The sequence below is a fragment of the Eucalyptus grandis genome, chromosome 8 (genome assembly GCF_016545825.1).
Source record: "Eucalyptus grandis isolate ANBG69807.140 chromosome 8, ASM1654582v1, whole genome shotgun sequence".
NCBI lineage: Eukaryota > Viridiplantae > Streptophyta > Magnoliopsida > Myrtales > Myrtaceae > Eucalyptus > Eucalyptus grandis.
Window position 1 is genome coordinate 54,954,301 of NC_052619.1, and position 263,141 is coordinate 55,217,441.

Here is a 263,141-nt window from a genome sequence, read left to right on the forward strand (position 1 = left end):
TATATATATTTTTAAAATGATATTGCTAAAATAGTTTTATACAACACAAATTTAATGGATAATTTTTATAATTTTTAAAATAATTATTTTTAAAAATCGAATTTTAATTATTTTTTATTTTTTAAAAATTAATTAATTTTTTAATTAATTTTATTTTTATTTTTAAGAATATAATATTTATTTTTCTTTTTCTTTTCTTTTTCTTTTTCTTCTTCTTCTTCTTCTTCGGTCAGCCGCCGGCCACGACGACGGCCGGCGGCCGGCCACAGGCGCGCCTCGAGCTCGCCCGGCTCGCCGACGCCGGCGAGCTCGAGGCTCGCCAGATCCGGCGAGCTCGAGCTCGCCCGACGCCGGCGAGCTCGAGTCTCGCCAGATCCGGCGAGCTCGAGCTCGCCCGACGCCGGCGAGCTCGAGTCTCGCCAGATCCGGCGAGCTCGAGCTCGCCCGACGCCGGCGAGCTCGAATCTCGCCAGATCGGCGAGGCTCCAGATCCGGCGAGCTCGAGGCTCGCCAGCATCGGGCGAGCTCGAGCTCGCCCTCGCCGGATCTGGCGAGGCTCGAGCCTCGCCGGACGTCGGCGAGGCCTCCGCCTCGCCAGATCTGGCGAGCTCGAGGCTCGCCGGCGTCGGGCGAGCTCGAGCTCGCCCTCGCCGGATCTGGCGAGGCTCGAGCCTCGCCCGACGCCGGCGAGTTGAGTCTCGCCAGATCGGCGAGGCTCGAGCCTCGCCGGGCGTCGGCGAGGCCTCCGCCTCGCCAGATCCGGCGAGGAGCGAGCTCGAGCTCGCCCGACGCCGCTCGCCGCCGGCGAGCTCGGGGCTCGCCTGGCCGGTCGCCGGCCATCGCCGTGCCGGCGGCCGGAGGAAGAAGAAAGAAAAAATAAGAAGAAAGAGAAAAAAAGGAAAGAAAAAAAGAAAAAGAAAAGAAAATAATTATAATTATAATTATAATTTCGATTTTTATAAAAAAAATTATAAAGTTAAAGAGATGAGAGAGATGGTGGGGTTTTGAGTTAAAATAAATAGGTTCATTTTTAATGGGTTAATAAATGGGTCAACTCTTTAACCCATTTAAAACCCATATATCTTAGTTTTGATCCATTAAAACCCATTATAGGTGCTTTATGAAAGAAAGCTTGGCCATTAATGACCCATTTAACCATAAATGGGTCTATAAATGGGTTATGCAACCCATTTAACACCTCTATGTAAGTGTTATAAAGACTTCCTCATTTACCTAGAGCCTGTTGTTCTTATTACCCTTCAGGTTTCACCATTTCAATACAATAACATTGTAACTAGATGCAAAGCTTTTTATTTTGTAGGTCTACATGTCAGATTTGACAGAACTTTTTAGTTGGACATGTCCTAGTTGATATGGAAAGACGAAGGTAATTTGACTGCATTTTAATATGACATTGTTGCTAAGGTTGCGTAAACTTAAAGAATAGGACCCCAATACTGTCCTAAATGGCCAATTCTTGTGATGAGATTTTGTGGGCATATGCTGCCTTGTTTTTTTAGCTTCTAAGTGGTTATTAATGCCTTTTTTATTTGAAAGCAGGGGTTTGAAGTCATGTTGATGTCCAACTTGCTTATAGGTATATAATTCGTGTTGTAGTGGCCTACCAATTGGCAACGCTTCTGATGCCTCTGATGACTTGATCTTGTGGTAAGACAATTAAAAAATTGTTATGGTTCGGATATTGGTTCTTCTCTATTGTGTTCTTCCATTTATTCAGTTTTGATCTGTTAAGAGTTACCTGGCAATTGCTGCCAGCTCTGCCTTGAAGAGTCTAGACTCTGGATATCTTGAACTTTCTATGGCTTAATATTTATACTTACAATTGCTCAGCATCTCTTTTTCTTTTTCTTTTTTTCTCTTTTTCTTCTTTTTTGGCAAATCAACCAATAGAAAAACACAATCAGAATGGGTTGCAAATAACCCTTTACCTGAACCACCTATGGTTGATATATTTAGTTGTGTGAATTGAGTTTTACATGGTAAGGCATGGGGCTTCAAGTTAGTGGAATACCTAAATATAGTGGATAAAGACTTCCAACTAATCATTACAAAGTTTTCTTGCTAGAAGCTTAATGGGATTATTGATATGTTCGACATATAAATTTTGCAAGCACTTGAAGCTCAAATTCTATGTCATGTAATCTGGAAATGCTAATGCATTTTAAACTAGAATATGTTGATCCTAAATCTGTGTTTTGCGCAATGTTTTTGTCTGTCTGTCTCTAACCAAAAGAAGTAGCTCCTTTTCAGTGGGACTACGGGGCCAAATATGTTATAGGACAGAGTAGTCCTGAGTTTTCTAGGCATCCATTGTGGAACTGGTACGGGAACTGGTACCAGAAATGGTTTATAACCCCAAAGTCATGTCCCATTAATTCTCTTCTCCATGGCAAGTTGTGATTTTGGAGGGTCAAACTTTGTCTTCAGATTATACAGACATTCACGTGGCTTACGATAGGATCATAGGTTGCATGAACTTTAGACTAAACCTTTTCTTGAAGTATTAGTAGCAATTGTAACATGTTGTTCAAACACTTGGATGATTTAAAATGTCATTTTTGTTTGCCAATATCTGGCGGAAAATTGTTCTGAGCCATCATGCCCATGCGTCGTGGCCCTTTTTAAGATTCAGTTTCTCCTTTGCTATTAATCACTATAAGTTTTGGGGTTCAAGAGGCAATTTCACTGTGAACCTAGAATGTTTTGTTTACGCCGTGGCTCTTTCCATGCATTGTGGCCCTCTTTACAATTTAGTTCTCCTTCGCTATTAATGACCGTAAGTTTTGGGGTTCGAGGGGCAATTTCACTATGAACCTGGAATGTTTTGTTTATGTCATTAGCAGGATATGATTGACCCCACCAGCATCCAAATGCTTCTTGTAGGAGCATTTAAATGCGCCTTGGCTGTAAATTAATCCCCAATCCCACTATTCCAAATTACGAACACCTTTTCTTGGGGGGTGAGGGTGGGGTTGGTTTTGTTGTGGCCGTGGGGTTTGGTTTTGGGAAAATTATGGATGGGGTCTAGACAGAGTAACGCTAGACTCCCAACCCTCATGGAGATAAGGGTTGTTCTATCGTTCACCTCCGTATGTGAAATGCAATATATGGTTATTGATGCACTGTAGTTTTTCCCCTCGCGAAAGTATTAACATTCAAGTTATTTGGCTGTCTAATTTTGCGTGCTGAAGCTGTTTTTTCCAGACCAGCACTCACTTGATTTACTTGACATTTGGATGATCTCGTATTGGCAATGCAATGTTTGTTTATTACTGCAGCATGCCAAATACAATAACATATAAATAATGGACCGGATATTGTGCCTCATTTGCCTCTGTACTATTCTCGGTTCCCACTGAATATCAGATTAATTTTGGGGAATTGTCGCCAACTGCATTTGATGTTTGCTTTGCATTTATTTCAACCTATCTAACTAGAGAAGTCTTATTTTTTCCAACAATGTTTGAACTCACTTTATTCAGCATATAAATTTTAATAGTTTTGTCTGTTTTATCTTCTTAACAAAGGAGGGCAGTTCGTAATATTCATGACCTTTTTGACAATGTATAAGAACCCTTCTCATTCCTGTAAAGCTATCATGAGTTTCCCATATCAATTCCAAAATTTAAGATGCGTGATAATATGTATTACTCTCTCTCTCTCTGTATCTCTCTATGGCTGATGACCTAGCCTTATCCTCTGTGCAATTATAAGGTATTACTCATTTAAATTATGTATGTCTACTAATGCCTATATTATTGGCAACTAGCTCAATGACAGCCACAAATAAACATATTGATGTGAGATAATCTTGCTCTTTTCTATGTCAGTGTTCACATGTAATTGGAATCCTTCTGTTTTTTGTAGGTATGGCTGTCTGATATTGGATTTGGTAGTCTGGTTTATCAGGTCGAGAAAGTTTGTGATGGCTCTAGAGAAGATCCATTGTGCAGCAGGTAAGGAGGTGGTCTCAGTCGTAGCTACCTGTTACAAGCAATTATTTTGTGGACTTATCATGCTAGGTGCAATAAGTCATGTGACAGACCAGCTTGTTCCAGAGAATGCCAATCCTTTATTACCGGAAATATTTACAGACAACTTATCAAAGTGTGTTTCTACATATTCTACTATGGTGTGGAATTAATGGCGGAGACATGGGGATTGTGCAAAATCGTCATGGACCCACGATTGAAGGAATATGGAAGCGAAGACAAAGGAAACCTTATGCTTTCCAGGATTGCTTCTGCTTCTGCATTGGGGCTGCGTTAAGACTCCGATGCCAAGAGTCAATTAAAGTAAATTGCTCCTAAGTCAGCACCTAATTTCTTGAAGATCACTAGGTAGCTCTAGATGAAGTTTGTACATGTAATGCATTCCATCAATCTGTTTTCATATCCATCACAAGATGCACAGATCTCTACTGAAATTCACTCGGAATGTAAATAGCATATAGCTGAATGTATCATCCTCGTAAATACAACTCCGTGAAACCTATTAAATGAATGCGCTCGCAAGTTTACCTGTTAATTTAATTTGCCATACTCGATAAAACCTAATGAGGATGTGTGGATGCTGAGCTGAGCAATCCATACCTGAATCACCCTGCTTTTTCCATCTTTTTTTTTTAATTTTCTTTTTTAGGGGTTGAACTCGTGTTGAACTTCGCAAAATAGTCGGATGTTTGACTTTTGGAACTGTAAGACTTGCACGGTTTGGCGATCAACCAGGTTGTGAAACAAAGATTTTTAGGGAGAGCACTTTTCAATCAGTGACCTTACCTTCTACTACTGGCTCATCGGCACATAAAAGATTTCTTGGCGTAACCAAGTACTTCAACTGTTTCCTGGCAAGAAATTATGCAGATTAACAGTCAAACCAAGCCATCTTGGAAACAAATGATGCTCTCTTCTGAAGTTTGCGTCATTTTAATTGGCAACCTCTACTGAATTTCAACTTTTAGGAGGTAAACAATTTATATCATCTTGGCTTAGCCATGTAAGAATGATCTGATCAGCCTTTGGAATGCAAACCATAGGCTCTTAGCTTTTGTTTTTGATATGCCGCAATTAACGTTAGCCGAAACTGGCAAAATGAAAATTTTTCATCATTTCAAGGCATAAATTGCATAAATTGCCAATTGTGCCCATTCAAAGCACATTGTGCAAGAGACCAGCGAAGTCCTTGACACCCTGATAAGTTGGAGTTTGTACATTGCAATAGAAGCCGAAGTTTAACACCAAAATATTAGGAAAGATATATGTTCATCAAATCTACTTGTTACAGTGATAGGGGTAGCTTTCCTTTACAGAAAGACCCCATTAAGTTTTTCTTATGTATTACCAAGAGGGAAGAGCTCAGGCCGTATAGCACTCTCTTGTCGTTTACTCCATTCCTAGGTAACCAAAAAGTGAATGGAGGAGCTTTTGTCACGGATTAAAACCTACACGTTTGACTAGATCCTTCGTTGTTTAACGAATAACAAAGTTTTACAAAGCAGGGTTATGAGGTTCAAATTTAAAGTACAACCCAGCAAGCTCCAAGTATCTCACATAAAAGACTGAAGTGTAAATTGACAAAAGTAAAGCACTTGAATGTAGTAACACTACAATGCACCCGAATGGAGTAACACTAGCATCAATTTGACTTGTCTTTTACTGGTAACTCAATTAGCCAACCAAAACCGTCACAAAGTAATATATTTAAACCAAATCAAACTCATGAAATTGATCAAAAGAAACCATGGTCCCTTTTCATGAGCAGCTTACAGCAATCCATCTTAAAGATAGGAAACAGTTGCAAAAACAACTAGTGATAACTATATGTACAATCACAATAGCTTTCAAGTCAACTTGCCAAAGTGTGATTGTAATTTATGTATAACAGATAACGATCCCAAGAAAGACAACAATCAATATCTGGTGAGATGACATAGGTCAACAAGAAATTTGTTTAACTTTCAAATCTTCCTTGACAATAGACTTGGTTGTGGATGCAGGACCTTTCAAGTACAACATGCACTTCTTATTGGAAAATGAACTCCTCTCCTGAGCATGGCTTCTAAATTTTTCAAGAAATGGTTGTATCTTCTAAGCGATGCCAGACATTGCATCATTTGGACCAGATAAGAGGGATCGCACATGTCCCTTTCTGCAAAGTATTTCAACCCGATCAACTCACATTAAGGATGGCAGTGCCTTCGATCAACAAAAAGCACTAATATTCAATGACAAACAAAAAGTACAGAGAATTTCAAGATCCGTTTGTGCTTGATATTCAGCATTGAAGAATCAGTAATGCTCGAATATCACTGATGTCCCATGAGTGCATTCAATTAATTCTTCTGGTCAACATCATCAAAAAGGATGAGAACTCCTTTACTAAAAAGCCTATCTTTAATTGTCTTGATCCCTTCATCAACATTACTTATTTCTGTCAATTTCCTGTTGAGGATATTGGAGATGAGTTATTCTGCAAGAATTGAATACCCTTTAGCTCTGGGGTTTCACGGATGTTGGAAAAAAAGCAAGAGTGCTCAAAAGTCAAAACCATGTGAAAGCTGATTGTGGATAAGTTCGGTGAGAGTCATCTCTCCAACACAGCTCATTCCATGAATACCAGCAATTCATGTTTTTTAAGTTGTGAGTGCCTATATACTCATGACTAAGACTACATTGAACACCATTTTCAAATTGAGAGGTCCATAAACTGGTTTTGGTAGGAGCAACTAAGACTACCTCAAGCACCACACTAAGCACACACAATGTTTTCTCCAGGTCCAGACAAGCCCTTCCAATGTTTCCTTGTAAAAGAAGATTTGGTACTGATAAACAAGTTCTATTGCATAACAATCAAGAGAACACGCATTCAGATGAAATATAAGAAGCATTTTTGTAGGCACATAATAAAGGGGAAAAAACAAACACAATCAGGTTTGCCTAAATAGCCCTTACCCCCCCCAAAAAAAAAAAATGAATACAAGGCTTACCACCCCGAGATTGTGAGAGGGAACACGGTCAACATCAAATTTCATCCATCATCTGCCTTTCTTTGGTCTCCATCTATACAGCCGCCCAATTAGCCACAACTCCCTGCACAGAAAGATTTTTGTAAGTTTCTTAAACTTTTAAGTCCCTCAGCAACCTTAGAAACCAGCAAAAAGCTGGTTGTTTGAGATGTCTCCCTTAGCACTTTTGTCAATCTTAATCCCAAAAGAGTCGTCTAGTATAACTTGAGGTGAATGGAAGGGCTTCTCTTACAGATAACCAACTAGGCATAACCATTTTAAGAAAATGGAGGCAATTATGAAGACACAATGGTTGATTCACATGATTTTAGAACCCTGAGACTTTATCACATGTCCTATGCATCAATAGTACTGAAATTTAGCCTCAACCATAAGATGATTTATAATACTTTGGAGAAGCTAGATAGTTCTCCTCTCCTGTCACAGATGGAAGCTTTGTTGCCCAAGTGCAAAATCCTCTTTCTTCATTTTACAACTTCTCCATAACATTTGGAAATCCCACTAAGAACCTCACCCTTTCCTGGAAAATAAACTGAACATAAGCAAATCAATACAGAGTTCGTCATCTTCATAATGGCAACAATGAGTTGTTTATGCTGTAAAATTCCAGGATGAGAACCATAATGCTGCAACATTCCAACACACATTCCATCTTATTGTTTGCAATATAGCAAAGTTATCTCCAATGCAAAGCAGAGGGTATCAACTTCAAAATATGTGAAGCAGCAAATCGACGAGGATCTCTAATGAATTGTCGTAAATGAAATAATAAGATGCAATCAACATGCATACCTCCAACTGGGAAACATAAAAGCAAGGAGAAACCATCCAAAGTGAATTTAGCTAAAAAAGCTAAACCAAACTAGGAAAAGAAAACATACATTTGTACAAAATTAAGAACCCTCTGGTTGTATGGAGGTACCATAATTTTGATACCTTCTTCAGATTTCTAGGCTCAACTCACAAAAAAGTGAACAAAAACTTCACTTTGAATGTCATCTTCATTTTCCTTTATTTGGTCTTCATTCGTACAACTACCTTATTAGCCACAGCTCCCTGCACAAAAAGATTTCTGTAAGTTTTTCTAACTTTAATTCCTCACAGCAATATTAGAAACCAACAAAAAGGCAGTCATTTGAGATGTCTCCCTGATCACTTCTTGTCAATCTTAAAACCTAAAACAATCCTTTGGTATAACTTGAGTTGAATGCAAGGGATTCTATTACAGATAATCACATAAGTATAACCATTTCTAGAATATATAGGGAATGATGGAGATCACACAAAAGTCCATTTACATGATTTCTGACCCCAGGGATACTTATCATTTGTCCTAGGCAGTAGGCATTGATATTACTGAAATTTAGCCTTAACTACAGGATGATCTATGATACCTTGGAGAAGCTAAATAGTTCTCCCCTGTCACAGATGGAAATTATGCTGCACCAACTATTGACGCCGCTACCCAAGTGAAATTCATCTTTCTTCATTTTATAACTTCTCCCTAGCATTTGCAAATCCCAGTAAGAAGAAGCACACCTTTCCAGGAAAATATCTGAACATAAGCATATTAGCAAAGAGGGTCTGTCTACTTCATAGTTGCAACAATGAGTTGGTTATACTGTAAATTGACAAGATGAGAATCATACTTATATGACCTTCCAGCACACATTCCATCTAATTGTTTGCAGCATAACAAAGTCATCTCAAATGCGAAGCGAGGTTATCGACTTCAATATATGGGAAACAGCAAATCGACAAAGATCTCTAATAATTCGTTATGTATCAAATAAAAACGATGCAATCGAGATGCATAACTCCAGCTAGGAAACATAAAACCAAGGAGAAACCAAACCCAAATGGAGGTACCATAATTTCAATGCCTTCATCAGATTTACAGATGTCAGCTCGCGAAAAGGTCATTAAAAAGTGCATGTGAGGCTTCCCAGTTAATATCCGTGAAAGAGATCGATTGCAAAAAAAGGAAAATATTGGTTGCCAGAAGAAAGGACTTACCTCAATTCGTTTGAAGTTCGCGCACAAGAGAACGATTTGTGGTAAGGGATCAAGAGGATTTCAAGAGCGACGTGCACTTATCTGTCGGTCTTCTCTCTCAGATCCATATCCGAATTCGCATCCAGATGCGCCGTCTTCTCCCTCTGATTCGTCTTGTCTCCCTTAAATTTGACCCCCTTCTCCGAGCAAAACGAAGAAATTGCCTCCACATTTAATTTGCAGCAACCCCTTATGTAAACTTCTCGCAGTTCCTTCAAGCTTGACAGATCAGGCAAATTCTGTAAAGATCCACATTCCTGAATCTCAATTATATAAAGATGGTGGGAGTCCGCCTTGAATCTCAACCAGATTACCACAATCAAATATTATAAGGTGCAATTGTTCTAGGTTCTCCAAACGATCAAGGCCTCGAATCTCTGAGAATGCACAGCCATAGATGTCAAGAGATCTTAGTGTCTTCAAATTTGATAGATCCTCACCCTCCATGGAACCACCCGACTTGTACTCGCGCAAAGCTAAGAAACGTAGACTGGAGGGAAGGCTCGAGAGGCAACGCAGATTAGGGCACCAGAGCGAAAGAAAATCGAGTCGAGGAAGGACATTACTCATATCCGTGGGTAAGGCGGCCACACATTTAGAACCCAATATCAAACATGATAAACTGGAGGGGAGGCTTGAGAGGCAACGCAAATTAGGGCAATCGAGTACAAGTGACTTGAGTTGGGGAAGGAGACTTATATCTGTTGGTAAGGCAGTCACGTATGGAGACTCCAGGATTAGAGACTCTAGTTTGCTTAAATTCCCAATCCACCGTGGCAGATCTTTTTCCACAGCCCATCAAATTCTCCATCCGATTCTCCATGCAAACTCCCAATCCGCAGTGGCATCGGATCTTCCTCCACAGGCCCTTCAGATTCTCCATCAGAATCACATTGCACAAACGTTAGTTTTAAATTTTTTAAATTAGTTAGGTTTGAGAGATCTGGAAACGTATCCATGTACAAGTCAAACAACCTTAGTTCGATAAGACTTCCAGGAAGCCTCGGTACTGCGTATATTTTACCATGCTCCAAAATCAAGATCTTGAGGGACCGATTTCTATAGATGCAATTGCCAATTTCCCCATTGAAACGACACAGAGACATGGCTCTAAATACTTCGAGCGTCTCGATTGTCCAGAGGGCATCGGGTATTTTGCTTATGTCACTCTCGCCCATCTCCACTTCTTTCAATTTTTTCAACTGTCCAATGGAATCGGGTAGTTCTTTTATGTCACTTTCAGATAAATACAACCAAATTAGCGATTCTAAATTTCCAATGGAATCAGGGAGTTCTTTGATCTCCGTTCTAGATATATCCAACATATTTAGCGATTTCAAATTTCCGATGGAATCAGGTAGTTCTTTGATTATCGATTTCAATTTTCCAATGGAATAAGGTAGTTCTTCAATCTTAGATATATCCAACTTAATGAGTGATTCCAAACTTCCAATGGAATCAGGGAGTTCTTTGATCTCACTTTCAGATATATCCAACTCAATTAGCAATTCTAAATTTCCAATGAAATCGGTAGTTCTTTGATCCCTTTTTTAGGTATATTCAACTTATTTAGCTTTTTCAAATTTCCAATGGAATCGGGTAGTTCTTTGATCTCCTTTTAGATATATCAAAATATATCCAATTCTAGTTCTTTGATCCTTTTTTGATTCCAAATTTAGCTTTTTCAAATTTCCGATTGCATTTGGAAGCCTCTCCAATGAATTGCAACCAATCATATATAGGTATTTGAGACTTTCAAGATCTCTACACATCTCGTCTGGCAACCTCCGAAGATTCCCACAATGGCTTACATCTAAGAAAACCAAGCTTTTCAATTGACAAATTGACTTGTCAATTTCAACTAATTGTAACAGCCCTGTAGGATCAAACGTTCTAATTTGGAATGTGCAAGAAAGTTGGGGGTTCTATCCAAGAAAATGCAATTGGTCAATTTCATAACCTTCAAATTGTTCATCACCTGTGAAAAGAAAAATCATGCAAAGATTACTTTTGAATATGATAAGACGGAATAATGAGTGTTTTCTACCATAAAATATACCTTCATGTGGCTCCACCCCTTCCAATCATGTGTAATTTTACTCCCAGACAGATCAAGAATAACCACATCCTCCATAGAGAAATTTGTAATCTTAAATGTTGGAGGAATATCATGCCAAGCAAGCCATCTTAATTGTTGAAGGAGATCTGAATCCTCCTTGACAACATTAATTGGAAGAACACTGGATGGCGATTCGTGCCAAAAAAGCCTCTCTTCTGCACGAAATGTTTCCTTTGAACTGCAAACTTCAAGGAACCTTAGATTTGGTAGTCTTTTAAAGTCTTCATAGGTAAAACGGTGCTGATGGTCCAAGTCGAGACGAAGAGCTTCAAGTTTTTTCTTTTTCTGCCCAAAGGAAAAATTTTAAAAAACAAAAGAGTTAAAGGGAAAAACTTTTATCCAAATTCACTATTTCAAGGGATTGAGTTGAGCACCAATGTTCCTTTAATCTTAAAAGAGCAAAAATATCGGTTAAGTAGGTCACAATAGAAAACACAAAAAGTAACTATCTTTTTTTTTCAAAAGAAAATGTCCATAAGTAACTTGGAGATCTATTGTAAAAGGAATTTTACCTCTTGTCTCTTGAGCAATTCCAATGCTTCCTCAGCATTCCACACCCTAGTTTTCTCCTTTATATTTATTTGTTGAACTATATGTCTTCCGAGGTCTCTGAGTTGGTCATGCATCCAAACTTTATTATCCTCTTTAATCTTTATCAAAGACATGCTCTCCAAAACATCCAAGGCATTTTCCGAATGGAATTTAGATTTCCAGAAATGAACAATAATGTCTTTATCATATCCAATCAAAAGACAAGCTATATCGAGGAATATATGCTTTTCCTCATCTTCTAATACATCGTAACTTATTTTCAACTTACTCCGAACATCCGCATGAGGAACACTTTCCAACTTGGCCAATTTGGAATTCCACTTTTCCCTTTCAATGCAAGATAAAAATGAACCCATGACCTCGAGAGCCAACGGAAGACCTCCAGCAATTTTTATTGCCCTCATGGATTGGTTAATATCCTTATCCAAAGGATAATCTCTTCTGAAGGCATGTTTGCTAAAAAGTTGAAGAGATTTTTCAGAATCCATGATGTCAACTTCATAAAGGTCATCCACTTCGGGAACCTTGAGAACCTCTTTCTTTCTAGTAGTAATAATAAGTTTGCTTCCTTTACCAAACCAATTATGGTTTCCTACAAGTGCATCCATATGTTTCTTGTGATCCACATCATCGAGAACAACCAAGACTTTTTCATTAGACAACTCTTTTCTAATTTTCTGAATCCCTTCATCTACATCTCTTATGTTGGTCAATTTCTTTTTGAGGACCTCAAGGATGAGCTTCTTCTGCAAGGATATAATGCCGTTGTTGGTTTCTGCTTGTTCACAGATGTTAACAAGAAAGCAACAATTGTTGAATTTTTTTGAAAGCTGATTGTAGATGATTTTGGCAAGAGTCGTCTTTCCAATGCCACCCATCCCATGGATTCCTATAATCCGTGTTTCACTTGTTTGAGCACCTATCTTTTCCATGATTTCTTCCACATGGTGGTCGACACTGACCAAGTTGTCTGATACTGCCAGAGAAGCCTTTTTCAACTCATTGAAAATCTTCTGCGTGAATTCTTTCACGAACTTGCTTTCTCGCCTACTGTTTCTCAGAGGTCAAAAGGTGATGAGTTAGAAAGCTGAGTTGAACCAAACTATGTTCCAAAAGACCAAATTGAAAACTACAAACCTATTCTAAATGTGTTCTTCAACGATATATATTCCATTCATATGAATTAACGGTGGAACTTAGGTTTAATGAATGACTTAAACTGACAAAAAAAATGTTGCTAGGAATGAAATGGGACAAAAATGGTATTGTGCCATTATTTAGCGTGATTTTGCGGCATAACTTCAATTGCATCGGGTTTAATGATACAAGGCACATGAGATAGAATGTTAAAAGCGATTACCTGGTAGGATCCCTTGGCAGTTCCCATCCGTTTATTTCCCCAACTTGACAAAGAGCTTTTTTCCACTCTCCGATAGTCTTTTGGTCACACCTCCCCTTGCTTTCATGTAAAAGAAAGGAATTTTTATAATTCCCAGTTTGGTATCGAACCTCTGAAGGCGCCACGTCATAAAAAATGGGCATGATCATTTTCCCCCCATTTTTCTTGCACTTGACCATCTGAACTACCTCCTTGAGACACCAAACACTAGAGGCATAATCTTTCGAAAAGATAGGTATTAAGATCTTTGACTGCTCAATTGCTTGGAGAAGTTTTGGGGCAAATTCTACACCATCGCGAAGATCTTCATCATCCTTAAATGTGTGGATACTTGCATCTTTAAGACTAGTGTAAAGGAAGTCGGTAAAACCTGCTCGAGTATCTGGTCCTCTGAAGCTCAAGAATACTTCATAGTCATATCCCGATGAATTATCCACTTCTTGACCTTCTGTTGACGTGTGAGTAGAAGAAGCGCCTCCTGCTGTTCCATCATTTCCACCCGTGCGCCGTCTCTTTGCACCCCACTCCATTGATCTCGCTTGCTCTCCTTGCCGTCTCTTTGCACTCCTCTCCAACGATCTCGCTTGATCTCCTCTTCGACGAAAAAAGTCGAAATAGGACAGCAGCAAAAGCAGTGGCTGCCAGAGATTGGAAAAACTCGGAAGCCCAAAAACTAGCAAAATGGAGAGATCTCTGTGCTAAGAATGATTCATCGCAGCCTGTCAAAGTTGCCAAAATGCCAGGGGTTCTTTCTAAACACCAAAAAGTGGGGCCCTTGGAGACTCACCTCAGATCTGGCTCCGATTGCGGCGAGGAGCTCTCGAGGTGAAATATCGACGGGTCCTTCGCCAGGGGCTCGACGGAGGAACGATTCGCCGCGCGTGCCGAGACTGCGGTGGTGTTTCGGCGGACGGGTTTGCGATGTCCACGCGCGCAACTTCAGCAGCAGCTCCGGCGGAAGCCAAGGCTCTAGTAGAAAACCTTGGATTTTCTAAAGAGATGGGGAAGCGATTGAGTTGCGTCCAGTGACTAAACGAAATATTAAAAGAAACTCTTTCTCTCTCGTTCTTTTTGTATTATTGAATTTTAACTCAGTCCTGCCTCTGCGGGTTACTTCACATATTATATAGCGCTCTCTCTCTCTCTCTCTCTCTCTCCCTCTCTGTTCATCGAGCAGGTATTGTCTGTGCACCGACACATGTAAGCCCAACTCGTGCACCGATAGAGCAGGTGAAGATTCCATAGCGCCCGCGTTATCCATCGGTATACATGAGTTCCGATTTTTTATTTTTCAGAAAAAAATACCAAAAACTCCAAACTTTGTCCAAAGTAATAAATTTACTTCAAACTTTTTTTTGTAACATGAAAAACTCTGAAATTTGCTAACCGTAACACATTTATCCCAAACTATTATTTATGACACAAAAAACTCCAAACTTTCATTGTATGACACATTTACCCCGAATAATAGGGATATTTTGATCATTTTACTTTTAAAAACTTTTTTTTTTCTCTTTTCCCTTGGCTGGAGCCGGCGAAGGGAAGCCGGTGTCCGGCGAGAGCAGCCCTCACCGGTGTCGGCCCAGGCAAGGGCGACCCTTGCCTGACGCCAACGATGGCTACCCTCGTCGGCGTTGGGGGAGGGCCTCCTCGCCAAATCTAGCGAGGGAGGCCCTCGCCCGACATCGACGAGGGCCTCCCTTGCCTGCATCTGGTGAGGGCGGCCTTAGCCGGCGTTGGGCGAGGATCGCCCTCGCCTAGGCTAACGCCAACAAGGGTTGCCCTCGCTAGATGCCAACTTTCTTCCGCCGGCTCCAGCAGAGGGAAGAGAGATGGAAGAAAAAAACAGAAAGAATAAAACAAAAATGCCCTTAATTGGGTAAATGTCCGATTCTAAAATTTGGGGTTTTCGTATCACAAAAAAAAAGTTTTGAATAAATTTGTCGCTTTTAGGCAAAGTTTAGGATTTTTGTGACATTTTCCTTCTTTTTTGGTAGAAATTTTTTTTTTTTTTACTTGTCGTAATCAAATATGGGAAGAAGATAGAAAACTTCCAAGCAAACAAATCCCAAAACAACTGCAAAACAAGACAAACCTATAAATTAAAAATATTACAATTTGTAATTGTAAGTATATTCTTATATCAAAAGACTAGATCTATCACTGCTTTACTCACACCTGTCCAAAACAGTAAAAACCTCCTCAAAGTTCCTCGCAATTGCATGAGTGATCTATATGCACTAGCACTGACAAGACTTTTGGATTTCAATCGGTACAAATGTTGATTGATTTGAGGCTATTGATACTTGATAAGGACAAATGATGTAGAGCCACGGAGGAAAAATATAAAATCTCACTAGATTTGGTGGTGTAAAATTATTCTGTTCCGAACCTAACAAAAACAAATTTCAAGATTGAAGTTATTAATCAAGACAAGTTAAAAAAAAAGACTCAAAAGGTATCAAATTCCTCAAATGAGACTAATGAAAGATCAAATTTTTTCTCCAATAGTTTTAGCTTTGATTATATCCTCTAAAAGTTTGTTTTAGTTAAACAAAAGTCCAAATATCTCATTGCACGTTTTTTAAATCAGACTCATTCCGTTTGAATCGAAATTGTGCTTCCTCCATCACCTGAAAGCTCAGGGAAGAAGAGAGAATGGGTGGGATCCATTGCCTAACTTATACTTTTTTTTTTCTTCTCATATTAGATGCGGGCCTTAACTATTAAAGGCATTTGTTCCTTCACCACATAAATATTAAGGAACTAAAAAGGAAAGATATTTTTGAATGACTTTTGGGTGGGTCATTGAACTTAGAAGCCACGAGATTGGATGAATATGTAAAGAGAGTCATGGCCCAATTCTGTTGCAAAATTTGGTCAATAAGGTTGATTCCTTGAAGCGTCGCTCAACCTTCCAAAGTCGACAATTATTCACGTTTCTTAATGCGGAAAATCATTGGACTATGTGATGCAGAAATTTTGGGATTACAATCTATTTTGCCCCTCGAATAAATGGCAAATCCATTCAAAGTAAAAGTGAACAAAAGTAGACATCAAATTTTGGCAATTGATGGGTGTGTTAGTTTAGGGTTTTACCTTCTATTTATCACATGTGTATTAATTTTTGTTTTTTCATAGTATCAATCTAATTTAACAAAAATGAATGGAAATTAAATTTGTGACAAACATGCCGTTTAGGTTTTTGTGGTCAAAAATTAATTTAGAATAAATTTAGCATGAGTGTATCAATTTGAAATTTTTGCGATATTAACTCTAAAACCAATAAGCTTAGACAAAAACAACTTGGCCGAAAGAATTGGTACACTTATTTTCTCACTACCCTTCAAAGTTAATATACTTTATTAATGCTCAATTTTTCTACATTCCCAAAAGCACAATCATATCTATAATTTACAAATATGGTTTCATAATTTCTATCTTAATTTCTTTGTAATTTTTGTTATTTTGATGGATTATAGAACAAACGAAGACAATATCAATTCAAGTTTATTCGTCATTCCATGTCACTTTTAACGATACAAGCCGTATTTAGTGGATGTGCTTATTACCAATTACGATAAAATCATTTTTTTTTTTTTTTTAACTTGCTTTAATTGTAATTAAATTCTTCCAATTCTCTTTATCTGAAATTGAATTTCCTAAATTTTCCCTTGACAGAAAAATTCCTTTTGATAAAAGTGAGATAAAGACACCCTAAAAGAATTTTTTTTTTTTTTTTTCCAATTTTGTTGTGACGGTATATGACCAGAGGAAATGGTGTGATGAATAGGTTTTTGAGAATTCGAGATCGATTTGTTATCATGTAAATTTTGTGGGTGCATGGGAGAACGATGAGTCGTTGTTGGATTCTACAGAATATCCTTCTTTTTAATAAAATCCATGCGTTTTTTGAAGTATGACTGTGAGGGACAAAGTTACCAAATGAATGAATCATTGGTGTGATTCATTCTTAGAGCAAAGCTAGTTCGTCATGGATTGTTGGTAGTCCAAGTCTTAGTAGACTTTTGACTTTGCCCCTCTAATTTCGTGATGTTTCAGTCTTCTTGCACCAACCGTACATTGTTCTTTCTTCTTCTTTTTTCTCTTTTTTTTTTCTGAGAAAGGTAGCTAATGTTAATGCTACATTAAAACGAGGCACAAAGCTTAGGTTTTACATTTCTGTGTTAAGATCATATTGATCAATCTCATGCAATTCATAATCTAATAATCATATTCCGATGCAACGCAAAAACCACATGTATGTAGCACTTTCATACTTTTCATTTAATTAAATTAGACGGTATCAACTTTTATATTGATTGATGATACGGTTGGTTAGACTATTTAAAGATGAAAGTATTTTTGAACAAATGGTGTTTGTTTGCAAGTATTTTTTTTTTTTAATTTTCTAAATCAATTTTGTGGTAATTAAACATTTCATATTTCACAATAGAAAATTAAATCTTGCTAGATCCTGAGGTGTAAAGATGTTCCTTTCCGAAATTCGTAAATTCTTAAGTTTTTTCAAGCATAAATCCGAGTGTGACCAAAAACAACATTTAAAATTGAAGTTGTTAATCACGATAACTCGATGAGTCAAAAAACACTCTTAAGAAGATCGAATTCCAAATTGAGTAGTATCTATTTTTTTCTTTTTGGTAAAGAGTAGTATCTTTTTCCACAAATCTCTTTATTCACTTAATGTATCGACTTTAGTTTATTTATTTAAATTACTTGTAAATAACCTAGATTTATTGGTTAAACTTCAAATGATGAAGAGCTTGTGCTTATTGAGTAAAAGTGCACATATTTTTGACCAAAAAAAAAAAAATACACATATTGCTACCAGTGTAGTTAAAATGCCATCTATTATGTGAAACGTTGAATAAAATTCTCATAGTAAAAGGGATGTCAATAATCATTTACAGCGAAACTACCTCGAAGAATCCGAGGGAAATTCTTGTTAGAAAGCAAAGTGAATAATGAATAGAAATAAAGCAATACAATAAAGATAAAAAGAAGATGGGGTCATCCTAACGTGGAAAAGGAGTCCCGCCCCAATGCTTTGGCATGTGCTATGGTAGTCCAAGTCTTCGTAGACTTGGGTCAATCATTGGTGTGATTCCTTCTTGAGCAAGCTAGTCCATCATGGACTGTTGGTAGTCCAAGTCTTTGTAGACTTTGACTTGGGTCAATCATTGATGCTGGTCTTCTTGCACCGCCCCGCACGCTAAGCTGTTATATCTTATTCTTTTCTCTCTTTCCGAAAGTGGTAGCGAATGTTAATACCCCATTAAGATGAGGCACAAGGAGCTTAGGCTTTAGGTTGTTGGCCTCCCCATCAAAATCATATCAACCGGTCTAATGCAATTCTTAATTTAGTGATTGTATTTTGATGCAACGCAAAACTAAATGTATGGGGCATATTCCATTTTCATTTCCATTTAGTTAAATTAGACGGTTCTAACTTTTTATCAATTGATTTTCATGACATGATTGGCTGGTGCTTATTTGCAAATATTTTTCTATTGTCTAAATCGATTTTGTGGTGCTAAACATTCCATGTTTCACGATGAAAACAAAATTTCACTAGATTTAGAGGTGTAAAATTATTCCATTCCAAAGTTCATAAGTTCTTAAGTCTTTTCAAGCATAAATCCTAACGTCACAAAAAAAAATAAAGATTAAAGTCATTTATAACAATGACTCAATGAGTTAAAAAAGACTCTTGGAAGTATCAAGTTAGTTTTCAATAACTTTAGCTTTGATTATACTCCACTAAACTTTTTGTTTTAGCAAAAACAAAATTCCAAAATTCAGACTCTTTTCATTTAAATTAAAATTGAGTTTCCTCGCCGGCTCAAAAGCTCAGGGAAGAAGAGAACATAGGTGAGATCTATTCCCTAAACTCCTCTCCTTTTGAAAGAAAAAGAAAGATTTTTCGTAAAGAGATGGGTCTTAATTATCAAGACCTTTGTTCCTTTGCTATAGAAATATTAAAAGGCTAGATTTTTTGAATGAATTTCGGGAGGTCGCTGAACTCGGAAGCCAAAAGTTTGGATGAATATGCATCTGTAAAATTGGTCAGTAAAGGTACTTCCTTGAAGCACTGTTGCAGCTGGCTAAAGTAAATTATTTACATTTTTTTTTAACGTGGAAAATCACTGAATCATATGGTATAGAAATTTCGGATAGAGAATCGATTTTTGCCCCCTAATAATTCACTCAAAGTCAACTCAACAAAAGCTGAAAGCACCCCATGTGACCACCGACAACTGACAGCACTTGCTCCATCCATCCATAATCACAACCCTCTTTTTCCACTGTTTCACTGCACACACACACACACGATATCAGGTGCATTTGTCTTTTTGTGTGCTGCCAAAATACCCAAATGCCCCCTCATAATGAAGAATTTATTTATCTTTTCTTTATGGGTATTGATTTTAATGACAATGAGGCTGAGGGCTGAGGGCTCTCTTCATTGCTTAGAAAATCGAGTAAACTCACTAAGTAGAGCCCCAACACTCGCGGCCATGTAGCCCCAAATCCGTGGCCGTGCGAGACTAGCGAACTTTGTCAGTTGCGAATTCTATGGATATAGGTTATGAGCTCTGCATGGAAAGAAAAAGAGAGATGAAGACATAGAAGATAGACTTGAGCGAGCGACATGTTAGCTCGCCAACAGATTGAACCATGAAGTTGAGGGCTTATGATGCCAAAGTGGGGCGGCAACTTCGATGGTAGCAAGCAGTGAATGATGGCGAGCGGTGATTCCCTAAAAATTCATAACATTTATATTCATTGCAATGCCAATTATCCAAACCGTTTCTCATATCATGAAAATCCGAAACTTCTATGGTAACCAAAAAAATACGTTCCATCAAAGTTTGCTCAAAGATGGATGTTGAAAATCCGACATGACGGTTTGCTTGATCGATAATGAGCTTAAAACTGCAAATTTCTTCCTCATCTCCAAATCCCTTACCTTCAAAAACCTTAACCCAACTCCATGCCCTCAAAATTGATGAGCTACCCTCCTCAAAGTTGCAGGCCAATGCATGAGCAATGTGAATGCGCCAACACTAGCAAGACCTTCGGATCTCGATAGGATACAAATGTTGACTAAACGAACTAATTGAAATGTATAATATCATAAGCTTTTCATGGTCTTGATAATGATCAATCCAATGGTGAATAAATCAAGCATTGTCTCATCTCCATTGATCTTTCTCGATTGAACTGTATAACAGCAAAATTAGTACAACGCATTGCGAAATTTAAATCACTGGGAGATATCTGTGGGTCATTTATATTTTAATTATATTGTCTTCGTAGAGTTTACTTTCACCCTAAAATGGACCGCTCGGTGTCAAATGCATCTTTCTTCTTCAATTGAATTCTCTAACAACAACACTATGTGGTGATAAATGCCCTTGCCCGCAAATTTACAGGAATGACAGGGCACAGGACGCACTCGTGGCTTTGTTCGTACATAGTTGTAGCGTCACTTCCGGGACAGGGGGTGTCCCACTCGGGGGAAAAAGTTTAGTGTGGCTGCCAACACTTTGACAAAAAAAAAGCCTGGAAAACACAGTAGAATTTTGGGAAAGATATGATAAATTTCAATCGGGACGCGTGGGCTGAAAAACCATTCTTTGGGGTTACTGCATTTACAGCTCTCTTCACTTCCGAGAAAATATCCTTCGAGCAGGTCTTTGTCGCCCGTACACCGGCACATGTGAACCCAATTGATGCAGGGATGAATCATTTATCGGTACGCGTGACCCACACTGATTTAGCATCTTTTTCTTTATTAATTGGCTCCTGCTTCACTGCACACGATATCATCACTCCCCCCCCCCCCCATGTGACCACCGACAGCTGACAGCACGCGCATCTTGATCACGACCCTGTCCTTTTCCTCTGCTCTCTCTCTCCCCTATCAATTGCTTTCTGCCTTTTTGCTGCTGCCAAAATATGCAAATTTCTTTATCTTTTTTTCTTTTTTGGTGTTGATTTTAATGATAAACAGGGCTGAAGACCTGTCTCCGTTCCTTAAAAAATCGAGCGAATTAACTAAGCCAAGCCCCGACGCCGCGGCCATACAATCGCTTAGTCGTGGCCGTGCGAGGCTAGCGAACTCTGTCGGTCGCGAATTCCACGGACATAGGTTCTGAGCTTTGTGTGGAAATAGAAGACAAGACAAACTCACCGACAGATTGATGCACGAAATTTAGGGCTCATGATGGCATTGGGTGGGCGGCAAATTCGATGACAGCCAATGGGCGGTTCCATCTTGCATAAAAAAAAAATGGGCGGTTCCATAAAAAATTCTAACCTTTATATTTACCGTAATATCAATTCTCTAAACTATTTTTACATCATCGCATCCAAAACTTCTACTATAGTAAAAAAAAAAAATTTGTTTCACCAAAGTTTAGTCCATAACAGATATTGAAAATCCGACATGGTGTCTTTCTTGGACAGTAGCAAACTTAAAAATCTGAATTTTACTTTCTTAAGGTGTTTTTCTTTTGCATCGACACCCCTCCTCTCATCCTGACTTGTCGTTTCTTTGAGTGGTTGTTTGGCGCCAATTTTTTTGTACATCTGGATTAAGCTTTTCTTGTTATACTTACCTTTACCAAAAAAAAATCTGAATTTTACAATTTCTAGAGTCACAATTTAAAAGAAATTTAGCAATTTGAAGGTCCAAGAGGTGAGATAATTCACTTCGCTGTCTTTCTTGCAAAACAATCGAGCTTTTATCCTGTTCCGCTTCGCACTTGAGATTTTCGCATTCGTCCACCTTGATTTTAGCATTTCACTTTTGTTTTCACTCCTTCTCGGGAGAGCTGAGCATGTGATGGATTTCTCTTTATTTGGATGAAGCGACCAAAATATTCAACATGCCCAGATTTAGAATTTTTTTTCTTTTCCTTTTATTTAGTTTATCTTCTAGGTAAACTTCGTTTAAACTCCACGACAACTCCTTCCGTATCCTTCCTTGACCTTTGCACGTTTCTTCCTTTGCTCCAAATCCTTAATCTTCCCTCGTTGTCATTGCTCTCTACCCGCACGCCTCCAAAACCCTAACCCCATGCCCATGGCCATGGTCATTCTCAGTGATTGACGAGCTGACCCCCTCAAAGTTGGCAAGGAGTGCATGATTGATGTGAATGCTACAACACCAACAGGACCTTCAGATTTCGATGGGTACTGATGTGGTTTAAACGATTGGTATTTGATAAGGACGACATGGAGGAAGCACATGGTGGGGCAGCCAAGGAGGAAAAATGAAATCCCGCAAGATGTGAAACTGTCCCATTCCGGAATTGATAAGCTCTAAAGTCTTTTCAGATGTACATCCAAATCTGACAAAATAAAAATTATGATTGAAGTTATTAATCATTTTATGAATCAAAAAATACTCTTGAGCAATATCAAATTCATTGATTTGAAACTAACAAAAGATCAAATATGTTCTCCGATAACTTTAGCTTTGACTATTACTCTACTGAACTTTTGTTTTAGTCCGAAAGTTTCTTCAAAGAGTTTTTTAAAATCACACTCCTTTCATTCGAATTGAAATTGAGCATTCTCCAATATAAAGCTTAAGGACGACAAGAAAGCAGGTGGGATCCCATTGCCTAACTCCTACTCTTTTTAAAGGAAAAAGAGATTTTTCACCTTAGATGTGGGCCTTAACTATCGGAGACCTTTATTCTTTCACCGTAGAAACATCAAAGAAATAAAAAAGGAAAGATCCTTTTGAATGATTTTTGGATAGGTCATTGAACTTAGAAGCCACAGGATTGGGTTAAATATGTAGAGAGAGTCACGGGCTAATTTTGCTGTGAAATTTGGTCAATAAGGATGATTCCTTGAAGCATCACTCTAGCTTGCTGAAGTTGACAATTGCTTACGTTTCTTAACACGGAAAATCATTGTATTCTGTGGTGCAGGAATTTTGGGATTAGAATCAACTTTTGCCTCCCAAATAAATGGCAAATTCATTCAAAGTCAAGTCAACAAAAGCATACATCAAATTTTGGCAATTGATGGATGTATGAATTTGAGGTTTTACTCTCTATTTGTTATATGTGCATTAGTTTGTGCTTTTTCATAGTATTAATCCAATTTAATGAAAATTAACATAAACTAAATTTATTACAAATATGTTAGTTTGAGATTCTTTGTGTTACTGCGTATACTAATTTGAGATTTTTCGTGATATTGACTCTAAAAACAATAAGTTAGAGAAAAACGACTTGGCAAGAAGGAATCATTAAACTTATTTTCTTGCTACCTTTTGAAGTGAGATGAACATACTTTATTAATTCTCAAATTTTTTGCATTCCCTTAACTTCTTTCTAATCATTGTTATTTTGAAGGATTATAGAATAAACGAAGACGATATCAATTCCAGTTTATTAGGGTGCATTTTAGTAACGTTTCTTTTTTTTGTTAGGGGAATAGAAAAAAAAAAAGTGTTCGTTCAGGGGAATAATTTTGAATAAAAGAACGCGTTTGATAACGTTGTTTAAATAAAAAATGAATAGAAACACGTTTGGTAAATTTTATTCTTTTTTATTTCTTTTAATTTTTAAATATTTTTATTTTATTTTTCATTTTTTCCTTTATTTTTTATTTTTTATTTTTTACGGCCACGGCCTCCGTGACGGCCGACGGGCCGGCAGCCTCGCCAGATCCGGCGATGCTCGCTCGCCCGCGCGGCGACGCTCGGCCTCACCGGGGCCGACGAGGTCGCCGACCCTCGGGGCGCCGCCCTCGACGGCGATCGACGCCGCCATGGCCGAGGCCGGCGATCATGGCGGCGACCGGCGACCGGCGAAAAAAAAAAGAAGAAAAAAGAAGAAAAAAAGAAGAAGAAAAGAAGAAGAGAAGAAGAAGAGAGAGAAGAGAAAAAGGTTTCTTCATTTTTTGTTTTCTAAGTTAAAACAACAATTGTTGTTCTTTTTTTTTTGTTCTTATTTTGCTCTTAAACAAAACAAAAAAAAAGAATAGAAACACAACCAAACGCGTTGCATTCTTTTTTTTTTCTCTAACAAAAAAAATGAAAATCTGTTTATAAACACATTTCAGAAGTTAAAACATGCAGGCCCTTAGTCATTCCATGTTACTTTTAACGATACAAGCCGCATTTAGTGGATCACTTATTACCAATTATGATAAAATTCGTTTTTTTAAACTTATTTTCACCGTAATCAAATTCTTCTAATTCTCTTTATCTAAAATTGAATTTCCGAAAAGCATTTTCCCGAAACAAAAAAATTCTCCATGAGATAAAGACACCCTAAGAGTTTTTTTTTTTTTTCTATTTTCATATGACAATATATGATCAAAGGAAATGGTGCAATGAAATTATCGATGAATATGAGAATTGAAGATTGATTTGTTGCGGGCCAGTGCATGAGCAATGTGAATGTACCAGCACCAACAAGGCCTTTACATCTCGATCGGGTACTACTGTTGATTAAACGAACCTGATTGATATTTTGATAAGGACAACATGGAGGAAGCACGTGGTGGTGGAGCCAGGGAGGAAAAATAAAATCTCACCAAATTTAGAGGTGTAAAATGGTTCCCATTTTGAAATCCATAAGTTCTCAAATATTTTAAGACATAAAAAAAAATAATTAAGATTGAAGTTATTAATCATATCAAATCGATGAGTTAAAAAAGATTAATGGAAGTATCAAATCCTTTGAATTAAGATCAACAAAAGATCAAATTTATTTTCCGATAGCTTTAGCTTTGATTACCCTCCACTAAACTCTTGTTTTAGTAAAACGAAAGTCCAAAATTTTTGTCGCAAATTTTTTAAAATCATGCTCCTTTCATTTTAATTGAAATTGAGCTTCCTCCATTATAGCTCAAAAGCTCTAGGAAGAAGAGGAAATAGGTGGGATCTCACTGCCTAAACACCTACTCTTTTTAAAAGGAAAAGAAAGACTATTCGTAAATGGGCGGATCCATTTAAAGTCAGAGTAAATGAAAATCCACATCTGTTACATGCAACGGTGAGTGCATGTTATTTTACAAATTCTCATTTTAAATTCCCAGAAAATATTGAATGTGTTATGGAATCAGTTACCAAATGCAGCTGACAAAAAAATCATTGATCAAATGGTGGCCGCCAATCAATCAACTGTCGAAGTAATTAACCCACGGGGACCTCAATCGTCGTTCACGACGAAACTGGCCCCCGAGAATCCAAGGAAAATCTCGTCAAAAAAGCAAAGTGATGATGATAAGAAATAAAGCACCAAAGCAAGGGAAAAAGAAAGATGTGGGCCGCGCTAACGTGGAAAAGAAAACCTGCAAACGCTTTAGCTTATCTTTGTGTAGTCGGCAAGATTTTAGGCAAAAGAAGCCCGCGAGAAAAAAAGAAAAAGAAAAAAGAGGAGGATGCATTTCCGTGGTAAGAAATTATCAATTATTGCTCCTTCCTGTTTTGCCCTCTTCTTTTCCCGGGCCGTGAGGAATTTCTTTTCATAGTTATGTTCATAAAAAATCGTCATTGAGATCTTGTTTTTCCATCTTCCCTTTTGTTCTGACTGCAGTCACTGGTCTTGGATATAAGGATGAAAGCAACAATTTCCACAATCGTGTGAAAGCTGATTATGCATGATTTTGGCAATAGTCATCTTTTCGATGCTAGCCAACTCATAAATTCCAATAATCTGTGTATCACTTGTTTGAGCACTTATCATGTTCATGATTTTATCTACTTGGTGATCGATACTGACCAAGCAGTTCTATACTTCTAGATAAGTGTTTTCCAACTCATTTTTAAGTAAAGTGGAATGGATTGGATTATAATCTTGCTTTGCTTTTGTCCTTTTCGCTACGTGCTTGTGGCCTTACACCTATCCACCTTCTTTCTAGCATTTCACTTTGGTTCTTCTCCTTTTGGGATAAGAAAGAATATGAAGGGAAATGATTGTTCACCTTGGATCTCTTTATTTGCATCAATTATATGGTCTACCATCATACAAATATGACATATATCAACGACGTTAGCTTGCAAACACTTGTACAATTTTGTTCCGAAGGGTAATACTTTCCAAAGAACCAAAAAAGAAGAAGAAGATGGAATTGTCCCTCACGTTCTTCCTTTTTTAGTTAACTTAAAGGTTAGTTTGTTTGATAAAAAATCATTTTTTGAGAAAAAAATTTCCGTACTTTCCAATATTTGACTAAATTAAAACTATTCGATTGATGGAAAACATCTACCATGAGCTAAAAATAATAAGCTTAGAGAAAATGACTTGACAAGAATGAATCGTTTTTTCTTATTTCTATCCTAATTTCTTTGCATTTGTTGTTATTTTGACGGAGTACAGAATAAACGAAGACGATATCAATTCCAGTTTATTGGTCATTACACGTTACTTTTAATGATACAAGCTGCATTTAGTGGATTCACTTATTACCAATCATGATAAAATCAATTTTTTCAACTTGTCTTTACCTTTCGACCAAAAAAAAAAAAACTTGTCTTTACCTTAATCAAAATTTTCTGATTTACTTTCTTTGAAATTGAAATTCCTAAAAACATTTTCTTGCGAAAAAGAAATTCTTAGCAAGATAATCACCAAAAATTCTTAGTGAGATAATCACACCTTAAGAGTTTGGTTTTTACATGATTTTTAATCTTTATCTGATGATATTTGATTGGAGGAAATCATAAGATGAAATTATTGATGAATGTGACAATTTGAGATCGGTTTGTTGTAATGTGAATTTTGGGGGTAAATGAGACAAAGATGAGTCAATGTTTGTTTTTATGGAGTGATCTAGCGACAATTTTTTTTTTCTCTTTTCGATAAAAGGTGATGAGCCACAAAGTACAAATAAATGAATCATTGGTGTGATTCCTTCTCGAGCAAGCTGGATCATCAATGGACCTTGACTTGGCCCTTCCATTCCCGTGACATTTCATTCTTCTTGCACCACCTCGTACGCTGTTCTTTGATTTAATGTTCTTTCTTTGGAGAGCGGTAGCTAATGTTAATACCACGTTGAATTGAGGCATAATTCACTTGGGTTTAGACTGTCCGCGGCTGTATTGAGATCATATCAACCAATCTCATGCAAATATTGTATTTTGAAGTAAGGCCAAAAGAAAGCAAAGTGAAGTAGCACTCTCGAAATGTAGAGTCCTCTCTCTCTCGACATGCAGAGTTTTTGTTATGTACTTTTTCTGGGTTTCTCCGCATTGATCGACTTTCATCTCGGTTAAACCCTTCTTCACTCTTCTTCGTTTCTCTGTCCCGTGTTCTTCCTTTTTCACTCAGAATTCCCATCCTTTCTCAGTAGATGATGTTTCTCAACGTCGCGTTTCTCCTAGCAGTCCAGTTACTGGGTTTTGCTTTTGTTGGTCTTATCGGAGCTTGCATGTCGACTTGCCGCCATTACTAGACAGTTTCCAGTTATGAATACATCCCAATCTCCGGAAGATGTTCGCCTTGCTGCCTTATGCCATCGACTTGGCCGACTCGGTCCGGCGATGTGGACGTCCTGGGGATGATGAAATATCTTCGGAAAAGATGCAAGCATGCAAGGCAACATTAGTGGGTAAAACTGTCTCGATTCATCAAGTAAATTTTCAAGCTTTACGAATACGTTAAAACGTGTTTGGCGTAATGAACATGTGCAAATTTCCCAACCCGAAGAAGGTATGTATGTTTTTACTTTCAATTCTGAAAATGAACGGCAAAGGATCTTACATAGTGGCCATTGGCTGTTTGGGCACAACCTTTTGATACTAAAACCGTGGTTGCCGAATACGCCTCTTCATTGCTATGATTTCACCACATGTGAATTCTCGGGTGCAAATCTTTGGACTCCCTCGAAAGATGTACCGAGAGAATGTTCGCCAAGGCGGCTCGACATGTTGGTCGAGTTCGTGAAGTGCACCTAGCAAATAAAGAGAATTCATTTGTTAAACAGTATGGTACGAGTGAAGATTAACCTTCACGAACCGTTGAAATCTGGTAAGCTACTCAAAGTGGAGGGACAGAATATATGGATTGATTACAAATATGAGCGATTATCTGACTATTGTTACTCTTGTGGTATCTTGGGCCATTTTGCAACTCAATGTCCAAATATTCCCTTTGATGAGGCCAAGATGGAAGGGAAAGATCAGCTGTCCTATGGTCCCTGGTTAAGGGCTAAGGTAAGAGTTCACAGTCCATTCTGGATAGCCTTTTATGAGAAATTACCGGACCAAAATGAAGTTGAAGAAGTTATTCCAGAAACTCCACCGCCATTACCTTTATTACTTCTTGCAGCACCTTCATACACCAAGGAGCAACCCCCATATGTGGAGATTACTACCACACAGAACCTTCAGAGTAATCCATTGCCTACCCTGCATATTCCCTCTATGGCCGAACCTCTTCCAAAAGCACCTGTGTTGAATAGCAAGAAGCTAAAAACTCCTTCAATGGCGGTAAAGGCTAGTCCTACTAAAAAAACAAAGCGTTACAATCCTTATGGGTCTACTTCTTTCGTTCCTACACTTTTTGATGATTCTCTCCTTATGGATGCCCCTATATTTGCAGCTGAAGGGGCAGACACAAGGGCTGTGGTGGCTTGCCCTAAACAGCCACCGCCAGCACAATGAAAATTATAAGTTGGAATTGTCGGGCTGGGCAACCCTCGACAATTCAAGCGTTAAAGGACCTAGTGGTCCATGATCGGCCTGATATTATCTTTTTGATGGAAACAAAAACCAGAACCGCTTATCAAGAGATTACAAAGAAGACTTCAATATCATAATAGTTTTGTGATTAATCCCCAAGGTCCTGGCTGGTGGCTTGGTTCTTTTTTGGAATGACCAGTTAATATTACTATCCACTCTCATGATCCTCATTATATTGATACTATCCGCTCGATGTGTTGAAAAGGACAACTATGGGTATTACCTTTCTACATGCTCCCAGTTTTTAATCGGCGTCAACTTCTTTGGACAACTTTGCGTCATCTTAGTCATCTACATACCCTACCTTGGGTGTGTATCTGGGATTTTAATGAAATTTTGAATCATCTGGGAGAAGGTGGGAAAACGCTACCTCAAGAACATCGTTTACAATCCTTTAGAGATTTATTAAATGATCGCGCTCCGATGGATCTTGACACCAAGGGCTGTGCCTACACTTGGGTGAACAATAGAAATGGTGAGGAAGTCGGGTTATGAAATAATAGACAGAGCCGTATGCACAATGGGATGGCGATTAACCTATCCTAAGCAGAAGTTTACGCTTTACCGCTATAGGATCTCGATCATTGTCCCCTATTTTTAACGACCGGAAGTTAAACAAACACAGGAAAAGCGGTTCACCTTTGAATCCTTTTGGCTTCAAGATGATGAATGCCACCGGGTGGTCTCGAAGCATGGTCATCAACCTCATGTCACCCTTTCAAAGCATCTCCAAAATTGCAGCCGACAACCACAGCTTTATCTCGTGGAGTCGAAGGAAGTTTACGGCGGGTCATCAACGAGATAGATCTTTTAAAGCAGCATCTTCGCACATATCAATCAACCCGCGTGCAATTATAATACCAATAAGTTAAATGTCAAGGATCGATTCAGAAAATATGGATACAAGAAGATCACTACTGGGCAATGCGATCTCGTATCAACTGGTTGAGGGGGGGGGGGATCGCAATACGAAATTTTTTCATGCTACAACAATTCAACGAAGGAAGCGAAACAGACAAAGCATGCTCAAAGATGTAAACGAGGACCGGATTCGGACCCAGTCGTGCGGCGCATGACTAATTGTTATTTTCTAGTAACCTCTATTCTACTACTGGTCATCGAGACTATGGCCCTACTTTAATGAAATGTCCAAAGATAGTGACAGAGGTAATGAACGATCATTTAATCGCTGATGTAACAAGAGAGGAAGTCCAGCTAGCTACATTCCAATTGGGATCAACAAAAGCTCCAGACTCGACGGTTTTCATGGCCTCTTTTATCATAGTCATTGGGATATACTTCAGATGATGTTTTTACCACAAAGGCAAAAATTTTCATTTTGGTGTGTTGCCTCGCGAAATTAAAGTAACTTCTATTTGTCTCGATTCCTAAAGTACCGAATCCGAGAGGCTAGATCAATTTCGCCCCATCGTTTATGTAATTTTCTATACAAGATTATTTCCAAAGTCCTAGCAAATCGATTAAAGTGCTGTCTCCCGCATTTGATTGCCACGTAACGTAGTGCTTTTGTGTCGTGGAGACAAATACAGACAACATTATGATAGTTCAAGAGGTCTTACATCAATTTGAATTCATCGAGAAAGAAGCAATTTCAAAGCGATCCTAAACCGGACATGCGTAAAGCCTATGATAGGATTGAGTGGGACTTCTTAGAAGACTATTTGCGATTGGTTTTCATGATCGATGGGTGTTATGGTTGATGCAATGTGTTAAAACTACTCTCTTAGTGTCAAACTTAACGGCGAAGATCTACCTTACTTCAAACCAACCGGGGAATTAGGCAGGAGATCCTCTTTCACCTTACTTATTTATACTGTGGCTAACATGCTGTCCAATCTTATCCAAAGCAAGCTATTACTATGGGTCATCTCCGCGGATCGAAACTTAAGGTGCTGGGTCCTGTTTTATCCCATCTGTTCTTTGCCGATAATGCGATCTTTTTCTAGATGGTAAAATTCAGGAGTGTCACAACTTGGCTAGCATTTTAAATGAGTACCGTAGTGCAACAGACAGCAGATAAATCGAAACAAATCAGTCGTTTGGTAGCAAAAATTGTCCTATGTCTCTCAAGTTAAATATGGCTGGAGAATTAAGAGTTCCAATTCTTGATAAAACCGGAAAATATCTAGGCCTCCCTCGACTCTGGGATCCTCAAAGAGAGAGATGTTTGCTTGGATTCATACACGAGTGAATACTAAATTGGCAGGTGGTGGAAAGAACAATTGATTTCCAAAGGAGGGAAGGAGGTTCTATTGAAATCTCGTGATTCAAGCTATACCTCGTATGCGATGTCCATTTTTAAGATTCCTACCTCGATATGTAAGTCTGTTGAACAGAAAATAGCCAAATTTTGGTGGCAACATACAAGTCATAAAGCTGGCATTCACTGGAAGTCCTGGGATATCCTAAAAGAGAAGAAAAGTACAAGGGGGTTTGGTTTTCGGGACTTATTATCTTTTAATAAAGCTCTTCTGGGGAAGGCAGCCCGGAGAATGTTTCAACATCCTTTCTCTTTGTGGTGCAAATTTTCAAAGCTTTATACTTTCCTTCTACAGATTTTTGGCATGCCGCACAGGATCCCGACCATCTTGGGCCGGCGAAGTCTTCTAATGGGCCGTGATTCAATTATTCCTAAGTTGTGTTGGTTAGTCGGCAATGGACAGAACATTAATGTTAGACAAGACAAATGGCTACCTATGGGAATCCTATGTGGACCATCTAACAGAGAGGAACCGAAAACAGTTGCAGGTTTTATCAACACAGAACAAAATGCATGGCACAACCAGCTTCTCAACCGTACATTCGATGAGCCTATTGTTAAAGCAATTATGGATATTAAATTATGGCCAGCATCTACCGAAGACATTTAATTGTATGGACAGCAACCGTTGATGGACAATATACAAGAAAGAGTGCTTATCAAGTCATACACAAATCGAGGCTACACAGTAGATTCTCGCCCGTCCTCATCTTATATTACACCCCGTCATCTTTGGAAGCAAACTGGAAAACTAAGACAGATCCTAAAATCCGTATCTTCCTCTCGGTCTATTAGTCAAAATGCGATTCCTACCAAGTCTAATCTGTTCCGCCGCCGAATCATCAATGATCCTTGCTGTATTCTCTCGTTCTACCCGCTCCCGAAACAAGTCGAACATTTATTTTTACATTGCCCTTGGACACAACAGACTGGGAGCCATCCTATTGTGCAAGTTAATGTAACAGAATATGCAACACATCGTATTGATGCTTGGCTTGCTGTGATATATCACAACACTAGGTAACATACGATTTTGAGACCATCGCAGCTCTTTTGTGGCGTATCCGGGAAGGCCAAAATCATTTTATCTTTCGCTAGCAATTGACGAAGCGGACCGACTCGTTGATTCCGCTTTGCTCTCGCTCACCTGCATATTATAGTTCAAAGATCCGAATCTGCCGCAGCAAAGAACTGAAAAGGGGCATTAAATCGCCGAACCCTAATCATACCCGGATCCCACCGATGCGTGGCACGATCAAAGTGAATATCGATGGTGCTTTTCCTATTGCAGAAAATTGGGGCGCAATCTCCGGCGTCATACGGGATCATCGTGGCACTCGCTCGGCGGCTTCACCAACAGCGCCCAAAGACATTCCGCATTTGAAACAGAGACTCGAGCTTTTTTTATATACGCTAAAAGATCTTTCGCAACTCTGACATCATCACTCGACTCGCTTCTTGAAACCGATCGCCTCACTGGGGTTGAAGCAATCACGCACGAGCACCTCCTCCGTGGGAATGTCGTGCCCTTCTTCCGAGTGCGAAGCGATTTTGCCCTCTTTTTCGATCTGAAAGTGCAAGACTGCAGACGATCGGCAAATGCCCTAGCTGACTGGGCTGCGAAAGCCCACGGTCGAGGTTCACTCTCTGCGAATTGGGCCTCTGCTCCTCCTCCCTTGTTGTTAGATCTAATATGTAATGAAGCCCTGTTAGCGGGTTGTACTCTTTTCCCTACTTAATGAGGAATATCGTATATCTTTCGACCAAAAAAAAAAAAAAGTAAGGCCAAAGCTATGTTCGTACGGCACTTTTGTACTTTTCTTTTAGTTCAATTAGATGGTATCAATTTTTCTATTGATTGATGACATGATTAGCTAGACTATCTAAAGATCAAAGTTTTTTGAATAGATGGTGTTTGTTTGCAAGTATTTCTAAGTTTCTAAATCAATATTTTGATAACTAATTCCATGTGGCCACTTTGTAATTAAAGTTTCACGATATTAACTTGACGGCAACCAACATAAGCTGCAGCTACCCAAATCAGTTTCTATCAATTGTTCTTTAGCCAACTGAAGTCATATATGAAGCGTTAGCACGTAGGACATCATAAGGTTTTCATGATATGGATTATGATCAATCTAATGATGAATAAACCAAGCATTGCCATCCCTCCATTGATCTCACTTGATCTTTCCTTCGAGAAACGATTCAGACATGAAAAGAGTTGAAAAGCCCTACTTATCAAATGCTGCTGGCCAAGGAAAAAAAAATCATTTATCAGATGGTGGCCGCCAATCAGTCATCTATCAAACAATTAACCCAATGGGGACCTCAGTCGCTATTCACGGCGAAAATGGCCTGCAAGGATCCAAGGAAAATCTTGTCAAAAAAGCAAATTGATAATGAAAAGAAATAAAGCAATAAAGCAAAGAAAGAGAAGTCGTGTCGATCCTGATGTGGAAAAGAAGACCCGCCAATGCTTTAGCATGCCTTTGTGCCGTCGGTAAGATTTTAGTCAAAAGTAGCCAGTGAGGAAAGTGAAAAGAAACATAAGGAGGAAGCATTTCGGTGGCAAGAAATTATTCACCATTTCCCTTCCTGTTTTGCCCTCTTCTTTTCCCGTGCCACGAGGAATTTCCTTTCCTAGTTATATTCATGAAAATCACTATTAAGATCTTGTTTTACCATCTTCACTTTTATTGCTAACAGCCTGGCCTTGCACGACCCCTTATTGCGAGGGGCCGTGCTGGGGTTGGGCCCAAGAGGGGGTGAGTCCGTGCAGTGTCGGGGTGGGGCAGCATGGCCCAATTACCAATCTTAGGATAGGGGTTGTTTTAATGCACATTTTAGGAAAAGTAAATTACAGAAGTTCAAAGTCTTTAGCAAACTTTGTTAGAAAGCCAAAGACTTTATGAGTATGATGAGCCAAATTCAGATTTTAAGGGAGAAAGAAAATTATAATGTGCAATTGCTGGAGCAGTATAAACATCGAAAAGTTATGGTCTTGGTAATGAGCAGAGAATATACAATGTGAAGTATTATAGTAAAAAAATAAAAGAAGAAAAGAAAAAGATATCCTAAAAGTTAGAGTAGAATTGAGAATGCCATTCCTCTTCTTCTTCTTTTTGTGGAGAAAAAAAGGGTTGTGATTCTTAAAAAATATAGATAATTACTTTTAGTGAGTTGAAGAGTTTCAAATATTACTATTTTGCTTCAGTATGAAGGTGCTGGGCCTACTCATCAATTTGTCGAAAATATGAATTCGAAAATGAATATTACTATGTTCATCAAATTAGTCTATAAAAAAGGTGGTGCTATTTTTACACCTTTTCGATTGAAAACACCCTTAATACACCTCCTTTCATCAGCACTTGCATATATCTTCTTCCCAGTTCGTCTAATGAATCAAGGACAATACCGTAGCTTCACAATGTTGACGTTCCACTCCGAGCATTACGGCTCACAAATACCCTCGCTTGCGAACTTCCTCGATGCTAGATCCCTCTGGAGTCACAAATACCCTCGCTTGCGCACTTCCTCGATGCTAGATCCCTCTGCCAAATCTAAGCATGCAGACCACATGACCCGATTCAACGGTAGCTCAGGTTTAGTAGAGTCATCTCTATTTTTGAGATGCTTCGTAACAATTGAAGGAAAAAGAAAAAAAAAGAAAAGAGAAAAAAAAAAAGAGGGCTTGGTAAGCATTCCTCTCGCTTGCGAAGGTTCTCTTGAATCGTTAAGGAGTGCATTTTGATCTTGGAGTCAACTTGCCGGTGGAAAATCAGCAACATCTTATAATCGTGACCAGCAAGCATGGCGACCTCCATTTTGAGTAGTTTTCCTTTTCTTTTTTCTTTTCTTTTTCCCTTCTTCAAATTTTTTTTAGGTTCTCTTAGTTTGATCATCAAAGAGAACGACACAATTTTGGACATTGGTAATCAGACACAAGGTACCTCCGATGCCCAACATTTCTGAAGACTAGGAAATGTCGATGTTCACAAAATGGAGTCAAATAAAATCCATTCTTGAAATCTTTGCCAGATATGTGAACCAAGAGGAATTCTTAAAAATGGAATGAAAAGAGCGAAAAATTCACCTTAGTTGGTCTTTATCCAAGACAGCCGAAAAGCTCTAACTGTTTAAGTGCTGCTTTTAATATACTCCTACACTTCTATTCAATTGAAACCAATGATTTGGGTCATTTTTTCTTATTTTGCTAGACATTAGCTGACGTCTGAATAAGCACATCGGGTAACTAGGCAGGTAGAAGGGGTTTCTCTTTTCCAAGTTTTTTGTTTTTTGGTCGTCTTCTCCATGTACTTTAGTGACATGGTTTTGGACTATATCTAAGAATTTGTCTTTAGTGTGTGACCGATTAATACGTAGTGAGGAGTGGACTAAAATGCAAGATAAATTCAAGCAGATATTTTAAACATGAGATTGTTTACATGTAAGAGTGCGAGAAAGTAGAATATGTTGTGGGACTAACCTGCACTCACATTTCTATCAATTGATAGACTAGTCTAACCTAGTCCAATCCATGGGTTGCTTAGAACCTCATTTAACTCTTGTGTATACACAAGTTTTTGCTCATTTGGTCATTGAATGAGAACACACATTTTACTAGACTCTTTGTTATGATTCAATCACATCGTAGAGATGACTGAATTCATTTCATGGTAACCAAATAGTGAAAATTGGAGCTTTATTTCTAGATCGGAATTTTCTGTACGATTCGATTCCCATAAGCTACAACTCAGTCACAATATCAAATACATAATTCCACTCAGCAAGTTAGGCACAAAAAACAGAACTAGAATCCTTATGACTATGGAAGAAAAGATCTAATTTGTCCTGATTCTTCAATCTAATCGCTCTTCTAATTACTTCAGCTGCAAAGTGAGCCACAGTCTCCCGCACATAGATATGTTAGATTGAAGATAAACAAACTTGGAGATCCTGATTTACTCATCACAGGTAAATTCATATAAAATTCGGGATCGAATAGCGGAAACATAAATACCAACATACCTCTAGCCATTGATGAAATCTTAGAAGTGGGAAACCTCAAAATCTTTGATGGATCCACACAACACGAGCGATCTGCAAAATTGAAAACAAAGCGCACGTCCTGTTCTACTGCTCAATCCCCTTCCAAAACTCGATGGTGTGTGTTTTTCTGTATCGTTAGGGTTTGAAACAGACGACCTGACGATTTTATTCCGTTGGTTACGTTACCGGTATCTCCCATCAAGACCATTATGGTAATGTAATAACGGACAAATATCACTTAATACACGTGGGTAATAAATTGGGCAATAATTGGAATTAATATAGGGAATTTATTGAGAATTTATTGGGAATATAATATTGGAATCATATTTAGAATAATAAAATATATTAAATATTTTAACATTCTCCCACTTGATCCCAATATTCCTTCAAATGAATTATTAACCCAAACCCACAAAACTTCATACTGAAATAAAACACATGAATCACGGCGATGAGTCCTCTTAGAGCGAGTATTGTCTTCCGTGTATCACAATGTATTTCATCAGCCCATATGTGATCAAATAACTTAATGAATAAACCCTATGTTTAATCCAGGTCAAACGTAATTATTTTTCTCATAATAACTGAATGTATACAACTGTATTGAGAAAAACATTATAAATGAATAAAAGTCTCATAAATTCTTCCATATAAAGAAAAATTTACATAATTGGACCAATACCCATTCTAGAAACATGATCCTTATAACTCATTGGCGGCATGCCTTTAGTTAAAGAATAAGCTATCATCAATCCAGTGCTTATGTGTTCTATGACCACTTTCTTCTTTTTAACACGTTCTCTGATGGCTAAATACTTGATGTCGATGTGCTTGCTTCGACTACCACTTTTGTGGTTCTTAGCCATAAAAACTGCAGCTGAATTGTCGCAAAATATTCTTAATGGCCTAGCAATGGAATCCATAACTCTAAGCCCTGATATGAAACCTTTCAACCACACACCATGTGAGGTGACCTCAAAACAGGAAACAAACTCTGCCTCCATAGTGGAAGTGGCAACCAAGGTTTGTTTTGCACTCCTCCGGGATACAGCTCCGCCAGCGAACATAAAAATATATCCCGATGTTGATTTACGGGAATCAATGCAGCCAGCAAAGTCTGAGTCCGAGTAAGCAACTACCTCCAAGTTGTTCGTCCATCTGTACATAAGCATGTGTCCCTTTGTTCCTTGAAGATACCTCATCACCTTCTTTGCAGCTCTCCAGTGGTCCATACCGGGATTACTTTGGTATCTTCCCAACATTCCCACAGCAAAGGCTATGTCAGGTCGAGTGCAAACCTGAGCATACATCAAGCTTCCAACAGCAGAAGCATATGGGATGTTCTTCATTTGTTCCCTTTCAAAATCATTCTTCGGGCATTGGTTTAAATTAAACCTATGACCCTTCACTATGGGTGCTATACTTGGTGAACAATCTTTCATTCGAAACCTCTCTAAGACCTTATTGATATAGGTTTCTTGAGATAGTCCTAATATACCTCGAGGTCTATCTCTATGGATCTTAATGCCAATGACATAAGATGCTTCACCCATATCTTTTATATCAAAACTCTTAGAGAGAAATTGTTTCACTTCATATAACAACCTCTTGTCATTGGTTGCAAGTAAAATATCATCTACATATAGCACAAGGAAACAAATTTTGCTCCCACTAACCTTCTGGTATATACATTGATCCATGATATTCTCTTTAAAACCGAATGAAGAGATGACCTCATGGAATCTTAAGTACCATTGGCGGGATGCTTGTTTCAAGCCATATAGAGACCTTTTAAGCTTGCATACCAAATGCTCACCAGCATTAAAGAAGAATCCTTTTGGTTGTTTCATGTAAACCACTTCTTCTAATTTTCCATTGAGGAACGCCGTTTTCACATCCATTTGATGTAACTCCATATCAAAATGAGCAACCAATGCCAAAATAGTACGAAGAGAATCTTTCTTAGATACAGGACAAAACGTCTCCGTGTAATCGATTTCCTCTTTTTGAGTAAATCCCTTGGCAACGAGTCTAACTTTATATCTCTCTATATTGCCTAATGAATCATTCTTAGTTTTGAAGACCCATTTACAACCAATGGCCTTTGCACCATCAGGCAACTCAACTAAATCCCAGACTTCGTTTGATGCCATAGAATTCATCTCTTCCTTCATGGCATTGTACCATAAATTAGATTTATCACAACTCATGGCTTGTAAAACGACTCAGATCACTTTCAGCTCCAACATTATAGTCGATTCTTGTAGATACACAATGTAGTCATTAGGAATCGTTGATTTCTTCATTCTAGTAGACCTTCTTAATGTCGCATCAACATTCTCATGATGAGTATGCTGTTCTACTAAAAGTTCAACAGTATCTGGTAATTGCTGAACAGTTTGGTCTACCGGATCAATTTCAGCTAGTTGTGGATCTTCAATGATTGGTTGCTCAGTGACCGGTTGAACTGAAGGGGCGCTGTAAATAACAACCAATCTAGTATCTGAGGTGGAATGTTGAGTATCTGAATGATCTTCTTCGAGGACAAAGTCTTTGAATTGATCGCTTCTACTAATTAGATCATTTTCAAGAAATTTAGCATTTATTGATTCCACAAACCTAGTGATGTGAGATGGACAATAAAATCTGTATCCTTTGGACTTTTCGGCATATCCAACGAAATACCCACTTATAGTCCTTGGATCTAACTTCTTTTCCTGTAGATTGTAGACTCTTACCTCAGATGGGCATCCCCAAACACGTAATGTCGCAAACTCGGTTTCCAACCCTTGAATAATTTAAAAGGCGTCCTTGGAACAACCTTGGTTGGAACTCGGTTTAATATGTACACAGCCGTTTTAAGAGCCTCAGTCCACAAAAACTTAGGAAGTTTAGAGTTGCTAAGCATACTCTGCACCATGTCCAATAATGTTCGGTTTCTTCTTTCTGCAACACCATTTTGGTCCGTGAAACCAGGCATAATGTATTGGGCAATAATCCCATGCTCTTCAAGAAACTTCGCAAATGGACCAGGTGCTTGTCCATCTTCAGTGTATCTACCATAGTATTCTCCACCTTTATCTGATCTCACGATTTTAATTTGCTTGTCGCATTGATTCTCTACTTCAGTTTTAAATACCTTAAAGGCATCCAGTGCTTCGTGCTTATTACGAAGCAAGTAGAGATACATGAATCATGAATAATCGTCTATGAAAGAAATGAAGTATCTCTGACTATTTGAGTCTATATCTAGACTACAAATATCTGTATGTATGATTTCTAATATTTTGTACTCCTCTTAGCACCTTTCTTTGACTTGTTGGTATGTTTTCCCTTTATACAGTCCACACAAGTGTCATAATCAGTAAAATTTAGAGTATTAAGTACTCCATCATTTACTAATCTCTTAATTCTATCCATGAAGATATGTCCCAACCTCCGGTGCCACAACATAGAGGAATTCTCATTCACAACACATCGTTTTATCCCAGCATTATCATGAACGTGCATCGCATTATTAACGGCATTGTCTTGTAAATTAATTCGAAAGAGACCGTAAGATAAAATACCACTCCCAACAATTTCAGATTTATACGATAAATTGAATGTTAAATCTGAAAATTCAAAGGAGTATCCCAAAGGTACAAGTTTTGAAACTGAAATTAAATTACTAGAAAAACTAGGAATATAAAAGGTCTTTTCCAAAATTAAAACAAAACCACTACGAGAACTAATCTGCATGTCCCAATAGCTTCCACACGTGAGCGCATCTTGTTTCCTGAATAGATGCCTTGTTCACTTCTCACTGGTTTCCGCTGGTTCTGAAAACCCTGCAAGGAATTAGAAATGTGGATTGTAGAACCAGAATCAATCTACCAAGTGTTGTGACTCACATCAACCATATTAGTTTCATAACATACACATGTGAGTTGGTTACCTTTCTTTGAGCCACGCCTTAAATTTGGCGCAATCCTTCTTCATGTGCCCCTTCTTTTTACAGAAGAAGCACTTGGATTCCTTCTTAATGCCAGCTTGGGGAGGTAAAGGCATCGTACCCTTTCCCTTTTGCTTGCCTTGCCCTTTATACTTATCATGTGTTGCCATATGAGCACTTTCTCCTTTCTCCATTAGTAGCCTCTCTTCCTCTTGAACACACATGGTCATGAGTTCATTAATTGACCATCTAGTGTTATGTGTGTTGTAAGAGATCTTAAATGGGGCATACTCTTGTGGGAGAGTATTTAGGATATAGTATACAAGAAATGATTCTGATATCCCAACCTCAAGATTCTTCACCGAGCCGCAATGTCCTCATCTTCATGATGTGCTCACGCACACCTCTTACACTGGTAAGCTTCAATGATGAGAACTTCATAATTAGGGTCATGGCATGCGCCTTCTCTGAAGACTCAAATTGAGCATCAATAGCCTTCAGCAATTTGTTGGCATTATTATGCTGAATGACTGAACCACGAATGCTAGCAGAGAGTTTTGTCTTTATGTACATCACACTGAGACGGTTGGACCGCTCCCATTGAGCATAATGAGTATGCTCAGCGTGAGTACTATTCTCAGTAGGTTCAGGTGGTTCGTCTGACCTAAGAGCATAATCAAGATCCATGCACCCCAATTGAAGAAGAACTAATTCTCTCCATTCTTTAAAGTTATTTCCATTTAGCTCGGGAACAATGATACCAGAACTAATCGTAGGTGGTAAAACTGCATTATAATCAAAGGAAACTTATGTATCAATATATTTGAGGCAATAAACTTAAATCATATTTTACCAATGTAAAACATGTTTTAAAATATGAATCATATAACATCAAAAACTACCTGTGGGTTAAGTTTCTAATTTAAATTGATTCATAATTACTTCATGATGAAACTATCAAATTATATTCCCTTAATCCCTGTGGGTAAATTAAGAAAGATAAAATAATATTTCATCCTAATTAATCACATTAATATATTGAAAATTCCTGTGGGATAAAATTCATAATATCAATGTGAATAATTACAATTATTGTCTTTAACTATATGTGATCCAAAGGTTCTTAATGTATATAATTTAATATAATCAAAGATGCTGTGGCTAATCCTTAATTAATTAAATATATACGGATCACTAGACATTTATTTTATTCATAGAATTGCACCTTAGGGTAGAACAGTAAAATCACGTGCAAAAGGAGTAAAACTGGAATTTTGCACGCAATGCCAGAATTGGAATTTTACTTTTAAGGGGTAAAACAGGAATTTCACGCCAAAAGGGCAAAATCGTAAGTTTACACACCCCAGTGGGGCAAAATCGGAATTTTGCGCGGGCAAGGGCAAAATCGCAATTTTTATAAAGCGGAGGGGCAAATTTGAGAAACCACAGGCACGGGTGCTTTTCCCATTGCACGCGCCCGCTTCAGCCTCTCTGGCGCGTGCGTTACACGCGCCCGCTGCAGCCCTTCGGGCGCGTGCGTTGCACGCGCTCGCCTTTCTCGAGCGCGTGCGTCGCACGCGCCCGAGGTCTTCTTTGGGCTCTCTTCCGCCGCTTCTTCCGCCGCGACCGCCTCTGTTCCGCCGTCTGAGTCTCCTCCCACAGCCCATGTCCGACCAAATTGATCGATGGGTTTCGAAGAGAACGTCGGGACAAACGAATAGATTCGAGATCCGGCAAAAACGACCATGTATGGACTAGAATTAAGCCAAAAAAAAAAAAACAATTTGCCCTATCAAACCCTAACCACCAAAATTCACTGCTCGATTAACCTTCGACGATCAGTAATATGTCGGAAAAAATTTATGGGTTTCTCTTCCTAATGGCGGTGTGATCATTCAGATCCATTGTCTCATGGTGGGTAGCCCGAATTTGGTCGGAATTCTCAATTCCGATCCAAGCCATATACAAATCTGAAATTTATCCACATATAATTCAATAAAATAAATTCCAAAAGGTTTCACCAAGGCAGAGATTGCAAATAAGGGCTCTGATACCAACTGTTAGGTTGAAGATAAACAAACTTGGAGATCCCGATTTACTCATCACGGTGTAAATTCATATAAAATTCGGGATCGAATAGCGGAAACATAAATACCAACATACCTCCAGCCATTGATGAAATCTTAGAAGTGGGAAACCTCAAAATCTTTGATGGATCCACACAACACGAGCGATCCGCAAAATTGAAAACAAAAACGCACGTCTTGTTCTACTGCTCAATCCCCTTCCAAAACTTGATGGTGTGTTTTTCTCGTATCGTTAGGGTTTCAAATGACGACTGACGATTTATTCCGTTGGTTACGTTACCGGTATCTCCCATCAAGCACCATTATGGTAATGTAATAACGGACAAATATCACTTAATACACGTGGGTAATAAATTGGGCAATAATTGGAATTAATATAAGGAATTTATTGAGAATTTATTGGGAATATGATATTGGAATCATATTTAGAATAATAAAATATATTAAATATTTTAACAAGATATTGTTCTACAACTTGTCTACTTCACCATAAAATCACCAAGGAACCGCCTCCAGTAATTTGTTACTGCCCCTCCCAACCCAATTCTTCTCTTTTCTCTACACCGTCATTACGAATTTAGTAAAAAGAAGTACAAAATTGGCGGGGCAAATGATTTAGTGCTTCTCATTCTGAGAAAATATTCAGTGGTTCGTGAGCTCCACGTCATCTGCTGACGTGGCGCGCGCGTACCACCCAGATATCGACACGCGTCCTGTGAGGGACCCGCCGGAAAATGGAGAGGCTGGTTCTCTCGGCTGGCTTGGCTCGGCTCGCTGACAGAAGAAAGGACAGACAGCTCAGTGGGTCAATAAATGCGTAACACTCCCGCTCAAATAATCTCTCTCCTCACTTGAATTTGCTGGGTTTTTTCTCGCTCTCTCTCCTCTCTCCTCACAAACAGATAACAATCGAGACCTCCTCTGTTTCTTCTCCGCGCATCCCACCCCTTCCACTTCCGCCTCCGTCTCCGGCTCCGTTTCCGGCTCCGCCTCCGCCTCCCCAAAAGCCTCGCCGCCATCTGCCTCTGGCACGTCGCCTCGTCCAAGAGCGCCGCCAGTCGCAGCTGGTCCCAACCCCTTCCACCTCCGATCGTTTCCAACGCGGAGATCGAGCACAAGTTTTGTGCTCCCGTTGGTCTCTCGGCAACTTCTGGACCTCCGTCCGATTGCGTCCCTCTGACGAACTCGTCATCAGCTTCGACTCCGTGCATTGCGTTTGTCAAGCCGCCGTTCCCTGCCGTCACCCGACGCTCGCTCGCTCGCTGGTCCTGTCGCTTCCTCCGTCTCTGCTTCGGCGCTCGCTCTTTGCTCCGTTGCTCACTCCATCTCTGCTCCGGTGCCGCTTTCCTTCACACATTAATCTGCTTGGGAAGCCGAGATTTGGGGATCCCATTTCTGCAACCACCTGCAGAGCAGTGTTGACGCCTTCCAGACTCTAGGATCTTCAAGATGATATGCTCGTTCCAATTATCTCAGACTCTAAGATCTTCATGCTAAAACAGTTAGATGAATATACGCCATGATCAACATGAGAACGCAAAAGTAATGGATGATGGGAATGCTTCTGTGCACTGAAGGAGCCTTCTTGCCTTGATCAATCGCAAGATGTTCTGCTTGTTTTGTGGTCCTGTTTGAATATTGCATACTCAGGAGCTCCAATTGCATGTCCCCATCCTCTGTTGCAAACATGGCCGATGGATTGCAGCATCCGTCGGTGATTCAGAAAATTCACGGGTAGTTTCACTTTATATCTCTTCTTTCGTGTGCCATCTGCGCGAGAAATTACGGACCGCACGATTTCGCGAGCATTGTAGGCTTGTAGCCATGGAGCGTGTGGTCTGGCTCTTCTGTCCTCTCTCCCATTTGGGTTCAAGCTCCGGCTTCCTTATGGAAGCGGTTTCTGCAGCTGTTTCCAAGTCGAGGAAGCATGTGGACTTGGCGGAGAGAGTAATTCTGCAACATGAGCTCAGGAGGCTTAGGAAAATTGCTCTCAGGATGGTGGAGGATATGGAAGTTGGGGATGCAGGGATTACCCAGGCTTTGGTGGATTCTATACATGAGAAGTGGAGAGAGGATGAAGTGGTGAAGTTGAAATTTGAAGGTCCCCAGTCACTTAACATGAAAAGAACCCATGAAACTTTGGAGGTTAGTGCTGGTCTCTTCTTTGCTTATGGATAAGTAAGTAAATGAAGGTTGAATCTTGATGAGCCTGGAACTTTCATGAGTTTGCTGATTGCTTGCGTGCATTTAAGTGCCGTATTTGACATCTGGAATGGATATAAAATCATGACTTCAAAAGATGTAATCACTTGAATAAATCTCCGTTGGCATTGGAGACTTGAGAGTCTTTATTTTAATCATGAATCATTGATGCACTGAGATAATGAGCCTCTAATACACTTGCCTTGTCAGAGTAGGACTGGAGGCTTTGTTATATGGAGATCTGGAAGTTCAGTGGTGTTGTACCGAGGGATGGCGTATACGCTTTCTTGTGTCCAATCATACAACGAAAAAATACAGACCAGTGTGAATTCTCTGAAAAATGAGGACACAGCCAGTAATGTTTTTCATAGCAAAGGAGGCCGGATTTTATGTGGTTCTGCAGAATATATGAAGGATCTGTCTAAGGAAAACGCATGGATATGAATGATCCTAACAGTTTATTAGATGAGTTGGGTCCACGGTTCAAGGATTGGTCAGGCTGTGAGCCAGTTCCAGTTGATGCTGACTTGCTCCCTTCAGAGGTTCCTGGATATAAACCTCCAGTTAGGCTTCTTCCTTATGGGGTTAGACATTGTCTGAGAAACAAAGAGATGACCAGGTTTCGTAGACTTGCAAGAACGATGCCTTCACATTTTGCCCTGGGTATGTGTGCATCAATGGCAATAAAGTTTGTGCTTTTCTGCCATTGCTGGTTAATGGCTTACAAACTGGTTTGATTATACTATGTCTCAAAATTGTTCTAAACTAATCCTACTTTTTTGTAGGAAGAAACAGAAAGCTGCAAGGTCTTGCTGAGGCCATGGTAAAGTTGTGGGAGAGCAGTGCTATTGCAAAAATAGCAATTAAACGCGGCGTGCTAAATACTTGCAATGATAGAATGGCTGAGGAACTGAAGGTTGGACAATCTACATATGTTGACTTTTTAGCATATATGTATGAGCTAATTATTGTTGAAAATGGGTGTTCTGTTGCTTTCATCGAGCACAGAACCTTTCAGAGTCTGTACTTTATTTGATTTGCCTGACAGAAAGAATTACCTACTATTTGCCATAGAGTGGTAGTTTGACTAAATCATTATCCTTCAAGCCCACAGTACAATGCTGAATTTTCTATTTCATCTCTGACCATGGAATTTATAATTGTTATCATAATGGTAAAACTCAGCCAAGGTTAGTGTGTCACCATTCTGGGACATACTTGTGTAGTGTTGTGAAGGATTGGTTATGCAAGTTCTTATCTCTCCGAGCATTTTGTTCCAATCTTAATGTTCTGGCATTATGATAATATCAACTTCTGTTTAGTGTTGCATATTCCGTCCTTTTTCTTTAGGTAAGGAAAATTTGGTGCTCTTGTTATTGATTTGTGTCATTTTGAATGCAGAATTTAACTGGGGGAACACTACTTTCTAGGAACAAAGATTATATTGTGTTTTACAGGGGCAATGACTTCTTGCCTCCTGTGGTGGTAGAAGCATTGAAAGAGAGAGAAAAACTAACAGATGTGCAGGCAAATGAGGAAGACCAAGCACGTCAGAGGGCCTCAGCTGCAATTGAATCAAAATTAAAAGCTTCTAAAAGCCCACTTGTTGCTGGCACTCTTACTGAAACTCTGGCTGCCACCTCTCAGTGGGGGAATGAAATAAGTAGCAAAGATGTTGAGCAAATGCGTAGAGATGAATCACTCAATAAGCACGCTGCACTCTTGAAATATCTTGAGAAGAAACTTGCTCTTGTAAGTTACGAGATTGAACAAACTTATGCTATAAAATTCTGCTCCATTTCCTTAATTATTTATCACATTTTTCATTTATTTTTTCCTCTTCTTTCCAGGCTAAAGGAAAGGTCAAAAGGGCTGAGAAAGCTCTAGCAAAAGTGCAGGAGAATCTTAGACCAGCAGACCTTCCAATTGATCTGGAAACCATAAGTGATGAGGAGAGATCTTTACTACGTAAGATTGGTCTGAGTATGAAGCCCTTCCTGCTTATCGGTAAGAATAGCTGGTTTGCCTCTTGATTGAACAATGTAAAAAGTCAGCTTTCATGACTAGCTTTTCATCTTCTGTTTGGTTTAATCCAGGAAGGCGTGGCATTTTTTATGGTACCGTAGAGAACATGCACTTGCATTGGAAGTATCGCGAGTTGGTGAAACTAATAGTGAGGGGAAAAAGTTTTGCACAAGTGAAGCATCTTGTAGTTTCTTTAGAGGCTGAAAGTGGTGGAGTGCTGGTATCCTTAGATAAGACTATGAAAAGCTATGCTATCATCGTTTATCGTGGGAAGAATTATCAAAGGCCTCATGCAGTGAGACCCAGAAATTTGCTGACTAGAAGGCAGGCATTGGCTCGCTCTATTGAACTTCAGAGACGTGAGGTGAAACTGATTGAAAAACTATTCTTAATCCCTTATCCTTGAGCTTGTCACGATGCTTATCCTATTCTATGTTATTAAATTTTCTTTTACTGCAGGCACTTAAGCATCATATTTCAGACTTGCAGGAGCGGATTGAGCTACTAAATTACGAACTTGTACGAGCTCTTGCCTTTTAGAAATTTGATGAGACAAAAAACTAGCATTTATTTCAGTAATGCATTCTCTTCCTCCTTCACAGGAAGATATGAGAGTAAACAACCAAATTGATGAAGAAAAAACTTTCTAGATCATTTAATGCCGGAGCGACAATAGATGACACATCTGAGGTATCTGTCTCTCATCCTTTGGAGTACATTTGCTCCTCTACGTGTAGAATCAGCATGTATCTCGAGGCAATTAACCTTAAAAGGCTTACTTTTGTATTAACTTGTAGAATGTTGCTATCTGAACTTAGATTCAATTTTCTTTTCTTTGGTAGCAATACTCTCTAAAGGTGATGTCCTAATGCATGGTTCAGTTGTTTGGCTTTACTTCTATCTGGATGACATTTGGTGGAAGTTTGCAAGATCTTTCTGTCGCAGCAATCCTTAGTAATTTCTAGCATAACCTTCGTATGATTGATACCTTTTCTATAATTCGAAATCAGGATGAAGGAGAGGAGGCATATCTTAAAGTTTATGACAGTGGTGTGGAGGACACTTGAAGGAATTAAGAAGCTTGTTCATGAAAAAAAAATTGGTAATTTTTACTGCTAGTTATACCTTCCCCTCTTTGCAAATTGTCTGAGGAAGACTAGCTCAGAAGAAGTTGAGCATATTATTGAATCAAAAATGTCTCAAACATATTTGGTCACCTTTTTTTTTATCCTTTTGGCTGTAGAATATAGTTGGTCAGTTCATCACTGAGGTTCTGATGGAATGTTCGTCTTGGCACATACATAGCTTCCTTGCTTGATTAGGCAAGCAACATATTATATGCACTCGTCTTCACTTACTTACATAGCTTCCTTGCTTGATTAGGCAAGCAACATATCATATGCACTCATCTTCACTTAGGTTCATTATGCTATGGAACATTAAGTCACTAGTTCCTGCATCATCGATCAAGAGTCAGGCAATATGTTGCTTTCACACGGGTATTTGGTTTAGTCGTGCCTTTGCTACAGTGATCATTGATGTTTGCAAATGAGTTAGCTTCTTTATTTTTCTTCTAATTCCATCATCCTCGCAGATTGTCCAGGCACCCCTGCTTGTGGTCGGAAGCAGATTTCTTGGATGTTGTGAAACATTTTTGACCTGAGAGGAGTCTTTCTAATCACATGTAAGAAGAAAATTGAAATGCAAGGTGGGTGTGTCTTGTAGGGGTGAGACGAGGATTTCCTTGTTGATGGTTAAGATGTGTTGTTCATTGTTCCTCATTTCCAGGACCTAGTCCCATGTGTGTTAATCTCATTTGAAGATGAGCACATACTTATGTGGAGAGGAAGAGAGTGGAAGTCTTCCTTTCCAACTCCTGAAGTTTATTACAAGGATTATCCATCTAGAGTTGATCGTGCATGTGAAGGATCTCCTCTTCCAGTAATCTCAGAACAGGATGAAAAACAGGAAGTTCCTGGCAAAACCAGTCCTCCTTCTGTTCAAGAAAACGAGGTATATGGAGTTACTGATGCAGATTCAATTTTGAGGGAGGTTGATGGAAATAAAATCACTGTAGGCGGCAAAAGCAGTGAAGCAGAAGAATCAGAAGATGCAAAGAGCATCAATGCAGCTGCTGCTATGCCCGATGTTGTTGCGGAAGAATCCGAGACCATGGTGGAAACAGAGAAACTGCACGATGTTAAGGCAGGCTGTCGAGAACGGCAGTGCACTTATCTTGATTAGTAATTCATTGGATGTTGACATTGCTTACCAAAGGGCGGTTGCTTTTGCAAAGACTGCTCCACCTGGCCCCATTTTCAGGCACTGACCTAGGAGAGCTGTGTCCAAGAAGATTGTGAAGGAAGAAGATGGAAATGTAGATGCCGAAGGCGAACCTTCTTCTACACTTATGGAGAGAGGAAACAAGTAGAGAGATACGAAAATTCAAAGGAAAAAAGAGTTGGATGAACACCACTTGTATGTATCACCACTAGGAAGCTTGAGGGTTGATGAACTCGCCAAGTTGTTGGCATGAGTTTTAATGCTTGTTGACATTTCATGGGGATGCATGTATCAGCTTCTCCACAAAATTTTGTCAATGCGATTGATGTTAATCTGTTGATTCTTGATGCCATGGTCTCTTTTCTCAAAAGCAATTTGTTACTTCGCTCTTTTTCCGTTTACCCTTTCACTAGCGAATTGAAATATAACGCACTTTTCTTTTCAAGTGAACACTTGATCAAATGAGACGTTTAACTTTCCTGCCTAATTAGCTTTACACTCATCATGAGACGTTTAACTTTCCCGCCTCATTAGCTTCACACTCATCATCATCAAGGAGTATGGAGGACAGTGTGGCTTAAGAAGGAGAGATTGCACAATGCTTTGCTAGAGGGGCGACTAATGAGTATCGGTGCCGATCCTGATTCTTAAAATCTCCTCTTTTTCTAGTCAAAAGATTTACGAGGAGAATGTGGATTGAAGCATTCCAGTCTGTACTCAATCTAAATAACAAATTTTCATGACTCCAGTGATCACTTCATGGAACTAAGCATATAAAATTTGCATGCACCAAAAAAAAAATAAATATTTGCATGCACCTAGTTTAAAATAAACTTGCCGTCCAAATCTGATACCTCATTTTTTTTTTCTTGCCCAACAACTATTTTTGAAATAAACTTGATCAACTCTTTTTTTTTTTTCCTTTAAAGCTTTCGAAAATAAATTCGTACTTGCTCCCGTACTCAAAATTAAATGCTAAGGTCCTATAAAAGATTTATATGCTGACATCATCTGACCTCAATAGGTTGACGGAATTACTAGATCATTCTGGTTCTTGTAATACTGATTTTAGCATCCGCTGGACAAAGGTTAACTAGCAGGTGGTCATTCTTTTTCTGCCTCCTTAATGTTTCCTCCTAAAATATGTTCTTTGCCTGCTCCATGATACTCAGACTGCTGTGATGGGAGTGACGAATACGGTGATAAAGTGAAGTGCCTGAATACATGTCGGGTTTGCAGTCACATTAAAGCAATAAAATCAAAAGAGTTGAGAAAAAGTACTTCTGCATCTATATAACCATTAGCCACCTTGCTTTCAGCATCAACAATAGGTTCAGATGATACAATTGACTCTTCCTCATTTGCCGGTGTTAAAAACTCATCTTTCCCTTCCACAGCGTGCTATACAGAACAACAAATGTCCAGATTGTTGGAATCATGTTGACTACAGAGAATCAATTGCGTGTACTGCATGATTAAACTTTTGATGACTTGCCGTAATTCCCTTATCTTGGACTCCAGTTGATAGATGATCATGTTCTGCTGCCAAATCTTCTTCCAAATCCTATCGAAAGTGGACTCATGTAAAGAACTGGGAGGAAGTTTATTGCATAGGAAGTTAACATACTAATATGCATCCAGAACTTTGTAAGCATGGCTTACTATTAGAGAAAAAAAGAAAAAAAGAAAAAGAAAAAGAAAGGCTTGAGCTTCCCTCATCCTCTCTGCAGACAAAGAAGGCGTGTCTGAATTCTTCATCTGCTTCAACTTCAATTCTTCCTGGTATTGCTTCATGCGCTTCTCTTGCTTCATTTTGCCAGGCCCTTTTCCATGAAATTTACAGGAAAGCAATCGGAAAGCTTCCTTTGGGGTTAACTGTTGCAAAACATTCAAAACAAGAAGATTGGCATGAAAACATCAAAGTAATGAATTGGCGTTTCTTTGTCAGACGCAAAAGAAATTATAATGGACAATTTAGTATTACAAGGCTTTATGATTAATATCTTTTTTTCGTTGAAAACTTACTATTTGGCCAAATTCATCTGTCCTTTCAATGCGGATCTCTTTCTATCCATCATCTGCAATGCCTACGAGCTTGCGTTTCTTCTTATCCATGTTTCTATCACCCCACTCAACAGTTTCTTTAAGTGTTCCCCGTTCCTTAAGAGCTGATAGTTTCCATCTTAGACAAGCTTGTTCTAGTAAGATACCTGGCCTCATTGAGTACAGCCAGAACCCGTTTTTGACGAGCAAATACTTCTGCTGCTGCCTTTTTCCCAGCTTCGACACCTAAGAATTTCAGTCGCACATCGGGGCCAAGAAAAAAGACAGCCAGTTGGATGAATTGATTTGATTTCTTGACTCAGAGAGGCCACACATATTCTCAACAACAGCAAGCCCAAAACATATAGCAATCATCTAATTTAAATAAGAATTATAAGGTAAACTATTTACCAGGTTGATGATAGGCATTAATATTAACTAATGAGGCGTATATCTCAACTGCTCGCTCATACAATGCTATAAGAGCCCCCACTGATCTAGGGGTCACTTCTTCAACAGTGACTGTTATAGACTCACGATCATAGGCATATAGAGCATAGCCCGTTCCCTACAGAAGTTCACCATATCTAAAAGGGATCAATTGCAGAAAACAACCGAGTGACTATAAGTAAATCATCCACTGAACTCATGTCTCCTTTCCAAGAGAAGTGTGAGATCTTAAACTTCAGAAACAAGAGACATAAGAACTTCGACTATTGCTAGAATCTTCTTAAAGGTAAATATTAGTAGCTCTTAATGTAAACTAACTTGAAGCATTCCAAACAGATAGTCACCACAGGTAACACTAGGTTCAAGCTCCCAATCATGACCAGGTGGTCTCTCACAAAGCACTTCAATGAAAGTTACGAAGAAGTTGTGCACACCCTCTCTCAGCTGTTGTTTGTAGCTATATGGAAATTAGACAATAACATGCATCAGGAATAATCACGTCACCAGCATGTAAAAGTAATAGTGGCATTACTTTATCAAAAAATAACTTACGCATGCTGATCTGTGCTTCCTTTATTCCCATAAACAGTAAGCCCTTGATTGACCTGTGAAATGAACAATTTGAGATTTAACATTTTGGAAACTAGAGATGGAGACGGAACTCCTTATTTTCACCAAAAAATTAAACACATACCTGATTGCCATCCAAATCAAATTGTTGCAGATACCAACTGAATAACAGAAGGCTGTCTTTGTAAGGAAGAATTACCATGTCCTGACAGCAGCAATTTAAATAGTGAAACAATTGTCAATGACTGCAAACTGAAAGGGAAAAAAACAACAATTCAGAAGACACTCTCATTCAAATATAACACCTTAGATCCTACACCATCAGAAGCCCAATACCAACATAAAGCAAGCAATGCAGCAGGGTTGTTCTTCACCTGGAAAAGAAAAAAGTTATTTCCGCTGACACAGGACTACAAAAGGTAAGAACCATCCTTTGATCAGTGTCAGTAGAGAAGCCACTCAGACAGCTACGGAAAACTACCGATAGTTCTTATGTTGTAACTTCTTCTTTTGTGTGTGTTTTCGTTTTTGGTTTTTGCACTGAGGGGGGGGGATGATAGGGACTGCACATCAGGTATTATGGCTTTTGGTTACTCAAAGTTATTATATGCTTCATTTTAGAAGTAAAATTATCCAAGAATCCAAACATCTATGATTTAAGGTTCAGCGTTCAGTACTATTAAATTCTCAAAATGAGCCAGTCACTTTCAAGTTAGAAGTTATGTCTTCTACCAACTTCATTTCTTTAAACTCAAACCCACAGCTAAAACCAGAAAGGCAAGCTGAAACTCACAGCCACCCCAAACAGGCCTTGACATTTATGTTTTTGATTATTTGACAAAAGTAGTACAGTGATAAGTTACTTGCCAAAGGATTTACAATCTAGGAAGCACATACAGTGTGGACATGCTAAGTCAATCTACAGTCCCTACATCAATGTTTCTGTGGATCTTCTGACACAACAAACAAGTTAGCAATACTGCAAGCAGAGAAAGGAATTACAATCTAGGAATGCAAACAGTGTGGATATGCTATCAGTCCCTAAATGAACGTATCTATGGTTCTTTTTCAGACAACCTACAGTAATGGATATCCTGGACAAGGAAACAGGATCATCTCCCCGACTTGCATTGCGGATTTGCTCTGCATCTTGAACAAGGATTTGAATTGCTGGCAAAATTGATACTACAAGCAGGCAACAAGAGAAGGCACAAATCAAAATGCATGAAACCAAAAGGCTATAATTTGATTCACTGTAGAGTGCATCAGCAACTAGAAATGAATATGCCTTGAAGCAACTAAGCGACAACAATAGCAATTGCCAGTCGTGAGCTTAAATGGATCTAATGGATACTCTGCATTCTATTTTACAGTGAATTATACTGTATGACATCCTCTAGCACATATACTACAAAATCTTCTCAGTGCATAATGACGGGAAACAAGTGACAATTCTCCTGCATATAAGTTCACAAGTTACTCTTGCATACATCACAGTGCATACTATCAAAGACAACCGTTCAACTTGTTAGCTGACATCCTTGAATGCCTGATTAGCTATCTATAATCAAGACTGATATCTCAACCATACTTAGTTCATTCGGGCGACCCAGCTTCTTACATCATAAAAGTGCACATGCAGAATCCTAAGCACTACACACTGAGCAAGATTTTACACCATAAGTTGCCCCACTGGTACTGAAACTAATTCCTTTACTGGACTTGGATAACAACAAAACATCCGAAGAAACACCAAATAACATCAGTCGACAGCAATCTTACCACTTTTGTCCTAGTTGCCCCATCCATGAAGGATGCACCAGCAAGCATTTCTCTGATATTGATCCCCTGAAGTTGGAGTCACTAATGAATATGCTCTTCGAGTCAAATCAGAATATAACCACAATGAGATTAGAAGTTAAGCTTACGAACTTGAAGGGCTGCTGGAAGTAGACCAACTGCAGACATTTCAGATGTTCTGCCACCCACCCAGTCAAACATTCGAAATCTAGCCAATCAACCCTCAATGTGCGCAGTATTGTCCAACAACGAGTTCTCTTATGTTATGGCAACGCCCTACATTCATGATGGGAAAAACAGTGATCAATGCAATATCTGCAAAATTGAAGGTGCCAAAATTTCACTTAAGCAAACAACCGAAAAGATTAATTTTGACATAACTTCATCCAAGTGCACCATCAGAGTGACATATAGATGAAGACATCCAGTTACCCAAGATTTTGTTAAACATCACAAGCAATAACTTTTCCATGCAAGACTAACAAACTGACTAAGCCTCATTAGCAATAATGACTTTAAAAGGCCACTAAACAGGATACTCCTAATTATAAAATACATGCACCAAAATGGAGTTCAACCCGAGACATCTGGAAGCTTGCCCTAAACAAAATGCTCAACCAGAAAAGAAATCAACAAGGTGTTGGATTTATTTATTTATTTATTTTGGATTTAGTTGATGTGCAACAACAATAGAAAGGCCATGGAACCTACTCTGTGAAAACCACATGAGCACATCAACCAAGATCAACTAAATTCTTCGCAGTAAAAAGGTTAGGTCTGACATTCAATAGCTTATAGCCCTTGAGCATCATGAGAAGCTAATAATTAGTTGTCAACATGAGAAGCTAATAATTAGTTGTCAACTCTGCTCTAGTTAGTATCTTTAAAAAGAACATGAAACTCAATGACTTGTCAGTGAAACTTCTATAGGCAGGGGAAAAAAAAAACTGGGACCAAAACCTGCTTTGCAAATTCCAATCCCACTTCACAAAAGGCCTTCTGTACTTCCAATAAGCCATTTCTGGTTTCAGGAGTACCACCACTCTATAGGACGGGAAATAACAATGAATTACTATATATTCTTCCAATATGCATAAAGGAGAGATCACAAAGCAAAATACATGCAGGCACCTTTGATATCACAACCACTAGGGTAGAAGCCAGCTCAGGACCAAGCTGCGCAATTTGATGGTAAATTCCAGCCGGATATGTGTTGTCAATGAATCTAATCTGCCAAAAGTAAAATTGAGATATCATTCGGACTGTCAAAAGTCAAAAAATCGCTGACACAGGGTATTCACCCAATGTGCCGAGACTTATAACTGAACATTCATCCATAGCTTGTAACTTTACTTAAATCTGATGCGCAAAATCTAAAATTTACTAACACTTTTCAAATTCCGAATCAAAAGACGAAGACAAAAGACCATTGCGCATAAGTGAATCAAGCAGCATATACACTTGCTCCAGATAATGGAGGAGAAACGTAAGCAACTATGACAGCAAACCGATTCAAAAAAAAAAAAAAAAAACGCAGGGAACTACAGCCTCTCTTACCACACGGAGAGCAACAACAACCGGAATTCCAGAACTGACCTTACCGCGGGTAGCAAAATTGCAGACGACGTCGAGCGTGCTCTCAATCTGCGCCTTCAGGAACCAAGTCGGCGCGAGCTCCGAATTCCTCAACCAGTAGTGCCCGACCATGCGGCCCTCGTCCAGGTTGGCGATCGCGCCCTTCTCCAGCTCCTCCATCACCTAGAACGCGGCCTGGAACCAGGGCTCCATCTCCTCCACAAACTCGTCCCTGAACCCAATATGGCTCACGTCCAGGAAAAGCCCTAGCTCTCGGTGCTCGTACAGCCAGTCCATGTACCTCCTCCACAGCGAGCGGAAAATCCTTCTCCAGCCTGCGCCTCTCCTTCTTTGCCGCGCCGTCCGCCCTGCCCAGGTCCGCTGAGATCTCCCCCGCGACCGAGCGGGCCAGCGTCAGGGACAGCGCTCGCTGGGGAACGAGACGAGGCTGTCTCCCTTGGGCCGGAGGCCGACGGCTTCGCGGCGGAGGCCGGCGGCGTCTTCGGCCTGAGGGACGGGGAGGACGAGCAGATGCCAGAGACGGAGGACGCCATCGGCGGCGGCGGCACGGAGTCGAAGCTGATGACGAGTTCGTCAGAGGGACGCAATCGGACGGAGGTCCAGAAGTTGCCGAGAGACCAACGGGAGCACAAAACTTGTGCTCGATCTCCGCGTTGGAAACGATCGGAGGTGGAAGGGGTTGGGACCAGCTGCGACTGGCGGCGCTCTTGGACGAGGCGACGTGCCAGAGGCAGATGGCGGCGAGGCTTTTGGGGAGGCGGGAGCCGGAAACGGAGCCGGAGACGGAGGCGGAAGTGGAAGGGGTGGGATGCGCGGAGAAGAAACAGAGGAGGTCTCGATTGTTATCTGTTTGTGAGGAGAGAGGAGAGAGAGCGAGAAAAAACCCAGCAAATTCAAGTGAGGAGAGAGATTATTTGAGCGGGAGTGTTACGCATTTATTGACCCACTGAGCTGTCTGTCCTTTCTTCTGTCAGCGAGCCGAGCCAAGCCAGCCGAGAGAACCAGCCTCTCCATTTTCCGGCGGGTCCCTCACAGGACGCGTGTCGATATCTGGGTGGTACGCGCGCGCCACGTCAGCAGATGACGTGGAGCTCACGAACCACTAGAGGTGTTAAATGGGTTATGCAACCCATTTATAGACCCATTTATGGTTAAATGGGTCATTAATGGGTTGCTTTCTTTCATAAAGCACCTATAATGGGTTTTAATGGATCAAACCAAGATATATGGGTTTTAAATGGGTTAAAGAAAGACCCATTTATTAACCCATTAAAAATGAACCTATTTATTTTAACTCAAAACCCCACCATCTCTCATCTCTTTAACTTTATAATTTTTTTATAAAAATCGAAATTATAATTATAATTATAATTATTTTCTTTTCTTTTTCTTTTTCTTTCCTTTTTTTCTCTTTCTTCTTATTTTTTTCTTTCTTCTTCCTCCGGCCGCCGGCACGGCGATGGCCGGCGACCGGCCAGGCGAGCCCCGAGCTCGCCGGCGGCGAGCGGCGTCGGGCGAGCTGAGCTCGCTCCTCGCCGGATCTGGCGAGGCGGAGGCCTCGCCGACGCCCGGCGAGGCTCGAGCCTCGCCGATCTGGCGAGACTCCAACTCGCCGGCGTCGGGCGAGGCTCGAGCCTCGCCAGATCCGGCGAGGGGCGAGCTCGAGCTCGCCCGACGCCGGCGAGCTCGAGCTCGCCAGATCTGGCGAGGCGGAGGCCTCGCCGACGTCCGGCGAGGCTCGAGCCTCGCCAGATCCGGCGAGGGGGCGAGCTCGAGCTCGCCCGATGCTGGCGAGCCTCGAGCTCGCCGGATCTGGAGCCTCGCCGATCTGGCGAGATTCGAGCTCGCCGGCGTCGGGCGAGCTCGAGCTCGCCGGATCTGGCGAGACTCGAGCTCGCCGGCGTCGGGCGAGCTCGAGCTCGCCGGATCTGGCGAGACTCGAGCTCGCCGGCGTCGGGCGAGCTCGAGCTCGCCGGATCTGGCGAGCCTCGAGCTCGCCGGCGTCGGCGAGCCGGGCGAGCTCGAGGCGCGCCTGTGGCCGGCCGCCGGCCGTCGTCGTGGCCGGCGGCTGACCGAAGAAGAAGAAGAAGAAGAAAAAAGAAAAAAGAAAAAGAAAAAGAAAAATAAATATTATATTCTTAAAAATAAAAATAAAATTAATTAAAAAATTAATTAATTTTTAAAAAATAAAAAATAATTAAAATTCGATTTTTTAAAAATAATTATTTTAAAAATTATAAAAATTATCCATTAAATTTGTGTTGTATAAAACTATTTTAGCAATATCATTTTAAAAATATATATATAAACTTTTTTTAGGTTTCGTTAAATGGGTCGGGTATGTGTCAAGTATAGGTCGGGTCGGGTATGGGTGAAAAATTTTCACTATAATAAATGGGTCATAAACGGGTTAAATGGGTCGATTTGGGTCGGATCATTTATGACCGACCCAAACCCGACCCGACCCACCCGTTTAACGGGTCTACTGACTTACGTAGATGCATACTCCACCACCATCGTTGCAAGAGTGTGATTGTAAACAGCTTTATGAGCCTTGTAGCTCACTCTCAGTGCTGCATTTACCAGCTAAAAAAATTTCAGATTGAAAATGCAGTCATTGGTTCACTCCATTACAAGCAATGAAGCAAATAGCCGACAGTGAATCATCATGAGATACTCAACAAAATTTAATTCCAAAGTAGAAATAGCAAGGTGAAATATTTGTATCGAACAAATATAAGGGAATTCAATCAATCTGACTATATTCCAGTGGTAGCATTGATCCAAACTCGGTAATCTAAGAGCTTAACAAAACTAACCAGAATACAACTCAACACCGTCAGTTGCTTTGAAAACATCCAAATGTACACCTGAGGGATCATTCAGCTATAGTTTGCCCCGTTGAACCAGGCACTATAGTCTACGACTTCCCCCAACCCTAAAATGCCTAATCCGCCAAATTCACCATACAAATCTCACTTCCCCAAGCTCAAAACCGATGTACTCAACACTAGAGCCTGTGTCTATTTGCACCTCATCACGATCAAAGGAATTGAGCCAAAGGATTGCATCAGAAACCGATACACGAACACGAATTGCAATTGACCTCCTGCCCCACTTGCGGCATATAAGCACGTCCGAACCGTCACTCCCAACCACGACCCGTTCCGCTCCATATTCTACAAGAGAAACGGATCGAACCGTGTCATCGATAAAACTACGGTGCGATCACGCAGCGAGACAGAGGGGTCGGTCGGGATCTTTGTCCGCATTGCTCGACTTCCGGTCTCGCTAGTTCGTGGATTTCATGGCAATTGAAAGCTTTGGCGACTTGGGGCAAAGGAGAGAGGGAGATGGAATTTACGAAGTTTCTTGTTTTGCCCTCGGCATCTTCTTCTGTTGGCGGCCACATTCGGTGATTGCATCGTTTGCGTGAGGGCACAGAAGTAAGTTCGGGTAATATTTTAAATTTGGAGTTCTCTTTTCTCTCTCCGAGCTTCCTTCGATGTCTCAACATTAGCACTTTGACTCGAGCTTTTTTTTTGGTGGTCTGTCTATCGAGCTTAGTTCAATTAGTTGAGTTCCAACTAGGATTCTGAAATTCGGGAAAAAAACCAGGATTCTGAGAAATGCACGTACATTAAGGCCAATATCATTTTATCTGTTTAATTTATATTTGTAGTGGGATATTTTAAAAAGTAAAAAGATGTTAATACACCAAAAAAAAAAAAGAAATCCAAGAGAAATTATCCAACCTTTAGATTTGTTCCTTTATAGGCGATATAGATAAATCAATCCCTCATCTGGCTAAAGTCAAATTTTATAAGCACGGAACAAATTTATATACGGTTTAACTTTTCTTACCAAGCTCATATGCCACTCGTCTATTGCCTCATGTAGAAAGATTTTTTAGACTTTTAGCACATCGATGGGGTCACAATAACAAATCCATACACTTAAGATTGAACTGATTAACAATAACTCAAATAGAATATTTTATGATGGACAATCATCCTCTCTTATTCCTTTTATCTATCGAAACAAAATTCATAACCCATCGTGACTCCGGCGGCGAGGCCAAGTCGGATCCACCCCACCTCGAGCTAGGTGTCCATCTCGCCGTGAACCGGGCGGTGGCTTCACTCCCACGGAGGGAAATGAAAATACATTTCCCGCGCACTGCCTGTCAGGAAATTTTGGCACCGCTGGCATAAAACCAAAATCCAATAAAAAGAAAAAGAAATTGAAACCAAAGCAAAATCGAAAATGAAAAGCGAAAAACAATTCGAAACAGAAATACGCAAAATGCGACGTCACTCGCTCGCTCTCTCTAGAACCAGCGCCGACGACCTCGTTCGACCGATCGATCGACCAATCGCCGCCGTAACAGGCTTTCAGGACCGCCGTGGCAAAACCGTCGAAGCAGCAGGCGTCGCCCGACAGCTCAGAGGAGCAGCGGCCGCAGCTCAACGACCCTGGTTGACGAGGAGGAGCTTGAGGCCTGTCAGACTGCTCCGCCTGAAGAGGATGTCGCCGCCTTGGCCGCCGGCGCCGACGAGAATGTAGTGGCCGAGGAGGACGGCGATGAGGTTCGATGTTCGCCCGCGCCGTTCTTGCTGGATTAGTTGAATACTACAGTTGCACTCCATCCTTGACCAGTCTCTTGGAATGCTCTGCGAGGAAACCCCAAATGTCTTCTGGATCATAACAAATGGCTTCAAAATTTTTCCATAGGAAAAGGGATGTCAAGTAGCAAGAGTAAACCGATAAATTGAGAGTAGCAACGCAGACAAAATGATAATAGTAAAGAACAAGTTGATTTCATTCATGTGAAGAGTATTTTTCACATGGTTAACAGTTAAGTGCTTTAAGGGTGTACTACATGACGACAATAACAACCTTTTTAAGGATAAACTGCTTGGAAGCAGGACAATCGGCATGAAAGTGAACCTAAAGACAGTATCAGCCGGCCGGGTTGCAATGGCAAGTTATCCTCATTTAAGAGCTTCATAACATTCTGGATGAGTGTAGCATCTTCGTGCGTTTTAGCATAATGCTTTTCGATACCCCGAGTTAACAAAAGAAATGTGTAAAAAAAAAAAAAAACACGAGACGAAAGAAAATCACTTGATATAAGTACATATCATCATTACAGATATATGGTTTGTGGAGCCAATTGTAAGGTTCTATCCATGGATGTTATGCTTCCGCAAGGCCTTCTTACCTACAATTTTGTCAACCCTTAGTTTCTATCATCAAGGACTAAGGGTCCGTTTGGTTCGGTTTTGGGGAAATGTCATTGGGAGAATACAAATACCTTTGAGCTAAATGAGTTTTCCAAAATGCTAGACTGTTTGGTAAACTATAACTGAAAAGTACTTTAGGGAAATGCAAGACTATTTGGTCATATAATTGTGGTTCTCATCCTAGAAATTTACAGCATAATCAACTCATTGATGCAATTGTGAAGAAGACAGACACTCTGTATCGATATGCTTATGTTCAGTTTATATTCCAAGAAAGGTGTGCTTCTTACTGGGTTTTGCAAATGTTATGGAGAAGCTATAAAATGAAGAAAGACTAATTTCACTTGGATAGCTTCATCAATAGTTGGCGTAGCAAACTTCCATTTGTGACAGGAGGGAGGACCTACTTAGCTTCTCCAATGTTACAATGTATCATAAATCATCCTATAGTCAAAGGCTAATATTTCAGTATTCCTGGTGCGTAGGACATCTGATAAGTCTCACTAGGGTCAAAAATCATGTAAATGGACTCTTGTGTGATCTCCATTATTGCCTACATCTTCTAGAAATGGTTATGCCTCGGTGACTCTGTAATAGAAGCCCTTCCATTCATCTCAAGCTATACTAGAGGACTCTTTTAGGTTTTAAGTTTGACAAGAATTGCTAAGGGAGACATCTCAAATGACTAGCTTTTTGCTTGTTTCTAATGTTGCTGAGAGGTTTCAGAGTTTGAGAAACTTACAGAAATCTTTCTGTGCAGGGAGCTGTGGCTAATTGGGCAGCTATACAGATGAAGACAGAATAAAGGAAATTGAAGATGACATTCAAAGTGCAATTTTACGTCCACTTTATAATTACTTTGGGAGTTGATGCCTGGGAATCTAAAAAGGGTATTGAATTTATGTACCTTCGTACAACCAGAGGGTTCTTAATTATGTGTGAAAATATGCTTTCTTTTCTTAGTTTTGTTTGGCTTTTTTAGCTACATTCTCTTTGGATGGTTTCTCCTTGCTTTCATGTTTCCCAGCTGGAGGTATGCATGTCGATTGTGTCCTTTTTATTTGATTTATGACAATTCATTAGAGATCCCTGGTCGATTTGCTGCTTCACATATTTAGAAGTTGATACCTCACCTTTGCATTGGAGATAACTTTGCTATACTGTGAACAATTTGATGGAATGTGTCTTCAAAGGTCATAGCACTATGGTTCTCATCCTGAATTTTACGACATAATCAACTCATTGTTGCAATTGTGAATAAGCCAAACTCGTGTTGATATGCTTATGTTCAGTTTATTTTTCAAGCAAGGTGTGCTTCTTGGAAGGATTTGCTAATGTTACGGAGAAGTTATAAAATGAAGAAAGAACTTCACTTGGGCAACAGCATCAATGTTAGTGCAGCAAAGGTTCCATCTGTGACAAGAGAACAGACCTATCTAGCTTCTCCAAGGTATAATAAGTCGTCATAATGTTAGGCTAAATTTCGGTATTATCAGTGCATATGATAAGTCTCACTTGGGGTCTGAAATCATGTAAATCGACCCTTGTGTGATCTCCATCACTGCCTCCATTTTCTCGAAATGGTTATGCCTAGGTGGCTATCAATAATGGAAGCCCTTTTATTCACCTCAAGTTATACTAGATGACTCTTTTTGGTTTAAGGATCGACAAGAAGTGCTAAGGGAGACATCTCAAACGACCGGCTTTTTGCTGGTTTCTAATGTTGCTGAGAGATATTGAAGTCTAAGAAACTTACAAAAATTTTCTATGCAGGGAGCTGTGGCGTTTTTGGGCAGTTGTATAGATGGAGACCCAAGCAAAAGGCAGATGATGGATGAAACTTGAAGCTGACCGTATTCCCTCTCATAATCTTGGGGTGGTAAACACTGTATTCGTCTGTTTTGGGGGGTAAAAGGGCCATTTAGGCAAATCTAATTGTGTTTTTTCCTTTATTGTGGGCCCACAAAAATGATTATTACATTTCATCTAATGTGTGTTCTGTTCATTGTTATGTCATAGAACTTGCTTATCAGTACCCAAATGTTCTTCTCTGAGAAAACACTCGAAGGCCATGTCTGGACCGGGAGAAAAGTTGTGTTCTTAGAGTGGTGCTCGAGGTAGTCTTAGTTGCTCCTGCCAAATCCAGTTCATGGACCTCTCGATGTGAAAATGGTGCTCAATGTTGTCTTAGTCATGAGTTGTAGGCACTCACAACACAAGAAACATGGATTGTTGGAAGTCATGGAATGGGCCATGCTGGAGAGACGACTCTTGCCTAGCTCATCTACAATCATCTTGCACATGGTTGTGAGCACTGCTGCATTTTTCTAACATCTGTGAAACTTCAGAGCTCAAGGGCATTCAGTTCTTGCGGAATTACTCATCTCCAATATCCTCAAAAGGAAGTTGACAAAAATAAGTAATGTTCATGAAGAGATCAAGACAATTAAATATAGGCTGTTCAGTAATAGAGTTCTCGTCCTTTTTGATGTTGTTGACCAGAAGAATCAATTGAATGCACTCATGGGTAACATTTGTGATATTCGAGCATTCTGAATTCTTCAATGGGGAATATCAAGCGCTGAAGGATCTTGAAATTCTCAGTGCTTTTTGTTTGTAATATCGGTGCTTTTGTTGATCAAAGCCACTACCATCCTTATAAGATTCAGCCATTTCCTGAAAAATTTAGAAGAAACTTTCAGCAGAGGAGTTCATTTTCCAATAAGAAGGGCACGTGGTACTTGAAGGTCCTGCATCCACAACTAAGTCTGCTGTCAAGGAAGATTTGAAACTTAATTGCTTATTGCCCTATGTCATCTCAACAGAACTTCATTGTTGTCTTTCTTGGGATCGTTATCAGTTATACATAAATTACAACCACACCTTGGCAAGTTGACTTGAAATATATAGCTCTTGTAGGTATAGTTATTCGTGGCTGATTTTGCAACCGTTTCCTGCCTTTAAGATGGATCGTTGTAACCTGCTTATGAAATGGGACAATGATTTCTTTTGATCTATTTCGTGAGTTTGATTTGGTTTAGATATATTACTTTTTGACATTTTAGTTGGCTAATTGAGTTACCAGTAAAAGACGAGTCAAATTGATGCTAGTGTTACTACATTCAAATGCATTATAGTGATTTTTCTTTTGGTCGGCGATTAGAGTGTTACTACATTCAATTGCAGTACTTTCATCAATTTATGCATTGGTCATTTATGCGAGAGCCATGGAGCTCGCTGGTTTGTACTTTAAATTTGAACCTTGTAACCCTGTCTTGTAAAACTCAACTTTGTAATTCCTTAAACCATGAAGAATATAGTCAAATGTGTAGGTTTTAATATGTGACTAAAGCTCTTTCATTCACTTTTGGTTACCTAGGAATGGAACTTTGGGTTTTGGTAAGGAAAATCATTAAACGACAAAAGAGTCCTATACAACGACTTGAGCTCTTCCTCTCGGTAGTAAGTAAGAAAAACTTAAGGGTTCTTTCTGTAAAGGCAAACTTACCCCAGCACAGTTACTAGTATATTCGATGACCATATATCTTTCCTAACGATTTGGTGCAATACTTCGACTTTTATTGTAATGTACAAACTCCAATATATAATGCAATGTCAAGGACTTAACTGATTTCTTGCACAATGTGCTTTGAATGGTCACAATTGGCAATTTATGCTTTAAAATGACGAAGGAATTTTTGTTTTTTTCGATATCCACTAATTTTTCGTCCGGCATATCAGAAATAGAAGGTAAAAGCTTACAGCTCTCTTTCCAAAGGCCAACCAGATCATTCCTACATCTCTAAGCCAAGATGATATAAATTGGTTAACAGTTGCAGTACTTGGTTGCACCGAGAAATCTTTTATGTGCTAATGAGCCAGTAGTAGAAGGTAAGGTCACTGATTAAAAAGTGCTCTCCTTAGACAGTCTTTGTTTCACCTTACAAAACTGGTTAATTGCAAGACCTTGTGAGTCTTACAGTTCCAGAATTCACACACGTCTACCAAATTTGTGAAGTTCAACACAGGTTCAACCCGCAAAAATAGAAAAAATATAAATTAAGGAAAAAGGCAGCATGATTCAGCTCTTCGTAGCTCAGCACAGCATCCACACATCCCTTTAAGGTTTTATCGAGTCTGGTAAGCAAAGCCATAGGCCTAAGATTAAATTGGCAGGTAAACTTGTGAGCGCATTCATTCAATAGGTATCACAGAGTTGTGTTTACGAGGATATACATTCAATTTCATGCTATTAACATTCCAAGTGAATTTCAGTAGAAATCCTATTCATCTTGTGAAAGACATGGATACAGATTGATGGAATGCATTACATGAACAAACTTCATCCAAAGCTGCCTAATGATCCTCAAGAAATTAGGTGCTGACTTAGGAGCATTTTATGTTAAGTTACTCTTGGGATCAGAGTCTTAACGCAGCCTCAATACAGAAGCAGAAGGATTCCTCAAAAGCATAAGGTTTCCTTTGTCTTCACTTCCATACTCCTTCAATCGTGGGTCCATGACGATTTTGCACGATCCCCATGTCTCCGCCATTAATTCCACACCATAGTAGGGTAAATGGTCCAAGATGCTGTTACCAGTTACCAAGATGCAGAAACACACTTTGATTAGTCGTCCGTAGGTGTTTCTGGTAATCAAGGACTGGCATTCTCTTGAACAGGCTGGTCTGTCACATGATGACTTATTGCACCAAGCCATGATAAATCCACAAAATAATTGCTTGTGACAGGTAGCTACGACTGAAACTACCTCCTTACCTGCTGCAGATTGGATCTTCTCCAGAGCCATCACAAACTTTCTCGACCTCATAAACCAGACTACCAAATCCAATATCATACAGCCTTACCTACAAAAAAGAGGATTCCAATTACATGTGAACACCGACATAGAAATTAGTAAGTTATCTCACATCAATATGTTTTTCTGTGGCTGTCATTGAGCTAGTTGCCAATAATATAGGCACTAGTAGACATACATAATTTAAATGAGTAGTACCTTATAATTGCACAGAGCTTAAGACTAGGTCATCAGCCATCATAGAGAGAGAGAGAGAGAGAGGGAGAGAGAGGGAGAGGGGGGGGACAGGGAGGGAGAGGGAGGGAGGGAGAGAGAAAGAGAGAGTAATACATATTATTAAATTTTGAAATTGGTTAGGGAAACTATGACAGCTTTACAGGAATGAGAAGGGTTCCTTACGTATCGTCAAAGAGGTCATGAGTATGAACTGCCCTGCTTTGTAAGAAGATAAAACAAACAAAATTATTAAAATTAATGTGCTGAATAAAGTGAGTGCAAACATTGCTGGAAAAAATAAGACTTCTCCAGTTAAATAGGTTTAAATAAATGCAAAGCAAACATCAAATGCAGTCATCGAAATTTCCTCATAATTTATCTGATATTCCATCAAGATCAAAGTTATACCACCCTAGGGAAGTGATGGTATGTCTACTGTGGGAACCGAGAATAGTACAGAGGCAAATGAGGCACAATATTGTGTACATTAGTTATATGTTATTGTATTTGGCATGCTGTAGTAAGACACAAACATTGCATTGCCAATATGAGGTTGTCCAAATGTCAAGTAAATCAAGCGAGTGCTGGTCTAGAAAAAACAGCTTCAGCACACACTATTAGACAACCAAATTACTTGAACGTTAATACTTTCACGAGGGGAAAACTACTATGCATCAATAACCATAAATTGCATTTCACATACGAAGGTGAATGAATAGAACAGCCCTTATCTCCATGAGGGTTGGAGGTCTAGCATTACTCTGTTTAGATCCCATCCATAATTTTCCCAAAACCAAACCCCACAGCCACAACAAAACCAACCACCCCACCCTCACCCCCAAGTAAATTTACAACCAAGGTGCATTTAAATGCTCCTCCAGGAAGCACTTGGATGCTGGTGGGGTCAGTCACATCCTGCTAATGACATAAACAGAACATTCCAGGTTCATGGTGAAATTGCCCCTTGAACCCCAAAACTTACAGTCATTAATAGCGAAGGAGAAACTAAATCTTAAAAAAGGCCACAAGACATGGGTATGATGGCTCAGAACAATTTTCAGCAAGATATCAGCAAACAAAAATGACATTTTAAATCATCCAAGTGTTCGGACAAGATGCTACAATTGCTACTAATACTTTGCGAAAAGGTTTAGTTTAAAGTTCATGCAATCTATGATCCCATTGTAGACCAAGTGAATGTCTGTATAATCTGAGTCCAAGACAAAGTTTGACCCTCAAAAATCACAACTTGTCATGGAGGAGAGAATTAACGGGACATGACGTAGGGTGGTACCAATTCTGGTCCCAGTTCTGCAACAGGTGCTTGAAAGACTCTGGACCACTCTGTCCGATAAAGCTGAGATAAAGAGCATAATTTAGACATTTTAGAATTGGGTCCAGCCTATAACATATTTGGCCCCGTAGTCCGACTGAAAAGGAGCTGCTTCTTTTGGTTAGCAAGAGATAGACAGAAACAGCGTGCAGAACACAGATTTAGGATCAATATATTCTAGTTTAAAATGCCTTCGCACTTCAAGATTACATGACATAGAATTTGAGCTTCAAGTGCTTGCAAATGTTATATGTCGAACATATCAATAATCCCATTAAGTTTCCAGCAAGTAAACTTTGTAATGATTAGTTGGAAGTCTTTATCCGCTATATTTAGGTATTTGACCAATTTGAAGCTCCATGGCTCAACATGTAAGACTCAATTCAAACAACTAGATACATAGACCATAGGAGACTCAGGTAAAGGGTTGTTTGTAACCCATCCTGCTTGTGTTTTGTCTATAGGTTGATTTGCCAAAAAAGAAAAAAAAAAGAGGGGAAAAAGAAAGAAGAAGATGCTGACCAATTGCAAATATAAATATGAAGCCATAGAAAGTTCAAGACATCAATATATGAAATTGACAGAAATTGCCAGAGAACTATTAACAGACCAAAACTGAATAAATGGAAGGACACAATAGAGAAGAACCAATATCCAAACCATAACAATGTTTTAACTAACTTACCACAAGATCAAGTCCCCAAAAGGATGCAAGAGCCCATCAATAGAATGCCCTGTCACCATGATGTTGATGTCTCCATATAAATCCTTGGCTCTTTTAACAGCATCCATAGTACCAAGTTGCATCGTCGTATTACGATAAGCATAATAAATCCACGATGAACCTAAGCAAAGACAGTAGAAAAAGACTGTAACTCATTCCAAATCAGAAGTATCCACAACTTGCAAGAGGCTTATCATCTCTAGAACTCACCATGGCAACAAAAATGCCAGGGTAGTTTATGTCGAGCTGTTTCCAGTAGAGATCTTCAACCCAATTCTGTATCCTACAGAAATAAATAGAAGTAATCACTAACTGAAAAGCTCAAAAACTTTTTCAAGAACAAAATTAGTGAAGTATGTGATCTCCTCATGACTCCATCTAAAATTACAAGCACATAACTTTCGTGTCTCGGTGGAAATGATTCACTTTTTCCCTTCTTATTGACAGCAGACCCATGTGCTTTGTCTACGTATTCACCATAGGCTAACCTTCTTAGCTTAAATTTTCAGCAAATACTTCGCATGTCAAATGTGAGAGGAAGAATTGCCAAAGTTAACATGCATACCTTGTTCATGAACTTAAAGAATTATATCTTCAATGCAATGTGATGAAAGGGGAATAAGTAAACAACATAAGGCTCCCATTTCCCATAAGCTACTTCTCTGAAACCTACAAGCTACAGTCCATTACTCGACTGGAGAAAATAGTCAAACACTGTGAGATACTCGACAAATTTTATCCCCGAAGTAGAGACGGCGAGGTGAAATTTTCTTTGTCGAACAAATATAAGGAATTTCGATCGATCTGACCCTATTCCAGTGATAGCATCGATCCAAACTCGGTAATCCAAGAGCTTAACAAAACCAACCAAATACAACACAACACTCTCAATCATACGCTTTGAAAACATCCAGATCTACACCAGAGGGATCATTCAGCTATAGTATGCCGACTCAATCAGGCACTACAGCTCCGCAACACGGTCAAATGATTTCCCCCAACCCTGAAATGCCTAATCCGCCAAAATCACTACACAAACCTCACTTCCCCAGGCTCAAAACCGACGTACTCGATACCAGAGCCTGTCTATACGAACCTTATCACGATCCAGACTCCCATCCGAATCAAGTCAGAGGATCACAACTGTAACTGATTTCATGAACGGCGACCTGTTCCGCTCCACATCCTGCAAGAGAAATTCCAATCTCCGCAACCTTTCCATATACGCAAAACGATCGCGCGCGATCAAATGGCGCAATCGCCCGGCGAGATGGAGAGGTCGATCGCGGTCTTCGTCCGTATTGCTCGAATTCAAACCTCGAATCCTGGTCTTCGCAGCGTTCGTGGACTCCGTAGCGATTTTCGCGACGGATGGCCATCGGAAACCTCCGGCAACTTGGGGAGAAAGGAAGGAGGGGGATGATGGATTTACAAATTGTCCTTATTTGCCCTCGGTCGCTTGCTCTGTTGGCGGCCATATTCGGTAAGTTCGGTGATTTTGTCGTTTCCGTGAGGGCAATGAAGGAAGTTTCGCTAAAATGGGACGCGCTCCAGGGCTAATTCCCGTTCCCTCCGTCTCCCCTCTTATGGCGCTTCCTCTGATGTCTTTCAATTGAGCACAGCAAAAGTCACAAAATGTCATTTTAAAGATATCAAAAAGCGTGAATGATTCTTTTGAAATCAAATTTTATAGAAACCAATCTTCAAATCTCTTCCTTATTGGTGATGTAAACACATCAATCCCTCATTCGACTCAAGTCACATTTTACAAGCACAAAGCAAATTCATAGATCACTCATTTTTTTTATCAGGTTGATGCACCACTCACTTTCAAAGGAGAAAAGAATAAAATTGAACATGAAAATTTGCAGTCGCAATCCAAGCACGATGACCCAATGATGGAGGGATCACGCCCTCTTTCACTAATCTACGAGTTCAAATCATGTCGCAAGCGAACATTTCACCAATCAATATTTCAGGCATTCACAATGTTATGTGAAGTTTTTTTCAAGTTTTGCCATATTAGTTACAATGATGGGGTTGCATACTTACAGATAGAACGAATGGTTATGACTCAAACAAGATTTTCTGTAACGGATACAATATTTTTATGTAATGATAAGAATGAATAATTGTATTGAACATCTCCTTCCCGCATTTTTTAAAATTTATCAGAGGAAAAAATCGCAATCCATCATGGCTCGGGCGGGAAGGCTGAGTCGGACCATCCCCAATCCTCGAGCATCTCACCGATTGTTGTTTCCGCTGAGTTGACCACTTGTGCTAGTGCAAAGCGATTGACCACTTGAGGTTGCCCTAAGTGTTGACAGTTGCTATCATTGTTGTTTCTGCTGTTCTTTTCAAAGATTTCTTCCAGACAAGACTAAAGGCCCGTTTGGTTGGGCTTTTGGGGCCATCGTGGGGGAATGCAAATATCTTCGGAAAAGATGCTTTTGAAATGTTAGACCGTTTAGTAAATTTTAGCATTGAAATGCAACTTAGCATAAACACCGTTTGACAAAATTTACATTTGGAATTAGCTTTGGTTATTTTTTATTTTTTAAAATTTGAAATCAAATTCCCGCGGCCGGCCACCGCTGCCAACCGCCTGACACCCAGACTGGGTTGTCGCCCGACCGCGTGATTCGGCCTCAAGACCGCGGATCTGGCCGTTCCGCGCGATCCGCCTCAAGACCGCCTAGATCCGGCCGTTCGACGGCGGCACGGCCTCGCCAGTCGCCTAGCTCGCGTGAGACCGGCGACGCCGGCTGAGGTCCGCGCCAGGCGACGCCGCCTGAGGTCGCCCGACCTCAGGCGAGGCTTCTCGGTGGCCAGATCGCGGCTGAGCGCCGCCTTTGGCAAAGAAGAAGACAAACGGCGAAGAAGAAGGCGAACGGCGGAGGAGACGATGAACAAGAACGATGAACAGTAAATTCGCATATCCGGAATGCCCATGCTCAAAGCTGGTCCCCCAAAGATTCAGCTTTCAGCATTCCAAATGCAAACATTTTGCCAAGTAGCATTTGAAAGCCGAACCAAACACCCTCAAATTTTTCCCAAGGGGCTTTGGGGGTTCAAAGCCCCTTGGGAAAGCTGGAACCAAACACCCCTAAGCATGAGTAAGATCACTGAAAGAGGCCAGTCCAAATAAAGATGCTGCTATAAACCATTGAGTAGCGTGAACGGTGAACTGACTGAATAAAATGATGAAACAAGTATGCCTCGGTTAGTACCTCTCGGAGGACTTTCACATGAACAAAAAAATGTTTGCAAGAGCTACCGGTGTGAACCCCCCACCAATGAGCAAGGGGTGCATGATTTTTGGGGGAAAAAGTCATGCCGACTAACTTGCTAGACATTGACTTCATTCGATTCGTATGCTGGTTTTAGCAGACAAACACCAACACTATATCAAAGGAGAATTCCCAGATGGAAGGGAAAGATTGACATGGACTTCTGCCTTCAAAGGGATTGCCGTAGGACCTCAATTCAGTTCGGTCAGGTGGACCTTTCGATGATGAAATGGTGCTGTTAGATGCTAGATTTCAGGTACACATAAATTTAGAAAGTTGATCTCCACCACCTCCCAAAGGAGCCTGGTAAAATGGAACGTGTGAGAGAACCCTTGATCGATAGGACATCAATAAAGCATATGCTTGAATGTCCAGGATTGAAGAGTGCACAAATTCTCTGTGCTTGCCATCGTTCCTACTGACTACAAAGCCTTCAATCAGTCACCTGACTTCCCCATTGAGCTTTCTCTGCAAGGAGCTGGGATCACGAGAAGCTATCCGGCCCGATTGGATCCCTTGTAAGCCTTAAACACTAGTCTTCCAGAAACTGCAAGTCAATAAAGACACTACTGGACTCAATCTGGAATTTGGAATCACTTGCTGAGTTTGATAAATTGAACATGGACATAGAGAAGCTGCCTGGTTTGGTCGGGAACATGAAGTATTTGAAAGTATTGAAGATGAGGTTCTCTGTCATAAGAACGATAACTAGTGCATTATGGAAGCAGGAAAAGCTAGAAAAAAGTTATGATGAAACAAGTATACCTCGGTTAGTACCTCTCTGAGGACTTCACATGAACAAAAAAAATGTTAGCAAATACATACGTTTATCTAGCCCAGTAGTCTGACTGAAGAGGAGCTGCTTTATTTGATTAGAGAGAGAGAGAGAGAGAAACAGCATACAAAACACAAATTTAGGATCGATATATAACCTATCGTAAAATGCATTAGCACTTTAAGATTATGAGACATAAAATTTGAGCTTCAAGTGCCTAAAAATGATATATGTCCGGACCATAAACATATTAACAATCCCATAAAATTTCCAGCAAGTAAATTTTGTAATGAAAACAGACCAAAAAAGAAAGAAAAAACTTTGTAATGAATGGTTGGATGTCTTTACCCATTACGTTTAAGTATTCAACCAACTCAAAGCTCCAAAGCTTAAAATGTACGACTCAATTCACACAACTAGAGACTTCAATAATTGGTGGTCTGCATAAAGGGCTATTTGCACCCCATTCTGCTTGTGTTTTGTCTATGGGTTGATTTACCCAAAATGTAAGAAAACAAGATGCTATGCATGACGATTGTATAGTTGGCAAAGAATTCCGGATAAGTCCTAACAGTCCAAAACTGAACAGTTGGCAGAACATAATAGAAAAGAAACCAATAAAATTCAGAAGTCCCAGGCATAACAATTTTTCAATTTATCTTACCACAAGATTGAGTCCCCAAAAGGATGCCATAGCCCCTCCAATAGAATGCCCTGTCACCATGATGTTGATGTCTCCATATAAATCCTTGGCTCTCATAATAGCATCCAAAAATCTAGGTTGAATTGTTGTATTGTGATAAGCATGATAAAATCCATGATGAACCTAAGCAAAGATCAATAGAGTAGGACTGTAACTCAATCCGAATCAGAAGTATCCACAGGTGTGAGAGTCTTATCATCACTGGAACACACCATGGCACTAGGCATGCTGGGGTAATATGTCAAGCTGTTTCCAATAGAGATCTTCAACCCAATTTTGTATGCTATAGACATTAGAAGTAATCACTAACTGAAAAGCTCAAATGATAAAGAGACATGACAGAATTTTTCACAGAACAAAATTAGAGAAGTATGTGATCTCCTCATGACTCCATCTAAAATTACAAGGAAGTAACTTCCTTGTCTTGGTGGAAATGATTCACCCCTTTTATGTTCATATGGACAGTAGTCCCATGTGCCTTTTGTATGCATTCAATAAGGCTGCTCTTCTTAGCTTAAATTTTCATCAAATCCTTTGCATGTCAATTGTAAGAGGAGGAATCGCAAAAGGTAACATGCATACCTATGTTCTTGAGAACCTCTGAAAGCAATAACCATAGCATTAAGGTCCTTGGCCACCCCAATATATGCCTATATATTAAATAGTTTAAAAATAGAGACAGATAATAAGATGCAATTCAAACATAGAGGCATCACAAGCATGCAAACTGATAGGCCACTGTAAAACGATTCATATACCTGTAAGCAGTGCTGAAGGTCAACTATCAGTTTAATGACTTCGAACCCCTGCTTTCATATCAAAAAGGCATTAAAAACCAGTTCGGAAGCTCATAAGATGAGGCTGCATATGCCCAAGAAATCTCATCTTAAGAATTGGGTATTTAGTACTAAAGATCCATTCTTCACGCAACCTAAGCAACAATGCTATATTAAAAGGGAGTCAAATTACCTTGGTTTTTCCATAAAATCTAGGCAATGTCCAACTAAAAAGATCTGTCAAATCTGACATGTAAACCTACAATAAAGAGCTTTGCATTAAATTACAATTTTATTGTATTGAAATGGTGAAAACTGATGCGTAACAACAACACGCTCTATGTAAATGTGAATTTTTTTAAAAGAACACTTATGGCTGATGCATACTCCACCAATATTGTGGCAAGAGTGTGATTGTAAACAGCTTTATGAGCCTTGGACCTCACTTTTAATTCTGCATTTACCGGTACATAAAATTTCAGATTAAAATGCAGTCTCAAGCTCATTCAATCACAAGCAATGAATCAAGTTTCTTATGTCTCTAGCAAGCTATAATGACAAATCAAGTGAGGGGAACGCTTTAAGGAAACATCAACTGAAAACAACATTCAATATATTTTTGCATTCCTTTGTGAATTGAAAGAAGTATTTACACAATCCAATGCAATGAAGGAGGAATATCTAAACAACGTAAGGCTCCACTTTCCCACAAAGTTACTCCACTAAAACATACAGGCTACAGCCATAACTCAACTGAACAAAAGCTGAACAGCTGTTATTCAATCACCGTAAGACGCTCAACAATTTTTTTCCCCAAAGTAGAAACAGCAGAGTGTGATCTGTACCAAACAAATATGAGGAAATTCGATCAATCTGACCATATTCCAATTATAGCATTGATCCAAACTCAGTAATCTAAGGGATTAACAGAAGCAACCAAGTACAACTCGACACTCATCAGTCACGTGAATTGAAAGCTGCCAATTGTACACCAGATGGATCACATAGCTATAGTTTGCCCCATTCAATCAGGTACTACAACTCCACAACAGAGTCAACAATTCCCCCCAACCATGAAACACCTAATATGCCAAATTCACAATACAAATCTCAATGTCTAACCTCAAAACCGACGTACTCAACGCTAGAGCCTGTCTATTCGCACCTTATCACTATCAAAACTCCCAATCCAAACTGATTACATAAACGCGAATAGCGATCACCTCTCGCCCCACTTGCAGCAATCAAGCATGTCAAAACCACTGTCGCCCTCAACCGCGACCCGTTCTACTTTATATTCTTTACAATCTTTCCCGATTTGCCCCCGGGATCTTCTTCCGTTGGCGGCCATATTCGGCGTCGCGTTCCGTGATTTCGTCGTTTGCGAGAGGGCACTGAAGGAAGTTCTGCTAAAATCGGGACGTTTGACGAAGACTCACACGGCGACGTCCTCCGTCGGGTTCGATCTTCCCTCCTTTGGAGATTTCCCTCCCTTTGACGTCTCCACATCAGCATTTTGACTGCGCTGGGTTCAATTTAGTTGGTCCACACTAAATTTTAAAGAACATGCTAAATTAAAGTTAATATTATTTATCATTTTATATATAACCATGGAGATACACGAAAATGCAATTGGTCCATTATGGCCACAGGCTTCTCGAGTTAAAGTGTTTTCATATTCATCAACGAATTGATCTAACATGCAACTTGTTCAAATTTTAACAAAATGTAATTGAACTCGAGTGATCAACGAGTTGAGCTTAATTGTGAATTACAGAACCACTTGTCTTGGGTTGAGAGTTCAATAAGGCAACTTGATAATGTGTATTAATTCTCAAATAATATCTCTGAATACTTATGTTGAACTGGATTTTTTTATAGATAAAAATACCCATAGCTTTTTTAAATTGAGTCATTTTGTCTAAAATTTTTTGGACTATTATGATGCGAATGCATTTGGAACGGATCGACGTCCTAAAAATCATGGTATTGTCATCCATAAATGCTTGATTGAATATATGAGTCATACAATTGTCGAGATTGAATACTTTACAAGTCAAAGAACATGAAATAAAAGAAAACGTCCATAAACCTTGGGAACAAAGGTTAATAGGATTTTTTCACCGGCCATGTGAGAAGTAAAAAGAGCATGTAACCTCTGACAATGCAAGTCACAAATGAATGTTTTTAAGAACGCAAATGGTGTCAATAAAATTATTTTTATTTCGCATTTAGCTCACAAGAATAGCACAAAATAAAAATCCCAATGCGTGGTACGGGCCATGTTTGGTGGCTTTGGCGATTTTATAGTTGTAGTGATAAATTAGTTCACGAAATAAAAGTGAACATGTTCATGAGATATTATTGTGAAGAGTAAGATGATCAATTTTATAGAGATCAAACTTCAAATCTTTTCATTCGAGTTAAGTCAAATTTTAGCCGCCCATTTTTTTTATAGGGTCATGCACTACTCATTTTCTTTGAAAAGAAATAAAACCGAGCTTGAAAAATTCTCAACCCACGCCCAAGCGTAGTAAAACAATGGTAAAGAAATCGCGCCATCTTCCAGAGCGTATAGTGTCATGCCCCGATCCTCCGAGTGCGCGAACATCCCACTCTGGTCGATAGAAATGCGACTTCCTAGGACACGTCGCCGACCCATTAAATTTTATTATGCATGCGAAAGCGAAACAAATCCCCTGACAACATCTAACTTGGGATAGAAAAGCAGTCAATCAATCACAACCAAACAAGCTTTATTATAAACACATAGGTTTATATACAACACTGGATTGACTACAAAATAGACCGGCTCAACAAAAAGGGAACTGTCTTATGACCAACTTGTCAGACACGTTCGCCGATTCTTCAGCCTCCACCTTCCGAACTCCAGGACTTCCGGTCCTCCACGACCGTCATTTAGGGACCTGAAATATTATCCCACAACCGGAATGAGACAATGTCTCAACGAGTCCTACCCTCTAAGACTCAATTAGGAAGAGAATACGCCTCAGGGTGCTCTAACCACACAAATAGGATAGAGGACTTACCTCGTCTCAGTCCCTTTCCTGCACGTCAGTACAATTCATATTCAAACAAAGCTCGTACAAGCTGAAACTACCGACACTTACATCGGTCTATCAATTCAATCAATCCAATCATTCGCAATGATTCAATTCCATCATACTATCTATCTTTTCATTTCAATCCGTATTATCTATCAACCATTACTATCTATCATTCAATACCGTCTATCAAACCAGTCGGTAATACGACACATGCTCTCCGAAGCTGTAATATATAGACGGTAGCTTGCTCAAGCTGTATAGATAGATAGTATAATAGCCCGCCAAAGCTGTAGCTGATAGATAATATGATAGCTCGCCAAAGCTGTAGCTGATATAATAGCTCTCAAAAGCTGTAGCTCATATAATAGCTCACTGAAGCTGTAGCATATAGATAGCTCACTGAAGCTGTAGCGTATATATAGCTCACTAAGCTGTAGCATATATGTATATAATATTTGCTCGACCAAGCTGATACATATATAAACAACTGCTCGCCAAAGCTATCAATTCAACAATAACCCAAACCAATCCTCCATCCAATCAATCAATAGATTCAAACTGGTCCTACCAACCAATTATGGTGCTAAAAGCCAACACCGGGTATTTTCAAGTTAAATACCACAACTTAATCAATATCACTCAATCTTTTGGAATAATTAACTATAATCATCAATTACTCAATTTCTCAATTTAAACATACAATTAACACAAACCGACCGCACCGCCGCGATCGCCGCGAAATTCTAACGACCGCCATCCCTAAGCATAATTTTCGAAATTATTAAATAATTAAATTTAATTCCGAAAATTAAATAATTAAATATTATATTATAATAATATAATTTAATAAAATAATATTTATAAATTCGAAATAATTAATTAAATAAACATAATTAATTAGGGCTTAAACAAGATTATACTAATTTAACATATAATTAGCCCTAATTAAACATCTATTAAACTAATCATACAACTAATCTAATTTACGTTAGAATAATCTAATCTAACCATCTAAACCTAATTAAACTAATCTAAACACCCTTAAGCATCATTAACTCACTAAGCAAGAATTAGAGGATAAACTCACCGGTTTTGCGCGCCGGTGAGTTCACGGCACCACGACACCAAGGCGGTCGATAAACCCCAAAGTGGCGACACCAACGGAGGCCGGGAAGGGCTTGAAAACGGGCCACAAAGGGCCTGCATGTTTTCACTTCTCAAAAGTGTTTATGAACAGAAATTTTGTTCTTTTGTTCTGGAACAAAAAAGAACAGAAACACGTTTGTTTGCGTTTCTGTTCTTTTTTTTTTTTTTTTGTTTAACTCAAAAAGAACAGAAAAGAAACAAAAAAAAATTGTTTCTCGTTCCAAAACAATTTTGAAGAAACAATTTTTTGCTTCTTGTTTCTTCTTCTCTCTCTTCTCTTCCCTTCCTCTTTTCTTCTTCTTTCTCTTTGGCCGGTCGCCGGCCTCGGCCTCGGCAATGGCCGGCGACGCCGTCGAGGGTCGGCGACCTCGCCAGAGCGTCGTCGGCCCCGGTGAGGCTTGGCGTCGCCGGCGCGAGCGAGCCCGAGCCTCGCCGGATCCGGGCGAGCCCGAGCTCGCCCGGCCAAGACGAGACTCGGCCTCGCCCGCGCCGGGCGACGCCAAGCCTCGCCTAACGACGGTGAGCCTCGCCGTGGCTAGGCGAGGCCGCCGGCCATCGGCCGGCTCGCCGGAGGCCGACCGGCCAAAAGAAAAAAATGAAAAATGAAAATAAAAATATTAAAAAAATTAAAAGAAACAAAAAAAAGAACAAAAATTTACCAAATGTGTTTCTATTTATTTTTTATTCCTTAACAAATTTACCAAACGCATCTTTTGTTCAAAAGTGTTCCCGAACAGTAAACACTTTTTTTTGTTTTCGTTCCCCGTAACAAAAAAGAATGTAAACGTTACCAAACAGCCCCAAAGTCTCCAAAACCTTGCTGTTTTCTGCTTCTGTTCTGGGCTGAACTGCAGAGAAGAAACCAGCAGCTTCAATGGCGAAAATGGGCCGATCGGAGCTCCGGCAAGCGAGTGGTTGGCAACCGGTGGCTCCCGGGGGTCTTGGGGGTTTTTCTGGAGGTTGGGATGGGCGGAGGAAGGACCGGAATGGGAGAAAAATGGCCGAAAATGCGAAACAGTGCAGGCTGCAGGCGGACCGACGGACCGGCGACCGGTTTGTTCCCGGCGGCTCCCAGGCCGGACGGCGGCTCCGTTCGAGACGAAATTGGGCTCGTTGGAACGGTCTGTCTCTCCCGGTCACGGTGATATGTTACTCGATGGCTGATTCATCCGGGAAGACCACTTTTGACTCGATTCTTCACTGAAGGGTCAGCTGGAGCATAAACTGAAGGAGAGGGAAAACGAGGAGAGAGAGAGCTCCGTTCGAGGGAGGCCGAATGGGGGAGAGAGAGAGTGAAGTGAGGGCTGTCAAGACCCCCATCAATGCTTGCTTCAAGTCCCCATGCCAAGCCATCATCATTTTCTCTCTCTTCTCTAGCCTTTTCTCCCTACAACTAGGGGTATTTTGGTCATTTCACCTTGCACAAATTACACATCTGACCTTGGGCTGAAATTGGTGGATGGACCTAAGAAATGGGCTTGGACATGAATAGGAGTGGGCTTGGAAATTGGTTGAGCTTGATTGGGCTCAAAGTTGGAGCATGGGCTTCAAAAGAGAAATAGTTGGTTTGGCCCAATGGGCTCACTTGCTTGACTTAGGCCCATTTGGTGGCTGTCCAAATTTGGGCCTAGGGCCCACATTGGCTTGGCCCGGCCCACGACCTCACGGGCTTGCTTCCTCGGTCCGAAAATTTCTTTTTCCAATTGCTCGGCTTAACTGGCTCTGTCGACTGTCTGAAGTAGCTTCATCCAAAGTCCATCCCGGACATTCCTGATAATTCGAAGTCTAATAATAAGTTCTCTTACTATGTCAATTTCGCCAAATGCCATTTTGGTTACAACTCAAACTGACGGGTGGCTGTAAGGATTCACGCGTGACCGACTCGTGCCAAACCACGTTCAAGACATCTCGACGCATGGACTGTGACACCCCGAACCCTTCGTAGGTCGTCACCAGCGCCGACGTTACACTTTATTACATTTTTCTATATTGTACTTAAAACAAGCGCCGTTAATCACAGGCACATTTTTTTTTAAACGATCGGTCCCAACGCGACTCATAGCGGAAGCAAATTAAACATCACCATCTATCCCCCTACTAACCATGATACAAATACACACCAGCTAAACATCAGGATTTTATAAACAACTTCGACACTTTGCTTACATATATATAGCAAGATGGGATTCCCTTTGGGTCGGTACAAATAAGGAAAAGCTAGGACTCAGCCACATCCAGCCTAAAACCTCAAAAAGAAACTCTCGACCCTCAACATCATACGAGTACGAACTCCTATCGAAAGTGTCGATTATCTACATCAAAAAGAGATCCAGCTCCTACTCATCGAGCGCAGGTCTCACACCCAACTCGGTGCATTAGGCGGTGGCGGCGGCAACATCCCTCGCATCGCTCCATCCCGACGAACGTGCACAGAAATGAACTCCTGAATGACAGGACCCCCAGCCAGGCCCACGTCATACATCACTAGACAGCGCACTCGGATAAAAGTCAGTCCGGGAACAGAGGGACGGTCTATCTCAACGCACTCGACCTCTACATCGGATGGTATCCCGTAAAATGTACCCCGCGTGACGGCAGGAAGCAGCATGTTGGCTAATCTGAAATGTTATCCCCAAAAGGGGGTGAGTACAACCACTTAGTAGATAGGAAAATCCATAACAACCCAATGCATCATGCATATCATCACACGTTGCAAGCATCACTTACCTTGTAATCATGCGTATCATGCATCATCACATCATATATATCATCATCATCATGGCATATCATATATCATTATCATCATCATGCATTTCATCATGCATATCATACCATGGATGTCACATCACACATCATCATCATGCATCATCATGCATATATTATCATAGGTGATCATCATATCACATCACATGCCATCGTCCTCATGCATCATCATGCATATATTATCATAGGCGATCATCATATCACATCACATGTCATCATCATCATGCATCATCATGCATATATTATCATAGGTGATCATCATATCACATCACTTGTCATCATCATCATGCATCATCATGTCATGAGTTAATTATCATCTTTATCTTTCAATTTTGATCACCACATCACCCATTTCTCAAATCATCAATCTCATCATCAACCCTTCGGGTAGAAACCTCCGACAGGGTTCCCGGCAAACTCAGCCATCCCATGGCCACCGGGCTTCCGGGCCCCCACATTCCGGGCATCTCGCATCTCAACTAGCATCACGAGGCATTCCCTTCGGGCAGAAACCTCCGACAGGGCTTCCGGCCCCCCACATTCCAAGCATCCTGAAACTCCCAGGGAATTCCGGCAATGTAACTCCGTACATTCCGGCCATCATCCTCCACCACAACCACTTCCTCATCCACATTTATCCTTTTATCTCAATTTAACATGGCAATTGGCATGGCATCAAACAAATCACACTTGCATTTCAATTCACATGTCATACACATGCCAAAGCTTTATCACATATGCATTTCAACTTAATACATGTACAAAGACCTCATCACACAAGTGCCACACAATGAAGTTGAATCCATGGCCAAAAAAAAAAAAAATCTATTTTATTTTATTTTATTATTATTTATTATTATTTAATTATTTAATTTAATATCAATAATTTCCAAAATTATCGAAATTCAAGAAATTACTAAATCAACCCATAAGATGATAATCACTTGGAAAATTCATGGCCAAATTGAAATTTTTACTTAATCTCACAATTTCTTCCAAAAACATCCTAAAATTCTCGGATTCAAACCCAATGCACAGTTTCCGAATAAATTCAATTAAAATATCCATTCGGTCTCCAAAAATTACGAAATTTTACAGGATGATAGCCAAGACATTTTCGTACCCTTTTCATGCAGAACTCTAAGCCAAATTATTTTTATATTAATTTCTACAACCCTACGAAGCTTCTGGAACCACGACCGCGTCGTCCAGAACACACATCTCCGAAATTTTTAGATTTCACCCATCTATTCTCTTTATTTTCCTCTGAAATTTGAGTATGTTATGTACCAAGGTGTCCTTTACAAGTTTCATGAAGAGATCTAGGTCAAATAACCAAAGTAGGGTCACCATTTAAGTCCTTGAAGTCTCGGGTGTCTCGGTACACCTCACCAGAATCAATCATCTCCAAGATCTAGCCGATTTACTAGGCTACACTCGTTCATTTCTATTAAAATTTGAGTATGTTGTAGTTTAAGATGTTACCTAAAACTTTAAAGAAGACAACAAAGTGAGATCTCCAACAGAAATCAACATGCAATCAAGAAATCAACAAGAGGTCAGTAAAAATTTCGCAGATCTAAAGTCTCCGTACAATAGAACTTTTGACCCCTCAAATCTCCATCTTTTTCTACGAATTTTTAGTATGTAATAGTACAAGACGTTAGCTTCAACTTTCATGAAGACACCAAATCCAAAATCGGACTCCAAACACACATGCAAACTCGAACAAGCTACTGACTCCAACAAACCGAACAAGAACAGTCACACGGTTTGCAAATAACCAACTCTTACCTCGGTTTTTCGCACAAATCACACCTATAATCGAACATGCAACCACCACAACAAACATGCAAGAGAAGTTACGGACTCCACTTGCCTCTAAGATGAACAAACGACAACGAACGGCGGCGGGACACGGCGATCGGACGGCGAACGAACGGCAGCACCCCTAGGCTCCGCCTCCTTCCCCTCTCAGTTGCTCCCTTTCTCTCGAACTCTCTCTCTCTCTCTCTCTCACCCTCTCTTGGCCGAATGAAGCAAGGAACCGGCCATCTCTCTCCTCATCCCTTTTATACTCCCTTAATCTCATGATTAGCAATCATGAGATTGCCTACAATCCCACCAATGCATGCTCTTGCCATTTGCCACTTGTCATTTTTATTTTTGAATTGGATTTGGGCTTGTTGGGCTTTGGAGTTGGGCCATCCGGCCACTCCTCTTGGGCTGGTCGAATTCCCTCTTGTGGGCTTCCATTTGGCCGGCCATTCGGCCCACTAAGCTTAGGCCAAATGGGTCTAAGGCCCATTCCAAAATTCAACCCCTTTTTCCTTTTTTTTTTTTTGAATTCCTTTCTATAAATATTTCCAAATTCAAATTTTCATCTTGGCCAAAGTCTTGGGACACTTTGTTTATTAAGATTTAAATTTATAAATCTCATGGCCAATTATTAATCTATAAATTTAAATACACAAATCATCAAATTAAAAGACAAATTGGCTAAGGCATAAGCCAAAAGAAATTCTATCACCTAATTAGGAACTTCAACGCACCTTATAGCTTGTCATTAAATTTGGGATGCCACATGGACGTCCTTAACTGCATGAAATTACGGAGGATAGATTCTTATTTCAAAGTACACGATTATTGAGGATCGACATAGGGTCGTTCGTGGATTTGATAACAGTAAACGGAATCACTGTCGTTCCATTATGTTCTGTCCGCGAATCGACTTTTAGTCATCTTTAGAATCGGCCTGCCTATCTACAGGATCATCCTCACGCAAGTCTCACGGTCGAGTCGTTTTCCCAGGTCGAGTCCTTTAGTCATACGAGTTTTGTCCTCATTAGCCTTTCCCCTCAAGGTCAGTATCTCAGGAGTGATCAATTCTGAGTGAGATCAACCAACAATGCATTGACGAAATTCACATCCACTCGTCCTTCAGAGGACTCGGATTTCAGGATGTCACATATAGCCTCTTATCATTTTGTGGATTTGCTACCTCAAGCAGAAAGACTAGATTTTTAGCATATCAATGGGGCTACAATGTCAAAAAAAAAGTAGGGCAAAAAAAGGAAAATTGAAAAATCAAACTAAACTAAACCAAATTTTCTGTTCGAATCATATTTGGTTTAGGTCACAATTCATTTCGGCCCGGATTCCCTGAAAATCTGAACTGAACCAAACCGTCGACATCCCGAGTTACAGTGACAGACTCATACACCTAGTGTTGGATTGAGTTGATATGCTCAAACGGAACCTTCCGTAACTAGTGCACTCCCTTGGTGGCGACACCAAGAATGAGTAATTGTACTTCCTAACTTTTCTATTTGATTAAAAATAAAATCGCAAAAATCGTGACCGGTGCAGCGAGGCCAGGTCGGACCAATCCTCGAGCCGTGGGACCATCTAATACGCAAGTCAATCCTGGCTTGAATTCCCGCGGGGGGAAGCGAGAGTACTTCTCCCCTACTCTTTTTTTTTGGTCTAACATAAAATTTCGTTCACTCAGAAGAGCAAGGAACACATGATTCAAGGTATAACACATGGCGACCCGATCGGTGGATACTTTTGTGCTAATATAACCTCACAGAACATATATCTATACGTATATACTTTTGTCTTATCAGACTTCATGCTGTGCAATGCACTAGTAGAGCGGAGGATCGATACAGCAAGCGCTAATCTGCAGAACCGAATGAAGACTGGGGATTCCCCCCTTTTTTGGACATTTCCTTGTGATTAAAAGCTTCATCGATCACCTCACACCATATACAAAGTGGGAAACGATGGCGAACAGAGCCAGAGCCTATCTATCTTGCTCCGTTTCTGTCTTTACATACATTGACTTTAAGTTCGCAAGGGCTTCCATTCGTTTGGAATGTTGTGGTTAAGATACTTATGGCTAAAAAAAAGGTAGGCTTTTGCTTTTGGTTTTTGTTTTTTGAAATTAGTGTTTTACCCAAAACTGTAATTTATAAGGAAAGGTTCTTGTTAATGAATGTCTTGGGGCATTGTTAAGCACGCTTAAGGTGGGAATTTTTTATTTCCAGAGTATTGATTGCACATAAAATAAGAAAAAACAATGTACGAGAAAATTGTAGTATCTTTATTATTGAGTTACTTAATAATTGTCCTAGGAGCACTGGCCAACAAAATCCCTGAGAAAAAAGATTCCACAATGCCTCACATGCAAGCCGATCTTCACATATGAAGCACATAATCTATGCGTGAACTGGATGCGGGAATAAAAGCATTTAAATAGAGGTAGCAAGATAGAAGAGAATGAGGGAGCGCCAGGATTTAAAATCGTAACATGCGTTATGATACCAATTTTTATAACCCATTTTTGTCCAAAAGCTTGCATTGGAAACAAGCAAGTTCATAATGTGTGTATTGCATATTGATCTTTAAAGACGCTCTGTTTAATACCGAAAAAATATACTTCCGAGATATGTCTGTCTTAAAGATCTTAAGTTGCTCATCTCTTATGTATATGAAATCCAAATGCCTGATTGTTTTTTGTGATTGAATTTGCAGGCTGCCCAGGCAATCTGCAAGCTTGGTGAAGTATTGGGTAAATCACTGTCTCCCAGTCATCATTGCGCATATCACTTATGGAAGAACTTTCAGGTCAATTATGGGAGGTAGGAAATGTCTTGGACTTTTTTACAGGAGAGGCGATGTGCGGTTTGTCTTCTAAAGTACTAACGCAATGGCATGAAACTAGAATAGCAGGAACAAAGGCTGAATTATATCACATACCATACCAGTTAAACTTTATAATAATAATAATAATAATAATAATAATAATAATAAAACAAATTCCTTGCCTTCTTAGATGTTAATCTGTCAATTTCTTCTTACAATATTGTAGGGGAAGGAGGCTCTTTGTTTGCCTTGGGTTCTCTTTCAAGGTCTTGCCATCAAGCGATCTCCAAGGACGATCCCAACGCTGCTGGTGCTACTCTGGATTTGCTATCCTCTGCATGCACAAAAACGGACAAGAAATACCGGGAAGCGGTACTTTTAAGCCTTGATCAGGTAATTCCAGATTATTGTGTGTTCGCAAATGCAATTGTCTTCGATTAGAAAATGTAGGGCTTTTACAAGCTCTCACGTCAAGAAACTTTCCAGCCGTACATTGTTCGGAAAGTGCTGTTTCAGGTCGATTTCATCTTTTTAATTCCCAACTAAAGTCTGCCCCCAATCATCCCCCTTCCTCTCTAATGAAGATCTTGAATTTTTCATGGTTTTTCAGATTATAAAAGCATTTGGCAATCATGAGTTCTTCAACATGGTTTTTCCAAAATTGTTTGACATGTGCAGTTTAGGCACTTCTGACAAATCTGGACAAGCACATTCAGCAAATGATTCTGCTTAATCAGGTTCATCCATATTTCGGGCTTGTAACTGTCCAGCTTTCAGGATTTTGAGTCATCCTGCATTGCAACCTTTGAATTCCATATCATAACTTTCTCTCGTTGTTAAACTGTGCATTTTACATGGCATGGTTGATGTGTGCAGACTATGATGGAAAAGAAGATTCTTCTGTTCCACTAGAAAAAGTACTGGACTGTATCCCATCATGTATCCATGTGGCATATATTGATGATATTCTTGAAAAGAAAAATAACTTGGAGCACCTCTGGATTGCCTCTCTCTCACCTGAGTTGTCCTGGACTGGTACCTTCATAACCAAATTTTTCTTAGGTAAATGCAGCATGAAAAGTGTTTCTATTAACCATTTGATCATGCAGTCAAAATATCGGCTTTTCTATCAATTAAGGGACTCTGCTCAAGGATTCTGACATTTTGCTTGATTCTCACAGCAAGCTTCTCAACATGCAAATGCAGCATCTTTGTTTCGTGACATAATTAGTATCAACTTTCTAACAATATTGCTGAGGAACAGGGTAACTAAGGATGATATCTCTAACTTTATTATGACGGACATGTTGCACTTACCGGCTTTAGAATCAGTTGTCATTCTGTTCTCCAAATTCCTTATCTGGATTCCGATCATCTGTTTTTCCTACGCAAGTTAAAGCTGTTTTCTTCGATGTTACCCAAAGTGGCAGACTGCATAGCCACAGTTAAGATAGCACAGGTATGTCTTCACTCTCCCCTTTGTGGTGGAAATCGCCTTTGCCTTCATCTTCGTCAAAACAATCTGATCTTGCGTGGCTTTCACCTAGATGTAGGATTGTAGCATTATCAAGTCCCATGCATATATAGGTGACATTACTCCAGTAAATAAGAGTTTCATTAAGTTATCCATCAAGAGTTCTGGAGTCTAGATAGCATACAGTGCCTTCGCATTGTGAAGAAGCAGAATTTTTCCTTGTCTTCAATTTTTCAAGTTTCAATGGTTCTGATGTGGGCTCTGTAGTAATCAGACTGCTGCGTTCAGCTGATGTTTTTCTTGGATTCAATTCCATTCTGACTCAAGGCACTAGAGGCATTACCTTTTACAGGCTTACATTTTTTATGATGATTCCTTACTAAGTAGATCAGCCAAACCAGAGAGATCAGTTGATAGTATCCCAAGGATATTTATATATTAATCAACATAGCCATTTCTTGTATGTGCGAGCAAGAGTAGATTAATAATTTGCAGGGATTATAGTTGACATGGAAAGTGGACCACTTAAGAGTTCTCGATCGTCTTAGATCATTCTTGCAGATGCATTTTAGATGTTCATCTTGCACTGTGGACCAATAATCTATTTGATACTTTTTCAAATTTAGGTTTATGTCAGTGCTTCAGAGTGCCTTTGGGGATGATCACCCTTTGTAGGGAGCTTCCTTCAACGTTCTGGACAGATGCAGGTTCTAAGGGTTTGCTGGTTCATCTACGTGAGGTGGAAAAAAAATGAACAAGCCAAGTCCTTGCTTAAGAGATGCATCCATTTACTAGAGACTTCTTAGAGGAAAATGTGAAAGCGAGTTGATTTCAAAGAAGGGTGAGTAGAGAGTTGTAGCCACTGCAGGTGAAGTATGATGAATGGGTAAAATCAGTAAAAAGCTGAAGTGAGGAGGTAAGTATAGAATGGGTAATGATCGATCTTGACTGTTTGGTGAATCAAGGTTTACACCGCCTTAGCAACCTTTTGGATAAACTAAAATGTTCAAAAAAAGGAAGAAGCAAGAATTAAGCAAGCAAAAGAAGAGCACACGTTGGCCCTGCATATCTCAAGCGTGGACAGATTTAAATAGATATTGCACAGGCTTGATATCTTTCATTTAATGAGCCGACTTTGTTCTTTTTTACTGTCACTCAGCTCTGTACGTTCATATTAGCGAACACCAAATAATTCTGAACTAACCAATCCGATCGTCAGTGCATAAGATGATCTTTTTTTTCTCCAGTTCGAACATGAGCATACTATTGTTTTTATTTTTTTTTCATTGTTTTTGGTTATTTAGTTAGAATGAATTCGTGGGAGCAGAATCCCGATCCATCTAATGATTGGTGATCCGATGCAGCCTGTCACGCCTCACTAGTAAATTCACCATGCATGGAGGGACATTTCTTTGGTCTCGTCCCTGAAGCCTCGCCATAGACAGAGACGCAGTGCCGACGACATGTTCATGAACAAAGATTTATTGCTGTAGTTGCAAAACACTAACAAAAGCGATCATCCATTTTCCTGCTTTGACAGGAGAATCTGGTGGGGACAGAACTGCTGCTTTCACGTGCAAGTACACAGCCTGAAGGGACTGATGAATTTACATAAATTAACGCTTGTATACCGTGTACTTAGGATAATCTGGGGTTTCTTAATCGGGTCTTTCTTACATTATAAACCTTTAGTTTAGACTGGGAGAAATTTGATGACAAAAAGTAACGCTCTCGGCGTATGATCTTTCACATGGACTGTCTACCATCTTAACTAAGAAATTAATTTCGGTATGATGTCGTGAATGACCCTATATATATTCTGACATCTAAACAAACTATGTCAGGTTCCTTCATTGTAGGGTGATTCTTTCATCTTTCTTTGCTTGAGAAGTCGCTGCTCAAGCACCTATTCTCCAAAACTTGATCATTCGACGTGTTTAGTGTTATTGCATAAAGTAAAATTTGTCAAAAATTTTGAGGAAGTTCGACTCCTAGGTGAACATCTACTGGTAAAATAATCTGAATGTTTGAAAATTGCGAGTGTTCTAAGAAAAAGGATCCAAAAGTCTAATGCTAAGCTTCTTATTCTAATGTATTAGACATTAGCAATTCAAACCCAATCGAGGTGATGACGTGAATAGCAAAGCATTTGTTTCTTTAACGTTATAACTTGTTGGGGCTTCAAAGCTTGCTTGGCTAATTCAAATGCGCTTGGATTTTGGCTTGTTAACTCAGGTTATAGCTCTGACCAAAAAAATAAAATAAAAAACAGATTATAGCAGTAAGAGTGATAAAAGAAGATAAGAAAACGATGGAAAATGAGGAAAAAATAAAGTGCTATTTCTTTCTATGTTTAATTACATTAAATTTGAAGGAAAAAAATTATGTCAAATATCCAAGAATAAAACGTATACTCGTGTGCATGCATGGCCATCTAATCAACGGAAAATATCACTTAACTTATAAATTTGATTAATTGAAAATCATCAAAAAGTAAAAACCCAAGAATATAAACAAAAAGCACCTGGATTATTTCTTAGTTTTGTATGTTGATCTTTATTCATTCTAAAGTCCTTTTTTTTTGCATGTTGGGGAAAAGGACTTTTGTGCAATTATTCAAGGCTAAACAACCATTTGGCCAGATGATTCTTAATTTGTCATGATATCCTACATTGTGTAAAATTTTCAATAGTTAGCAAATTTGACAACAATATCAACTTTTTTTCTGTTTGAATTACTCGTAGTAGATTCAAAGAAGATTTGACATGAAGTTGGACGCCTATAATGTGTGAAACTCATGCTTTCTTTTACTGTGAAAATGCAATTTTACATGACATTGCCTGCAGATTAGAGACTCTGATGTCCCTCTAGCACTGAAAACACAAAGTAAATAGTAGGAGCATGTTCGTCAAACTAGAAAAGTCTTTATTTAGTTGTGTGAATAATATGAAACATAAGAAAAAGTGAAACAAAAAGCAGTTCATTTTCCCATTCGAGAGGAAATTAATATGTTGGTCCAACGGGGAAGCAATTTTCTGATATCTTTTTCTCTCTTCTTTCGTCTCCCTTATTACTACGTCCCAAATAAAGCAAAACGAAGACCCAAATAGAGAGGGGGCTTTTTGCATTTGCGTTTGCATCGGAGACGGGATGGATAAGCTCATTTAATTACAGCTTACATATTTACGTTTCTCTCTTTCTAATCTAGAATTAAGAGAAAGATAAAAATAAACACGGCAATTGAAATAGTTTGATATAATTGTCCCAGTTTATCTAGAATATAGTTAAGTGGAAAAAAAAATACGAATACTCATGGATAAGCGCAAGGTGCATGATTCCCCATATCTATAGACTCTAACCGAGAGAGAGAGATGGATGTTGAGGCTGAATTAAGGGTGGGACAATTGATGAGTCATGGGGATAAGAAAATCTGGCTGGATTTTAAGTATGAACGTTTGCCCTTTTTCTGTTTCTCGTGTGGCAAAATAGGACATTATGCTAACTATTGTCCAGACATACCTTATGAGGAGGAAAAATTCACTACTGAGCTGGGAGGATGTTTTGGAGGCTGGCTGAAAGCAGAAGTGTCTAAGCATAGTCCATTCTGGAAGGTGTTCTACCATGAAGTGTCATATGCAACAAATGTAGAAGAGGTTGTTCCTGAAACTCCTGAACAACAGAGACAAGCAAAAGTAATGGAAATTGGTCAGCCTATTACTCCAATTATACATCAGAATTTGCAGCAGGGAGGATCTCATCATAACATCACAAACGAGGCGACTACGTACACCTCAGGGAAAAGAATACTTCTGCTTACCGGTCCAGAGAATGTACATAACACAGAAAACCAGCCAGTAACAACTACTGACAGCAATAGAAAGAAAAACCTATCCCAACACAAAACCCACTCATTCAAGAAACAAAGAAAAAGTAACTCGCAGATGACAACTACTCTGGTTCAACGAGTGCTGGATGAGACTCAAGTGATGGAAACTCCCATTCAGATGACTGAAGAAGTGGCATCGTGGGCTTTGGTGGCTAGCCCTAATAAGCTACCAAATGAAAAATGACTATATTGAGTTGGAACTATCAAGGGTTGGGCACACCCTTGACAGTTCGAGAATTGAGAGCCATTACGGCTCAATTTAGGCCCTCCATGGTTTTTCTCATGGAAACAAAAAACAAGACTGATGTAGTGCAGAGAGTAAGAAGAAGACTTCAATTTCAGAACTGTGTAATAGTTGATCCAGTGGGTACGGCAGGTGGTTTAGCTCTTATGTGGGATGATAGTCTCATAGTGGAGATCGACTCGATGACGGAAAGTTTTATCAACCTGAAATGTGAAGAGGGGGTCATGGGGAAAAAATGAGAATCACCTTTGTTCACGCACCCTATACATACTCCAAGAGGTTACAACTTTGGGACAGATTGCGATATATAAGCTACACTAACACGCTACCATGGGTGTGCATGGGAGACTTTAATGAAGTTCGCTTTTATTGGGAAAAAGTGGGGAAGAGATTGGCTGAAAATTACAGAATGACTGCGTTTCGGGATTGCTTGGATGCATGCTCTCTAATGGACATTGATTGTAAGGGATGTGCCTTTACTTGGGCTAATAACAGGGAATGGGGAGAATATGTGAAAGAGCGACTTGATCGGGTAGTGAGTACCATTGAATGGAGGCTGATGTACCCGAAGCTGAAGCTTGTGCTCTTCTAGCAGTAGGCTCAGATCATAGCCCTATTATCCTCTCTCTCCAATCACCTCAACCTAGAAGAAACAGAATATTCAGGTTTGAGGCTTTTTGGCTTAATAATGATGAATGCAAGGAAGTGGTGCTAAAGTCATGGGAATGTGCAAATCAGTACCAGACCAAATTAGAAGGTAAACTTCAGGAGGTACAAAAAGCACTAACTAAGTGGAGCAAACAGAAATTCGTGAATGCCAAGAAGAAAATCAATCAATTAAAACAGGAACTAGAAGGCCTAACGAATCATGTTTCTGATGCTTTCAACAAATCACTCTTTAAACAGTTACAGAGTGAAATAGACGAGCTTGGAAGGCAAGAGGAGATGTATTGGGGGTTAAGATCGCGAATTAATTGGCTGCAATGGAGAGACCAAAATACCAAATACTTTCATGCAACAACCATACAAAGAAGACAGAGAAACAGAATTTCTATGTTGCAAACCACAGAAAATACATGGCTAGTTGAGCAAGATTAGTTGAGAGAACATACTGTACAATTCTTCAGGGAGTTATATAAGTCCAACGGACCCCGGAATTTTGCGCCAGTGATCGACCAAATACCTGCAAGAGTAACTGAAGCCATGAACAGAAATTTACTTGCTGCAGTTACTATGGAAGAGGTCACAGAAGCTGCATTTCAGCTGGGAGCCACAAAAGCCCTAGGTCCAGACGGTTTTAATGGTTTGTTTTATCATAATCACTGGGAAGAAATTAAATGGGACATATTCAAGGAGGTGGAGGATTTCTTGGCCAACGCATCTCTATCACCAGCACTAAACAAAACAAATATCTCCCTTATTCCGAAAGTCCCGCACCCGGAGAGATTGGACCAATATCGTCCAATTGGTTTATGCAATTTTGGATATAAAATTATCTCCAAAGTGTTGACGAATCGACTCAAACCCCTTCTAACAGAGATTATAGCACCAGAATAGGGTGCCTTTGTGGGTGGGAGGCAAATTCAAGATAATATCTTCATTGTCCAGGAAGTATTGCATCAAATTAGAATCAGAAACAGAAAGAAGAAGTTTCAAGCAGTCTTGAAATTAGACATGAAGAAGGCATATGATCGTGTGGAGTGGGACTTTTTGGAGGCGTGCCTTCTAAAAATTGGATTTGATGAGAAATGGGTGAAATTGGTGATGCAATGTGTTACTACGGTCACATATAGCATCAAATTTAATGGCGAACCACTACCCTATTTTCAACCTTCAAGAGGACTCAGGCAAGGGGATCCCTTATCTCCGTATCTTTTCATTATTGTAGCAAATGTTTTATCCTCCTTGATGAAGCAAGCTGAAGAGAATGGTACTATTAAAGGAATTAAGCTAAATCAAAATTGTCCTACACTTTCTCATTTAATGTTTGCTGATGATTCCATTTTCTTTCTACATGGTACCATCCTAGAATGTCAGAACCTAGCTATGCTTCTAAATCAGTATTGTCTAGCGGCTAGACAAGAGATTAATTTGAACAAATCGAGTTTCAGCAGGGGCTGTCCTCAATCATTGAAAGATAATATGGCCAGAGAATTGAGGGTTCCTATTATTGATAAAATCGGTAAATATTTGGGAATTCCCTCGGACTGGGGAGAGTCGAAAAAACAGATGTTTGCATGGATCCTTGGGAGAATTAGTAAAAAATTAGAAAGCCGAAAGGAGAAGCTACTATCTAAAGCAAGGAAAGAAGTGTTGTTGAAAACAGTGATCCAAGCACTTCCTCAATATGCTATGTCGGTATTTAAAATCCCGATATCAATTTGTAAAGCCATTGAACAGAAAGTTGCCTCTTTTTGGTGGAAAACTAATGAAAAGAAAGGAGTGCATTGGCTGAGATGGGATATATTGAAAATCAGGAAAGATCGAGGTGGCATGGGCTTTAGAGATCTTCTCTCTTTTAATAGAGCAAAGTTAGGAAAACAGGCATGGCGATTGGCACAACAACCATCTTCTCTTTGGGGCAGACTATCCATATACGGATTTATGGCATGCAGCAATGGGCATTCGACCTTCATGGGGATGGAGAAGCCTGGTCCTAGGGAGGGATTCTATAGCACCCAAAATCATGTGGAAAGTGGGAGATGGAACAAAGATTAAGATCAGGGAGGATAAATGGCTGCATAGAGGTGTCATTGAGGGTCCAGTGCATGTTAATGAACCTTTTCTAGTGTCTGAAATTATAGACAAAGAGCGGGATGAACTAAAAATAGCAGCACATTTTGATGAAAAATTAGCTGAAGAAATTCTGACGATCCCCATCAAGCCACAAACAGAAACAGATCAAATTGTATGGACTGGCACGCAGGCAGGTAAATATACAGTGAAGAGTGCATACAACTACATCAAGGAGGATAACGCACAAGTTCAACAGATTCAGCCAACAACTTCTTTCCAACCTTCCCCCTCACTTTGGAAAGACATATGGAATTTGCACACCCCGCCCAAGATAAAAATATTTATGTGGAATTTATGTAACAATGCTCTCCCAACAAAAGATAATCTGTTTGGAAGGAAAATTTTACCTGACCCCATCTGCCCATTATATAATCTTGAGAGGGAAACGGTTGAACATCTATTTTTGCTGTGTCCATGGACAAAACAGATCTGGCACAAAGAGCTGCACATTAAAATTTCACGTCAGGGGTTGACGAGGATAGAAGAATGGTTTTGTCAACTCAAAAAGAAGACAATGAACCCTCCAAACCTGAATTTGGTGGCTGTAACATTGTGGAATATGTGAAAGGCCAGAAATCAGGCAGTCTTTTGGCGTAGAAACCAGAAGTGTCGGCAATTATTGACTCAACACAAGCGCTCCTCAAAAGTTATCAAAGGTGGAATCAAAGGAAAGGTGGATCCCGAGATAGAGGTGTAACCGAATTCGCACAAGGAGAACCAAGCACATCGACAAAAGAGAATAATGCAGAGCTGAAACAGGGGAAGACTCAAATGCAGGAACAGCGAGTAAAGGCTGGACTGCGAATCAGGGTACTTGAGTTGAGAGATAACATGAGACCAAACTTGGGCGGAGAGATGAGTTCATGTAGGAGAGAGGTGGTGAGTACAGGAGGGGAAGACAGTAGAACACGGGGCAAAGAGAAGCAATCGTGGCCAAGCGCCTCTAATGCACAACTGAGTAGTGCAACCGAGAGTGAAACAGAGCAAGTAAGCACCAGTAGACAGAGTGGCGAGCTGCGAGGAGCTGAAGAGTGTGATCGATTCCTTCCCAAATATGGGACTCAGCGAGCAGCATGTTGGAGAACCCACGAAGAGGGTGGATCTGAAACTCGAGACACTGAACTCTCCCAAATCAACAATGAATTTTGTCGAAAAACCAGTAAAGTAGATAATGAGGTAGATAACGGACTGAACAGTGGGAGAAACAGAGGCCAACAAATCCGAACCAGATCAGCGAACGCCGAGAGGAACAGCAGATCCGGAAGGAACGTATGTGTGAGGGACGGAGAGCGATGTCCTAGGCTAAGAGATGAGCCACAACGCAACCATCAAGCGCCGGGATTGGAGGGATGCGCTGGTGCAGGAGGCAGAGCACACGCAGCTCACCAGACAGCCCTTCAAATTGACAGATCTGCAACTTGCCCAACAAAACCATCTCAGACATGGATTCCACTGCCAGAAGGAGCTTTGAAGATCAACATAGATGGAGCTTTCTTACCTGGTTCGCTGGCAAGTTCTGTTGCCTGCATCTGCCATGATTCGGTGGGGAGGATGGTGGGCGGACAGGCAAAGAAGATCAGAGCATCCTCCCCTTTGATGGCCGAAACCCTAGCACTTTTGGAAGCCCTCACTTTTTTCTATCCTAGTACTCCACTTGAGTCTGACAGCTCACAACTTGTTCAAGCCATGACAAGTTCAGAGGAGTTCGGTTGGGAAGTTCAACCTATTATCAGCAAATGCAAGGAAAAAATGCAGGCCTTTTCACATGTTCAAATAGCCCATTGCTCTAGAGAGGCCAATCTTTGCCGCAGACGGTGAACAAAAGCATAAGAACAACTAATTATTTCGAATTGGGTTTTCACCTCCACAAACTTTATGGGACATTTTGTGTAATGACGCCCTTTAACGGGCGCTTCATCTTATATTACGTAATGGAATGCGTTAAATTCAGACCAAAAAAAAAAAAAAATCGAGAGAGAGAGAGATCTATTACTTCCAAAATTGATTCTCCTTAGAAGTTTGTGAAAATAAAATGGTTTTCACTATATTATATATAACTGATGATAACTCAATTCAAACTGAGAGATAGTAAAATTTATAAATTTCGCTTATTTGATACGACGTTGCTTTTCAAATCACATATTATCCCTAATTCATAATACTATCATTAAGAAGATTTTTGTGTTCCTTGATGACTTCCTTTTTCCTCTTTTCATCTTTCGTTGCGTGGCATGGCGAGGCCACCTTTGAGCGCGGCGGAAGAGAGTGACCACATGAGAAATCGACTGAATAGCAGCACGGTTGTGCCAGAAGGCGGGCCACAGACAGAGGTAATTATGGCTATTTGTCAGTTTTTGGGTTCAATATTTTCTTAATTATCATGGTCTGTATTTTGCTTTTGGTGAAGTTGCTACAAAGCTTTTCATGTTTGCTGGCTGGGATAATGGCATCTAGTAAGCAAGGCCCATTAATGTGAATTTTTGTTGACGCAAAAGGCGGCCCTACTCAGATTTGGGCAAGGCTTTCGTGGCCAGCGAGGACCTCACCCTCATGTGGTGATGGCCCCGCCCAGGGGCCTTCGCGGTTCGTGAGGGACTTGGAATTAAAAAAAAAAAAATGATAAAATGATAAAAAAAAAAAATAATGAAGAAATTCAAAAAAATTAAAAAATTACAAAAATTATCCACATCAGTAATTTTTGGCAAAAATTGGCCAGAAGAACTAAAATGACAAATTGTCAAAAGGTTTAAAATTAAATTGAGCAAGTTAAAAAGTTAAAAACTAAATATCAAAGGTTTCAAACATTTTTCATAATTTTCCCAAAGCTCATAAGACATTTTCTAGAGTTAACGCTTCAACAACTAATACTTACTAAAGAATTCGAGTGACCTTTTCTGGATGCATCTTTTCATGCATTAGAGCCTCTCGGTAAATCCCAATTTGAATGCCTATCTGTGATCCGCAATGTGATTACCCGTTGCAGTGTTCATCCATCAATTATTCGAGAGATGTGCTTCAAAAAAAAAAAAAAAAACTGAGGGCATGTACAATCATCGATGTAATGATTTTGATATTTGAAACGTATCATGACTTTATCTCTATTAGCAGTTTTCATTGTGCCAAGTTTGCACATAACCGCTTAAGCAAAAATCAGAAAATCTCTGGCTTGGAAGAAAGTGAAAGTCCATTCATCTTCCATCCTTTGATATCCCCAAGGCTTCCCACCTTGCTTCAATTATATTAACAATCCTAACTGGAACAACCGATATCACTCCCAAACTATTATTGTCAATGGATTTGCCCGCATTGTCAAGGCATCCTCTGCTGTGCAAACGAAGTGCTTGCTTTGCTGGAAGCCATTTGGAACTATACTCAGATCAATATATCTGATCAGGTGTCTAACTAGAGCGAATTAGCCCTTGGGACTACTCTTTTCAGATTTAAGAGTGGCCCATTGTAACAGAGAAGCAACTAAGATGGCGAACCGGATTACCAAAGTCCATCGGAGAAAAGCCTTCTTTCTAATTGGATTTTATATCCTCTCAAACACTTTGGGCTCTATTATGTTCTGAAGCTGCTCCTATGTATGGTAAACAATTTCTTACTGAATGGATATTATCCTCCTGACCAAAAAAGAAAAAGAAAACAAGGTCCTTTTCTTTTTGCAGGCTCACCATTCCATTCTCTCTCTTTAGTTCCTCTCTTCTATCCATTGTAGAAGCACTGTAACATCGGTCAAAGGCCCGTTTGACTTTAAAAGACTACTCTTTTCGGTTACATATGCCTACTTCTTTTCTCAATTTGGCTTCACAAATGGTGGAAGAGGAGAGCTCCAATTAACCAAAGTTATTGGGCCTTCAGAGTGTAGAACCATTAGTCGCTCCGGAGAAAATAATATGTCTAGTTTGATTGAACATGCGGTCCTTAATCTAAGTTTCTAAATATGCGGGCGTGGACTGTTGCCGTGATGGACAGGACAATTCGCAAGAAAAAGAAAAAGTGACGTCTACAGTGGCAGAAGGAACAAAAGAAAATAGCAATGTTGATCCTGAAGAGGTACTTGATTTGTGAATATGTTTGTGAGGCTGAATAGAAATGGTCGGGGATGCAGAAGGGAATGATAAGATCCAGATTGGGGCGCAGGACCATTGTGATAAGGATTACGTTATGCTAGTCTTCATGAATTCCGGTTTCTCCAAAGAAATGCACCATGCCTAAGTGATTGTCAATCAAAACTCATTTCATAATTCATGTCGGGTCAACACAAAGACTCTGCAGTCAAACATTTGTATTGTAACCGTAAACCAAGGCATTCCTAGATGATTTTCTGGTAAAGTAGAAGTTCCTCCAGTGAATATTAACAGAATCATACCTATGTGCAGGAGGCCGAGGCTCATTCTGCAGCTGTAGTAATTAGAAGAGCGGTTAAATTGAAGAGTCAGGACTGGATTGAATCTTGTCTTCCATGATCATAAGGAGTCTCTTGGGATGCTGTCAATCTAGTGTCTCGTTCTGTTCTCAGCACCTAAATTGTTGAACGGAATGACATGTTGGATGTTTCAATTATGATAGCACATGAAATTCCAGGAATCGAATCTTACAGAAGGCTCCAATCATTCACCCGGTCAGCTTAATAATGAATATGGTCATTTTATGATTTGATTGACTAACAACAATAAATATGGTAAAAAGTGCATTCTTTTCAACGGCCAGATGAGCGAAAAATAGTTTATACACGAGATTTAAACGAAGTTCTAGGCAACCCATGGGTTGGGCAAGTATGTCAATTGAAGTGAAGCCCACAACATGTTTTATTTTCTCACTCTTGTACGTAAACGATCTCAAGTTTGAATATCTACTTGAAATTATCTTGCATTTTAGTCCAGCACCACTACATTCCTAATGCGCCTCACGCTCAAGACAGATTCTCGAATAGAGTCCGGAAGCGTGCTAATTATGCACATGAAAAAAGAGAAACTCCCCTGCACCTGCCCGGTCGCCAAACGCGCTTGTTTTGACATTAGCTAATGTTCAGCTGAATGACCTAAATCATTTAATTTCAGATGAATAGAAATAAAGCAAGTTCTTTTCTTTTTGCCTTCTTTTCCCCATGTTAATTCATATCCAAAAGCATTAACCAATGGAGTCGATAGCCGCGTCTTTGAAAAAAAAATCATCTAAAGGAGAGTCTTTTCATACTTGAGATCCAACATGAATCAAATCTTCTATTAATCAACGTCTATGAGCTTAGACGCTTGTGCTAATGCTTTTCTTTAAGACTTAGACTTTAAGCAATGTGAACAAACGTTGGAAAGAAATGCACAATGATGTTGATCAAGGACCGTCCAAATATTTTGATCGATTACATGGGGGCTCTCAACCACCACGATTAAAATAGCAAAAAAAATCAAGAAAGTATCCGGAAGCTGCAGGTGAATCTTATTTTATGCATTAGGTGTTGAACGACTTGGAAGAATCCATTCATATTATTTCATGATTAGCATTAATTTATCCATTAGGAAACTGCAATGTTGATATTGCAAACTAGTCCAATCCTAGCAAACTAGTCCACAACTTCAACCGATCCTAAATTTCCTTGTATCTTCTTATTTGTATCATATTATTGTTCCCTCGCTATTGTCGCATACATTTAAGTTGTCCACGAGTGGAAGGCTTCTTTGTAATATCCATAATATGGATGCTATCGGACACACGGTTATTACCAAAATCGTGTACAATCAGCTTTCACATGATTCGGCATTGTTACTTTCTTTTCCAATATCCGAGAAAGTTCAAACATCAAGGGCATCGAGCACTTGTAAAATCATTTCATCTCTAACGTCCTTAAAAAGGAAATTGATAGGTATAATGAATATTAATGAAGGGATCAACATTTTAAAAATAGCTTGTCTAATAAAAGAGGTCCCCTACTTCTCGATGATGTGCACGAAAAGAATCATATGGATTCACTTGTGAGGACACATGATTGATTGGGTACAGTAACCAAATGCGCTTGCTCTGGTTAGCTAATGTTGAGCTAAATATCAAAAATGACCCTAATCATTTAGGCTTCATTTATTTCATAGAAAATAACTCCAAAAAAAAAATTGGCTTTTCCAATATTTGTTTTACAGTAAATAAACTTGTCAAGGAAAACATTTTTCGTCAATGAAAAAAAAAAACGCCTCAAAAAGTGGAGAAAACGATTTCTTTTTTTTTGAAAAAATGAAATTATTTTCCCTCATCTTTCTTTCACCCAAATCAAGCACATTCTCCTATGTGCACTTTTTTTTTTTACTTTTTTTTTTTCATTTTTAAAAATTCATTTTTTTTCTTTTTTTCTTTTTCCCTCTTCTTCGGCTGGTCACTGGCCACAACAACAGCCGACACCAAGCCGAGCAAGGAGAATGATTTCCTAGAAAATATTTTTCAAAAATGTCACATTTTCCGTTAAACAAATTGAGCCTTAATTTCAAATGAGCAGAAGTGTACAAGTTCTTTTATTTTTGCCTTGTTTTCTCTTTTATAAGACATAACCGGAAGCATTGACCAATAGAGTTGAGAGCCGCATCTTTTGAAAACGTAATCTGAAAGAGAGAATTTCATGAGATTCGATACAGATCAAGTCTTTTTTTAATCAAAGTATATGGGCTTAGAGCCTTCTGCTAATGCTTTTTAAGACCAAGACTTTGTGCCATGTGAACTAACATTAGAAAATGCCCAAACACTGGTGATCTAGGACTGTCCAAATATATTCACAGATTAAATAGGAAGCATCTTGGAATTGACGATGAAACTTATTGTATGCATTATGTGTCGAAATAATTGGAAGAATCCATCCCTATTGTTGCCACAATGAAACTTAATTTATGTATTAAGGTGTTAAAGAAACTGCATTATCAACTTTGATAGGCTGAAGGGATGTTGCAATGTTGACCAATCCTAGCAAACCTGTCCACGACTCTCTACGGATTTAGCCCATCACAAATTTCCTTGTATCTTCATATTTGTATCCCCTTCTTGTTCCCTCGATACTGTTGCAAAGATATAAGCTGTCCAGGAGGCAAAGGCTTCCTCTTTGCAATATTCATGGAAGGATGGTATCAAACATATGGCTATTTGTCAAAATTATCTACAATCAGCCGTCACACGATTGAACATTTTTACATTCTTTTCCAATTTCGAAGAAAGCTGAAACATCAAGGGTGTCGAGTGCTTGCAAAATCATTTCATCTCTAATATCCTTAAAAAAAGGAAATTGACAGGTATAATGAATATTAATGAAGGGATTAACAATTAAACAAAAATTATCTAATAAAAGAGTTCTCTTTCTTCCTGATGATATGGACAAAAAGGATCAGATGGATGCACTTGTTAGTACACATGATTGGTTGGGTACAGCAACCAAATATGCATGTTTTTACATTAGCTAACATTGAGCTAAATCTGAAAAATGACCCAAATCATTTAATTTTAAATGAGTAGAAGTGTAGAAACTTATTTTCTTTTCACCTTCTTTTTCCCTTTATAATACATGTCTGAAAGCATTAACCAATAGACTTGAGAGTGGAAAAAAGTGCCAAAAAAGTCTTAAACATATTGTATTGGTTCAAATTCAGTCATAAACATTTCAATTAAATCAATTTAATTTTAAACCATTTTGCAATGATACAATTTTTGTCCCGAGCTAGATTAGGTTGGAAATCGTTGGACGTGGACGTTGGTAGTCTTATGTGGCACAACCAATGCTAACGTGAGTATTATTTTAATAATATTCTGAATTTTTTATTTATTTATAATTTTATGATTATTTTTTCCTTTTTAATTTTTTTCCTTGCCCTTTTCTTTTGTCAGTCATAGGCCATGCCCAACGAGGGCGAGCCTAGCTTGGGAGAGGGTTGGCCTCGCTTGGGTGAGGGTGAGTGTCTACGAGGCCGCCCTCGCCAAATACCCAAGCCAAGGCGACCTAGCTGAGCATTGCATGGGTGAGGGTTGGCCTTGCTTGGCCTAGGCAAGGCTAGTTGCGCCTCGCCCTCGCCCAAGTGACACCTAGCGAGGTTGCCCTGGCCTTACACAAGGATCAATGTCGCCAAATTTGGCAAGGGGGGCCTCAACGGCGCTCATCGGCCACGACAATGGCCGACAACAGGCCGAGCAAGGAGAATGACTTCCTAGAAAATATTTTCCAAAAATCTCACATTTTCCGCTGAACAAATTGAGCCTTAATTTCAAATGAGCATAAGTGTACAAGTTCTTTTATTTTTGCCTTGTTTTTCTCTTTATAAGACATAACCGGAAGCATTGACCAATAGAGTTGAGAGCCGCATCTTTTGAAAACTTAATCTGAAAGAGAGAATTTCATGAGATTCGATACAGATCAAGTCTTTTTTTAATCAATCCATATTATTTCACTAAAGACCCTTATTTTATGCATTTGGTGTTAAAACAACTGCATTATCAACTTTGATAGGCTAGAGTGACGTTGCCACGTTCATATTGACCAATTCCCCAACTCTCTGCATATTTAGCCAAACCTGACTTTCCTTGTATCTTCTTATTTGCATCACATTCTTTTTGCCTTGATTATCTACAATATCCTTGGAACGTGTGGCATTGGACGGACTGCTATTGCCGAAATCATCTTTAGCGGCTTTCACATGATTCAATATTGTTGCTTTCTTTTCCAATATTCGAGAAACTTAAAAAATAAAGCCCTTCGAGTGCTTGCAAATTCATTTCATCTCTTATAGTCTTAAAAAGGAAATTGCCAAATATAATGATTATTAATGAAGGGATTAACAATTGAAGACGGGCTGTCTAATAAAAGAGTTCTCGTTTTTCTTAATTTAAAATTTTAGCAAGTGAATATATAGATTTATAAAAATAGATACTATACAAGCGTGAAATGTGAACAGTTCTCGTTTTCTTTTTTCTTTTTCTTTGTATAAGAATCACTTCTAAGTTTTTTGGATCCCATTAGCCTAATATTCTAGAGAACCTTGAACTTTCCACTTGCTATTAAAAATGTCCTGAACATTTAATTTTATCACAAAGAATATAAGCATTCTGTTTAATATTAAGTTGTGATGAAATTTTAATTTTCTTTAAAAATGCCCTAATCTTTTAACTTTATCAAGTTAATTTAGCTATTGAAGGAAGATGTCCATATTGTAGACTCGACAATTAAGTTCAATAGATCAGTTCAAAGTTTCTATCTTGGCCCGCTGTTTGACGTATAATGGCACTCGTCTTTTTCTTCTTCTTTTTTGTTGGTGTTATTCCTTTTCGTTGCTTCTACGAAAACCACAAGCGCGTGGTTACTGTTCTTGGTCAATGAATTACGAATTTATATGTTAGCTTGACAAGTTTGAATTATTGGTGCGATTCAGGTCGCCAACTGCTTCAATTATAGATCAAACCATTAAAGAAAGACTCACTTAGACAATGAGGTCTTCCAAGCAGCACCAGCAATACTTCTGTTTTGTTTGTGGCCCTTAACAAGACCCACTTTACTTGTTATCTGGGGAACCGCTATTTTTGCAACCAAAATAGCTTCGACCACAGCTCTCTTGTGGAAGAGACAAGACTTCCCCTCGTACGAAAATCCTTACCATTGCTACTCGTCCTATAGAATAAAGTAAAATATATAATAAAAATTTTGAACCCAAAATATAAAGATAAACACAATATATTTGAAACAAAAGTAGTTTCAAGAATCATGGCAATCTGAAAGATTAATTGGGCGGTTATCAGTACTATATAGACATGGACGCAGCTTTTGCAAATGTTGTGGAATTAGAGTTCGTAAATTTTCTATGGTCGGAAGAAGCTCTATTGAAGTCCTAAACGTTATTTAGTTATACTTATATAATGCCCAAAACTTGAATGCGGTGTCCTCCCCCTGAAATATTCTTTGAATCCTTGATAAATACTATTCTCTTTAATGAGTAAGATGGGGTAAAACTGTTATCTAATGGGCATAGATGGAAAGCATAGGTTTTTTTTTTTTTTGGCTACTATATGCACCATTGTAATTGGAGATTGACGGAGGAAAAAGAAGAAATTAATGACCACACCTACAAAGAATAAACTAAGATTGACGGAGGTCTGAATTCAAAAATCCCTAACGACACTTTTGGACTTTCGATTACTAAAGCTATCAAACAACAAATTTGATCTTCCGTCGGTCTCAATTCAAGGAATTTGATACTTTTCAAGAGTCTTCTTTTTAACTTATTGAGTCATCATAATTAATAACTTCAATCTTGAAATTTCTTTTTGTCAGGTTCGGATGTACATCTGGAAAGACTTAAGAGCTTATAAATTTTAGAACAGGACCATTTTACGCCTCCGGGTTCAGATGTACATTTGAAAAGACTTAAGAGCTTATAAATTTCGAAATGGAGCAATTTTGCTCCTTCGGATACCATAAGATTTTACTTTTCCTCCTTGGCTCCCCCATGTTGTCCTTATCAAGTGTCAATATGTTCAAACCGATCAACATCTATGCCAATCGAAATCCGAAGGTCTTGCTAGTGTTGGTGCATTCACATCACCCATGCAATTGCCAAGAACTTTGAGGAGGTCTTTTAGAATGACCAGGGCAATGAGGATTTTAGGATTTCGTACAGGTGTGAGTAGAGCAGTAATAGATATAGTCTTACAATTGCAATGTGATCTTTTAATTTCTAGGTTTTGTTTTGTTTTGCAGTTCTTTTGATTTATTTGCTTGGAAGTTTTCTATTTTCTTCCCATATTCGAATATGACAAATAAAAATATTATCTTTCAACCAAAAAAATAAAATACCGATGGATAAGGTGGGCCCTATGGAGAATTCACCGATCTATCGGTGCACAAGTTGGGTTTACATGCATCGGTGCACAGACAATACCCACTCGATGAATAGAGAGGGAGAGGGAGAGAGCGCGCGCGCGCTATAAAATATCTTTCAATATTTTGTTTTAGTCACCGGAAGCAACTCAATCGCTCCCCCATCTCTTTAGAAAATCCAGGGTTTTCTACTAGAGCCTTGGCTTCCGCCGGAGCTGCTGCTGAAGTTGCGCGCGTGGACATCCCAAACCCGTCCACCGAAACACCACCGCAGTCTCGGCACGCGCGGCGAATCGCTCCCTCCCTCGAGCCCCTGACGAAGGACCCGTCGATATTTCACCTCGATAGCTCCTTGCCGCAATCGGAGCCGGATCTGAGGTGAGTCTCCAAGGGCCTCACTTTTTGGTGTTTAGAAAGAACCCCTGGCATTTTGTCAGCTTTGACAGGCTGCAATGAATCATTCTTAGCACGGAGATCTCTCCATTTTGCTAGTTTTTTGGCTGCCGAGTTTTTCCATTCTCTGGCAGCCACTGCTTTTGCTGCTGTCCTGTTTCGACTTTTTTCGTCGAAGAGGAGATCAAGCGAGATCGTTGGAGAGGAGTGCAAAGAGACGGCAAGGAGATCAAGCGAGATCAATGGAGGAAAGTGCAAAGAGACGGCGCACGGGTGGAAATGATGGAACAGCAGGAGGCGCTTCTTCTACTGACGCGTCAACAGAAGGTCAAGAAGCGGCTACTTCATGGAGACATGACTATGAAGTATTCTTGAGCTTCAGAGGGCCAGATACTCGACAAGGTTTTACGGACTTTCTTTACAGGAGTCTTAAACGTGTAGGAATCCGCACATTTAGGGATGACGACGAGCTCCCCATGGGAGGAAAGATTGGCCCAGAACTTTTCGAAGCAATTGAGCAATCGAAGATTTTAATACCTATATTTTCGAAAGGTTATGCCTCTAGTGAATGGTGTCTCAATGAGCTAGTCCGGATGGTCGAGTGCCAAGAAAATGAAAGACAAAAGATCATGCCCATTTTTTATGATGTGGCACCCTCAGAGGTTCGATGCCAAACTGGTAAGTATGAAGAGGTCTTTCGTTCACATGAGGAGCAATATGACAGAGATACTATCTGCAAGTGGAAGGCTGCTCTCAGTGCAGTTGCGGCAAAAAAGGGATGGGACTTGCTCAGCAAGACCACCAGGTGACTTCTCCTAGCATTCCATCTCAAGTGCCTTGTATCATTAAAACTCGATGTATTTCAATTGGTTTCTTTTGTAGATTTCTATTAGTCCTTTTGAAATTGATATTTGTGCCACAGAAATCACGCTAAATAACGGCACAGTCCCAAAATTTTCATTTTTTATTTCACACACCATATTTTTTTTTTCATTTTAGTTCATTCATTAACTCATAGTACCGACTTTAGTTCACGTACAATAAAATAGATCCTTGGAGAACACATGCCGGATAGATCTGTAGTTTTCAATTTGCTCTTTTCATAAGGTAGTAGGGTCTGACACAATTTTCTAACTCATTGCCTTTTGACCTCCAACAAACACTAGGCGAGAAGGTGAGTTTGCAGAAGAAGTCACTGAGCAGGTTTTCAGAGAATTGAAACAGGCTTATTTGGCAGTATCAGATCATTTGGTCAGTGTTGACAATGATGTGGATGCAATCATGGAGGTGATAGGTGCTCCGACAAGTGAAACGCAGATTATAGGAATTCATGGGATGGGTGGCGTCGGAAAGACGACTATTGCCAAAATCATTTACAATAAACTTTCAAGCAATTTCAATAATTGTTGCTTTCTGGCCAACATCCGTGAAACGAGCATTACATGCTTGCAGAAGCAACTCATCTCTGACATCCTCAAAGTGAAACAGATGGATATAAACAACAAAGATGATGGGATTGGGACAATTAAAAAAATGTTGTCTAATGAAAGAGTCCTCCTCCTTCTCGATGATGTGGAACAAGATAATCATATTGATGCACTTGTAGGTAAGCGTGATTGGTTTGGTAGAGGGAGCAAAATTATTATTACTACAAGAAGGAAAGATATTCTTTACTTTCCCAAAGTGGACTGCACTTATGAGGTTAGTGTCATGGATGATGATCGATCTCTTCAACTGTTTAGCAAACATGCCTTCAGAAGAAATTCTCCTTTAGACGAGGATATGGACCGATCCATTAAGGCAATACGCATTGCTCAAGGTCTTCCGCTTGCTCTAGAGGTCATAGGTTCACTTTTATGTCGCACTGAAAAGGAAAAGTGGGATGGCCAATTGAAGGATTGGGAATATTTTCTTCCTAAGGATGTTATGAGTACACTGAAAATAAGTTATAATGCATTATCTCCTCAAGAACAGTGTATATTCCTCGACATAGCTTGTCTTTTCATTGGATATGACAAAGACATTGTGGTTCATTTTTGGGATGCACGTCGAGGTTGTCCAGAAGTAGTCATTGGAGCTCTGCAGAACATGTCTTTGATAAAGATTATAGAGCATAATAAAGTGTGGATGCATGACCTGCTCAGAGACCTCGGAAGAGGAATAGTTCATCAAGATAATATACGGGAGCAAAGTAGGGTGTGGGATCCCAAGGAAGGATTGGATTTGCTACGGAAACATAAGGTAAACCCCCCAAACACCTTTTCTTCCTCAAAAAAGAAAATATATATTCCCAGTATTTATGGACATTTTGTAAGAACAAGCTGTTTACTTTTTGTTTTGTCTAGCGCCATTGCGACTTCCTCAAACTATAATTTTTGCTCTTTTAAGATTATAGGAATGATATACTGAACTCAACCGATTAATGTAGTGGACTTGAATAAAAATGTGTTTCCCTTTAACTTTTTAAAAATTTTCCTCTGGGCAGGGAGAAAAAAGAGTTGAAGCTCTTCGTCTCAAGTTGGACAATCACCAGCAATATCGTTTTTCCTATGAGGGCTTTGAGAACCTATCACATCTAAGGTTCCTTGAAGTGAGTGGTTCGATGACAAATTTTCATGCAGAAGACAAGCTTCTTTGGCATGAATCGCCATCAAATGTTTTTCCAACTAATGAGAATTCAAATCTCCTTCCACAATTAGGATGGCTTTCATGGTGTGATATTCCCCCAACATTTAACATTACAAATTTCTTAATGGAGGATGTGGTTATTCTTAATCTATCTGGAAGTAAAATTACGGATGATTGGAATGGGTGGAGCCACATGAAGGTATATTATATGTTAGACAATATTTATTATTCCGTCTTGTTAGATTCACAAATAATATTTGCATGATTTTTCTTTTATAGGTGATGAAAAACTTGAAAGTTCTAGATATGTCCGATTGCCCCTTGTTGGAGAGGCTTCCGGATTCAATTGGAAATTTGGAATCGCTGATTGAGTTCGATATATCCAACACGTCGATCAAAGAACTACCCAATTCCGTCGAAATTTGAAAAATTGAAAATATTGACTATGTTGAATAGTAAATTAAGAAAAATACCTAATGTCCTTTGGTCGATGGAGAATCTCGAAGACATGGAAGCCTCCACAGATGCATTTGCTACTAACAGCCTTCTCCGTGTGCAAATTGGCAATGGCATCCACCGGAGTCAATTCCTGAGGATCTTGATATTGGACAATGTGGACATACATGCACTACCGACACTTCCTAAAAGTCTTATCAATTTACAAGTGTCTATATTATGGATGGACACATTTCCGGATCTCTCAAACCTCATAAATTTAGAGAAAATGGATCTGAGTTTTGGCCAGCCTCATTCCGACATGATATCTAATGGGCTTGGGGAGCATCCGATGCCAGAGTGGTTTGGGGAGTTAAGCAAACTAAAGTTTTTGGCCCTGCACTCTCATCACGGGACCACCTCACCAACAAACCTTACCCTCCCTCCGCGACTGAAGTCACTTCACCTCAAGTGCCCTAATCTGCGTTGCCTGCCGAGGCTTCCCTTGAGTTTATCCTCCTTGAAGTTGGAAGAGTGCTGGTCTCTTTGCTCGATGGAGGATCTATCGAATTTGAAGGAACTATCATCTCTCCATATTTCGTCCGCCGCGATTGCAGAGATTCAAGGCCTTGGTTGTCTGGAGAACCTACGAGATTTGCATCTTTATTGGCTTGGACAGGTGAAGATACTACCTGATCTAAGCAATTTAAACAAACTAACATCTCTTCTTGTAGGATATTGTGATGAGCTGGTTGAGATTCAAGGCCAACTACCTCGGTTTTTGGATTTCTTTCGTGTTGATGATTGTGGTTCACTACAGAAGTTGCCCGATCTATCAAGCTTGATGGGTAAGCGAGCATTTGTACATTGCAAAAAATTAAATGTGGAGGCTATTATTGATGTTGCCTGGCTGAATCCACGACATTTCAATTTTGCAGACTTTGAACAGCTGCAGATCCTACCTGATCTAAGTAATTCAAACCAACTTAGACGTCTTCTAGTACACCGATGTGATAATCTGGTTGAGATTCAAGGCGAACTTCCACAATCTTTGGAAGTATTGCATATTGAGTCATGTAAATCTTTACAGAAGTTGCCTAATGTGTCAAGCTCAACAAGGCTGCAAGAGGTTTGCATACGTGACTGTAATGATCTGGTTGAGATTCAAGGTAAACTATCACAATCTTTGAAAAAATTGGTGATTTCTTCCTGTGTATCTTTACGGAAGTTGCCTTATCTATCAAGCTTGATAGGATTGCAAGAGGTTTGCATACTAAATTGTGGTAATCTGGTTGAGATTCCAAGTGAACTACCACAATCTTTGGAAAAATTGGAGATTAGTTCATGTAAATATTTACAGAAGCTGCCTAATCTGTCAAGCTCAATGGGGCTGCAAGAGGTTTGCATACGTGACTGTAATGATCTGGTTGAGATTCAAGGTGAACTACCACAATCTTTGAAAAAATTGGTGATTTCTTCCTGTGTATCTTTACGGAAGTTGCCTTATCTATCAAGCTTGATAGGATTGCAAAAAGTTTGCATACTAAATTGTGGTGATCTGGTTGAGATTCCAAGTGAACTACCACATTCTTTGGAAAAATTGGAGATATATTCATGTAAGTCTTTACAGAAGTTGCCTAATCTATCGAGCTCGATGGGGCTGCAAGAGGTTCGCATACGTTTCTGTAATGATCTGGTTGAGATTCCAAGTGAACTACCACAATCTTTGGAAAAATTGGTGATTTCTTCTGTGAATCTTTACAGAAGTTACCTAATCTGTCAAGCTTGATAAGTTTGCGAGAGTTTTCCATATATAAATGTGATAAACTGGTTGAGATTCCAGGCAAACTACCACAATCTTTGGAAGTATTGGATATTTATGAATGTCAATCTTTACAGGAGTTGCCTAATCTGTCAAGCTTGAAGGGACTGCAAAACATCAAAATAATTCGTTGCAGGAAATTAAATGTAAAGGCAATTTCTTCACTTTGCTCAGAGATGTCAGTCAAATCTGTGGAGCTAGACGATGAATATGACTCTGAAGTGGATGTGGAAGTAGACAATGAATATGACTCTGAAGTGGATGTGGAAGTAGACGATGAATATGACTTGAAGAGGACGAATAAGTGCACGTTGCTCTTGAAAGCTTCTTGATCCACGACAACAAATTGTTTCCTTGAGTTCAAACTTTAAACAAATTGAGGTAACTTATTTCATCTGACAACCAATGTCTTACCTTTTCTGCAATCAAATTCTTTCACATATATGAACAGAGAAGTTTCACATGCAACTTTTAATTACCATCTCACGAGTTGATAACTGAAAATCTGATGAAGGTGTTGAAATTATGATACCTCCCTACAACCACAGGGTTCTTAATTATGTACACATATCTGTTTTCTTTTCCTAGTTTGGTTTGGCTTTTTCAGCTATATTTTCTGTGGATGATTTCTCCTTGCTTTTATGTTTCCCAGCTGGAGGTATGCATGTCGATTGCCTCGCTTTTATTTGATATGTAATAAATTCAAGAGATCCTTGTTGATCTGCTGTTTCACATATATCAAAGTTGATAGCCTCGTTTCTCTTTGGAGATAACTTTGTTATTCTGTAAACAATTAGATGGAATGTCAAAGAGAAACTTTGTTCTTCTGTAAACAATTAGATGGAATGTGTGTTGGAAGGTCATAAACTATGGTTCTCATCCTGGAACTTTACAGCATAACCAACTCATTGTTGCAACGGTGAAGAAGATAGACACTCTGTATTGACATGCTTATGTTCAATTTGTTTTCCAGGAAAGGTGTGCTTCTTAGTGGATTTACAAAGGTCATGGAGAAGTTATAAAATGGAGAAAGACGAATTTCACTTGTGCAGTGGCATTAAAAGTTGGTGCAGCAAAATTTTCATCCATTACAGGAGAAGAGAACTACCTAGCTCCTCCAAGGTATCATAAACCATCTTATGGTTAAGGCTAAATTTCATAAGTAGTAGTGCGTAGGGCATATAATTAGTCTCATGTGGGTCAGAAATCATGTAAATGGACTTTTGTGTGATCTTCATATTAGTACCTACATTTTCTAGAAATGGTTATTTCTGGGTGATTATATGTAATAGAAGCCCTTCCATTCACCTCAAGTTATACTAGAGGACTCCTTTAGATTTTAAGATTGGCAAGAAGTGCTAAGGGAGACATCTCATACAACTGGCTTTTTGCCGGTTTCAAATGTTGCCGAGAGGATTTAAAGTTTGAGAAACTTACAGAAATTTTTCTGCAAAAGGAGCTTTGCCTAATTTTTTTTTTTTTTTTTTTTTTTTTTTTTTGGTGGAAAGCTTTGGCTCATTGGGCAGCTATACAAATGAAGACCAAATAAATGAAAATGAATATGGCTTTTAATGTCAACGAAATTCCCTTTCACAATCTTGGGATGGTGAACTGTGCATTCATCTGTGGAGAGACAGAAACTTGAAGAAAACATTAGAGCAAGGCAGAGGGATTCATTGTGCAGGTTGGGGCATCAAACGTAATGTTTTTGGGTGTAAAAGGGTTGTTTAGGCAAACCTGATTGTTTATTAATCTTTTTTGTGGGGCCATAAGAATGAATATTGTACTTCATCCGCATGTATATTCTCTTCATTGACATGCATGTATATTCTCTTTATTGACATGCAATGGAACTTGCTTATTAGTTCATGCACCTTTCGATGTGAAATGGTGTTCAGAATAGTCTTGCTCGTGAGTATGATAGGCACTGACAACACAGGAGACGAATTGTTGGGATTTATGGAATGGCGATGTTGTAAAGTTGACTCTCGCCAAAATTATGTAAAATCAGTTTTCACATGGTTTTAAGCGTTGTTGCTTTCTTTCTGACAATCGTGATACTTTAGAGCTCATGGGCATTCAGTATTTGCATAATCAACTCATCTCCTATGTCCTCAAGAGGAAATTGACAGAAATAAGTAATGTTGATGAAGGGATCAAGACAATTAAAGATAGCTATCTTGTAAAAGAGTTCTCTTCATTTTTGATGATGTTGACCAGAAGAATCAATTAAATGCGCTTATGGGAAATATCTACGATATTTAGGCATTATTGGATTCTTCAATATTGAATATCAAGTCTTGAAGGATCTCAAAATTCTTGGTGCTTTGCATTGTTCATCATTAAAGATAATCTCTTCCATTGGTCACTTGACATCTCTATCAAGGCTATCTTTCAAAAGCGCCGTAATTACACGAATTCCCTTGTCGATTGAAGCTCTTGCAAGCCTTGAATACCTGTCTTTGTAAGAACGTAGATGGGTATAGAGGCTTTCAGACTTAATTGGCAATCTGCAATCGCTACTTCAGTTCAATTAACTCCCACACGTGCATTAACGAGCTACCTGATTTCATGGGAAACATGGAAAGTCTGAAAGTAATGAGAGCGAATAATTGTTCCATGGAAAAGACACCCAGTGCCTTATGGTTGCTGTAAAAGCTTGAAGAAATAGATGCAGCAAAGTGAAAGCTTGCAACTGCAAAATTTAAATGACATTTGCAGAGATTCATCTTTGAGAATCTTGAAATTGACACTGATTGAAACATGCCAAGTGCTAAGGCTTTCTCATCAGTTAACACATTGATACATCGATCGTCAATGACAACATTTCAAATTTCTCGAAGCTGACAAGTTTAAATGATTTGCATTTGGCCATTTGACAAGATGCTTACCCCGTTGACAATTGTCAACTTGTGGAAGATGCTATGCCATGGTGCATTGTGAGATTAAATAAAGTGGATTCTTTGACCTTGTTGTCTGCTTTTATTATCACCTGATCAACAAATATCGGTCGGCTTTCTCAACTCAAAAGACTAGAACTCCGTTGCGCTAATTTGCTGCGCCTCCAAAGGCTTCCCTCAAGTTTATCTTATTTACGTGTTGAATCTTGTTGGTGGATGAGAATAGCGATGGATCTCTCAAATTTGAAGAGACTGTCATAATTTAGAATGGAGAATTCTGCAATAACAAAGATTTAAGGCCTTGACTGTTTGGAGAATCTATGAATTCTGGAGCTCTTTGATCTTGAACCAAGGGAGAGTTTCCTTGACCCGACTCATTTGAAGAAGTTGAAGTCAGCTGCACTAGATTATTGTAGTAATGTGGATTTTGCTTGTCGCAAACTACCAGAATCTCTGGAAGAATTGTCGATTGAAGGCCCTGCCATCCTTGATGTGAGTTGATCGGGTTCAAATAGTTTGCAAAGAGGGATAACGTGGGTGAGGCCTGACTGTTTCAACTTGAATAGGTCCAAATAATGCGATGTCTGGCATTGCTTAGGAGATTCTACCATTTCTTGAAATTTTAGAAGAGATGCTCAGCAGAGGAGTACGTTTTCCAATAAGCAGTGTATGTGGTTCTTGAAAGGTCTTGCAGTTACAACCAGATCTCTTGTCAATAAAACTTTGAAACTCAAACAAATTGCTTATTGCCCTGTGTCGTTTGAGCAGACATTTGTTATTGTCTTTCTCGGAATCAAGTTCATTATACCAAATTAAGATGACAATTTGGCAAATTGACTTGAAATTTAATGTTTTACTGCCCTTCTGTAGTTTATTACTGGTTGTTTTTGGAACCACTTTTACCTTTAAGATAGATGGCTGTAAATTGCTCATGAAATGTCACCATGGTTTCGATTTGGTTTAGATGTAAATCCCTTTTGACGATTTTGGTTGTGAATTAAGTGACCAGTAAAATTCAAGTCAAACTAGTTTTACCATATTTTGTCACAAAATTTTTGTCAATTTACGCATTGGTAGTTTATGTAAGATCCTTGGAACTTGCTGGGTTGTACTTTAAATTTAAAGCTGATGACAATGAAAGATATATTCAAATGTGTAGGCTATAATCGATGACAGAAGCTCTGTCATTCACCTTTTGGTTCTCCTAGGAATGGAGCTTCAGGTTTCAATGTTGATAAGGAGAACCACTCTCCAACAAAAGTCCTTTATGACAGCCTGAGCTTTTTCTCTTGGCAACAAGTAAGAGAAATTTATGGGGTCTTCCTATGCAAGTAAGCTTTGGCTAACTCAATTAACGCCTAGAATTGACAGCTAGCCACCAAGGAAAGTACAAGATGACAATTTATCTTTCCCAAAGCTGTGTCAAGGACTTAGTTGGTCTCTCGCACAATGTGCTTTGGGGGTCATAATTAGCAATATATCCATTTAAACGATGAAGGAGATTTAATTATTCGGGTTTCCACTAATGATAATTCCTGTATATCAGAAAAAATGAAGGTAAAAGCTTACACTCTCGTTCCAAAGGCTAATCAGCGTTTCATGCCAAAAAGCCAAGATGATCTAAATTGTTTACCTCTAAAAGTTGAGATTTAGCAAAGGTTGCCGGTGGAAATGATGCGATACAAGGTCATCATCTGTTTTCAAGATGGCTTGATTTAGCAGTCAATCTGCATAACTTCCTGCCAGGAAACAGTTGAAGTACTTGTGCCAAGAAGTCTTTAGTGAATGTGCCTATAGTAGAAGGTAACGTCACACATGGACAAGTGGCCTCCCAAGGCACTCTTTGCTTCACCTTACAAAACCAGTTGAGTCTGGGAAACAAAGCCATAGGCCCAAGATCAGATTGAGACGTAAACTTGTTAATGCATTCATTCGATGGAAGTCATGGAGTTGTATTTACAAGGATGACACATTCAACTTCATGCTATTTACATTCAGAGTGAATTTGAGTAGAGCTCTTATGCATCTTGTGATGGGTATGGACAACAGATCGATGGAATGCATTTCATGACCGTCATCACAGAGGTCCTTGATGATTTTTGAGAAATGAGGTGCCGACCCAGAAGCATTTTAACTGAAGTTGCTCTTGGCATCAGAGTCTGAAGGCAGCCTCAATGTAGAAGCAGAAGGATTCCTAGAAAGCATAAAATTTCCTTTGACATCTTCACCTCCATATTCCTTCAATCGTGCATCCTTTGACATCTTCACCTCCATATTCCTTCAATCGTGCATCCTTGACAATTTTGCACGATCCCCATGTCTCAGCCATTAATCCCACGCCATAGTAGACTAAATGGTCTGCGAGGCTGTTACCAGTTACTGATCTGCAGAGACGCACTCTCATCAGTCGTCCACATATATCCCTGGTAACAAAGGACTGACATTCTCTAGAACAAGCTGGCCTGTCACATGACTATTGTGTCCAGCATGACAAATCCACAAACTAATTGCTTGAACAAGTAGCCACAGCCAAAACTACCTCATTACCTGCTACATGATGGGTCTTCTCCAGAGCTATCACAAACTTTCTCAACTTGATAAACCAGACTACCAAATCCTATATTATAGAGCCATACCTACAACAAAGGGAACATTCCAATTACATGTGAACATTGACGTCGAAAAGATTATGAGTAGCCACCAGAGAAGCAGGTGGAATCAAATCATTTTCGCATTATCTCACATCAATATGTTTATCCGTGACTGTCTTTGAGCTAGTCGCCAATGATCACAAGCACTAGTAGACAAACAATAATTAAATTGTGTATGATTGCACAAAGCTTCAGACTAGGTTAAGACTAGGTTATCAGCCATCAGGAAGAGAGAGAGTATATAGCAAACATTATTACGCATCTTAAACTTTAAAATCAGTATGAAAAAACTCATGATGGCTCTTGCAGGAATGAGAATTACTCAAATATTTCTGAAAAGTTATGAGCACTACGGACTACCCTGCTTTGCTATGAAGATGAAAAAAAACAAAACAGTTAATTTTTATAAGCTGAAAAAGAGAGTACATACATCGTCAGAAGAAAAGAGACTTTGGTTAGATAGGTTGGAAGAAATCCAAAGCAAACATTGAAGTCAGTCAGTGACAACTTCCCATAATTTAGATGATATCCCATTAAGATCAAAGCCTTACCTCCCTAGGGAAGTGATGGTAAGTCTTCTGCGGGAACCGAGAATAGTATGGAGGTAAATGAGGCACAATATCATGTCCATTAGTAATACGTATTGTATTTGGCACATGGTCACTGTAGCAAGATGCAAACACTGCATTGCCAATACGAGGTTGTCCAAATGTTAAAACCTGAACATTCCGTGCTTCATGATTGACCTGGAAATGATGTGTCCCCAGTTATATAAGTAGATCAGACGAATACTGGTCTGGAAAAAAACAGCTTCAGCACACAAAATTAGACAGCCAAATAACTTGAATGTTAATATGTCAATGGCACTGTCAGGATGGGCGAAAAAAACAGTGGATCAAAAACCATATATCACATTTCACATACAATGGTGAACAATAGAGAAGCCCTTTCTCTCCATAAGGTTTGAAGGTTTAGCGTTGCCCTGTCAAGTTCCCATCCACAATTTCCCCAACACCAAACCCCACACCCACAATAAAACCAACTCCACCCTCAGCTTCAAGAAAAGATGTTAACAATATGGAATAGTGGGATTGGGGTGAATTCACAATCGAGGCACATTTACATGCTGCCACAAGAAGCAATTGGATGCTGGTGGTGTGAGCCACATTCTGCTAATAGCATAAACAAAAAATTCCAGGTTCGTGGTGAAAATGCCCCTTGAACTCCAAAACTTACAGTCATAAATAGCAAAGGAGAAACTAAAGAAAAAAAGAAGGGCCACAATGCATGGGCATGCTGTCACAATCGAATATAGAACAATTTTCAGCAAGAAACCAGAAAGCAAAAGTAAAATTTTAAAATCATTTGTGTTAGGACAAAATGTTATGCTTGCTACTAGTACTTCCAGAAAAGGTATAGTCTAAAGTTTATGCAACCAATGATTCTATCATAGGCCACATGAATGTTTGACTCTCAAAAAAATCACTACTTGTCATGGAGAGAGAACAATCGGACATGACTTTGGGGTGGGTACCATTTCTGGTACCAGTTCCACAACAGGTGCCTAGAAAAGTACACTGGGCCACTCTATTTAACAAAGCTGAGACAAAAAGGCATGATTTGGACATCTTAGAATTGGCTCCAGCCCAGTAGTCTAACTGAAGAGGAGCTGCTTCATTTGACTAGAGAGAGACAGACGGCAACAGAGCACGAACCACAAACTTGGGATCGATATATAATCTATCTTAAAATGCATTAGCACTTTAAGATTACATGACATAAAATTTGAGCTTCAAGTGCCTAAAGAAGTTATATGTCCAAACCATAAACATATCAACAATCCCATAAAGTTTACAGCAAGTGAAATTTGTAAGGAATAGTTGGATGTCTTTACCCACCACATTTAAGTAATCAACCAACTCGAAGCTACAAAGCTTAATGTATGACTCAATTCACATAACTAGATACTTCGATAATTGGTGGTTCGCGTAAAGACTGTGTGCACCCCATTCTGCTTGTGTTATGTCTATGGATTGATCTAACAAAAACATAATAAAACAAGATGCTATGTATGACGAATTGTAAATACAAATATGAGAGCCATAGAATGTTCAAGATCCACTTTAAGAGTCTAGAAACTTCAAGGTAGAGTTGGCAAGAATTCCAGATAACTCCTAACAGACCAAAACTGAATAGTTGAAAGAACACAATAGAAAAGAAACAAATAAAATTCACAAGTCCCAGGCATAGCAGTTTTTCAATTTATCTTACCACAAGATCGAGTCCGCAAAAAGATGCCATAGCCCCTCCCATAGAATGTCCTGTCACCATGACGTTGATGTCTCCATATAAATCCTTGGCTCTTGTAACAGCATCCAAAATACCAGGTCGAATTGTCGTATTGTGATAAGCAAAATAAAATCCATGATGAACCTAAGCAATAATCAATAGAGTAAGACTGTAACTCAATCCAAATCAGAAGCATCCACAGGTTGTGAGAGGCTTATCATCTCTAGAACTCACCATAGCACCAGGCATGCCAGGGTAATTTATGTCAAGCTGTTTCCAGTAGAGATCTTCAACCCAATTTTGTATGCTGTAGACATAAATAGAAGCAATCACTAACTAAAAAGCTCGAATTATAAAGAGACGTGACAGAATTTTTAACAGAACAAAATTAGTGAAATATGTGATCTCCTCGTGACTCCATCTGAAATTACAAGAAAGTAACTTCCGTGTCTTGGTGGAAATGATTCACCCTTTTTCTGTTCGTATGGATGGCAGTCCCATGTGCCTTGTGTAAGCATTCACTGAGGGTGCTCTTCTTAGCTTAAATTTTGATCAAATCCTTTGCATGTCAATTGTAAGGGGAGGAATTGCAAAAGTTAACATGCATACCTATGTTCTTGGGTACCTCTGAAAGCTATAACCATAGCATTAAGGTCCTTGGCCACCCCAACATATGCCTATATATATATATATATATATAAAATAGTTTAGAAATAGAGACAACCAATTAGATGCAATTCAAACATATAGGCATCACAAGCGTCCAATTGATAGGCCACTGTAAAACGATTTATATACCTGTAAGCAGTGCTGAACATCAACTATTAGTTCTATGACTTCAAATCCCTGCTTTCATATCAAAAAGGCATTAATAACCAGTTCAGAAGCTCATAAGACGAGGCAGCATATGCCCACAAAATCTCATCTTGAAAAATTGGGTATTTAGTACTAAAGATCCATTCTTAATGCAACCTTAGCAACAATGCTACATTAAAAAGTAGTCAAATTACCTTGGTCTTTCCATCACATCTAGGACATGTCCAACTAAAAAGTTCTGTCAAATCTGACATGTAAACCTGCAATAAAAAGCTTTGCATTAATTTACAATTGTATTGTATTGAAATGGTGAAACCTGATGCGTAATGAGAAGTTCTAGGCAAATGCGAAATTTGTTTTAAAGAACACTTACAGCTGATGCATACTCCACCAATATCGTGGCAAGAGTGTGATTGTAAATAGCTTTATGAGCCCTGGACCTCACTTTAAGCTCTGCATTTACCAGTAGATAAAATTTTGGATTGAAATGCGATCACACTCATTCAATCACAAGCAATGAATCAAGTTTCTTATGACTCTAACAAGCTATTATGACAAATCAAGTGAGGGGAACACTTTAAGGAAACATCAACTCGAAACAACATTCAGTATGTCTTTGCAGTCCTTCGTGAATTGAAGAGGTATTTACAAAATCCAATGTGATCAAGGGGGAATACATAAACAACATAACGCTCCACTTTCCCACAAAGCTACTCCACGAAAACCTATAGGCTACGGTCCATAACCGAACACAAGCTGAATAGCCAATGTTCGATCACTCTTAAGATGGTCAACATATTTTTTTCTCCAAAGTAGAAACAGCAGAGTGAGATTTGCATCGAACAAATATAAGGAAATTCAATCAATCTGACGCTATTCCAGGTGTGGCATTGATCCAACTTGGTCATCTAAGGGCTTAACAGAACCAACCAAGTACAACTCAACGCTCGTCCTTTATATGCTTTGAAAACACCCAATTGTACACCAGAGGGATCACATGGCTATAGTTTTGCCCCATTCAATCAGATACTCCAGCTCCACGACGCAGTCAACGATTTCCCCAACCCTGAAATGCCTAATTCCTTAAATTCACAATACAAATCTCGCTGTCCGTGCTCAGAAACCGACGCACTCAATCCTAGCGCCTGTCTATCTGCGCCTTCTGACAATCAAAACTCCCCATCGGAGAATCAGAGCAGTTAACTGATGCGCGAACGCGAATTGCAATTACCTCTCGCCCCGCTTGCGGCAACCAAGCACGTCAGAACAACCATCGCCCTCAACCACGACCCGCTCCGCTCCATATCCTGCAAGAGAAAACGGATCCAACAGCGTCGTCGAGAAAAGGACAAAACAAAAAAAAAACACGAAATCGCGCCGGAAAAAAAAAAAACCTCCGATCTCTGCACCTTTCATGTACGCAATCAATCACACGTGATCAAAACGGCTCGGATGGCACGGCGAGAGAGAGAGAGAGAGATCGCGAGATTCTCGTCCGCGTCGCTCGAATTCGAAACTCGATTCTGGTCTGTCGCGGCGTCGTTCGTGGACTTTTATTATGGCGATTGAGAGCCGCAGCGACTCGTCGGGGGCGAAGGGAAGCGGAGGACGACGACGAAGTTACGCATCTTTCCTGATTTGCCCTCGTGATCTTCTTCGGGTGGCCGGCATATTCGGTGTCCGCGTTCGGTGATTTCGTCGGTCGCGCGAGGGCAAGGAAGGAAGTTCATCTGAAATCGGGGGGCGTTGAGAATGACCGCGCGGCCGATTTCTTCTGCTTCCAGACAAATTTGGGGTTTCCATCTTTCTCTCTTTTGGAGCTTCCGTATGATTTCTCCACGTCAGCACTCTGACTCGCGGCTTGGTTCAAACTAGAATATTCCCAAAAAATACACTGAAATTAATGTTAATATTCGTGGAGGTATATGAAAACGCAAGTACTACTTCGGACGATTATTTTCGAATTTAAGCTCGAATCAATCTAATGACTCGAATCATTCAAATTTGAAAAGAATGTAATTAAACTTGAGTAATTAGCGGCAGATCTTGATCATAAATCACGGAATCAATTCTATTTTTTTGAAAGAGAGTTGAAGTGGGTGACTTGTCGTAAGTATTAATTTTTGATGTTCTCGTTGTACTTACGTTGATTTTTTTTCTATAATAATACGACTTCCATTGCTAATTGAAAGATGGATAATAAGAGTTTCCAAAATCAAGACATAAAATCGACTAAAAGGAATGAGAAGGTTTGAAAATCCATTGGAGGTGGAAGGGAGCTTATTCTGTGGGTCTTTGCAACCCAATTCGCAACCTAGTTAGTTTCTCTGGTCTCAAAGATGACATTAACATTTGGCAGCTGGCCCAAGAGAGATCCACGATCATTGATAACGGTCCGAACAATCCATGGAGCTTCCATCTGACCCGCCAAGCATTCCACCTCTGACAGATTGTCTGAGGAAAGTTCAATGCCTTGTGCTCCTGCAGCTCGCGTCTCTTTCGGTTTCCACGACAAGGGTGGCATCAGCATGGGTTTCCTCAATGAAGCCATCCGTGACGAGGCCATGGTTGTTCCTCCAAATTCCCGCGATCGAGCCGACCAAGGATGAGCGGCTTCACGAGCTCTCCACGTTAATTTTTGTGGGCATTCTTTCTTCAGTGAGGGAGTCCGCTGCACTAGTAATAGCCTAATAGGTTCTTTTTTTTGTTCAGCCCTTTCTCGGATTCCACTTCGCTTAAAGGTTATTCGTCGAAATTGCTCCATCTATGTATGTACAAGGTAAGGTTGGGTCACCAAGCTTGGAATACCCAATTGTTGCGCCCTCTCCAGAGTTCGTATCACCCACTTCGCATAAATACTTATGTCGAGTCAGATGTGGTAGTTTATACTTTTTTAACATAAATATACTTCTAGAATTTTGAGTTGAGTTGCTTTGTCTAAAATACACGATCTATTTATAACATGAGTACGTTTAAAATCAATCACTGCCTTTAATATCATACTATCATCGCATCATAATTGATCAATTGTATATAATAGTAGAATGAACATCGGGAAATTAAGACTTTACATGTAAAAGAATATGATATGAGTTCGTATCCTTGGACAAAATATCATAGATGTACATTTTAAGAATGCAAAGAATTTGAATTTTCTTTTTTATTTATTTCGTGTTTAGCTTATATTGATAATATAAATAAGAATATCAATGTGTGGTGTGCACTATATTTAGTAGCTCTCGCAAATTTACATTGGTAGGGGAATATTATAAAAATGTAGCAAAATTAGTACACTAAACACGTGGAAGTTAAGAAAAGAGCGAGATTGAAGAAAAATAATTGTGGAGAATAAATTGATCAATTCCATAGACACCAATCTTCAAGTCTTTTCCTTCATACATAGTACAAATAAAATGAATTGCTTGTGTAACCTAGGTCAAACTTTATAAGCACAAAATCGATTCATATGTCACTCTTTTTTAAGAATGAACAGTAGCCCACCCCCAATCATGGTAACTCAGTCATAAAGGGGTCACACGATCTTTGAGGTATGGGTTCATAATTTCAAATCATATCTAAAGTGAATTTATGATTTGTTAGTATTTGAGGCATTTATAATTTTTTTCCAAACTTTCAATACATTGATACTATCTACGATGATAGGTCATACACATATAAATAGGCTGACAATTTATTTCTCAAACCGAACACTTACGATAATACTAAGAATGAGTAATCGTAGCACAATGATCATCCTTTTTCTTTCTTTTTGTGATCCGTCACGGCGGCGAGGCGAGGCCGAACCACCCCGCTGATCCTCGAGCCGCGGGTCCATCCCGCGCGCCGGCCAGCGCCAGCTTTGATTCCCGCGGCGGGAAACGAAATTACATTTCCCCCCGACTCTGACTGGCGGGAAATTTTCGCACCCTGTCGCATATAACGAAACCGAATAAAGAAAAAAAAAAGCCGGAATAAAAGAGGCCAACCTAATTAAAAATCATAATAAAAGCGAAGGGACTATTTAATACAAAATTACGAAAAAGCGCAAACCCTCCTCCCCCTTCTCGCTTCCTCCATTTTCGGACACCGACTCCGATCGAACGACCCGCTCCTCCGCCTCCGCCCCCTTTTTCATTCCGATCGTCGCTTCGGATTTCGATTCGGCCTCTCCCTCTCTCTAGAACGAGCAGCGACGACCTCGATCGATCCGCCGATCTCCGCCGGAGGCAGGCCTTCAGCACCGATCGCCATGGCGCGGCCCTCGAGGCATCAGGCGTCCTCCGACGAGGCCCTGTCGGACGGGTCCGAGGAGGAGGAGCAGCCGCAGCTCGACGAGCCTGTCAACGAGGAGGACGAGGAGGAGCTCGAGGCCGTCGCCCGCTCCGCCAGCTCCGCCGACGAGGACGACGCCGCCCCTCCCGCCGCCGCCGACGACGACGCCGACGAGAATGGCGAGGCCGAGGAGGAGGAGGAGGACGACGATGAGGTCCGGTTGCTCGTCTGCTCCTGTTTGTTCTTTTACTGGATTAGTTGGGAATTTCGGCGCCGGATCTCTCGTTTGCTTGCTAGGGTTTGCGGGGGTCCGGTGCGGTTGTAGGTCTCTCTGGTGTTTTGCGCTAGGAAGTGGATTTGTGCTTCGTGTTTGAATGCGAGTTTTTCTGGAAGTTGTAGAATGAGCGTGGATTTCGACCGAGGATGTTGAGACACTCGAGACAAGTTTCTAGTGGTCTCTCGTGATTCTTTTACTGCATTCGTTTCTGCAGACTGGCGCTTGCTGTATTGATCCTCCGCTTTACTATTGAATTACGCAGAATGAACACTAATAATACAAAAGTATATACGTATAGATACATGTACTGTAAGGTTAAATTAGCACAAGAGTTGAAGCATTTTCGAGGTGAACTTGTTTCTTGCTCTTTGTTTGGGGTTTATTATTTTCTGCCATACTCTCGGTTGGATGAAGAAGAGTGGAAGTTGAGAGTGTCCCTCGCTCATAGTGAAGGCATGGTGTTCAACCTTCATGTTGTGCATGCCAAAAACTATGCCTTTGAGAGGGATTTCTGCCTATTTTATTTTATTTCTTTCTTTTTTTCCTGGTTGGTTGGTTGATTTTGCGTCTCCATGGGTGGCGTACCTGGGCAGAGCTGCAATTTTTCATGTTTCTTATATTTGAAACTGATGACTCGGGTTTTCCCCTTTCATTTCAACATTTCCTTGTGATTGAAAGCTTCATCAATCACCTCTCACCATATACAAAGTGGGAAACGATGGCGAACAGAGCTTGTTTATCTTGCTTTGCTTCTGTCTTTACATACACATGACTTCTTGAGTTGGCAAGTGCTTCCATACATCTGAAATGTTGTTAGATACTTGGAAGTATGACTCAGTGAGGATCAGAAGCGTTGCCACTACTTATTTATTTTTGCATTCTTTTTCCCCATTCATTCCGCAGGAAGATAATGGTGAAACAGAAGTTAGCAAGCGTGAGAAGGCCAGGCTTCGTGATATGCAAAAGTTGAAGAAGCAGAAGATTCAGGAAATATTGGATCAGCAAAATGCCGCTATTGATGCTGATATGGTGCCTTTCCATTATAAAAATGATTCTTTCTTGCATTTTTTCAAGCTTGTGTATAGATTATGACAGTCAAATTTCTTGTTTTTGAAATAATTTTACAAGAATAATAAGGGAAAAGGGCGGTTGAAGTATCTCCTGCAGCAAACTGAGATTTTTGCTCATTTTGCCAAAGGGAACCAGTCTGCTGCGCAGAAGATCAAAGGAAGGTACTGTTACCAATGACAATTCTCTCTGTTTTTTGTGCATTGCAGATACGATCTCTCGTTCATATGTTCCTTTTGACTGCCTGCTGAACAATTTCTGCATTGGTCCTAACTTTCTTCATACTTCATAGTTGCTTAACTGGGACTGAAAGCTTTGTTTGATCCTTGATGGACCTTTTGCTATACATTAATAATTGCCTAATGCCAGAATACTTTAGAGGAAAGGTGCCTACAGTCCAGTGGGTAACTCTGGCTATACTTTCAGTTACATTTGGTGTTAAGGTTCCATATTGAAAGGGAATTGAGATTTGCTAACATTTATGCAAATGAACAATGTTCAATCATAACCTTATATTGATTGTTCTCTCCCAATGGACAAATAAACATCTGCTCATGCTTAAAAGTTGAGAAAAAATGTTTGTGAAGTTGAAGTCATCATTTCCCAGACCATTTCTGCATTCAGCATTCATGTTTGTTCAGTGATGTTTTTCTTTGCTTAACGTGTAGGGGCCGTCATGAATCTAAAATAACTGAAGAGGAAGAGGATGAAGAATGTCTTAAGGAGGAAGAAGATGGCTTGTCTGGTACAGGAAACACGCGGCTGGTGACACAACCCTCTTGTAATCTCTCTCTCTCTCTCTCTCTCTCTCTCTCTTTGTCTCTCTCTCTCGTTTGATTGAAAGGGTAGTCTTTGCTGTGTATATCTCTCCTGTGCTCCTGCTTTGACATGTAGAAGCTGTAATGTTTGCTGAATGCTAGGTAATGTGGGATTGTAAATGTTCTTGTTGTTGACATGATTCCTTATCACTAACAGTTAGCATGCCCCAAGCACATTCTTTTGTTTTGACTAAGTAGAGGTTTTTGACATCCCTTCCCAGCCCTTGTCTAGACAGGAACCTCATGCACTGGGGACACCCTTTATTGTGTTGTCGTCTTGCTCTAGAGAGATTCTGTTTTGCTCTGATTTATGCAGTTATCTTGCCAAAAAGATATCTCCAGCAAACATAAGTTCACTGCTTTCTTAAGTTCTATTTTTATGCTTTTTTTGCAGGTATACAAGGGAAGATGAGGGATTACCAGCTTGCTGGATTGAATTGGCTCATAAGATTGTATGAGAATGGCATTAATGGAATACTTGCAGATGAAATGGTAGGTCACAGGCTGTAGCATTTAGATGTGATAACCTTTTAATTTGACTTTGAGCTTGACTTATATCGCCCGTTCAGCTCATGAGTAATCATGCAGTGATCTTTTTTTTATTATGGTACCTGATATTGGTTGGTCTCAGGGTCTCGGAAAGACGCTGCAGACTATCTCATTACTGGGCTATCTTCATGAGTTCAGAGGAATTACTGGTCCTCACATGGTTGTTGCTCCAAAGTCGACTCTGGGTAACTGGATGAATGAAATTCGCCGCTTTTGCCCAACTCTCCGTGCTGTAAAGTTCCTTGGTAATCCAGAAGAAAGGGTATAGCTTTGATGCACTGTTGCTCACTTTTATGTTACATACAAATGCCTAGAAGAGTAATTAATGTAACGCTTTTCCACTGCTGCAGAGGTATATACGTGATGAACTATTGGCTGCTGGGAAGTTTGATGTATGTGTCACCAGTTTTGAGATGGCAATTAAAGAGAAGTCTGCCTTGCGCCGATTTAGCTGGCGATTTATAATAATTGATGAAGCTCACAGAATCAAGAACGAAAATTCTCTACTTTCGAAAACGATGAGGCTGTATAATACCAACTATCGTCTTCTCATCACTGGTACACCACTTCAGGTACATACTTTACTGTGGCTTTGGAAGCTTTGAGAAAATTGCTTTTTAATTATTGACCTCCTGGTAACCTCTAGGTTATTTTTCGACCCCAAAAAAAATAAAAAATCTCTGCATGCTTTAGGAGAAGGTGCCTTGAGTAGTAAAACTTGATTGGTACATTGTATATATCTAATGTGTAGCAAATTTGCATTGGATGATTGTGGAAATATAGGTTATTTCTCCCTTTATGTCTCCAAGTCAAGCTACTGTGATGGGGAAATATAGCTTTTAATTTTACGACACGCCATAGAAACTATCAAATCTTAATCAATTTTTAGTTCTTCCTCTGTAGTATGTTGAGTAGATTTTACTAGAGTTAATTGCTTGAATCTGCTCAACATTTCTACCAAGATTGGTTCTTTTTGCATTGGGTTTCCTTCTTCCAAATTTCGATGAAGTGCTGTTTCTAAGGATGCTGCTATTGTTCTTTTTCTACAGAACAATCTTCATGAGCTGTGGTCTCTTCTGAACTTTCTGCTTCCAGAAATATTCAGTTCGGCAGAAACTTTTGATGAATGGTTTCAAATTTCTGGTGACAATGATCAGCAGGAAGTTGTCCAACAACTTCATAAGGTAGGCCTGAAATTTTTTTTTTTTTTTTTTTTTGGGGGAACAACTGATGTCTTTATATGATTTCTTACTTTTCATTTTTCTATATTAAGGTTCTCCGGCCCTTTCTCCTCCGAAGGTTGAAGTCAGATGTAGAGAAAGGTTTGCCTCCTAAGAAGGAAACAATCTTGAAAGTTGGCATGTCTCAGATGCAAAAACATTATTACAGAGCGTTACTGCAGAAAGATTTAGAAGTCGTTAATGCTGGTGGAGAAAGAAAGCGTCTTTTGAATATAGCAATGCAGTTGCGTAAATGCTGTAATCATCCATACCTTTTTCAAGGTGCTGAACCGGGCCCTCCTTATACGACGGGAGATCATCTGATAACTAATGCAGGTCAGCTTTTGTTTGATGTGGAGTCGGTGGTGCCTCCATATCAGATAGTGGCTAATGTCTTTGTTTATTAATTTCAATTGCAGGTAAAATGGTTCTCTTGGATAAGTTGCTTCCAAAACTAAAAGAACGTGATTCTAGGGTCCTTATTTTTTCACAGGTAAAGTGACCTTTGAAACATTATTCCCTCACGAGTGCTGTCAAATAAGGATGTGCTTGTATTTGTGTTCTCTTCTTTTGAACATCATTTACAATGTGATTGATTCTTTACTCTGGTGGATGGCTTGGTTCCATATTCAGATGACAAGGTTGCTGGACATTCTTGAGGATTACTTGATGTTTCGTGGGTACCTGTATTGTCGAATTGATGGTAATACAGGTGGAGAAGAACGTGATGCTTCCATTGATGCTTTCAATAAGCCAGGAAGTGAGAAGTTTGTATTCTTGTTGTCCACAAGAGCTGGTGGTCTTGGCATTAATCTTGCTACCGCAGATGTTGTCATTCTCTATGACAGTGACTGGTCGGTCTTACCTCTGAGTTTTACCTGAGCTATCATGTCATCTTTTTTTTTCCCCTCTTTGGCTAATGTTATTATGACTTTTCATTCTTTCAGGAATCCACAGGTCGATTTGCAAGCACAGGATCGTGCACATAGAATTGGTCAGAAAAAGGAAGTTCAAGTGTTTAGATTTTGCACAGAGGTTTGTGTTGCTTGTCCCTATTACTCTGAATGAAGTTATTTCTATTTATTCTGGTATTAATTACATGGTGACGATTTGTGAAATAGTATACTATTGAGGAGAAAGTGATTGAGAGGGCCTACAAAAAGCTTGCCCTTGATGCCTTGGTGATTCAGCAAGGACGATTGGCTGAGCAGAAAAGTGAGCTGTTGCTTAATTAGTACATTCAGTATAGTGCTGATTTCTAAATTGCGCCGCTGATCTTTTGGTACCTTGCTCCATGCAGCTGTCAATAAAGATGAGCTTCTTCAAATGGTTAGATTCGGTGCAGAAATGGTTTTCAGTTCTAAGGATAGCACCATTACAGACGAGGACATTGATAGAATTATAGCCAAGGGAGAAGAAGCAACAGCTGAGCTCGATGCCAAGATGAAGAAGTTTACAGAGGATGCTATCAAATTCAAGATGGACGACAGTGAGTATACTGGAACTTTAAAACATTTTATCACTCCAATCTCAGAGTTGCTTACATCTACCCTGTTTCATTGCAGCTGCTGAGCTCTATGATTTTGATGATGAAAAGGTATAATTGACCCTTGGTCTATAACTGAGTAATATATGTGGCATCTGCATCTGGCCTAATTTTTTTTTTTCCCCTTCCAGTACTAACATATTTATGTAGTTTAGGTGGCTTAAATTGGGTGCTTCTTAATGCAGGAGGATAGTAAGTTTGACTTTAAGAAAATCGTCAGCGAGAACTGGATTGAACCTCCAAAAAGAGAGCGGAAGCGCAAGTACTGTTTTTTTCTTTTTAAAGTTTCTGCGCATCTAATTTTTTTTCCCTTCACACCTTACTATATCATATGATGGCTTCTTTTCTTGAATTAGCTACTCAGAATCTGAGTACTTTAAGCAAACAATGCGGCAAGGTGGACCTGCAAAACCCAAAGAGCCTCGAATTCCTCGCATGCCTCAACTGTACGAGTTTATTGAGCTGCCATCTCTTTGAACGAGGACTGTGTTCTGACAGTTCTGACTTTCTGTAATAATCTTTTGATTTACTTTCTGTTGCAGGCATGACTTCCAGTTTTTTAACACTCAAAGGTTGAGTGAGCTATATGAAAAAGAAGTACGCTATCTGATGGTGGGTATGGTTGATTTAACATTTTCTGTTAGCATTTACCCCTCTAGCTTGAAACTGTTCTTGGATCTTGACACATTTATTTGTATTCGATTTTGCAGCAAACACATCAGAAGAATCAAATGAAAGATGCAATAGACGTGGATGAGACTGAAGGTACTTCTGCTGCACATTTGTTTCTCTGAGTAAGGATCTTGTCATTCTATGCTAACCAAGCATTTAAATTTCAGATGTAGGAGATCCATTGACAGCTGAAGAGCTGGAAGAAAAGGAGAAGTTATTGGAAGAGGTACTTGCTTGAGTGTGTATATTTGTTTAGTGGGATAATGTTCCTGTTGAGCCTTTCTTAATATCTTATAATTGGTAATTCTTAGGGATTTTCGACATGGAGTAGAAGAGACTTTAATACCTTCATCAGAGCTTGTGAAAAGTATGGCCGGAATGACATCAAGAGTATTGCTTCTGAGATGGAAGGTAAAACAGAGGAGGAAGTTGAAAGATATGCAAAGGTTTTCAAAGAAAGATACAAGGAATTGAACGGTGAGTATCCTACTTTGGCAATTTCTTCCATTTTGGCCTCGAGTGGCTAATGTGGGATAAATATGAAATGTCTTGACATACATTAGGGCACCAGATGCTCTTTCTTCAGCTTGATTAATGGAGATTTCTTCATTTTACTGAGGACACCTGTTACAACTCTGCAAAAACTTTTGTTGCACTAGTTGATCAAACAATACCATGTTAAATGTTTTACTGGAAACCATTGGGGTTTACTATGAATCGCCTGGTCTGGCTTAACTCATTAGTGGCCCATCCTATAACAAATACTACACGGTGAGTCTTGCTTTCAGACCGTAAATTCCGATCTGGTTTAATAAGAACAGATTTGTATGTGACCTTCCAGCAACATCATGAAATTATTTACGTGTCCTCTCTCTTTTTTTTTTGGGAGTCTATTGATTGCTTCTGGATCCTTCGCAGATTATGATAGAATCATAAAAAATATTGAACGTGGAGAGGCTAGGATATCTCGTAAAGACGAGATCATGAAGGCTATTGGAAAGAAATTGGATCGCTACAAGAATCCATGGCTGGAATTGAAGATTCAGTATGGTCAAAACAAAGGAAAATTGTACAACGAAGAATGTGATCGGTTCATGGTCTGAATGTTATCCTGTTTGTGTTTAAGTGCAGTTACCACAAAACAGGTTCTTCCCAAAAGTATTAGTCCTATATAACCTTAAGATTTTGCTGGTTCACTGTCACAGATATGCATGGTGCACAAGCTTGGGTATGGAAACTGGGATGAACTGAAGGCAGCTTTCCGCACATCACCTCTATTTCGGTTTGACTGGTTTGTGAAATCTCGCACAACTCAAGAGCTTGCTCGGAGGTGTGACACACTCATTCGCTTGGTGGAGAAGGAAAATCAAGAATATGACGAGAGGGAGAGACAAGCCCGTAAAGAGAAGAAGCTTGCCAAGGTTGATAACCCTCGTGATGATAATGACACCCTCTGGCATTTCTTCTTCTCCAATGTGCTGTTGTTAATATGCTAGAAGCGTGTCATCCATTTATAACGGACCATTTGTTTTCTTGATTTTTAGTCTCAGAGCATGACGCCATCAAAACGAGCCGCATCTAGGCAGGCCAACGAGAGCCCAAGTTCCCTAAGGAAGCGCAAGCAATCTTCCATGGATGACTATCTCAGCTCGGTAAGTACCCTTTTCCTGTCTTCCATTGCTATTTATATTCATATTGTGTAGGAGCAATTGGACTCAGCTCCGACACCCAGAAGCTAACAATTGGTCTCTCACAGGGAAAGAGGAGGAAATGAAGGAAGGTCGGCAGAGCACAAGTATTCCATGAGTCAGTTAATGTTGTATCCCCTCATTGTGACCGTCTACTCTAGTTTTTAAATTTGCAGTGGAAGGTTAAGGATAGTAATTATATAGCGATTAGACAAAATATTTGCTTAGTACGGTAGTTTTTCCAAGTTGTACACCAAACGATGACTTCCAGCTCCAGGGCAGCCGCATATTTTGACCCTTGTAACGGCTTCCGGTCCGTGGAGCTCTATTCAATTAACATACCTTAGCAGTGACATTGGTGCTTGTCGTCGGCCCTAATGAAAACCATGTTCTTTTCCAGGTTGTCTGGTGCCTTGTGGGTTTATTCTTGCTGTAGATCAGTTCATCTTTATCGTTATCCAGCGGTCCTGTGGGTTTATTCTTGCCGAAGAACCGGTCATTTTTATCGTAATTCAGTGGGCAACCGTCCGTGATTTATATGCATAGCTTACAAAATTCCTCCCTAAAATGATTATGGTTATATAATAGTTTGCAGACGATCACGGACTGGCAACAACAGGAAGAAAATGAAATAATCAAGCGAAGCGAGTTTAGTACTAAAGACGTGAGAGAGAGAGAGAGACTGGAAAAAGGGGTGCAGCAGTCGGGAATTCCACACCAAGTGATATCATGTACAGAACACGTTCGAGGGGGGCAAAAATGAGACATTCTCCCCTCTCCTTTTTCAGCATGAACTGGAAGAAATCCTACTTACATACCAAGTGCATATGAATCCTGAGGCATAGTGGGCTAACAAGGACATTACAGCACCATACTTCCCAATATACCAAAACCCTCTCCTTTTTTTTTGTTTTTTTGGGAGCTTTTTTTCTTCCTGTACTTCACATAATAATGTGGATGTTTTAGCTAGAAGAATTGACAGAAAAGGAAATGGACAAGCATCATCAAAGACGGACACAACGAAGCCCTTATTCATAACGCCTTTAGTTTGATCCAGAAGCAGCCTTTTCATGATCAAGTAAAAGCCAACATGGCAGCGGCAGAGAGTTTCAGCGTGGCTACTCGTTTGTAGAATCGAAGCTACCCACAGCACCTGCACGCTTTCTCTCCCTCCAGTTCTCGCCCCATACTTTCGCTTCCGCCACCGCGCGTTCTCTGTCCAGGTCACGGTTCCTTGGAGTCTCTCTCCCTCGGCCTGCACTCCCAGGGCTGTCTCGGTGGGAGTCCACCCGCTCGAAGTCATCCAGACCCCACTTCCTCCCAGACCCACCGCCAGTCTCACTGCGACCCAGCTCAGCTCCAGTAGTCAATTGCCTCACTTGATCTCTCTTTCTGAAATCCGGCGAATTCCTATGAGTAGAAGGGGAACCCCGATACCCATCCGGGCTATCCAAACCCTCAGCCGTGCCCCTTCGGTCATCTTTCATCCTCGGAGTAGAAGGACCTACTCGATTGCTTTGGGCAGAAGCTGAGTTGGGGTCGTAAGTTTGGGAGGCCAAATATGTAAGAGCTGTCACGACATCTCCTATCAAAGGCCTCGTGGCTGCCTGTTCTTGCAGGCACATCGCAGCAACTGCTAGAGCTTGGTAAAGTCCACGCATTGGGTACCGCCCTTGTAGTAGAGGGTCGGCCATCTTGGGAAACTTCCTGCGGTCTTTGAAGAGTGGCCGAGCCTACAAAGTACGCCATATTAGAAGAGGATTCTCAGCTCGTATTGTTTCATTGAAAAAAACAAAATCCACAAACAATGTCCATTTCTTGGAGGGTGCACAACAAAAGAGTCAGAAAAATGTGAAACCTACCCATGCCACAAGATTATGCTCCCCAGGAGCCCTTGAGTTGTCAATTGCCTTGCGCCCAGTGATGAGTTCAAGAAAGACAACTCCAAAGCTGTAGACATCAGATTTTAGAGTTAGTTGGCCGGTCATTGCGTATTCAGGAGCACAATAACCATATGTTCCCATAACACGAGTCGAGACATGAGTTTTGTCCCCAACAGGCCCCAGCTTCGCAAGCCCGAAATCTGACAATTTGGGGTGAAAGCCCTCGTCAAGAAGGATGTTGGAGGATTTTAGGTCTCTGTATATAACTGGAGGATTTGCTTTGTCGTGCAAATACTCCAAGCCCTTGGCTGCTCCAGCTGCTATCTTCATCCTTGTGTTCCAGTCCAGAGGCTCCTTATCCGGAGGAAGATCTAAAAGGACAATTTAAATGGCAATCAAATGACGTCAAGCATTTGCCTACTGTGTATTATTCGAATAGGAGCGAGTCGCTGAAATGCCATAATCAATAAAAAAAGAAAAAATAAGTACTGTGTCCACCTCTCTTCATGGTACATGAACTGCCTCTTTTCAAGCATTCAGCGTTTTTCTGACTTTCATGTGCTTATATTGCTCCTAAGAATACCAAGTCTTTCCAGAGTTGTTACTACAGGTCAAACCTTTCAAAGGACCACTTATAGATAATTTGTTTTAAGGATATCATCTTGATCAACAAGTGTCCTACTTTCGGTAACACTCAATGCTAAAATATATAAGCATCTTAACCTATATGTTTTATGGCTTAAAGCTAAAAGAGAAGTAGTTGATTGTTTTTCACTAAAATCTATCTGATTAATTCAATATGAAGACCTCATTTAATGACTCATCCCCAGACAAAACAGGATTGATTCAAACAAGTATTTGAGTAGAAATCAATTAGATCGTGAGTGATCTCCTTCTCAAGTCTGGGATTTCACTCTCCTGGAGTAATTCTTTTCCAGGATAGAAGAGGCATTTGTTACTTGGAAAACATGTTAGCAGAAGGATGACTTGCTAGTTGATGGAAACCAGCGACCTACCTAGCGAATCAATCTAATATCGAACAAAGTCAAAATTAGCCCATTGGATCACCTAGTTATTCATGTTGTCAACGACAAGGGTTCTGACTTCCAAATAAAGTAGCCATAGATATTCAATCTGTTAAATCAATATACGATATTTTTTCTTCCAACCATCATAATGCCAACAATGGCCAGACTCAGCTTGACACCCCTTAAAGCCATGTTACTTGATGAAAGCTCTATACCAATGCTCTAAGACAAGTGCCAATTTACGTTAAAGTCTTATATCACCATTCTACCATATCATTTTGCAAGACTTCAGTCATGATTCTAGATTGTCCCTACGGAAGAAAAGGGTTGTCAAAGCTTTAAACCATGTCAAAGAATGCGACAATGAGATACCGATGGACCATTTTGAGTGAACAAACACAGAGTCAATCACAAGTGCACAAAAGGAGAGCCGTCAACATTAAATTAAAAGATCTTTACAGTATGCATGAAGGTGTAGAGATAGATCTTTTCAAAGTAAACAATGAATTACCGGAATTGTGATGCATAAACCTCCACAATCTAGAAATAGCTAACATTTATGAAACTATAATTTAGGTTTCACTAGAGAAAGCTTTCTACTCCAATCTCTTATCCTGTGATAAAATTTAAACAGAGCATTTAAATCGGGCATCTAATTTCCTATCTTGTACTAAAAAAACAGAGTCAAGATGGACACAAAAATCATGCAAAAGCTAAAGGGTGTTATTTTCACAAAAAGTAATGATCTAAAAAAGATTTCCTAAAACTGGTTGTTTATGTTGTTCAGAAAAATTAGACCATGGAAATTATTTTCATTTTGAACAATAATTCATGCCTAAACATTTTCATTGATGATGAAAATATTATTAGTTTGTTTATTTTATGAGCGGCACTAGTGCACATTATTTGGAATACATTTTCCAAATCATTGATTCTCACAATAAAAAACACACTCCAAGCATGCATTTTTCCACCCAAATGAGTCATTTGGTGTCTACAACACATCTAGTATAAACTATCAGCAATGGAAAATTAAGTTGAACATACATTTTCACCAAACCGATACTCCAGTAGTAGGAGGATCGCCTTGTCATTATGACAAAATCTTCCAAATGACAGCATGATGTCTTATATTACAGCAAAGTACTAGAGAGAAACACCATCCAGTGTTTAAACCAGAGAAATATGACATTGCTGGATGGACAAAAACACTTCAAGCCAACTACAAAAGTTCTAATGATGATTTGCGAGAGTTGATATATTACATGTGCTTTTTTATTTGACACAGTTCCATAAGGACATTATGACTTCATATATGCATGACATTAAATGCATTCTGCCAATCACTGTGGTTCTAGTAACTTCAGTTCCAATTACCACGGTACTATTTATTAATAATGAACCTTGTATCGGTCTATCTCCTGCCAGATATAAAGGATTTCAGCAGAAGAAAAAGGTGAGCTTGCAGTGGAACTTGAATTGGCTTGGCAAGCCTTTTAAACCACTCATTATAGAAGGAAGGCAGCATGTATTCAAAAACCATAATGGAAGGTTACTAAATGCTTGTAACCAAACAAAAGAATGTTAGTAAATGGCATTTCAGGTTCTTTTATTAATCTCCTACATCTCTCCACCTCCGTTAAAGCCATTGCAGCTTTTTTATTGTCAAGCTTTTCAACCTCTAAAAGTGTGCTCAATTTGGTTTGCAACTTTTCCCACCTTCTAATGAGGCCACTGCTTTCAAACATATTTAATCCCCTTCATCTTCGAAAAAAGAGTAAAACTGTAATATCCCTTGGCAAAACTATTCTTCCAGCTATTATTAAATACCTCTTCGAAGTCTTCTACTTTTAGACAGATATTTTTAACCTAAAAGGAGGTGCGCCCACCTAATACTTCTCACTATGAAAACTATAAGATGGTGATCTAAAGTCGACCAAGGTAGAAAGCTTTGGCACAAGTTCAGGTTCTTAAACTCTGTTTGTTTAGTCAAAGTCTGCCCAATCACCTAAGACACTTCCCATTTGCTTTTTATCACAAAAAGCTTGTCCATGAACAAATTCCTAGCAGAACACTCTCCTAGAGAAGACCCACCTGATACCTCTGACTTTTAAAACAATAGGATGGTGATCTAAAGTTGACCGTGGTTGAAGATTTGGCACTGAGTTCTTCTTAAACATTATTTGTTTAATTGAAGTCTCCGCCAATCACCTAAAGCACTTCTCATTTGCTTTCCATAATTCTTCCAACAGTAAGTTCCTGACAGAACCCTCCCCTAGAGCATAAAGCTTTGGAATTGTCCACACCTCATTTTCCACATGAATGAGCAAGACAAGCTAAACTGGCCCACCGTGAAATCAACAAAAAACTAGTTTTTCATTCCCCATCAGGATAATGCTAAACTGCTGGTAACTCGATTTAAAAATGTTGAAACAATCTCAATTTATTTATTTCATTACTCCCCTCACAAAACATGGTATGAACTTGAACATCGCAGAACAATTCAAACCCCTAACACCACCCTTTCCCTCATGAAGAAAAAAATAAAAAAGCAACGGTAAATATCAAGAGACAGAAGGAGACAGATGTTCGGGCAAAAAAAAAAAAAGTAGGAAAAATCAGAGAAAGGTCGTTAGAGGCCATGGGGAAGTCACAGGAAAGTGCGTAGGTATTTCATAGGTCAGAGAATATTTGGTTCGGGTGAGACAAAACAGGAGAGACAAGGGAAGGGTCAGATGGAGGTTACCGGAGGTGAAAGGATCTGACAACAGAGAGGTCGCTGGAAGTCAACATTTGGGTTGGCCAAGAGGGATCAGCCAGAATTTGGGTGGATCATCATAGATCTAGGTTCATCAGCCCCAATAAAAACAATGCAAAATGTACAGCTCAAGGAGTAAGTTCACCAGATTTTATTTCTTGAGAAGATTTTGGCAGTTATGTGTTCTGTTCTAGTGTAATATCAACTTCCACCACTATTACGATGCTAAAGGCAGCAGTTCACAGCTCCTACTAGATAAAGAAACCCCCAACTTCCACTGCTAATAATAGAAAGTGCACAAGGAACTGTGCAATCAGCAACCAGTTATGATGCTACTGCTACCCTCCCAGATATAATCACCAGCTCCAACTCTATGCAACATCTATCGTTCAAAGGTGAAGGTCAAACACTGCAACAACCATCGATGTATGCAACGAGAACTACATAATCAGTTCAGGGAAATCAATTTTTTTCACTTGTCCTTTCTCCAACTCTGCTCATGCATTTTCTTTTCATCTTTTCTATCCCTCCAAGTCTACTCATTCGTATCTTAACTACCTCTTTATGCATAGCTTTTCAATGTGTGCATTTCATCTCATAGATTGGTTTCATTGAGATTTTACTCTAATAAAGCATACATAAATTCTGGATCTGTGAAATCTTCGACTTTCTGAACCAAAAATTGACTTTGTTTGAGCATTGTACCCTGAGCCAACAGAAATGTCATGTCAGATGTATTTCCATCCTTTGACATCCAAGATTCCTACTGATGAAAGATTTCCTATCATCCCATCCTTTTCTAAAGCAGTATACAAAGACTTATAAGATGGATACAACTTCATCTTTTTATGCTTCTTTCCATTTTGGCCCCCTCGAAAACACTTAACAGAAAAAAAGGAAAAAGATAAACAAAGAAACTAACAAACTAAAATACCTGGACATTCTAATCACTCTGGAGCTCATGTCACTAGTCACAAGATTTGCCACATGTTCCAAATGGTTTGACATTACAAATTTCAGTCGCTACTCATGCCCCTCGACCAAATACTTGGTATTAATGTGTTTAAGATTTAACAGCAATGGAAGTTAACGTGTTAAAATCCCCTCGATACTGTACTTATGAAGTTTGGTTTACCTATCCTCATGTTGTTCCAATTTTACCAGATGTTCCAAAAGAAAAATCTAAGATACAGCTGCAGATTCTCCATCACATCCAGATGTTTCAGAAAAGAGTTACTAGAAGAATACAGGTGGATGAATGCTATGAAGAAAGCAGATACTAGAAAAAAATCAAAAGGGACATAAACCTATTCAATAAGCACCATAAACATATCAAGAAGCACGACAAGGAAATTCCATTTTTGTAACATAGAAATGAAATAAGTGATTTGGCATAGCCATACCATGCAAGTGATCCTCCAATGATCCTAGTGGCATAAACTCGTAAACAAGGAGGCGTTGGTCCCCATCAGCACAATAACCGATCAGGTTGACAAGATTCGGGTGGTGTAATAGGCTGAGCATGAGAACCTCTACCAAAAATTCTCTATTTCCTTGCAGGCCATTTCGGTCAAGCTGCTTAACAGCAACTACCTGAGCATTTATTTCAGTGCAAATAAAGATCACAATGAATATGAGAGAGAGAGAGAGAGAGAGAGAGAGAGAGAGAGAGAGAGAGAGAGAGGGAGTACTAGGCAATCAGAGAACACTATTTGAAAATTAATGCATTCTATCAACTATTTACACTATTTACAACTGCCAAGTTCAAAAATTATGCAAAAATTACAGTGGCAAACCAAGTGGGGGAAAACTTAGGATTCTTAACACAAACATGCCAGTGTAAAAACCTTTTCAGGCTTGTTTGCCGTTGGCTTTTTGTTGGTTGTTTTGTTGCTTGTCCGCGGCTTCCTTTCACTCTTCATGAGCGTGTTCATTTTGAGTGTAAGCTTTTGGAGCCATGTTGTTTGTACAGTTTGACCCCTTTTAATATATTGCTTACTCTTACCAAAAAAAAAAAAAAAACCTTTTCAGAGAAGCAGCCTCCAAATGAGATTATATATATGAATTCTGTTGATGAAATGAATTTACTTGCTAAATAGAATATGTATTGGTGTCATCATAACTGCTGGTGGAATTATCTTTTTACCCTGCCTATGTACAGAACAGAAGTCCAAAAAATTAATATGACACACTACAAAAGAATCAGGCATGAATAGGCAAAACTAACCTGGCCTGTACTCTCTAGCCGGCCTTTATATACACGACCAAATCCTCCTTCACCCAGTAGAGATTCTGGTCTAAAATTTTTTGTCGCAGCAGCAAGCTCTCGAAAGGTAAATGTTTGCGCAGCAATATGAGCAGTTGGTCCATCTTTTGGCATTGGTACTTCCTTTTTGGGGTCAGAACCATTTCGAGATTTTGTTTTGTCTGCAAAGAATTTCAGTCATTAAAACTAGGCAGGCTGAGGGAAATTGAGTAGAAATATAGTCCTTTTAATAAACATGTCACCTCAATAAAGACGTCATGGGAATCAGATGAACTAAATAATCAAGAAAGAGCATATCTTGTAAGAAAAGTGAGCCTCCCTATCAGATGTAGGTTGCATATAGTCGGCACAATTGCACAGCAAATACTTGAATTACGAGGTATCACACAAAAATTTTAGGATGCCCTACAGCCCACAAGGTTATCCATTGTTAAAGCTTAATAATTAGTCAGCATGAGGACCTCTTCGAGTAGAATATCAAAAGATGCCTGCCAATATGCTTTCCTGGGACAATGGATTTAATCTTACCCACCAAAACACAGACGTAGAAAACCAATCCCCAGCATTTAACTGGTTTAAGACTCGACGGAAGAAACTCCATTGGCAGTTTAAGCTCAAACACTACTTTGACACGCCTCTAAGGAAAGGGCAAAAACACTTAATTGGCAGTTTAAGGGCAACCTGTTTGCCTTTTTAATAATTTCACTTGAAAAAGTTTCAAATTGCACTCATACAGCATTGACTAGCCTTTGCCTCGCCCTCAGCTCATAAGTACAAAACTCAGATAATTATCCACTAAAACCAAATGTTAGTAACTCCTATAACCATGAACAGATCTCAAAAACAGCCTATGGCCCTAAGCAATTGAAAAAGCCGAGAAACACGCCTCTAAGGAAAGGGCAAAAACACTTCATTGGCAGTTTAAGGGCAACCTGTTTGCCTTTTTAATAATTTCACTTGAAAAAGTTTCAAATTGTACTCATACAGCATTGCCTAGCCTTTGCCTCGCCCTCAGCTCATAAGTACAAAACTCAGATAATTATCCACTAAAACCAAATGTCAGTAACTCCTATAACCATGAACAGATCTCAAAAACAGCCAATAGCCCTGAGCGATTGAAACAGTCGAGAAACAAGAAACCCCAATTCCCCGGAAAAAGATGAACCATGGATGCATCGGATCAAATTAGAACTCGCACCAAAGCCACAATTCGCTCAAGCAGGTAAAAAAAAAAGGGGACCACAGAAAGGGCAAGAACCAACACCCATTGATCAAGCAAATCCAGAACAAGACTTCAAAAAAAAAAAAAAAAAAACCAATTCACGAATCACTTGGGAAAAAAACCCAGAAAAGGAAGGCCTTTCTCTTCACCTGAGCTGACCCTGCTCACATGATGAGAGTGAGCAGTCGAGGCCTCTTTAGCTGAATCCTTCTTGCTCACTTCCTTCACTCCACTCCCATCGTTGCCCTTGGATGATCCAAAACAAGGGAAGCACCCACCCATATCAAATCACAAAAAAAAAAAAAAAAATCGCCCACGCCGCGGCACGACCCAGAAACCAACAATCAAAAACCCGACGCCCGCGAATCGCCCCGCCCGCGACCAACCCAGCAGGGACAATCACATAGCATCAAAAGCGCCGGGACTCCAGCGCGCGCACGGGGCACGGCTTCCCCCATCTCCCCGACCCAAGAAGACCCATTTGAGAATTCCCACCAAAGACCGCGCCTTTCGCTCGCGCTCGCGCTGCGGACGTGCTCCGGAGGCGAGAAGATCGAGACCCAAGAAGCGGAACGGGCAGATCAACAAACCGGAGGAAAAAAAAGGCTCGTGGGTACTGTGGTGGTGGTGGTAGTGCTGGTGGTGGGGGGAGGAGGAGAGAAGGGGAAAGTAAAAGGAAGTGAGAACTGGAGAGGAAGAGGAAATTTTATTTTACCTTTTTACGAATTTATGCATATACACATAAATAGAAAAAACAAGAACAAGAACGGCAGGAACACTTGTATGGGAGCCAACGAGGAAGTGAAAAATGTCTTTAGGGTTGGAGTGGTAAAGTAAAGTTGGAGGAAATTAGGATTTGGATTAGGATCAGGATTAGGATTAAGGATTAAGGATTGTAATTAGTTGGAGTTAAATTGGGTAGTTAAGAGCCAACAGCTACACGTAATCCCCCATTGGATTTTCAAGCATTCAAACCGAAGATGCCGATGTGCCCCCACCGCACCATCCCCTCCTGCTTTTTGCCCCTTTTTGGTTTTCCATTTTCATTTTCTTTTTTTCGGGTGTTTATGCTTTCACACCACGGTCGACTATTCACGAAACGTCGAGTATAACTTCTAAAGTTATTACCCTTTAAAAGTATTGATTTGAATTGCATAATTTGCTCGCTTTAATTTAAGTGGAAATAAAAGTTACATCTTTACATTTTTGGAAAGTTTAGATATTTTGAATTTGAAGAAGAGAAAAAGAGTACTTTTTTATTATAATTGCTTAGTTTCGAAACTAAAGTTTCCAACTCTTGTATACATTAAGAAAATCAAATTAGATAAGACTTTATTCATTGAGCCTCTAAAGTTATTAGGCATGAAAAATATTGAGTTTTTCATTCGAATTGCACCGTTTATTTGCTTTAATTTAAGTGGAAATAAAAGCTAATCTTCTTGCGAAATGTTATATTTTAGGGGAGTTTAAGTGTTTTGAATTTGGAAAAAAGAAAAGATGTGTTTTTCTTTTTTCTTTTAGGGAAATTGCTTGATTCCGAAACGAAAGTTTCCACCTTTTGTATGCAGTGAAAAAAATCAAGGGGCAAGTGAGATCAAATGATCATCATGGGTCGTCGTTTCTTAAGGAAGGGTCTGGGGGGGGTGGGACCCCCGACCGAGGATGGTTGTGTGACGGACATTCTTAAAGTCCTAAAACACATGTTTAACTACAACAGAAAGGAGTTAGGTGTGATGATTGTCTACGGGCGCGAGGAGAGTAGACCTTCCATGGCATCTTTCATCGCCGCCGTTGGATCCGGGAGGGGCTGGGGGAGTAGAAGCTGGATCGTGTCGGGTGTGCTCGATCCAACGTCTACGATAATGCTGCAAAAAAATAAAAATAAAAACACGAAAAGAAAATAGTGGAGGGTAGGAGAACCGTAGGCTCATGTTCTTGCTTGTAATGATTGTCTATGGTGGGAGGAGACTGGACCTTTCGAGAGTATCTTTCATCACGGCCGTTGGATTCGGGAGGCGATGGGCTAAAAAGTTGGATTATGTCAGTGTACCTTGTTTTTTTGGTCGAGATGTCAGTGTACTTGATCTAGTTTCGTTCACTATGGTCGATAAAAGAAAAGAGAGGAAGAAATTGATGGGGGTCTTCGAGAACCATAGAGGCTCGAGTTCGTGGATGCCGGTGGAGTGGCCGACATCACGGTCGACGGCGATGGGGGCATTGTGGTGGTGGCACGAGTGGCGTGTGGTTGCGGCAGCTCTGCCGAGGTGAGCGAAGGGAAGAATAAGAGACGTGAGTAGGATTTTAAAGAGATATTATGTACAAATAAATTGAAAAAGATTCGTGTCGTGATCTGATTTGAAAAACAGCTAATGGATAAGATAGCTAGATTTGAAACGTTATTTATTTAATGCATCGGCAACGTCATTAATTGGAAATTGCAAATCAAATATTAGAAGTAATAATGGCCGGATTTTTCTCATTTCAAAATTTTGGAGCATCAACCATACCTAAATTATAAAATCGAAAATGACTAAATTAATAAATAGAGTAAGTATAATAGGAATGCATATTTTGCATATCATTTTAGAATTATGTGAATGACAATCTCGTACTTATATTTAGTGACATAATTACATTTATCAATCTCCAAGTAAATGGGCTGAATTTGAAAGTGATTAACTATCTTCCACAATAGACCCAAATAAACTAATTTCACATAGAACCCAACTACACTAATTTTACATTGAGATAAACAATTTCCTTCCATTGGAAACTACCATACAATCACGAAGAGCAACCTTTAACTACATAAATGTGCATCTCTTATGTGAATACATTTGATATAAAACTTCAATTTGCTAACTTTATACCAAGATAAAGTCATATAAATTGTGACATATCGTGATTTATTAAAAATCATCATATATGTAGATGATTAAAACGAAGAAATTAAAGAAATTGCATTACTAAAAGAAATAATAAAAAAGAAACAGTTAAGACTGCAATTGAAAAAGGGTATTCTCTTATATGTACATCTAGTTAAAATGTGTTAGAATATATATATCACGTGTTTTTCAAAATTAAAGAGAAAAGGAAAAAGCTAACTAACTCGCTTAATTGGCCATCATCTATCGCATACGCAACCCAACCCACTTGCAAGAGTAAGTGTTCTAATAAAACTCTCCCTATCATGTGGTCAATGGGAGGTCAACTTCCAAATTTCAACTTATCAAGATATGCACTCTAATCCAACTTAGGTCGAGCGATAACCTCGGCTGAAAGTTCAATAATGTCGCATACATCAACTAGGGTCCTTTTGGCGTCCTAGTAAAGATTGAAATATGCCGTGCAAGCTGTGAGGTAAGATATTCCCTGTGATTTCGGTCCGTTAGCAATAACGGCGACCCGATTAAAGTAAAATAAAATCGAGCGATGTGAGGATTATATGAAACTCGATTACCAATTCGAAATCACGTTTAAAAATCAGAGTGGGGATCGAGTAAGCTTTCTGTGTCGAGTTAAAAGATCTAAGAACGTCCAAAGGATTGTTGACCAAAGATGTCCCTCGCAATGTTTTTACAAGAAAGTGCTAAATGGTCAAAGAGTTAGATGCAACCACCACATCAGTTTCTGCTATCTTCGCGACTTTTTGCGAATCTCTATAGAAGTGTGTACTGTTGCTGGGTTGCCCAGCCCATCATGCGCGGGGGTTCTCCGGGAGCATAGTTTTGAGATTGAATTATTGGAGGGAAGTACAATGAAATTTAGAATGTCGCAAACACGAAACAAATAAATAACAAAGAGGCCCGATCAAACAGAAGAAGTAAGACCGAACTTCTCGCAGGAGCTACTTCGTCGAAATTGGATGCTTGATGAAGCGGCAATGTTTAGGAGCACTCAGTTATGCTTTTGGGTTAGCTAATCAACCATCGAGAGATCGATACAGCCTAGTTGACTCCGACCAGAAGAACGCTAGAGGACGTGGTGGAGTACCTGGAAGTAGGAGGTCCATGTTGGTGTTCTTATGGATCTGCTCTCGCAATCTCCTCTTTAAAAGCCATCTTTCAGACTTGGCCAATTCAACAAAAGCAGCTGAGACTCGATTGCCATGCCGCTGGAGATTTCGCAGTGCACGTGTACTGGAACATTTGACAACGTTACGGACTGAACCTTAGCATCAGCGGTTCAGGTTCAGCAATCAAAGGTGTCGCTCCGAGAGAGCCATATATAGATAGACAAAAATTTGTTCGGTCGCCGTTGTATTCAGACTGAGTAGTTTAGTACAAATATCCAGCAGTAGCACTCCACCTAACTATAATTCTGAAGCATGTGCACCTCGAGCTTAGAATGGACCATATCATCTGAGAGATTCTTATCTAAGAGATTCAAAGAATGAAAAAGAAGGGGACATTCATAAGATGCAACAGCAAAGTAATAATTTTCCTATGGACAACATTATGATAGCTTTCTCCACTGTTTTAATAATAATATATGACACTCCAAGTTATCACACAACCAATCAATTCCCAACAACTTTCATATAATCTACAGAAAAAACGAATCTCTTACACTCTATATCGATCAAAACTGTAGTCGCCTGCTGACAAGCTCCAAATAGAGCTCCATGTCATGCTGCTTTCAGTTCCTCAGTCAATTTCTCATAAACTTGTATGTCCTGCTCAGATGAAAGGGAAGGGTGATTAGAATTTCATATACGACACTCCAAGTTACCACACAACCAATCAATTCCCAACAACTTTCATATAATCTACAGAAAAATTGAATCTCTCACACTCTATATCGATCAAAACTGTAGTTGCCTGCCAACAAGCTCCATATAGAGCTCCATGTCATGCTGCTTTTAATTCCACAGCCAATTTCTCATAAACTCGTATGTCCTGCTCAAATGAAAAGGGAAGGGCGATTAGAATTTCATATAAGAGTAAATCGAAGATCCTAGCATTCCAAGTAGCTTGATGAATGAGAGAACCAACCATCTTTGATACAGAGGGAGAAATTTTAGTTAGTGCCTGCTCAAAATGAGCTGTCTTTATGGTGCACGGAGAATCTGGATGCTGACCCAACAATGTCAACTTCTCTTCAAGAGCAACCATTGCAGCTTCATTAACCTAAAATAATTGGAAATGAAATTCGTGAATGTTGAAGTCATCCCCGCCCATATCAAATGCTGTTCAAGTTGTCAGAGAGAGATTTGATGTGATTGTAAACCTGATGATGTTAAATGGTAAGGATAAAAACAATGGAGCATAATGAAATAGACAAACCAGTGCAGCAAGATCAGCGCCACTTAGATTCTGACAGGCCTCCATCTGCCCGATGGCTTCTAAATCCACACCAGCATCAATAGGCTTCTTCCTACCTAGAGCTTTCAAAATTAAACCACGCTCATCAGCACTTGGCAAGCGAACATAATGAAGTTTTCCGAACCTCCCTGGACGCAAGAGAGCACTGTCTATGACCTCGATTCTGCCAAAAGTATGCAATTTGAAGAGAAATTAGCAAAATACTTGACATGGCGACAAGCTAAGTCTGCATCTATAAATCAGACCTATTTGTGGCCCCAATCACAAAAACACCACGTCGATGGTCTGCGCCGTCTAGCTCTATAAGCAACTGCATAGAAAGTTGTCCACGTTCAATTTTAGTGGATAAATTACGGGTTATAGATGAAAAGACACACCATAGTTCTCCTCGAGATACTGACCTGATTCAACAGTCGCTCAACAACCCATCCACCTTCTGTGCCACGCTGCTTTGTTAAAGCATCCACCTGCAGATAAAAGTATCAAATATTGTATGACTAAGTAAATGCATGGAACCAAAGGAATTCAGACAACCGAGCTACATTGACAGCACTGTCTATATCACTATGGTGTTCATGGCTAGAAAGTAGTTAGCTTCGAGGAGACAGATGGCATATCTATGAGTTTCAGGCTCCAATTGCCCTAACAAACCAAGAAGCAAAATGATGGAATAGCTGCATGAAGTAAAGCGGTTCTGCAACTTCTGTTTAGATTCACCGAGTTTTGTCAAAAAAAGAAGTGAAAAAAAAAAATCTTCTGTTTTCTATTATTAATTCAACAACAAATCACAAGTTGCAAAGGACAACATAATGTTCCTTCTCAGCATTTGACAGTCAGCACCAAAGAAGCAATATTCCTTTAGTACTACAGGCAAAAACGACAATGCACAGCCTTTTCACGACAGATTATTTGTAATTACATCTTGAACAAGACAAAGGCAAGAGATAAAGAAGACATTTAAAAGAGAAAGAGGTAGAGAGGCCTCTCATTGTGAGGCACCATAAAGGCTAGCGGAGGACTAGGGAGCCATGCACACAGATAAGAAAAGCGGATGAGGAGGAGTGGGGGCCAGGCCAGCCCCCTCCCACTGTTAGCCAGGTCAGTTATTACTGGTTATCGGGCAACAAACTAAGGATCACCCTCAAAACCAAATCCGAAATAAGCATTCTGATCAGAGAACTGATCAAGCAACCTATCAAATCTTTTCTTCCCTCCATCCCTCCCTCATTTCTCTAATTATGCACAGACCCCTTGCCTGAGCCTTCCCATTCCTGTTCTCAGGGAAATAATTCTCTCCTACCAAGAAGCATATCCTACAAAAAGTTATAATGCCTAGTAATGCAGATATCATTGATGGGAAACATTAACTGAGTTTGGTGATGAACCACACACCCCCTTCCCAACAAAAACCCATCCCAAAAAAAAAAAAAAAAATGAAAGTAAAGAGGCTCATCTTTCTAAGGTTAATAAAACCACAAAGGAATTTTCTGTCTTTTCGAGTAGAGCAGTGATTCCTCAAGTAGAACTTAATTGTGCTTATTGCTATTGCCGGAAAAAATTCTGCAACAATTGAAACAACAAAAGCCAAGCTTTTACTAGTGGACAATTATGTCTGTCAAAAGTTACAAATTCCAAAAGACAACATCAAACAGCCACAAAGAGAGTCTCACAAACCTCATCAAAGAAAAGTATGCATGGCGCACAGGTCCTAGCACGGCTAAACAATGTTCGAATTGCCAGCTCACTTTCTCCAACATACTTGTTCAATAGCTCAGGGCCCTAAACAGTAAGAAAACTCATAAAAATAAGTATTTAGAGTCACACAGGAAATGAAAGAGGAAATATGCAGAACTTCCCCAAAATAGCCAAATAAGAAATAACTGATGAACAGTAAACTAAAGAAACTTGCCTTGATGTGAATAAAGTTAGCTCCAGCCTCATTGGCAACTGCCTTGGCAATCAGAGTTTTACCACAACCAGGAGGCCCAAAAAGCAGAAAACCTGTCTCTAGATCCACTCCAAACTCCTGAAAACCAAATCACAAACAGAGAATGATACTAAAATGGAAACAGAAAGAGCCAATGGATGATGATGAGGCAGTACAACTTCACACTAAGCAAAAATCCCGGTCCAATAACTTAAAGGAGAGGCAAACTAATATAAGGTTGGCATTGCTCTATTGAGGAAACAACTTTTAATGGTCAACCACACTTTAAAAATGCTAAATCCCTCGAGCTTAGTTGCTAGACCAAAATTTTTACACAGAAAACTAGCAAGGACTCATCCTCCAGAATTCCTGATTGACATTAAACTCAACCACACCTCAAGGAACCTGTGCTGTTCAGTAGTTCATCAGTGGCGGATGGTGCCCAAGACTTGCAACTTCAAAGCCACATGCCCAAGGATCCTAAGAACACAAGCCTGCTGGTACTAATAACACCTATGCACCTCAAGTATTCATTGGCCTGCTTATGCACTATGTAAAGACAAATCTTTGGATCATGGTTAAACTAAATCCAATGCTTCAAGTAGTCCACATTTCTAACGACTAGCCTGAAGAATTTGATAGAGAAAATTTCCCTCTGCTTTATGAAGCACCCTTCCATGAGTCCGACTTTCACTCCTGCTGACATCTAGTGTAACTGACTAGTAACACTGTTATGGAAAAACAAATTGCTCGCCAATTACCTCATAGTCCTCCGGATATTTTATACGTCTGACAATATACCGGTCAAATGCCTGCCTCAAAGAATCAAGACCTCCAACATCTTCCCATTTAACATTAGGGATTGCAGAAAATCCTTCCCTTCTAGAAGAGGGTTGGATCATTTTCAATGCCTCCTGAAAAGTAAACCATAGATAAATGCAGATCAAGAAAGATGATCAGACAAAAGAACCAGAAGAACGATCAACAGAAAATATAATCATGTCTAGCAACAAAAACCACGAAAGACGGAATGTGTGATATGACATTTCAATCTCAATCTCCAAGAAGGAATGTCAAGCTGATATGACAAACATGTCGTTTGTTCTTCAGACTAAAGCACATTTAGTAAGGATGATCTTATTAAGAATGTGTATGTATTTCATAAACATTTCCAAAATAAAAACAAGCCTGATTTCGAAAATACAAACAGAGAAGAGTAACTCATCACCTCAAAATCAGCCATATTAATAGCGAGCTTCTCCATTTCCTCAGGTAACCAAGGTTGCCGCCACCATTCATCAACACTATCCACATCCATTGAATTTTTAGATAATTCAAGTTTTCTTTCATCTAAAATTCTCTTCATGGCAAGGTTACCAGCCTTGTTAGCAAGCGCTGCCAAGTCTGCACCAACAAAGCCAGGAGTAGATCTTGCTATTTTATGAAAATTAAAAGATCCCTCGAGTTTAAGGGCACGTGTGAGCACTGAAAGGATCTCGACCCTGGCATTTTCGTCAGGAACGCCCAAACCAATCTCACGATCAAAGCGTCCAGGCCTCCTTAATGCAGGGTCAACAGCATCAGGCCTATTGGTTGCTCCAATTACAAGAACATAGCTAGGCTTTGTATCAGCGCTCTCCGTGTCTGCATTCTTATCAGTTGATTTTCCTGGCCTGTGCAATTCATCCATACAAGTCATCAATTGTGTCACAATCCGTCTCTCCATTTCTCTCTGAAGATTTTCTCGCTTGGAGGCAATTGCATCAATCTCATCAATGAATACAATTGAAGGCGCTGTCTTGTGTGCCTTCAAAAAGAGGTCTCGGATGTTTTCTTCTGATGCACCTAGAATTCAAGCCATTCAAGATAAATAGAGAAGCTTATCATGTTTGGACCAAGGATAGCAATTTGAAGCAAGATGTAACTTGATGGTGTTGGCATGCAGCAAAAAGATCTTCTTTTTTTTTAAATAATATTTTCACACAACATCAGATGCTAAGTAAAGCAAGCAGCTCGGTTTACAGGCAATGAACATATTGACCATACCATGCTACTACGTTTATCCATTGAAAACTGCATAAAGAAAAGGAAAACAAAGGGAATGGCTCAATGGAAATAGAGAGGACATTGAGTTGGCAACAGAAGCAAGCACAAACATAAGCAATAATCAGACATCATCAGTTCAGAGAGAATGCGAACATAGAGCCAATGGCTACCTGATACTTATGATTTTTCCACACTTAGGCAATGAATTCAGATTTGAAAAAACACAATAGACAGCTCCAGAATCCAAATGATCATCCACAAGAAGAAAAAAAGAACTACTCAAAGCAAAAACAACAGATATACCAGAGACGCCGGAGACAATTTCAGTTGCGGAAATCTTGTAAAAGGAACGCCAGTCTCATTGGCGATGGCATGGGCTAACTTGGTCTTGCCGCAACCAGGCGGCCCGTGCAACAAGATTCCCGCCATCGGACTAACCCCGAGCATCCGCGGCAAATGCGGGTGATACAACGGCACGATCACCTCCATCTTCAGCTCTTCCAAGACTTCCTTCATTCCTCCCAAATCCTTAAACCTCGGCCCTTCCTTCCCCTTCACCGTCACCCCCTCGTTCCAACCCGAACCCGAACCCGAACCTTCGCCCTTCGCTTCCGATTCCGACTTCGCATCACCCGCATTCGTCATATCAATCGCTCTCCTAGGCTTCTTAGTGGAAATCTCTACCTCAATGTTCTTCTCTTGCCGCTCCTTCACATCTTGCTTAGCTTTACCAGGCTTTGCCGCCTCGCCGACGTAGCTCGCCCGGAGCATGGATTTCATCAAGTCGAACTCCGGCTCCACTTTCTCCTCGTAAATCGCATCCTCCGACGTCGATGCATCACCGTCCTCTTCGTCTCCATCCTCCTCATCGTCTGGTTCGCTCGACGAATCCTCCTGGCTGCTCCGCGGCCGTTTCCTCCGAATGTAGTCGTTCTCGAACCGCTGCAGCCTCTCCTCCATCGCGTCCGTCCTCCTCGACTTCTTTCTCGAGGAACCGACCCTTTCGAGCTCCTCCTCGTCGTCATCGTCGTCGCCGCTGCCCTCGCGGGAGCTCGGCGACCGCAGCTGCCGCCGCTCCTTCTGGCTGAACGACTCTAGGGCTTCTCGAACGGCGTTCGCGAAGGGATGGCGCTTGATTCGCCGGTACTCGGGGAAGGCGTCGCAGAGTTGCCTGACTAGCTCTTCCACGGTGGAGCGATCGTGCTTGTACGACTCCAGCCGCCGGGAGAGGAGCTTCCTGTTCACCACGGATGCCGACGCCGGCGAGCTGCCGCCGCGCGGTCTCCTTCGCATCCTCGGCGCCGTCGTGTCAATCGGAACTAGAAGCGGCGGCGGCGGCGGCGGCAGGAGCGAACGGCTGGAGGAAGGAAAGGCTACGCAACGAAGAGACTGTAATTGCGAGGCCGCCATGTTGTATGTCGTGATTCATATTTTGGTCCTCGAACTTTTGAAGATTATTGAATCGAGTCCTCCGACCTTTAAGTTTCACAGTTAGACCCTCCGAATAACACACTTCATCAGATCAAGTCCTTTTGTTTGTTATCATGGTCAATCATACTTATTACTGATGGGTTAGATAACATGGCAAGTTTCCATATTAAAAAGGATAAATAAATAAGAAAGTTTAATTTTGTAAATGAATCATAGACTTTATTTAAGTGACAATCACCAATTTTCATTATTAAGTTGATAATTACATATAAAAGTTGGTCACCTCAATCTCAATACAAGTTGGTAATTTGGATATAAATCAATATTGGTAAATGACTCAAATAAGAGTCGTTGATTTAAAATTGCGATAAATATATTGGAAGTCTTAAAACTTATCACGAAAGAGATATGGAAGTTTGCATTTTAAACTCTTGACCAAACATGAGGAGCTTTGAGTTCACCATTACCTTGGTCATAGTGAAATCTTTTTGACACTGAGCCATTCCCATCTTTGGCCAGTTAAAGCCAGTGTCGAAGATAGGGAAATTGCAGGATTCATCCCATTGTTTTAGAACATTGTTTACACATTCGTGAGTACTTATAAACTTACGAGTAAATGTTGGTTGCAGGGTATTACAAGAGTTATTCATGTTCTTCTATTTTCTCTCTTTGGCGATTCTCTAAATAAGCTGATCGCTGTACCAATGGTTTATGATTCGTACTGTCTTCCAAGTGGACCGCTTGAACTGTACTGAGAACTAAATCATGGATGAGGAGAAATGAGAAACGGTAGTGGATGAACAGGAGAAATCTCAAGAAAATGGTTTGGGTCCTCCTTAAATGAAATTCTTTTCATTGTTTTATAGGCAATCATGATTATCGATACCATTTCTCATGGATGTGTCACTACTACTACCATCATGTATAATCTAATTATCAGGTCCCGAAACCCTTTTGACCAAAATGTCACTCAAGATATGTACACAAACAACTTCACGGCCTCATCCACCCTTCTACCTTTTCTCACTCGCCTTCATCTCGTTGAAGATCCTTAGAGCGATCTCCATCAGGCTGTCCTGCCAAATTGGCATGATCATGATCGTCCATGTGTGCGGTGTTATCGAGCAACCCTCTTCCTTAGCGACATCGGCAATCTTCGTGGCCATGTCTCACGTCTCCGAGCTACGACCGTAACCATCTCGGGTCCCCCACCCTGTCAAAGAAGCACGATGCTGTGCCGCTGCAAAACTTGCATCTGCAAACGATCTCCAGCACAAGTTCACTAGTGAAGTTCACATTGCACCTCTCCAAAACTTCTCTCGTCCAGAATCTGGACCTTCATGTCATTAACGGAAGTACATAAATTTCTTCAATGTCTGCTTCACTGTAACTTCGACCGCTGAATATCGAGAAACATTATGAGCATGACTGGATGGATACTATGATCGATGGTACCATCTCTACCGTGCTGTGCCAAGCTGCAGATGTTACAGTTCGATTGTTTCTATTGTAGGCCTTTTCTCCAATGGACCGAGGATCAGAACGTCCTGTGTTCAAATGGTCGGAACCGGAGTAGGGATCATCACATTGGTCATCCTCCACGTGGAAAAGCGACAACAAACTCCACCACAACCAACGAGCCCAAATCACACAATGAACCAGGACCGCCATTGGAACAAGTACCAGAACTGGAATTAAGAAAACCCGCAAAACGCTCTTACCTCACCATCAAAGGCCACAAAACATTGACCTCCGAATTTTGTTCCAGCTCTGAAAACAGGACAGACAACGAGTATCTAGAGTGAAATCGAGAGCCCTCCTTCCTGTTCACGAGTCTTTCTGGTTCAAGCCGTGCTCTACTTTGCTTTTTCTCATCCATAACTATGTCCTCAGATTGGGGTAAAAACCCGAATCGAAGTTTTTGGTTCATGTCGTGTTTCGGTTTTTTTATTTTATTGTATTTTTCTTGATTGAATGTTGTGATAACAAAAGGAGAGGGTAATCCAAGGCTTTAGAAAGTAGACTCGCCTTCAATCTGTCTTGGAAGAAACCTTTCCTGTCATCAATATTCCACTAAAAGAATATTTGCCCTCTTAACTGATTGCAAGTTTGGCTGTAAGGATCCGTTTGTTTCGAAAAAATAATTTCCAGTAAAATATTTTCTGAAATTTTTGATGTTTGGGTGGCCGGAAAATAGATGATCGAAGAAAATATTTCCCGATTAAAGAAAAATCCCCTCGTAACATAAAGAGGAAATCATTTTCCCGTCCTCCCGCACCGCTCTCGTGCGGCTTCTTTCCTTGCTCATTTCTGCTCTCTTTCTCATTTGTGCCCTCTTTCTCACTAAACCGATTTTGATCTCATCTCCTTCTCTTTCGACACCGACGATCAGCAGCGACGGAGCATCCCTCATCCGGCGGTGCTGGATCTCCATCCTCACGAAGCCCTGGGTTTCTGATCTCGTCCTCCTCCTCCTTCGACGCCAACGATCAGCGGAGCATCCCCTCATCGCGCAATCAACGGACTCTGCTCGGACGGTTTCCCCTCGCCGGAAGCAAAGAATATCCGCGATCCAGGTACGCGCCTCTCGCTTCGGCCGCCGGATGGTTTTCCCCCGGCCGGCCGCGTGAGTCGACTGTCGCGCTTAGACTTGAAGTGCATGCCGGCGTGAATCGCCAGCGTTTGACTTAGTGTCTCTGCTCTGTTTTCACTTCTTTCCTTTGCCCGGATGTTTCGGATTCTCGATTTACTCGTGTTGCGGAAATTGTTTGCGGATGTGATTTTGCTGTTGTGCTGTTCTTTGATCTCGGTGGCGATTGTGGTCTGAGCCGCGCCCGCTGAGGTGTTTCCTAAATGCGTTTCCGTTTTTTCTGGATTTTGGTTTGATGCCCCAACAATGCAAGCCCTTGGATGTCTTCTTTATTGTGGAGATAGTGGCTCTGCATGATCTGGAGTGATCTACATGGGGGTCAAATTCTCACATGCTTCTTTTCAAATGCTTGCTGGTGTTTGAGGATTAAGGTTTTGGTGCTACTTATTATCATTTGCATTTGTGAAGATGAATAACAGTAGCTTGAAGCTACAAGACAAGGGAAATGATTTCTTGAAGTTCTTTATCTCTTACTTGCATTTGTGATGGTGATTTGATCTTGATTTGGTGATACATTGATCATGCTGGTATACATATAGTTATGTGCGGAGGAATTAAATTTAATTTGCAGGGGTTTCTGGTTGAATTATTATACTCTTATGCCTCGAGTGCATTGAACGTTGACTCTAACTGGACATATGTGGGGCGTTATCAATTAGATGTGAATTTGAATGAAATGGGTTTAGTTTGATCATTATCATAAATAATTAGTTTGATTATTCTCTTACATGCTCATGATTATGGGTACTGTCTGATCTCTTTTCTAGGGTTCAAAGAGATCTGAAGTTTTGCCGAGAGGCAGGAGCAAGGGGGCATGGTGAAGTTTAGTTATCACCAGCGGGTCCTTCCTTCTCCTCCGGCCATCGATTTCGCCTCCGATGAAGGCAAGGTAACGGGAACTCTTCATTCTGCATTCTTTTGAGTTATTTAGTTCCCAACGATGCTGCGATCAGCTCTGCATTGTGTCGGTTTAGTCTCTGTTGGAATTCTAGTCTTAAAGTTTGGAGATGGGAGTTGCGCCCATCAAGATTATGTGCCGTTCGACCGTTTTGATTGTGTGGATGGCGCGCTTTATGTGAACAGATTGTGTCTTGTAGAGAAGCATTACTGGCAATTTGAAAAAAGTTGCTCGCTTTGACGGGCGAATGTAGAAATTGGTGGACTTTCTGTAATAAGATGGGCTTTTGAAAGGGATATAATGATGATCCGTGGGTTTGAATCATTCTCAGAAGATGGTTAGAGCTAGAGGATGCTATGCTTTCGTTTTGCTCTTCTCATGAATAGTGGTCAATAAACGAACTTGATTTCGACTTGTGTGTTTTGCCATCAACAGAAGCTCTTCCGCGAAGCCTTCCTAGCTGGGACGATGGTAGGATTTTTTAAGTTGATATGTTACTTTCAAACGCAATCAGAGCTTACGTATTGTGGATTGGCTAGCCTCGCAATGGTCTTGAATGCCCTTCACATCGACCCCGGAAAGACATGGAAAGGTGGGCCTTTTTACAGTTAAACATCTTTTTGAACTCTGTTTGCATTTGCAAGAGAGTGGCTTTCTTTAATAAGAAAGGAATGCTACATTGTTGAAGCATATAATGCACATTGACAGAAGGAGGTGTAAAATGTGAATGGAGTATTGGGTTAACGAGGAGAATTGAGCGTACGGACTTAAGCAGTGTTCAGTTCAACACATACATCTTTTCAAAGTTCTTGGCCTAGTATTGAGCGGGACTGGCAATCAATGTACCCCACGATTCTTTTCGATTCTGACTTGTATTCCCTCATTACTAATATTTACTTTGTGCAGTCTGTACTGTCTTGTAGCATAGAATGATGAGAGCTAACATTTCAGCTTGCGTATAAAGTTAGTAGCTTCATGAATGGAGTTAGTTGTTGTGATTTTGTCTCCATAATATCTTTTTCTTCTTAGGTTTGTAACATTTGTGAATTGGATAATTTCTCCATGCAAACAACTGCCTTTCATTAGGGATGTAAAGTTGTTCATTTGCACGCTTTCGTTTCTTTGACAGCCTAAAGACGTCCTTTTGGTTATGTCATGCTTGGTTGGTTGGTGCATGGACTAGAGAGAGCTTAGGACTTTTATGAGTGTTCAAAGTGGGAGGAAGAAACCAATCGAATTTTTCTTATTTCAGTGGATAAACGCCTTGTAGGATCCAACCTTTCTTTTCCCATCTTTTGAGAAGATCAAGCCTTTGGGACTCTTATAGCAAATATTGGCTGAGTGTTCTGCGTATATGTGTGCATTTGTATAATATAAAATTGTTCTTCGAATTGCAGATCCTTGGAGATGGTTTCATGAGTCTATGTTAGGCTGCCCTGAGCAGCTGGAAAAAGTTAAAGCTGAAGGCATATCATTTTGGGAGGTAGCAAATCTGGCTCTAGATTATGGAGCTGAAGTTGAAGCATTTCAGACTAGTCAAATTGATGTTAAGTTCTTCCGTCGGTCTGTTAAAGAATGTTCTTCTTCAGATAATCGTCACCTGGTCTCATCCTATGACAGAGCCACTCTTAAACAGGTAGGAATTTCAGAACAAAAAACTTGCGCTCTGGTATGGAATGGTGGCCTATGTAACTTATGTCAGCATTTACAAGGATTGGTCATCAGAAATATCTTGTAGGCCACATCTTAAGTTCAAGTCTCTTCTTTGATTAGTTTCTTAATCATATTTCACGGTGGATGTCCTGGGTAGTTTTTTTTTTTGGTGTAATAAGCGTACTAATGAGCACCAATGCCTCCCAATTGCAGCATAGGAGTTAGATAATAGATAAGAAGTTCAAAAATGACTCAGTTTCCAAATGCATATTCTGAACATTGTGTTTATTACATAGGAAATGTACCTTGAACTGTGGTTTAATGAGGGATGTTATCTTGATTGTTTTTTGTCACATCGGCTGATGCTCAGTTTTTAATGGGAAAATGATGCATAAGTTGATGGCAGCATAATATTGAAAAGACTTTGTTTGCAGGCAGGATCTGGCCATTTTTCACCTATTGGTGGTTATCATGAGGGAAGTGACATGGTACTGATATTGGATGTTGCACGTTTCAAGTATCCTCCTCATTGGGTTCCACTTACTCTCCTCTGGAAAGCCATGGATACTGTTGACAAGACAACTCGAGGAACAAGAGGGTATGTGAAGTATTTGACATTATGCAATCTAATTTGTTCAGTGGAGGGGAACTTGTCTCTTCGGAGGGTTATTACCAATATAACATGGGTTTTGTAGGTATTTGAACATGTCTATGCATTTGCATTTGTTAACCTAAACACTCTTAGGGTCCAAGATTTCATGCTGCAAAGATACATTGAAAAAGTCAATAAATAAGTAGCATACCTGATGCTTTCTCAGGGCCTATTAGAAGTTGAGGGAACTTTTGTGAGATCCTTGCAATCTAGGTCTAGTGTCGTTATATGTTCCTTAATGACTTGAAAGAACCAAACTAGTTTTGCTTTTACAAGTTAGAAATGGAATTTAATTTGAACTGTTCTAGCATGAGTTATATAGACAAGAGTTTATATAACTGGCTTCATATGCCTAAACCAGCAAATCATATAGACAGTAAATTCCAGAATGTCAAGGACCAAGAATATGTATAATATACGCCTCCAACCTAGTAAGTTTGTCATCTGAAGTCCAGTTATTTTATTTTACCCAGGTTCATGCTTATATCCAAGCCAAAGAGGGACACCGGGCTGCTTTATACCCTGGTATGGGCAATGTTATGTTAATCTATAAGCAGTGTTAATCAATAAATGCAGTGCAGTAATGTAATATGTGCTATAATCGCATAACTTGTATTTATTTTTGTTTCTCCTTTTTCCAAATTGATTTTTTCAGTCTCATTTTTTGAAAATTTTTAGCTCTGTTTCAGCAGTTATTGTGATAGATGCCTTCATTACAATACTAAAGAGCTCAATATGATAATTTAAGATTTATATGTAAAGGAGCCAATCATGGTAAAATCGGTGGCTTTGACATACTATAAGCACCGACTTGTGTGTCATTGATATGTCATCAGAGTGCTGGTGCCGATATCTGTAGAGACACATATTGGATTATGCTATTGGCGTTGTTCTTTTGCAGGATGAACGCCCAGCGGCCTTCAAGTCTCGGAAGTTGAAGGATGCCCAGCGACGGTATATCTTTCAAGAAAAGGTGGATCCTAACCCTGTAATCGATGCACTTAGTCGACCGTATTGCCACTGTTTCAAGAAGGGGCTCAAGCATGATCAAAGGGCTCAAAACCGCATTGGGTACGCGCGGGAGATCAAGATTAGGTGTGAGAAAGATCTTTGCGCCAAGGTGCCACAACAGTATGTACCACTCCTTAAGAAGCTGAGGAAAGAATTGTTGTGCAAGCGCCATGATTCCAAGTGGGCTTGGCCCTCATCAAAGATCAGCACCATTGGCCTCAGATGCGGGACGACCTTAAAGCGGACATGAAGACTAGTCTTGTGTGCCAACAAGAGAAACTTGAGCAATGATCGTCGCCAGGGCTCCTAGAGCCACTTCCCATCCCAACACGTCCATGGGACTGTCTCCATGAATTTCATTATGAATTTGCCGGAGTCCAAAAGGTGTCAGACTCTCATGGCAGTGGTGGACCGGTTCTCTAACTCTGTGATTTTCGTGCATGCGCATAAAGATTGTTTTTCTTCTTGCTGGTTTTTGCATTTACATAAGCTTCCATTCGATGGTTTGTGTCACTTTCTCAAGAAGGCCCTGTTTTCCTCCCTCTTTTGCCGAAGGGAAGAAGGGGGCTGGGCTGCGCGAGGGGAAAAGAAAAAAGAAAAAGGAAAAGAGAGGGGTCGGGCCCAGGCCCACGCGGGGAAAAGAAAAGGAAGAGGGGGCAGGCCGGGCCAAGGCCGGATACGGCCCGACCCGACCCCTACGGCTTTTTTTTTTTTTTTTTAATAACGATTTTTTAATAATATATATTTTTAATTTTTAAATTAATTTTAAAAAATCAATTTTTTTATATGTTCTTGAAAATACAAATTAGGTATCAACAACTTGAAATGATTAGCTAAATGACACGCTCTCAAAAAAGATGATATTATAATTATTTTCAATTCTTTAACCTGACTCATTTAAAAATCCACCATCTTGAAGTATAGGAATTTGGCAATCAAGAATTTCTTGGTGCCCACATCCTCTATCTTGTATTTTTCTTCTTAGGACACCCATAACTATTTGGCAGTTCCAATGTTACAATAAATGTTATATAGCGACTTTATTAAATACTTAAAGATATAGTTTAGCATAAGAAGTCCCTATGCTTCCAAGGCCCTAAGCATCGCGACATCTTGCTCATTTGAACTAATTACTGGACACACCTCTTATAAGTACTTGACTAGATTTGGCATGGTTAGATAGAAGAACATCTTTTGCTAACATCATTTAATGTCCACATAGTTGAGTTTCTCCAATTTCTCATTTGTTGTAGCTAAAGGTGGTGCTATCAAAGTAAGCCAATGGCCTATTTGGTAACATTCTCGAGAATAATTGATTCTATTTTTTTTTTTTGTTTCTAGGAGCAATAAAAAGAACATAAATCTCTTTGGTAATTTTTTATTCTCGGGAACAAAAATCAATTTTTTTGTTCCCAATAATAGATTTGGAACATAATCAAAAAGCGAAAAAAAAGTTGCTTCTTATTTCTAAGAACAATTTTTAGAATCAATTCTAATTTTTTTTCTTTTTTCTTCTCTTTCCTTTTCTTGTTCTTCCTTTTGGTCGGTTGCCGACCTTGGCAAGGGTTGGCAAACTCCCTGGAGTGTCATTGGCCCCGGTGACACCGAGCCATGGTGAGGTTTGTCGACCCGAGCCTCGTCATGGCTGGGCAAGGCTTGGCCTCACCAAGCTAGGGCGAGGTCGAGTCTCATTGGTGGCCTGATGAGGCCGACCTCGCGCCATTTAGGTGAGGTCGAGTCTTGCCTGGCCACTGGCGAGGCTTGGCCTTGCCCAAATCTAGCAAGGCCAAAGCTCGCTTGGGATAGGCGAGCTCGTGAGGACCTCGCCTTGGCTTGGCGAGCCTTCAACAAGCTTGCCGGATCTCGCCGACTATCGTGGTGGCAATCGGCTACAAAGAAGGATAAGGAAGAAGAGAAAAATATAATAAAAGTATTAAAAACAAAATTAAGAATCCTACCAAACGTATTTCTATTTTAGGAATGGAAATTTTGGACAGTTATCGAGTGCATTCTTTTACTCGGAAATTGTTCCCAAGAATAGAATTAAAAAAAACCATTTCTAGTAAAAAATTATTTTCAGGAATAGAATTGTGACCGAACACGCCCCAAGTCTATTAAGCCAATAGAATTATATGCCATTTGATATGTACTCTTCAGAAAATGAGTCCCAACTATATCCACATGCGACTTGTACCCAAACCATCATAAATGGACTCGGCCCAAAAGCTTGCATTTGCCACCACAAAACGAGGCCTCGAGGTCTAAACCTCTCTAACAGCGGCCGTCGAATCCACCATAGGAAAATCTCCATAAACATCTTGGACATTGTTGGGTATTTAATTATTATCATCCATATCTATATTCTGATAAACCCAACAATCATCAAGGGATAATTGCCTTATAATTGTTTAAAATGTAACACAATGCTATTTGTTATAACCGATATAATTAAATTGAAATAATAACTCCGAGAAATCGATAATAAATTTAATAATCACCAAGTCAATGAACAAATATACTAAATAAATTTTCCTAACAACTAAAGATGATTGAATTTGATATAAATCCATTTGTGCCTTACGAAATCGCTATAAAATTATAATAAAATTAAATAAGAGGTGAAGCACAAATTATTAAATTTCTTTAAGGCGATTAGTTCCCGCTATGGTCTTTTATAGATTTACAAACTATGCTCCCAAAATACAATACTTCGAACCTATTCCTATGAACATTACGCAAATGGGACTCGATCAAATTTTTCCTCAAATTGACACTCTTAGAGAAATTATTGTATACTCTTCCTCTCTTTTCTTTCTTCGGAGAATAACTGGTTTAACTTAGAGTTTGAAGGGACACGAACTGAAGATTCATGAATGAAAGGACATGAACGGACTTGTTTATTAAAAACAAAGAAACTACTACAGAAAACTAAAAGGACATGAACTCAAGAATGAAAGGACAAGAACGGACATATCAATTAAAGGCAAAGAAACTGATGCAGAAAACTTAAAGACATGAACTGAAGAAACATATTAAGTAGTTAAATAATCGTCGATGAAAATGTGTTTTGTGCATGGTTTCCGAGAGCATGGCCTCTGTTCGGAGTGATATTGTGTTCACTCAGATTCTTTAAGCTTGCGTACATTAGACTCTTGGACATTGACTCCGCTCCATCTGCTAACAGAAAAAAGATGGGTGTGTTTGTGTTATATTATGTCTCAAGTTTGAGCCCGTGGGATTAATACACATAAGTCTGGCCTTGTGATGTCTTCGAATTTTGTTCCGACATTAATCCCGTCTCTTCATGCGTATGCGTGGAATGAAGAAACCAAAGAAAGCTGCATGGGGTTTTAAATTCTTCAAGCATGCAAGCAAAGTCAGAAAAGAGAGATTATCTTCTGCCAAAAGAGGAAGTCCACAATCTTCTGCATTAAATATTGGACCCACCACCTGCTGCAGATGCATGAAGATGACTCCTCTTTTACGCATGCCTCTCTCGGAGAACAAGAAATTTGAAGACTTTGACTCACCTCATTTCACGGATTGAAGGCACACGATTGTTGACTCTCCTCTGCCTCATTAAATGCTTTCCCATGCACATGCACGATCCGCATGCATGCCTTCAAATATGGTGGGCGTTCGGTGCCGATTGTGGGATTGTCTTGCCTGCGCTGCATTTAATGAGGCCATTTACTTTCTTCTTTTGTCCTGTTTTTCTGCCCTCCTCCTATAAGGAGAAAGACGTCGATGCAGAAGCGTACAGCGAAAGCTACGAAAGAAAAGAGCTTCACAGTGAGCGAGTGCAAAGAGCTCGAGAGAGAGAGAGTGCGTGGCTTGAGCTCAGAGAGGTTTTTTGTGCTGAAGTCGAGTCCAGTGAGTGAGTTAAACACCGTGGGTATCGGGTATAAAGTAGGGCTGGGAAATACTTGAGTGTATGTGTGTGATTGTAATCCTGTAATTCTCCGATTTATAGTGGATTGATTTGCTGGCTCTCCCCGTGGACGTAGGTTCCGACATTCGGACCGAACCACGTAAATTTCCGGTGTCCTTTTCTTTTATTGTTCCTCGCTTTATTTCGATCGATTTCTATAGCTCCCGACATAATTGCAAAATTGCGATCCGCTTCCGCTGCGACGCCGATTAACAACAGTTTGCAGAAGAATCCCACGTTTCTTCAGAATGTACATGCCAGAATACAACTCTCAAAGAATGAGGAGAAAACTCTCTTGTGAACTGTTTCTAATTCGGCAAAATGTTCTGTTTCGTGACTCACGTATGGCCATTCATTGCAGTGCGTCCCTGGAAGTTCCTTGGCGGGGCTAGACAGGCCGCTATCAGGAGTGATCGTCCTCAGGCGTCCCATGCGGCAGCAATGGTGCATGAGGGTGATTTTGAGGAACAGGGCATCTGTTTTGAAGACGACTGGCAAGAATTCCTCACTCGCCTCGGAAATCCAGTAATTGTTTCACCTGCAGCATCTGCTCAGCAGTCTCAAGCCATCGAAAAGACTTGTCTTTCGACTCGAATGCGATGCCTGTGGCGCTGGATTGCGCAAGGGCCTATTTTTCCACTGCGCAGAATGCCGATTCTACTTTGACACTAATTGTGCTTCGAAAAGGCCGACTCTGAAGCATCTGCTCCACGAGCATGGTCTCACTTAGTTTACGGAAACCAAGCACTGCCCACGCAACGCCTGTGGTAATTGTTGCAGTGTCAACTGGCACCGCTGTGTGCAGTGCGATTTTAATCTGCACGTGATTGCGCAACTGCCACAAACTGTAAAACATAGGGAGTTCATCCATCCATTGATGACTTTTTGCAATTCTCTTGTTGAAAATGATTCAGAGGCGAGTGCTATTTCGAGGTTTGTGAGCAGAGAAGGTATCCAGGTCGATTTGTTTATCATTGTGAAGAGTGCAAGTTGATTGCCGGCATCAACAAGAAATGTATCTTGCTCCTACTACTTGGCAACTTGATGGACATCTTGAAATCTACTCTGCTGTTATTTGTACCCGGTACATCAACTGTTTATGAAGGAGGTTCCAGATAGCCCGATTAACCCGTCATAGAAAATCTGAAAATTCATACGATGAATGGAAGCTTGATTACAAATTTTCATTTTTTTCACCATTCATCTGTGTTCATTTTGCATCATGTGATCATCATTTATTTTGGGCATCAGAACTACGCTGATACCGAATCACAATCGATTGAAGTTTAGTTTTTTCTCTCTCGATCTTTCTGATACTAATGCTTTTTGCTTAGTCATAGACTCTGGTTCATTTGTGATCTCGATTTGCTCATCAGCAGCGAGCCTCTTATAATTACGACTCTCCAACGTGATTCCTTTGTATTCATTACTCGGATCTCCTCGCACCTTATTGCCCGTTTTAGGTCCTTCTAAAGATATTGTCATCAACAATAATTCTCATTAATTATAGATGACAAATTTATGATAGGAGATTACCATGTTCCAGTTGATTTTTGTGAGTAGACAGGCTATAGAACCCCAACGTTTGATAAAACTAAGAAGTAAGAGCCGAAAATCAATCACTAACGAAGTGTGGATAACCGAAGTTTCAAAGCACGCAACGAGGTCAAATTCAAAGTACAAAATACTAGGAAACAATCCTAGGAGTTTGGCAAAGCTGTTGCTAACATGCTGCTAAACCAGCACTTCTGTTTGCTTATCTAAAAGCAGGAGGTTTGATCTACGTGGTGATTAAATCGTTGAGGAGCATCCGGTAATTGTCTAAAAGGATCGGTACCTCATCCTGCAATTTGTTTGACTGGAAAAAAGGTCCTTTTGCCGACTGCATCGAGAACTGTAGTGAGCATTTGGAGACTTGGCTCAAACGGTTTGAGTCGGGTCGGGACGCTTGTTTTCAAGGATTAAGCAGGATTAATTTCGACGTGTTTTCTCCATTGCCTTCTTCCACATGGCATTCATTGTTACATCTCTTGTTTGGTACCTGTCATTATGACATAAGCTACTTCTATTTTCAAGTGTCAGATGATTTTCATACTTCGACTCGTTTGCTCTGACTCGAACAGTTTGCCTTTGCAAGTGCAGGTAGGACACTCCCGCTCTTTTTCCTCTATGAACTTACATACAGCCTAAACTTGTCATTGATCCAAGAACTTATGACCCAGAAGAACAAAACGACCATTTTTTCGAGGGCCGATACAAAATGCATCTCATCCAGTATGCAGTGAGTGTGAATGCAATTCGATCACAACGCCGTACCGCTACAGCAATTGATGTCAATCCGACAGTAAGGCGATCATGTTACAGCAAGTTGGATTCAGAGACGGATTTTGGTTGTAAAAACCGCTATCAGTTGCCATCTATGCTGTACCCGGACGTCGTACATGGTGACCCGAGAATTGTTCAACTAGCATTCCATCTTCCACTCCCATCTCCATTGCATTGACTTCGTTCCTCTTGCTCTGCATTCTGTTTATTTAGTTTGGCAAGTGCAAGCCCTTCAGTTACTACCGTTCCCTCCTGTTGGGCCTGACAAATGATAGACACTCGGAATCCGCACCAACAAACGAAATTTGAGCATGAAATAAATTGCATGTACAATGAATGCAGTGAATTTACGAGTGAGATCAATGAGATGATTGCACTTTAATCAACAACAACAAAATTACAATCCCTTTAAACGCTCAAACTCAAGTGTTTTTTAATCCTAAATTAAACCCGAACCCACAAGAATCAATCACAAGAAATGAATATTCTAACACTCGCATATTAAGCATAATAAAAGAGATAATATATTCGATTATGCAAATAAAATTCGGTAATTAAGTTAATTACAAATTAGCAATTTGCATATTATTAATTTTACAAGAATGTTGGTAAATGCTAGAGATAATTAGGATATTTCCTTGATCTCCATATCTCCCATGATTGTGCATATATTTAGATGATTCTCAATATCTTCTTTTGATCGTGCAAATCTGTAATTGATTTTTATCTTACTACCTTACACATTCATCTGGTAGAGCCTCATATACTCATGAGATATATAGCTCTTCTGCATATCTCAGAATCAAGAGTATTTAAGCTTATTTATAGATTTTATTAGATGATTATCTAAGGTAACAATAATCAATTAGGACCATGCATAATCAAAGGAAGATATAAAGAATATCCTAAATATGTACACAATGATGAGAGATATACAGAAGATAAATATCCTTATTATCTATAGTATTCCCTCGAAGTAGTTTGGACAAAAAAATCAAAAAAAAAAAACTCTGGCGGACCGCTGAGGCGATGACATCTGCGGCAAGGTGGGCATGAATGCACTCAAAATAAGAATTTGCAGAAAGGAGGAGTTTGTAATTTCCGTATATCTCGTAGTGACTAATACATGGGCCTATTTATAGGCATTACCAAATGATATATAAGGTAACAAGATAATTAATTACAATCAATCAGTTATATGCATGATCAAAATGAGATATGGAAAATCTCCTAAATATATACATAATCATAATCATGATGAGAGGGAGAATTAATGAAAATATCCTAAATATTTCTTGCAAAAAATATGATTACGAGCAAGCTAACTTGAACGTAATCACTTATTTATTTATCAATAACTTTTTGTCATTTGCCACCGCACATCGAAAATTAGGTAAAAAAATCCATATTTTGTGGCGTTGCCGAACAATAGAATTCCATGTCCTTATTGATGAAGCAAACAAATTGGTACCTTTGTTTGTTAAAGTAATCCAAATATATTTATTATTAACAACAACTTATGTCTCAAATTTCCGTAAATGATGAAAATATTTTTCCTTTCAATTATTTTTGTAAGTGATACAAGTAACCGTTTATAGAAAAATGTTTTCCAATTCATTTATTTTTCGCGAAACATCTACATATCGCATTCGACTTTATAGTGACGAGAAGGGAGAGATGATAAGGTCCTCATTTATATACTTTGTACACTGCATTAACGACCGATCATTTCTTTTATATGTCATGGTTTTGCATACATTGAAAGCTCAATTTGCTAGTTTTTAAGGCTACATTTGGCGAAAACATATATATATATAGAACATCAAGTAAGATAATTTTACTATTCGATTCTTTATAACAACTAATTAATATTGAAAATCGATACATGAATTGGATAAGGAGATACGTAAGATAAAAGAGTAAACAGATAAGAGATCTTATATGATTTCCCTCCTATCGCGTCGAAAAAGAAGAGAGGGGATAGAACAAAGGAGACTTGATAAAAAAAAAAGCACATGCTACTGTTGTTTTCAGTCGCAATTGTACAAAAAAAGTTGCTAAAAGGCAATTACTTAATAGCCATAACTCTTCCTTCATGTATTTTCTTCGTAGTACAGTTAAATGTACTTCAAAAGCCGAGGTAACCAAGAGGAAAAAAGACTTAAAAAGACTCATTGAAACCTCTTGTAACTTCGTTCATCTCATATGGCTAGAGCCACAATGCGCCGGCGTCCTTGAGCATTCTCTTGAGCGAGCCGCTGAGGTGGTAGGTCATGACGGTGTTGGCCGACCCGACGAACTTCCCCCCGATGAAGATGGCGGGGACGGCAGGGCTGCAGCCGAGCCGAGCCAGGGCCCGCTCCATCTCCTTCCCTCTCGAGTCCTCGTCGAGCTCGTAGATGGCCGGGCTCACACCGAGCTCGTAGAACAGGCTCTTCACTGCATGGCACATGCAGCATGTGCTCTTGCTGAATATCACCACCGCCTTCTGCGACGCCAACTTCGCTACCCTGTCCATCGACTTATGTACCAAACAAGAAGATGACGACAACGACGAAGACGAAGACGAAGAAAGACAGGATCAAGAAAGACGACGAGTTTCGCAAGTCAACTACAGAAACTTTTCAAGTTGTTTTGTGGCTCGTAGCTGATGTATGCTTGTGACTTGGTGATGAAGATTGGAGGTGAATGGACCTGTATATATAGAGGGAAGGTGGTGGTGAATCAAAGTGATCACTAGGGTTTTGTGGGTATGAGCATTTCTTTTTCCTCTTCTCTACTTTTGATTTAATAGGTTAAATCAAAAGGGGGCACTGAAAAGGTGGTGCAGGGTGCTTTAAGTTGATGTGAGTGTGGTGATGTAATATAAAGAATGAAATGCCATGAAGTTGATTAGGACGTGTATGGCTTGCTTGCAACAATTCAAATCCATTTGCGCTGGGAATCCGCATGTCTAGAGAGAGAAGACAAAAGCGCGCTGCCGAAAGTGAATTTTAGGAGATCGAGGTAAAAAGGTTGTAAGAACAATTTCAAAAACAGTAACATAGCATATCGATTTAATAAATGACGTGACAAAATGTTGATGCTTTTTTAACATATTGGATTGTACTTATGCATCAAATGAAAATCCAATTCATTACTTAATTAATTATCTATAGACTATCGTTCTAATATCTTCAAGATTATTCTAAAATCGTAAACAGGATGAGTATTGATTGATTTATTTTTATTTTTTTGTTAGTTCACCTTTAATTTGCTTTAGGATGGAGGTTCTGGTGGCATATATGATTAGGTGGCTACTTGAGAAAGGACGTGAATGAGAGAATGTCAACTTGGGGTTGATGGTTGGGTGATGAGGTGAGTTGACACATGAGAGAGGATAGACTGCAGTAAAAGAGCATCTGAATAAATGGCGTTGATGCATTACAACACACGATATGCACCGAAAGCCAACGTCATAAAGACAATGTGATGCTCAATACGTGACGAGCGAGGGTCCTTAGTATCTATTTGATATAGTTGTGGCTATGAAGCGTCACGGATACTCTATGAGATGTCATGACTAGTTTATTTGGTAATATATGTTTTAGGGGTACGGTAACTCTAAGCTAGGAGAGGCAGCTCCTAAAACGCTGTCGTAAGTTGTCGTCGCAGCTGTGAGGAGTTGCTGTAATGAGCTAGCCTGGCACCTCTTAAAACTTGTTGCGTATCTTTTCTAAGTTGTAGCTGTAACTAAAAAGCAGTACCAAACAAATACTTAAAAGATTTAGACTCCATTTGGTTCGATATTAGAGAAATATCTTTGGGAAAATACAAATACTTTTGAGTTAAAAAGATTTTTCGAAATGTAAATAGATTTGGTGAATTATAATTTTAAAAAACATTGGGAAACAACTTTGATTTAAATGACATTTGGTAAAATTTGTATTTGTAGAGGACCTTTACTAAATTATTAAAAAAAAAAAGATTTTTGCATTTTTTTGAAGTGCATCCATTGGCAACCAAATTTGGCCGCTTGACAGTCAGATCTGGCCATTTGACAATCTCGCTTGAGGTCACCCACCTCATGCGAGGCTATTTGGGATTGCTCGACCTAGGCAATTGTCACCTAAGGTCGCTCAACTTAAGCCTCGCTTGAGGTTCAACAGCGGTCATCGAGGTTGGGTGACCCCAAGCGGCAATCACCGGCATGACAACCCCTTGGCTGGTGATTGTCAACCTCCGATCAACTTTTCCGTGTGGCAGTCATTGGAAAAGATGACTAGTAACCAAGGACCAAGACTTGCATTCTGAGAATGCAACTTCCCCAAGGACCCCTAGTTCCACTTTGGGCTAAAAGCCTTTAGAACATTTTGGAAATGCAATTATATTTCCCCAAAGTTGAGCAAAAAAATGAACCAAACACAATTGCATTTAATCAAGGGACTTTAGAGTTCCAAAGCCCATTGCAAATGCTAAACCAAATGGGGCTTTAGTGTGATATCCTAAAGTCTTACATCGGATGAGAAAGTGCATATTCAAATAATCTATATATAGGACATGCTCCTATATGGTCTCTACATTATATGGTCGGGTCATTTTGAAAATTCCTTTCGAGCGTTTGGTCTATATAGATTGAATCATATCCTAAGATTCGATTTCTAGGATCGTGTAATAGTCAAGAGTGATGTATATTCGAGGAAGTCTCCTCAGATAATATACGGAAGAAAACATGCCATTTAAACATATCTTATACTCAAATATTGAATGTATATTAGGGTTATACAGAGGGTAATAGCTTAGGTACTCTGCCTGCTGGTGACTAAAATTTCAAAAGGTAAATGCTAAATGATCTCAATACAGCTTCTTCATTTCCATATAATGATGAATGCCAGCAATAGTATTTCTAGAATTTGAGTCCTAAAAAGATAAGACCAGCTTAGAAAAGCCCTCCAATTTTGAAAAGTGGAACCGCCAGATAAAGCCGTAAAGCTCAAGCATTTATTAACCAATCAACTTACCCTTTACTCTTTGGAGCAAAACCCTATAAAAGAATTGGCAAGTTCAATGTATATCGGGTCCAATCAAAACCGTGGGCACAGTTCTTAGGATCACTTCATATCATCGGAACCAGATTAATATCTACACCAGCCAAACAGCTAAAACGACACATATAAATAAACAGAAGCTAGCCTGAATATAGGGTTTGCCAAGTGTTGAAGCGATTGGCCTATCATTAATGGTGTGATTCTAATCATTTAAAACTAACAAAAAACAAAGGCGATGTGACCTCAGATTCATGCACGTGTTAATGGCCAGTGATTGGAGGGTGGCGGCATTGTGCTCCCAACCTTCTTTAACCTAAGATGCCAGAAACACCGAGAACAACCAGAACCTCAACTGATTCCTCCGCAAAAATCTGTGCGAATAGAACCAACCAACCCGATCGACATATAGCCAGGACAATATACCAATATCTGCCCCCATGAAACTGTGTCTGTGCCATGAGATCAGGTGGAGGGATGATGGGTATCAATGAAAATGCCACCTCCGCCGGTGCCCATGATGTTTTGTCTGATAACATGGGGAATTTTGGCACTTCAACTTTTTGTGGGGGGGAGGGCGGGTTGGTTTTGGATGGCTTGGTATCTACAAAAGCAGCGACAGCAACACCAAAAGGATCGTATGTGTGGCTAATGGGTATAATGCACATTGTTCCTCTCCCTCTACCTTTTGCTGCCTTTACATAAGAATCTCATAAAGATTGGGTAGAGAGAGAGAGAGAGAGAGAGAGAGAGAGAGAGACATGTACTTTTATTGATGGATAATGAACCCCGAGCTTGGCCCTAATCCGTGTGATGCCACGAACCGCCTTCGCATTCTTATTCTCTTGCCTTTTTATCTTCGTTAGGCTATGACAAATGTGGCGCACTGTTTTCGCACGAGACCTCAACCTTTTTCAGTTTTGCTGTGTTGCAAGCGATCTACATCAAGAACTTGTGTTTCTTTTTTATGCTGGATGCAGAACCCTTCGATGAAAACCCTTAAGGGTTGCGCATCTAGAAAGAATAGGTTGACCTGATAAAGTTGGCTTAGCAGATAAGGCACAGAATCGAGGAGTTCGATTTCTCACATCGTTAAATGCAAAAGTTCAATTATTGACGTGGGTCATCCACGCTATTTTAGCTCGAGTTTTACAAAGTTATAGAGGTCGGTGCAGTATTTTATAGCATTATAATTTGCCTGCCTCTCAACTTGTGTTTCTTCAAAAATGACCAGAGAACGAACTTCCCTGTTTAGGTGGGAGGAATGACTGAATGATGGAATTGAAAAACGGTCATTCGAAGCTTCACTTCGACAAATCAGTGTTGTTAAGAATTATGTCGACTCACGTAATCGCCCCCAAGTGAAGCCAATCCTCACCGATCGTCTTGTCGAGTCACGTGAGAGTGGGCTCCAAACTAGATTCGATATTCAGTGGGCTCAAGTCGGGCCTTTTGAGAATTCCAGTCCCAAAGGTTGGGCCAAGATATGCTTGGCCCAAGATATGGCCTACAACACCACTGGCCAAGTCACGCAGCCCACTTAATGATTAAATGTTATGTACGTGCAAAGATCACCATCAACTCTTTTCTTACTTTTGGGATAATGATAAAAGTGATTTTTGAAATTTGGTCCAATATATAATGCGATCCTTGGACTTATATTTTGTTCAATGCGATTTCTGAACTTTTGCATAATGTGATCTTTGGACTTATATTTTTAGAGTTTAATTTCTAATAACTCTCTTTCATATAAATTTTTTTGGTTCAAATTCTTTTCTGAGTGGAATTCTTTGGTTAAATTTGAACTTTTTATGTTATTTAACTTGGGTTTGGAATATGGTGATTAATAAAGATTACCAACAAGGTTTAAAACTTATCGCAAACAATCCTTCAGTAGAATGCAGCTTTAGTACATTAGTAAGTGCAAAGGGAGGAAATGGAGTTTGCTAAAAGACGAACAGAAAATAACATATCGTGATGGAACAAAACAACATTGTTTACAAATAGTCTCATATTTTCATAACAATGTGCAGCTTTTGTATTTTCAATAAATGACAACTTTCATCATTTCCATTCGTAATTTTGATCAATAAATTCTCTTAATTCATCAACTCAATAAATTATGATGCATATTAGCCATATGGGCGTGAAAATAACTTAAACCCAATATATATAAGGTTTTATTTATAAAAAAATCATTGACTATCAATACCTGTTTATTCAGAAGCATATCTTCACTCAGAAAAATATAAATGCATGCACTATCCCATGCAAGAAAAACAACCCCAACCACAGTTTGCGTGAACCCACTTTCTTAAAAAACATATTACACATCCAATTACAACTTCCCTTCAGAATAACTAGGACCAGAATAACATTAGCACATGGACATTAAGCATGCCTTGCCATGTCGAATAGAAAGCAAATTTAGTAAACCTAACCAATATATCCCCATCAGAAACTCAACATTTCATCATAACGCAGATCACTGTTGGTACCATGGTGCATGATTTCGTATTAGAGTGTAAGTACTAGCGGCCTTTTAAAGAACAAGTTTCCCATGCCTGAATAAAAAGAACATATGGGCAAATACATATGTTGTGTCCATCTATGTCAATAGCCAAGATTCGATCTTATGACAGCGCATGAAAAAGTGGAAAATAAAAAGTATCTTTTTACGCGAGTATCTTTTTCCGCGTCGATATGATTTTTTCACGAGGGAATACATTGGAACGTGATCTTGACCTTTCATGAACATTATCTCTAAACGTGTGGATGAAATGCAAATCTTTCTTTCTTTTACCTTTTGTCTTTTGGCCTTTTCTAAGAAGTACTAGAAGATCACTTTCGTTTAACAGATGAGAAAAGCATTGTATATGACCATCTATTAAATAAGGATAAGATCCTTTATATATATAGAGAGAGAGAGAGCATCTTGGTTATCGAATTCAATATGATGATGCTCCCCCTAAACTGTCAATTTACATCATAGTCAATCTAGATGACCCAAATCCTCTATGAAAGGTACTTTCACTTTTCCATCAAAATAAAAGAAGTAGGCTTATTTTCATAAAACCCAAAAGCATTCTGAGTACATTAGATAAGTATGAACGTTGATGATCATATATGTGGAAAGTCACATATCAAATTAAAGTCAAAATTTATTCAAGTAATTATATATTATAGGAAAAATTACAAAAACCATGTTCGATTTTACCTTATATTAGATACCATAGTCACATTTCAAAACCTACAATTCATCCTTACTTTTTGCAATGGAATTCAAATTGCATCTCTCACCAACACACACTCCCCCCCTCCTCTCCATCATGAATGCCTCTGTTACACCGTCGGAGTTCGTCGACAGTGGTCAACGGTAGCCATGCCAACTCAAGGCCAAAATGAGATCGAACGACCTTGATTGAGCAGCCATGGCCGAGCTTTGCCATGTCGCTTGTGGGCTCGCGAGCTCATCACAGAAACTCATGACTGGCCTCAACGTCTTTGAACCACAAGCTTGAGGTCGAGCTGATGTGGGTTGCAATACAATCTTGCCATAGATAGTTTCAGGGATGTCGGGAGAGGGACGTGTCAAAAGGACATTTGATATAAAGAGCTGCGATTACTCCTACACGAGTCATTTCAAGCTGCTTTAATTTTCTTGGCCAAACTCTTGCCACTCATATACATTGATGATCATGCACGCGCGGTGCTGTATTGAAGACTCAAAATCCAATGTATAAATAAAGCAAAAACAAAGCACATATTCAAGAACGGAAGTGAAAGAAGATAAAATTGGGGACCTCATGACATCTATCTCCTTTTTCAATTTGGACAACTCTTTTTCGTGACGCTAGGTGCACAAAACTGCCGAAAATTCTCTGGCTTCACTTGATAGGAAAAAAAATAAGGAAAAAAAAAGACAAAAAATTAATATATCAAAGCTCTAATATTAATATGTTAAAAATTAAAATAGATTGACTCTATATAAGTGTCTGAATAAATTAGTATTGTAATTTCTAAGGAAGAAAACTATTTTGTCCCATGCATGTTTTAGCAAAACAGAGCTTCTCGACGTGGGATTGCCATTTATTCTTCTTCTTCCTCCTCCTCCTCATGAAATAGACATTGGTACCAATTTTTTTGAAAATCCTACCAAAGAAAAATCATTTTACTAACGTTTCTTTTTGCAATTTCTTTTTCAAGAATAGAATAAAAGAATCTTGTGCATTTCGGTCCCGAGTGGATGCATCCCATTTTCCCTTCTCCGACTCAGGAGATGCCTCCGAGATAGATACATTGCAAGAAAAAGCCCCATTAACATTGATAATAATTGCACCGGAAAAAGTTATTACCGACACCTTTTTGTCCTTAAGATCTCACTTTATAGATGCAACTTGCAATTGCATATTCGTACTTCTATAGCTCTTCTTCTAGATGTTCAAATAATAATAATAATAAAAAGAAATCTTTTGATTTTTAATAACGGCAGGTTTAAGTTTTATTATGGTGATAAGCAAGTTAATTAATAGTGTGTTTAATCTTACCATTCCATTTTTTATCATGTTAAGATCATATATGACTCTAATTGGTTCATGAATGAAAAATCCAAATTCAAACATAAGTTACCACTTCATTATTCCTCAGAAGTTCAATAAAAATTTCAAGAAATCGCACTAAACTCTTTAATTGAACATAAGAGTAGGAAATAAAAATTATCATTCATTTGAGTCTAGAGAACACAAGTTTTTCCATGAAAATAAGACTGATAGTATGCATAAAACTATGGGTTTTATCTCATAAACATTGTCGACATGCAAGTAATCTTGCTTAAAGATAAAAACTGCGTATGTATTATATATTACTTAAACTTTTTTCTCGTGGGTGCTAGTGATTATGTGTAATCTCAAGTTACATTGTATCTCTAATTGATTAAGTCGACGGATAGAGTATCAACTTAAGATAATAATGTTAAATTATGACTGCATAGGAGAAACCATGGATTATATATATAGCCTCATATCACTCATGACTTTGTCCTTCCTTGTAATGTAAAGTATATATGAAGCACACAGTTATTTCTTTATGTTAACTAGGATTATTAATCTAAGTATATATATATATTATATATATATATATATATATGTATGTATATATATGTATATATAACCATAGATATAATCAATCAAAGATATCGGACAAAAAGAGACTACCCATAACCTCAGACCCTGAGATAGAATCGATGCACAAATTAAAGGCTGGAAAACTATTGCGCCCTTCAAAATTAGTGCAATGATAATAAAAAAAAAAAAAAAATTTGAAATGACAGTAATGAAAGACGATGTAAAGCGAGCAACATGACGATAACAAAAAATGGTAAAGCCGTACAAAGGACACGCCCCTAGCTTTTTCCGTAAGAAGAGAATCGTCATCGTGCAAGAACTTTATCTCTATTCGCAGCGTGAAAATCGTTGTCAAAAATGATCATGCGATATTTGGCAAAATCTAGGACATTCTCATTCTCCTTCATCTATCAACCCCTTTTTTCCCCTAGCCAAGCCGAGCCAATCCAAATCCTTTAACCCCCCTCGAACCCAGTATAAATAAGCTCCCAATCATCAACGAGAACTCATCAAAACTCATCCACCATCTCTCACAAGCTCAAGCATTTGCTCTCTCTCCCTCCCCCCCTTCGTTTTCCTTCACATTTGCAGCCTCGCATTTCGAATTCTCCTTCACATTTCGCCTTCTGTTGTCGAGATAGTGAGGACTATCAATCTCGAGTCGTTCGGTGCATTTGAGCATCACTTAGCTTGTGCCTTTTCCCCAATGGATAGAATCAACAGAATGGTGCTGGAGAGGCCGGTGGTGATCTTCAGCCGGAGCTCCTGCTGCATGTGCCACACCATCAAGATGCTTTTCCGCGAGTTCGGTGTCAACCCAGTGGTTCACGAGCTGGACGAGATCCCCAGGGGGCGGGAGATAGAGCAGGCCCTCTCCAGGCTGGGCCGCAGCCCTGCCGTGCCGGCTGTGTTCATCGGCGGGGAGCTGGTGGGGGGGACCAACGAGGTCATGAGTCTCCACCTCAACCGGTCCCTGATCCCAAGGCTGATACAGGCCGGAGCCATGTGGGTCTGATCAACTTAACCACCTGCCGCCCGCAGGCTATCAATAAGTGCAATTTCGAGCCACACGAGTTTTGAGGACCACTAGTTGTTCTACTAGCTGGTTTCGCGACCCTTTTTATCTTCGCTATGTACTAACTTCCATATGATCTTATGATCTTATCCTAATTAAATCACCTGTGAGCTTACGTTTTGCTGTAACGAGTTCTCTTTAGCCAATAAAATCGAGTTTAAAGTTACTTTATGGATGACTATATAAGTCTCCCTAGCGAGATGATGTAATGTGTATTCGTGGCCAAAAAGAAAGTATCTATAAAGAGATATGTTTGCATTTGGCGTGTCCAATTAAGAAAGTCCACATCGATGGAAGACGAGAGCTGTCCCAATTCATAAATAGGCGTGAAAAGAATCGGTGCTGTCGGGTCGAGTCGCATTGCTCCTTGTCCCTCTGTCTGTATCCCAACCGAGCTCTAGCTAGCTCGATAACATTGGTGGGTTTTCCAATGGCATCAAACGCTGACTCGTGCTTGGAAACGGAGAGGCGGACGTTGCAGCGGCGGCGGTGGTGGCGATGGCTTTTGTGGTAGGGGCAGTGCGGCTGGAACAGCGGCTTCGATGTCGACTGTGGTGACCGGTAAAGTCACAGGGGCGACCATGGATATGAGAGAGAAAGGGGAGGATGTATTGGGTTACGATTCTGGTTTAGGGTTTATTTGGTTTGTCTAGGAGCATCTGCTCGGCTGCAGCATCACCTCACCGAGCGACCTCCTTAATATTTTGCGGTACATAAATTGGATTATGCCTAATGATTGAATCGTGGAACCAAAGTACAATGAAAAAAAAGGTATCGTCATTCCGTGCCATTTTGACCTTGCCAATTTTGCATTGACATTGTTATGGAGTGCTCTAGCAAAACCATTAGTGCCGATGGTCCTAGCCTGAAAACCTTTTCACTCGTGCCATCCTCGTTCGCAAGCAGTACATCAGTCGGCTCGAGCTAGCCATATTCCGATGCCGAGGGAATGCAAGGATAAGTTCCTTCGCTGAGTATTCTGTTCGTAAGCAAGCAATAGATTCGGATTGTTTGTCAACAAACGTTTTGTCTACTCGACCGTACTGATGAACAACAAAACTGCAGGAGTAGTGTACAAGATTAGGACGGCTCAAGATAAAAAAGAAAAGGTCTTGAATAAAGTTAAAACCCCCTAAAAGAAGCTTTGTCTAAGCCGTTCATCCTGAATTCGAAGTGGCGCCACTTCAAAAACACAAGCAAAACGAGAACGAACCCTTGTTTAAAACGAGAAAAATCCATGTGTTTAAAGAAAATGACCCCTACACGACTTGGACTCGTGCACGATCTGAGCGATCGAGGGACCGACTCGTCTTCATCAAAGACTGATCACGGCACTTATCCATCGTTATGCCATTATACTCACCGGGTCTATTCAATGAGAAATGTCTCGATCGACCAAATATTATACATACTTTCATCAGAGAAAGATATAAATAGAATTGCGACATCCCCGTCCTCATGTATTGATCTTACTTAGTGGTGTTTAATCTAACATTCCCTTCAAAACTCGTGTTTACTTAGAGCACTCACAAGGATCCAATCTAGTCCCATCAAAATGGGTCCGAGGCTCACCATGTGAGTTAGTTATATTCAATTAATGGATCATAAATAAGTTTGGAATGGCAACGCCTAAAATAAAAATGGGTGTGGAATGAGTTCATAATTTATCAGACCCAACCCATTTTTTATAACTCTTTTTCACTCTTCCTTGATCTCGTGCTCACTCATTTAGTGCTTTCACCCGAGTTTGCATACAAGTTTTCATAAATTGTGCTAAATATATAAGTGTTTTAGTAATATGAATCAAGTCGAGTATGTATCATTAGATTTGTATTTATTGACACCCAACATTGATCGTGTCATCACGTGCTAGTGACAAGGGAAAATGTAATAAAAACAGGTTGCAATCACGTACATATCATGTGAGTAGTAATTGATATATGCGATGAGCACAAGGATAACTACCTAATGATTGATGACAATATAAGAAGATGCCACATGTTCACTTGTTAAAACTATAACAACGGACGGACAGTTGATGGTCATCCAAATAGATTCTGGTGGCAATTTTATCAATTAGAACACTTTAGACATTACCTAAGACATTGAGATAGTAGCTACTAAAGGTGTGCATTATGAAAGAGCAATTGCTAATTGAAGACCCAACCATGGAAAAGTCATCGATAGCCATTTAACCCCAGAGCATGATCGAGATGGTTATGTGAGAAAAGTGAGTTGCAAGAAAAAAGTAGCATGGACAAAGCCAAAAGTGGTTACTAAAGGATACACGACAGCCAAGTGGTTACTAAGTTTCATTATAAATACCACCAATCATTTGGCAAAAAACCTCTTGACAAATTAATCAAAATATTATTATTTTATCTTTATATTTTCTAGTATGAATTTCTTTAGCTGTAGAATTCAAATTTCCATAGTCGATTAGGTTCCAACGTGTGTCTATATTATCGTGCATAATTGTTGATTAAATTTCAATATTGTATCTTACTATCCTAGTGCATTGTCATTGATTAAATTCCAATGTTGTATCTCATTATCTTGATACATTGTCGTTGATTAAATTCCGGTATTGTGTTCTACCATCCTCTATTTGTGTCATTGATTGAATTCCGATATAGTTTTTGTCCAATTTCGTAACTTGTGAGCTTGTTGTTAATAAATTCCAACTTAGCCCAATATTGTACAGTATCGTTTGCGTCAAAGAACTTAAATTTAATGTTGCATGAGATAACCTCTGTCCGAAGTCAGTACATGATTCTTGTCCCCTTCAAAAACCAATAAGCAACTATTGGTGAAAGATATTTTATTACAGGAGTAATTCCGACGAAATAGTATTCCATGAAAATTTGTCAATTTGAATCGAATTATTTTTTACGTGATACACTAGTCCATCCAATCCAATTCAATCAAAATCACAACTAGAAAGCAAAACCAAAGCACATATTCAAGAACGGAAGTAAAAGAAGATAAAATTGGGGACCTCATGACATCTATCTCCTTTTTCAATTTGGACAACTGTTTTTTGTGACGGTAGGTGCACAAAACTGCCGAAAATTCTCTGGCTTCACTTGATAGGAAAAAAAATAAGGAAAAAAAAAGACAAAAAATTAATATATAAAAGCTCTAATATTAATTGTTACAAATAAAAATAGATTGACTCTATATAAGTGTTTGAATAAATCGGTATTGTAATTTTTAAGGAAGAAAACTATGTTGTCCCACGCATGTTTTGGCAAAACTGAGCTTCAGGACGTGGGATTGCCATCTATTTTTCTTCCTCCTCCTCTTTCTCATGAAATAGATATCGGTACCAAATTTTTTGAAAATCCCACCAAAGAAAAATCATTTCACTAGCGTTTCTTTTTGCAATTTCTTTTTCAAGAATAGAATAAAAGAGTCTTGTGCATTTCGGTCCCGAGTGGATGAATCCCATTTTCCCTTCTCCGACTCAGGAGATGCCACCGAGACAGATACATCGCAAGAAAAAGCCCTATTAACATTGATAATAATTGCACCGGAAAAAGACTTATTACCGACACCTTTTTGTCCTTAAGATCTCACTTTATAGATGCAACTTGCAATTGCATATTCGTACTTCTATAGTTCTTCTTCTAGATGTTCAAATAATAATAATAATAATAAAATAATAATAATAATAATAATAATAGAAAGAAATCTTTTGATTTTTAATAATGTCGGGTTTAAGTTTTATTATGGTGATAAGCAAGTTAATTAATAGTGTGTTCAATCTTACCATTCCATTTTTTATCATGTTAAGATCATATATGACTCTAATTGGTTCGTGAATGAAAAATCCAAATTCAAACATAAGTTACCACTTCATTATTCCTTAGAAGTTCAATAAAAATTTCAAGAAATCACACTAAACTCTATAATTGAACATAAGAGTAGGAAATAAAAATTATCATTCATTTGAGTCTAGAGAACACAAGTTTTTCCATGAAAATAAGACTGATAGTATGCATAAAACTATGGGTTTTATCTCATAAACATTGTCGACATGCAAGTAATCTTGCTTAAAGATAAAAACTGTGTATGTATTATATATTACTTAAACTTTTTCTCATGGGTGCTAGTGATTATGTGTAATCTCAGGTTACATTGTATCTCTAATTGATTAAGTCTACGGATAGATGTATCAACTTAAGATAATAATGTTAAATTATAACTGCATAGGAGAAACCATGGATTTATGTAGCCTCATATCACTCGTGACTTTGTCTTTCCTTGTAATGTAAAGTATATGAAGCACACACTTATTTCTCTATGTTAACTAGGATTATTAATCTAAGTATATATATATATATGTATATATAACCATAGTTATAATCAATCAAAGATGTCGGACAAAAAGAGACTACCCATAACCTCAGACCCCGAGATAGAATCGATGCACAAATTAAAGGCTGGAAAACTTTTCCGCCCTTCAAAGTTAGTGCAATGATAATATAATAAAAAAAAAATTGAAATGACAGTGATGAAAGACAATGTGAAGCGAACAACATGACGAAAAAAAAAAGGGTAAGCCGTATAAAGGACACGCCCCTAGCTTTTCCGTAAGAAGAGAATCGTCATCGTGCAAGAACTTACTTTATCTCTATTCGCAGCATGAAAATCGTTGTCAAAAATGATCATGCGATATATGGCAAAATCTAGGACATTCTCATTCTCCTTCAACTATCGACCCCTTTTTTCCCCTAGCCAAGCCGAGCCAATCCAAATCCTTTAACCCCCCTCGAACCCAGTATAAATAAGCTCCCAATCATCAACGAGAACTCATCAAAACTCATCCATCATCTCTCACAAGCTCAAGCATTTGCTCTCTCTCTCTCTCTCTCTCCCCCCCTTCGTTTTCCTTTAGATTTGCAACCTCGCATTTCGAATTCTCCTTCACATTTCGCCTTCTGTTGTCGAGATAGTGAGGACTATCAATCTCGAGTCGTTCGGTGCATTTGAGCATCACTTAGCTTGTGCCTTTTCCCCAATGGATAGAATCAACAGAATGGTGCTGGAGAGGCCGGTGGTGATCTTCAGCCGGAGCTCCTGCTGCATGTGCCACACCGTCAAGATGCTCTTCCGCGAGTTCGGGGTCAACCCGGTGGTTCACGAGCTGGACGAGATCCCCAGGGGGCAGGAGATAGAGCAGGCCCTCTCCAGGCTGGGTCGCAGCCCTACCGTGCCCGCTGTGTTCATCGGCGGTGAGCTGGTGGGGGGGATCAACGAGGTCACGAGTCTCCACCTCAACCGGTCCTTAACCACCTGCCGCACGCAGGCTAACAATAAGCGCGATTTCGAGCCACAAGAGTTTTGAGGACCACTAGTTGTTCTACTAGCTGGTTTTGCGACCCTTTTTATCTTCGCTATGTACTAACTTCCATATGATCTTATCCTAATTAAATCACCTGTGAGCTCATGTTTTGCTGTAACGAGTTCTCTTTAGCCAATAAAATCGAGTTTAAAGTTACTTTATGGATGACTATTTAAGTCTCCCTAGCGAGATGATGTAATGTGTATTCGTGGCCAAAAAGAAAGAATCCATAAAGAGATATGTTTGCATTTGGCGTGTCTAATTAAGAAAGTCCACATCGATGGAAGACGAGAGATGTCCCAATTCATAAATAGGCGTGAAAAGAATCGGTGCTGTCGAGTCGAGTCGCGTTGCTCCTCGCCCCTCTGTCTGTAACCCAACCGAACTCTAGCTAGCTCGATAACATTGGTGGGTTTTCCAATGGCATCAAACGCTGACTCGTGCTTAGATACGGAGAGGAGGACGTTGCAGCGGCGGCGGCGGCGGCGATGGCTTTTGTGGCAGGGGCAGTGCGGCTGGAACAGCGGCTTCGTATCGACTGTGGTGACTGGTAAAGTCACAGGGGCGACCATGGATATGAGAGAGAAAGGGGAGGATGTATTGGGTTACGATTCTGGTTTAGGGTTTATTTGGTTTGTCTAGGAGCATCTGCTCAGCTGCAGCATCACCTCACCGAGCGACCTCCTTAATATTTTGCGGTACATAAATTGGATTATGCCTAATGATTGAATCATGGAACCAAAGTGCAGTGAAAAAAAAGGTATTGTCATTCCGTGCCATTTTGACCTTGCCAATTTTGGATTGACATTGTTATCGAGTGCTCTAGCAAAACCATTTGCGCCGATGGTCCCGGCCTGAAAACCTTTTCACTCATGCCATCCTCGTTCGCAAGCAGTACATCAGTCGGCTCGAGCAAGCCATATTCCGATGCCGAGGGAATGCGAGGATAAGTTCCTCCGCTGAGTATTCTGTTCGTAAGCAAGCAATAGATTCGGATTGTTTATCAACAAACGTTTTGTCTACTCGACCGTACCGATGAACAAAAAAACTGCAGGAGTAGTGTACAAGATTAGGACAGCTCAAGATAAAAAAGAAAAGGTCTTGAATAAAGTTAAAACCCCCTAAAAGAATCTTTGTCTAAGCCGTTCATCCTGAATTCGAAGTGGCGCCACTTCAAAAACACAAGCAAAACGAGAACGAACCCTTGTTTAAAACGAGAAAAATCCATGTGTTTAAAGAAAATGACCCCTACACAGCTTGGACTCGTGCACGATCTGAGCGATCGAGGGCCGACTCGTCTTGATCAAAGACTGATCACGGCACTTATCCATCGTTATGCCATTATAATCACCGGGTCTATTCAATAAGAAATGTCTCGATCGTCCAAATATTATCCATACGTTCATCAGAGAAAGATACAAATAGAATTGCGACATTCCCATCCCCACATATTGATCTTACTTAGTGGTGTTTAACCTAGCATTCCCTTCTAAATGGTTTGAACTCATATGTTTACTCAGAGCACTCACAAAGGTCCAATCTAGTCTCATCAAAATGGGTCTGGGGCTCAATATACGAGTTAGTTATATTTAATTAAGGGTCAATACCTGAAAAATCTTAAACTGGTACATCTATGATAAATTTATCAAAAACTATTTTTTTTTACTACGAAAACTCCAAATTGGTATATTTGTGACAAATTTACCTTAACTGACCATAAAAAACCATAAACCGATACATTTATGACAAATTTACCTCAAACTAATTTATTCGACCACAAAAAACCCAAAACTAGTAAATTTGTAACAAATATACTTTTCCACTAAATTTGATTAATATCACAAAAATTGTAAATTGTGACAAGTGAAGCGTAAAATCCCAAATTGGTATACGGTCAATTGTTACGTGTCATTTAACTTAATAATTTGACAGTAAAATTTAACGAAAACTAACATAAGGTAAATTTATCACAAGTGTACCAGTTTTGGGTAAATTTATCAAATGTATACCAGTTTGAGGATTTTGGTAGTCAAAAAAATAATTTGGGTAAATTTGTCACAAATGTACTAATTTGGGGTTTTTCATGGTATTAACCCTTTAATTAATTGATCATAAATGAATTTGGAACGGCATGACCTAAAATAAAAGGTGTGGAATGAATTCATAATTTATCAGACCCAACTTATCTTATAACTCTTTCCCGCCCTCACTTGGTCTCATGCTCACTCATTTGGTGCTCTCACCCTAGTTTGCATACAAGTTTTCCTAAATTGTGTTAAGTATGTAAGTGTTTTAGTAATATAGGTCGGATATATCGTTAGATTTGTATTTATTGACACCCAAAATTGATAATGTCATCATGTGCTAGTGATAAAGGGGAACATGTAATGAAAATAGGTTGCAATCACATACATATCACATGAGTAGTAATTGATATATGTAACGAGCACAAGGATAACTGCCAAGTGATTGATGGCAATATAAGAAGATGCCACATGTCTAGTTGTTAAAATTACGATAATGGACAATTGGTGGTCACCCGAATAAGTTCTGGTGGCAAATTTTTCAATAAGAACATTTTAAACGTTACCTAAGACGCCAGGATAGTAGGCATTAAAGGTGTGCATTATGAAAGAGCAGTTGTTATTTGAAGACCCGACCATGGAATAGTCATCGATAGCCATATAACCCCTGGAGCATGATCAAGATGGTTATATGAGAAATGGTGAAGCGAGTTGCGAGAAAAAAGTAACATGGACAAAGCTAAAAGCAATTGCTAAAGGATACGCGACGGCAAAGCGGTTACCAAGTTTCATTATAAAAACCACCAATCATTCAACAAAAAACCTCCTGACAAATTAATCAAAACGCTATTCTTTTATCTTTATACTTTCTAGTATGACACTTTGATTTCTTTGGCTGTAGAATTCAAATTTCCTTAGTCGATTAGGTTCCAATGTTTCTATATTATAGTGCATATTGTTGATTAAATTTCAGTATTGTATCTTACTATCTTAGTACATTGTTTTTGATTAAATTCCAACATTGTATCTCATTATCTTGATACATTATTGTCAATTAAATTTCAGTATTGTGTTTTGCTATTTTCTACTTGCATTGTCGATTGAATTCCGGCGTAGTTCATATCCGATTTTGTAACCCGTGAGCCTTGTTGTTAATAAATTCCAACTTATCCCAAAATTGTACAGGATTATTTGCATCAAAGAACTTAAATTTAATATTATATGAGATATCTATTCAAAGTCAGCACATAATTATTGTCCCCTTTAAAATCTACTGAGAAACTTTTGGTAAAAATATTTCGTTACAGGAGTAATTTCGGTGAAATAGTATTGCATAAATGAATTGAACTATTTTTCACGTGATACACTTTTTCAATCCAATTCAATTCAATCCAAATCACGGTAGAAAACAAAAAAGCCCAAACTGGAGTGGGGAGGGGAGGCGCGCGTGCATCGCACCGTCTGTGGAAGCGCGTGGCGGAGAGGAAGGGGAAGGGGGGCCGATCCTGATGAGACCCGGGGACCCACTCGCCCCCCAACGCAAGTCCCATAATAATAAAAAAAGGTGGGAACCCGTAAAAAGACAAAAGAGCCCCAAAAGGCAGCAGGCAGCGCCCGAGCCTGGCCCCGCCGAAACCGCCCGAATTTAATGCAAATCTTGTCGGGACCCTCCGTCCTCCGCCTCGCCTCTTCCGTCCTCGTCCTGCCTGGGGCACAGTGCTGTACCCGACCCATCCCCCCATCTCTCATTCAACGGTCACATTTCGCCGCCTTTTAAGTCGAGGTGGACCCCGCCGCCTCCCACGGATGAAACAGGGGGAAAAAAGATGTCGGTAATATCAGGTCAAGCTCATGTGAAAAGTGTAGTAATCACAACTGAATTATCTTACATTTTCCCCCCCTTTCCTAATTTACCGGAATAGTTACTTTGAATAAATTTTATTTTTGTCTCTTCTGCTCTAATCCTTGACTCATCCTAAGACTTTTAATCTATCTCCAGTCAAATTCCACATATAAAACTAAAATGTTTTCATTCTCAGCCCCACTGATAAAATGGGAAATCAAACTCCCTTCCTTTCCTTTATTTGTGTAGGAATGGTGGCCATTAAGGTTTATTTTGAATAAAAGGTTCGAGTGCACTTTTAGCCCTTTTGACTCACATTGGTGTGCCATTATCCTCTCATCAACGACTGATTTTTTAGTCTAGTCATTAAACATATTTGATAAATTTAATCAGCTCTTCTTTGCACTGACGATGCTTTTGTTCCACAAAATATAAATGATTCAGAATACATTTCTTAAAAATAGTTGTTTGTATGGATTATCAAATGGATGAACAAGAAAATTCTTTAATTATTCATAAAAATGTTTTGAAATAAATTATTATTAATGATAAAATTTTTTTTCTTCGATTAGTTATTTCAAACAATACAAACATATACTTTTACGAATTTTGTAGGATTTGCACACTCTACTTCCATCCTAACTGGATCGCCGTTGTAGCTCAAGGGTCCTGAAATTGGGGGAGTACCACGATCATACAAAAAAATAGGAGCACGAAGGCCACAATTTTTTTGATTAAATTTAAACTAATCATGATGGCCCATTAATTTTGAAATATTTATAATATTAGGTCCATCGAGCTCAAATCTTATTAGGATATAATGAGTTTCAAGTTTTCAATAGTGGGATGATTTTGAGATCGATTTAGTCTTGTAAAATACAGGATCTCGCGATTGGAAAAATTTGTTATCCAAACTTGATATAAATAAAAGGTTTCCATGTCCATATTCGTTGCTCACTTTTTAAGGGCCTATTTGGCAATGTTCCCGTTCTTTTATTTTTCTCTAGATAAAAAAGAATATAAATTCGTTTAATAGTATCAATTAATTTTCTATTCCCCGAATTGAAAAAAAGTGACTGGGAAATAGATTTGAAACGGAAATAAAAAATAGAAAAAGTAATTTTTTTTTATTTCCATGAACAATTTCTACAAATATGTTATTTTTTCTTTTTATCCTCCTTGGCCTTGACTAACCCCTTGGCTAGCGGCCCATTGCCGGCGGTGATTGGCGGTCGACCACTACTGCTAGTCGACCATCGATCACTACTGCAAACCGCTATTAATTGGCTATTGTTGATTGGGCATGGTTGACCAATTGCTGACGGTTGCGATTGAGTGCGATCAATTAGCGGTGGGAGCGATAGGGGGCAAGGGGGGACAAATAAGAAAAGAAAAATCTTAAAAAATTTTAAAAAATTTATGTTACAAATTTTTTATGAATTATATCAAACTCATTCTTATTCTTTTTCCATTTCAAGAATATAAATTTTATATAGTTACAAAATGCGTTATTTTATTGAAAATTATTTTGGATAATAGAAAAAAAAAAAACTATTTTGAAAATAAATTAATTTTCGAAATAGAAGCGTTATCAAACATATTCTAAGTATACACAACATAATTTGAATTGATCTAAAAACCTCTTAAAAAAAAAAAGAAAAGAAAGAAAAAGCTCGAAGCCAATCATTGCATTTTAAAATTCATAAAACCGAAGCAGAGCTTAAAAACTCGAAAAGTAATTGAGGGAGTCTTCTCATAATTACCCTTTCGCCCTTTTGCCTTTCTTCTGAAATAATGCTCGTGTAAGTACGAACTTCGACAGTTTTTAATTTATTAAAAACAATAATTTGTACGAAATTATAAAAAAATTAAATAATAAATTATTATAAAATCAATTCCTACGAAATTTTTACTCACAGTAATCTATTATTTTAATAATAGCGAGAAAGCGTAGCGAAGTTTTTTTTAATTTAATAATAAAATAAGAAACGAAAAGCAGAAAACGCCAAAACCAGTGTTAGCAACGAAGGGGACGACGATCCGTCATCTCCTGTCCGTTGCTTCTACTCTCCCAGCTCACTCACGCACCTCGACTCTCTCACCAGTCGCCACTACCATCACCACCACCGAGGCCTGCCCCATTGTCGCCGCCGCCGCCGCTCGCCGCTCGCCGAGCTCCGTCGCCGCCGTCGGCCGTACGGTGCGCGAACGCACGAGCGGATCGCTGGATCCTGGCTCGCGTCCTCCTTCGCCGCTCGCTCGTTCTCTGAGGGAGTGACCTCGCCGTCGCGCGACGACGACGAAGGTTTCCGAAGAGGTAGCTCGCGTCTTCCACCGGTCCGAGAGAGCGTTGGTTTCCGGCCGGGGTGGGGGGGATTCGTCGTGCCGACGCTGGTCTAGGTTCGAGCTTCGAGCTTCGAGCTTCGAGCTTCTGGAGTGGGTGGATGTGTCGGTGGTGCCGAGATTCGGTTTAGAGGTCCTCGCGGTTCGAGCTCTTGAGGAGGAGGAGGAAAAGATGTTCGGAATCTCGCGCCGGAGGATGAAGATCGGGAGGTAATGCGCGTCGTACGGACGTTGCTTTCCGTTTTCTCGTGCTTTCGCGGTTGTTGTGCGTCGCTGTTTCGATTTTGCTTTGGCAGTTGGAAGTTTTTGCTTACTGTGGAAAACTCGTCGGTAGTTTTCTGCGAGAAGGTTTGAGTTAGTTGCGAACGTCGGTCGGTATGATTAACTTCATTCATTTGTGATTGCATTAGGAAGTAACTTGAAGTAGATGTAATCCTGATCCTGTTCGATGAGGTTATCTTCTTATGTGTGGTAAAAACTTTGGAAGAGAGACTATACCTTTGGGTTGCCCGAGAGCATGTATATGGAGTGTAGACTAGAAGAAACTGGAAGTAGAAATTACTTGTTGCATGAGGTCGGTTATGCTCGCTCGCAATGTCATAACCATGTTGTTACAGGGTCAAGAAGGTGCAGCTTTCGGACGCGACGCAGGGTACTAGGAGTCCTATGAGGCAAATAAAACGCGGAAACAATCAAAATGTGAGGTTCCAGCTTGATTTTAGATATGAATTCGTGGGGAAGGCTGCAAGAAACTGAGCTTATTTGCCATTTGCAGAATGAAGGCGCTGTGCCTGCCAGTGATTGTTCCAATGAAAATGATTCGCAGAGTCCTTCCTCTGCCCCTGAAATTAGTAGCTCTGAGAATTGGAAGGTTTTATCTATATCTGGGGAGAAGCCAATGCCTCGTTTCAATGTAAGATCTAACGGAATTTTAACCTTGCCTTTATGGTGCACTTTGTTGACTAAACTTATATCTGCAAACACTGGAGCCAAAATCCATTTATATGTTCCCCTTTTTTATGGACAAGCAGCATGCGGCGACAGTAATTGAGAACAAGATGATAGTGGTAGGTGGTGAATCTGGAAATGGCCTACTAGATGATGTTCAGGTACAAAATTATTTCCTTGAAGATTGCATGATGACTATCATGTCTTCATTGGGTGACGATAACAATATAATTTATGCAACTTTGCCATCTACTAATTATTACAGAGAGCAATAAAGGTTCTGTTTTCCCTGTTCAGGTACTTCGTTTTGACAGATTTTCATGGACTGCAGCTTCTTCGAAACTTTACCTGTCACCAAGCAGTCTCCCTTTAAAAATTCCTGCATGTCGTGGTCACTCTCTGGTATGAGCAGCTTTAATACTACCTGCTATCAATCCCTCTTCTCACTTGTAGTATTGACGCTTCTGTTTTGTGTTTTGTAATTTGAATCAGTTTAATATGATTAGTTTATTTATTGTAAGAATTGCCTTTATTTACTTTATCTGGAAGCTTACAAATAAGATTTGCAAAGAGAAAAACCTTTCTGGTAATAGAAGGATTTTTCAGATTGAACCCTCTCCAATACAGTTTAATACTGGAACTACTGCACAATTAATGGGAGACAGTTGCATGAAATTTCTTGGCTTTTCCCAAGGGGTAATGAATTGACAATTGGAAACTAACCAAGTTCATTATAGTGATAATGGGACTATATCCAAGAAAAAGTTCTTTAAAGGAAGAATCTCTGATAGAATGTCTGAGTAGAAATTGTCCATCGTATTTTGCAATGGGCATGAAAAAGCATGCAAACTGAGAATTAAACAATGGGAAGGAAAAAGTACTTGCAAGTAAATAATTCGGCAGCTTCTGGCTCCTCCAGAAGTCTAAAACATAGCAGTAAGTGAGGATTGCAATTTGATAATGTTTCACAAGGATCTGCCTCAAGGATGGGGAACTAATGAAATTTTAAATTTGTTTACCATTTCTAGGTTTCTTGGGGGAAAAAGGTGCTACTAGTTGGAGGGAAAACTGAACCAGGGACTTATAAATTGTCAGGTAAGATCTTTATTTCACTGATCATGCTCGTGTGCTTTTTCCTTTCTCCACTTGGTGCTGAGTTTACTGCACTGGTCCTTCACAGTGTGGGTGTTCGACACTGAAACAGAGTGCTGGTCTTTGATGGAAGCTAAAGGGGATGTACCGGTACACCTGTTTACTTCAATGAACACTACTTTGGTTAAATTTTGCACACCTTGATGATGATGATGTTGGTGATTTGATTGATCAACTCAGCAACAGCTGAATGCATAGTTCATTGCACTTACTTGTTTCCATTTGTTTTTGAATACATCCTGGAATTAAGCATGTCACCTGCTCGTGTTTGCCTTGATAAGAGCTCACATCTGAGTATAGATGTCATGACATGATCAGAAATCTTAATTAGGTAGCCAAAACTTGTTTTAGTGTTACTTAAAAAGTGTGTCACTATACTTTTGTTTGGATGGCATCTTATTTGCACAAATACATATTTATTGCATAGGGTGTTTAATGCTATCATATGAGCAATACACAAGTGGTTTTTAAAACTATGTTGCCTCGATTAGTATAGTCATTCTGTATATATCGCTTAAGGAAATAGTTACTTGTGTAAATTACCTGACCTTGTAGTCTATTCCGTTCTTTTGTTTTTTGATCTGTCAAAGGGGCCTCAAATATAGTTATGGAGGTCCATGATGATGATATATATATATATATATAATATATATATTTTTTTGATAAAGTCAATTTGTATTGCAGGTTTCTCGTAGCGGTCATTCTGTGGTCAAGGCAAATTCTGTTTTAATCCTCTTTGGGGGTGAAGATGCTAAAAGGAGAAAGCTAAATGATCTACATATGTTTGATCTGAAATCATTGACATGGCTTCCTTTACATTGCACGTAGGTGAAATTCCTTTTTCTGCTGGTCTGTTCATCACATTCTTGTCATAACCCAGATTTCACACATGTGCAGGGGTTCGGGACCATCTCCAAGATCCAATCATGTTGCTACTCTTTATGAAGATAAAAATCTTTTTATTTTTGGAGGATCATCAAAATCGAGAACATTGAATGACTTGTATTCATTAGACTTTGAAACGGTGTGTTAAGTCTTTTGAGTTACTGTTGTCCCAGACTCAATTCATATAAGCATTCTTGTCTTCAAATATTTTTTTTTAAAGTCATGGGCTTTTGGTTGACCTTATTTTCTTTAGATGATTTGGTCAAGAATCAAGATTCGAGGCTTCCATCCGTCACCAAGAGCTGGTAGCTGTGGAGTTCTGTGTGGAACAAAATGGTACATTGCGGGGGGTGGGAGCAGGAAGAAAAGTATGCATCACTGGCTAGAGATACCTTTTTCTCTATGCTAATACTCTTAAACTTCATAAACCATACTGGCTGAGTCATTTAATACGTTTGGACCAGCTAGACTATAACCATTCTGATTAGGCCCAAAAACAATTAGAGTTTACTCTTTCAACTCCACATTACTTTTCTGACCCAAAAAATACAACAAAAAATGAAAGGCTCCACATTGCTTCTCAACGTATTAACTAGAGGATGAGAGAACCTGAGAACTAGCCTTTTGTGACTTGAAGCATCAACCTTTTTTCATATTTTTTTTGTTCATGTTAGTCACATTCTATGAAATTGGTGCTTTTTCTTTTCATTCTAAGCAACTTATGACAACGCTCAGGAAGTGTGGCACTGGGAAACTTTTGAAGATCTCTCTATTCATCAAGCATGCATCAGTTTGGTTAAATAATGGATTGGAGAAAGAGACATAAGATTGAAGTTCTCAGTAGTTCTCAGTGGTGTTTCTGAATGTCAACTTATTATCTCTTCTTGCTTATTGACCATGTCTTTAACAAATTTCCCCAGGACATTTAGAAACAGTGATCTTTGATGTGTTAAAAATGGAGTGGTCTGTAGCTGTTGCATCACCCCCATCTTCCATTGCCACCAACAAGGTGATATATATGTTTCCTTTTCTTGTTTCTTCAACTAAGATTTGTGCTGAAGGATATTCCTGAATTATTTTTCTTCTTTCTCAACTCTTATCTAATTGTACCCCTTCAATGCTGGGAGATATCACTGTATATTGGCAGTGCCATGCCGACATATGATAATTCCAAGTACTCTTTTCATACTTCACAGAGCACAGAACAAATACAGCATGCTGTTTGTTTTGCGATAACATATCTAGCCTGTGGCATGAGTGACCTTTTTTTTTCATTGACATTGCCTGTTCCTGTTATTTACAATATTTATAACTTCCAGGGGTTCAGCCTTGTGCTTGTACGACACAAGGAAAAAGATTTTCTTGTGGCTTTTGGGGGGACCAAGAAAGAGCCATCAAATCAGGTTAGGATAATTTTAAATCCTTTTGGAACCAACAATTCTTCCACTGATTTCTGTGTGTTTTTTCACTTGCTTTCTGTTAGTGGTGGGCTTCTTTTGATTTCTGAACTTCTTTGTCAGGTTGAGGTACTAGATGTGGATAAGAATGAGAGTCCAATAGACCAAAGACCTGTTGCCAAGAAGGCTGCTGGAGCACTGTTTGGGAGACGTTCATCTTCTAAAGGTCTGGCTACTCAACTAAGCAATGGTTCTTCACAGCGTTCAGTTGATTCAGTTGCTCGACAAAATCTAGCAACTTCCATAGAGCAACATGGTTCAGGCAGGAAATCATTGTCGGAGTCCACACTCATTGATTTAAATCCATCTTCTGGCAATGTCTCACTTCGGAAACAGTTTAGTAATGAAGAAGAATATAGCAGGACTCAAAAGGTGGCTAAGCATCTTGAAGATGAAGGTTCATCGTTACAGGTCAGTGGCAATACCGCTGGAATGCTTAAGTTGAAAGTGTTGCATTCTTGCTTATTACTCGTGCTTACATTGAACGGAAAGCCTTTATCTTTTGGTTAATTGTTGTTATTATTTCACATTGCAGTTTTTGCAACTCAAAACCTAGATTTATCAAGCCATGCTTGTGAAATCATACCATCTCCACTCTAACAAAACAGCACCCATAACACCCTTAATCACAAGAAGGATGGATAAGGGAAGGAGAAAATGAATCACTAGTTTGTAAAAACAGAAGCTTGGGAAGTCTTCCCATTTCAGCCAACTCTTGTATTTTGATATCTTATTAATCTTTGGGAAGATGAACCAAAGTGGTCAAGTCAGCACATGAAAGGGAAAGCCTTACACAGTGTCTTCTATAATTTGCTTGGAAAGTGTACATCTACTATATATGAAGGATATGGTGCAATGTTGCTCAATAGAGGGTGCTTCTCATCCATTGTCATGTTTTCAAAGTATTTATTGCACTAAGTGAGATATGGGGGTCCATATAAGTGTTCTAAACAGGCTTCTGGGATTAATCCCCTGGCAATGTTTGTTGTGTATCTTTTTCCTCTTCTTTATTTTTAATCTTTAAGTGAAAAAACTCACAGAAAGGAGTGGAACTAGGTCTAATCATGCAGACTGCAGAAGTATTGTTTGCTGATGATTTCTTGTCAATATTGAGGAAGTATGTCATCAATTGTATCCGAACAGTTGCGTTGCTTTCTTTAAGTGGTTCAGTTACTTTAGAGTTTGAATTTGACTAATAATGAGAGAATGATTGTGTTTGATTTCAGGCAACAGAATGTAAAAGCATTGGGGAAGAGACGGCTTTGACATTTGAAGATGAAAACCTGAGTCCCCGCATCAATGGAAATGATAGCCTTCCTGTTAACAATGATGATTTAGCATATGCGGAAACTAATTGTAAAGTTGGAGCACCTCCCTCTACTTCAAGCATATGCCAGTTATACAAAACAAAAATAGACTCCCTTATCAGAAAAAATGGAATACTGGAAGGACAGTTGGCGGCTGCATTAGCAAACCAAGAAGCTACTGAGAAAAGCTTCTCATCCATTCTCAAGTCCAAACAGGAGGTGGATAAGAAATTGGCTGACACTATGAAGGAGATGGAGGTGCTGAAGGAAAAGCTGGCTGATCTAGAGGTTACTCAGGAAGAAGCAAACAGTTTGAATAATATTGTCCACTCTGACAACGTTAGGCTTGAACATGATGTAGCCTTTCTCAAGGCCGTTTTGGATGACACTCAAAAGGTGCGCATAAATTGCTTGTCGATTGGGATGTGGTCATCTGTGAAGAATCGCTTCTGATGTCATCTTTGTTGTTTGTTTTAGGAGTTGCACTCGACTAGAGGAGTCCTTGCAGGAGAAAGAGCTAGGACTTTCCAGCTTCAGGTATGGCTCTTATTCGTTTTATAATTTGTATTGATGAGAGTAGTCTTTTTTCACTTCTAGGAATATCATTATGTGGAGGAGGAATTGCTTTCAATGGCTTTGGATTTGTATTTTTTTAAATTAAGAAACAAAGTTGCCTGGTAGAAAAGGTAATATAGCAGATTGAATCCATCATGTCGGGATTATATAACTGCTGATGCCGGCCCCCATAATGGCGGTTTTTCTTTAGTCAATAGTGCACTCATGTTGTGTCTTTGCTCCTCATTTTCCACTCACGATGCAGGTTGAAGTTTTCCATCTCAAGCAGAGGTTGCAATCTATAGAAAATAGGGCACCCACCCCGAGGAAACCTTTCCATGTTTAGCAGCACAGCATCCGTCAGAATAATGAACAAATTTTTCTTGGTGGCATCATAGCGAGCTGAAGAATAACCTTCAGGCCATTCTGTTCTCACTTTGACCGCTGAGTCTCTTGCCTGGTAAGGCAGTGGTGAACGATTATGAACATCTGGCGAAGGACTATGTAAAGACAAATCCTTTGATCTACCTGCCCTTTGTATATATGACTCAACAGTTGTAGTGGCCTTCTAGGTAAGTTGTAATATATCATCAATCAACTCATCTAGTGGGTAATAAGCGTGGATCCGGCTAATTCTAGCGCAGGTGTCAAACTTTGTAATATTCATGTGAAAATGTCGGATTTACCATGAATCGGTTCTTACTCAAAGCAGGTCATGGATTTACTTCACATCAAAGAGTACTTGGACGATCTGATGCATTGGTGCCGTCAGGTGAACACGTGCCCCTTGAGCGGGCAATTTGGTCAGCTATATTAGAGTTCGAAGGCCATTAAACATGGAAAGATCCATGAAGAGATCTCTATTTTCATAAATAAGCAGGCTAAACTAGCAGCAAGTCTTGTAAAAATCCATGAAGAGATCTCTAATTTTAACAAGGTTATTCTTTTGGGTTCCGCATTTGTTTTTCAATTACTTTGCAAACCTCCTTAGATTTAGTTTGGGGTGTTACAGGAAATAAGGAAATTTCCGCTTGAAATGGTTGCTTACTGGAAAAATTAGGAACGAGACCAGCATAACCATTTGAGCAATAGGTAAAGTAACAGAAAATGTACGGGTAAACCTTTTTATTAGAATGCTAAATAGAGAATACCTAACACGCTTTATTACTATGTTCTGTCTTTTCGCAAGTTGCTGATATTTTCACCAAATTATTGACTCAAGATAGGTATTGGTTTACAAACCAACAAGGTCTTTGGTTCTTCCTTCAACAATTTAAGATTTTAGGGACTACATTGTACATTGAACCAAATATTCAATGATCATTTGTGTTGTTTTTCCTTTAAAATTTGAAAAATTTCAATTTATAACTAGTTTGCTTCGCTATGTGTCAACGGCACACAAGCACTTCCAATGCATAAAATATGTTCGTGAAACTATAACCAAAATCGAGAATTTAGACACGATATTTATATAAATAAGAAACCAAAAAAGAAATAAAAACATTTTAACATGAAGATTTGAAATTGGTTAAATTATGCAATTTGTATTGCGTAGTAGCACTTTGCTGTCCATTACAGCTCGCGGCCCACACGCCACCATTATTCCAATGCCAACCGTGGCTGTCATGAGCATCATCCAGGTGGTAGAAAGGACTTCATTCAATGCAAGGAAAAGAGAAAAGGGAAGGTAATAATCCCCAATTGAATTTTTTGCCAAATACACTGGATGCAAGACTTCATTCGATGCAAGGAAAAGAGAAAAAAGGCAAGTTAATCCCCAATTGAATTTCTTTCCCAATACAATGGATGTTGCTTCTTTCCATACTTGGTTGCATATCTCTCCATGCCTTTCAGTATAAAAAATATCACCATTCACCCCACATTTCCTATCTCACACAGAAAATTTTGAACTCCCGATAAACAAACCAAAAAAAAAAAAAAAAAAAAAAAAAAAAAAACCAAAGGAGGATGAAGGACTTCCAAGTTGCAGCAATCCTCGTGCTCGTTCTTTTCCTAGCGACTTCCTCTTCCTGATATGTATGCTTTTAGATATGTGCACTGCAATTATTAGGACGTTATCTTATTGTCTATATACTATGTAAAAATCTCATGTTTTTTTTTTTTTTTTTTTGTTCATTTTTTCTGGTGGGAGGCGTGAAGGTGAGGTGATACTGGCGAAGTATACGGGGCGGGTCTGCATGAAGGATTATGATTTACCCAATTGCCAGGATCACGCGTGCAACACCTTTTGCGTTAACAAGATTGGAGCCCTAGAGGGAGTTGGGGGGTTCTGTAGTAAGGATGGATCCAAATGCCTTTGCATCCAACCTTGCTAATAAGTAAATGCTCCCTCTTTGTTTCAACACCTAAGTCAAAAAGATAATTGACCTTTCTATAACCTCTTTCAGTGATCACTCTCTCTCTCTCTTAACATGAAAGTCCCCATTTGCTTGACCAAGAAGGGTATGTCCCAAGATATCACTAGTCTCGATCGAAATTATGTTTAATTTTATTGTGATCGGAGCTTACAACACGAGCATCTGATACTCACGATAATAGCGAAGTAAATTGATGGCACGTTGATTGTTGCTTGATGTGAACAAATTGGAAATTTTAAGCAATCGCAGACCTTAGCTATTAAACAGACAATCGATGATTGAAGGGAACTTGACTTGATCTCAATTCTTGAATTTGAGGTATAATAAAACGATTTGAACACTCAATTCTCGGATTCGAGAAGTTGATGGCCAAAGATCTTGCACGAGAAGGTTGGTTTTGACTACGTTGAATATACACCGCCCAAGAGGTGCAGGAAATTGAAGAACATAATTAAAGCAAAAGCATATGACATTTACATGATAGGAAATTGATATGCGATTAGGGTAATCCTTGCCTATTTATAGGCTATCATCTATGCAACTTTATATCAAACACCATACAACATTAGATAAAAATAAAATGGGAAAATTGTCTGAAAAATCTTAAACTTATTGTACATAAACTAATTCACTCATAAACTTTTCATATTGTCCAAAAGTCCTTAGCAACATCTTTTTCTCCCTCTTTCTCTTTTCTCTCTCCATTGTCTGCTTCAACCTTTAGCCACGGGGGAGGGTTTGAGCTAATCTCACTCTTCCCTCCCTTGCTTATTGATTTGGTTCATGTTTTATTGTTTTTTCTTCACTCTCGATCTACATCTGAGAGCTCTCTTTTCCTAATCTAATTCTAGATCTAAGAGTTTAAACTCTCAATCTAGTTCTAAATCTAGGAGCTATTCTCTCTCTATTTAGATTTGAGAGTTTAATAAATATGTTTTTAGGGATTTGATACTCCGGTGTAATGTCAATGTACGGGTTCCTCTGCCTAGTCTTAATGGTGATCGCACGAGCTTTAACATTTGGATGATCAATGAAGATTTACCCTTTCAAATATTAGATCTCTGTTTGTTCAACATGTTTTAATTGTCCTCGCACTATGATGGTGTAAAGAAAGCCAAACCTAGGTGTCTATTGACAATTGGCAACGCTGTGATTACTAAAGAAAGAATCTCTAATGTGTGTTTATCATTGATGATGATATGAGATCCGATGAATACAAAATCCAATGATCGACCATCAATTATTTTACTTGATAGATCTGCTCTCGTGAGACGAGTATATGCTTAAATCTAATGGTGCTCCATTAATCCTCTTTATTTTTTAGATTTGACTTTGTTTTATAGTATTTTGGGTTTTGCTATGCTTCGATTTATGTTGCCCATATTTATGTACTTTTCATGTATTATTTTAATCAATAAATACTATTTCCTTTTAATAATTTTTTTTCCTGAAATCATGATTTTCCAATATAATAATTCTAGTTAATTTTGATTGGAAATAACTAATATGGTATGCAAGCCTTGGCCCAATTGCTGGTGAGGGTAGGGGCCATCACCAAGGCCATTTTGGAAAGAAAAACAATGGAAAAAATAAGGAAAAAAAAAAAAAGAAAAAAATCCATTTCATTGCCTTAGTGCCACATAGGACAACCAAAGCTGACTACACCATTACGAAGAAATTGATTGGAAGAATTACATTGGAAATTTGTTAAAATATCTAAGATTAAATTGATCAGATTGAAAAGTTAATGATTGAATTAGTTGCCATATAATAGGTTTAAGAATTTTTGGACAATTTTCTCAAATAAAATGTTAAAAGTTTGAAAGAAGACAATTGCCATTAACTTTTCACTAAGAGGTAGGACTTTTGAGAATATTCAAATGATGGTGGAAATGCTTAAGCTTTATTTTTTTTGAGGGCAAGAGAAAAAATAAAACATTAAAAAAATGAGTTCTTTCTTTTTAGGGTCAATACTAAGAAAAATTCAAAAATGCTACCGTGACAAATTTACCCTAAACTAATTTTTGGATAATGAAAAAATCTCAAACCGGTATAATTGTGATAAATTTATTTCAAATAAATATTTTGATCACAAATTTTTTTAAATTGGTGCACTTGTGATAATATACCCTCCGTTAGTTTTTGTAAAATGAGATGAAGAAAATTGGAAGGACAGTCGGCAACCAAGAATTTACAGAGAAAAGTTTCTCCTCAATTCTCTAGTCCAAAAAGGAAACGGAGAAGAAATTGGCCCGTACTATGAAGGAGATGGAGGTGCGGAAGGAAAAGCTGGCTGATCTAATGCTTACTTAGGAAGAAGCAAACAGTTTATCCAATAATGTCCGCTCCGACAATGTTAGGCTCGAACATGACATAACCTTTCTCAAGGCTGTTTCGGGTGATGGTGGTGTACATAAATTTCAAGTTCATTGGGATGCATTCATCGGTGAAAAATCATTTATGATGTCATCTTAATTTTTTGTCTTAGAAGTTGCACTCAACTTGAGTAATCCTTGCTGGGGAGAGAGCTAGGACTTTCCATCTTCAAGTATCGGTCTGTTTCATTTCGCAATTCGTATTAATAAGACCAGTCCTTTTTCATTTCTAGAAATTTCAATGCGTGGAGAAGGTCTGCTTTCCAAGGCTTCGGATTTGTATGTCTTTAATAAAGAAAAGAAAATTGCGCACTCATGCCGCGTCTCTGTTCTTATCGCTTTCCACTCGCAACGCAGGTTGAAGACTTTCGATCTCAAGCGGAAGTTGCAATCTATGGAAAATAGAGCAACCATCCTGAGGAAACCTTTTCATGTTTAGCTGCAGAGGATCCTTCAGAATAATGTACAAAATTTTCTTAGCGGTTTCGGACCGAGCTGACCCTTACTAATCTATGCTCACTTTAGTTGTATTTGGTGATAAATGCCGTGAAATCAGTCTTTGGTGCTTAAAGCAGATCGTGGATTTACTTCTTATTGAAGAGTAATTGATGACTGAATGCACTGATGTACGTTGAGAGGGCGATTTGGCTAGATAATTTGGCAAATATCGGAGGCCATTAAGCGTGACAAAATCCGTGAAGAGATCTCTCTCTTTTTTTTTTTTACTTGGCCAATCATGAATAAGAGACTAAACTAGCAAGCCTTGTAATACACCAAATCTCTAAGAAGCTCATCCAATCCGTCTCAGACAAAGCCCCTAAAGAAGAACTAGGCTGTTTTTTTAGGGTCAAAGTATGTATTCAAAAAGTTCTGTTAATTTTTTTTTTTTTTTTGAAATTGTTTGTTATCATGAATCAGAAAAAAGACCATCAAAACCGTTTGAACCAACATAAATATACATGGAAAATGATATAAATGATCCATGAATTTTCAATTTATTTAATGTAGTTTGTGAATTTTTAATACATGTTAATCTAGTCCATGGATTATATGAAAATATTTAATATTGTCTCTAAACTTGATTTAATAGAAGGATAACATTGAATATTTTCACATAATTCGGGGACTAACTCGAATATGTACCAAAAAGTTTGGGAACTACATTAAATAAATTGAATGTTTATGGATGACTTTGCACATTGGGCTAAAGTTTATGGATTATATTGGCATTGAACCAAAGTTTATGGACTATCTATATCATTATCCCTAAATAATTTAATCTTATACCCCAAATAGGAAGATGCACATATTGCAAATTGGGAAAGGCAATCGAATTTCCACCCAGTCTTTCAACTGGCGCCATCACTTCCCTGTACCACACCCCAAGTTTCCCTGGGGGAAGATGTTGCGGGGATCAGATGTGGCTACCCCCTTTTCCCATAAGGGAGTGGCCGGGTAAGCCAATGGGGCCGGAATCTTTTTCCAGGCTTGGATCCCGGCCTGGGAGGGGCGTAAAGGGTCACTCTCCCCAGGGAGGTTTTCCCTCCGTTTCCCTCATGAGCAGTTTAAGGACCTGCTCAGGTCCTAAATTTTGCATCTTTCTGTACTTAGTTGCATATCTATCTATTCCTTTAGTATATAAAATAACAACATTCACCCAATTTCTATCTCACACAAAAAAAAGTTTGAACTCCCAATAAACCCAAAAACAAAAGGAAGAATGAAGAACTCTCAAGTTGCAGCAATCCATGTGCTAATTCTGTTTCTAGCGGTGATCAAATCACGAATTGGGCCAAAGTATGTATCCATAAAGTTCTGATTTTTTTTCCCCTTGAAATGGTTTATTACCAAGAATAAGAAAAAAAATACCATCATAACCATTTGAACCAATGTAAACGAATGGGAAAATGACACAAATGATTCATGAATTTTTAATTTGTTCAATGTGTATCATGGATTTTTTTATACATATTTAATTTAGTCCATGTGCTATATGGAAATGTTCAATATTATTCATGAACTTGAAATAATAGGAGGATTTTATTGGACATTTTCATATAATTTGGGGACTAACTTAAATATGTACTAATTGACAAAAAAAAAAAACTTAAGTATGTACCAAAAAAAATATAAACTACATTAAACAAATCGAAAGTTTATGGACGGCATTGCACACTGGGCTAAAATTTAGGACCATATCGAACAAATTAAAAGTTTAAGGACCACATTACACATTGGGTCAAAGTTTAGGAACTCTTTATATCATTATCCCTAAATAATAATGTTATACCCCAAACAAGAAGATGTGCATATCACAAATTGGGGAAGGCAATTGAATTTGCTGCGCAATACACAAAAGAATGGTATTGAAGATTGCATTTTTCCATTCTTGGCTGTATGTCTCTCTATTCCTTCAGTAAATAAATAACACCATTCACCCCCTGCTCCTATATCGCACGCAAGAAATTTTGATCTCCCAATAAGAAAAATAGAAGAGGGATGGAGAACTTCCGAGTTGCAGCAATCCTTGTGCTCGTTCTGTTCCTAGCGACGAGTAAGCTTCCTCTTCCATATACATATGCTTTTTAATTTTTGTTTTAAATCTTTATGTAGGTGTATTATATATAAATCTAACTTTTATGTATATTCATTGAAGGCGAGGTGATGGTGGGGGTTGCGGGGAGTGTGTGTTGGAAGACTCTTGATTTGCCCAACTGCCAGCTTCAAGCGTGCACTGCCTTATGCGTTAATGAGACCAGAACTAAAGAGAAGGTTAAGGGGGTTTGTGCTAGTGGATCCACATGCTTTTGCCTTTTCCCTTGCTAAGTAAAATGCTCCCTCCCTCCCTCCTTTCTTTCATTCAACAGCATTAGCTTTTCTGTAACCCGCCTTCAATAAAGTGATCATCTTGGGACTCTCTCTCTCTCTCTTCTCTCTCTCTCCAAAATATCACCAATCTCGATCTGAAGAGAGGGCATCAGAGCTTGCCCATTCCACCGCTGAGCAAGACTTTTCTTGGACCTCCAAAGTTGCTGTAAGAAGAGGAGGAATCTGTTTGAGTGGATAAGCTGAGCTGTGTGAGGAGAATCCCGTCAGCGTTATCCTTACTCTCAAGGAAGTCGAATCAACTGGAAGCCATGCCTGTTGGAGTTTTTTTTTCCTGGTCTCACATAAAAAAGTGGGAGGAAGTGAGCCAATTTAAAAATGTGGGATAACTTTTTTGTTGTTAAAGGAATGATTGGGTGGGGTTTCCCCACCATGCCAGCGTGCGGTAGCACTAATCCATTTGTTATTTATTTATTTTATTTTTGTTATTATTTTTTTAGTCAATTTTGAACTTTTTTGGTATGGGTCATGGAAGCCGTACGAGGTGAACCGAGGAGTGGAAAAGAATTCATTCTGTTGGAAAAATAATTATCACGTATTAAAAAATAATATTTGCGTATTCAAAAACACGTAACACTATTCGTTGGTATAAAAAATAATAAATTTGAGAGAATAATAACAATAATATAATAATGATCAAGTCAATGTTTTTATAATATTTATATATAACGATTCTCAATCACTTTCCAAATACAAAATTGTTTGATTGTAATAAAATTTATAGAAAATTAAACATGAGGTGAGGTACGGCTAACCGAATTTCCTTAAGTCAATTAGTTCCTGCCAATAGTATTAAGCAGCTTTATAAACTATGCCTCCCAAGATACATTACCTTGAATCCATATATATTAACACTATACAAACTATGATTATGTCCAATACTTCTAGAAATCAGCACACCTAGAGGAGTGCTTTTCCAAAGAGGAATTCTAATTTGTGAATGACTATTTGCCATGAATTATAGAAGATTCCAAAGATAATTATTTTCGTAAGTTGATGATTATCTTAGAATTGTCATAGAGAGATTCTGGAAGATTCATCATTAACACGTCCCTTAATTCAAGTAAAATCTATTGGACAAAAATGAAGTAATTTGTCCCTTAATGCATCCATCCGTTAATTCATCCATAATTGCATCGTAAAACTGTTGCGTGTCAAAACTGCTGAAAAAATGCATCCATTAACGCATCAATTAATTTGTCCATAAAACTATGATTATGTCCAATACTTCTAGAAATCAGCACATTTAGAGGAGTGCTTTTCCAAAGAGGAATTCTAATTTGTGAATGACTATTTGCCATGAATTATAGAAGATTCCGTAGATAATTATTTTCGTAAGTTGATGATTATCTTAGAATTGTCATAGAGAGATTCTAGAAGATTCATCATTAACACGTCCCTTAATTCAAGTAAAATCTATTGGACAAAAATGAAGTAATTTGTTCCTTAATGCATCCATCCGTTAATTCATCCATAATTTCATCGCAAAACTGTTGCGTGTCAAAACTACTGAAAAAATGCATCCATTAACACATCAATTAATTTGTCCAAAAAACTATTCCACGACTCATGCACGAGGGCTGTTGAAAGAACGCATCCATTAAATCGTCCATTAACGCCAAAGGTTGAATAAGAAACACACAAACTTATGTTGAGTTGTTAATACCATTAATTTCAACACATTCAATGCAAGAAAAAGAGAACGGGAAGGTAATCCCCAATTGAATTTCCTGCGAGAATGGGATGGTAATCCTCAATTGAATTTCCTGCCCCATAAGCTGAATATTGGATCTTCCCATATTTGGATCCATATTTGGTCGCATATCGCTTCATTCCTTCAGTATATAAATTGACACAATTCACACCCAATTCCTATCTCACACACCAAATAGCGTTGAACTCCCAATAAAAAGAAAAAAGAAACAAAAGAAGGATGAAGAACTTTCAAGTTGCAGCAATCCTTGTGCTCTTTCTGTTCTTAACGACAAGTAAGCTTCCTCTTTGCGATACGTATGCTTCTTCTACTTCTTCTTTTTTAAAGATTTATGTTCTGAAATCATAAGGATTATATTATTTACACATGCATGATTTTCAACCAAAGGAGATTCTAGTTTCTTTATCATTTCTTTTTTTTTTTTTGGGTGGGGGCGTGAAGGCGAGGTGATACTGGCGAAGTATACGGGGCATATCTGTGCGAAGGATTTTGATTTCCCCAACTGCCAGGATCACGCGTGCAACACCTTGTGCGTTAACAAGTTTGGAGCCCTAGAGGGAGTTGGGGGGTTCTGTAGTAAGGATGGATCCAAATGCCTTTGCTTCCAACCTTGCAAATAAGTAAATGCTCCCTCTTTGTTTCAACACCTAAGTCAAAAAGATAATTGACCTTTCTATAACCTGTTTTCAGTGATCACTCTCTTTGTCTCAACTTTAACGTGAAAGTCCCCATTGCTTGACCAAGAAGGGTATGTCCCAAGATATCACTAGTCTCGATCTAAATCATGTTTAGTTTTATTGTGATCGGAGCTTACAGCACGAGCATCCGATACTCACAAGAATAATGAAGTAAATTGATGGCACATTGATTGTTGATTGACATGAACAAATTGGAAATTTTAAGTAATTGCAGACCTTATCCATTAAATAGACAATCGATGATTGAAAGGAACTTGACTTGATCTCGATTCTTGAATTTGAAGTCTAATAAAACGATTCAAACACTCAATTCTCGGATTCAAGAAGTTGATGGCAAGAGATCTTGTGTGAGAAGGTTGGTTTTGACTACGTTGAATATACACCACCCAAGAGATTATGGAAGATTCGTCATTAACATGTCCCTTAATTCAAGTAAAATCTATTGGATAAAAATGAAGTAATTTGTCCCTTAACGCGTCCATCCATTAATTCATCCATAATTGCATCGCAAAACTGTTGCGTGTCAAAACTGTTGAAAAAATGCATCCATTAACGCATCAATTAATTTGTCCATAAAACTATTCCACGACTCATGCACAGGGGCTATTGAAGGAACACATCCATTAAATCATCCATTAACGCCAAATGTTGAATAAAAACGAACTTATGTTGAGTTGTTAATACCATTAATTTCAACACATTCAATGCAAGAAAAAGAGAACGTGAAGGTAATCCCCAATTGAATTTCATGCCCCATAAGCTGAATATAGCTGAATATTGGATCTTCCCATACTTGGTCGCATATCGCTTTATTCCTTCAGTATATAAATTGACACAATTCACACCCAGTTCCTATCTCACACACCAAATGGCTTTGAACTCCCAATAAAAAGAAAAAAGAAACAAAAGAAGGATGAAGAACTTTCAAGTTGCAGCAATCCTTGTGCTCTTTTTGTTCTTAACGACAAATAAGCTTCCTCTTCGCGATACGTATGCTTCTTCTTCTTCTTTTTTAAAGATTTACGTACTGAAATCGTAAGGATTATATTATTTACACATGCATGATTTTCAACCAAAGGAGATTCTAATTTCTTTATTGTTTCTTTTTTTGGGGGTGGGGGTGTGAAGGCGAGGTGATACTGGCAAAGTATACGGGGCGGGTTTGCGCTAAGTATTATGATTCCCCTAATTGCCAGGATCACGCGTGCAACATCTTTTGCGTTAACAAGATTGATTGGAAGAATTACATTGTAAATAACTATTTCCTTTTAATAATTTTTTTTTTCCTGAAATCATGATTTTCCAATATAATAATTCTTGTTAATTTTGACTGGAAATAACTAATATGGTATGCAGGCCTTGGCCCAATTGCTGGCGAGGGTAGGGGGCCATCACCAAGGCCCTTTTGGAAAGATAAACAATGGAAAAAATAAGGAAATTAAAAGAAAAAAAAATCCATTTGAGTGCCTTAGTGCCACATAGGATAGCCAAAGCTGACTACACCACTACGAAGAAATTGATTGGAAGAATTACATTGAAAAATTGTTAAAATATCTAAGATTAAATTGAACAAATTGAAAAGTTTATGATTGAATTAGTTGCCATATAATAGGTTTAAGAATTTTTGGACAATTTTCTCAAATAAAATGTTAAAAGTTTGAAAGAAGACAATTGCCATTAACTTTTCACTAAGAGGTAGGACTTTTGAGAATATTCAAATGATGGTGGAAATGCTTAAGCTTTATTTTTTTGAGGGCAAGAGAAAAAATAAAACATTAAAAAGATGAGTTCTTTCCTTTTAGGGTCAATACCAAGAAAAATTCAAAACTGCTACTGTGACAAATTTACCATAAACTAATTTTTTGATAATAGAAAATCTCAAATCAGTATAATTGTGATAAATTTATTTCAAACAAATATTTTGATCACAAATATTTTTAAACTGGTACACTTGTGATAATATACCCTCCGTTAGTTTTTGTAAAATGAGATGAAGAAAATTGGAAGGACAGTCGGCAACCGAGAATTTACAGAGAAAAGTTTCTCCTCAATTCTCTAGTCCAAAAAGGAAACGGAGAAGAAATTGGCCGGTACTATGAAGGAGATGGAGGTGTGGAAGGAAAAGCTGGCTGATCTAATGCTTACTTAGGAAGAAGCAAACAGTTTATCCAATAATGTCCGCTCCGACAATGTTAGGCTCGAACATGACATAACCTTTCTCAAGGCTGTTTTGGGTGATGGTGGTGCACATAAATTTCAAGTTCATTGGGATGCATTCATGGGCGAAAAATCACTTATAATGTCATCTTAATTTTTTGTCTTAGAAGTTGCACTCGACTTGAGTAATCCTTGCTGGGGAGAGAGCTAGGACTTTCCATCTTCAAGTATCGGTCTGTTTCATTTCGCAATTCGTATTAATAAGACCAGTCCTTTTTCATTCTAGAAATTTCAATACGTGGAGAAGGCCTGCTTTCCAAGGCTTCGGATTTGTATGTCTTTAATAAAGAAAAGAAAATTGCCTGGTAGAAAAGACGATATAGCAGCAGATTGAATCCATGGCGCAAAATAATTCCTCTTCACCATTATGTGGCTTAGCTTCAATTCATGTTGGGATACAACAACTGCTGATACCAGCCCCCATAATGGCGGTTCTTCTTTAGTCGATGGCGCACTCATGCCGCGTCTCTGTTCTTATCGCTTTCCACTCGCAACGCAGGTTGAAGACTTTCGATCTCAAGCGGAGGTTGCAATCTATGGAAAATAGAGCGGCCACCCTGAGGAAACCTTTTCATGTTTAGCTGCAGAGGATCCTTCAGAATAATGTAAAAATTTTCTCAGCGGTTTCGGACCGAGCTGACCCTTACTAATCTATGCTCACTTTAGTTGTATTTGGTGATAAATGCCGTGAAATCAGTCTTTGGTGCTTAAAGCAGATCGTGGATTTACTTCTTATTGAAGAGTAATTGATGACTGAATGCACTGATGCACGTTGAGCGGGCGATTTGGCTAGATTATTTGGCAAATATCCGAGGCCATTAAGTGTGGCAAAATCCGTGAAGAGATCTCTTTTTTTTTTTTCCTGGGCCAATCATGAATAGGAGACTAAACTAGCAAGCCTTGTAATACACCAGATCTCTGAAAAGCTCATCCAATCCGTCTCAGACAAAGCCCCTAAAGAAGTACTAGGATGTTTTTTTAGGGTCAAATTATGTATTCAAAAGTTATGTTCATTTTTTTTGAAATTGTTTTGTTTTGTTTTTTTTTTGTGCTGGAGGAACCGGCTTGTAGCCGACTGCAGCGCCGTAAACTCCCATGTGACACTTAAGCAGGAGGACCCACCACCCCTGAGTCACACTTAATACACCTAGCGCCTCCCTAGGTTTTGAACCCTTCACCTCTGGGCTGAGGATTAGCGGGGCCTTATCTAGCGGAGTCACCGCGGCCGGTGGTTTTTTTTTTCGAAATTGTTTGTTATCAAGAATAAGAAAAAAGACCAACAAAACCGTTTGAACCAACATAAATGTACAAGGAAAATGATATAAATGATCCATGAATTTTCAATTTATTTAATGTAATTTGTGAATTTTTAATACATGTTAATCTAGTCCATGGATTATATGAAAATATTTAATATTGTCTTTAAACTTGATTTAATAGAAGGATAACATTGAATATTTTCGCATAATTCGGGGACTAACTTGAATATGTACCAAAAAGTTTGGGAACTACATTAAATAAATTGAATGTTTATGGATGACCTTGCACATTGAGCTAAAATTTATGGATCATATTGGCATTGAACCAAAGTTCAGGGATTATATCCCTAAATAATTTAATGTTATACCCCAAATAGGAAGATGCACATATTGCAAATTGGGAAAGGCAATTGAATTTCATGCCCAATACACAAAAGAAAACCTATCAAATTTTGCATCTTTCTGTACTTAGTTGCATATCTATCTATTCCTTTAGTATATAAAATAACAACATTCACCCAATTTCTATCTCACACACAAATTTTTTTGAACTCCCAATAAACCCAAAAACAAAAGAAGAATGAAGAACTCTCAAGTTGCAGCAATCCATGTGCTCATTCTGTTTCTAGCGACGATCAAATTACGAATTGGGCCAAAGTATGTATCCATAAAGTTCTGATTTTTTTTCCCTTGAAATGGTTTATTACCAAGAATAAGAAAAAAATACCAACATAACCATTTGAACCAATGTAAATGAATGGGAAAATGACACAAATGATTCATGAATTTTTAATTTGTTCAATGTGTTCCATGGATTTTTTTATACATATTTAATTTAGTCCATGTGCTATATGGAAATGTTCAATATTATCCATGAACTTGAAATAATAGGAGGATTTTATTGGACATTTTCATATAATTTGGGGACTAACTTAAATATGTACTAATCGACCAAAAAAAAAAAACTAAAGTATGTATTAAAAAAATATAAACTACATTAAACAAATTGAAAGTTTATGGACAACATTGCACACTGGGCTAAAATTTAGGACCATATCGAACAAATTAAAAGTTTAAGGACCAAATTACACATTGGGTCAAAGTTCAGAAACTCTTTATATCATTATCCCTAAATAATAATGTTATACCCCAAACAAGAAGATGCACATATCACAAATTGGGGAAGGCAATTGAATTTGCTGCCCAATACACAAAAGAATGGTATTGAAGATTGCATTTTTCCATTCTTGGTTGTATGTCTCTCTATTCCTTCAGTAAATAAATAACACCATTCACCCCCAGCTCCTATATCGCGCGCAAGAAATTTTGATCTCCCAATAAGAAAAATAGAAGAGGGATGGAGAACTTCCAAGTTGCAGCAATCCTTGTGCTCGTTCTGTTCCTAGCGACGAGTAAGCTTCCTCTTCCAGATACGTATGCTTTTTAATTTTTGTTTTAAATCTTTATGTAGGTGTATTATATATAAATCTAAATTTTATGTATATTCATTGAAGGCGAGGTGATGGTGGGGATTGCGGGGAGTTTGTGTTGGAAGAGTCTTGATTTTCCCAACTGCCAGCTTCAAGCGTGCACTGCCTTATGCGTTAATAAGACCAGGACTAAAGAGAGGGTTGGGGGGGTTTGTGCTAGTGGATCCACATGCTTTTGCTTTTTCCCTTGCTAAGTAAAATGCTCCCTCCCTCCCTCCTTTCTTTCTTTCAACAGCATTAGCTTTTCTGTAACCCGCCTTCAATAAAGTGATCATCTTGAGACTCTCTCTCTCTCTCTCTCTGTTCTCTCTCTCTGCAAAATATCACCAATCTCGATCTGAAGAGAGGGCATCAGAGCTTGTCCATTCTACCGCTGAGCTAGACTTTTCTTGGACCTCCAAAGTTGCTGTAAGAAGAGGAGGAATCTGTTTGAGTGTATAAGCTGAGCTGTGTGAGGAGAATCCCGTCAGCGTTATCCTTACTCTCAAGGAAGTCGAATCAACTGGAAGCCATGCCAACCCTTCTGAATAGGATGCTTCTTACTCACTTTAGTGTTGTTTCATTTGTTCTTCCCCTATGTGGGAAATATCCGTTATCTCTTTTCGTTCTTTGATTTGCGATGTGAGTAACACCTTGAATCTTGTGCAATTGGTCCATGATGGCGTCCGTTGTAATATGGCCTTATAATTTGAATTTCAATAAACCATATGCTAGTTTTATGTCTGCAAGAGTTTTATCCATATGGGCATAAGACGTAGATTGACAATGGAGCGGCCAATACTCATGATATTAATGAAGTAAATTGATAAATTGATTGTGCTGACATTACAAGAGTTGGAAAATGGCTAAAATGCCATGTTAATGGTGGCTTGACCTGAACAAATGAGAAATTTCCAGCAATCGCAATCCTTGTGCAGCGTTAAAAGGTCAACTAACGATCAAAAGGAACTTGATTTGATCTTGGTTCTTGAAGTTAAGGTTTAAAACGATTCAAACACTCAACTCCCAGTTCCAAGAATTTGATTTTCGTGCGAGGAGTTTGGTTTTGGCTAACATTGAATATACATCGCAAGAAAGGTGCGGGAAATTGAAGAACATAAAGTAAAGCAAAAGCAAATTACATTTTCTTTTGGGTCCGTGAGCAAATTGCATTCACATGATAGAAAATTGAAATGCAGTTAGAGCTATACTTATTACAGACTACACATTGCCTATTTATATGCTATTGGATATACAACTTTTTATTAGACAACTACTGCATAACATTAAATAAAAGTAAAATGCGAAGATTGTCCGAAAAATCATAAATCTATTTTACAATAATTAGTCTAGTCCTAAACTTTTCAATTTGATTAATTCTATGCCTAAAATTTTCAATATGTATAAGAGTTTAGGACCGACTTAGCCAGTATTCGATATGTATAAGAGTTTTTGGCCAATAATCTTAAATAACATGTTACAAGTTTAAAAGAAGATAACTAATGTTAACTTCTCACTAAAAATTTGGACTTTTGAGAAAATTTTAATAATGGTGGAAATGCTTATACTTTATTTTTCTGAAGATGAGATAAAAATAAAATGAAAAAAATGTGTTCTTTTAAATTTTTAATCAAAATTCAAGTTTGAAAATCATGCTATTAATCTCCTTTGCTTTTGGCTAACTTGAGAAAACATGGGACACCACAAAGAATTCAACAATGAGCCAAGGTAGGAAACTATCTAAGTACAGTTCCAAGGTAAGGAAACTACAAGATTTCTAGATCAAATACGCGAGCGCGCGCACATATATATAATCGAAAACAAACTCTGTATTTGGCAAGTTGGAAATGCTGCTAACATATGCTACTCTATTTAGTTGTAAATTACCTAATTAGTACTAAACCTAAATTACATATGCTAATTCAGTACCAAAATTTCCAATTTTACAATGCAATAGTAAATTGTTTAACGATTTTCCAGGATAATCTTTTTGGCTAATTTTAGCCTTAAAATGGTGCGCATCGTGTAGAAAGAAGAGAATTTGATTCTTGATCTTGACATATCATTTTGAAGATGACTTCCCCATATAAAAATAAGGTTAACACCACCAAAAACCCCAAACGAGTGCAGCTGTATCACAATTAACCTGAGCCAATTTTGAATTTGTACACCTATCTTGCATTTACCCTTAAAAAAATTTGTACCATAATTTGGGATAAATATCGTAAGACGCGAAAGCGCAACCCAATATTTCCATAACTAAAAATAAGAACACATATATAATAATGTAAGTAGATTTACACACTTGTTTTGGACCATCGTTTTTGATGCAGAATAGTGACAATCCAAACTCAATAACTTTTTCTCTATTGCCTTTTATATCACTGGCTCAATGAGACGGTCCATCACCCTTTACCGTTAGGTAAAGGCTCTTTTTGAGGTTAATTGTGAAAATTATGGTTAGAGGAGAGACTTGAGCACTATTTATAGAGTTTCCAATTCATTACGAGCCGGGCTTAACTTCGTCCACACTAACCAGTCCCATATTAGACTAATTAAAAAACATTCCATCTCACTTTATATCAACCCCACACTAACTCATGAGTCAACCTAGGAAAAGAACGAAATTACAATGTTACATTATGTAACTTACATTAGGAAAACTCTTACATTCTTCCACTTGAGCTATATTAATTGAAACTGTATTGTATGTGCACACCTTGGTGTAGCAATAATTTTTAATAGTTAATCATATTTTATAAAGTCTCGAACACCGAATTATGGCAGTAACCGCATGTATACACATAGAGCCTTCCATGGTCACAAGTGCTTTTAATTTTATTGATATGGATTCAATATGATAGTGCGACAAATTGATAATAACTCTCATAGAGAGATCCCATTTGTTAATCATCACTCTCTTATCTTAAGTGTTACAAAAACTTGTGCCACTAGAGAATATTTTTATGATTTCAGTGAACCCACATATGCTTTGTTTTTATGGTTAACATTTCTTTATGTGTATACATATGTTCAAAGCCAATAACCAGATGTCCCTAGGCTTCACTCAAGGTTTATACAATACTTTATGACTTTTATCAATATGTATTCAATATAATGACAACAAATTCAAAAAATATCTTATTGAATGCAAAAGTTGATATATATCAAACCAATACTAAGTGTAACAAACACATATGTAAACATTATTAGAGTAAAACTGAAATAACTCTTACTAAACAATGGCATCTCATGATACTCTTAAGCCCATATTAATGACATGCCATCATTTAGTTAGTGGATTTGTAATCATATCATTTGTGGAAATATGCTCTATTATAACGTCACCATTTTGTACTGTTTCTTTATGGTTAAAAATTTGATTGTCATATGTTTAGACTCTTGGAGACCTCTGTTGTTAATAAACAACACTACAGAGTTATTATCTTAATACAAATGTATGGGTATATCTATAAAGTTAAATACGGTCAACTCCCTAATAAGGTTCCAAAGCCTAATAGCTTGAGTAACAGCTTTAAAGTATGATACAAACTCCACTTACATGGTAAAAGATGCATAGATTTCTACTTACTGCATTCCTGCTAACATAGATATGTATTCCATTATCGATTTCATATCATCCTAATAGCTAGCAAAAAGATTTATATCCAAATATCCTACAAGTTGCAAGACTTGAACATGTTTGTAAATTAGTATATAGTCTTTTGCCTTTTTTTTTTTTTACTTTTCTAATGACTAGTCTTACGATATGCATAATCACTATTAATGGATGCTTTACAAGAAAATTAGGCTTCTTTTTATTTTATATTATGGTAGGTCCTCTTGTAGCACCTTCTAGAGAATAGCCACAAAAATTAAAAAGACCCAAAACAATTAAGGTTCCATTTGTTTCACGAAAAATTAATGATATAAAAATATTTTGTAAAAATGATTATTTATATCACATAAATTTATTAATAAATGTAAAATATTTTCATCATCGAATAATAATTTATGTGCAGATTTTGTCAATAATAAAAATATTATTTATTTATTTATTTTTCTTATGTGATATAAGCAATCACTTTTTATAAACATTCGAAAGCATACATCACCGTGAGACTTTTGTTTAGTCATGACAAGACTGAGTCAAACTCACATATGTAATTAAACTCCATGGAAAAGTATTTGATTTAATTTTCAGTCAAGCACATAAAATTAGAATCTCCAGTTAATCGCGGCGTTTTGGTTTGGTTTCAACATCTTTTTAGTCTCCACCCTTGTTCCCTGCAAATTTCTGGGTCGATATTGTATTGACTTTCGTCAAAATAGATCTAATTTTTTTGCGCTTTTTTTTTTTCGTGAAACCCCCAAAGAAAAATCTTATAAAGATCAATGGCTATAGAAATAATTTTTGAAGCCAAATCACAATGAAAACGCACAAAATAAGAGAGAGAGAGAGAGAGAGAGAGAGAGAGAGAGAGAGAGAGAGAGAGAGAGAGAGAAGAGAGAGAGAGAGAGAGAGAGAGAGAAAGATGATCCAATAATAGAACTCTAATTACAAACTTTTTTCAAATAGATAGCTTAGTTTATTTCCATACTTATATTTGCACGCCTTAATTTCAAAGTTTTTCACTTTACACCATTAGATTTCAACAATATTTAAACGAAAAAAAAACTTAGGTTCCATTTATTTTGTGAAAAATGTGACAATTCTGAAAAATATTTTCAAAAAGGTCATTTTCTAGGAAAACAACAATATTTTCTAATTAAATGGTGTAGTAGTAGTGATTGATATTAGGATATTTAAAAAAAGACATTTACCTTCTCCATGGGTAGCATTATTTGAACACCCATGTATTAGTGTCCAATCTTAGTTCAATCATATAGAAATAACGTTGCTCAAATTTTCTCATGTAGCAAGAAGTGATAAAGCCGGTCCATTATGAGCATCTTTCCCCTACTTGGACGACATTGACTAAGTCTTGTGGAATTTATGTATTCGTTTGGCGAATAATTCCTCTTTCCATATTGAATCACAATTGAAGGTGCTCTTATTGTCTTTTATATACCGAATTATGAAAAAGTGTCGACATGAACTTTTTTTTTCTTTATAGATATGTAATGACAAACTCTTTCTTAAGAATTATCTCTAACACTGACACATACTACTCTAATTTACAATAGATTTATTATTCTCCTTACAGAGAATGTTTCTTTTGCACTCTACTCATTCTGTTTCCCATTAGAGTTTGTACTTGCCTCATTCAATACTATTATTACTTGAGCTCCAAAAAAATATATATATATTAGTACTTACCGCATTAGTTTTGATGAGTTCTAATGTTGCAAATTAGCAATTATTGATGGTCCTAACATTTTCTGTAGCTCTTCCCCTATAATATTTTTTTAGAACATTTTAATTGTTTTCTCCAAATATCTCCTTAAGGATTGCCTTTGTAAGTGAGACGCAGAACTCTAATTTACTAGAGATTAATCATTCTCCTTGCAAGGAGTATTGTTCTAGCACCCTCCACTCAATTTGCATTCACCTAGGATTTGTGCCTGTCTCATTCATTACCATGAGCCCAAATATGTGCTATCAAAATGATATCTCGCAAACGATAAAGTTGGCCAAACACGGAAATTATCTTGAAATGAAGTCGGTGGTTTAATCTGACAAATGTGAGCAGAGCAAGTGGTAAAACCCAACTTTTCGCGTGAACGGCCTAGAGCCTTTAATTATTTATCTACGAACAATAGTCTCTTTTATCCAAGCGTCGCTCTCGCTCTGCACGCTCTCGATTCCAACATCCCAAAAAGAAAAAGGCGAGGTAGCTACAGACAACCCAAAGAAAAGGCTATGCTAAAAAGACATGAATTGCTGATTAAGAGCGCATATAGATGTTCATTTATTCAACTCCTTAAACTTTTGTTCTTGCCTCAGCTGCATGCATAGAGGAGATTGAGGCAATACACTCATGCAAGTACGGTAGCTCAAACTAACTTGAGCACCATTAATTTGACATAGAGTTTCCTATGGAGTATTCCCTACGATCCCGCTCATACTTCAAGGGCAGAACACGACCCTGTAGTTGGTTCCACTAGGGCAGGTGAAGGTGCTGGTCTGATCATCCTTAGGGTAACTGTAAGCATCTGGGCACCTATCCTTGAAGAACTTGGAGAAATTCGTGGGTCCGCAGCTTCCGAGTTGCAACTTGATCTTGGTCGGTCTTGAACACGGTGCAGGGGTTGTTGCAACCGCCGGGCGCCTTCAGCTGGGCAGGGCACTGGCCATTGATGTCGGCTGTGCACTTGATCCCACGGGTGCACCCATTGGAGGTCGGACTGAAGTCCATGGGGACATTGAAGCCGTCGACCAGGGAGATGTCAAAGAAGTCCTTGCCACCGAACTGGTTCAGCGCATACTCGGCCAGGGTGTTTGGGGGCTGGCCAAAGGATTTGCACTCGAGGATGCCGCCACAGTCGCCAGTCTGGCACTTGCCCTTCCCGGCCCCATCAAACTGGCAGTTAGTCCGGGCCCAGATACGGGCCTGTTTCGTGCCGGGGCTCACGTTCAGGCTCCAGGACTGGCCTCGGTCAAGCCGTCGGCCACCTCCTGGGACCGCTGCGGCCCAGACCGTGTAGGGGCAATTGTTCCTAATATTGAAAGCGGCAGCATTGGCGCAAGTCAGGAAGAGGGAGAGCAAGAGGACGGAGGAAATGCAAATAGCACGGGAGCGAGCCATGCTTAGGGTTTGCTCAAAATTTGGGTTGTGAGATTTCTCTATGTGACGGTGCTTGTGTAGTAGATGGTGGGTAATGGAGAAATGCATGAGGGTTTATATAGGGGGGAGAGTAGCTAGAGATGGGTGGAGAGAGGCCAACAGGTGTTTCCACATGATTAGTTGATTGAATAATAGATGGGGTTTGATAATGTTATCCTTCACTTGGCTCGAAGACAAGTCAAGAATGTAGATAAAGCCTCCACGATGCACAGAAGCTTATCCGTAACCGGTCAACAATTTTTACCATCGCAAGGTTCCAAGTTTTTCTCTTGCAACCAGCGGAGTTTTCTTGCCGTGCGAGTGATTGAGAGCTTTATCTTCAGGGAGGGGCTAATGGGTTTGGCAATTATCCACCTTTAGGCCCTTCTGCTAAGAAATTTCAACCGATCTGTGCCATAAAACATGAGCTCAAAATATGAAAATGAGGAAAAGCGAGAAGGAACTGAACAGGGAGAATTGGCAGGTGAAGTTCTGCAAGACAATTATGTCAGCTACAGCCTACTTTTTTTAGTATAAATATGTACATGTTATTTGATAATTACATGCATTAATGTTGATACTTTAACACAAAAATTATAACATTGTTCCCTGATGCAATTTCCCCATGTGGATCACATGGGTATTTCAAGTTTTGAACCATTGGAAATTATATACTTATGGTGACACTAAGTGATTCTTTATCGCGCGTGTCACTCTATGCCAAAACCCTATAGAGAAATCTCTTTCCGGTGGGGGATTGCTGAAAAAATGAGGTCATATGTCAATGGCACCAGTCTCACAAAGTCTGTGGAAGAACTTGGTTTAGGAGTTATCGATGAACATAAAAAGTCACACAATAATTCAAGAAAGCATATATAAATAAAAAAATTTGTTCAGTCACATGGTAATGGAATTTGCTACTCTTTTCATGGTCATGACTTCAAGCCTTGTTGAGAGCTTTAAAGTTATAGTAAATCCTATATGCGTCGGGCTGATATTGGGGGAATGTGCCCTTAAGACTGCTCGGGGAGTTAGACGTCTAGTTGATGTGCATGAAAACTAGCTCGGACACTACTTGACCCCGTTATAACCAAAAAAAAAAAAAAATCACCATATACAGTCATGTCCAATATATTCAGTCATTTTCAACTTGGTATTATTTAATTATATATTTCCCAAATTTATGATTATATAGATATTCTTTAATTTGCCCTTTCAAGATATTAAATAAAATTTAACTTTTTTTGATCACTCTTCAATGTCGCAAAAGATTGAACTCTCTTAGACAAATTAAATGTTATAAATGGTGGATCACTTGAAAGTGTTTTTCCTTAGTTATTTATGAGTATTTTCACTTAGTTCATTTTATTTTTATTTTTAAAGTCTGTGATGTTTTGATGGCGTTATTTGTTTATTTGTTTATTTATTTTTTGTTGGTGGGGGGATTATCCTTGGGGGTTGAAAGTTCACCATGAAGAAGAGTCGGCAAACGTTATTGTCAAAGTCTTGACTAAGAAAATGCGACGCAGAAAAAATCAAGAGTAGAAGAAAGAGGTGCAATAACGTGCTTACACTCGTTAATCTCATAGGACAAGTCGGATTCCTATCCCAGACAAGAACCTTATTATAGGGAAAGAGATGTTGAATAGGAAGGTGAAGAAAAGTCGTCTGAGGAATTCAAGATGAATACGATTTCGACTCGTGGCATCACAGTAAGCACGGATCCATGCGCGATGGGCACGTTATGTCGGTTCAATAACTATCACGCGAGCTCCTGCACTCTCTCTCTCTCTCTCTCTCTCTCTCTCGGGTTTTTGTCTTTTGTTTTTGGATAATAGGGTGAATCAGGAAAAGTACCAAAAAGTCCTAAAATTAGTACCAATATAATCATCAATTCAATCATAAATATTTTTATATTAATACTAATTTAGTTCATTCGATTAATTTTGACCGACCGGTGGTAAAAGTAATTTTTAAATAATTTTTGTTAATTTTTAATTTTTTATTAAACTGGCTGTCGAGCCTTAGGGTCGTGGCCCTCACCCGCCCTCGCCCAAGTGTAAAAAAAATTTGATACTTTTCTAGGTCAACCAAAATTGGTCCGATGGATTGAATTTGTTCTAATGTGAAAATATTTGTTGATTCAATTGAAAAGTTTAATACTAAATTAGCACCAATGTAATTTGATACTTTTTCTAGGTGAATCCTGAGGGGTTATTCTTGTATTCAAGAGTGGATACAAAAAAAAAAAAAAAAAAAATTGTTCATATTGGATTTAAAGTTGATCAGGAAACTTTGTTGTAAAGTCACCTTCCCCACACAACCACGGAGTCTCTTGCCCGGTAAGGCAGTGGCGAATGATTATGAACATCTGACGAAGGACCACGGAAGACAGATCCTTTGATTTACCTGCTGTTTTGTATGTATGACTCAATAGTTGTAGCAGCCTATTAGGTAACTTGTAATTTATCATCAATAAATTCATTTAGCGGGTAATTAGTGTGGATCCGGCTAATTCCACTGCAGGGTACAAGCTGTAATGTCTAAGCGAATATGTTGGAATAGTCGTATTGAATTTGAGGATATTTACCGGGAAGCAGCTGTAGTTATTTGAAGCAGATCGTGGATTTAGTTCATATCAAAGGGTACTCGGACGACTGCATGCACTGTGCCGTCGGATGAACACCGTGCACGTCGAGCGGGCCATCTGGTTGGATAATTTGGCCATGTCAGAGTTCGGGGGCCACAAACATGGAAAAATCCATGAAGGGATCTCTGATTTTAACAGTCTCATCCGATCCTTGTCGGTCAAAGTCCCAAAGGGAGTACTTAAAAGGTTATTCTTTTGGATTCGGCATTTATTTAGAAATCACTTTACAAACACCCTCTCAAATAAGGAAAATCTCCACATGAACTGGTTTATTACTGAAAAAGTTAGGAAAAAGGTCAGCATAACCATTTGAACTTTCTTGGTACGGGTCATGGAAGCCGTACGAGGTGAACCGAGGAGTGGAAAAGAATTCATTCTGTTGGAAAAATAATTATCACGTATTAAAAAATAATATTTGCGTATTCAAAAAACACGTAACACTATTCGTTGGTATCAAAAAAATAATAAATTTGAGAGAATAATAACAATAATATAATAATGATCAAGTCAATGTTTTTATAATATTTATATAGAAAATTAAACGATTCTCAATCACTTTCCAAATACAAACTATTCCTTGAATCCGAATCATGTCCAATACTTCTAGAAATCAGCACACCGACTTTTCCAAAGAGGAATTCTAATTTGTGAATGACTATTTTGAAAGAACACATCCATTAAATCGTCCATTAACGCTATTGGACAAAAAGGTTGAATAAGAAACACACAAACTTATGTTGAGTTGTTAATACCATTAATTTCAACACATTCAATGCAAGATAATTAAAAAGAGATTATCTTAGAATTGGGAAGGTAATCCCAAGTAAAATCTATTGGACAAAAATGAATTTCCTGTTAATTCATCCGAGAATGGGATGGTAATCCCCATTAAAATTGAATTTCAAACTGCCCATAAGCTGAATGCGAGAATTGGATCTTCCCATATTTGGATCCATATTTGGTCCGCATATCGCTTCATTCCTTCAGTATATAAATTGACACAATTCACACCCAATTCCTATCTCACACACCAAATAGCGTTGAACTCCCAAAAAAAAAAAAAAAAAAGAAACAAAAGAAAGATGATGAACTTTCAAGTTGCAGCAATCCTTGTGCTCTTTCTGTTCTTAACGACAAGTAAGCTTCCTCTTTGCGATACGTATGCTTCTTCTTCTTCTTTTTTAAAGATTTATGTTCTGAAATCATAAGGATTATATTATTTACACATGCATGGTTTTCAACCAAAGGAGATTCTAATTTCTTTATCATTTCTTTTTTTTTTTTTGGGTGGGGGCGTGAAGGCGAGGTGATACTGGCGAAGTATACGGGGCATATCTGCGCAAAGGATTTTGATTTCCCCAACTGCCAGGATCACGCGTGCAACACCTTGTGCGTTAACAAGTTTGGAGCCCTAGAGGGAGTTGGGGGATTCTGTAGTAAGGATGGATCCAAATGCCTTTGCTTCCAACCTTGCAAATAAGTAAATGCTCCCTCTTTGTTTCAACACCTAAGTCAAAAAGATAATTGACCTTTCTATAACCTGTCTTCAGTGATCACTCTCTCTGTCTCAACTTTAACGTGAAAGTCCCCATTGCTTGACCAAGAAGGGTATGTCCCAAGATATCACTAGTCTCGATCTAAATCATGTTTAGTTTTATTGTGATCGGAGCTTACAGCACGAGCATCCGATACTCACAAGAATAATGAAGTAAATTGATGGCACATTGATTGTTGATTGACATGAACAAATTGGAAATTTTAAGCAATTGCAGACCTTATCCGTTAAATAGACAATCGATGATTGAAAGGAACTTGACTTGATCTCAATTCTTGAATTTGAAGTCTAATAAAACGATTCAAACACTCAATTCTCGGATTCAAGAAGTTGATGGCAAGAGATCTTGTGTGAGAAGGTTGGTTTTGACTACGTTGAATATACACCGCCCAAGAGATGCAGGAAATTGAAGAACATAATTAAAGCAAAAGCATATTACATTTACATGATAGGAAATTGATATGCGAATAGGGTAATCCTTGCCTATTTATAGGCCATCTATGCAACTTTATATCAAACACAACACCACACAACATTAGATAAAAATAGAATGGGAAAATTGTTTGAAAAATCTTAAACTTATTATTCATCAGTTAATTCAATGATAAACTTTTCATTTTGTCCAAAAGTCCTAAGCAACATATTTTTCTCCCTCTTTCTCTTTTCTCTCTCCGTCGTCTTCTTCAACCTTTAGCCATGGGGGAGGGTTTGAGCTAACCTCACTCTTCCCTCCCTCTCTTATTGATTTTGATTGTGTTTCATTGTTTTTTCTTCACTCTCGATCTACATTTGAGAGCTTTCTTTTCCCAGTCTAATTCTAGATCTAAGAGTTTAAACTCTCGATCTAGTTCTAAAGTAGGAGCTATTCTCTCTCTATTTATATTTGAGAGTTTAATAAATATGTTTTTAGGGATTTGATACTCCGGTGCAATGTTGGTGTATGGGTTCCTCTGCCTCTAGTCTTAATGGTGATCACATGAACATTTGGGTGATCAATGAAGATTTACTCTTTCAAATATTAGATCTCTGTTTGTTCAACATGTTTTAGTTGTCCTTGCACGATGATGGTGTAAAGAAAGCCAAACCTAGGTGTGTATTGACAATTGGCAATGCCGTGATTACTATGGGGAAAAGCTGACTCGAGTTACAATGAGGCGAGAACACGATCAGCAAGTAGATATACCAGTAAGTCCTCCATCACAGTTGGGTATGCATCCTTAAGGTCAATGACAGCAATGCCCTACGTGTAGCTTCTTATCAACTTCAGTTAGTGATTCTTGTCCTTCACATCATGCTTTGACTGAAGCAATTCAAAAACCAAAACCAAAACCAAACTATCCCCTCAAGAAAGCACGGTATATATCTATACAACAGAGGAAAGTGTACCTTAAAAGAAAATCGCTGGCCATCATAGTGTACCTTCGGGTTATTTGCCAAACTGTCAAAGACAGCTTTATTGGAAAGCCTATCAACATACAATGCTTCATTTATCTGCTCTGGTGTGAGCGCCAGACTTGTCTGGAACAATTCATTTCAATTAGTGAAGAGTGTTCAGATAATGTGTACTCTAGGTCTCAGATCTAAACACCGATTGGTAATGTTTTACCGACTTTAAGAGTAATTATGGAGGGAGATGGGATACAACAAGAAAAGACATAAGGGGCAGCACAAAAAAGAATTAACAAGAAACATAACAGCAAACAGAGAATTAGACGAGAGAGATCGATGCTATTGATTGGTGCCAGGGACTTCTGGTGCAATATATGCAATCTAATTTAGAAGGTCAAGACGAAACATCTGGAAGTATAAGCAGCAGGTGGGCAAAACTGCTTGTCAATTATTCCATTATTAAACCAAGACAACTTTGGTGGACCGCCTCCATTCAATGAGATATACCACTCAAAAAAGGTGCTCAGTTTGCCCACGGCCGTTGTTTGACTCCCGAATTACTAGGACTTTGCCTAAGTCCCCTATCAAACTGATTGAATTCACTGCTCCAGAAAAATCATGAACCTTATTGTAAAGCCGTATTCATCAATCAATTAGTACATACCATCACACAACATTTAAGGAAGATTCGACCAATTCTCCAATCAATGATTAATGGACCTCTAACTCCAACTAATGACAAATCCCCATCATGGATTTTACGTCGAGTAAATTAAATTGCAGAGCCTAGCCAACTGTTCCGAAGCTCATTCAGCTTGTTATACGTATCAATAATCATTAGTAATCATTAGAAGAGGGATGAAAGACAACCGAATTATTAGAATACGACCACACTCGAGTACGCGTACAAATGCACGGAAACCTCTCCCAAATTCAATGCCCAGCACAAGTGAATCTTTGCCGACCGAAATGGATAAGTCAGCAATCAGCAACTCATAGTAAGAAGAGTTCAAGCTAAGCATGACAAGCGAGATTGCGCAGGCTAAGCCTTAAGAGAAGCGCGACAGCAATGAAAAATCGGCAAAGTTCACATCTTTCTGCAAAAGTAACGGCCGCAAATCCGCCCTCAACCTCAGCATCGTCGGTCGAGAATAATCAGAGCGAAGCCCTCACGGCAACTTCAACAACAACGACCACGGGCGATTACGGGAAAATCACTTCGACGACCCCATAGCAAGGATGTGTCTGTGACCCCGTTCTGCGCTCTGCTCGCATAGTGTCTAGACCCAGGGTACTGGTTAGACATGTCGTTTCAAGATATTGTGCAAAGTACATTGTCTGACCAATAGGAAGCAAACTTCCGACTGGGACTTCCAGTGATAATTTGATAATCTAATGCCTAGTCCGAATGCATTCCTTATTTTAACGTATCGGTGTTTACACGCTTCAGAGAAAGCTTTTGTTTCGTCCCCCTGCGAATTTTACCTCCTAGAGTTCTGACGAAAATTCTTGCTAAACCGTTATCTACTAAACGGAATCCTCGTATCTTTGACTTGGTTTCCACTAGTCGCAATTGTCCAAAGATCCTAAATTTATTGTATAACAATCCATTCAATTATAAACATTTTAATAGTGAAAATTTAGTCACTAGCATCTCGATGAAGTCTTAAATCTTCCAAAAATTTAACTTATTATTTGGATAATTGATTGGAAGGATTGTAATGGAAAATTAAACTAAATTGATAAATTGTCAAAAAGATTTTAGAATTAAATGGAATAATTAAAAATTTTATGACCGAATTGCTGGTATATGAGTTTCAGACTCATTGACTAACTTTCCAAACCTGTATCGATTTGCTGAAACCGAGGTCAAAATCTCATACAGAGAAGCAAGAGTAAAATGGAAAACAAGACTACCCCCTCGGGCAAAACACGACCACATCACTGGTCCAGCGGCAGGGACAAGTTGTGCCTCTGGTGCCATCTGCAAGGTATGTCCTAGCATCGGGGTACATGTTCTCCAAACATTCCGAATGATTCGCCGGACCACACTTGCCCGTGGGGCAACAATACTCGTCGGTCTCAAGCGCTGCGCACAGTTTATTGCACCCGCAGTGGGCCTTCAGTTCGTTCGGGCACTGGCCCTCGATGTCGCCTGCCACTCGAGCGTAAAACATCTTGGTTGCGCCTACAGCTCGGTAGGGATAATTTGAATGGGGATGTTGAACCCGTCGTTTAGGGAGATACGTAAGAGATCCGCTTGAACGTGCTATCGGTCCAGATAGTGCCGGACCCAGGTGTTGAGGGCGTGCCCAATCCTTCGCACTGGAGGACGCCCCTGCAGTCGCCGGTCTGGCGGTGGCCCCGGCCGCTAGCATCGATGCTGCAGTTTGTGCAGCCTCAGATGTGGGCCTTGGAGGTGCCCCAGGGAAGGTCGAGGGTCCATACCTAGCCGCGATCAATGCGACGGCCTATACCAGGTGGTGTAGGGGCAGTTGCTGCCGACGAAGATGGCGGTGGAGTGGAAAGGCGCGAGGAAGAGGCCTAGGGGGACGGAGAGGAGGGCAAGGGGCATATCTTCCGGTGGGGAGCAGTTAGCTCTAACTCGGTGTTGTAAATGAAGATGAATAGGTGGACTGTCAAGCGGAGATCTTTTATAGAACACATCGCTAGCATGCCCCAATAAGTCATCTTTCTAGGGCTAAACTAAGGTGAAGCTTGACCTTGCCCTACCATTGGCGAGCGAGGCCTACCATCACTGGGTTAGCAACGCTTGCTTGAGGCTAATGAGGTGATCTTGCCGACCCTTACCACTAGCCAGTCGTCAACTCTTGCCAAGGGTTGGCAATTGGCTATAGGCAAAAGGAAAGGAAAAATAAAAAAAAATAAAAGAATTTTTTTTAAAAATCGAAAAAAATTAAAATATTGTTAAAAATTATTTAACGTCAATGCTGCTCATATAGCATTAACAATTTCAAGCCAAAATTGGCCAAATTAACTCAAATGACATAATTAAAACGTTGATTGTAATAAGTTTACAACTTTTTAGAAAACATTCTCCATTGTATAATAACAATTTATAACATCACTTCATAAAAACTTTATAATTCCAACTGAGTAAAAGAATTATTTCTCTTCGAATATACCTAGTAATACTTGGTAAATGCATGAACATAAATGCTAGCAACATTTACGATAAATGTATAATAAGCAAATGACACTTTGAAAGTATGGAAATTCTTTTCTCCGTCATTGACATATCTACAGTGAAGAAATCATTGTGGATGCTAAGCTCTAACAGTCCATCACGGCCACATATGAAAAGAAGAAGAAGAAGGAGACTTCACTTAAATATAAAATCTCTACACAATTTGTGCATTGCACACATTTCGACATACCAATAAAATGAAATTGAACCATCAAATATTTTGACAGGTGATGGCTGAATTCAAATTATGATCTTCTATATAGAAAAAGAAGAAGTTAATTTTCTATTTTATGGGAAAAGTATCAAAGAAGTCCTAAATCTATTGTAATGATACTAATTCAGTCCTAATTTCTTTAATTGGACCAAATTAGTCATAAAATTTTTCATATTGATATCAATTTAGTCCATCTGGCAAATTTTAGTCGGCCGACATTGATGTAGACGCCGGTTGGTGGCCAGACACTGACGTGACAATTTTTAATGGTTTTTTTTTTAAAAAAAAATTTTGATTTCTTTATTTTTTTTTTCTCTTTTTTCTTTTCTTTGCTCCCTTCTTCCTCCTTGGACTTTCCTTGCGGTGGCCAACGAGCCTCTAATGAGGGTTGTCGGTGAGGGTTGCAACCCTCGCTCGGCCTCACCCATGGCTGCGAGCAAGGCGGCTTCGCCCAGATCTAGGCGAGGCTAGCCTCGCCTTGGCCTTGTTGTGAGAGAAGGCAACCTTGTTCTTGGCTAGCGAGGCCATGGTGGCCTTCGCTAGGTCGGAGGCTTGCCGGCCACTGGGTGAGAGCCACCATGGCCCCACTTGTGACATCCCGATTTTCCAATTCTATTTTCGATAAATTGAGACGGGCATTTCGTTGGCATGCATATAGTTCTTTTCCTTGAGTCGACCACTCATTTGAAAACTAGTCTATCAGGTGAAGCTGCTAAGAGATTCTAATGCATCAGACTCGAGAATTTGATCAGGAAGCGACCTTTCGACCGAGCTAATCTACAAGGGTCATTACGGCACAAATAAAAATCGATTAGAGATTGGAGATAGGTCGACTCGACAGAGGCATGTGATCGAGTGTGGGTGATTCCACCAGATCGCACAATTCTTGTCGATCGGCACTGGATCGACTTTTCTGTCGATTTGGTACCTTGTGTCTGTATTCGAAACCTTGAGATTACCCCGACAACCGAAAGTCGCCAATGTGTCAAAGATGTACATTGTGGCTTGATTTGATCAACCACATGTCAAATGTGTAAAAATTTCTAAAAGCTGCCTGGTAGATCAGGACGCGCTAGTATTGTGCCAAAGTGAAATTAACTGTGAAATTGACCGTGAAATTGACATTAAATTCAGAAATTGGAAGTCATGGTGTGTCACAAATCATTTTAGGATCATTGACTCGTCTTTGGAAGATTTTTCATGCAATCGGAGTTTTTCAAAAATTAAATCAGAAAATGGCTAATTTGGCGCGAGAAATTAGTAGGCCCGCCTTTGGTCGCGCTTTTGGGACTTAAGTTGGTTCTACGGACAAGTGAAGATGTGAATTGAAGTGTGGTGATATTTGATTAATTTTATGGACTTCAATTGGACTCAATTGGAAGAGAATTGAATGGAATTTGAGGAATTAGTGTACAAGATTTTATGCCATGGCGGAAAAATAAATTGCACCTATTGAAGATCGTTGTGGAGGATTGAGATAGTGGAAGATGATGTCATCTTAGGTCATGGTAGTTGGGGCAAAAGAAGGAGAAGATGACAAGTGGAGGGTTGAGATCTAATCCCAAAAAGGTGGGATGTCACTTCCTTCTTGTCTCCATCATCTTCAAGCTTGAGAAAAGAGAGAGAGAGGAGAGAGGGAGAGAACCGGTTCAGCCAGCCCGACCAGCTTTCGTCCCCCCGCTCGCCGTCACAGCCCCGTGAGCACCTCCACCTCCCTCTTTCCCTCTAGTTGCCGTCGACTTCTTCTTCTTCTTCTTCTTCTTCTTCTTCTTCTTCTTCGTGTTGTTCGAAACCCAGCAGTAGGCTGGAGAAGCCCTCGTGCGACGCACACCGCTCAACCGCCAGCTCGCTCGTCGCCGGAGCTCGTCACCGTCGCCGCTCGACCGCGCACGTCGTCCTACGTGCGAGCTGCTCCACCCCTCCCGTCCTTGCTTCGTTCGCCACCTAGCCGTCGTCCCTCCATTGTCCAGTGGCCCGTTTGTCGTCATCACCGCTGGAGGCTCGCTTGGCCGCCGTGTGCCACCGTTCGAGCTACCGCCTCCTACCTCAGCTGTTCCTCTGCCAAATCGACGCCGAAACCGCCCCATCTCCGCCCGCAACCAGCAGCCAAGAAAATGGGTATCTCAGCTCGGTTTTGGCCCGTTTTGGTCGGCTTCCCGAGCTCGAATGCTTGGCCCACTTTGAAGAAAGTTATTCCCCTCGGCGTCCCCGTCGTTTTGGTCCGCTCGGCTCGCTAATCCAATGAGTTTAGCTCACTAAATCTTGATTAGACAGTTAATGATGCCCTAAGTGTGCTTAGTCTAAGTCAAGTAAGCTTAGGTGGTTAGTTTAGTTTAATTAATTGTGATTTAGATTAAGGGGTTTGTTTAATTTAAAGCATGTTTAATTAAAGGCTAAGAGAGTTTATTTGATAATAAACCTTGATGTGACATAATAGGTTTTATTTTTGATTTATTTAAATGTTTCGAAATTCTGGAATTTATAATATTATATTATATTCCGAAATTATTAAAATATTATTATTTATTAAAAAAATGGAAAAAATATTTTTGACCCCGGTTGCTTAGAATTCCGTGCCGATCACTGCTGTGTATTTAGAATTTGAATTTGATGATTGATTATGGCAAATTGAGTGTGATTGCGATAAATATGGATTCTTTATAAAATCTCAAGTGTCGAAATTGATGGGAGATTGGCCGTATTTAACCACATATTAAAGGTTGTGCCCAGTGGAGCCGTAATTTGCCACTTGATAAAGGTCGCGCCCAACCGGGCTGTGATTTACCACCTATTAGAGGTCATGCCCATCAGGCCGGGATCTACCACATTTTTAAAGGTTGTGCTGAGTGGGGCCGTGATGCCACTAATTCTAATTTTGCCGAGTGGGGTTGTGATTGCCATTGGTTGTTAAACTTTCCTATAGGGTCGTGATTGGAAGTAGTGATTGATTTGCTAGAATGATATGTAATCGGCCGAGTTGATTGATCGCTGAGACGATCCAAGTGGTTAAATTGTTTTGATGATGGGATTGTGCCGCAGTTGTTTGGTTATCATAATTGCACGTGGTTGAATTATATAAACTGTGCTAACCTGCAGATGAAGACTAATGCGAGGTAAGTCTTCTTGATGTCGTGGCTAGGTCACTCTGGGGCGTATTTTCTTTCTAATAAGGGTTTAAGGGGTTGAACTCGCTGAGACATTGTCTCATCCTGGTTACAATTTCAGGTCCTTGGTGGTCGGAGCGGCCATATAGCTTTGGTTGGCCTTGAGGAGTTGCAGAGGTGAAGTCATAAGGATTGGAGAACGTGTCTTGCTAGTTGGTTTTAGGATAGTTCCGCTTTTGTTGAGCTGGTCTATTTTGTAGACAGTCCAGTGTTGTATTTAAACCCTTTGTGTTTGTAAATGAGTGTTTGGTATTGTGATTGATTGCCTACTTTTCTATCCCAAGTTAAATGTTGTAAGGGGATTTGTTTCGCTTCCGCATGCATAATAAAATGAATGGGTCGGCGACATATCCTTGGATGTCGCATATTTGATCGACCGTAGTAGGATGTGCGCGCGCTCGGGGTTCGGGGCGTGACATCCCCATTTAAGTGGTATCAGAGCATGGTTTGTGTATGGAGTGATAAGGTGCGATGAGTCATGGAATAGTTAGTAGGAAAGCCTTTTAATATGCTGATGCATGTGGTTGATAGTTGATTGGTAATGTGGTTGTGGGGTCACTCAAATTTCAACTTGATGTTGGAATCGGAAAATAGGCGCCTTTAAAGAGCATGTAGCATGAGTGACCAGGAGTGGATAACTCATTGGAGGAGGTTGGTAGGACCTATACCTCGGGGTAGGATGCTAACAAAAGTTGGTACCCAAGGTAGAGCGCAGGCTTAGACCAGCGCGAATGTGAGAGTACCACCGCAAGTTGGTACTTAGAGTGTAGCAGCATCGAACGATCTTAGGTTCGTTGGGATTGTTCAGGCGCTAGAGTCTTTGGGAAGCATTTTGGGTCAGTAAGCTCAGGACGAGCTGCCGCTGTTGCCGTTGTTTCTACCACTGCTAGTGTTGTGACCGCTGTTGTTGTTGCGTCTGTTGAGGCCCAATCTGGAGTTGTGATCAAGGATCAAGTCACCGGATTTGAATCAAGGTTCAGTTTAGACAGAGATGGAAATCGATTGGGGAGAAAGGCCAATGTTAGAAGAAAGGTGCCCTGTTTCACCCAATCAGAAGGGTAGAATTGGAAAGTCAGTGTTCAACTCGATCGATGTGCGTCGTGTCTGTAAGAAAAGACAGGAATTTGTTTTGTGCTGTAAGAGAGAAAGGACTTGTTACAAGGGTCACTAGTACAGCCATTTGATCAAAGATTGTCCGTATAGACGGATGGAATCACAGCTATTCCTAACACCGCCGTTGATAAGATAGAACAAAAGAAGCATGCTTCAAGACATTTAGTGGGGTACTTGGAACGGACCTCAGTGCAAGGAAGGGAGCATGATATTCCTTGAGGGGAGGTAGAGGACTCACTGATTGTGTGCCGAGTTCGTGGAAAAGCATGAGTCGGCCTAGTGTCAAAGTAAAAGGGGAGCATGATTTGAATATGGCTAGCACGGCCGTTAGGTTAGGAACTGTCACGTAAGTTCATGAGAGCGTAAGTAAAGATAGGATGCCACTATGATGGCTAGAAGAGCACGAATGGGTTGACCATGCATCGATCAAGGGGAAAATGTTCTTGAGGAAATTTTATCAGAGTAGTGCATCAGAATTTTTAGTGAAGGTTGTAGAATTTTAGGATTGGTATTAAAGTAATAGAAATATGAATATATGACTATAGTTGTACTTGAAGGGTTTGCTTAAGTATGACTTGGAAGTCATTTATAAAAGGGTTTGGCTCAAGGAGCTTCCTGTTGTTTTGAATTGTGGTAGTGATATAATTTATTTTGTTCAATTAGCGTGCGAAAGTTTTGAATTACTGAAAGTTGAAAAGGAACTTCAATCCTTGTTATTCGTCACTAAAGATGACCTGGTTCTGGTTGTTGGTTACCGAATCTACTTGGCAACTATAATGGATGCATCAGTTGAGGGGCCGAATATGGAGAACACAATTGTGGTACAAAATTTTTCTAAAGTATTTTATGGAGAATTGCTAGGTTTGTTGTTAGAAAGAGAAATAGAGTTCGTGATTGAATTAGCACTCGGAACAGAGCCAGTCCCTAAGGTTCCTTATCGGATGGTGTTACCCGAGTTAAAAGAATTGAAGGTGCAAATGTAGGAAGTGTTGAATAGGGGATTCATGCGTTCCAGTGCATCACCTTGGGGAGCATCTGTTCTATTCGTGAAGAAGAAAGTTGGTTCGTTGTGTTTATACATTGATATTCCTCAAGATCGACTAGAGGTTAGGGTATCATCAGTTGAGGATCAGGAAGAAAGACATACCGAAGTTAGCATCTGGCACTCAATACGGCAGTTATGAGTTCACTGTAATACCGTGTGGTTTGACGGACACCTTAGCTATTTGTTTGGGTCTTATGAGCATAATGTTTAAGGGTACTTAAATCAGTTGTGATCGTGTTCATTGAAGTTATCTTGGTGTGTTCGAAGAGTGCTGAGGAGCGCGAGAGACATTTGGGGATGATACTTCAGACCTTGAGTACTTTTGGATTTTACAATAAGCTTAGCAGATGCGAGTTTTGGATGACTCGTGTTGTGTTCCTAGGTCATGTGATTTCAAAAGAAAGAATCTCTGTAGACCTCGTCCAAGATTAAAGCAGTGAACAATTGGCCGAGATTGACCACAGTGACAAAGATCATAAGTTTATGGGTTTAGCAAAGTATTACAGACAGTTCGTATATGGGTTTTTCGGTGTTAGCATTGCCATTGACAAGACTACTGAGGAAAGGAGAGAAGTCCGAGTGGATAGGTAAGTGCGAGTGTAGTTTTCAAGAGCTCAAGCAGAAGCTGACTATTCCATCTGGCCTTGGAAGTTATGAGATCTGTAGTGATGCGTCGTTTAAAGGATTTGGTTGCTTGTTGATGCAGCATGATAGGGTTATTGTATATGCGTCTCGTCAGTTGAAATCTTGTGAGTTGAATTACCCGATGCACATTGTGGAACTTGCAGTAGTTATGTTCGTTTGGAAATTTATAGGCACTATCAGTATAGAGGAATATTTCACATCATCAATGACCATCAAAGTCTCAAATATGTATTCTCTCAAAATGAGTTGAATATGAGACAGCGTCGTTGGATGGAACTCCCTAAGGATTATGACTATGATATTTTGTATCACTCCGGGAAGGTGAGCAAAGTTACAAATGCATTGAGTTGAGAGTCTTTAGTTGCACAGTTGGTACTCGAGGATTGGATCTTAATTGAGAAAGTTCGAAATTCGGTTTTCAAATCTAAGGTAGGCCACCTTTTAAATCTTAAGACCACCCTCAAAATTGAGCCGAGAGTACATATCATAATCAAAATGCTTCAGTGGACAGATTCAAAAATTCAGAAGACTCTATAAGAGAATGCGAGATGAGAGAGAGGTTGATTTTCAGATTTCTAAAGACAAAACGCTAAGGTTCTGATGACGATTATGTGTAATTGACAATACAGAGATTAAAGAAACGATCTTATGGGAAGCTCATCATAGCAACTTCAGCGTTGTCCAGACAGTACGGAGATGAGTCAAAATCTACATCATCGGGATTGGTAGATTGGTATGAAGATAGATATCACCGAACAAGTTGTAAGTGTTGGATGTATCGGTAAGTGAGAATTTGATAATGTAAGCCAAGAAAGCTTTTTCAAGCACTTGAGAGAGTCCTGTGTGGGAATGGAAGTATAGCATGATGGAATTTTATGATAGGCTTATTAAGGAGTCGGGAAGAGTATTGATTCCCTATGGGGTTGTGGTCGACAAATGAACAGAGTCAACTCACCTTAGTGCAGCACGAAAAGATCTCGATTAGAATAGGTATACTGAAGTGTGTGTATATCATATAAATCATATGCATGGAGTGCCGGGGATGAATTGTATTTCAAATCTAGATAAGATGTTCCAAGGTGGCAGAGCTTTCAGATGGTTCTTTCTTAAGCAGTGCATAGCAGAGAGTGCAGAATTTCAATTGCTGAGATGAAGTCAAGGAAAGAAAGATCACAGGCCAAGGTCAGTATAGTAGTCAGTGATTGCAGTTGCCAAGATCAGTGTTAGAATTATATCAAATCTTGATAAGAGGTTCTCAGTTTCAGTAGATCAGTCAGATAGTTTCCTTTTGATCAATGTAGAGCAGAGTATACAGGACTTCAGTCGGATGAGATGAGATAAGAGATTAGAAAATCGTAGGTCTAGAGTTTGTTCAGAAATAAGTGATTCAGTCGCAATTATCAGAGACAGTTTAGAGACTGCTCAAAATTGCCAATTTAGCTTCACAAATTTTGTGTTGAAGACCTTTGGGATTTTAATTGGGCAAGAGTTTAGTATTTTGGGTCCGAAGTGGTTTTGGCAAGATAGAAATGATATGGTAGCATTGGTACAGAAAGAACAACCTAGGAAAGAAGATTCAATGATACTATTGTACCCCCACCTTCTTGCTTAAGATGTGTAATGGTTTAAATTTCGAGGATGAAATTTTTATAAGAGGGGAAGAGTTGTGATATTCCGATTTTCCAATTCTATTTTTGATAAATTGAGACGGGCATTTTGTTGGCACACATATAGTTCTTTTTTCCTTGAGTCGGCCACTCATGTGAAAACTAGTCTATCAGGTGAAGCTGTTAAGAGATTCTAATGCATCAAACTCGAGAATTTCATTAGAAAGCGATTTTTCGACCGAGCTAATTTGCAAGGGTCATTATGGCACAAATAAAAATCGATTAGAGATCGGAGATAGGTCGACTCGACAGAGGCATGTGATCGAGTGTGGGTGATTCCACCAGATCTCACAATTCTTGTCGATCGGCACTAGACCGACCTTTTTGTCGATTGGGTACCCTATGTCCGTATTCGAAACCTTGAGATTACCTCGACAACCGAAAGTTGCCAATGTGTCAAAGATGTACATTGTGGCTTGATTTGATCAATCACAGGTCAAATGCGTGAAAATTTCTAAAAGCTGCCTGGTACATCAGGACGCACTAGTATCATGCAAAAAGTCAAATTAACCGTGAAATTGATATTAAATTCAGAAATTGGAAGTTATGGTGCGTTACAAATCATTTTAGGATCATTGACTCGTCTTTGGAAGATTTTTCATGCAATCGGAGTTTTTCAGCAATTAAATTAGAAAATGGCTAATTTGGCGCGAGAAATTAGTAGGCCCGCCTTTGGTCGCGTTTTTGGGACTTAAGTTGGTTATATGGACAAATGAAGATGTGAATTGAAGTGTGGTGATATTGGATTAATTTTATGGACTTCAATTGGACTCAATTGGAAGAGAATTGAATGGAATTTGAGGAATTAGTGTACGGAATTTTATGCCATGGTGGAAAAATAAATTGCACCTATTGAAGATTATTGTGGAGGATTGAGATAGTGGAAGATGAAGTCATCTTAGGTCATGGTAGTTGGGGCAAAAGAAGGAGAAGATGACAAGTGGAGGGTTGAGATCTAATCCCAAAAAGGTGGGATGTCACTTCCTCCTTGTCTCAATCATCTTCAAGAGAGAGAGGGAAGAGAGAAGAGAGAGAGAGAGAGAGAGAGAGAGAGAGGGAGAGAACCGGTTTAGGGGCCCGACCAGCCTTCATCCGCCCGCTCGCCATCGCGAGCACCTCCACCTCCCTCTTTCCCTCTCCACTTCTCTTCCTTCTTCTTCTTCTTTTCTTCTTCTTCTTCTTCTTCTTCTTCTTCGTGTTGTTCAAAACCCAGTAGTAGGTCGGAGAAGCCCTCACGTGACGCATGCCGCTCGACCGCCAGCTTGCTCGTCACCGGAGCCCGTCATCGTCACCGCTCGACCGCGTGCGTCGTCTTGTGCGCAAGCTGCTCTACCCCTCCCGTCCTTGCTTCATCCGCCACCTAATTGTCGTCCCTCCACCGTCCAGTCGCCTATTTGTCATCATCAAGGCTGCCGGAGGCTCGCTTGGCCGCCGTGTGCCACCGTCCGAGCTACCACCTCCTACCTCAGCCGTTCCTCTGCCCAACCGATGTCGGAACCGCCCCATCTCCGCCCGCGACCAGCAGCCAAGAAAATGGGTATCTCAGCTCGATTTTGGCCTGTTTTGGTCAGCTTCCCGAGCCCGAATGCTTGGCCCGTTTTGAAGAAAGTTATTCCCCTCGGCGTCCCCACCATTTTGGTCCGCTCGGCTCACTAATCCGGTGAGTTTAGCTCACTAAATCTTGATTAGACGGTTTATGATCCATAAGTGTGCTTAGTCTAAGTCAAGTAAGCTTAGGTGGTTAGTTTAGTTTAATTAATTATGATTTAGATTACGGGGTTTGTTTAATTTAAAGCATGTTTAATTAAAAGCTAAGAGAGTTGATTTAATAATAAACCTTGATGTGACATAATAGGTTTTATTTTTGATTTATTTAAATGTTTCGAAATTCTGGAATTTATAATTTTATATTATATTCCGAAATTATTAAAATATTATTACTTATAAAAAAAATGAAAAATTATTTTTGACCTCGGTTGCTTAGAATTTTGTGACGATCGCTACTTTGTGTATTTATAATTTGAATTTGATGATTGATTGTGGCAAATTGAGTGTGATTGCGATAAATATAGATTTTTTATAAAATCCCAAGTGTCGAAATTGATGGGAGATTGGCCGTATTTAACCACCTATTAAAGGTTGTGCCCAGTGGGGCCGTGATTTGCCACTTGATAAAGGTTGCGCTCAGTGGGGCTGTGATTTGCCACTTGATAAAGGTAGGTCGCGCCCAGTGGGGCCGTGAATTGCCACCTGATAAAGGTCGCACCCAGTGGGGCCGTGAATTGCCATTTGATAAAGGTCGCGCCCAGGTGGGCCGTGATTTACCACCCGATTAGAGGTCGTGCCCATCGGGCCGTGATCTACCACATTTTTAAAGGTTGTGCCCAGTGGAGCTGTGATCTACCACATTTTTAAAGGTTGTGCCGAGTGGGGCCGTGATTGCCATTGGTTGTTAAACCTTCCTATAGGGTCGTGATTGGAAGCAGTGATTGATTTGCTAGAATGACATGTAATTGGCCAAGTCGATTGATCGAGACGATCCAAGTGGTCGAATTGTTCTGATAATGGGATTGTGTCGTAGTTGTTTGGTTATCATAATTACACATTGTTGAATTATGTAAACTGTGCTAACTTGCAGATGAAGACTAATGTGAGGTAAGTCTTCTTGATGTTGTGGCTAGGTCACTCTGGGGCGTATTTTCTTTCTAATAGGGGTTTAGGGGTTGAACTCGCTGAGACATTGTCTCATCTCGGTTTGGGAATTACAATTTCAGGTCCCTGGTGGTTGGAGCGGCCATATAGCTTTGGTTGGCCTTAAGGAGTTGCAGAGGTGAAGTCATAAGGATTAGAGTGGTTTTAGGATAGTTCCGCTTTTGTCGAGCTAGTATATTTTGTAGACAGTCCAGTGTTGTATTTAAACCCTTTGTGTTTGTAAATGAGTGTTTGGTATTGTGATTGATTGCCTACTTTTCTATCCCAAGTTAAATGTTGTAAGGGGATTTGTTTCGCTTCCTAATGCGTAATAAAATGAATGGGTCGGCGACATATCCTGGGATGTTGCATATTTGATCGACCATAGTGGGATGTGCGCGTGCTCGGGGTTTGGGGTGTGACATCGCTAGTTACGGGCAAGGCCGCCTTCGCCCGTGGCAAGGCTAGGGTGAGGTTGGCCTCCCCCAAATTTGGGTGAAGCCGCCTTTCTCGCAGCCATGGGTGAGGTTAAGGGAGGGTTGTGACCTCAGCAAGGGCTTCGCAGCCTCACCCAGTGGCCAGCGAGCCTTTGGCTTGGTGATGGCGCCATGGCCTTGCTAGCCGCTGGTGAGGCTGCCTTTGCTCGTGGCAAGGTCAAGGCGAAGTTAACTTGCTCTTGGCCTTGGCCGAGGCCAAGTGAGGGCCGTGACCCTCGCTGTGGCAAGCGAAGTTTTGGCAACCCTCGCCCAGTGGCCAGGGAGCCTCACCGGAGGCTTGTTGGCCACCGCGAGGACAATCCAAGGAGGTAGAAGGGAGAAAAGAAAAAGAAAAAGAAAATAGTTAAAAATTCGAAAAAATAAAAAAAATTATCAAAAAATTGCTACCTCAATGTCCGACCACTAGCCGATATCCACGTCAACATCCAACCATCAGCTGGCATCCACGTTAGCTCCGGCTGGCCAAAATTGGCTGGATGAACTAAATTGGTATCATTGTGAAAAGATTTAGGATTATATTGGTTCAATTGAAAAGATTATGACTAAATTGGTACCAATGCAATAGGTTTATGACTTTTTTTGTACTTTCCTGCTATTTTATTTGGCCAAAAAATTAAAGTGTGCAAAAAAAGAATTAAATTAATTAACATCGGTGTTAAAAAGTTAAAAAAAAAAAAAACAATGTCAAATCCTCTATTGAAAAGGCAATCTCTTTTATTTAGAGGATATAATGACAACATACCATAGAATTGATAATAATATAGGGATTGACACAAGAAGAATCCTAACTTGCATTATGATTATTATTGTCTCATTAGTATTGTCACAAAAGCTATTATTTAAGTGGTGAAGGGTAAGAACTGGGGAGAGCGGTTTCAGGTTCCACCTGGAATGTGGAATTTAGCTTGCATATAATGGAACTTAGAACCTATATTGTCACAAGTTTCCCATTACGTTCCAAGTGCTACCAGGTTCCACTTATATTATTAATTGAACGATTACGATAAATGATCACCTTTAATAACCATCATTGACCATAACTTATATTTAGCCACATAAAAAATATGAAATATCAACAAAATAAAAGTCTTTGTTATAAAATTGAAACTCAAATTGGTGGTTCTGCATTATACACTCATCATCAAACTCTTTCTTAAGAATTATCTCTAAAATTGACACATAATACTCTAATTTACAATAGATTTATTATTCTCCTTAGCAGGTGAAGTTCTGCAAGACAATTATGTCAGCTACAGCCTACTTTTTTTAGTATAAATATATACATGGTATTTGATAATTACATGCATTAATGTTGATACTTTAACACAAAAATTATAGCATTGTTCCCTGATGCAATTTCCCCATGTGGATCACATGGGTATTTCAAGTTTTGAACCATTGGAAATTATATACTTATGGTGACACTAAGTGATTCTTTATCACGCGTGTCACTCTATGCCAAAACCCTATAGAGAAATCTCTTTCCGGTGGGGGATTGCTTGAAAAAATGAGGTCATATGTCAATGGCACTAGTCTCACAAAGTCTGTGGAAGAACTTGGTTTAGGAGTTATCAATGAACATAAAAAGTCACACAATAATTCAAGAAAGCATATATAAATAAATAAAAATTTATTCAGTCACATGATAATGGAATTTGCTACTCTTTTCATGGTCATGACTTCAAGCCTTGTTGAGAGCTTTAAAGTTATAGTAAATCCTAATGCGTCGGGCTGATATTGGGGGAATGTGCCCTTAAGACCGCTCGGGGAGTTAGACGTCTAGTTGATGTGCATGAAAACTAGCTCGGACACTACTTGACCCCGTTATAACCAAAAAAAAAAAAAAAATCACCATATACAGTCATGTCCAATATATTCAGTCATTTTCAACTTGGTATTATTTAATTATATATTTCCCAAATTTATGATTATATAGATATTATTTAATTTACCCTTTCAAGATATTAAATAAAATTTAACTTTTTTCATTGAGCGGCGATCACTCTCCAATGTCGCAAAAAGATTGAACTCTCTTAGACAAATTAAATGTTATAAATGGTAGATCACTTGAAAGTGTTTTTCCTTAGTTATTTATGAGTATTTTCACTTAGTTTTTTTTTTCTTTTTAAGTGTGTGGTCTTTTGATGGCGTTATTTGTTTATTTTAAGGGGAGGGATTATCCTTGGGGGTCGAAAGTTCACCATGAAGAAGAGTCGGCAAACGTTATTGTCAAAGTCTTGACTAAGAAAATGCGACGCAGAAAAAATTAAGAGTAGAAGAAAGAGGTGCAATCACGTGCTTACACTTGTTAATCCCATAGGACAAGTCGGATTCCTATCCTAGACAAGAACCTTATCATAGGGAAAGAGATTTTGAATGGGAAGGTGAGAAAAAGTCGTCTGAGGAATTCAAGATGAGTACGATTTCGACTCGTGGCATCACAGTAAGCACCGATCCATGCGCGATGGGCACGTTATGTCGGTTCAATAACTAGCACGCGAGCTCCTGCACTCACTCTCTCTCTCTCTCGGGTTGTTGTCTTTTGTTTTTGGATAATAGGGTGAATCAGGAAAAGTACCAAAAAGTCCTAAAATTAGTACCAATATAATCATCAATTCAATCATAAATATTTTTATTAATACTAATTTAGTTCATTCGATTAATTTTGACCGACCGGTGGTAATGTAGACATCGGCCCGTGATTGGACGCTGACGTAGTAATTTTTAAATAATTTTTGTTAATTTTTGAATTTTTTATTAATTTTTTTCTTTTCTCTCTTCTTCCTCCTTGGACTGTCCTCGCAGTGGCTGGCGAGCCTCCAGTGAGGGTCGTGGCCCTCACCCGCCCTCGCCCACCTAGTCCAAGGAGAAAGAAGAGAGAAAAGAAAAGAAAAAGAAAAGAAAGAATTAAAAAAAAAAATTATTAACAAATTGCCATGTCAGCATGTAGCCACCAGCCGACGTCTACGTCAGAGCCAGTCAACCAAAATTGGTCCGATGGATTGAATTTGTTCTAATGTGAAAATATTTGAAACTAAATTGATTCAATTGAAAAGTTTAATACTAAATTAGTACCAATGTAATTTGATACATTTTCTAGGTGAATCGTGAGGGGTTAATTCTTGTATTCAAGAGTGGATACAAAAAAAAAAAAAAAATTGTTCATATTGGATTTAAAGTTGATCAAGAAACTTTGTTGTAAAGTCACCTTTGGCTGAACATCGTCCCCACACAACCACGGAGTCTCTTACCTGGTAAGGCAGTGGCGAATGATTATGAACATCTGACGAAGGACCATGGAAGACAGATCCTTTGATTTACCTGCTGTTTTGTATGTATGACTCAATAGTTGTAGCAGCCTACTAGGTAACTTGTAATTTATTATCAATCAATTCATTTAGCGGGTAATTAGTGTGGATCCGGCTAATTCCACTGCAGGGTACAAGCTGTAATGTCTAAGCGAATATGTTGGAATAGTCGTATGCAATAGGCACTTGGCTCGAATCACTTATCAATTGAATTTGAGGATATTTACCGGGAAGCAGCTGTAGTTATTTGAAGCAGATCGTGGATTTAGTTCATATCAAAGGGTACTCGGACGACTGCATGCACTGTGCCGTCGGATGAACACCGTGCACGTCGAGGGGCCATCTGGTTGGATAATTTGGCCATGTCAGAGTTCGGGGGCCACAAACATGGAAAAATCCATGAAGGGATCTCTGTTTTTAACAGTCTCATCCGATCCTTGTCGGTCAAAGTCTGAAAGGGAGTACTTAAAAGGTTATTCTTTTGGATTCGGCATTTATTTATAAATCACTTTACAAACACCCTCTCAAATAAGGCAAATCTCCACATGAACTGGTTTATTACTGAAAAAGTTAGGAAAAAGATCAGCATAACCATTTGAACTTTCTTGGTATGGGTCATGGAAGCCGTACGAGGTGAACCGAGGAGTGGAAAAGAATTCATTCTGTTGGAAAAATAATTATCACGTATAAAAAATAATATTTGCGTATTCAAAAACACATAACACTATTTGTTGGTATCAAAAAAGTAATAAATTTGAGAGAATAATAACAATAATATAATAATGATCAAGTCAATGTTTTTATAATATTTATATATAACGATTCTCAATCACTTTCCAAATACAAAATTGTTTGATTGTAATAAAATTTATAGAAGATTAAACATGAGGTGAGGTACGGCTAACCCAATTTCCCTAAGTCAATTAGTTCATGCCAATAGTATTAAGCAGTTTTATAAACTATGCCTCCCAAGATACATTACCTTGAATCCATATATATTAACACTATACAAACTATGATTATGTCCAATACTTCTAGAAATCAGCACACTTAGAGGAGTGCTTTTCCAAAGAGGAATTCTAATTTGTGAATGATTATTTGCCATGAATTATAGAAGATTCCGAAGATAATTATTTTCGTAAGTTGATGATTATCTTAGAATTGTCATAGAGAGATTCTGGAAGATTCATCATTAACACGTCCCTTAATTCAAGTAAAATCTATTGGACAAAGATGAAGTAATTTGTCCCTTAATGCATCCATCCGTTAATTCATCCATAATTGCATCGCAAAACTCTTGCGTGTCAAAACTGCTGAAAAAATGCATCCATTAACACATCAATTAATTTGTCCATAAAACTATTCCATGACTCATGACGAGGGCTATTGAAAGAACGCATCCATTAAATCGTCCATTAACGCCAAAGGTTGAATAAGAAACACACAAACTTATGTTGAGTTGTTAATACCATTAATTTCAACACATTCAATGCAAGAAAAAGAGAACGGGAAGGTAATCCCCAATTGAATTTCCTGCGAGAATGGGATGGTAATCCCCAATTGAATTTCCTGCCCCAAAAGCTAAATATTGGATCTTCCCATATTTGGTCGCATATCGCTTCATTCGTTCAGTATATAATTGACACAATTCACACCCAATTCCTATCTCACACACCAAATAGCGTTGAACTCCCAATAAAAAGAAAAAAGAAACAAAAGAAGGATGAAGAACTTTCAAGTTGCAGCAATCCTTGTGCTCTTTCTGTTCTTAACGACAAGTAAGCTTCCTCTTTGCGATACGTATGCTTCTTCTTCTTCTTCTTCTTTAAAGATTTATGTTCTGAAATCATAAGGATTATATTATTTACACATGCATGATTTTCAACCAAAGGAGATTCTAATTTCTTTATCATTTCTTTTTTTGGGGGTGGGGGCGTGAAGGCGAGGTGATACTGGCGAAGTATACGGGGCATATCTGTGCGAAGGATTTTGATTTCCCCAACTGCTAGGATCACGCGTGCAACACCTTGTGCATTAACAAGTTTGGAGCCCTAGAGGGAGTTGGGGGGTTCTGTAGTAAGGATGGATCCAAATGCCTTTGCTTCCAACCTTGCTAATAAGTAAATGCTCCCTCTTTGTTTCAACACCTAAGTTAAAAAGATAATTGACCTTTCTATAACCTGTCTTCAGTGATCACTCTCTCTGTCTCAACTTTAACGTGAAAGTCCCCATTGCTTGACCAAGAAGGGTATGTCCCAAGATATCACTAGTCTCGATCTAAATCATGTTTAGTTTTATTGTGATCGGAGCTTACAGCACGAGCATCCGATACTCACAAGAATAATGAAGTAAATTGATGGCACATTGATTGTTGCTTGACATGAACACATTGGAAATTTTAAGTAATTGCAGACCTTATCCGTTAAATAGACAATCGATGATTGGAAGGAACTTGACTTGATCTCGATTCTTGAATTTGAAGTCTAATAAAACGATTCGAACACTCAATTCTCGGATTCAAGAAGTTGATGGCAAGAGATCTTGTGCGAGAAGGTTGGTTTTGACTACGTTGAATATACACCGCCCAAGAGATGCAGGAAATTGAAGAACATAATTAAAGCAAAAGCATATTACATTTACATGATAGGAAATTGATATGCGATTAGGGTAATCCTTGCCTATTTATAGGCTATCATCTATGCAACTTTATATCAAACACAACACCACACAACATTAGATAAAAATAGAATGGGAACATTGTTTGAAAAATCTTAAACTTATTATTTATCAGTTAATTCAATTATAAACTTTTCATTTTGTCCAAAAGTCCTAAGCAACATATTTTTCTCCCTCTTTCTCTTTTCTCTCTCCGTCGTCTTCTTCAACCTTTAGCCATGGGGGAGGGTTTGAGCTAACCTCACTCTTCCCTCCCTCTCTTATTGATTTTGATTGTGTTTCATTGTTTTTTCTTCACTCTTGATCTACATTTGAGAGCTTTCTTTTCCCAGTCTAATTCTATATCTAAGAGTTTGAACTCTCGATCTAGTTCTAAACTAGGAGCTATTCTCTCTCTATTTAGATCTGAGAGTTTAATAAATATGTTTTTAGGGATTTGATACTGCGGTGCAATGTCGGTGTATGGGTTCCTCTGCCTCTAGTCTTAATGGTGATCACATGAACATTTGGGTGATCAATGAAGATTTACTCTTTCAAATATTAGATCTCTGTTTGTTCAACATGTTTTAGTTGTCCTTGCACGATGATGGTGTAAAGAAAGCCAAACCTAAGTGTGTATTGACAATTGGCAACGTCGTGATTACTATGAGGAAAAGCTGACTCTGTAAGAGTTTTCCTAATGTGGACTAAATTAATTGATATTGTAATTTACTGTTTTTACGGTTACCGTAAAACATGGTTGGTCGAAAGAAAGATAGAAGGTTTCTTAATTAGTCTAATATGGGCTGGCTAGTGTGGGCCGAGTTGAGCCTAGCCCGTAATGAGGGGGACTGGCTGGAAACTCTATAAATAGTGCTCAAGTCTCTCCTCTAACCCTAATTCTCACATGTATCCTCACCTAAGGGGCGTTTACCTAACGCTAAACGTGAGAGGGGCTGTCTCATTGAACTAGTGATACGGAGGGCAATAGAGGATAATGACTTGATGCGTTGATCCCCTTGATATATGGGAGTAATCCTTTTTCTGCTTCCGCTTTATGTTCGTTGGATCCCAAAACAAGTGCGTTAATCTTTCTACTCAATTATGCATGTTCTCGTTCTGGTTATGGAGATCTTGGGGTTGCGCAAATTTGCGTCCAACATGTGGTATCAGAGCAACCATAACCCTAGAACTTGAACGCAATTGGTTTTGCCCTAATTTGTACGGATTTACCATAATTTGTACGGATCTACCCTAATTTGTATGGATTAGCCCTAATTGGTACTGATCTTGCCCTAATTTGTTATTTTCGAGACTTTTTGTTCAATAAAAATTAAATTAAATCACAAATTTGGATTGGGGAAGACGAGACGAGCAAGAGGGTCGGCGGCGCGTCGCCGGGGGATGCCGCACGCGCCCCCACGCGCGGCCACACGCCGCCTGGGCATCGAACGCGCGCCGCGCACTCAGGCGGCGCGTGCGGGCGTGTGGGGGTTTCTTTTGGCACGTGGTTTGTGGCGTTGGACTCGTATGGTGATTTCCTATCCTGTGTTATATTTATTTTATATGTTTGGTGGTTTTATTGATGTGAATTTGCATATGGAATCCTAAATACGTGTATTTTTAGTGTATTTTTGCGTATTTTTCTTGTGTTTTCTGTGATTTTGGAAATACAGGTGATGGGTTACTAGTATGTTATCACATAATAAAATGTGTGATTCATCAATAAAAATCAAACTTTATTGTGAATTGAAGCTGGCTTAATGAGATACAATTCGTATGAGATTGTATTTGAGCTATGTATTAAGCTGATGAGAAACAGTAAAGATTATGAAAATTTTGTTACTCAAGTATACTCATTTACACACTGGTAATCTTTGAATGATAGATGACTTAAGGACTCATGACCAAACTGATGTACTAATTAACATATCTGCTGAATGTGAGTAATGCATGTCAATTAAGTTACTGCATATTGTACATGAACTCATCTGGTCCCTTGTTAATGTCTATCAAGTTGAATATTTTTTTATGGTTAATGAGTATGACAACATTTATGCAGAACAATAGTATCTACTGTTAAATTTTAGATATTTGGTTCTCTGGTTTGATTCAATTTATAGGCCATTATGTTGTTCTGGTAATATGTAATCGGGGTACATAAGAGATGTTTTATTCTTTGTCGGAGTGCATAAGAGATGTTTTATTCTCTGTTATGAGAAGTTTCTTGTGTTACTGTGATCAAAGATTCTCTGTTATCAAGTTGAATATTTTTTTATGGTTAATGAGTATGACAACATTTATGCAGAGCAATAGTATCTACTGTTAAATTTTAGATATTTGGTTCTCTGGTTTGATTCAATTTATAGGCCATTGGTTGAAGTAATGATATTTGTTACATAAAATTGATTAATAAATCAGTTGTTGGCATTGGAGTCATTTTTTGTCTTATGAACTCATGAGTGATAATAGATCAGCTATCAAGCTTGTTGATTTGGTGTACCATGTATTACTATTGATATTAATTTGTGAGAGATATTTTAGATCAGCATTCTTTTTATGTTGTTCTGGTAATATGTAATCGGGGTGCATAAGAGATGTTTTATTCTCTGTCGGAGTGCATAAGAGATGTTTTATTCTCTGTTATGAGAAGTTTCTTGTGTTACTGTGATCAATGATCTCATTAGAATCTATATTTCAGGTTCGCTGTATATATATAATTAATTTTATTAATGAATAAAGCAATGTAATTAGCATAATATGTGATTTTAGTGATATGTTGCCCCTATCACTAAAGTTAAAATCACATGTATATGGTGTATGTGAGGAGTAAAGTTTATATCCCTGGTATGAGAGAATTTCAATGATTCAATTGAGTAGTGACCGCCAAAGTGGCACGCTTGATTGGGTTTAAGAAATTTCGGTCTCATATGATGATTGGGATGTCTCCTAGTCTAATGCGTAGTCATACTCCCAAAGGAGGTGATTGTGTATTAGTTCATGGAGAGATACATGATAGTGTGGTGGAGGAGTGACCGATCCTAATGGTTCATATGCCCAAAGGTGATGAATTCACGAAGATTGGAATATATTCTCATAACCCTTATTAAGTGGGGAGTGTACAACTGCATGTCATGTATTCTGCCCAAAGGTGATTATATGATTATGCGTGTAACTCTCTGGATGTGTACTTGTATGTCAAGTTACACAGTGCTCACATAATGCTAATTATATACATTGCTTAATTTTCAGTCACATTTTCTGTAATTAATAACTTCATTATTATTGAGGTTTTTACTACTTCAAATTTTAAGTTATGGACATATGATTTGCTGCTTGAGAAAAGAGCAATAGAATTTGTTTACTGTCCATAAGAACACTTGAAAAGAGGTTTGCTTGTGGATTGCATTGCTATAAGATGATGGAAGCCTTAGTTGCTTGAAATTATGTTTTGTCTGAAATTAGGACACATCTGCAAAGATTGTGTTTAAGTTTTAATGACATATACACCTCGTATATCATTAAAAGGTTGTCAGGTTTAACAGTGGCTATGAGTATTTTGGCAAGTATGACAATGCGAAATAACTTAAAGGGTCATTTGTCAATACTTGGTAGATTCTACGGTGGTAACTTAATTACTATGCCTGAAAATCTTGACAAAAGATTCACTCAAAATTATTGTATCTTACCTAGATTATTCAAAAGGGTATTGATTTTATGACCCTAAAGAAGGTACAAGAATTATGGAATCACATACTTTAAAGTTTCTGAATATTAACGTAATTGTAGAGGATAGCTGCTCTCAGACTATTAAAGATAATAATATGATGGAGATTACTATGTTTTTGTCTTTATCTATACATATAATTATGGAATCTCCTGTACCATAGACTAAACTTGTTGAGGTTCAAGGTACTATTCTTGATATAGTTTATAATGAAATTTCTTAAACCTCTCAAGTACAGAATGAAGTGGTTGCAGCTTTATTAAGGAGATTTGTTAAAGAAATACAATCAGTTATACCATCAGACTATATAGTCTACTTGTGAGAGCATGATTACAATATCCACTATATGGTTGATGTAATGACATATTTATAAATGTCGTTTCTTATTTTCAATCAAGTATGTGATTAGATGCCATAAAAGGCAATATACAATCTATGAAACATCATAGTGTTTGGAAACTAACTTACTTACCTAAAGATTACAAGTTCTTTAGTTGCAAATTGGCGTACAAAATTAAAAGAATTTCAAAGAAAGATTGTGGAATTTAAAGCCAAATTGGTAACTAAAGTTTTCACTCTGAAAGAGGGGTAGATTGTTTATAGTGAAGAAATAAATATTTCTTTCTAGTATTTTTAAAGATTCTTTCAGAGTGAATGTGGCATTAATAATTTATTTTGATATGGAGTTACGCCAAATAGATATAAAATCTATATAGTGCAACTGGATAATTTTGCAGCAGATTTAAGTAAACTTGTATGTAGACTGAAAAGTTCTAATTCATGGTCTTAAGCAAGTTTCCAGACAATATTATTAAAGTTTCATAATGTTATTATTTTGTTCAATTGAGAACAAAGTAATTCAATATACTGCAAGGTTAGTGGGAGGAAAATTATTTTTTCTCATATTTTATGCACATGATGTTTTGCTTACAAGTTGTGACATTGAGACATCTTATATCCTTTGTTCTCGAGATCCGTAAGGATTATTTTTGTCATATCATATTATATTAAATTTTCTCGGAGGACATTTGCTGATTATATATTGAAAATATTCAATATACATTATTGCAAGCCAGGAATTGCTCCTTTTGTTAAGGGTGATTGACTGAATCTATCACATTGTCCTTATTTAGATATTGAGAAAATCTAATTAAATGGTGTACCTTGTGTTAGTGCACTTAAAAGTATAATATATGCTTTGATTTTGCACTAGATTAAATATCGCCTTTGTGATGGGACTTTTTGGCAGATATCGGTCAAATCCAGGACATGATTACTGGGTTGCTGTCAAGAAAGTTTTAAGGTACTTAAAGAAGACAAGAGATTATATGCTTATTTACAGATATGTTCAATTCTTGCAGTTAGTAAGGTATTTAGATGTAAACTTTGCTGGCTATTCTGATGACATACAATCAATAACATAATACATATTTATGTTAGCAAGAAGTGCAGTAAATAAAGTTCTATGTTATCTTCTACTATGTAAGCAGTGTTAGTAACATTCTTTTAGACTGTTACTTGGGCTATTATGCTCTAGAATCTCATGACGGAGTTGACCGTTTTAACTTTATGGATAGATCTATACGGTTGTATTGAAATAACAAATTTGTAGTATTATTTATTTACTATAGAGGTCTCGAGGGATCTAAATATATGGTGGTCAAATATTTTTTACCATAAAGAAACGGTACAAAAAATGTGACTTATAATATAACATATTTTTACAGATGATGTGGTTGCAAATCCACTAACTAAAGGCCTACGCCCATATGTATTTGAGTGGCATGTCATTAGCATGGGCCTAGGAACATCATGAGATGCTGTTGTTTAGTGGGAGCTATTTTGGCTTTACTCTGATAAAGGTTTCATCTGTGTTCGTTACACTTTGTAATGGTTTGATATGTATCAACTTTTGCATTCAATAAAATATTTTGAATCTGTTGTTATTATGTTGAATACATATTGATAAAGTCTCAAGGGATTGTATATACCTTGAGTGAAGGCTAGGGGCATCCGGGCATCCGGTTATTAGCCTTGTGCATATGTCTTGTGATACATAAAGAAAGGTTAACCATAAGGACAAGACATATGTGGGTTCATTGGAACCATAAAGTATTCTCTAGTGGCACAAGTTTTTTGTGACACCTAAGGTAAGAGAATGGTGACTGACAAATGGGACCTCTCTATGAGAGATGTTATCCATTTGACACACTACCATATTGAATCCATATCAATAAAGTTGAGAACATTCGTGATCATGGAAGGCTCTATGTGTATATATGCAGTTACCGCCATGATTCGGTGTTTAAGACTTTATGGGATATGATTAACTATTAAGAATTATCTCTAGACCAAATGTGCGCACATACGGTATGATTTCAATTAATATAGTCCAAGTGGGAGAATGTAAGAGTTTTCCTAATATGGACTAAATTAATTGATATTGTAATTTACTGTTTTTACGGTTACCGAAAAACGGGTTGGTCTAAAGAGAGATAGAAGGTTTCTTAATTAGTCTAATATGGGCTGGTTAATGTGGGCCGAGTTGAGCCTGGCCCATAATGAGGGACTGGCTGGAAACTCTATAAACAAGTCTTCAAGTCTCTCCTCTAATCCTAATTCTCACATGTATCTTCACCTAAGGGGCGTTTACCTAACGCTAAACGTGAGAGGGGCTGTCTCATTGAGCCAGTGATATGGAGGGCAATAGAGGAGAATGACTTGATGCGTGGATCCCCTTGATATATGTGGGTAATCCTTTTTCTGCTTCCGCTTTATGTTCGTTGGATCCCAAAACAGGTGCGTTAATCTTTCTACTCAATTATGTATGTTCTTGTTCTGGTTATGGAGATCTTTGGGTTGCGCAAATTTGCGTCCAACAGACTCGAGTTACAATGAGGCAAGGAGAACACGATCAGCAAGTAGATATACCAGTAAGTCCTCCATCACAGTTGGGTATGCATCCTTAAGGTCAATGACAGCAATGCCCTACGTGTAGCTTCTTATCAACTTCAGTTAGTGATTCTTGTCCTTCACATCATGCTTTGACTGAAGCAATTCAAAAACCAAAACCAAAACCAAACTATCCCCTCAAGAAAGCACGGTATATATCTATACAACAGAGGAAAGTGTACCTTAAAAGAAAATCGCTGGCCATCATAGTGTACCTTCGGGTTATTTGCCAAACTGTCAAAGACAGCTTTATTGGAAAGCCTATCAACATACAATGCTTCATTTATCTGCTCTGGTGTGAGCGCCAGACTTGTCTGGAACAATTCATTTCAATTAGTGAAGAGTGTTCAGATAATGTGTACTCTAGGTCTCAGATCTAAACACCGATTGGTAATGTTTTACCGACTTTAAGAGTAATTATGGAGGGAGATGGGATACAACAAGAAAAGACATAAGGGGGCAGCACAAAAAAAGAATTAACAAGAAACATAACAGCAAACAGAGAATTAGACGAGAGAGATTGATGCTATTGATTGGTGCCAGGGACTTCTGGTGCAATATATGCAATCTAATTTAGAAGGTCAAGACGAAACATCTAGTATGCGCAGCGGGTGGGCAAAACTGCTTGTCAATTATTCCATTATTAAACCAAGACAACTTTGGTGGATCGCCTCCATTCAATGAGATATACCACTCAAAGAAGGTGCTCAGTTTTCCCACGGCCGTTGTTTGACTCCCGAATTACTAGGACTTTGCCTAAGTCCCCTATCAAACTGATTGAATTCACTGCTCCAGAAAAATCATGAACCTTATTGTAAAGCCGCATTCATCAATCAATTAGTACATACCATCACACAACATTTAAGGAAGATTCAACCAATTCTCCAATCAATGATTAATGCACCTCTAACTCCAACTAATGACAAATCCCCATCATGCATTCTACATCACGTCGAGTAAATTAAATTGCAGAGCCAAGCCAACTGTTCCGAAACTCATTCAGCTTGTTATACGTATCAATAATCATTAGTAATCATTAGAAGAGGGATGAAAGACAACCGAATCATTAGAATACGACTACACTCGAGTACGCGTACAAATGCACGCAAACCTCTCCCAAATTCAATGCCCAGCACAAGTGAATCTGTGCCGACCGAAATGGATAAGTCAGCAATCAGCAACTCATAGTAAGAAGAGCTCAAGCTAAGCATGACAAGCGAGATTGCGCAGGCTAAGCCTTAAGAGAAGCGCGATAGCAATGAAAATCGGCAAAGTTCACATCTTTCTGCAAAAGTAACGGCCGCAAATCCGCCCTCAACCTCAGCATCGTCGGTCGAGAATAATCAGAGCGAAGCCCTCACGGCAACTTCAACAACGACCACGGGCGATTACCGGAAAATCACCTCGACGAGCACATAGCAAGGATGTGTCTGTGACCCCGTTCTGCACGCTGCTCGCATAGTGTCTAGACCCAGGGTACTGGTTAGACATGTCGTTTCTAGATATCGTGCAAAGTACATGTCTGACCAATAGGAAGCAAACTTCTGACTGGGACTTCCAGTGATAATCTGATAATCTAATGCCTGGTCTGGATGCATTCCTTATTTTAACATATCGGTGTTTACACGCTTCCAAGAAAGCTTTTGTTCCCTCGCCCCTGAAAATTTTAACTCCTAGAGTTCTGACAAAAATTCTTGCTAAAATATAAACCGTTATCTACTAAACCGAATCCTCGTATCTTCGACTTGGTTTCCACTAGTCACAAATTGTCCAAAGGTCCTAAATTTATTGTATAACAATCAATTCAATTATAAATATTTTAATAGTGAAAATTTAGTCACTAGCATCTCAACGAAGTCTTAAATCTTCCAAAAATTTAACTTATTATTTGGATAATTGATCGGAAGGATTGTAATGGAAAATTAAACTAAATTGATAAATTGTCAAAAGATTTTAGAATTAAATCGGAATAATTAAAAAGTTTATGAATGAATTGCCGGTATATGAGTTTCGGACTTATTGACTAACTTTCCAAACCTGTATTGATTCGTTGAAACCGAGGTCAAAATCTCATACAGAGAAGCAAGAGTAAAATGGAAAACAAGACTACCCCCTCGGGAAAAACACGACCACATCACTGGTCCAGCGGCAGGGACAAGTTGTGCCTCTGGTGCCATCTGCAAGGTATGTCCTAGCATCGGGGTACATGTTCTCCAAACATTCCGAATGATTCGCCGGACCACACTTGCCCGTGGGGCAACAATACTCGTCGGTCTCAAGCGCTGCGCACAGTTTATTGCATCCGCAGTGGGCCTTCAGTTCGTTCGGGCACTGGCCCTCGATGTCGCCTGCCACTCGAGCGTTAAAACACCTTGGTTGCGCCGACAGCTCGGTAGGGATAATTTGAATGGGGATATTGAACCCGTCGTTTAGGGAGATACGTAAGAGATCCGCTTGACATGCTATTGGTCCAAATAGTGCCGGGCCTAGGTGTTGAGGGCGTGCCCAATCCTTCGCACTGGAGGACGCCCCTGCAGTCGCCGGTCTGGCGGTGGCCCCGGCCGCTAGCATCGATGCTGCAGTTTGTGCAGCCTCAGATGTGGGCCTTGGAGGTGCCCCGGGGAAGGTCGAGGGTCCATACCTAGCCGCGGTCAATGCGACGGCCTATGCCAGATGGTGTAGGGACAGTTGCTGCCGACGAAGATGGTGGTGGAGTGGAAAGGCGTGAGGAAGAGGCCTAGGGGGCGACGGAGAGGAGGGCAAGGGGCATCTCTTCCGGTGGGGAGCAGTTAGCTCTAACTCGGCGTTGTAAATGAAGATGAATAGGTGGACTGTCAAGCGGAGTCTATTTATAGAACACATCGCTAGCATGCTCCAATAAGTTATTCTTCTAGGGTTAAACTAAGGTGAAGCTTGACCTCGGTGTTGCTGGATGAGGTCCATCAACAGCGAGGTCAACCTTGCCTTACCACTAGCGAGTGAGGCTTGCCATCACTAGGTTGGCAAGGCTTGCTTAGGCCGACGAGGTTGATCTTGCCGACCCTCATCTCTGGCCAGTCGTCAACTCTTGCCAAGGCATGGGAATTGGCTATAGGCAAAAGGAAAAGGGAAAAAAAAGAAAAAAATTAAATATGGATTAAAATTAGCCAAATTAACTCAAATGACATAATTAAAACGTTGATTGCAATAGATAAATTTTTGAAAAATAATCTTCATTGTACAATAAGAATTTATAACATCACTTCATATAGACTTTATAATTCTCAATATTTCTATTCAAATATACCCAGCAATACTTGGTGAATGCGTGAACATAAATGCTAGCAACATTTACGATTAACGTAAAATAAGCAAATGACACTTTCAAAATATGGAAATTCTTTTCTCTGTCATTGACATATGTATAGTGAAGAAATCATTGTGTAGGCTAAGCTCTAACGGTCTATCACGGTCACATATGAAAAGAAGAAGAAGAAGAAGAAGAAGGAAACTTCACTTAAATATAAAATTTCTACCCAATTTGTGCATTGCACACGTTTTGACATACCTATAAGATGAAATTGCACCATCAAATATTTCGACAGGCGATGGCTGAGTTCAAATTATGATCTTCTATATAGAAAAAAAAGTTAATATGCTATTTTATGGAAAAAGTACCAAAAAAGTCTTAAACCTATTATATTGGTATCAATTTTAGTCTTAAATTTTTTAATTAGACAAATTTAGTCTTAAACCTTTCCATGTTAGTACCAATTCAGTTCATCCAATAAATTTTGGCCAGCTGGCGTTAACGTGGATGCCGGTTGGTGGGTGGACACCGATGTGACAACTTTTAATGATTTTTTATTTTTTTCAGATTTTTTATTAATTATTTTCTCCTTTTTCTTTTCTTTTTCCTTTTCTCTACTTCCTTCTTCCTCCTTGGAGTCCTTGCGGTGGCCGGTGAGCCTCCAACGAGGGCTGCCCTCACCGGCTGTTGGTGAGGGTCGCGGCCCTTGCATGGCCTCACCCAATGCTGCGAGCAAGGCGGCTTCGTCCAAATTTGGGCGAGGCCATAGCAACCATTGCTAGGTCAGACGCTCACCAACCATTGGGCGATCTCTTTTATTTAGAGGATATAATGACAACATACCACATAATTGATAATAATATAGGGGTAGATACAAGAAGAACCCTAACTTGCATTGTGATTATTATTGTCTCATTAGTATAAATCGTCACAAAAGCTACTATTTAAGTGGCGAAGGGTTTCGACCAAAAAAAAAAAAGTGTCGTAGGGTAAGAATTGGGGAGAGTGGTTTCAAATTCCACTTGGAACGTGGAACCTAACTTTCATATCATGGAACTTAGAACCTATATTGTCACAGGTTTCACAATCAGTTCCAAGGTCTACTTGATTCCACTTATATTACTAATTGAACGATTACAATAAATGATCACTTTTAACAATCATCATTGACTATAACTTATATTGAGCTACATAAAAAAATATGAAATATTAACAAAATAAAAGTCTTGGTTATAAAATGAAAGCTCAAACTAGTGGTTTCAGATTATATACTCATCATCAAATGTTATGGAATATCGTAGGATCACTCGAAGACGAAAAACGCAAAGACTTACTTCCGATTTTAGGTTCCACTTATCTAGAACCTTGAACTTACCTATTGAAATATGTTTATTAATTTTTAGAGCCTGGAACCATGCTCACCCCAAGGTAAGACCCTATAAATTGAGCTCATGAGCAACTTTCATTAATTTCCCAACGTTATTCTTATTTTAAGTACAATTAATTCCCCAACCATTATTCTTATTTTAAGTAAAATTTTGGCCCTCATGGGCAAAATGTGACCATATAGTTTGTAACACCCGGGCAAGCGAAGGATGCTGGTACATCTAGTGGGTAGGTGTAAGCATCCGGGCACCTATCCTTGAAGAATTGGGAGGACGTGGTCGGGCCACAGCTCCTGGACTTATTGTCACAACAATACTCGTTGGTCTTGGACACCCTGCACGGGTTGTTGCATCCCCCATGGACCTTCAGCTCCTTTGGGCACTAGCCGTTGATGTCATCGGACCACCTGATCCCTCAGCACGCACCGGTGGTGGGCCTCAAGTGCATCGGAAGGTTGAACCCGTTGACGAGCAATATGTCCAGGTAGTCCGAATAGTTGAACAAGGTGAACTCAACGAGGTTGTTGGGCGGGCTCCCGTAGCCTGAGCAATCCAAGAGTCGGTCGCAATCTCTGGTCTGGCACTGGCCCTGGCCTTTGGCATCGAAGGTGCAATTGGTCCGGCCCCATATGCACCCCAAGATCATGTTCGGGGCCACGGATAGTACCCACATCTGGCTAGGGTTGAGCCGGCGCCTGCCGCCAGGTGATGCCGTGGCCCAAACAGTGTATGTGCATCGGTTGACAACCACAAAAGTGGCTGCATGTGTGGGAGTGAGGAAGAGTGTCAGCAAAAGGGACAAGATCAGGGACAGAGGCGCGAGGATGGAGCTCATCTTGGTTCTCGAACACTTGACCGGGACACGAGTGCTAGAACCGCTCGAAGAAGAGACATTTTTTCCATCGCGCTCCCCTTGATGATTATTTTGATTCGCAGGGAGGGGTCTGTGTAGATTGAGGAGCCGTACATTTTGCGTTAAGGAATGGGGAACTCGACGATAAAATGCCAGTGAATTTTCCCAGAAATTTTAGAGCAGACGATCGTTTCAAATGGGGGACAAAACACGAGTCATCGAATGGACTAAAAAGATCGAGAGAGGAAATTCTCTCAGTTCGGTTTAGTCAAAAACACATATTATCAATAGAAACTATAAACCCGAGACCACACGGCATCACTCTCTCTTGTTAGTCTTCCAGCCAGTGACTATGTGCGCTGAAAATCTATGACGTTCTTGCCGGCTAAGTAGCAATGACATCGACACACGACACAACACAACATATTAGCATATCGTTTCTAAAAAAATAGAGAATTTTGATACGTGTAACACATTATATATTGAATATATATTTTTATTTCTATTTTTATGATTATTTTAATCAAATTAACAAATAAATAAATAAAGAGTTTAGAATGAATTTACATTAAAAATATTAATCCACAAATTGTTAATATCATTCATTATTTCAATTTGACAAATTCAACTCCATTCAAATAATCCATAAAACTAGGGAAAAAAAAAGAAAGTAATCCACATTTTAGGTTCGCATGTCGAGATGTCGAAGAGAAGAGAAAAAAAAATTGAGGGTGAATTGTACATCATAGAAAGTGAGAATCGGAAGAGAAAAAAGATTCGATTTTTCTTATTTCCCAATTTATTATTTTTATTATTGTTTTTTTACATATATATATATATATATATATATATATATATATATATATATATTGGTAAAGGTAAGAACATATTTATATTTTGACTCCTCATTTATTGAAAAATTTTATAATTGACTTGTGCGTGTCGAAATTATATTTTGAAATTTTGAACTCTCATGTTGGAATTTCAGACTTGAGTATTGAAGAGTGTTAGAGAGTTGACTAGACATCAAATTTTTCGACACATGTTGACTGAGTGTTCAACGCAATATAAAAGCTTTTAAAGGGTGTTGATGCTTCATATTTGTTAGTTGTCGATTTAAGGTTGTTGATATTGATCATTGAATCTTGCGTCAATGTTTGATCTGAAACTTGTCATTGTCAAAGTTTTTCAAATTTGATTGCGGTAAGTTTGCTTTGATTTGATCATGTGCATGGAAAATTTACCCGGCATTCTTGTTAGTTGTCAGATTTAAGCTCGTCACAATTGACTATTAGATTTTGCGTTGGTGTCCGATTTAAAACTTGTCAACGTCAAATGTGAATGCAATACTACCACGCCCAGCTTTGCTCGGGCGTCTAGTCCATCGAGTAAGGCAGCAGTTCTCTTTAGGCACAACAACTGGTTTCGGCCTGCCATGGCCTCGTCAGGAGAGCGGCATCAGCTCCCGACCAGTTTGTGCACGGGAGGCCTACCCCGTCTTCAGAGCTCCTAAGTAATTTAATCCTTCTATCCTAGAACTCCTAGCACCAACCGTCCTGACGCCACTCCCACGGACCAGTTGTGTTCTACCCTTCTGCCTCATACTCTTCATCAGATAACCCCAAACGCCACTCACAAGTGTCACGAGTACGGGAGGATTCACGGACCGTGACATTCTCCCCCACTCAATTCGCAACGCCCTCGTTGCGATCTGTTCTGTCGCTTCCTTGCGTAAATTAACAATTGATGTGCCACTTTTGGGAATTCACATCGAACGGTCACGCTCGCCCAACAAAACAGGTTTTGCTCCATTGGTGGCCTCTTTTGATCTCAACCGCTCGGCCTTTCGGTCACCTGCGCTTTCCGGCAAGTGTGGCATTTTTCGCCAACCGCATCTTTTGGCAGCACCATTTCAGCCTAATCAGCATCTTGACCCCAGCAGACCAATGGAGGTTCTCTTCTTGTTGAAAACGTGACAGTAGACCTCTTCTTCGAATTCACCGATCGATCTAGGAACGTTATCCCCATTCAGCAAAGGTTCGGTTCTTCTCTAACCCGCATTCCGCTCGACGAGAAGCCGACTCGTCCTAGCACCCATCCACTAGGACTTATCTGCTTGACCCGCACTTGAGCGAGGAGTCCGATTCTCCGACTTGCTCGCTTGCTTACTAGAGGGATTCCCGCTCTGATACCATTTGTTACGGGCCAAGAGTTTCCTTGGCCTCGGAAACGACCCGTGGGCGCCTAGCGAGCGGAATTCGCCAGGCCAGCCCTTTCTTTAGCTGTTCCACGAACGACACGGTGAATGATTCTTCGCAAATATGTTTTGATTTTGCTCATGGCACTATAGACTGAGCCCTTCCTTTCCGTAATGATATGATCACTGAGAACAGATAATTATCATCTCATCCGTTTAAAGGATGAAGTATCTAACACACTTCACATCAACAACGCCATGTTAATTACCTATTTTTGTTAGGTATAAATCTGTTGATATTTCAGATGGATTTTGTTAAAACCTAAATAATGAATGTATGTTAATTTCAAAACACCGTCCCTCTCGTGATATGTGAAATGAATATATTTAAAAGCGAAAAAAGTTTTTCTTATTAAATGTGCTTAACAAGTGCTCTAGTGGACTTACTCATTGACAAGATCCGTCCTAAAACGTCCATAGAAACCTAAGCAGCCATATAAATCATTGACATACGTTGATTTTATTGTCTCGGCCTCTATGAAAAGGTGTTCGAATCTCGCGGGTCACACAGGATCTTAAGCGCAACGTTGGAGTAGTGGGTCCTTCGCTAGTATCGCTTCGGGGTTTATCCACCGGCTGCCGGTTGTACGGGGTTCCCTAGGTATAAAAAAAAAAAATGTTCAGAGAGAAATTATTAAATAATCAAATAAGGAAGTGTTGCGATTTCGAATGCACTAGCCACTAGTCTTGCGATATGCACAATCACTGTTAATGGATGCTTTACAAGAAAATTAGGCTTCTTTTTATTTTATTTTATGGTAGGTCCTCTTGTAGCACCTTCTGGAGAATAGCCACAAAAATTAAAAAGACTCAAAACGATTAAGGTTCCATTTGTTTCATGAAAAATTAATGATATAAAAAATATTTTCGTAAAAATGATTATTTATATCACATAAATTTATTAATAAATGTAAAATGTTTTCATCATCGAATAATAATTTATGTGTAGATTTTGTCAATAAAATAATATTATTTATTTATTTAGTTTTTCTTATGTGATATAAGCAATCACTTTTTATAAACATTCGAAAGCATACATCACTGTGAGACTTTTGTTTAGTCATGACAAGACTGAGTCAAACTCGCAGATGTAATTAAACTCCCTGGAAAAGTATTTGATTTAACTTTCAGTCAAGCACATCAAATTAGATTCTCCCGTTAATCGCGGCGTTTTGGTTTGGTTTCAACATCTTTTTAGTCTCCACCCTTGTTCCCTGCAAATTTCTGGGTCGAGATTGTATTGACTTTCGTCAAAATAGATCTAATTTTTTTGCGCTTTTTTTTCCTCCGAAGAAAAATCTTATAAAGATCAATGGCTACAGAAATAATCTCTGAAGCCAAATCACAACGAAAACGCACAAAATAAGACCCAAAAAGAGAGAGAGAGAGAGAGAGAGAGAGAGAGGAAAGACATGATCCAATAATAGAACTCTAATTACAATTTTTTCAGAAAATAATAGAGAGCTTCGTTTATTTCCATACTTATATTTGCACGTCCTAATTTCAAAGTTTTTCACTTTACACCATTAGATTTCAACAATATTAAAAAAAAAAAAAAAAAAAAAACTTAGGTTTCATTTGTTTCGTGAAAAATGTGATGATTCTGAAAAATATTTTCAAAAATGTCATTTTCTAGGAAAACGACAATATTTTCCAATTAAATGGTGTATTAGTAGTGATCGATATTAGGACATTTAAAAAAAGACATTTACCTTCTACATGGGTCGCATTATTTGAACACCCATGTATTAGTGTCCAATCTTAGTTCAATCATATAGAAATAACGTTGCTCAAATTTTCTCATGTAGCAAGAAGAGATAAAGCCGGTCCATTATGAGCATCTTTCCCCTACTTGGACGACATTGACTAAATCTTGTGGAATTTATGTATTCGTTTGGCGAATAATTCCTCTTTCCATATTGAATCACTATTGAAGGTGCTCTTATTGTCTTTTATATACCCAATTATGAAAAAGTGTCAACGTGAACTTCTTCTTTTTTTCTTTATAGATATGCAATGACAAACTCTTTCTTAAGAATTATCTCTAAAACTGACACATAATACTCTAATTTACAATAGATTTATTATTCTTCTTACAGAGAGTGTTTCTTTTGCATGCTACTCATTCTATTTCCCATTACGGTTTGTACTTGCCTCATTCAATACCATTACTTGAGCTAAAAAAAAAAAAAACAATTCTTACCGCATTAGTTTTGATGAATTCTAATGTTGCAAATTAGCAATTATTGATGGTCCTAACATTTTCTGTAGCTCTTCCCCTATAATATTTTTTTAGAACATTTTAATTGTTTTCTCCAAATATCTCCTTAAGGATTGCCTTTGTAAGTGAGACGCGGAACTTTAATTTAGTAGAGATTAATCATTCTCCTTGCGAGGAGTATTGTTCTAGCACTCTCCACTCAATTTGCATTCATCTAGGATTTGTGCCTGTCTCATTCATTACCATGGGCCCAAATATGTGCTATCAAAATGATATCTCGATAAAGTTGGCCAAACACGGAAATTATCTTGAAATGAAGTCGGTGGTTTAATCTGACAAATGTGAGCAGAGCAAGTGGTAAAACCCAACTTTTCGCGTGAACGGCCTAGAGCCTTTAATTATTTATCTACGAACAATAGTCTCTTTTATTCAAGCGTCGCTCTCGCTCTGCACGCTCTCGATTCCAACATCCCAAAAAGAAAAAGGCGAGGTAGCTACAGACAACCCAAAGAAAAGGCTATGCTAAAAAGACATGAATTGGGGGTTAAGAGCACATATAGATGTTCATTTATTCAACTCCTTAAACTTTTGTTCTTGCCTCAGCTGCATGCATAGAGGAGCTTGAGGCAATACACTCATGCAAGTACAGTAGCTCAAACTAACTTGAGCACCATTATTTTGACATAAAGTTTCCTATGGAGTATTCCCTACGATCCCGCTCATACTTCAAGGGCAGAACACGACCCTGTAGTTTGTTCCACCAGGGCAGGTGAAAGTGCTGGTCTGATCATCCTTAGGGTAACTGTAAGCATCTGGGCACCTATCCTTGAAGAACTTGGAGAAATTCGTGGGTCCGCAGCTTCCAGAGTTGCAACAGTACTGGTCGGTCTTGAACACGGTGCAGGGGTTGTTGCAACCGCCGGGCGCCTTCAGCTGGGTAGGGCACTGGCCATTGATGTCGGCCGTGCACTTGATCCCACGGGTGCACCCACTGGAGGTCGGGCTGAAGTCCATGGGAACGTTGAAGCCGTCAACCAGGGAGATGTCGAAAAAGTCCTTGCCACCGAACTGGTTCAGCGCGTACTCGGCCAGGGTGTTTGGGGGCTGGCCAAAGGATTTGCACTCGAGGACACCGCCACAGTCGCCGGTCTGGCACTTGCCCTTACCTGCCCCATCAAACTGGCAGTTAGTCCGGGCCCAGATACGGGCTTGTTTCGTGCCAGGGCTCACGTTCAGGCTCCAGGACTGGCCTCGGTCGAGCCGTCGGCCACCTCCTGGGACTGCTGCGGCCTAGACCGTGTAGGGGCAATTGTTCCTGATATCGAAAGTGGCAGCATTGGCAGAAGTGAGGAAGACGTAGAGCAAGAGGACGGAGGAAATGCAAATAGCACAGGAGCGAGCCATGCTTAGGGTTTGCTCAGAATTTGGGCGTGTGATTTCTCTGTGTGACAGTGCTTGTGTAGTAGATGGTGGGTAATGAAGAAATGCGTGAGGGTTTATATAGGAGGAAGTGTAGCTAGGGGTTGGTGGAGAGAGCCCAACAGGTGTCTCCACATGATTAGTTGATTGAAATAATAGATGGGGTTTGATGATGTTATCCTTGGCTTGGCTCGAAGACAAGTCAAGAATGAAGATAAAGCCTCCACGATGCACAGAAGCTTATCTGTAACCGGTCAACAATTTTTACTATTGCAAAGCTCCAAGTTTTTTCCTTGCAACCAGGGGAGTTTTCTTGCCGTGCGAACGAGAGCTTTATCTTCGGGGAGGGGCAAATGGGTTTGGCGATTATCCACCATTTAGGCCCTTCTGCTAAGAAATTTCAGACCGTGCCATAAAACTTGAGCTCAAAATATGAAAATTAGGAAAAACGAGAAGGAACTGAACAGGGAGAATTAGCAGGTGAAGTTCTGCAAGACAAGTATGTGAGCTACAGCCTACCTTTTCGAATATAAGTATCTACATGTTATTTGATAATTACATGCATTAATCTCGATACTTTAACACGAAAATTATAACATTGTTCCCTGATGCAATTTCCCCATGTGGATCACATGGGCATTTCAAGTTTTGAACTACTAGAGATTGTATACTTATGATGACACTATAGAGAAATCTCTCTAGTGGGGGATCGATAGAAATAATGAGGTCGTGTGTCAATTGCACTAGTCTCACAAAGTCTGGAATAACTTGGTTTAGGAGTTAACGGTGAGCATAAAAAGTCACACAATAATTCAAAAAAGAAAATAAATAAATTTTTTTTTTGGTCACATGGCAATGGAATTTGCTTCTCTTTTCATGGTCTTGGCTTCAAGCATTGTTGAGAGGTTTGAAATTAAATTAAATCCAGAATGCATCGGGTTGTTATTGGGGGAATGTGCCCTTAAGATCGCCTGGGAGTTGGACGTCTAGTTGATGTGCATGAAAACTAACTTGGCCACTACTTGTCCCCGCTATAACAAACAAATCACTATATATGGTCATATCGAGTATAATCTATCATTTTCAACTCGGTATTATTTAATTATATATTTTCCAAATTTATGATTATATAGATATTCTTTAATTTCTTCTTTCAAGATATTAAATAAAATTAAACTTTTTCCAATGGGCAGCGATCACTCTCCATTATCACAAAAAGATTGAACTCTCCTAGACAAATTAAACGTTATAAATGGTAAATCACTTTAGAGTTATTATTTATGAGTATTTCTTCCACTTGAAAGTTATTTTCACTTAGTTGTTTTTCTTTTAAAAGTTTTTGGTCTTTTGATGGTGTTATTTGGGAGAAAATTATGCTTGGGGGATCAAAGTTCACCATGAAGAAGAATCCACAAGCATTATTGTCAAAGTCTTGACTAAGAAAATGCGACGCAGGAAAAATTATAAGTAGAAGAAAGAGGTGCAATCACGTGCTTACACTTGTTAATCTCATAGGACAAGTCGGGTACCTATCCTAGACAAGAACCTTATTACAAGGAAAGAGATTTTGAATGGGAAGGTGAAGAAAAGTCGTCTGAGGAATTCAAGATGAGTACGATTTCGACTAGTGGCATCACAGTAAGCACCAATCCATGCGCGATGGGCGCATTATGTCCGTTCATTAACTAGCACGCGAGCTCTCTCTCTCTCTCTCTCTCTCTCTGTTGTTTTTTGTTTTTTGGGGGGGACATTGGGATGAATAGCGGGGATTAATTCTCGTACGCAAGAGTAGATAAGAAAAAAATTGTTTGTGTTGGGTATAAAGTGGATCAAGATTTGTTGTAAAAGAGACCTTTGGCTGGATATCGTCCCAATACACACAATTTGACCGCGGAGTCTCTTGCCTGGTGAGACAGTGGCGAATGATTATGAACAGCAATTAGAATCGTGGAACAACTTGCATGCCTTTTTTTAAAAGGAGCAACCATATGAGAACAAAATCAAATATGGGCACAAAATTCCCAGAGATCGAGGAACATACACACAACTGCTGGAACTACCCCCTCTCTGCATCATCAATTAAATTCCGGCATGTATTTTTATCTTAGGTGTTATATTTTCAATTATATTCTAGTGTAGCATCTTCGTATTCTCAAGTTTGTTTTCAATTAAATCCCCACGTAGTTTGTTTGCACTTGGTTTCATTATAGAGTTTGTATTTTTTCAAGCCTTGTAATCAATTAAATTCTAACAAGATTCATGTCCGAAGTCACTAGAAAATCTATCCCTTCTATTTATAAATCGAAGAATGACTTTTTGTTAAAGATATTTTTTTGTGGAAGATATTATGGTTAATAGGTAATTTGGTTCTAAACTTTTCAATTTGACCAATTTAATTTCAAGCTTTTTAATGATTTTCCAATATAGTCATTTTGACCAACTGTGGCTGAAAATCAAGGCTGAGCAAAAAGAACCGCTTGAATCAGGAGCTTCCTAGACTGAACCAACTTGACCGGTTAGGTCTAGTCCTTAAAGACACCGGTCTGGTTTTCGGTTCTATGAAATTGAAACCGGTGAATTTTGGTCCAGTCCCTAGTTCTAGAAAATCATTTGAACTAAAGCCTCGAATTAAGGCCTTTCTTGGTGATGTTGTTCAATCAACATTGCACTTGATCATAGCCACGCCAACAAAGTTCAACCTCTTTCCTCACTAATTAAAGACGCACTATTATCTCTCCCCCCTCGGGCAAGAGATAAGCCACTCCAAGAGTCCCACATCAAACAAATAGCAGAGAGCATAAGAGAGTTTGTGTATAAAAATCAAGCTTAGCAACTCTCTCCCCACCTCACCTGCAAGAGATGAGCCACTCCAAGAGTCCCACATTGAACAAATAGCATAGAGCATAAGAGAGATGAAAGTCAAGCTTAGCAACTCCTTCAAGCACATCTTCCCCCCCCTCCCTCCCTCCCTCCCTTAAAAACCGGCAAGAGATAAGTGAAATTAGAAAAAAAACCGGCAAGAGATAAGTGAAATTAGGAAAATGACACTTAAGTGTCAAAATCGGAACAAAATAGATCACTTAAGTGACGATAACGAGAAATTTCGGCCAAAATGCTAACATGGTGATTTTTCGGCCAAAATGCTAACATGGTGATTTTTCAGCGAGATAAGTGCAAAACGATGTTGTTTTGCACACTAATGTGTAAACAAATGCAAAAATGACGTCGTTTTGTTTCTGACATGGTAAATAATTAATATAAAAATTAGTCTAATTTAATTTAAAACTAAATTTATTTAAAACATTTAAAATAAAAAAAGGGGGTGGGGGAGGGAGGAGGCACGTGGCTGAGGGCTAAGTCCTCACCGCCGTCACCGGGAAGCCACCTTTTTTTTTTAAATTATTAATTTATTAATTTGTTAATTTTTTATAATTTAATTAAATTGATTTTTATATCAAAATTTGAATTTGCGCCAAAACAATGTTGTTTTTGCATATCTTTGCTCAATTAACTCTCCGACAAGCCACATAGGCAAGAAAAATAATAAAAAATTGTTACGTAAGATTTCCAGCGGAGTTCGCCAAAGATGGTACTTAAGTATCTAACTTTTCAAAAAAAGTGGCACTTTTCACTTTCTTAATTTTGGTCGGTTAAGTGTTCCTGCATGCCAAGTTTTGGCACTTGGGGTATACTTCTTGCCCACTCCAAGAGTCCCACGTTAAACAACTAGCAAAGAGCATAAGAGAGTTTCTTTATAAAAGCCAAGCTTGGCAACTCCTTCAAGCGCGTCTTCTTTGGCGTTTGGCTAAGATCAAGCGTTTAGCTTGTGAAGTGTGGTCAATGAACACAAATGCTAAAGTAGTCGATTTCATTGAATTGCTAGAGAACCAAACCGAGCCGATCGGTCCGATCCTAAATTGTTCCAAGCTCCTTCAATTCGGTCCTCAATTCCGAGAATGGGATTCGATCTTTTTGGTCCAATTCCTAGTTCTAAGTTGGGAATCGGACCGCCCAAGAACCGATCTTCCCTACCAAAAATCACTGACATGGCATGCAGACCCTTGCATAGTGGTTGGCAAGGGTCATGGGTCATCGCTGAGGCCCTTCTAAGAAGATGAACAATGGAAAAAGAAAAAGAAATATAAAAAATTCTAGAATTTTTTAAATTATGCAAAAACCATCTACGTCACTGTTGATATTGCAATGTAAGACGATTGGCGTTGAATGGGCCACCATGTTAGCAATTGGACTACATTGAAAAATCGTCAAAAAGTTTAAAATTAAATTTGCTAAGTTGAAAAAGTTTAGAATTGAATTAGCTGCCATACAATTGGTGTAGGACCTTTTGGACAATATTTTCAAATAAAATGTCACTAAGTTTGAAAGAAGATAACTACCATTAGCTTCTTGCTATGGGATAGGACTTTTGAGAAAATTCTAATAATGGTGGAAGTGCTTATGCTTTGCTTTTCCGACGGTGAGAGAAAAATAAAAATAAGAATAAGCATTCTTCCTTATTATAAATAAAAGTTCGAGTTTGAAAATCATATTAATCTCTTTTGTTTTTTGGTTAACTTGAGAAAAAAAGGGACACTGCAAGAACTGAACAATGAGCCATACAAGGTAGGAAACACTGTGAGTATGTTTATAAGGGAAGAAGGCAACCCATCCAATCCAATCGGGTGACAGTAAAACTCAGAATCGCTTAGCTCGAGAAAGCTGTCTAATGCTTGCAACTTCCATCAGCTCTATCCATTCATAATTAGCCGATTGAATTCGGATCAATTGCAACATGGTAGAAACTTTTGTCACACAAATTTGCGGATGTAGAGACGGATCCCACAGTCAGATGGAAAACAAATTCCGTATTAGACAAGTCAATGGTGCTAATCTAAAGTGACTAAATCATCTCAAATAAGAGCTTTTGGCTGGCCGGTGACTATTCGTGCCATCAGAAAAGAGGTATTTTGGTTAAAAAGTTGTGATTATATTTGTTTTTTCTTTTCTTTTCCATTTTTTTTCTCTTCCCTCCCAACCATCTTTGTCGATGTGCAGCGGAGGTCACCCATTGTAGGTGAGGGCCTCCCTCACCTGGGCAAGCAAGGCAGCACTTGCTAATGCCGGGCAAGGGTGTTCCTTGCCAACACCAAGCGAGGGCCACCCTCCTCAGCATCAATCAAGGGCTGCATTCGTTTGAGTTCAGCTACCTTTGCCATGGCTAGGGAGAGAAGGGGAAAAGGAAAAAATAAATAAATAAACATAATTTTTTAAATTAAAATACAAAAATACCCTTCGATATGAGAGGTTTGCCCTTTTCTAAAATTAATATGACTACTTTAGGCTCTTATTTGAAACAAGTTCCA

The 263,141-nt window shown here is 39.2% G+C and overlaps 15 protein-coding genes, 5 long non-coding RNA genes, 2 other non-coding genes and 3 pseudogenes across 37 annotated transcripts; 12 read left to right on the forward strand and 13 right to left on the reverse strand.

The window, feature by feature from the left end:
* Positions 1-1,321: 1,321 nt before the first annotated feature.
* On the forward strand, positions 1,322-4,548 carry LOC104415059. The gene is made up of 3 exons (XR_005545939.1): positions 1,322-1,387; positions 1,561-1,668; positions 3,889-4,548. It is a non-coding gene; the product is annotated as an uncharacterized LOC104415059 (long non-coding RNA).
* Positions 4,549-5,687: 1,139 nt separating this feature from the next.
* LOC104415058 lies at positions 5,688-9,690 on the reverse strand. Of its 6 annotated transcripts, XR_005545932.1 has the most exons (6): positions 9,062-9,690; positions 8,440-8,549; positions 7,927-8,101; positions 7,435-7,577; positions 7,007-7,109; positions 5,718-6,168 (listed from the first exon to the last, which is right to left on the reverse strand). It is a non-coding gene; the product is annotated as an uncharacterized LOC104415058 (transcript). The 6 variants fall into 6 exon arrangements; XR_005545933.1 differs by having other exon boundaries at positions 5,688-6,489; positions 8,440-9,690; XR_005545931.1 differs by lacking the exon at positions 8,440-8,549.
* A 1,108-nt stretch (positions 9,691-10,798) lies between these two features.
* LOC120287682 (disease resistance protein RPV1-like) lies at positions 10,799-14,183 on the reverse strand. 3 transcript variants are annotated; one of them, XM_039300875.1, is made up of 5 exons: positions 13,958-14,183; positions 13,132-13,808; positions 11,732-12,821; positions 11,160-11,504; positions 10,799-11,078 (listed from the first exon to the last, which is right to left on the reverse strand). In XM_039300875.1, exons 2-5 carry the CDS (start codon positions 13,698-13,700, stop codon positions 10,962-10,964), a joined length of 2,121 nt encoding a protein of 706 aa, XP_039156809.1. In that variant the 5' UTR covers positions 13,701-13,808; positions 13,958-14,183; the 3' UTR covers positions 10,799-10,961. The 3 variants fall into 3 exon arrangements, with proteins under 3 accessions (XP_039156809.1, XP_039156807.1, XP_039156810.1); XM_039300873.1 differs by having other exon boundaries at positions 13,132-13,843; XM_039300876.1 differs by having other exon boundaries at positions 11,732-12,818; positions 13,132-14,183.
* A 22,727-nt stretch (positions 14,184-36,910) lies between these two features.
* On the reverse strand, positions 36,911-37,597 carry LOC120287359 (secreted RxLR effector protein 161-like). The gene has a single exon (XM_039300139.1). It carries the CDS (start codon positions 37,595-37,597, stop codon positions 36,911-36,913), a length of 687 nt encoding a protein of 228 aa, XP_039156073.1.
* A 6,080-nt stretch (positions 37,598-43,677) lies between these two features.
* On the forward strand, positions 43,678-49,126 carry LOC120287683 (annotated as a pseudogene).
* A 1,237-nt stretch (positions 49,127-50,363) lies between these two features.
* Positions 50,364-55,983, reverse strand: LOC120287688 (annotated as a pseudogene).
* Positions 55,984-61,796: 5,813 nt separating this feature from the next.
* Positions 61,797-62,516, forward strand: LOC120287689. Its single transcript, XR_005545937.1, has 2 exons — positions 61,797-61,934; positions 62,258-62,516. It is a non-coding gene; the product is annotated as an uncharacterized LOC120287689 (long non-coding RNA).
* Positions 62,517-64,841: 2,325 nt separating this feature from the next.
* On the reverse strand, positions 64,842-67,878 carry LOC120287686. Of its 5 annotated transcripts, none has more exons than XR_005545924.1 (5): positions 67,785-67,878; positions 67,536-67,695; positions 65,701-65,733; positions 65,262-65,350; positions 64,842-65,170 (listed from the first exon to the last, which is right to left on the reverse strand). XR_005545924.1 is itself a non-coding variant. In XM_039300893.1 (5 exons), the coding sequence occupies exons 2-5, from the start codon at positions 67,655-67,657 to the stop codon at positions 64,912-64,914; spliced, it is 498 nt and encodes a 165-aa protein (XP_039156827.1). In that variant the 5' UTR covers positions 67,658-67,695; positions 67,785-67,878; the 3' UTR covers positions 64,842-64,911. The 5 variants fall into 5 exon arrangements, 2 of the variants coding, with proteins under 2 accessions (XP_039156827.1, XP_039156826.1); XR_005545923.1 differs by having other exon boundaries at positions 65,701-65,736; XM_039300893.1 differs by having other exon boundaries at positions 65,262-65,345.
* Positions 67,879-73,161: 5,283 nt separating this feature from the next.
* On the reverse strand, positions 73,162-74,379 carry LOC104417486. Its single transcript, XR_005545941.1, has 3 exons — positions 74,345-74,379; positions 73,509-73,575; positions 73,162-73,380 (listed from the first exon to the last, which is right to left on the reverse strand). It is a non-coding gene; the product is annotated as an uncharacterized LOC104417486 (long non-coding RNA).
* A 10,708-nt stretch (positions 74,380-85,087) lies between these two features.
* LOC120287691 lies at positions 85,088-85,764 on the forward strand. Its single transcript, XR_005545940.1, has 3 exons — positions 85,088-85,141; positions 85,359-85,485; positions 85,625-85,764. It is a non-coding gene; the product is annotated as an uncharacterized LOC120287691 (long non-coding RNA).
* Positions 85,765-104,614: 18,850 nt separating this feature from the next.
* On the forward strand, positions 104,615-107,426 carry LOC104417481 (disease resistance protein RPV1). The gene is made up of 4 exons (XM_039300140.1): positions 104,615-105,177; positions 105,539-106,613; positions 106,858-106,962; positions 107,280-107,426. Exons 1-4 carry the CDS (start codon positions 104,615-104,617, stop codon positions 107,424-107,426), a joined length of 1,890 nt encoding a protein of 629 aa, XP_039156074.1.
* A 64-nt stretch (positions 107,427-107,490) lies between these two features.
* On the forward strand, positions 107,491-109,345 carry LOC120287360 (disease resistance protein ADR2-like). The gene is made up of 3 exons (XM_039300141.1): positions 107,491-108,283; positions 108,374-108,604; positions 109,335-109,345. The coding sequence occupies exons 1-3, from the start codon at positions 107,491-107,493 to the stop codon at positions 109,343-109,345; spliced, it is 1,035 nt and encodes a 344-aa protein (XP_039156075.1).
* A 194-nt stretch (positions 109,346-109,539) lies between these two features.
* LOC120287690 lies at positions 109,540-110,899 on the forward strand. Its single transcript, XR_005545938.1, has 3 exons — positions 109,540-109,638; positions 110,231-110,379; positions 110,766-110,899. It is a non-coding gene; the product is annotated as an uncharacterized LOC120287690 (long non-coding RNA).
* A 3,161-nt stretch (positions 110,900-114,060) lies between these two features.
* LOC120287685 (lipase-like) lies at positions 114,061-119,674 on the reverse strand. 5 transcript variants are annotated; one of them, XM_039300879.1, is made up of 12 exons: positions 119,323-119,674; positions 119,145-119,220; positions 118,287-118,366; positions 118,108-118,173; positions 117,896-117,943; positions 117,707-117,774; positions 117,332-117,404; positions 117,080-117,241; positions 115,360-115,554; positions 114,705-114,793; positions 114,426-114,541; positions 114,061-114,385 (listed from the first exon to the last, which is right to left on the reverse strand). In XM_039300879.1, exons 2-12 carry the CDS (start codon positions 119,215-119,217, stop codon positions 114,288-114,290), a joined length of 1,068 nt encoding a protein of 355 aa, XP_039156813.1. In that variant the 5' UTR covers positions 119,218-119,220; positions 119,323-119,674; the 3' UTR covers positions 114,061-114,287. The 5 variants fall into 5 exon arrangements, with proteins under 5 accessions (XP_039156813.1, XP_039156814.1, XP_039156815.1 ...); XM_039300880.1 differs by lacking the exon at positions 117,896-117,943 and having other exon boundaries at positions 119,323-119,673; XM_039300881.1 differs by lacking the exons at positions 118,287-118,366; positions 119,323-119,674.
* Positions 119,675-121,948: 2,274 nt separating this feature from the next.
* LOC104415085 (ISWI chromatin-remodeling complex ATPase CHR11) lies at positions 121,949-130,425 on the forward strand. The gene is made up of 25 exons (XM_010026323.3): positions 121,949-122,399; positions 123,366-123,491; positions 123,591-123,694; positions 124,199-124,311; positions 124,743-124,840; positions 124,980-125,159; positions 125,248-125,469; positions 125,947-126,081; positions 126,171-126,453; positions 126,537-126,610; positions 126,751-126,971; positions 127,065-127,152; positions 127,239-127,332; positions 127,418-127,606; positions 127,683-127,714; positions 127,849-127,925; positions 128,020-128,109; positions 128,206-128,275; positions 128,374-128,428; positions 128,503-128,561; positions 128,647-128,812; positions 129,254-129,432; positions 129,541-129,756; positions 129,880-129,987; positions 130,092-130,425. The coding sequence occupies exons 1-25, from the start codon at positions 122,163-122,165 to the stop codon at positions 130,107-130,109; spliced, it is 3,234 nt and encodes a 1,077-aa protein (XP_010024625.2). The 5' UTR covers positions 121,949-122,162; the 3' UTR covers positions 130,110-130,425.
* A 281-nt stretch (positions 130,426-130,706) lies between these two features.
* LOC104415089 (serine/threonine-protein kinase PBL27) lies at positions 130,707-139,888 on the reverse strand. The gene is made up of 5 exons (XM_010026330.3): positions 139,330-139,888; positions 137,920-138,119; positions 137,096-137,285; positions 131,886-132,277; positions 130,707-131,756 (listed from the first exon to the last, which is right to left on the reverse strand). The coding sequence occupies exons 1-5, from the start codon at positions 139,460-139,462 to the stop codon at positions 131,142-131,144; spliced, it is 1,530 nt and encodes a 509-aa protein (XP_010024632.1). The 5' UTR covers positions 139,463-139,888; the 3' UTR covers positions 130,707-131,141.
* Positions 139,889-143,530: 3,642 nt separating this feature from the next.
* Positions 143,531-149,845, reverse strand: LOC104415090 (cell division control protein 48 homolog C). Its single transcript, XM_010026331.3, is given in 12 exon segments — positions 143,531-143,855; positions 143,973-144,078; positions 144,175-144,309; positions 144,466-144,667; positions 144,750-144,814; positions 144,906-144,971; positions 146,179-146,283; positions 146,414-146,530; positions 147,193-147,345; positions 147,660-148,276; positions 148,781-148,822; positions 148,825-149,845. Coding segments are annotated over 11 exon segments (2,496 nt in total). The 5' UTR covers positions 149,771-149,845; the 3' UTR covers positions 143,531-143,855; positions 143,973-144,030.
* Positions 149,846-153,372: 3,527 nt separating this feature from the next.
* LOC120287361 (glutathione gamma-glutamylcysteinyltransferase 1-like) lies at positions 153,373-156,575 on the forward strand. Its single transcript, XM_039300142.1, has 5 exons — positions 153,373-153,447; positions 153,892-154,048; positions 154,854-155,092; positions 155,544-155,707; positions 156,235-156,575. The coding sequence occupies exons 1-5, from the start codon at positions 153,373-153,375 to the stop codon at positions 156,305-156,307; spliced, it is 708 nt and encodes a 235-aa protein (XP_039156076.1). The 3' UTR covers positions 156,308-156,575.
* An 8,449-nt stretch (positions 156,576-165,024) lies between these two features.
* On the reverse strand, positions 165,025-165,777 carry LOC104415091 (monothiol glutaredoxin-S10-like). The gene has a single exon (XM_010026332.3). The coding sequence runs from the start codon at positions 165,544-165,546 to the stop codon at positions 165,238-165,240; it is 309 nt and encodes a 102-aa protein (XP_010024634.2). The 5' UTR covers positions 165,547-165,777; the 3' UTR covers positions 165,025-165,237.
* Positions 165,778-173,703: 7,926 nt separating this feature from the next.
* LOC104415092 (monothiol glutaredoxin-S2) lies at positions 173,704-174,425 on the forward strand. Its single transcript, XM_010026333.3, has one exon. It carries the CDS (start codon positions 173,882-173,884, stop codon positions 174,188-174,190), a length of 309 nt encoding a protein of 102 aa, XP_010024635.2. The 5' UTR covers positions 173,704-173,881; the 3' UTR covers positions 174,191-174,425.
* A 4,705-nt stretch (positions 174,426-179,130) lies between these two features.
* LOC104415093 (monothiol glutaredoxin-S4) lies at positions 179,131-179,797 on the forward strand. Its single transcript, XM_010026334.3, has one exon. The coding sequence runs from the start codon at positions 179,274-179,276 to the stop codon at positions 179,598-179,600; it is 327 nt and encodes a 108-aa protein (XP_010024636.2). The 5' UTR covers positions 179,131-179,273; the 3' UTR covers positions 179,601-179,797.
* A 5,702-nt stretch (positions 179,798-185,499) lies between these two features.
* Positions 185,500-192,840, forward strand: LOC104415095 (acyl-CoA-binding domain-containing protein 6). The gene is made up of 16 exons (XM_039300961.1): positions 185,500-186,017; positions 186,425-186,506; positions 186,583-186,720; positions 186,839-186,916; positions 187,053-187,157; positions 187,784-187,850; positions 187,936-187,997; positions 188,592-188,731; positions 188,805-188,931; positions 189,046-189,160; positions 189,713-189,801; positions 190,112-190,195; positions 190,313-190,660; positions 191,476-191,952; positions 192,034-192,093; positions 192,377-192,840. Exons 1-16 carry the CDS (start codon positions 185,980-185,982, stop codon positions 192,455-192,457), a joined length of 2,091 nt encoding a protein of 696 aa, XP_039156895.1. The 5' UTR covers positions 185,500-185,979; the 3' UTR covers positions 192,458-192,840.
* Positions 192,841-212,969: 20,129 nt separating this feature from the next.
* Positions 212,970-213,927, reverse strand: LOC104430157. The gene has a single exon (XR_005545954.1). It is a non-coding gene; the product is annotated as a thaumatin-like protein (transcript).
* A 37,261-nt stretch (positions 213,928-251,188) lies between these two features.
* LOC120287362 lies at positions 251,189-251,863 on the reverse strand (annotated as a pseudogene).
* Positions 251,864-256,903: 5,040 nt separating this feature from the next.
* Positions 256,904-257,827, reverse strand: LOC104415098 (thaumatin-like protein). Its single transcript, XM_010026338.3, has one exon. It carries the CDS (start codon positions 257,371-257,373, stop codon positions 257,086-257,088), a length of 288 nt encoding a protein of 95 aa, XP_010024640.2. The 5' UTR covers positions 257,374-257,827; the 3' UTR covers positions 256,904-257,085.
* Positions 257,828-263,141: the final 5,314 nt, after the last annotated feature.

Excerpts from the sequence above, each read along its gene's own strand:
- LOC120287682 (XM_039300875.1), bottom strand. The coding sequence starts at position 13,700 with ATGGAGTGGGGTGCAAAGAGACGGCGCACGGGTGGAAATGATGGAACA. Across the intron at positions 11,505-11,731 it reads AATTGCTCAAGAGACAAGAG|AAAAAGAAAAAACTTGAAGC; the intron begins GTAAAATTCCTT and ends TCCTTTGGGCAG. Across the intron at positions 11,079-11,159 it reads AGGGGTGGAGCCACATGAAG|GTGATGAACAATTTGAAGGT; the intron begins GTATATTTTATG and ends TTCTTTTCACAG.
- LOC120287359 (XM_039300139.1), bottom strand. The coding sequence starts at position 37,597 with ATGAAGAACATCCCATATGCTTCTGCTGTTGGAAGCTTGATGTATGCT.
- LOC120287686 (XM_039300892.1), bottom strand. The coding sequence starts at position 67,657 with ATGCAACTTGGTACTATGGATGCTGTTAAAAGAGCCAAGGATTTATAT. Across the intron at positions 65,737-67,535 it reads TTTGGGGACTTGATCTTGTG|CAGGGCAGTTCATACTCATG; the intron begins GTAAGTTAGTTA and ends CTTCTTACAAAG. Across the intron at positions 65,346-65,700 it reads CATGACCTCTTTGACGATAC|GCTGTATGATATTGGATTTG; the intron begins GTAAGGAACCCT and ends TTTGTAGGTAAG.
- LOC104417481 (XM_039300140.1), top strand. The coding sequence starts at position 104,615 with ATGGAGGAAAGTGCAAAGAGACGGCGCACGGGTGGAAATGATGGAACA. Across the intron at positions 105,178-105,538 it reads TTGCTCAGCAAGACCACCAG|GCGAGAAGGTGAGTTTGCAG; the intron begins GTGACTTCTCCT and ends AACAAACACTAG. Across the intron at positions 106,963-107,279 it reads CACATCTAAGGTTCCTTGAA|GTGATGAAAAACTTGAAAGT; the intron begins GTGAGTGGTTCG and ends TTTCTTTTATAG.
- LOC120287360 (XM_039300141.1), top strand. The coding sequence starts at position 107,491 with ATGGAGAATCTCGAAGACATGGAAGCCTCCACAGATGCATTTGCTACT. Across the intron at positions 108,284-108,373 it reads CGATCTATCAAGCTTGATGG|ACTTTGAACAGCTGCAGATC; the intron begins GTAAGCGAGCAT and ends TCAATTTTGCAG.
- LOC120287685 (XM_039300879.1), bottom strand. The coding sequence starts at position 119,217 with ATGGAGCGGAGCGGGTCGTGGTTGAGGGCGATGGTTGTTCTGACGTGC. Across the intron at positions 117,775-117,895 it reads ATGTTCAGCACTGCTTACAG|GCATATGTTGGGGTGGCCAA; the intron begins GTATATAAATCG and ends ATATATATATAG. Across the intron at positions 117,405-117,706 it reads AGAGGTACCCAAGAACATAG|CATACAAAATTGGGTTGAAG; the intron begins GTATGCATGTTA and ends TTATGTCTACAG.
- LOC104415085 (XM_010026323.3), top strand. The coding sequence starts at position 122,163 with ATGGCGCGGCCCTCGAGGCATCAGGCGTCCTCCGACGAGGCCCTGTCG. Across the intron at positions 122,400-123,365 it reads AGGAGGAGGACGACGATGAG|GAAGATAATGGTGAAACAGA; the intron begins GTCCGGTTGCTC and ends TTCATTCCGCAG. Across the intron at positions 128,562-128,646 it reads AGGAGAAGTTATTGGAAGAG|GGATTTTCGACATGGAGTAG; the intron begins GTACTTGCTTGA and ends GGTAATTCTTAG.
- LOC104415089 (XM_010026330.3), bottom strand. The coding sequence starts at position 139,462 with ATGGGTGGGTGCTTCCCTTGTTTTGGATCATCCAAGGGCAACGATGGG. Across the intron at positions 138,120-139,329 it reads TGTGAGCAGGGTCAGCTCAG|ACAAAACAAAATCTCGAAAT; the intron begins GTGAAGAGAAAG and ends AATTCTTTGCAG. Across the intron at positions 132,278-137,095 it reads ATTGGAGGATCACTTGCATG|ATCTTCCTCCGGATAAGGAG; the intron begins GTATGGCTATGC and ends TTGTCCTTTTAG.
- LOC120287361 (XM_039300142.1), top strand. The coding sequence starts at position 153,373 with ATGGTGAAGTTTAGTTATCACCAGCGGGTCCTTCCTTCTCCTCCGGCC. Across the intron at positions 155,093-155,543 it reads ACAGAGCCACTCTTAAACAG|GCAGGATCTGGCCATTTTTC; the intron begins GTAGGAATTTCA and ends CTTTGTTTGCAG. Across the intron at positions 155,708-156,234 it reads ACAACTCGAGGAACAAGAGG|GTTCATGCTTATATCCAAGC; the intron begins GTATGTGAAGTA and ends TATTTTACCCAG.
- LOC104415091 (XM_010026332.3), bottom strand. The coding sequence starts at position 165,546 with ATGGACAGGGTAGCGAAGTTGGCGTCGCAGAAGGCGGTGGTGATATTC.
- LOC104415092 (XM_010026333.3), top strand. The coding sequence starts at position 173,882 with ATGGATAGAATCAACAGAATGGTGCTGGAGAGGCCGGTGGTGATCTTC.
- LOC104415093 (XM_010026334.3), top strand. The coding sequence starts at position 179,274 with ATGGATAGAATCAACAGAATGGTGCTGGAGAGGCCGGTGGTGATCTTC.
- LOC104415095 (XM_039300961.1), top strand. The coding sequence starts at position 185,980 with ATGTTCGGAATCTCGCGCCGGAGGATGAAGATCGGGAG. Across the intron at positions 190,661-191,475 it reads ATGAAGGTTCATCGTTACAG|GCAACAGAATGTAAAAGCAT; the intron begins GTCAGTGGCAAT and ends GTTTGATTTCAG. Across the intron at positions 192,094-192,376 it reads CTAGGACTTTCCAGCTTCAG|GTTGAAGTTTTCCATCTCAA; the intron begins GTATGGCTCTTA and ends CTCACGATGCAG.
- LOC104415098 (XM_010026338.3), bottom strand. The coding sequence starts at position 257,373 with ATGGACTTCAGCCCGACCTCCAGTGGGTGCACCCGTGGGATCAAGTGC.